The sequence below is a fragment of the Salmo salar genome, chromosome 10, assembly GCF_965601325.2.
Source record: "Salmo salar chromosome 10, fSalSal1, whole genome shotgun sequence".
Classification (NCBI taxonomy): domain Eukaryota; kingdom Metazoa; phylum Chordata; class Actinopteri; order Salmoniformes; family Salmonidae; genus Salmo; species Salmo salar.
The window spans coordinates 5,038,437-5,326,794 of NC_138300.1; the positions used below are offsets into that span (position 1 = coordinate 5,038,437).

The 288,358-nt window shown below is 41.8% G+C and overlaps 1 protein-coding gene across 9 annotated transcripts; it reads right to left on the reverse strand.

Moving 5' to 3' along the window:
* Nucleotides 1-4,457: 4,457 nt before the first annotated feature.
* Nucleotides 4,458-127,468, reverse strand: LOC106613452 (ephrin type-B receptor 3). Of its 9 annotated transcripts, none has more exons than XM_082956681.1 (17): nt 126,777-127,468; nt 81,876-81,915; nt 61,369-61,433; nt 56,598-57,303; nt 51,640-51,795; nt 48,949-49,284; nt 40,097-40,221; nt 38,377-38,539; nt 37,157-37,265; nt 35,588-35,640; nt 33,882-34,088; nt 32,215-32,462; nt 31,131-31,346; nt 29,404-29,553; nt 28,803-29,002; nt 23,516-23,671; nt 4,458-8,451 (listed from the first exon to the last, which is right to left on the reverse strand). In XM_082956681.1, exons 3-17 carry the CDS (start codon nt 61,423-61,425, stop codon nt 8,343-8,345), a joined length of 2,991 nt encoding a protein of 996 aa, XP_082812807.1. In that variant the 5' UTR covers nt 61,426-61,433; nt 81,876-81,915; nt 126,777-127,468; the 3' UTR covers nt 4,458-8,342. The 9 variants fall into 9 exon arrangements, with proteins under 9 accessions (XP_082812807.1, XP_082812806.1, XP_045543208.1 ...); XM_082956682.1 differs by lacking the exons at nt 4,458-8,451; nt 81,876-81,915 and adding exons at nt 21,734-22,412; nt 22,918-22,954; XM_082956680.1 differs by lacking the exon at nt 81,876-81,915 and having other exon boundaries at nt 56,631-57,303.
* Between the last annotated feature and the right edge of the window lie 160,890 nt (nt 127,469-288,358).

The following is a 288,358-nucleotide window of genomic DNA, read 5'->3' on the forward strand; positions in this document are numbered from 1 at the left end:
CTTCCCTCGTCACGTGCATCAGCGAATTATTGCTCACCTGGACTCAATCACCTGTTTATTACCTCCCCTATATTTGTCAGTTCCCCAGCTCTGCTCTCCGCTGCTGCATTGATTGTCTTACATCTGTGTTTTACCCGGTTCTGACACTGTTCCTGTTCTGTTTTCATGTCTGTTCTGACTAAATGTTGACTCCCCGTACCTGCTTCTCTTCTCCAGCGTCATTCCTTACACTTAATAAGTCACAGAAAAAGTTGCATCATTCTGGATTTTAAAAAAAGCAGACAACTGAATATCCCTTTCAGCATGGTGAAGTTATTAAATGCACTTTGGATGGTGTATCAATACACACAGTCACTACAAAGATACAGCCATCCTTCCTAACTCAGTTGCCATAGAGGAAGGAAATTGCTCATGGATTTCACCATGAGGCCAATGATGACTTTGGAATAGTTACTGAGTTTAATAACAACCTTAGTGGTTACTCCACAATGCTAACCTAATTGACAGAGTGAAAAGAAGGAAGCCTGTACAGAATACAAAAATTCCAAAACATGCATCATGTTTGCAAAAAGGTACTAAAGTAATATTGCAAAAGTGTGGCAAAGCAATTAACCTTTTGTCCTGAATACAAAGTGTTATGTTTGGGACAAATCCAATAAAACACATTACTGAGTACCACTCTCCATTTTTTCAAGCATAGTGGTGGCTGCATCATGTTATGGATATCCTTGTAATACTTCATGACTGAGGAGTTTTTCAGGATAAAAAATAAACGGAATGGAGCTAAGCACAGGCAAAATCCTAGAGGAAAATCTGGTTCAATCTGCTTTCCAACAGACACTGAGAGGCAAATTCGCCTTTCGGCAGGATGGAGTTGCTTACCAAGAAGACCTTGAATGTTCCTGAGTGGCCAAGTTACAGTTTTGACTTTTGCTTGAAAATCTGTGGCAAGACTTGATGGTTTTCTAGCAATGATCAACAACCATTTTGACAGAGCTTGAAGAATTTTAAAAAGAATAATGGGCAAATATTGTACAATCAAGGTGTGCAAAGCTGTTGGAGACTTTCACACAAAGACTCAGAGCTGTAATCGCTTCCTAAGGTGATTCTAGCATGTATTGACTCAGGGGTGTGAATACTTATTGTAACTTAGACATTTATTTTCACTTTGTCATTATGGGATATTGTGTGTAGATGAGTGTGAATTTATTTTATATTGATTCCCTTTTTAATTCAGGCTGTAACACAACAAAATGTGGAATGGGTGAAGTGGTATGAATACTTTCTGAAGGCACTTCAGAATTATAGGTCTTTCAGAGTGCATTAGAAATTTAGAGTCAGGGGTCAGTAAAATGTCACTGTTTCTGCCATTTTTGTTCTATTACTTCCATAATGCAATTTAGTATCTTAATTAGATATGAAATAAGATTTCACATTCTACTTTATGAGGATTCTGGATCCTGGTCCATACCAGCTGAACTATTGAACTATATAATACTATTACCATAGTACAAGTTCTGCAGAAATTGAAAGAAGTTGTACTGAGACTGAGGCTGTCCTAATATGTACACCGTACACACACACATATACAGTGCCTTCAGAAATTATTCAGAACCCTTGACTTTTTCCACATTTTGTTACGGTACAGCCTTAATGTAAAATGGATGAAATAAAGAAAAATACTCAGCAACCTACACACATTATACAATAATGACACAGTGAAAACAGGTTTCTAGACATTTTTGCACATTTATTAAAACTGTAAAACTGAAGTACCTTATGTACATAAGTACTCATTACCTTTGCAATGAGACTCGAAATTGAGCTCAGGTGCATCCTTTTTCCATTGATCATCCTTGAGATGTTTTGACAACTTGATTGGAGTCCACCTGTGGTAAATTCAATTGATTGGACATGATTTGGAAAGGCACACACCTGTCTATATAAGGTACCATAGTCGACAGAGCAAAAACCAAGCCATGAGGTAAAAGGAATTGTCCGTAGAGCTCTGAAACAGGATTGTGTAAAGGCACAGATCTGGGGAAGGGTACCAACAAATGTCTGCAGCATTTTAGGTCCCCAAGAACACAGTGGCCTCCATCATTCTTAAATAAAAGAAGTTTGGAACCACCAAGACTCTTCCTAGAGCTAGCCAACCGGCCAAACTGAGCAATTGGGGGAGAACGGCCTTGGTCAGGGAGGTGACCAAGAATCCGATCGTCACTCTGACAGAGCTCTACAGTTCCTCAGTGGAGATGGGAGAACCTTGCAGAAGGACAACCATCTCTGCAGCACTCCACCAATCAGGCATTTATGGTAGAGGGTCCAGACGGAAGCCACTTCTCAGTAAAAGGCACATGACAGCCCAGATCATGAAAAACAATACTCTCTGGTCTGAAACAAAACTTTTACTCTTTGGCCTGAATGCCAAATGTCACATCTGGAGGAAAACTGGAACCATCCCTACGGTGAAGCATGGTGGTGGCAGCATCATGCTTTGGGGATGTTTTTCAGCGGCAGGGACTGGGAGACTAGTCAGGATGGAAGCTGAACAGAGCATAGTACAGAGAGATCTTTGATGCAAAAACCTGCTCCAGAGTGCTCAGGACCTCAGACTGGGGCGGAGGTTCAACCTTCCAACAGGGCAACAACCCTAAGCACACAGCCAAGATAACACAGGAGTGGCTTCGGGACAAGTCTCTGAATGTCCTTGAGTGGCCCAGTCAGAGCCCAGACTTGAACCCGATCGAACATTTCTGAAGAGACCTGGAAATACCTGTGCAGCCACGCTCCCCATCCAACCTGACTGAGCTTGAGAGGATCTGCAGAGAAGAATGGAAGAAACTCACCAAATACAGGTGTGCAAGCTTGTAGCATCAAACCCAAGAAGATTCGAGGCTATAATCGCTGCCAAAGGTGCTTCAACAAAGTACTGAGTATTTCTTAAATAAATTAGCACAAACATTTCTAAAAAACTGTTTCTGCTTTGTCATCATGAGGTATTGTGTGTAGATTGGTGAGGGGGGAAAAAACGGGCTAGGGGGCAGTATTTTCACGTCTGGATGAAAAGCGTGCCCAAAGTAAACTGCCTGTTAGTCAGGCCCAGAGGCAAGGATATACATGTAATTGGTAGATTTGGATAGAAAACACTCTAAAGTTTCTACAACTGTTAAAATTATGTCTGAGTATAACAGAACTGATATGACAGGCGAAACCCCGAGGACAAACCATCAACAAAAAAAAGAAATTCAGCTTACCTCCATTTTCAATGGCTAGTACTATAATTATAAGCCCCTGTCCTCCCAAGTTGCAGTTCCTAGGGCTTCCACTAGATGTCAACAGTCTTTAGAAAGAGTTTCATGCTGGTTTTTGGAAAAATGACCCAGAAATTGTAGTTTTTCTAGGTGGCTCCCATTTTGGCTTGTAGTGTTTCCTTGCGCATGGACGAGTGCGCGTTCTTTTTGTTTATCTCTGGTAAAGACAATAACGATTCTCCGTCTTAAATGTTATTGTTTATTTGCGTAACAGGATACCTAAGGTTTGATTATAAACGTTGTTTGACTTGTTTGGAAAAGTTTACTAGTAACGTTTGGGATTAATTTTGTATGCATCTTGACGGAGGGAAACTGTGTGCATTTTTGACTGAAGCGCGACAGCTATCGAACAAAAGGATCATTTGTGATGTAACTGGGACATTTTGGAGTGCCAACAGAAGATCATCATCAAAGGTAAGGCATTTTTTAAATCACTATTTCTGACTTTCGTGTCGCACCTCCCTGGTTGAAAATGATTTGTCATGCATTTGTGTGCTGGGCGCTGTCCTCAGATAATCAAATGGTTTGCTTTTGCCATAAAGCCTTTTTGAAATCTGACACGGCGGCTGGATTAACAACAAGTTAAGCTTTAATTTGATGTATTGCTCTTGTGATTTCATGAAAGTTTAATATTTATAGTAATTTAATTTGGCACTCCGCCATTTCACCGGATGTTGTCGAGGGGTTCCGCTAGCGGAATGTCAAGCCATAACAGGTTTTAAGGTGCTGTTGCAAGTATCAAGTAAGACTATTTTGAAAACCTAAGTGCTAGGACTGTGTTTTTATAATGTCCTGAAGAGGTTCTTTCAGCAGAACATTGACAGCGCATCAATTGTCTGAAATATGTCAATTTGGTTAAGTAAACAACTGTCGGTTAAACAACTGCAAATGCCTTTAATTTCCTATCAGATTTTTTATAACTGTCTTTCAGTCTACGTTATGGTTTACACATTTCTTAAACTTTGTTATAACTGTAAAGATAGAACTTTGTATTTGTCTTGGTATTTATTCTGATAAGAGAAAAAGAAGACTGTGAAAATGAATAATGCATGTCAATATTGATAGTTTGTTACTAGTAAAATATAATATAGGCCTATGAATATATGAAATGTGTATACAAATTCATCACACCACTCAAAAGACTGACTGGTAAATAATTTAATTGCAAAAGGGTATTTAAAAAATATTTCTACAAGAATGCATTTTTTTTAATCAATTTGTTGTTTTTGTCTGCACCATCATTAAATAGATCTCAATGCTTTCAAAGAGGAACAAAATAAATGCAAATCTCAAAGGTTTCTTCCTTTTCCTCTCACTATACATGTACAACACTTGTAAACATCTCACTTTTTTCGATATGTATCTGGAAAGTGACGAGAAGACAGGCATATTAAGTGAGTTTGTTTAATTTTTATATATTTATATAAAACAGTGACAGATGAAGAAAAAGAATTCTGAAAAATATTCTATTGGAAAAGGTTAGGGGTTAAAAGTCTTGGGGTTAGATGGGGTGGCGTGTGGAAGGACTAGGGGGTAGGTAGAGGAATGTGAGGCGAGTGTTAACTCCGTATACATTCAGAGAGATGCGGTGATTGGCACAGAGCGAGATACTGTATCTACGATAAATGTATAGACTGCGGACTGGATTGGTTCAGTAGAAAATTATAATACTAGCACCTATATCCACACACACACACTCCATTCACATGTCAACGCTAAGCAGAGATACTGGTCTGTAAGATATGATTAAAGAAAAACACAGAATGATGAACAATCGTCAACTCTTGACAATTCAAGGTCCTAAGTATGAAACATCTGTTAGGAACATCTCCCTACAGTGTGAATATTCTATTTGTTCCAACAATATGTTCAGAGTTGATGTGCAAAGCATTTTAATCATTTTAAGATGTGTAGCTGCAGCATCAGAGCTCATCACTCATTCAGATTCTTTTTTCCCCAAAACATAAACCAAGACCTAGCACAGCATGTGCAACAAATCAATAGTTCAACCTAGCTCTCAGCTGCTATTTTTCATGAATGGGCATGTCAAACATCTGATTGTATTCAGCCTTCTCCATTGTTCACATTCATCAACCAAGTTCTAATAAGTCAATGTCCTAGCTGATGTAGCATTTATACCTCACCTCACTTTGAGAGCAGTATTGTTGTTATCACTATCCTTATCGTACAGTGCAACTTTTTCGGGTTAGTAAGCCCTTACATGGGACTCATTGAACTGGAAATTCCTCTATTTTAAAAGAAGATAAAATGAAATCAAAATAAGGAACACATATTTTTGCATAATATCCTTGATGGCTTCAGAGGGTTCAAAAGAAAGTCTGAAAGAGTAATATGGCAAGACTTGATGCACGGTAGACAACAGAAACCGTTTCGAAGTGAATCTGTGGGGCCAGCACTGCAAGTACCACCCTGCCCAATACAGGTGGTTCATCCCATCCCTCAGCCCCCAACCCCACTCCCCTCCAACTATAACACTGATGGTACGGTCCTAGGGGATGCAGCTGCTATCATTTACAATGAGCGCTCCAGATTGCTGCCTGTCTCCAGGCCAAGGTTGTTGGTCCCCGCACTGTACTAATCAGGCAGAGCCGCAGAGCCCAGACAGAATGATTGCAGCCTGAACAGGAAATAAATACAGATAATCATAGGCCGTCCATCCGTATGTCTGCGCTGGGCTGTGAATGTATCCCTCGGAGCAGCAGATTGGCCACTGCATTAATCAGTCTGACAAGCCGGGTCCAAGGGGCCACTTCTCTGAAAAAAGTGGACTAGGGTCCAATCACGGAGGTGCACACACACTGAGCCCCTTGACGGAGCTCCGTCTACAGACCTATCGGTTTAAGAATGGTCTCTGTCACAGAGCTATACAGTGGGGGCAACGGACAATCTTGGTAACGGACAATATCGAGATGTACAAACACACTTTCAATAAAATCTCCATCGACCATTGAGTGTGTCAACTGTGTCAGGAAGTTTCATTTGGATAAAGGTGCATGGAAGACAACTACTGACAAGTTCACATGGCTACACAATATAATCTTCTTTACAGACGATTGAGAGAAGGGATGGTACAGCTAAAAATCCAGTCTTGGTGGTCACCAATACAATTTGACCTGAAACACACACGCTCAACATACCCACTCACACACAGAAAGATACACTTGAAAGGAGAGGGAGGTTGTTGGTGCAGAGTGTATACCCCTCGTGGTCTAACCACGGTTTACCCCTTGAAATGCTAAAATCATTGCAGCTGTCCCTAACTTCTCTCTCCCTTTCCCTTCCTCACTTTCTCTCTCTCTCATTCTATTCGTCTTCAATCCCTCGCTATCTGCTCATTTCACTCAGAATCAAACGACGTCTCACAACAACACTTTCCCAGTTTCTCAAATAGCATTTTGTTTTCATGTTATTTATCTTATTTTTTGTTACAAAACATTACAGGCTGTTTAGAACAACAACAAAAATACATTATCCAATTTTATATGCACGTTTTTATAATAATCAATAATTTGCCGATTCCTCTTGGGTCTTTCCGTTTCCTCTTGATTATTCTTTAGAATAAGTCCACAGTTCGAATGGCCTCTTGTCCAAGTGGGGAGAAAAATAAATACACTGGGTGGAAGTATAGAAATGTACCTAAAGTTTTAGATACATTATTTATGCAGGTATTAGTGAAAATAAAGTTATGGTGTCTTTCGTGGTTGCCCTTAGTTTTTGTACGATGCATATATATTTCCAAATGTTTGGATTTCAATAAAAGAAATGAACAGTTGTCCACAGAATATAGCGAAATTGTTTCCGATATAATTGTTGCCTCTTGTCACTGGTCAGTTCATGCGTTAATTGTCCATGGTGGCGATGTAGCTGAAGCTGTATTGTACAGTATTTTGTTACACTCATACATTCGCATACACACAAACACACATACATACTCACGCACAAACACAAGCACACACAAAAGGCTGGTCAGTCTTTGTATTGAGTTGCCACAGTCCTCGCCTAGCTCCTCCCTCCCCCATCACACAAAACGTCCAACAGGAGTACTTAGCTCTGACCAGCCATCTTGAAACACAAATCTCCCCAAAATGATGGAACAGAAAAACATAAATGGAAGGCTGATGTAAACAAATTAACAGCAATAATTATAGTAAGAAAAACACAGTTGATGAGCCAAAATGAGCCAATGGTCCCAAGCTTTGAGAACATCCTGAGTGTGAGTTCCCCCCAGGTTTTAGAAAAAGGTTGGTTCAATACTTTTGGACCTGGTTAGGCCAAACTAATGTGGCCAGTTCCAGCTAAGCAGCTCTCATTTAACCTCTCTGACCCTCTGATTTACCCTCTTCCTCCATGTCCTTCTTAGGCATGTGTCCTTGTACATAATAATACACCTTCAATATGAAGATGGGGAATAACACACACACACCAACAATAAAACAATTTCTATCGTTTTCATTTATCATCTTGGTGTACAAACACTTTTTTTGTGTGCGAACGCTCGTTCACGTTTTCTGCTTTTTTTAAACACTTTATACTCAGTGTTCCTCCTTTTCCAACTGTAATGTCCGTCAGGGGGCTTTCCAACAGATGTTGGGGTAGGGTCAAGGTTCAAGGAGATGGATTTTCACAGGAGGAAGACTAAGTTCAGGATACAAGAGGTGGGAGGGGAGGGTTTAAGTCCTGGCCTAACCTCACACGCACGCATGCTAACGATCACCCCACACTGAAACAAGTGAGGCACGCATGGGATATGGGTTCTCTTTCTTGTCTTTAGACATTACTTTTTTACAAAATAATCCTGTTAAAAGTCTTATCGGATGGAAAAACGTTGGACTAATAATGTGGAACACAGAAACATAAAACGTTGGCGTGGAAGAAAAATAAGAAAAACACAAGTTCGAGGCACTGCAAGCCAGTTTTGTTTTCATCTGATTGGCAGAGATGGTCAGGCAGCTAGGGTTTCCTATTGGCTCTCTCTGGCACAGTTCCTCCCCATCCTGTCTGTCCATCTCAGACCTGGACAGGTAGTGTTTGGTTCATCTGTAGTCTCATGTCCTGAATGCTGCCTAGAATCTTCTTCTGGTGGCCGGCCAATGTCACTCCTATCCGAAGAAGGTCTCTGAGAGAGAGAGAGAGAGAGAGAGAGAGAGATAGATAGAGATAGAGATAGAGAGAGAGAGAGAGAAATAAATAAATAGGTCTAAAACTTGAACCCAAATCATTTTGCACGCTCTGAATAAATGTCATTCAACCTGCTGAAAACCCTCAGACTTGCTGGCCAACAGATTTTTCTTGTGGAGTTTTCATTCAATAGGCATCATTTTAAATACGGTGTAGCTTTTAGTTAAAATGTTTTTCGACAGACTAGAATACATTAAGATAATGGGTTAAATATTGTCTCTCTCTCAGGGGTGCGTGCTCAGTCCCCTCCTGTACTCCCTGTTCACTCATGACTGCACGGCCAGGCACGACTCCAACACCATCATTAAATTTACCGATGACACAACAGTGGTAGGCCTGATCACCGACAACGATGAGACAGCCTATAGGGAGGAGGTCAGAGACCTGGCCAGGACAACAACCTCTCCCTCAACGTGATCAAGACAAAGGAGATGATTGTGGACTACAGGAAAAACAGGACTGAGCACGGCCCCATTCTCATCGACAGGGCTGCCGTGGAGCAGGTTGAGAGCTTCAAGTTCCTTGGTGTCCACATCACCAACAAACTAACATGGTCAAAGCACACCAAGACAGTTGTGAAGAGGGTACAACAAAACCTATTCCCCCTCAGGAGACTGAAAAGATTTGGCATGGGTCCTCAGATCCTCAAAAGATTCTACAGCTGCACCACCGAGAGCATCCTGACTGGTTGGATCACTGCCTGGTATGGCAACTGCTCGGCCTCCGACCACAAGGCACTACAGTGGGTAGTAAGAACAGTTATAGAGCTTCCTGCCATCCAGGACCTCTATACCAGGCGGTGTCAGAGGAAGGCCCTAAAAATGGTCAAAGACTCCAGCCACCCAAGTCATAGACTGTTCTCTCTGCTACCGCACGGCAAGCGGTACCGGAGCACCAAGTCTAGGTCCATTCTTATCAGCTTCTACCCCCAAGCCATAAGACTCCTGAACATCTAGTCAATGGCTACCCAGACTATTTGCAGAGCGCCCCCCCCTCACCCCTTCTTTACACCACTGCTACTTTCTGTTGTCATCTATGCATAGTCACTTTGATAACTCTACCTACATGTACATCCTACTTCAAATAACCGGTGCCCCCACACATTGACTCTGTATCGGCAACCCCCTGTATATAGTCTTGCTATTGTTATTTCACTGCTGCTCTTTAATTACTTGTTACTTTTATCTATTATTCTTATCTGTATTTTTTTTACTGCATTGTTGGTTAGGGGCTCATAAGTAAGCATTTCACTGTAAGGTCTACACACCTGTTGTATTCGGCGCATGTGACAAATCAAATTTGATTTGAAAATATATGCATATTCGTCTCCATTTCAGCACCAATTGGTAGATAAATTTATGAATTTATGAATCATTAAAAAATCATTAAAAAAAATGAAAGAAAGGAAACAGTGGTTTGATTAATTCTGAAATTGCCACATTCAGTTCTTCAACGCATGATAATGTTGAAAGTTTTGTGTACATACATTGCCTTCAGAAAGTATTCACACCCTTTACTTTTTCCACATTTTGTTGTGTTACAGCCTGAATATAAAATGGATTAAACTGAGTTTTTGTATCACTGGCCTACACACAATACCCCATAATGTCATAGTGGAATTATGTTTTTAGACATTTTTAAGTATAAGTATTCAACCCCTTTGTTATGGCAAGTTATGGCAAGTAAAAAAAATCTTAACATTTCACATAACTTGCATGGACTCACTCCATGTGCAATAATAATGTTTAACATGATTTTTTAATGACTACCTCATCTTTGTACCCCACAAATACAATTATCTATAAGGTCCCTCAGTCAAGACAGAGAATTTTAACCACAGATTCAACCACAAAAGACCAGGGAGTTTTTCCAATGCCTCACAAAGAAGGGCACAAATTGGGGAAAAGTTTTTTTTAAAAGCAGACATTGAATATCCCTTTGAGCATGGTGAAGTTATTAATTCAACTTTGGATGGTGTATCAATACACCCAGTCACTACAAAGATACAGGCACCCTTCCTAACTCAGTTGCATATTGATCTGGTACTGGTACTCCCTGTAAATAGCTCCATTCTTGTGCATTTAATTTTATTCCTCTAGTGTTACTCTTTTTTATTAAATATTTTACTCTACATTGTTGGGAAGGGCTCGTAAACAAGCATTTAATCTGCAACGTGTAGGGAGTTATTCGGCACGTGACAACTAAAATTTGATTTGCCAGATAAGAAGGAAACTACTCAGGGATTTCACCATGGTGACTTTAAAACAGATAGAGTTTAATGGCTGTGATAGGAGAAAACGGAGGATGGATCATCAACATTGTAGTTACTCCACTATACTAACATAAATGACAGAGTGAAAAGAAGGATGCCTGTACATAATAAAAATACTCCAAAACATGCATCCTGTTTGCAATAAGGGACTAAAGTAAAACTGGAAAAAAATGTGGCAAAGAAATTAACTTTATGTCCTGAATACAAAGTGTTATGTTTGGGGCAAATACAACACATCACAAAGTACCACTCTTCATATTTTCAAGCATGGTGGTGGCTGCATCATGTTATGGGAATGCTTGTCATCGGCAACATCTAGGGGGTTCTTTAGGATAAAAATAAATGGAATAGAGCTAAGCACAGGTAAAATCCTAGAGGAACACCTGGTTGTCAGCTTTCCAACAGACACTGGGAGGCAAATTCACCTTTCAGCAGGATAATAACCTATATCATGAGACAAAATATACGCTGGAGTTGCTTACCAAGATGACATTGAATGTTCGTGAGTGGGGGGGGGGATCATTGTCTAGCAACAACCAACTTGACAGAGCTTGAATACATTTTTTAAGTCCAGATGACTTACCTAGAAAGACTCACAGTTGTAGTTGCTGCCTAAAATGTATTGACTCAGTGGTGTGAATACTTATGTAAATGAGATATTTATTGAAAATGAAATACAGAAATATGAAAACATTTCTCAAAACATTTGTGTGAAGATATTATTTTTTTTAAATCCATTTTGAATTCAGGTTGTAACATTAAATGTGGAATAAGTAAAGGGGTATGAATTCTTTCTGAAGCCACTGTAGAATTATAATAGGGAGAATATTGTACAATAGTAGGCTATACCCTTGTCTATTGCCTGGACTAACCATGGATCTGTGTGATGACACGCCCCAAGTATTGCGCCATGCATCAGGTTCAAACTTTAGCTGCTTGGTCTGCGCTCCACTCCATAATGATTTAATTAGTGACGCGTTGACAGAGGCAGAAAATTAAGGTAAACAAAACAATGTAAATAAATGGAATGATAATATAGGCAATACCAACAGTAACTAACAGTAAATTGGCAGTTTAATTTAATATATGTGGTTATTAGGCCTAATGACGGTCAATACTGACAGTGGCTAATATTTAACATGATAGAAATAGGAGACAGAGAACATCGGGGTAGGCATTAATTAAAACATTCAAGAATGCCCATCCCTGCAAGTTGAAAGGGCGTACAATTTAAATTCAGCGTAATGGCATTGCATTTCATAAACTTTACTGTGGGAAAGTTGATATGCTTCAGTTTGCTGCCATATGACTGGTTTCACATTTGTCTCGAGAGATTATAAGGTAAAATAGATATAGAGCAAGTGTCATTTATGTTTACAATTCCCGTACCCAAACGGATTGCTCATTTACCAAGCTCTTATCAAAACTATTATCAAGTTGTAAATTGCAGTGCTTGGAGAATGCTGTTATTAATATCAGAAAAAAGTTAAGTAGATGTTTTTCCACTTGGAACCGTTAGGTTCGCTAAACCTTATTCATTGTTTACTCACGCGTAAAGGTGGTGGAATTATTTGGGAATAAAGTCAATGTCAGAATACGGCATATCTGTATACACACCTCCGCCACACCTTAATTTATTCGACCCCCACCATAGGGCATTACATGGACTCTACAATTTGGTCCTGCCGTACATACCTACACGTACACTACGATCACAAGATGCAGGCCTTCTTATTATCCCTTTCTAAGCAAACTGCTGGAGGCAGGGCTTTCTCCTTTGGAGCTCCATTTTTATGGAATGGTCTGCCTATCCATGTGAGAGACACAGACTCGGTCTCAACCTTTAAGTCTTCATTGAAGACTTATCTCTTCAGTAGGTCCTGAGTGTAGTCTGGCCCAGGGGTGTGAAGGTGAACGGAAAGGCACTGGAGTGACGAACCGCCCTTGATGTCTCTGCCTGGCCGGTTCCCCTCTCTCCACTGGGATTCTCTGCCTCTACCCCTATTACGGGGGCTGAGCCACTGGCTTACTGGTGCTCTTCCATGCCGTCCCTAGGAGGGGTGTGTCACGTCGTGCCAGGCTTTTTTGCTCTATACTCGACTTGAGTGGGTTGAGTCACTGACGTGATCTTCCTGTCTTGCGAGGCCTGTGCGGTGGAGGAGATCTTGGTGGGCTATACTCAGCCCTGTCTCAGGGTAGTAAGTTGGTGGTCTGTTGATATCCCTCTAGTGGTGTGGGGGCTGTGCTTTGGCAAAGTGAGTGGGGTTATATCCTGCCTGGTTGGCCCTGTTCGGGGGTATCGTCGGACGGGGCTGCAGTTTCCATCGACTTCCCTCTGTCTCAGCCTCCAGTATCTATGTCCCGGGGGGCTAGGGTCAGTCTGTCCTATCTGGTGAAATTCTCCTGTCTTACCAGGTGTCCAGTGTGAACTTAAGTATGCTCCCTCTAATTCTCTCTCCCTGTCTTCCTCATCTCCCTGAGGCTCCGAGCCCTAGGACCATGCCTCAGGACTACCTGGCCCGATGACTCCTGGCAGTCCCCAGTCCACCTGGTTGTGCTGCTGCTCCAACTCAACTGTTCTGCCGGTGAACAACTCAATGACCTGTTCACCGGATGTGCTACCTTGTCCCGGACCTGCTGTTTTCGTCTCTCACTCCTTCTCTCTCTCTCTCTCTACCGCACCTGCTGTCTCGACCTCTGAATGCTCGACTATGAAAAGCCAACTGACATTTACTCCTGTGGTGCTGTCCTGTTGCACCCTCTACAACCACTGTGATTATTATTTGACCGTGCTGGTTATCTATGTGTCACGACAGTGACGGATGGTGGCGCGCCCCTCCTCGGCCGGGCGGAGCTCGGCGGTCGTCGTCGCCGGCCTACTAGCTACCATCGATCCCTTTTTGTTTCACTTTCTGTTGGTTAGGTCTAGGTAGGCACGCACCTGTTTTTGGTTAGTCATTAGTAAGGGGGGGTTATTTAGTTTAGCGTAGGATGTATGTGTTTGTACGTGATTGTGTTGCTTGTCCGGGGTTTTTGTGCTAGAGGAACGTGTACTGGGTTTTTCCCTCTGCCTGTGGTTTATTTTCATTGTGTACACCACCGCAGAATAATTTAAGGGCTGCGCCCCAATACTTTTGGCGACCACATCCAGTTGCTTTTAATAAAGAAGTGTGGTCAAGAACTCTCTGTCTCCTGCGCCTGACTCTACCTCTCCTGTTGTTTTTCGAGCCAGCCCGTGACACTATGAATGTTTGAACATCTTGAAGAATGATCTGGCCTTAATGACCATGTACTCTTATAATCTCCACCCGGCACAGCTAGAAGAGGAATGGTCACCCCTCAGAGCCTGATTCCTCTCCAAGTTTCTTCCTAGGTTCCTGCCTTTCTAAGGAGTTTTTCCTAGCCACCACGCTTCTACATCTCCATTGCTTGCTGTGTGGGGTTTTAGGCTGGGTTTCTGTATAAGCACTTTGTGACATCTACTGATGTAAAAAGGGCTTTATAAATACATTTGATTGATTACATTTGATTGACATATGCCAGTAGGTTTACATGAGAACAAATACAGTTTGCCCTTGTGGACAGAATTTATCTGTGTACACCAATAAAATGGCTTCCATGTGTAACAGTATAGCTTCTGTCCCTCTCCTCGCCCCTACCTGGGCTCGAACCAGGGACCCTCTGCACACATAGACAACAGCCACCCTCGAAGCATCGTTACCCATCGCTCCACAAAAGCCACAGCCCTTGCAGAGCAAGGGGAACAACTACTTCAAGGTCTCAGAGCGAGTGACGTCACTGATTGAAACGCTATTAGCGTGCACCCCGCTAACCATTTCACATCGGTTACACTCACCCCCTTTTGACCTCCTCCTTTTCCGCAGCAACCAGTGATCCGGGTCAACAGCATCAATGTAACAGTATAGCTTCCGTCCCTCTCCTCGCCCCTACCTGGGCTCGAACCAGGGACGCTCTGCACACATCAACAACTGCCTCCCACGAAGCATCGTTACCCATCGCCACGGCCCTTGCAGAGCGAGGGGAACAACTACTTCAAGGTCTCAGAGCAAGTGACGTCACCGATTGAAACGCTATTAGCGCGCACCCCGCTAACTAGCTAGCCATTTCACATCGGTTACACTTGAGTCATGTCAACAAAATGGTGACACTCCTCAGTGCACTGATACCTGGGTCAGATGTAACATACTTCGATATCCTGGCAGGTGGGCGAGAGGAGGAAAATAGTAATGGGGAAGGGAGGTTAATATTTTAACAGTGCTTTATGCCACTGTGGGCCAGCTGGTGCTTTTCACGTAACTAAAACCAATCTGCCAGCTAGACAGCCAGCCAAACAACCTGTCAGTCGAGTAAACAAGTTAGTTTTGAGAGAACCAAGCGAGTGAGGAAGTCAGTCATGGAACATTCTGTCAGTAGCCAATCAGTTATTTCTGCAACAGACTGTAAGTCAGTGTGTCAACTAGTCAGTGATCGAGAAAATAAAATAAGTTAGTAATTATGTCTGTCAAAGAACAATCAGTCAGTAGCCAATGACTTATTCATATAACAGACTAGACTGCCAGTCAGTGAGTCAACTGGTAGGTCATTTGATGGTGATTCGTCTAGTCTTACACAGTCAGTTAGATGACAAAGCTGTCTTGAAAGACAAGACTGGAAGAGAACAGTAATCCATCCTTTCAATCAATCATTCAATCAATCAATCAATCTTATAGCAGTCACCCAGGTTGACTTGTCTTTTAACAGTTTCTCAAACTGTCTTCATAGTTCAAAAGAGGACAGAGAGAGTTCACTCCAAAATGCAAGAAGCAATGGGGGAAATATGAAAATGACACCCACACAGCAGCCTTATTAAAGAATGGCAGCTATGAAAAAAGCTGCAGCACCTGTTTGGCCGCAGCCAGTCAGACGGTGTAATCTAATCGTCTTAGCGGTGTTAGTTTAACACCAAGGCCTCATGTACCGGATTGTTAGGAATAATATCACAAGGACTCCCTTTTCCGCTCTTTTGTTTGTTTTCCCCTTGCCGATAACGAAGGAGAGAGCAAACCACGGTCGGCATCTGGGGGAACGATTAGCAAACCACGAGGGCCCAGCGCCTGTCTGGATCCTCTCCGTTCACACAGACAAAGACACACATATGCACACATAAACTCAACCTTGTACACAGACACCATGCCCTTTGCAAGTCTGCATGTCTCTGTTGTCCTCTGCATTTGCACACACTGACAAATACACACACACACTGCATACTACCTCTTCTATTGCTTTTACTACGTATTTTAGACTTGAGACATTTCTTGTTATTATTGATTCATGTACTGCATTGTTGAGGGAGCTAGCACATAAGCATTTCACTGCACCTTTTGTACCTGCTGTAAAGTGTGTACACGACGAATAAAATGTAATTTTATTTTGATTTGACACAAACAATTTTGCCTGAATTAAATAAATTGTCTTTTTGTTTCCATTGCAATCCCTCATCACTCCAGCAACGGAGGATAAAATGATCATAAATGCAAGCCATTAAAGGAGAGCCACTGTACAGCACACTTGTCAGCCTGCCAAATTGAAACAAATCCCCTATTATCCACCTAACGAGGATGATATATTGATCATTATTATCATTATTCCTTTTTTTGATCACAACTGGCCCCGTTTCCATGACTTCTATGCACACTTCCTGCTATATAAATAACGTGCCAAGCTGGCTCTGAAAACGTTGCTCATGTTCATTAGGCCCCAAATGAAAGAAAATGGACTGAAACAGGGAGGGACTACCAGGACTTGTCCAATGATAAACGTTCCTTTTCATTTTGCGTTGCAAAACCTTTTATAACGTTTTGTTTCCTAATGAACACAACCCAGTTCTGTGTCAACTCTAGGTTATTATTGCTGGAAGGGAAGGTGTCGTGAGGTAACGTGCACTATGGAGGAAGAGTGTATGTAGTGTCCTTCAAGTCTCTCCAGGATGAGGAAGAACCTTCAGGAGAAGTGCTTTTTCTCTTATTGTGTTTTCACTTCAGGGTCAATTGGTGTTTGTGGACCCTTATCTCGAATGGTCTCTCACTAGTTGTACAACTGACTACATATCCCCCTTTTCCTTTCCAATCACATACAATGATAACAGTAACAACAGCAGCCACCATTATTCCCCAAGCATCTCAATTTGTAGTGTTACTAACTCTAGAGAACAACGCTGTCCTGGTTCATACTGTACAATCTGTGTGAGAACTGGGCCTCTGAGTGAATATTTAAATGCAATTTGAATGTCTCCAGTCATGTAAATTTCAAGGACCATGCTCTCACTGGCACCCTAAGGATGTCTACTCACGTAGACATCATGTCTACAATGAGGCCGTTTGAATTCACCTGAGGTTAATTCTATTTGGTTGATTAAAATGGACTATTTCCCAACTACGTGGTGGGCCGACGCCGAAAACAGTGAAGTGGATCGATCTACTGTATGTCGAGGGAGGGGCTGATTTTTTGCACATGACAATATTCTTGTCAAACTTGTTGCCACCTTCAACAAAAATATAAACGCAACATGCAACAATTTTACTGAGATACAGTTCATATAAGGAAATCAGTCAATTGAAATGAATGAATTAGATCCTAATCTATGGATTTCATATGACTGGGCAGGGGCGCAGCCATAGGTGGGCCTGGGAGGGCATAGACTCACCCACTGGGGAGCCAGGCGCAGCCAATCAGAATACATTTTTCCCCACGAAAGGGCTTTATTACAGAAAGAAAATCTCCTCAGTTTCATCAGCTATCTGGTGTGGCTGGTCTCAGACGATCCCACAGGTGAAGAAGCCGGATGTGGAGCTCCTGGGCTGGCATGGTTACAAGTGGTCTGTGGTTGTGTGGCCAGTTGGACGTATGGCCAAATTCTCTAAAATGACATTGGAGGCAGCTTATAGTAGAGAAATTAACATTCAATTATCTGGCAACAGCTCTGGTGGACATTCCTGCAGTCAGCATGCCAATTGCACGCTCCCTCAAAACTTGAGACATCTGTGGCATTGTGTTATGTGATAAAGCTGCACATTTTAGAATGGCCTTTTACTGTCCCTGGCACAAGGTGCACTTGTGTAATGATCATGCTGTTTAATCAGCTTCTTGATATGCCACACCTGTCAGGTGGATGGATTATCTTGGCAAAGGAAAATTCTCACTTATAGGGATGTAAACAAATGTGTTCACAAAATCTGAGAGAAATACGTTTTTTGTGAATCTGGAAAATTTCTGGGATCTTGATTTCAGCTCATGAAACATGGGACCAACACTTGAAATGTTGCGTATATATTTCAACACTGTCTGCTCAGGCAAATTTGCTCAACCTAGAACCAATCAGAACTCCTGTACATATGCCTCGTGATGAAGGCAGCTAATGGCCTGCTTCTATCTAAGATGGAAAAACAGTGTCAGTGTGTTAAGAGGAACTAACATTAACTACCAACGACTAAATAAGATAATTATCTGTTTTTGAGTGCACGTTGACCATTTAGACAATTTATTGAAAACTATCCAATGTTACAGTTGACTAGCCTAGCCAGCTAATACTATAAACATCAATGCGCCTGCTCAGGAAGCTAGTGTTTCATTAGCTATCACTCTGTCAGTGAATACAATGTTGAATTGTGTTTTGGCAAGATTGTCTCATTTCAAGTTAGCTGATTTAATAGAAACCCAAATAAAAGCATGTAGATAAATGTGTGTGTGTCATTTATGCTAGAATGGAGGTTCAAAAATGACAGATGCACAGGCATATTAGCCAATACATATGGCGTAGCTTACTAGGGCTGTCCCCGACAAAAACAAATCTTGGTCGACCGAGAGTCGTTCTATTCTTTTGACAAATCGATTGGTCGAAATGTTTAAACTAATTTTTCCATATATAGACTGAAACCCTATGTGTTTGAATAAAACCAACTACATATGCACTGAGCTTGTCTGATGCTTTAAGCACACTGTTTGATTAAATAATTAAGAAAAACAAATGACTCAGGAAAGAGCCCAATGGGCACACTGTGTTAAAGAAAATTACAGCGAGTGCCTGTGTGACTGGCGCAAGTTGTCTCGCTCTCCTCCCTACTGCAGCTGAAAGGCACCACAGCACAGCAAGTGTTTATTGCGCTGTCCGTGCTGAAGCTGTGACATCATTTCAGCCATGTAGTTTCTCAATTGTTTCTGATTGAAAAGTTCTGTAACCGAAATCCCTAATTTGTTAAGGAAAAGCATTTTCTATTCCCTCAACCCTTGCTCTCTTTATGTGAAACATGTAAGCATCACATGCAACCAATAGGGCCAGACCTATAGCCTATCACAATCACTTCAATAAATTGGTTATAACAAACTCCGAACACAGTCATGTTGACAGCAAAATGGATGCGGAGGAGGTGAAAAAGAACTAAAAATGGGTGAATGTTTACTAGTTGCTCAGAAGGGAAAGGCAAGTCAGATCTGTGGAAGACATTTGACTTGGTTGTGGAAACTACTGGAGATCAAGAAAAAATATGATATAGGAGCAAGCGTTGCGTGAGTATTATGTGTGCCAACAGTTGCTGTTAGATTACAATATTATTATTATTTTCTGACCATTTGGAACAGTGTAAACAACACTAAATAAATAAGGGTAATAGAGAGTCTGTTCTAAGGAAGAAAATATAAAGCCTTTTTTACAGCAGACTAAAAACATTATTGAATTGCAGTTTATTTGTTGTTTAGGCTAATTATTCAAAAGCTCCCTTTGCTATTTAATTTAAAAACAAAAATGCTCAATTGCAATTCAAAGCATGAATGTCAGGTATGTTGTGTGATGGCACGAACAAATTAATGATTGATTGATACAGTAGCCTATATATTGAAATTTGGGCCTAAGTAAGTTACGGTGTTAAGACTAAACAGGAGGCACTCTGAGGCCTACAGCTCAATGGTGGTTATACAAGGCTACTATACTAAGCCTACTAATGATAATGACATTACTTATTATGATCATCATTTAGCAATATTCAATTCATACGCACAAAACATATGAACAAAGCATTCACTGTGAAAGTTGATACACAGTGTAGGCCCTTCATATATAGGCTATGAGCATCACTTCTTCGGGATCGGTGTCCCTTCCACGGGACGGTTAAGCTAACGTAGGCTAATGCGATTAGCACAACAAGAACATTTCCCGGGACATAGACATATCTGATATTGGCAGAAAGCTTAAATACTTGTTAATCTAACTGCACTGTCCAATTTACAGTAGCTATTACAGTGAAATAATACCATGCTATTGCTTGAGGAGAGTGCACAATTTTGAACATGAAAAGTTATTAATAAACAAATTAGGCACATTTGGGCAATCTTGATACAACATTTTGAACAGAAATGCAATGGTTCTTTGGATCAGTCTACAACTTTGCACATACACTGCTGCCATCTAGTGGGAAAAATCTAAATTGCACCTGGGCTGGAATAATACATTATGGCCTTTCTCTTGTATTTCAAAGATGATGCTACAAAAAAAAATACAAAAGAATGATTGTTTTTTTTCTTTGTATTATCTTTTACCAGATCTATTGTTTTATATTCTCCTACATTCCTTTCACATTTCCACAAACTTCAAAGTGTTGCCTTTCAAATGGTACCAAGAATATGCATATCCTTGCTTCAGGGCCTGAGCTACAGGCAGTTAGATTTGGGTATGTCATTTTAGGCAAAAAATGTAAAAAGGGGCGGATCCTTATCGAATCAGTTATTGTTTTCTTGCTCAAACAGTGAGCAACACCTGTCAAACTCATACATTTCTCTCTAAACACAGGGATGTTGATTCGCACAGGACTAGTATTATCAGAGGACCTTGGTATTCTCAAAATAACTGTAGGTTATTCTGGCTGGAATTGTTACTCTCTTGCCATGTACAAATTACTGACATGGCAGATTCGGACTAGACTTAAATTACATATGGTGTTTTTTTGCTTGTATACATAATTACATTACCGAACACCCCCAGTAAAACTAATCCCGTCCGAATAGGGTTTAAGGCAAGGGCTATTTCCTCATCTCTGCTGCTGCTGCCTTCGCCGCATTGTTCTCAATCCCAATATGCTGGTTATTTTTGTTATTATGCACATAGCAACATAGGGAAACATGCCAATTCTACAGCGCACTGAAGATTATGTTTCAGAAACATGTACAGCAACCATATCCAACGCGGGAGAAAGCGCATTTGTTAAAAAAGCGCATTTGTTATAAAATAATATTAGATTTATTAGTGTTGCACCATTATTTTTACATAATAGAACCATATACTATTTCAGTATCACATGTCTTGGACTGTGCCATCCCTGTGGCTGCCGCAATGGACTAGTCCTCTGAGACAGGCGCAAATCAGACAGGTGTCTTGTGGACCATGAACATTTTTTATAATTGCGACTGCTCGACTAAAGACATCTCCGTCAAACAATAGCCTATTCACCAAACAATTGACCAGTCAACTGAATGGGGTCAGCCCAATAGCTTACACATATGCTGTAGCATACCTTATAATACAATCTTCTTGTATAATGTGCTCTGCAATAAGATAAGCAGAGATTCATTTCTAAAACAGATGAGTTCTCAAATAGCAACTGCCCAATACCATGGTGGGTATGCATAATGTTGGATGTATTGGGATATAATGAATGGATAATGACAAGGATTATAGTAGGATTATAGAAAAATCAGTTGGGAAATTAATGTTTGAGATTCAAATACTATATGTTCAGTGAATGTGATTATATTTAGGGGGGTTCAATTATTAACTTTCTTATTAACCTTCTGTGCCAAAACCTTGCCAATTCATTCATTATTCTACTATGACTGAGTGTGAGACATGTTGTCCATAATGTAAGTTGCATGCATGTACATTCGAACAAAGAACACCATCACAAAGTGTTTCACCATTTATTGAATACGGAGACAAATAGCAAAGATGTCTCAGTATTTGAAGTATCTAAATATAGTGTAACCTACCAATCAAATTTCAATTGCCGGGGAGGGCATTATCTTCCAATGTTGCAGTCCAGAAATTAGAGGTTTATCATCTATGCCAAAAGCATAGATGGTAAACGCATTCTTCAGTATGCCCCCTTCTCTCTAGGGGCATTTGTGTGCCCGGACCCCACAGGCATATCAAAAGAATCCCACCCTGGTCACCAATGTAGCTGACCAATGAATAGAGAGACAAGTCCCTTAACAGAATGCAAGCTAAAGCTTGTGTGGTCCAGAGAGGAGAACTCTACCATCTATGGCAAAATCATGGGCTCCTGATGGGGACAATAGATTTCTCATCGTTGTTTGTTACGATAGTAAAATGTAGTCTTTGAGATGCTCAAACAAGCATGTGTATCTGTAGTTGGTGTTTTTCAACTCTAAAATGCACTAGACTGTGTAAGACAAAATCCACAAAGAAAAGACAACTGGCAAATGCGTATGTGGTCCCAATGTCTAAATAGTGAGGGCAGGGGTAGTTCAAACTGCAGTAGAATGGTTGTCCTCACAGGTGAGTGAATCAGCCCATGCTTGGTGAATAGCACTTGGTTGATCTCTAGGAGCAGGACACAGGAGAGCTGAATAGATAATGTGATACAAAAGAAAGATACAATAATTAATAAAATAAATCACAGCAAAGGAATGTAGTTTGTGAGCTAGAAAATGAACATCCTGACAGTCTGAGGCAGGGTGCTATGCAATCATCCTACTCCAACTATTGACAGGGATAATGTAGTATTTCTTATTGTCAGTATGAAAGACATTGGTGGGTCCTGCATTGATGATTGTATTAGCTGTACACTGCTTGTCCTATATATTTTTGTAGTCTTATTATTACTTGAAATAAACTGTTAGCTAAAATGCTCCTTGTCCCGGAATGACATGCTAGCTATTGATAAAGCTATCTGCTCCTGTTAGCTAGAATCACATCTACTTGTTGTAACCTACTAGCTAACTAGAAAGCTAGCTACATTACTAAGGTTTCTGTGTTCTAAGTTCGGAGTCATTTTAGAGCGTGCATTGATGGTATCACGTTTCTCTAACTAAATAGTTAAATTACAAATAAATAAATAAAAACTTTACCTGATAGCAGATCTCTCTGTCAACAGCTGTCTTCTACCTTAGGTATGGATAACATGATTGGCAGACGTGATAAGCATAGATAGTACCATGGATAGTGCACAAGTTTGTATTGGTTTACAGATTAGTACTCAGATGCATTTGCCTGTCCAGTTAGCGAACATAAAAGTAAGCATTTTGAAAAACATTGCTAAAATTGACATTGCCAACAAACAGAAATGTGTTCAAAAGAAATGAATATACACAATATGTAAAAAAACAACAACAAAAAACATCTCCACCCTCGACAGAAATCGATCATCTCGAAAACTAAAGCAGAAAGCTTGCTAGGACCCACCGCCTAAGTCACTCACCCACACTCTACTCTTGCCATATCAACGAGGCCTTTTGAACTGAACTAACCTGAATTGAGTTTGGGTGAATCGAGGAATAGTCAATTCAAATGAATCAATCACCCTGCTATCTTGCCACATCAATGGGGCCATTTGAGCTGAAACAAACCAATTTGCAAGTGAACCAACTCATGTCTCTACGAAGCCATTTGAACTCAACTAAACCAAACCAAATATAATTATTCGGAATCGACTCATTCTTCACTCACTCTGCTGTCATCTGGGCCACGAGATCGAAGGAGGCGAAGCCGGCATTGAGGAAGTTGTCGTGATAGCGGCTCATCTTGATGGCATCCAGCCAGTCTCCCACGGTGGTGAAGGTGGTGTAGTCAGGGACGCATCGGTCGAGCAGAGGCTGCGACGCCCTACAGGATGGAGGAGGAGAGTGAGACAAAAGAGAGAGGGTTAAGGTCACGCCTCGCCTCCAGCACCAATGAAACCTCACTCCCAAACCCCCAAAACGCCACCTCGCTCTCCCCCTCGCTGCCCTTGTAGGGTCAAGGGTCAATCGCCTCTGTCGCCTAACGTAACCACCTTTGGTTACCGTTGGAGACTGGCTTGGCCAGGCGTGTGTGTTCTCTTTGGCATGATGACCAATGCTAACGAGACAAAAGGTGTGCAAACAACACAATACGGTGAAGGTGGAAAGACATTTCCTCAAGAATCTCTTGGACAGCGTGGAGATATTTGTGGACTGTCAACGTGTGTGTGTGTGTGTATGTGCACGTGTGTGTGTATGTATACACCTGTCGACACCCAACGAGGCCCTCGGACTCTCCAAAAAACCCAACCACCCCTGATTGATGTCATAGATAGGGGGGCCACCTTGCAGTTTTAATAAACAGCAGTGGAAGTTTGAAAAGAGAGGGAGAGCGAGGGTGAACGAAGGAAGGGGGGGAGAAAGGGATAGAATGAAAAAAGGGGGAAGGAAGAGTAGAAAGACAACCTCTGTCTCTGTCTAGCTCTCTCTCTCTGACCGCTCTCTGCTCTGTTGATCCTTGTCGTCTTTTGATGGCATTAGATTCACAATCAAAGGTGGATGGAAAAACAGAGAGAGCGAGTTAATAAGAGTCAATACAGAGGCTCCATTGAAGGGTTGACAGCTGCAGAGGGATAGGAGGAGTGCTCTTTAACAAGGCCTGCGCTTCAGGGCCCCGAGGGTTCGGGCCAGCCACCATCAACCATCAGACACAGTTCCCTCTTAACCTCTCTGGGCCAGTGGGATGCTTGCGTCCCACCTACTCAACAGCCAGTGTAATCCCGTGGCGCGATATTCAAATACCTTAGAAATGCTATTACTTCAATTTCTCAAACATATGACTATTTTACACCATTTTAAAGACAAGACTCTCGTTAATCTAACCACACGGTCCGATTTCAAAAAGGCTTTACAACGAAAGCAAAACATTAGATTATGTCAGCAGACTACCCAGCCAGAAATAATCAGACACCCATTTCTTCATCAGATGACAATCCTAGGACATTATGTTATACAATACATGCATATTTTGTTCAATCAAGTTCATATTTATATCAAAAACCAGCTTTTTACATTAGCATGTGACTAGCATTTCCACCGAACACTTCCGGTGAATTTACTAAATTACTCACGATAAACGTTCACAAAAAACATAACAATTGTTATAAGAATTATAGATACAGAACTCCTTTATGCACTCGCTATGTCCAATTTTAAAATAGCTTTTCGGTGAAAGCACATTTTGCAATATTCTGAGTAGATAGCCCGGCCATCACAGGCTAGCTATTTTGACACCCACCAAGTGTGGTACTCACCAAACTCCGATTTACTATTAGAAAAGTTTGATTACCTTTGCTGTTCTTCATCAGAATTCACTCCCAGGACTTCTACTTCAATAACAAATGTTGGTTTGGTTCCAAATAATCCATAGTTATATCCAAATAGCGGCGTTTTGTTCATGCGTTCAAGACACTATCCGAAGGGTAAAGAAGGGTGACGCGCCCGACGCGTTTCGTGACAAAAAAATTCAAAATATTCCATTACCGTACTTCGAAGCATGTCAAACGCTGTTTAAAATCAATTTTTATGCTATTTTTCTCGTAAAAAAGCGATAATATTCCGACCGGGAGTCGTTGTTTTCGTTCAAAGAGAGAGAAAGTAAACATGGTGTCGGCTCGTGCACGCGCCTCCAGTCTCATTGTCCTCTGATCGACCATTATCCAAATGCGCTAATGTTTTTCAGCCATGGCCTGCAAAGCCACCATTCATCGTTCTGGCGCCTTCTGAGAGCCTATTGGAGCGTTAGAAAATGTCACATTATGCCAGAGATCCCCTGTTTTGGTTAGAGATGATCAAGAAGGCCAAGATATAGTCAGAGAGAGCGCTTCCTGTTTGGAATCTTCTCAGGTTTTGGCCTGCCAAATGAGTTCTGTTATACTCACAGACACCATTCAAACAGTTTTAGAAACTTTAGGGTGTGTTCTATCCAAATCAAACAATTATATGCATATTCTAGTTACTGGGCAGGAGTAGTAACCAGATTAAATCGGGTACGTTTTTTATCCGGCCGTGCAAATACTGCCCCCTATCCCCAACAGGTTAATAGAGCATCGTTAGCCACTTTCTGAAGTCTCGTACTGAAACGGAAGGTGTCTAGCCTGATCCCAGATCTGTTTGTGCTGTCTTGCCAACTCCTTATGGTCAGTGGAAAGACAGCCCAAACAGAGGATGTGGAATCAGGCTAGAAGCTGGCTACAGTAGTCAAAGGAAGCCAAAGGCACTGGGAGAGGCCACTAAGACCGTATGTCTCATGTTATGAGGGGCAGTCACCTGAGTGGATACTCCCAAACTGGAGCCCAAAGGGCAAAGGTGTTGTGACTGTTTCCTCATGGTTTTTGGTGAACGTTTTTTTGTTTGTCTTCAGTGTGAGTGATGAAAGACACAGATTTTGGGATTTTTCCGTGCCAGGCTACATGGGTATGCATTATGAGGCAGACACACCTGACCGCACATTGCCGCCACCCCCCGCACACACACGCACACCACACACACACCACACACTCACTCACGCATGACAGGAGGACACCTCCACTTGTATTGTATAAACTATAACACGACTCCCAAACCAGTGACAAAAGTTAGCCTAGCTACCGCTAACCACTACAAAGCACTAATGTCACGCCGGACGTCATGGCAGCTCATCTCTCACTCACTCTTTCCTCATTAGGCTCGGCGAGGGGCACACCACTCCACTGGCCCGTTTAAAATATTTTTAGCAAAAAATTTAAATCGTTCATGTCTTTTCGCGTCACTCTTAATCTAGCTAAATACTAGCTACTTAATCTTCCCTGCCATCGCCATAGCTACAGCTCCAGATCCCCGATGGAATCACCCCCTATTCCTCCTCACCCTCTTCCCCCTTCAGGCTCTTTCCATGAAAACGACAGAGGAATGTAGCATGAGGATATCACTAAATATGTGAAACCATCGATCTAAGAACTTCCTTGTAGGAGCTATGGTTGCCTTGAGTGCTTTATTGAGCAACGGTAATTCCACATTTGCATTGACAACACTGGCCAGTTGTTTGGTGGCTTAATGTTTTAGCTATGGGAAGTAATGTGTACTGTAGGCATTGCTGAGACACTGACTCTCATACACTCCCGTAAGTCAATTTGGATAAGGATATTTGTCCAGTGAAAAGTGTTATCGTTGTCAGCATGACTCGGGTGACTCTAGTACCACAGTCTCAGATAAAAAATGGCACCGTCACTACTAAACCCTAGTCCAGGGGACAAACTGTATTGCAGTAGACAGAAAACCAAAGAAACCCATTTCAGAGATATATATTTCTTCCTATTCTCTATAATGTAATCCATCACATACATAGATACATACACTATACAGTACCAGTCAAAAGTTTGGACACACCTACTCATTACAGGGTTTTTCTTTATGTTTACTATTTTCTATTTTGTAGATGTAAACTATGAAATAACACATATGGAATCATGTGGTAGAAATCAATGTAGAACAAATCAAAATATATTTGAGATTTGAGATTCTTCAAAGTAGCCACCCTTTGCCTTGATGACAGCTTTGCACACTCTTGGCATTCTCTCATTTCAATTGACAGGTGTGCCTTGTAAAAAGGTAATTTGTAGAATTTCTTTCCTTCTTTCTGTTTGAGCTATTCAGTAGTGTTGTGACAAGGTAGGGGTAGTATACAGAAGATAGCGCTATTTGGTAAAAGACCAAGTTCATATTATGGTAAGAACAGCTCAAATAAGCAAAGAGAAACGACAGTCCATCATTACTTTAAGACATGAAGGTCAGTCAATCCGGAACATTTGAAGTTTCTTCAAGTGCTGTCGCAAAACCCATCAAGCGCTATGACGAAACTGGCTCTCATGAAGACCGCCAAAGGAAAGGAAGACCTAGAGTTACCTCTGCTGCAGAGGATAAGTTCATTAGAGCTACCAGCCTCAGAAATTGCAGCCCAAATAAATGCTTCACAGAGTTCAAGTAACAGACATCTCAACACCAACTGTTCAGAGGAGAATGCGTGACTCAGGCCTCATGGGCGAATTGCTACAAAGAAACTACTAAAGGACACCAATAAGAACAAGCGACTTGCTTGGGCCAAGAAACACGAGCAGTGGACATTAGACCGGTGGAAATCTGTCCACTGGTCTGATGAGTCCTTATTTGACAAGAACTACCTTGTCTTTGAGACGCAGAGTAGGTGAACGGATGATCTTTGCATGTGTAATTCCTACTGTGAAACCATGTAGGAGGAGGTGTGATGGTATCGGGGTGCTTTGTTGGTGACAGTGTCAGTGATTTATTTAGAATTCAAGGCACACTCCACCAACATGGTTACCACAGCATTCTGCAACGATACGCCATCCCGTATTTTGTTTTTCAACAAGACAATGACCCAAAACACACCTCCAGGCTGTGTAAGGGCTATTTGACCAAGATGGAGAGTGATGGAGTGCTGCATCAGATGACCGGGCCTACACAATCAACCGACCTCAACCCATTTGAGATGGTTTGGGATGAGTTGTACCACAGAGTGAAGGAAAAGCAGCCAACAAGTGCTCAGCATATGTGGGAACTTCTTCAAGACTGTTGGAAAATCATTCCAGGTGAAGTTGGTTGAGAGAATGCCAAGAGTGTGGAAAAAGGCAAAGGGTGGCTACTTTGAAGAATCTAAAATATATTTTGATTTGTTTAACACTTTTTTGGTTACTTCAAAACTATGAAATAACACAAAATTATGATGTTTTCACTATTATTCTACAATGTAGCAAATAGTAAAAATAAAGGAAAACCCTTGAATGAGTAGGTGTGTCCAAACTTTTGCAAAATTCCCAGGTTTTCTAGAAATCCAGGTGGGAAGATAACTGGGTTATGGTTATCCTGGAGAATCTGTGAATTTTGCAACCAGCACCAGATTGAAGTAGCTGCTAACTAGGCTAAGATGGGCCAGACTGTTTGACAGCTTATAGGCTTACCCAGAAGATTGCGTGCTGCTGGTGACCACCTTGAGGCTGGCGGCGTTGCGGATGAGCTTGTCCAGCGTTGCAACGATCTGGGAGAATTTAGGCCGAAGGTTCCTTTCCTTGACCCAGCAGTCAAGCATGAGCTGGTGCAGCGCTGTGGGGCAGTCCATGGGCGGGGGCAGCCGGTAGTCCTGCTCCACGGCATTTATCACCTGGAGGGTTGGATAAGAGTTAGATTGACAAGTGGGATAGAATCAGACCTAGTTAAAATAGGTCAAATCTAAGGAATATGGTTTTGAATTATGAGAAGAAAAGGATAAGAAATAGGGTGATGACAGGGGAGAGAAGGGATAGGAGAGAAGGTGGGTTTAGAGTCAAGATAAGAAGAGTCAGCAGACTCTGGGGGGGAGATAAGAAAGAGCATGAGAAGGGAGAAGGGGGCAGGGGGGAGAGAGGAAAGAGAAGGGGAACCAGTTAGGAAAAAGTGGGAGTCAGAGTAGGAGAGTGACAGCTTGAAGATGTGACAGTGTTTTTCGGGAACGTTGAATGTCAAACTAAGTCAACTTAAACAAAGTCAAGTCCAGTAAAGTAAATAAAAGCAAGTTCCACTCACGTCCTGGTTGCTCATGTCCCAATATGGCCGCTCTCCGTACGACATCACTTCCCACATGACGATGCCGTAGCTCCACACATCACTGGCCGAGGTGAACTTCCTGTAGGCGATGGCTTCGGGGGCCGTCCAGCGAATAGGAATCTTGCCTCCCTGTGGATATGCGAATGAGTAGGTGAGCGTGAAATACTGGGGATGGAGTCACACACAGAGTTACACACATACAGAGGGAAGAGAGGGTGAGACAAACTTACACTGGTTGAGACACGTTTGATTATGATAAGATGCCAGGTAAAACTGAGGTACACAAATACCATACACATACACACAAAACCCTGAACAACAAGTTCATTGTGATTCTTATTGAATCTACAGTACAATTTGTGATTGTGTTCTTTATTCAGTGACAAAAAACTGAAACGCACACTAAAACCAATTTATTACGATTCATTCAAGACTTGACAGACACTATACTGTATATACAAAAGTATGTGGACATCCCTTGAAATTGGTGGATTCGGCTATTTCAGCCACATCCATTGCTGACAGGTGTAGAAAAATCGAGTACACATCCATGCAATCTCCATAGACAAACATTGGCAGTAGAATGGCCTTCCTGAAGAGCTCAGTGATTTTCAACATGGCACCGTCATAGGTTGCCAATTTTCCAAAAAGTCAGTTCGTCAAATTTCTGCCCTGCTAGAGCTGCCCTGGTCAACTGTAAACCCTGTTATTGTAAAGTGGAATGTCTAGGAGCAACAACGGTTCAGCCATGAAGTGGTAGGCCTCACAAGCTCACAGAACGGGACCGGTGAATGCTGAAGCGCGTTGTGCATAAAAATCGTCTGTCCTTGGTTGCAACACTCACTAACGAGTTCCAGACTGCCTCTGTCAGCGCAATAACTGTTCGCCGGGAGCTTCATGAAATGGGTTACCATGGCCGAGCAGCCACACACAAGCCTAAGATTACCATGCGCAATGCCAAGCGTTGGCTGGAGTGGTGTAAAGCTCGCCGCCATTGGACTCAGTGGAAACACATTCTCTGGAGTGATGAATCCCGCTTCACCATCTGGCAGTCCGACGGACGAATCTGGGTCTGGCGGATGCCAGGAGAACGCTCCCTGCCCGAATGTATAGTGCCAACTGTAAAGTTTGGTGGAGGAGTAATAATGGTCTGGGGCTGTTTTTTATGGTCCGTGCTAGGCCCCTTAGTTCCAGTGAAGGGAAATCTTAATGCTACAGCATACAATGACATTCTTGACGAATCTGTGCTTCCAACTTTGTGGCAACAGTTTGGGGAAGGCCCTTTCTTGCTTCAGCATGACAATGCCCCGGGGACAAAACTAGGTCCATACAGAAAGGGTTTGTCGAGATCGGTGTGGAAGAACTTGACTGGCCTGCACTGACCTCAACCCCATCGAACACCTTTGGGATGAATTGGAACGCAGACTGCGAACAGGCCTACACGCCCAACATTTGTGCCCGACCTCACTAATGCTCTAGGGGCTAAATGGACGCAAGTCCCCGCAGCAATGTTCCAACATCTAGTGGAAAGCCTTCCCAGAAGATTGTAGGCTGTTATAGCAGCAAAGGAGGACCAACTCAATATTAACGCCCATGCTTTGGAATGAGATGTTCGACGAGCAGCTGTCCACATACTTTTGGTCATGCAGTGTAGATGCCCGCACACACATGTATACACACACTACCAAAGTGTCCTACACACTAACCAGTGAGCTGGTGTAGGTGGGGTCCATGGCGTCATCTTCGAGGAAGCGCGACAGGCCGAAGTCAGACACCTTACACACCAGGTTGCTGTTGACCAGGATGTTGCGTGCAGCCAGGTCCCGGTGGACGTAGTTCATATCAGACAGATACTTCATGCCCGCCGCGATGCCACGCAGCATCCCCACAAGCTGGATTACTGTGAACTGCCCGTCGTTGAGCTGGAAAAGACAGAGAGATAGAAAGAAAAAGATAAACAAGCATTATACTATAATCTATATTCAATAATTAGTTTAACTGTTTAACATACTCCCATTTCTACCTCTTTGCCGCTCTCTCTTTTCCTACCAACTCTCTCTTTTGTTTTGTGTCTCTTTCCCTCACCCTTTTTCTTATTTCCCCCATATCTCTACCTGTCTCCCATCTAGCTCTCCTTCTGTTTCTCCCATGTCTTTTGTTTCACCCTTTTCTCTCTACCCTCTTTCTTCAAACCTTCCTTCCCTCCATCTCTCTCTCCTTCAATCTTCCGCTCTCTCTCCTTCTCAGTGTCAGACAATGTTTGGCAGTGATTCATAGGCTAGTGAAACCTCTGTAAATGTCAGAGATAGCGAGAGGAGTGGCACATTTGTAAGATACTGACAACAGACGGGGGTTAGGGTCTTTTCCACAGAGATAGAGAGGGTGTTATTATTAGGGAAGATTAGGAAGACATGTTTGGGTACTTTGGCAGATGATGAGATGATTACAGATACACATTTATGATGTGTTTTCAAGAGTATCAATTCTCTGGGTGTTTTTATATAGTGCATGTTCAATGGATTTAGTACAGATATTGACAGCAAGGTAGGCCTTTGTTATTATGAAAACATTTTTGGGGGTACAGTAGGTGGTGGGTAATGTTAGCAATATGTGAAATTATGTTTTTTTTTTATTACCTTTGCCAAACCCTGAGCTCAATGTTTCAAATAATTAGCTAATTCTAAACATATCCTTGTGTGTGTGTGTGTATGCACCCACCAAATTATTATTATTATTTAGTATTGTGTGTGTGTGCACCCTTGTGTGAGTATGTTCCACAGGTTCTCTTACCCTCAAGAAAGAGTCCAGCGCCCCGTTCTCCATAAACTCTGTGACGATCATGACTGGCCGGCTCTTGGTGACCACGCCCTCCAATCGAATGATGTTGGGGTGGTCGAACTGTCCCATGATGCTTGCTTCACTCAGGAAGTCCCGCCTCTGCCGGTCAGTGTAGCCCACCTTGAGTGTCTTGATAGCCACAATGATCTCACGTCGGCCGGGTAGCTTGCAACGCCCGCGACACACCTCCCCAAACTCTCCTATGAGAACGAGGAATGGGAGACAGCGAGAGAGAGAGAGAGAAGAGAGAGAGAGACGGAGGGGGGAAGAGAGGAAGGATCGGAAAAGTGGAGGAGAGTGGGGGAGAGATGGGAGAGGGACAGTTTACTGGTTAGAAACAAGGAGCCAGGGAAGGGAAGCGGGAGACTGCGAGAGAGAGGGGCTCGAGCAGTGTACGGTGGCTAGGAGTGGCAGAGAAAAGGGGGATGAAAGGTGAGAGTGAGGGACGGCCGAAGGAGAACTAATAACGTAGGGAAAAGTGGGTTAGCGTGGGTAGTCTGGGGGTTTGATAAGAGAGTGGGGAGGTGGGAGGCTAGAGAAATAGGTGGGGGTAGAGGGGTGGTTGGGGAGATTAGTATTCAGATGAGTCAGGGGCAGGGACGGAAGAAGAGGCTGGAGGCGAGAGAAGCTTGGGGGTCGTGGAGGCTTTGCGTTTAGGTCCTAACACACCAAGCGGGTGCGAGAGTGTGTGAGAGTGTGTGTGCGAGAGATGGAAACAAGGGAAGTGAGGGAAAGGGGGAGGGTAAAGGAGAGGGGCAACAGGGTTTGAGGATTGTCACTAAAGGCGAAGGCTGGGAAGCGACGGGTTCAAGTAGCAGCAGTAGATGTTAAGCCGTGGTAGTGGTAGCAGTAGTAGAGCAGAGGGGGCTCAGCTGCAGGCGACATACACCTCAAAATCCAAATTCCCATCACCACAAGTCTTCGTTCGGCTCAGATACAAGGCTAACTCTGAGTCGACAACAGTCCTGCAGCTTTTTAGCAAAAGTATTACTAATATTTCAAAATATCAAGATTTTAACTCTAACTAGTACATCAAAAAGGGGCGGAGGGATGGAGCAAGGGTGTAAACAGGAAGAAGTAAACAGGAAGGATGACCACAATAAGTGATGAGGTCAAGGGTCAAAGGGACTTTGGAGTGGCCCCCTTTTAGAGTGGCCCTCAAGACACTTAAAGAGGGGGATGGAGTTTAGAGATGATGTTCTAGCTTCTTGAATAGCCAATCAACTCTCCTAGATGATGATTAAGTCAGTTAGATTCAAGTTGGGGAGCTAATCAATTGAAGTCATTGATTAATGACAGTTGAACAAACAAAATAACTTCCTACTACAGAGCACCTCTCCAGGACCAGGAATGGGCAGTTCTTAGAGGTTAAAGGTTTAATAAAACAAAGAGATAAAAAGTGGGGAAAGGAGGTAGCAATCATAAAGGCACTTAGGTGCCAACCTAAGGGGGAGCTACAGTTGTGAGTGAAGCGAATTAGGGGACGCAACATTTTTTGCAAAGGTGTAAGTGCATATTTGTGATTAGGTGGGCTGCTAGTGCTGGGGGGATGGGGGGAGCGCGAGGGGAGGCGGGGATGGTTTAAGGGGGGGTTGGGACGATGAATTGAGTGAAAGTACCGCTTGGCGTGAAGTCCTCTAACGGTATGGCCTGGAGGTGACTAGCATTCTTCCCCCTGAAGCTCAGGAGCTTTTGTTGGTTACCTGCGCCAATGACTTCCTCGATCTTCACGCAGGAGATGTCGATCTCCTTGGCAAACTCGCGGATGGCCTCATTGGGATCCTCGTAGGTGAAGGGGTCAATATAGACCTTCATTCCAGGCGTGACTATAGGGGATTCAATAGTGGAAATAATCACATGAATCAAGGCAGTCAAGCAGAAATTACCATTCAAAATTATTTGTATAGCATTGATTGTTTATCAATTAAATGCATGAAGGCGGCCTACGTGTTGTAATGATAGCTTTGCTTCTAATGATAATGAGTGCATTAACATAGGATTTTACAGTCGAGGATTAACACCAATGAGATCCACAACCACTACACTCTCAGAAAAATGGGTTCCAAAGGGTTCTTCGGCTGTCCCCAGAGGAAAACCCTTTTTGGTTCCAGGTAGAACCATTTTTTAGTTTCAGGTAGAACCCTTTTGAGATCCATGTAGAGTCCTCTGTGGAAAGGGTTCTACATGGAACCCAAAAGGTTTCTTCAAAGGGTTCTTCCATCGTCTCAGTAGGTATTAAATAGAATGTTGCGGCCCACCCGCCTGTGGGGAAAACAACCTTTGGTTATCTTGGTTACCCAATTGACTCACAGCAAAAACGTCACCATTATAAAATGCAATTTTCTTGTTGTCTGCTTGGTTTCCTCATTTACAAAATTATATTTAAGAAAAGTACAACATGTCTAAAAGATTACTTTTGAACATTTCCTGCTCTCAAGCATTCTCACTACTTAGAAAAACATAATATTGTAGGGCTTCCCACATGCCCCGTTCGTGACGGCGCTAAAGTTAGCTACATGAGTGAGTGCTAGCCAATCAGAACATTAAGCTAGCCAAGACCAACAACACAAACAAACAGAATTTATAGCTACAAGAAGTGATTGGAGTTACAAACGGACTATACTAAATACTAAATTAGTTAAATCTCTTTCATGTGATGAAATGTTTTCCACACACATAGCTACATGTAGCCTACTTGGCCATTATGTCCCCACAATTTCCCACACTGAATAGATTGAAGCCACAGGGCTCTTCTCGCAGGCTCTATTTCCCTTTTAGTGAGCATTGTGAACCGTAGGTCGGGATTTTTGACCTGGTTTCTTTGAACAACACAGCGTTATTTCATATAACAAAACATCTGTGATGAAATTGGCTTTTTTACAATGGGGGTCAATAGGAAAGAATGTTTGTTTTCCCCAATTTGTGGGCGTGGTCGAGGGGAATTCCTTCTTATGACACCAAGCTTTATCTTGGCCAGGTTGTAGCTGTAAATGAGAACTTGTTCTCAACTGGCTTACCTGGTTAAATAAAGGTGAAATAAAAAATAATTCTAAACATGAATACCGACTCAGAGTATGGGTACAGCCGGTTAGGTTCTAGATAGGAAAAAAAGGTGCTAAGAGTGTACCAATGCTGCCTAAATAATCTGTGCCTGTTAAATGACATAAACAGTCTTTTGACACATATCTTGTGATATAACTGGCTTTTGACATGTAGTGTGTGGGTATACTGTTGGATGTAGGGACTAAGTCTAGCTCAGAGGGCGGCTGTTAGAATATGGATCACGTGGATAGCTTATAATGGAGGACAGGCAGTAGAGACTTACTGTACTGCTGCAGTTTCTCTGTGTACTCTGACTCGGAGCCATTCCTCTGCTTCCTGTGGGGCAAACCAGAGTAAAAACACAAAGTCAGTCAAGTACCGTATGGTGCAATACTCAATGGAACAGGATTGAGTGGCGATGATTTCAGCACAGCCGTGTCATTAGAAATAGAGAATACCACTGTATTGCTGCTCACTACGATATCTTTATATTTCAAACTAAGAAATAGAGAATTTCAGGTAAAACTACAAAATAAGATAAAATATCAGACAGGAAAAGTAGGACTCTGTTTATATGTCTGAAATGGCAGCTGAGAGAAAATATAATGGCCCAACTCTAGAAGTGAAGGACAAAGCCTCATCCAATGGCAGCCTCAGCTGTCTCCCTCAACACCCAGCTTAACACTCCCTCCTGCACGCTGGTTCAGACTAATACACTGTTCACTCCCAATCCCCCTTATTTATTCTGTTCATCCTCCTCTTTCTCTTATTTCTTCAGTATCAGTCCATTAATGCGGGGGAGATGGCTATGACAGGGCGAAGGGGGTGGGGTTGTTGAAATTACATGTTAATGTGGTTCCTTTGTTGTCTAACCAGTAACCGGGGCAATAATACCCGCCGGTGATTTGCATCTCATTTCCAATTCAAATGCATTTCAGAATATGTCAAGGAGCCTCTGAGTTTTCCTTCTTTTTTTTCTTCTCTCGTGGCAGATGCTAGCGAGCTAAGCTAAGACAAAGAAATAGACTATTCAGCCTGACAGGGCCCAGGCCTGTCAGAACGGGCGGCTCACAGTGAACCATGCCACCGCTGCCGCGAGAGGCGGATGACTGCCAACCAGTCGCCAAATGGGAGGGTGTCAAACTTGAACACGTCGCCAACCTGCAGACTCCCAGTGACAGATGAGTAGTACTATGTACAGTAGAGTTGAAAGACCACGGCCAGGCTTTTACAAGAACTGAATGGATAATAAAGTTAAATGGACTAATATCCTACAAGTGAATAGAAATCAATAGGGATGGGCCGTGTCCAGGTTTTTGGGACGGGCAGCATCCAAGTGCATATACCCGGGCACTCGATGACAAGGCCATGAGTGCAGGCCTATTAGCTTCTAGCAGCTGAAACTCATGCTCTGTCCAGTGGGCTAGCCTAGCGAGGGATTGGGAGGGAAATCTGTATGGACTATCCACTGGATAGAGCTAATCTCTAACTCGCAAAACTCTTAGGTGGCAGCCAGTGTAGAGCGTCCCTGTCTTCCTGTTGTGTGTTTAAGGACGTAAACACATTCAAAAGTTGACATTTCCATTTCGTTTTTGTGTGGGTGTTTCAATCTGTAAATCAAATATGCCAGGAATTACCATAAATATGCGGTTTTCTCACTTGCTAACATTGCTATGCTAACATTGTTTCATCCACAAACTGAAGTATGGCTTATTGTTAGCTATTATTGTATGAGCTTGGTCAACTGCTTTTGATAATGAACGTGGCTTCAACGTCGGACGTAGACACTTCTTCAACGTTCGTCTAAACGACAATGTGTTCACTGGGTAGTATCGACTATGTTTATTCTCACCTGAGGCAGACGATGGCAATGACGACTACAGCGATAATGAAGACTAGACTTGCGGTGGCAGAACCCACAATAAGGGGCAGCTGCTCCTGAAGAGACTTTTCGGGGTCACCTAGAGGTCAAGAGGTTAGAGGTCAGGGTGAAGCATAGGTACCTGTCACCACTATCACATAAATACAAATACACTACACCCACACGGCCCTCACACCCTCCGACTAGGCGAACTCCCGACATCACTTTGTCCTTGTAATGTATGCGTGCATCTCCCACCTGTATAGAATGATTTGAAACAGTTTGCTACAGCAGGACAATAATCCTGCTGCAACAGGACATTTTTATTATGATGGGGATTATTATTAGTGGACATTTTTGTAGGGGTTGATACATTTTTCCTAAGGGAAAATCAAGTCTGAAATTTCACAGTGGAAATTACAAACTTCAGAAGCCTTTTTAAACCTCAAATAAACTACAAGTTAAAAATGTCCTGCATTGCAAGAACGCTCTCCTGCAACAGGGTGATGAAATTAAGATCCTATATCTGTATAGGCTTTCAACTCCTACACTTCGGCTACTCCTAGAAACCACTCCTACACTTACTCCTAGAAACCATATGCTTATGTAAAGACAGGCATGCCCTTGTGTTCACCACTCCGCATCAGAGAGAATGGGAAGGATATTGGCAGTTTCCCCAGTGTATGTTTTGTCAGTTTCAACCTTTAGATTCACGATACAGTACTGTAGCCTAACTGGCTCTAATATAAATTGGAATGACAGTCAAATAACGGGAGACATCGTCATAAATGATTCGGCAGACAGGCACCAAAGGTTTATTATTTCAATGATAAGCCTAAAGAAGTATAAACCTTTTGTAAGGCTTTTGAGCCTCTACATATTTATAAGCAGGGGCACAGGGTAAGGAAGTGGAGGTAGGAAGCAAGTGATGTAATATGGTCAGTTAGCCGACGTGTTAATCCAAAGCGATTTACAATGAACACTTATACAATAGGCTATATGTGGCCTTCGCATGAAGCAAACCCACCGTGCTGCTACCAAGTTGTGAGTCATCATCGCAACCACGAGATGTGTACCTGTTTTACAGCGTGTGAGAATTTCAGTAGTATTCTGATGCATGCTTGTGTCAATGCCGTCCCTGTATGTGTTTTAGACTGTTGACAAACCCCAATTTCTGCTCATGGGGAGAATTTTTTAAAATTAATTCATACTTTTTAGGTTGGTGCTGAAGTCGGCGGGGCTGCTATAGCGGCCGTACCCAGCCACTGTGCGGGCCCGGACCTGGACCACGTAGAGTGTGCCCGTCTTGAGCCCCTCGATGCGGGCAGAGCTCCTTTGGGCTGTCATGGTGTGGGCGATGGCCTCACCCTGGTCCTGCCAAACCAAACGCACAGAGAATGGTTAAGAAATGCCTCAAAAATGTACTAAAACAAACAACATCCCCTCATTCATATCATCCATATTCATCACCTTCCCTCCAACCGCTTTGTTGCACATGCCATGTCCAACAAATCTCACCGTACAGATGGCGAGAGGCAGCGCGAGGCGAGAATAGCTGGAGAGCTTTAATCGGTGGGTACAACACCACAACAAACATAGAGAGAGACACTAACCAGGTTTCCATCCAACCTTTTTTTACCGATCACTGTACCTGTACACAGCCAATCTGTAAATAGCACACCCGACTACCACTTCCCCATATTATTAATTACCCTTTTGCTCTTTCGCACCCCAGTATCTCTACCTCCACATTATCATCTGCACATCTATCACTCCAGTATTAATGCTAAATTGTAATTATTTTCGTCTCTATGGCCAATTTATTGCCAACCTCCCTAATCTTCTACATTTGCACACACTGTACATAGATTCTATTTTTCTTTTCTTTTGTGTTATTGACTGTACGTTTGTTTATGTGTAACTCTGTGTTGCTGTTTTTGTCGCACTGCTTTGCTTTATCTTGGCCAGATCACAGTTGTAAATGAGAACTTGTTCTCAACTGGCCAACCTGGTTAAATAAAGGTGAAATAAAAAATCTAATAAATAAATATATTATGCGAGTAAAGTCCATGTCAAATAAAACATATCACGTCAGGCCTGATGGAAACAGCAAATCTGTCCGTTAACTTTCCATTTGTAAACTTTAATAACAGGATATGTTGTGTGGTCCTCCCACTATGACTCGGGAAAGCATGCAGTTATATACAATTAAGTTATGATGAACTTCCACAGGGTGGTGAAAGTGCATGTTAATGAGCTTGATGCTCTTTTTCCAATAAATATAGAGGGTCTTATTTTGGTGACAAGATGATCGATGCTTGGCAGCAGTTTGACAAATAAAAATGATATCGCTCTTATCAACAATAATCTCATCATGTACAGTAGGTAGCCAACCAGGCACTGTATCTGCGAGCTGTTGGTTAGAGCGCACGTGCCAAGACCAGTGGGCACATTCACTATATAACGCAACATATATTTTGCCAAAATCACCAGTAGAGTTAAAAATTAGATAAAAAAATGAAAATAACACATAAAAATGAAAATAACTATTTTTTATTTATTTACATGGGAATGTAACCACAAAAGCATTTATGTCCACTATGTCATCACGCACAGCCTTTTATCATCAACAAGTCAATTTGATAGAAAAAGAACTCTAGTAGAAAAACTTTGTTTTTATAAAGATTTTTGAATATTTTAATTGGGGGTAAACAGAAAAGAAAAGGAGGAGGAATTGAGAGGGGAAGAAGGAATAAAGGCAGGAAGGAAGGATCAACTAAACGCCCAGCGGACAGAGGGACCGGATTAAGACTTTGTCATAAGTGTTGTTGTTATTGTTGTGGTGTTGAACTATTTCCTACGGGACAATATTATTACATCATGTGAAATAGGATGTGGAATTAAGAAGCGTTGATTTACGTTGTTGCTTACCTTCTCATGGTACTTAATCTCGTAATCCAGAATGATTCCATTGGGTTTTTCAGGGGGCAGCCAGGAAAGACTCATGGTGCTCGCTGTGGCCCCCATCAGGTGAACTGTAGGTACTGCAGATGGTGCTGTAAGAGAGGGGTAGAGGGAAGGAAATATGCACTTTAATTCAGTATTCTGTGTTTTCTGAGTTTTACACCCTTTGTATATCTACACAAGCCGAAGCATATTGATGCTTTGCAGATCTTTGTGATGTGCTGTGCTTGCGATACTTAGTACGCTATGCAGCCAGCCACTCTCTCCCCCTATAGCTCTGCTGTTCCTTTTCCAGACAAGGGATCTGTGATTCTTTCTCAGCAATGAGGGAATCAATCAACAAAATGGTGGCGCTTAGTATTTGTAAGATCCAATACACTACCTGTGCGGCACACACACACGCACATGCACACACATACATGACCTCACCCACATCAGGTTCATTTCTCAACCCACTCGTTATTTGTGACCTGTGTATGACTACACACACAGCAGTCTGTCTCTCTCTCTCTCCCTTTCTCTCCAGGCATGTCCAGGCATGTTTTGTTTCTGAGTCACTCCCACTGAGTACTCAACCCTGATCCATCCTCACCTCCCTAGTTCCTACCCTATCATTCGCTTTTATTTAACATCCAGTGTCCCTTCAGTCCTTCTTTAGTACGCTCAAAAATTCCCCTCTTTCTTAATGATTCTCTTCCCCAGTTTCATCTGTCTCTTTTACTCCTAGTATTCTCCTCTTCACCCCCCTCCCCCCTTCTCCTTCTCTCCACCAATACTCTTTGTTAAACGGTTTCTAATCCCCAAGTCCGGTACTTTGAACCTTTGTTTCTCTGCCTTGTCATTGTCACCACCACCACCCTAGACCTCCCTCTCTCTCTCACACCCTCCCCTCTTTCTCTCTTTATTCTCTAACCCAAAGCTCCATCACCACGTAGTAGCCTACCACCAGCCACCCATTCCTCCCTGAAAATCTCAAACCTCTCCCTATAGACAATACTCCCTGGGCAAACTCTCCAGGTCATTGGGAGCCTCCTCCTGGCCGAGACACTGGGGAGTAACCAGTAACCATGGCGGGCCTCACACGGCTTATCGTCTCTATTTATTTTTGGTCTTAAAAGTTGAATGCGGAGAGTGGCGAGAATGGTGGGGAATCTAAGTATAATCTGATCTGGGTGGTGTCTCTCCTTCCCCCCTGCTGCTCCCCCCTGACCTACACTCCTCCTGGGGGGTGCATAGTGTGGGACGGGGGTCCCTGTTACCATGGGCGCTTGACTTTGTGTGAAAGTGGGGGTGCAAAAGCTTGGAGGGGAGAGGGTGGCAGGAGGGGATCAGTATATTTTTTGAATACATTTTCCTGCAATTCTATACTGTTTCTTAACATGTGGAATACATATTATTTGTTTTTTCCACAATCAATTATATTGAAAAAGTGTTTTAATGACTAGTTTACTTATCTACCTACTTCCCTGAAAATCCCACCTCCAATAATTCATTGACTGGTCTGAAACCCTCCCAACCATGTGACTCACAAACATCCTGCTCCTTCCCCACCCACAGTGATTGATTGACAAGCCAAACTGTTAAGAATGTGGCCAGGATAACGCATGACAATGAGAAAATGAAATCAAAAATGGGAAAAATAATATTGTTTTACCCAATGTTGTAATTGGTAGGTTAATAAGAAAAAGCATTGTTAAATTGTTACGTTTTCATTTTCTTTTTGTCACAAATAACGTGATCACAATAATGTCACAAAAAATGTGATCTTTGATTTATCTTTTAAATGTAAAAAATGTATTTTCTCAATATGGCAATTATCTGGTAGGGTATTGAACAAGAACTATGAACTTGAAAATGCAAATTGGAGTACATACAAAAAAATTGAGTTACTCATATACAGCCTGCATATGTTGTTATTGTGTATTCCTAATTTGACTAATAGAAACAAAGAAAAGCACTACATACATAATGTAATCACGTATTTGGTTCTTATAACCACATATCCTACACAAATCCTACTGTAGCCTACCTGGAGAATCTTACATTTTTAGATGAGAGAAAATAAGAGGGTTTTACATTTGAACAAATCTGTAGCCTGCAGTTATAAGACTAGGCTACTATCAATAATTTTCAAATTGTCATTCTGTTTAATAGTGGCCATTTCAACAACATACCACAGTGAGTAGGCTACATATTTGACAACAAATTGTGAAGAAACATAATAATCATAAAAAGTATGAGAAATAACAGAAGTGTTCTCTCAGCTAGCATACAAACGTTCCAATTTTCCTCAGACCTGAACTTTTTTTGGCAGCATTGTTTGAAGCGCTGTCACCATGAAAATGTTTAACTCTTAGAGACCCCTTCCTGCTCGGATCCCGTTAGCGGGATCGATTTGACAACAGTCAGTGAAATAGCAGAGCGCCAAATTCAAAACAACAAAAATCTCATAATTAGAATTTCTCACACATACAAGTATTGTACACCATTTTAAAGATAAGATTCTCGTTAATCCAACCACAGTGTCCGATTTCAAAAAGGCTTTACGGCGAAAGCAAAATATTAGATTATGTTAGGACAGCACCTAAACAAGAAAAGCCAAACAGCCATTTTCCAAGCAAGGAGAGGCGTCACAAAAACTAGAAATACAGCTAAAATGAATCACTAACCTTTGATGATCTTCATCAGATGGCACTCATAGGAATTCATGTTACACAATACATGTATGTTTTGTTCGATAAAGTTCATATTTATATCCAAAAATCTCAGTTTACATTGGGGCGTTATGTTCAGTAATGTTCTTGCCTCCAAAACCGCCGGTGATTTTGCAGAGAGCCACATCAATTTACAGAAATACTCATCATAAATGTTGATGAAAATACAAGTGTTATGCATGGGACTTTAGATAAACTTCTCCTTAACCTCTTACATCTAGACGTTCCGCTAGCGGAACACCTGCTCCAATATCCAATGATGGGCGTGGCGCGAAATACAAACTCCTCGAAAATCCGAAAACTTCAATTTTTCGAACATTTTACAGCATTTTAAAGACAAGACTCTCGTTAATCTAACCACACGGTCCGATTTCAAAAAGGCTTTACAACGAAAGCAAAACATTAGATTATGTCAGCAGAGTACCCAGCCAGAAATAATCAGATACCCATTTTTCAAGCTAGCATATAATGTCACATAAACCCAAACCACAGCTAAATGTAGCACTAACCTTTGATGATCTTCATCAGATGACAACCCTAGGACATTATGTTATACAATACATGCATGTTTTGTTCAATCAAGTTCATATTTTTATCAAAAACCAGCTTTTTACATTAGCATGTGACGTTCAGAACTAGCATACCCACCGCAAACTTCCGGTGAATTTACTAAATTACTCACGATAAATGTTCACAAAAAACATAATTATTTTAAGAATTATAGATACAGAACTCCTTTATGCAATCGCGGTGTCCGATTTTAAAATAGCTTTTCGGCAAAAGCACATTTTGCAATATTCTGAGTAGATAGCTCGCCATCACGGGCTAGCTATTTTGACACCCACCAAGTTTGGCACTCACCAAACTCAGATTTACTATAAGAAAAATTGGATTATCTTTGCTGTTCTTCGTCAGAATGCACTCCCAGGACTTCTACTTCATCCACAAATGTTGTTTTGGTTCAAAATAATCCATAGTTATTTTCAAATATCCTCTGTTTTGTTCTTGCGTTCAAGACACTATCCGAAGGGTGACGAAGGGTGATGCGCGAACGCTTATCGTGACAAAAAATTCAAAATATTCCATTACCGTACTTCGAAGCATGTCAAACGCTGTTTAAAATCAATTTTTATGCGATTTTTCTCGTAAAAAAGCGATAATATTCCGACCGGGAATCCCTGTTTTCGTTCAAAGACTGATAATCTAAAATGGACTCTTCACGTGCACGCGCACACCCGTCTCATTGTTCTCAGATCGACCACTTACCAAATGCGCTACTGTTTTTCAGCCATGGGCTGCAAAGTCATCATTCAACGTTCTGGCGCCTTCTGAGAGCCTATGGGAGCCTCAGGAAGTGTCACGTTACAGCAGAGATCCTTTGTTTTCAATAAAGAGAGTGTAGAAGGCCAAGAAATGGTCAGAGAGGGTACTTCCTGTACAGAATCTTCAGGTTTTGGCCTGCCATTTGAGTTCTGTTATACTCACAGACACCATTCAAACAGTTTTAGAAACTTTGGAGTGTTTTCTATCCAAAGCTACTAATTATATGCATATTCTAGTTTCTGGGCAGTAGTAATAACCAGATTAAATCAGGTACGTTTTTTTATCCGTCCGTGAAAATACTGCCCCCTATCCATAACAAGTTAATATAACCGCTGTGTCAGATTTCAAAAATGCTTCACCGCGAAAGCACACGTTTGCTATAATCTGAGTACAGCGCTCAGACAACAAGCCAAACAGAAACCCGCCATCTTGGAGTCAACAAAACTCAGAAATAGTGTTATAAATATTCACTTACCTTTGATGATCTTCATCAGAATGCACTCCCAGGAATCCCAGTTCAACAATAAATGTTTGTTTTGTTCAATAAACTTAATCTTTATGTCCAAATACATCCATTTTTGTTCGCGTGTTAGGTTCACTATTCCAGACGCGTGCTTGCTAACTCCAGACGAAAAGTCCAAAAAGTTATACTACAGTTTGTAGAATCATGTCAAACGATGTATAGAATCAATCTTTAGGATGTTTTTAACATAAATCTTCAATAAAATTCCAACCGGACGATTCCTTTCTGTTTAGGAATGAAGATGAAGTCAGCTAGCTCCCAAGGCTGAGCGTGTGACTGAACTCATGCCTTATTCTGGGACACCTGGTTCCATAAGCTCTTGTTCGCTCCCTACTCACAGTAAAAGCCTGAAACAATGTTCTAAAGACTGTTGACATCTAGTGGAAATCTTAGGAAGTGCAACATGACCCCGTTAACACTACAAATTAGATAGGGATTCACTTGAAAAACTACAAGGCTCAGATTTCCCACTTCCTGGTTGGATTTTTCTCAGGGTTTTGCCTGCCATATGAGTTCTGTTATACTCACAGACATCATTCAAACAGTTTTAGAAAATTCAGAGTGTTTTTCTATCCAAATCTACTAATAATATGCATATCCGACCTTCTGAGCCTGAGTAGCAGGCAGTTTACTCTGGGCACGTTTTTCATCCGGACGTGAAAATACTGCCCCCTATCCCAAAGAGGTGAGCAACTGAAGGCAATACACAACTTCTCTCATAAGAAATGGCCTATGTGGCATCAATATGAGTCAGAAACATTTAGTCTAGTGTCAGAATTGACTACAAAGTGTAAATAGGAAAATGTTGGTCATAAAGTCAGTCTCGTCCAAAACTGAGTTTTGTAAGTGAGTTAGTTACGACGTACATGAGGGTTTTGGTATGGATTACTTACATGCCCACTTTTGCCAATTACACCAATTTCCCAGAGACAACAAATTGTGGCCCGCCCCCAGCTGCCATGTGGAGTTTTTGGACAATGTTGTCAAGTTTGCATCTGGGTGCAACACATGCACATTACATTTTCGCTCTGCAAATAGGAGTGAAAATGGGCTTCCATAAAGTTGGTGCCAACTTCCAATGCATTTCAACAATATTGCCAGATGGCCAGGAAAGGAGATGGCCAGGAATGGAATCTGTTCATTATTATATTGTTACTAGCTAGCTATCTACTTTCATTATACAACATTATTTGATAATGCTAGCAAGCCAGGCTAGCTATGATACCACAGTTGAAAGGGGAATGATACTGTAGCTAAGTAAATACATCACGCTAATGATGTGGCTCAGTTGGTAGAGCATGGTGTGTGCAACGCCAGGGTTGTGGGTTTGATTCCCACGGGGGGCCAGTACAAAAAAATATAAAAGTATGTATTCACTACTGTAGGTCGCTCTGGATAAGAGTGTCTGCTAAATGACTAAAATGTGATGTAGCATGTCAGAGGAAGATGAGCAAATCTCATGTTAGCTAGCTACCTTGCTATCAACAGCTAATTGTAGGACATTTGCATTTAGTGTCAATACAGGGCAGGCATTGGATACTAGCTAATCATACGATGTAGCCAACTTGCTTTCAAACTTTCTTTCAATAAGGGTTGGCAGACACTAGCTAGCCAACTCATTTCAACTCGGACAGATATTGATAACTAATCTGGATTTGCAAGTTAGCTAGCTAGCTAGCTAGCATTCGGGGGTGTCTGCCACAACATGCCTGTTCTCATAAAAGTTTAATATGTATTTTCTAGGGCAAAAATAAGTGAAGGATGGTACTTGTGGCTTTGGCTCTGGCAGAAAATAGCAAAACGTGTCAGCAAGCATTCAGCAACGTACACAGCTGGTTGCATAGAAACGGCATCAGCGTCACCGGCCTGAATCTATTCTGTACTTACAGTCCCTCTATTAGCATATAAATTACTTCCAAACTAGAGAAAGTTATTTTTCTCACTACATGTTTATTGAGTGATGATATTTTATTTCATTCACAGGCTACAACCTGGTGGATTTGTTGTTCAGCAGCATCGTGGGAAACCTCCTGCCATATCAGGAGCTGTTACAGAAGTCTGAGGCAGTGGCCAGACACCAGTCCCGGTTCAGAGTAATGGAGGACACCTGGAATTCACCTAACCACCATTGATAATGTAATCAATGCTGTGTGTATATGTGTGTCTTGTATGTTGTAAGAAGGTGACCCTTTCCACTGTGCCAATGGATTACTCCTGGGCCAGAGTGAGAAATGACAACCATGCTAGCACGTGTCCCTTGTGAATCAGGATCTCTGATTGGCTATGTTCAACCGTGTATCTAATGCTGTCTTCCATGACTGCATGGTGACAGTCTTTCTCTCCCTCCCTCTGTGATATAGGAGCTGGGTCGGATATAGGAGCCAAAGTCAGGCTGCTTCATGACCAGTATCTGTGATGAGAGGGGCCTGGAACTAATCTGCACTGCCATGCCCATCAGGCGTTGGCAAACACCACATAAGGGACAAAAGGTGACTACTTATAAGACAGTACATGACAAGTGTTTAGTAATATCACCCTTTCAATACATGTCACTCATCAGGAGGGATGGAGTGTCATGCACTCCATTCCTCCTGCCAACTGACTTTACATGTCCATAACCTGTAATACATTACATAGATGGAAGGGACTTCATGACCCACTGGAGACTTGAAGACAGAACCTCACCCAGAGAGCTGTGCATGTCAGTGTGTGGTTAGACAACCAAATCCTTAAATGTGGCCAGATAGAATGCCATTCTCGTTCTGGTTAGACAGCAAATGTTATACTCTACACACAACTTATTTGTATTTTCTAGGAAAGTGAACTCATACTGTCTTTATAAGAACATCAATATGACATTTACAGCATAAAATGTTTTGTCCACTATACCAAAACCGTGTCGTGCGGGAGCGAAGCAAACTTTTGAGTCGTCAAAACCACTCAGCTTGAGGTGACAGGGGGAGGGGTGCAAAATGCAATCTGTTAATTATTATATCATATATAATATGGACATATGTATTTCAATACAGACTAGCTCAAAACATTACTAATCATTGAAAATTAGAAATTACATGTTTGCACCCCTATTTTGAAAGTGGGTCTGCAGCTGCTCCGTTTGCTCCATTGCTCTGGCGTCTATGCCTGTCACCCGTGTGGCACCCGGTGCCCGACCCTTGCGCAACAATGGGGGACTAAGGAATCCCCACCGGAGCCCCAGGCACAAGCAGTGGGCCATTCCCATTCCTTTCGTGAGGCTTTGAGGAGGAACAGAAGGGAGATGAGGGACACATGGCAGCAGAGAGGGATAATCCCAGGGTCTGTCTGAGCCTGTCTAAAGAGCAGACACTACATAGAGACCCATACACAAACCCCAGCTATATATCAGAGACTTATACACAATCCCTGGCTATTGGCCTACACCAGGGAAAACTCCACACAGGAACCAACACACAACCCCAACAAATCAAAGACCAACAAATAAACCCCAGCTGTAGGCCTACATAAGGGTAAACTCAACACAGAGACCCAGACACAAACCCAGGCTATATAGGCATACAGCAGGGAAAACTACACAACTAGGAATAATACACAATACAGACATCCACACACAACCTCCATACAGCAAACCAAAGACAGATTGCATCGGGTTTTGTGGTGCAGATTACTATGGTGGCCTAGTTACCGAAGATGCTGTGGGTTGACAGTGGGTTGATCATTGTGGGCAGAACAGTGTCGGTTCAATGCCTAGCCATACAAGCAGCACTGCCTCGCTATTGCTATTTGCGGTGGTGTGTGCCGAGCGCTGTGGGCGTGTGAAATTGTCCTTCTGTAAATCTCATTCAAATGTTTTTCTTCTCAATCTTCACTTAAAATACATATATATTGTATGTAACCCACACCTACATGCAGAGGAAATGTATCTGAACAAATGTCTGCTTTTACCTGCCTTGCTGCTGTAAATCACTATTTTTCCTTGAAGCAACCATCATCTATTATCGAAAAATGCTTCACCCTATTGTAAACATCACCGATTGTAGCACACTGCCATTGTGTCCTTGAGCAAGGCACTTCACACCGCTAACCTACTTCAAAACCCTGTTCTGCAGCTGACCATGTTTTGCTTCCATTCATTCTCACTCTGTACGTGTCTTACCTTTTAGGTTAGGAACAACACAAGACATTCAAAAGACAACTGTCCGTTTCACAATGGAACAATAAAGTTATATTCAATCCTATAGACTAGCCTCGGTTTTACTTACCAGCCTGGTTAGTGGTGATGTTGACGGCGGAGAACTGCGGAGTGTACGGGCTCTTATTCGACACGCCGTTGACGGCCTGGATCTCAAAGCTGTACTGGGTGTGTGCCTGCAGGTTGCGGACCGCCACACGACGCTGCGTCAAGCCCAGGTGGCGCGGCGAGATGTCCACGTTGTCGTCGCAGCGCGAGCACATGCCACGTTCAGGCAGGCACTTCTTGCAGATGATGTTGTAGAAGATGTCACCTCGACCGCCAGAGTCGCGCGGCTCGCTCCACTCCAGGACCAGGGAGGTCTCATTGACGTTGGAGATGACGCTGCGTGGCGCAGAGGGGATGGCTGTGGGGGAAGAAAGAAGAAGAAAAAAAGAGGAAGAAAACAGTGTCAATTCATTTCAATTCAAATACGCTTTATTGGCATGACAGAAGTATTGACAAAGCAACAATATTGAACAATTCAACAGGACATGAAATATATTTAGAACAGGGAGTAGAATCTAATAGATTCTATTTCAATAGGACTTTGGTGGTAGTGGTAATGGATGAGGGTTAATTCTCTCTGTGTTTTGAGTGCTTAGAGAACTCAATATGAAATAAACATTCTGTGAAACTCTTTCTGTAAGGAGGAGAGCGTATGAGAGCGTGTGTGTTAGTGTGCGGGCACATGCATTAGTGATGCACGGATTGACTCATAGCCCGCAGTTCCCACAGTTATATCAGGGCCGGCGGATTTTGGGTCATGAAATATTGTGTGGATGAAGGGCGGGTGGATTGAATAAAGAGAAAACAATATCTTTAAAAATCCATAAATGTATAATTCTTGTGCAATTTATATCTATAGGCTACATTGAGGTTTTTCTTTCATTATTTTAGGCTATTTGGCATTAGTGTGTAAGCCTAAGCTTAAGGGCCTAACTGTACACGAGCCAAATAGCATACAGAACAAATGCTGTTGGGAACGGGCAGAAAAATTTGGATCCACAAAAAGGACAATGCCGGAGTTTAATTCAATAAGAGAGTTGAAAATAAAAAGGGAGGGTCATAAAAGTAATGTTTGGGAAAGATTTGGTGAAGTGGTAAAAGAGGAAGGTAGCAGTGCTAGCTAAGTTATATGTGAAGATTTTTAGGCACTATACAAATTCAACAGTCCCAGTCAAGACGGGGACTTCAAATAGGTCTATGGCACGTCAAGGGAACTGTAACCTACTGTTCAGATGAGTTAAATGGAAACTGAAATCTCACATATACATAATATTAACTCCTGCAGAATTAAGGATTTCTTGCAGTAAAATTATAAATCAAACGTAGGCAAACATTTTACTCGGGAACAGGAGTGGAGAAATATGATTTCTTTCAGCATCTTGAGAGAATGCAAATACGCTGTTAGATATCATCTGTAGAGGTGCTATCTTTATCAGCATCAAAAAAGCTGATAGTATTTCAACCACATAACATATGCATCCAATTCAAACTGAAATCTTTTCAGAAACATGTGTCGTTTTCATAGATTTCTGTTACTTTTACAACCGGTCAAACAAATGTCATTTGGACATCTTGCACAGAAAATCACAATTGCGATTGCAATTTTTCTCCAGTCCCTAAATGTTTTTGCTCCGGGAAAGAAGCAGAGGTAACAGAGAACTTTACAATCAACTACATTGAAGCATTCATTCTCTCTATTTATGATGTTATTCTGGTGAGCAAGGGTTTAATTACTCTTCTAGGGCAACATATAATGACAGAAGAGAAGCTGCATATATCTAATTATAGACTAACAAATAGCCTACCAAAATGTTTGAAATTATATGCAGAAACATATATAAATCAGGCCAAAAAAATCCTGCAACCCCTGTCAAAAAAATGTTACACCGTATCTGACTGTAGCCTAGAGCACATTTTCTATATTAGCAGGTCAGGGTCGGTTGCGGGCCTCAGATTTTCACTTTATCACTTATAGTCGGGCGGTTGCGGATGGGTTATTAGCAATTGCGGGCGGGTGCGGGTAAACAAACAGCTGACCCGCACACCACTAACGTGCATGCCTGCCTGTGCACTCCAGTGCGCATGCATGAATATGTGTGTTTGTGGAAACAGCTAAGGGGGACAAGAGAGACTCTTGGCAGCAGCGAAGCAATTGTTATCCAATTATTGTGGCCTTATCTCTGCCTGCTCTGTGGGAGAATCAAACAAACCTCCTAACAACAAGAGAATATAGGCCCTCTGTTCACCACAAGTGAAAGGATTACTCCCTGTGTGTGTGTGTATGCGTTTTCTCTTTGCTCTTAACTAAGACACATCCACTAGATCAATTCCTACACTCTGCCAGTGAGAGGTGGCGGCTGCACAGGCGGATAGGCTACGGTGTGCAAAAGGCACTGATAACGTTGGGATAGCGCTTGGAAAACATTGGGAGAGTGGCTGTGTTTGTTGTACATGTGGCAATGTGGGAATGTTCTCAGGCCCTTCAGAGAGTGCTGATAAAGGTAGTGAGTGAAGGTCATAGTCCAGCGAGAAATTAATAGTTTCTTGAGTGTCTTGGAAGAGGTCGTGAATGGCTTAATGGCTGCAGAAGTGAACACACAACAATACCCACAACCTCAGTGTATATTCAGGCCCTTGAGTGTAGTAGCATATTCTAATGTGTGTTGTTTGTTTGTGTGTATGCAGACAGCAACTAAATGAGAAAAAAACGTACTGGTGCAGGCATTGTCAGGTGAGTCTGTGTCTGAGCGGTAGTAGCCGTTTCTGCAGGAGCACAAGCTAGCTGCTCCAGAGCTGGTCCGGCTGTTTGGTGGGCAGGGAGTACAGAAGCCCTCACCCTGCTTGGATTTGAACGTGCCCGGGCTGCAAGCTGAGAAAGGGAGAGATCAAAGGAGTGAGTCCAAAAGCCAGGAACTACACAGATAAGGTGGACAAGATTAACACAGGTGAATGAAAGCACTCATTTGAATCTCAAGAATAGCAATATTGTACCTGTGTAAAGCTCGGTTGTAGTTGTTTGCATTTGCGTGTGTGTGTGTGTGAGTGCACGTTGTCTTGGCACTCTCTCTGAGCGTCTGTGATAAACGATGGCTTCCGATATGATTGACAGCTCTCACTGCCGTGTGTGTGTGTGTTTGTTTGTTTTTGTTTTCCTTTTTTCCGCCTCTCTGGAGAGCACATCCCCCAGCAACATTATAGGAAGAGGGCATTTGAAGAAACACGCAGTCCTTTGCATAAACCCGTGCACAGATGCACACACTGTCATCCCAAATTACTAACACACCCCTCATAACAAACACACACACTAGCGTGAAGCCTTCCTCTGAACTCCTTCTCTTATCCCTGATACACACACAAATGTATGCACACACACACATATGCACGCTTGTACACACGCACACAGACGTACACACACATATATGCATGTTTGCATACACACTTAAATATACACTTGCACAAGCACACACATATGCACACACATATGCACACACACACACACACACACACACACACACACACACACACACACACACACACACACACACACACACACACACACACACACTTTCATGACGCTTGGTAACAGCCTTCACTTCCCAGTAACATGCTCTAAATACTATGAAGCTTTTCTCAAAAGTGAGCCTATCATCTTCCTTTTTTCAAATCAATCCAATTTACTGCAACACTAATGGATAAAATATCTGCCATAGAGAGAATTTGTTCTCAATGATAAATGGTAAAAGTAATACATTAATACATAAAATAAATCAATAAATAACGCCTCAAGCAGAGAGCGCATAGTATCTCTGATGTGTAGAGTTATAACATTGTCGACCGGTGCCCTTTGTAGACTCCCTATCAATTTTTACAGGGCCTGTTTAGAAGTTTATAATTGATAAGTTATGAGCTAGCATGCAGGACAGGTAAGCATCGCACAGGCAGTAGATGGCACTCTGATCCGGAACATTCCAGCCATCTCTTTATCTCTCACTAAACTGTCTTGTTAAAAGATGAGTGGAGGTGGTATGTTAATAAAAAAGGGAAGGGAAGGTAAGACAGCAAAGTTGCTTAGCATGACCTGCTATGCCGCTAACTCACTCGTCAATGTCAAGGTTGCTTGGTTTTGGTTCAAAATGTTCATTGCTGTGTTGCTACTGGGTTTGTTTGCTTCCTGTGGAAAGTATCATTTAGAAATGAGGTCAGTGGTAGCACTGCGGGACTGGTTCTTGTCACATTTGTCACCGTTTCGCTGTGTGTGAAGGTATAATATTGGTACAAAGCCGCATTAGCTACTGAGTGGTGTGCATTAACACTGAGTGTATTTGTTCTTCCACCATTAATCACAGACACTCACCCCAACAAAAAGTGCTAACATCCTGGCATGATAACATTTTTACCTCAAATAACATTTGTCTTCTTAGTCATGTTCGTGAACATGCTAGTTGTGCTTGTGAACTTTGCAACTATGCAAATTGTTTTTTCAAGGTCACTATGAAGTTACAATGCATATCATATTCTATCATATTGTCCAGTTTAAAAATATATATTTCGGTCAATGAGAACTTGAAAAGGCGAATATTCAGGTTTGATGGGCACTATCCCAACTAAAGCTTCCTCTTTAAACCTGCAACCTGATCAAATTCCTCCTTTGGCCACCTTTCCTTATAGTTCTCGGCTGCCAATGACTGAAACAAATTGCAAAAATCACTGAACCTGGAGACTCATAACTCCCTCTCTAACTTTAAGCACCAGCTGTCAGAGCAGCTCACAAATCACTGCACCTGTACATAGCCCATCTGTAAATAGCCCATCCAACTACCTCATCCCCATACTGTTATTTAATTTTGGTTCCTTTGCTCCCCACTATCTCTACTTGCACATTCATCTTCTGCACATCTACCACTCCAGTGTTAAATTGCTAAATTGTAATTATTTCGCCACTATGGCCTATTTATTGCCTTACCTCCCTTATCTTACCTCATTTGCACACACTGTATATAGAATTTTCATTTGTGTTATTGACTGTAGGTTTGTTTATTCCATGTGTAACTCTGTTGTTTGTGTCGGACTGCTTTGCTTTATCTTGGCCAGGTCGCAGTTGTCCGTGAGAACTTGTTCTCAACTGGCCTACCTGTTTAAATAAAGGTGAAATAAAAAAAATATATATATACATATATACATACATACATATATATATATATAGAAATGTGAATTATAGAGCTGTCATTGTCATTGAAAGCAAGTTTAACATGCTGACCACACCGCTTGCATTGCGTGCACGAGCGTTGCAAAATAAATTTACACATACATGTTATTCAATCATTGCACCCACACTGCTCGTGAACGAGCGTCTACGTGGCCAGGCGCTAAAATAGAACTTAGTTCTATTTGTGATGCTTGACGCACTGCAAGTCCCGCCTCTCCCATCTCCTCATTGGTTTTTAGGAGCATATACCCACGGGCCATCTCTTCATTGGTTTTCAGGAGCATATACCCACATGGGTGATTGAAAGATTAACTGATATCCACACCAGTCCCGTCAGTAGTGGTAATGCACCTTAAAGTTGGTTGCCAACCACCATATAAAGTCCAAAGAAGAAGAAGAAGCCTGAAGGAGAGATTACTAGAAACAAACGTTTACCGTTTTATCTGTGGATTAATTGCCAGAGTAGAGGACCTTGTGCATTTCAGGTAAAATAACAACCCAATGTTTATATCCCAGGACAAATTAGCTAGCAACAGCAAGCTAGCTAAATTGCCATACATGTTTAATGCTTTTTGACCTGTCTCCAAATTTATATCGTTGGTTCAGAGTTTGTTTTGATATTTCAACCTGCGTGTCCTGATCGCGTCTGGTGTGGGTGGACAAAATCAATTTGCGCGCAGTTTGGTCAGCATGTGAGAAGCGATAGATATGTTCTATGTGCGCTATTTCTATGCTTTCCGTGTTTAAGTTTTGTTTTTGCGTCTTTTACTTTCAGTTTTGTACACCAGCTTCAAACAAGTTGAAAATACAATATTTTTGGTTATTGAAAATATATTTCCACAACAGTTTAGATGGTAAATGATTCACATGAACTGAAATTAGGTGAACTATTAGAATTTCTGCATATTGCAGCTTTAAACGAGGCAAGTTGTTATGTGTGAATGATTGAAAGTGCTGATCAATTGCTTCCAGTGAGGTAAGAAGTCATCCCCTTTGCTTTCATCTTCCATTCCCTTCGAGCATCACTCCTGACAGGGCGAAGAGGGGGAGAGTGGAGGGGGTGAAGGGAGGATGAGGAGGAAAAGGCAGAGAAAATACTAATCCTGCAGGCTCTTTTTTTGCAGATCTCTCCCTCCTCTCTCTCACTTCCCATCTCTCTCTGTTTTTTTTTCTCTCTCTTTCCTTCCCCCTCTTTCTCTCCCTCTCTCTGTCTCTTACCCTCTTATGCAGAGCAAACGGCTTAAGGAACTGATTAGGATATGTGCTGAAATTGGAAGTGAGGAAGCAAAAAATGAGTGGGTTTAAAAATGTGGGGCGGTAGGGAAGGAAAAGAGAAAAAAAAGTTATTGATTGATTAATATTCATGTGGATGTCCTCACCGTGCTCTGGTGGGGCATTAATGAAAGCTTTAGATAAAGGAAGGGAGGGGAATACATAAAGAAGGAAAGAGGGGGAGGATAAGGAGAGAGTGAGAGAGAGAGAGATTTTCAGGTAGAAATGCAGAGAAAGTCACAGAGAGAAAAAAAGTCAGAGGTTGGCAGAGAGAGAGAGCAATGGCTCGGAAGAGAGAGCAGTAGATAGATAGATACTATAGAGGGGATAAGAGAGTGAGAAAAAGGGTAAGAAGAGACACGACAGGGAGATTTATCCCCTGTGGTTTCCGGTCGACTTGTTTAGAGAGCGTTTTTTTAGGCCCAGTCGCCAGGGCTTTGCCCTTGAGCTGCCAGAGGAGTTTTTAACCACACACCTGCCACTAGATTTACTGTGCCCACACTCCATTAAAGGTGGGCACACATTCAATAACCTCCATTCAACACCATATAGGGAGCTAGCTCCCTTTCTGTTCTTCTTAGACTTCAAGATCCCTAAGCCCCCTTCCCTACTTCACACGTTCTACCTTTTTTGATCTCTTTCCTGAATCTCTAATCCCTCTCCTCTTTCTGTTAGCAGGGTGGTATGAAGTACAGGCCTGTGTGGTTTTTTACACACCATGCATCACAATCAGCCCTGCCAAACGATAACTGACAGCGGCCTATCTCCCCTGCTCTCCAACGTTCCACTACCCCCCCCCCCCCCCATCCCTGCCTCCCCACTCTGTTATCAGTACATTTGAGCCCCGCCCTGCTGTTTTAATTCACCTTGGTCTGGACTTCTGTGCACCTGTTATGTTCTCTATCAGATCTGGCCCTCCTAGATCTCTCCAGTTTGCTCCAGTGTCATATAGGTTACTGACAGCAGCGCCCAGGCGTTTTAATTATTCATCAACTCACTGTCTGGGAAAATTGAGGTCAGGAGAATAGAGGCTCAGTTGAGAGAGTGCCACTGACTATATGATGTGTTGTGTTGTGTTTCTCGCTGTTTCATGATAGTTGGGTGTAAATGTACAGTATCTGGATGCATTTGGCACAGAATGGCTGCCGTCAAAAGGAACAAGAACATTGGGTGATGGCCGGTAAAAAACTCACCCTGACATTGTGTGTCCTTGATGTCACACTCACCCTGACACTGGGTGTCCTTCATGGCGGGCTCAAACCCATTTGCACAGGTGCACGAGCCAACAGGAACCATCCACTCGCCGTCCCCATTGCAGTACAGCTTGAGAGGCACGGACACCTCGAGAGCGTTAGAGACACATGTCCCTGGCGCGATGACCAGCGACGTGGCCTCGGCCCCTGTGGCCGTCTCGGGGAACACGGCGAAGTTCGCAATGGTAGTTGAACACTTCTTATAGAAGACCCGGACAGATATCAATGACATACAAGCCCCCAGGTCCTGGAATGCCAGGTAAAACCCAACCTTGGATAGAGGTCCGAAGCTCCGCACTTTCGTGTTCACCCTTCCCGACTCCAACATGGAGAAACTCTCATCGGGTGCGATGGTGTCCACCTTCACATAGGGGTTCTCCATCCAGAATGGACTTGTCTCCGTGGCCGAGTCTGAGTCGGACTCATAGTAGAAAAGGTTGAAGGTCTCCTTGCAGGAGCCGGGGATGTTGGGGATGCTGTTGCAGTCGCGCACTGTGAACTTCATCTCCACGTAGACTCGGAGGACATCTTTGCGTGGGATGAAGTCACTGCGCAGCCAGTTGTTCTGATTGCTCTCCCGCACGTTGCACACCTGGTACGTCCGAATGGGGTTCATGGCATCGTCGTAGCCGCTCACCTCCTCCCACTGTGGATGGAGAAAGAGGGAAGAAGAGAGGGAGAGAGAGGGAATGAGAGAGAGAGATGAGTGTTAGGGTCAAACAAAGGTCAAATGTCCTATAATGTATGCATTCTTAAACACATTGTCACACATACACACTCTCACACACACATGATAGCTAAGGGATGATGTAAGGAGTGTGTTAAATGATTCCATCTCTAGTCTGTTGGTATAAGTCTTAGGTGTGGATGACAACAGCAGTACACAGCACATCCAGGGTTTGTGAGGCATTTAACATGATGTACAGTGCTCTGTGCTGGCCTCAGATACTAAGTCCAATAACACAATTCGGAGAGAGAAATTAGGTGAGGCGTTAGGAACGGACAGATGAAAGATGAAAAAGGAAGTAAAATGTTTGGTTTGTGTCTTTTCAATTACGCCCCGATTGGCGCTGTTACGTTGAGGGCCTTTTCCACCCGCACCGCGGCCTTTCATCTCTGGTTACCACGGTGATGAGTCAGGAAACAAGGGACGGCGAATTCATCACAATTACGGCGGAGTGTCAACCCGGGTGCGTCCCAACTGAACAGCACTGGTTGTTTACCTCATTCTCCAGATTCGCTGCATCGCTTCACAAGCAATTACTCTTCAATTAGGGAGCTACGATCGCATCGTCCTCTACAGCTTGCGAAAAGAAACGTGTAACCTTTTCTCTCTTTCCTTCCTACTTCTTTATCTCTCACCATTGGGAGACAAATACATAAATTACTGAGGCAAAGCTCTGATTACGGGTTTCATTAAATGAAAATATGTATGCAAATTGGCAAATGTTTAAAGTGTTATATACAGAAAATACATAAAAGGCCTGGTTGTGTCTATCTTTTAATGGCACCTAGTTTAACTTAATGTGTTTCTCAATACATGACTCCACTTGGCTGAGGATGTTTAGAACGATAACGTCAATCAAAACAAAACAGTCCGTTCAAGTTGGGCCAAATGGAAACATGCTTAGTACTAGAGAATGTCATCCCATACCCTGGGCTTCCTGCTAAACTGAGCTTGAATCTGTGCTCATCTCAACTGTATTATTTTTTTTTGTACCTTTATTTAGCTAGGCAAGTCAGTTAAGAACAAATTCTTATTTACAATGACAGCCTAGGAAAAATGGGTTCCTAGGCTGTTACTGGCCCAACGCTCTAACCACCAGGCTACCTGCCGCCACACACTGTATGTGTGAGGTTTGCTGTTTGTATTGCACTGTAAAGAAGTCAGTCAGAGTTGACGTGGACCATCATTCACACAAAGAGATGCCTCCCTGGCCACCAGTGTCACGTTCTGACCAGTAAGGGGTTATTTGTTATTGTAGTTTGGTCAGGACGTGGCAGGGGGTGTTTGTTTATGTGGTTCGGGGTTTGTTGGGTTATGTTATTATGTAAGAGGGGTGTTTGTTTAGAGTGTTCCGTTTTTTTGGGGCTATGTTCTTGTTAGTTTATTTCTATGTTAGTTCTAGTCGTTCTATGTCTATGTTTAGTTAATGGGGTTGACCTTCAATTGGAAGCAGCTGCTCCTCATTGCTTCTAATTGAAGGTCTTATTTAAGAGGGGTGTTTTTTCTATGGTATTTGTGGGTAGTTGTCTCCTGTTTAGTGTCTGAGCACCTGATAGGACTGTTAGTGTCGTTTGTTTGTTTTGTATACGTGATTTGTTTGTTTTTCCTTCTTCACGTTAAAAAGAAGATGAGTATACACGTTCCCGCTGCGTTTTGGTCTGATCCTTACAACACCCGTTACAACCAGATCATATTTGAAAACTATGTTTGCATATAATGACAGGAAATTCTAAACCTTTGCTGGTATTCTTTTGTGCATTATTTAATTGTTTATTAAATTATATTCTTAGCTAAATACATTACTATTTAATAGTAGTAGCCATAATACATAATACTATTTGATAGTAGTAGCCATAATACATAAATGGCACCATGCAGGGTTCTATATATTGTAAATGAGAACTTGTTCTCAACTAGGCTACCTGATTAAATAAAGGTGAAATAAATATAAAAAATAATAATAAATATGGAACCATTTTGGTTCAGTGAAGAAGAACTGTTAGTGTTCTGATCAAAGAACCCTATAAAAGGTGCATTTTATGCATTATGGCTACTACTATTAAATAGTAAAATATTTAGCTAAGAATATAATTAGCTAAATAACAACTCCGGGACAACTCACAGGCAATGTCTCAATAGTGGACAACAGCAGTAACGGCAGTCTTTGGAACATGTACAAGAGCCACGTTTGACTAGGCCTTCAATTTGCCACCTCTGGGGGAAATTAGTTTACCACAGAACTTTGGACGCTGCCGAAATACAGACAGAGAAAGACAGAAAATAATGAAAGATTTCTCTCCGAGGCTGAAGACTCTTAATTAGGGGCCTAATATGGATGTAGCGGAGGCAGGCTATTCATCTAGCAGGACCCTCTAGACCTGTGGAGAGAGGGGGGCTTAGCTGAGGATCAGGCCCAGCGAAGGCATTAATTTGTGAGCTATCTGCTGGAGTCGAGACCATCGGGGGAATCAATAATCACCAGCCAGGTCAATGGGACGAGAGAATCCATGAAGTGTGAATGGGTATTTAGTTCAGTGTAATATATTGCCCAGTGTGCAAGAGGGCGATAGAGGGTGTGTGTGTGTGTGTGTGTGTGTGTGTGTGTGTGTGTGTGTGTGTGTGTGTGTGTGTGTGTGTGTGTGTGTGTGTGTGTGTGTATGCGTGAGCGTGTGTTTGTGTGGAGGTCAACCCCATGGGACCACACGTACAGCACAGATGCCGACACTTCACGCCAGCCCTGCTTACCAAACCTGAATGAATTAAGTAGGTTGTGTGAAAGAGGGTCAAATTCTTTGGCATCAATTTGGAACAAGATGAATAGTTATGCAAGCTTTACAAGTCAACTCCTTTTTCCTTTTGTCCTTTACAGTCAAAGGCTCTACATTTTACTTTCAGATTCACTGGGACCTTGGTGCAGCCGGGACAGAGGATGTGAGGGGGATGTGAGGACTCAGGCCTTCTTCCAGACCTGCATACCAACCGAGGCAGCTAGATAACACATAGTCAAGGATTAGCCATAAATGCTAGTTGTCACACTAGTTTCATCAAAGCTTAGTGTGTAGCAAAGTTAACATGTGCCTAGCATGTACCAGCCTGTAAGCCCATGTGTGGTCTGCTAATAGAACCATGCTAATAACTGTCATTAGAGCTGTGGGCTCCTGCATGCTACATGCTACAAACTACATGCTGCATAATAAGGGATACATGCTTTAGGCTACAGGCTACAGGCTGGCTGGTCGCTAGCAACACCTTGTTATCTGTTTCTGTGAAACCCCCTGGAGGCTACATACTGAGCCCAGGGAGAGCCATTTACTCCGCTAGCGCTTGGAATTCCCCCTTCAACGGCTATCTGTTTGGGGAGAAATGGCATGCCCAATGTGCATGCGTGCACAGACACATACAGACACAGATGAGAAAAATCCAGACGCAGACATAAACAGATATACAAGAACACACAGCTCACTTTACGTACACATTGCACACACATACACACGCTTCCATATCTTGGGCAGAATGGTATGTGGAGATACTGTCTATCACACATACACAAACAGAGGTCAATTTGTATCAGACCCTAGCAGCACCACGCTGCATCACACTGGTGTGTTTGCCTCTAGACCCTCCAGGCCTGGTATTGTCATGTGGAGAGGAGATGCCGCTCAGTCTATATCTGTGTTTGTCTTCCTACGTCCACACACACAACTCTGTAACAGACTAATGTACAAAGCGAGAAGAGGTAGCCTCCCTACACAGAGAATGTGAAAGAGAGACAGTGACTCAGACCTGGACGTGTACCTTCTCTCTTCTCTGTTAATATTGCTGCTGGAGTCACTATAATGAATGTTTTGTTAGGCAGTTAAATAAAAAATTTAATAAAAAAAACTTTACATACATTCATTGTGCATACATACACACACATACACTGAAACACAGAGAGACACACATGTGCGATCAAACACACACACACACACTCCAACAATTTACCCCAGTTTCAGGATGTGCGGTCCAGGCTAGTTCTGTTGTGGCCCACTTGGTGTCCATTAATGTTTCTGTGAACAGACAAAAGGAGACAAATACTTTAGCGAAAGAGGAACTAACACAGACGAAATCAAGTAAACCTTCAACAGTTACCAAGATAGCGGCATCATAAAAATACCAGTTCCTTCTGAAGTAATCTGCCATAATGAATAGAAGCATTGACATTCCCCCAGTAGGCCTGACCAAAGTATGCTGAATCCAGGTAACTACCTTGTCCAAGGAGAGGAAATTACTTATTGAGACGGTTACCACCACTCAGTAAGCTGCTAAACTTGAATAAAAGATTCTACATTTAGCGTAAAAAAATATATTTAATGTAAAAAGACTGGAGGAACAAGACATCTAAGTGGGTGATCTGGGAAGTGTTGTAGACATTTTATTTTGTTGCTCGTTTTACTAATTTAATTTAATTAGACATGTTTTTACAGGGCCAGGAAACAACCATGAGTGTCATTGAGAGACTATTCCGCTTCTTAAGCATGTTCAAATGAGGACACTCACACACACACACCACACACACACTTTGTGGTAACAAGTTATAAAACTCAAGATGTATTTATTTATTTAACCTTTATTTAACTAGGCAAGTCAGTTAAGAACACAGTCCCGTGTGGCTCAGTTGGTAGAGCCTGGTGTTTGCAACGCCAGGGTTGTGGGTTCGATTCCCACGGGGGACCAGTACGGAGAGAAAAATGTATCAAATGTATCACATGTATGCATTCACTACTGTAAGTCACTCTGGATAAGAGCGTTTGCTAAATGACTAAAATGTAACAGATTCTTATTTACGATGGTCTACACCGGCCAAACCTTAACCTGGATGACGCTGGGCCAATTGTGCGCCGCCCTATGGGACTCCCAATCACGGCCGGTTGTGATATGCCTCTAGCACTGAGATGCAGTGCCTTAGACCCCTGTGCCACTCAGGAGCCCCAGATACTGTATATAACTTCAATAGAAGGCATGGATAAGGGTGTCATAAACCCCCCAGTAGCACAAAAGAAAATATCTTCACCCAGAAGAAAGCTCAATACACTTAAATTTCCCTCGCTTTTTAAAAACCAGCCAATCTCCTTTCACTCTTTTCTCTTTCTCCCTCTCTCTCTCTGTCCTCCTACTGTTCCCTCTTTCCATTGCCTAGGCAAACAGTCTCGCTGTGTGAGAGAGAGAGAAGAGTGTGGGGAGGGGAACACTATAAATTAACTATTTTACTACCTGGCACTTGGGAAGCAGTACTAAGCAACTGCATGTGTTATTATCCTACCACTCTGCTGTTGTACAAGACAGTAAAGATCATGGAATGGTGCAATACCAAAAGTGAGCCAATGTTTGCATTGGCATAAAATGGAAAGATGTACAGTACCTTTTTTCCACAAAGGCCTTCCTTTTCCTTGAGAGCTTTTTTTCTCTCTCTCTATGCTCCCTCTCCTCTCTCTCTCTCAATTCAATTCCATTTAAATTCTTATTGATTTATTGGCATGGGAAACTTATGTGTACATTGCCAAAGCAAGTGAAATAGATAAAAAAAACTAAAGTGAAATAAACAATATAAAATGAACATTACACTCACAAAAGTTCCAGAGGAATAGAGACATTTCAAATGTCATATTATGGCTATATACAGTGTTGTAACGATGTGCAAATACTTACAGTACAAAAGGGAAAATAGATAAACATAAATATGGGTTGTATTTACAATGATGTGTGTTCTTCACTGTTTGCCCTTTTCTTGTGGCAACAGGTCACACATCTTGCTGCTGTGATGACACACTGTGGTATTTCACCCAATGGATATGGGAGTTTATCAAAATTGGATTTGTTTTTTAATTCTATGTGGGTCTGTGTAATCTGAGGGAAATATGTGTCTCTAATATGGTCATACATTTGGCAGGAGGTTAGGAAGTGCAGCTCAGTTTACACCTCATTTTGTGGGTAGAGTGCACATAGCCTGTCTTCTCTTGTGAACCAGTTCTGCCTACGGCGGCCTCTCTCAATAGCAAGGCTATGCTCACTGAGTCTGCACATTGTCAAAGTTTTCCTTAATTTTGGGTCCGTCACAGTGGTCAGGTGTGCTCTCTGTTTAGGGCCAAATAACATTTTGGTTCGCTCAGTTTTTTTGTTAATTCTTTCCAATGTGTCAAGTAATTATCTTTTTGTTTTCTCATAATTTTGTTGGTTCTAATTGTATTGCTGTCCTGGGGCTCTGTGGGGTCTGTTTGTGTTTGTGAACAGAGCCCCAGGACCAACTTGACGCTTCTCCAGGTTCATCTCTCTGTAGGTGAGGGTTTTGTTATGGAAGGTTTGGGAATCGCTTCCTTTTAGGTGGTTGTAGAATTTAACGGCTCTTTTCTGTATTTTGATAATTAGCGGGTATCGGCCTAATTCTGCTCTGCATGCATTATTTGGTGTTTTACGTTGAGGATATTTTTGCAGAATTCTGCATGCAGTCTCAATTTGGTGTTTGTCCCATTTTGTGAATTCTTGGTACGTGAGCGGACCCCAGACATGACAACCATAAAGGGCAATGGGTTCTATAATTGATTGAAGTATTTTTTGCCAAATTGAAATTGGTATGTTGAATTTTATGTTCCATTTGATGGTGTAGAAGGCCCTTCTTGCCTTGTCTTTCAGATAGTTCACAGCTTTCTGGAAGTTACGTGTGGCGCTGATGTTTAGGCTGAGGTATGTATAGTTTTCTGTGTGCTCTTGGGCAACAGTGTCTATGGAATTGTATTTGTATTTGAGGTCCAGGCAACTGGACCTTTTTTGGAACACCATTATTTTTGTCTTACTGAGATTTACTGTCAGGGCCCAGGTCTGACAATACATCTCAGTAAGACACAAATAAAAAGATCTAGGTGCTGCTGTAGGCCCTCCTTGGCTGGGGACAGAAGCACCAGATCATCAGCAAACAGTAGACATTTGACTTCAGATTCTAGTAGGTTGAGGCCGGGTGCTGTAGACTGTTCTAGTGCCCTCGCCAATTCGTTCTCTCTTTCTCTCTCTCTTTCAGTCTGTTTCAAGTGTTCCAGGTGAATTGACAGAACATTTGACATGAAAAAGGGAGCTGCATGTAATCTCCTTTTCCGGCTGCAAATTCCTGCGTTGAAATACTTATGCTGACAAACGCAGATATTCTCAACCGCATCAAACTCAAAGACCTCTTTCTGTCCGTCAGACTAGCTTTGTAGCATCTCTTTCTTTTGCAGAAACGTCCCATTTATGTCACCCTGTTAGGTTTGAGTGATAGCATCTGAGAGAAAGTGTCAGTGTGTACATGATAGTATGTGTGTATCCTCTTTGCTTAAGACTTCCCCATCTGACTCACACATTACAGTGTTATTGTCAGACCACTTACAAGCAAGCAACCACACAGGGAGATGAGGTACAAAAGTATACAGTGTAAAGCTACTATAGTACCTAGTCTATTAAAACAGACCATGTACACCCTACATTACTGCTAACTTCACTGATAATGACAGTGTGCGACACAAACACAGAGAGAGACAGTGCATGGAAGGCCTGACTCAGTGTTAACTATGGAACATCCAGGAAAGGAGTGTATGCGCATGCAGTGGCCTAGTCAGTAGATTCTGCAACTGTCTGTTTTGTTTGGGCTCTCGGCCGGTGTGTAAACAGTATATACTACGACAAAGCCCCCTCATTGTGCCCAGCAATGAAGAGGCAATCCTGAAGAGGCAATGCCACAATTACCCCATCATAACACGGAACGTCATCACTCCCCAAAATCAGTAAGGGCCACAAGGCCAGCAAGAGGGCACACACCGAGTCCATCCTCACTATGGAACTGCAATGCAATCACTATGAACTCGACAGAAATGTTTTCCATACAAAATATAAGACAGAACCTAGTTTTTTTCATTCTTACTGGGCCATGGCAAAAAAAAGGATACACAGAGAGCTAACATGACTAACATGCTAGGCAAGAGAGCTTTTAAAGCCCTGACAACAAAAAAGTGTCAGACAACTCTTGAAAGAAACAAACATACACAGCTCAAAAGGTATTTTCCATCATATTTAACCTTATAAATGTCCTTTTGAAGTTTTACTATGGGACACCACAATCAGAGAGAGTAAAGCTTGAGGATGTCAGACAGAGGGTAAAACATTGATAGAGTAAAGCTATAAAAGGCGGTGTCATAAAGCAGTGTACTACATAGACTGGGGCCGTTGGCAATGGGATAGCAGCCAAACTGACATGCAAATGTATGCCTTTAAGGCTCTTATGCTTTTAATTCATCCATCTCTCTTTCTCTACCTCTTTCTTTATATCCCTTTATTTCTCTTTCTCTCTGTCATTGTCTCTCTCTACATCTCTTTCTCTATCTCTTTATTTACTCTCTTCATATAGTATGTGAAGCTTTAGCTCTGTTGACTGTGTAATGATGGATGGTACAGTAAGTCTGGCCAGAGGTAGATGCTTTCCAACCACCTATACTGTACTGGGATGGGCGGAAGATCCCTGAGTCATAGGGGATTGCTGAATAAAAGTGTTATTTACAATGTAGGTTAGCTCTACCCAACCTAGATCAGCACTGTGTACAGTGAGGGAGAGGTGGGGAGGAGGAGTGACACAAAAGCTATGATATAAACATGACTCACTGACCCTGGTTCATACATAGAGAATATAAACACCGTGAAACATGGATGCATGACATAGACAGACATCACACACACACACAAACACATATGCAGGCACATGTATTAACATACAGGCCGTGTACACACACACACACACACACACACACACACACACACACACACACAGGTAGGCTGGAAGGCATGCACACACGCACGCACGCACGCACGCACGCACACACACACACACACACACACACACACACACACACACACACACACACACACACACATTAAAATACAGGCTGGCAGGCAGGCAGGCACACACACACACACACACACACACATACAGACTACCCGACAAGGCCGGCCCATATACTCTAATCCCCTAATGACAGAGCAGGCCTAATAACATCGGAGCCATTGAAACACTCATTCCTATTGAGTCCAAAAAATACACACACAGACACACAGACACACACACACACACACACACACACACACACACACACACACACACACACACACACACAGGGTTACAAGCCTCTTCAAATATTTCTTTGTTCAAACAACCAGGCATCTCAAAAAAAGAAGAAAGGGTAAGAGGGAATGGGGGAGAGGCAAAAGCACCATTATTGACCCAGAAGAATGTGTGCTCGTTTCATAGGCCAAACCTAACTCCCAGGCTAGGAAGAGAACACAGGTGAGGGCTTATCTAGTAGTCTGTTGCTAGTACCTACAACTTTTTTTTTTTTTTTTTTGCAAGTAGCCTCTTTTTACGGTTGACCCCTCAACAGTTCAGTTACGGGAGGAGATATTTTCTAATTTGGTAGGGAATGTCAATGGATATTTGTTGGTGTTTCAGTGACTTCCTGAATGATAAATGTTGTGTTAGCTCAGTTACACTGAAGCTAATTAGCAAATTCTCTAATTAGCACATTTTCAGCAACTACACCACAGTTTAGCCTGCCTGCAAAATTCTGATGATTTTTTTGTTGTTTTCAACAAACACCGTTGAACACACACTTCAGCGTTTCTGTCTCGAGTTAATTATCGTTTTTCTCTCTTCTGAGCGCCTTTGTTGTGTCATTCCAGAGAAACACACCGGCGCATGGCAACTCGGCTTCAACAAAGGCCAAGCCTGCACTGTCGCCAAACACTTCAGCTCTGTTTAGCCACAAAACAGTGAAATGTGTCAACAATAACCAGAGGACCCCCAACGTTAAACGTATTAGTGCTATATTAGCCTAATTGCTTTGTAGGCTGCTTTTGTTGCTGCTGCTTTTATCAAGCCAAGAGGAGAGGGGCGCGGCAGAGAGAGGAAAATAGAGAGAGAGAGAGGAAAAATCCTATTTAAATTCGAATGGGGCAGGCAGCCTCTCTCTCTCTTTGTACCGTGGTAGAGTGCCATGATTAGGAGGGGACCCCCGTTTTGTGCTGAGCCCCCCTGCTTCGGTAATTGGTCGACGGGCTCGATGTAGGTGGCTGTGGTGTTCCCCTTGTTGCCCTCTATGGAATTCCCCAAAAGACCCCCTTCTACCCACCCCACTATTCCCCCCAAATCACCCCACCTCCCATGACACCTCGCCCCTAGCCCCCCTACTCTCACTCTCGCCACTTGCTGTCACTCATGCCACAATGGCTGTCACAGAGCGCTTGCCTCTGTGTACTAACAGGGTTCCACTGTCAATGCTGGGCAAATGAGCTCTCTCACTGCGGGGCTACACTAATGAACACAGTCTTCAGAGAAAACAGTTTGTTGGCCCCCTCATTTACTTGGCTTATCAAATGGATTGCAGACTTAATAGTGTTAAAGGTTCCTCAGACTGTCTGCCTCATTGCTTGGTTGGCTATCCATTTTTATGCAGCGTTAAATAAATGGTGGCAGTGTGGTGACTACGATAAAATGTGATTAGTACATTTAATTTCTATGGCAGCCTAGACAGCGATGGCAACGGTAAAGTAGAAAACAGGGGATAGAAGCAAAGGCCTTCATGTTTTGTTTGTCGCGTCAAAGGGAGTGTAGGGAATGAATGGGGGTCTGAGTTCACGTAGGCATCAGAGGAGCAGTGGCCACTGGGAGTTAAAATGAAGACTGGTGATTTGATCACATTGGTGCAGTAGTCTCAGACATGGGCTTGTTCTCAAACTGAAACAGCTGAGAAGGGAAAGGGTGACTCAAGCACAATATTCCTCTGTTGGTGTGTGGATTTTTGTAGTTTGTGTGTGTGTGCGTGGGTGCTTTCAAGAGCTCATGAAGTCTGTACTAGTTCCTGTATTGCCAGTGGAATGGTCTCTTTTGTCTTTTCTGCCATTCTTTCTCTCTCTCTCTCTCAGCCCCCCTCCCTACACTCCCCCTATTCTTTCACTACGGCCTGTAATTAGAGAGCAGAGAGGATCTGACGAACAGGTAGCCCCTAGGGAGGCTGTCTGCAAACCAGGTGTGTGTGTGTGTGTGTGTGTGTGTGTGTGTGTGTGTGTGTGTGTGTGTGTGTGTGTGTGTGTGTGTGTGTGTGTGTGTGTGTGTGTCGTGCGTGCGTGCGTGCGTGCGTGCGTGCGTGCGTGCGTGCGTGCGTGCGTGCGTGCGTGCGTGCGTGCATGCGTGTGTGTGTGTGCGTGTTTGTGGGCAGTACTGCTGATGATGACGGGACTTTAATGATAGTGTTCAGGTCTTGTCTAAGGAGAGGCTAACATGTCTAAGAGAAGACTAACTGCTTTTATGGCCATGTTTCACCGTATGACGTTACGCTGTAGGGCTGCGCAAGCACACACACCCACCGAAACTCTCCCCCCTGCTCTGCGATGTAGTCATCCTCAACCCTAAACTGATTTATGACATTCAGACCATGTGATTTCAAATCATCTAGATCCGCCATGTATTGGGCTCTACTTACAGGAAATCACACATTGGCTCGGATTTCTGAGAGACTTGGGATAAAACTTTCTCTCTTAAAAAAAAAAGAGTTCTTTCCACTGGACCAGATCTTAAAAGATGAGTTCACCATTTTTTTCATCAAATTTCTATTTTGATGTAAATGGCATGTTATAGAAGGGTCCAGACACTTTTTTTGTGATTTCACTTTGTTTTGAGAAACTATTCCTACCTGCTGTAGACTTCCTCATTGCTTGATCTGCAGTTTCCCCTACCAGCTGTGCTGCTTCTCCATGTAGCTCGTGCTGCTTCTCCGTGTAGCCCGCACAGCTGGTAGGGGACACCGCTCGAGTCGCACATAATGGAATATGACGTTGTTCAATATTACTGAGTGCTTTGCCGTTTCTTAGGGAGTATTTGGGTTTTTTGGAGCCTTTGTTCACGTTTTTCCATAGCCACCATACTGCAGAACGAGCAATTGCGGGTGGAGGAAGTTTCTCAAAACCAAGTAAAATTGCTAAAATATTGTCTGGACCCTTCATTAACATAACATTTACATCAAAAATAGAGATTTGGTTCAAAAATCGTGAACCAATCCTTTAAAAGGATTTCATTCCACTTTACCCAATTAAACTTCTCCTCCATTAATTTTTCTTTACTTTTTTAAACTTCTTCAGAGATAATGTTTGTCTTACTATTTCAGTCTAGTAATTGCACACATTTGCCATTTCAGCAAACATGAACACAGCGTTGTATTTTGTCTAGTCATCAATCAATCTTCAAATCGGTGTGGGAGTTGTTTTCAAGTAGTCTTCGTCTGCCAGTATGTCTGTTTGATTCTATAATCTGATATTCTCAGCGATGACTCAACTGCCTGGGTTGAAAAAACCAAGGTAGGAGTTTACCCTTGCCATAGCATCTGCATATGGAAATGGAGATCTGAGCGCGTGTGTGTGTGTGTGTCCACAAGTGTGTGTGTTAATGTGTGGGTATCTGCAAGTGTGTATGTGTGTGTGTGTGTGTGTCTGTACAGCTGTTAGTTGAGCTAAGTATAAACTCACACTACCTTCAGGCTACGAGACCAGGATTATGATTCATATTTAAACATACAGTAACCACAACCCCTGTATTTTCATTGATTCATACTACTCCATAATTGCGACAGACAAGCTCACACACTTATTCTCAGGTACACGTTCCAAAATCCTATAAAAAGCCCTCCATGATACTGAAAATAACCACGTGCTGCACGCTCCATAATATCAAACTGGCCATTACCCAGCTTTCAATCCTGCCTATTTATACCTCTCGACTCCTCTCTACCATACCATTTTAACATCACTGACTTTGGTACCCATTCCCCACAGCCATTCTCCTACGCCAAACAACATTTCTCTCTTTAATTAACCTTTTAATACACATAGCGGCCGTCAACGCTTGGCTGTCAGGTTTGGCTGTCAGGATAGCTAGCTATAAAAGTTGTGTGGCTGTAAATGTGTGCTGTGCTCGCGAAATGTCAAGCTGTCACTTTCACTGCTTTCACTACTTTAGCCATACAGACAACCAGCTAACTAGCCACGAAATAGAGATGAGAGTAATTCATATTTATCTATTGGATTTAGGTTATGGTTTGTCATGTTTGCTAGTTACAGATATTCATAGGCTATATATTGCCTCGTTTTCCAATTATTTGACAGCTTGCTTAGCTGTCGTGTTATGGTAGAAGCCCACACAGTGGAGCTCAAATGATATTCAGTAGCTGTGAAATTTGTTTAAATAGCCAGTTGCTTGTTTTGTCCTGTTTTTACCAGTGCTATTCATTTGGAAACTGTCCCAGCTTTGTAACTAATTATCTAACTCTGTAGTTGTCTGTCAGGCAGGAAAACGAGAGTTGAGTGTAGGCGACAACATTGTGCTTTGCTCAGCGATGCTGTCACTTGATCGTCTCACTCCCTCCCTACAAAGACAACCAGCTAACTAAGTAATCTAACCATGGGTCTTGAGGTGTGTATACCATATATAGCCTTTACAGTTATAATGTAACTCTGCTGGTCATCTATGAGCAGATTTATGAACGTCTTTCTGTGTGCTCCATGATGTCTGAATACCCATCAGTCTAACAAACATACAATACCAGTCAAAAGTTTGGACAAACCTACTCATTCAAGGGTTTTTCTTTATTTTTACTATTTTCTAATTTCTGAATAATCTGAATAATCGTGAAAACCCAAAACTATGAAATAACACATACAGTTGAAGTCGGAAGTTTACATAAACCTTAGCCTAATACATTTAAACTCAGTTTTTCACAATTCCTGACATTTAATCCTAGTAAAAATTCCCTGTCTTAGGTCAGTTAGGATCACCACTTTATTTTAAGAATGTGAAATGCCAGAATAATAGTGAGAGAATGATTTATTTCAGTTTTTATTTCTTTCATCACATTCCCAGTGGGTCAGAAGTTTACATACACTCAATTAGTATTTGGTAGCATTGCCTTTAAATTGTTTAACTTGGGTCAAACGTTTTGGGTAGCCTTCCACAAGCTTCCCACAATAAGTTGGGTGAATTTCAGCCCATTCCTCCTGACAGAGCTGGTGCAACTTAGTCAGATTTGTAGCCCTCCTTGCTCGCACACACTTTTTCAGTTCTGCCCACAAATTTTCTATGGGACTGAGGTCAGAGCTTTGTGATGGCCACTCCAATACCCTGACTTTGTTGTCCTTAAGCCATTTTGCCACAACTTTGGAGGTATGCTTGGGGTCATTGTCCACTTGGAAGACCCATTTGCGACCAAGCTTTAACTTCCTGACTGATGTCTTGAGATGTTGCTTAAATATATCCACATCATTGTCCTGCCTCATGATGCCATCTATTTTGTGAAGTGCACCAGTCCCTCCTGCAGGAAAGCACCCCCACAACATGATGCTGCCACCCCCGTGCTTCACGGTTGGGATGGTGTTCTTCGGCTTGCAAGCCTCCCCCTTTTCCTCCAAACATAACGATGGTCATTATGGCAAAACAGTTATATTTTTGTTTCATCAGACCAGAGGACATTTCTCCAAAAAGTATGATCTTTGTCCCCATGTGCAGTTGCCAACCATAGTCTGGCTTTTTTGGGGGGGTGGTTTTGGAGCAGTGGCTTCTTCCTTGCTGAGCGGCCTTTCAGGTTATGTTGATATAGGACTCGTTTTACTATGGATATAGATACTTTTGTACCTGTTTTTCCTCCTTCACAAGGTCCTTTGCTGTTGTTTTGGGATTAAGTTGCACTTCTCGCACCGAAGTCATCTCTAGGAGACAGAACGAGTCTCCTTCCTGAGAATTATGACGGCTGCATGGTCCCATGGTGTTTATACTTGCGTACTATTGTTCGTACAGATGACGTTGTACCTTCAGGCGTTTGGAAATTGCTCCCAAGGATGAACCAGACTTGTGGAGGTCTACAATTTTTTTTCTGAAGTCTTGGCTGATTTCTTTTGATTTTCACATGATGTCAAGCAAAGAGGCAGAGAGTGTGAAGGTAAGCCTTGAAATACAGGTACACCTCCAATTGACTCAAATGATGTCAATTAGCCTATCAGAATCTTCTAAAGCCATGACATCATTTTCTGGAATTTTCCAAGCTGTTTAAAGGCACAGTCAACTTAGTGTATGCAAACTTCTGACCCACTGGAATTGTGATAGAGTGAATTGTAAGTGAAATAATCTGTCTGTAAACAACTGTTGGAAAAAGTACTTGTGTCATGCAGCAAGTAGATGTCCTAACCGACTTGCGAAATCTATAGTTTGTTAACAAGAAAATTGTGAAGTGGTTGAAAAATGAGTTTTAATGACTCCAACCTAAGTGATTGTAAACTTCTGACTTCAACTGTACTGTGTTTGTGTGTCTGTTTCTCTCTCTCTCTTTCTCCCTCTGTCACTCTGTCCCTCTAGGTCAGTGAAAGTGAGGGAAGTGATGTGGCCCAGCAGCAGAAGGCAGGGAGGAAGACGAGTTAGAGTTGATTGGTGGGATAGAGATGAGGAGGCAGGAGTGGAGCGAGAGGAGAGTGATCGGAACATTGAAAGGTAGTGGAGGAGGAACAGAAGAGGAAGAGGGAGAGCACACCAGTGATGGGAGCCTACGTTTCCATGGAATGTGTCTGCCCCAAGTCTTGGGCTCCCGAGTCACGCAGCGGTCTAAGGCACTGCATCTCAGTGCTTGAGGCATCACTACAGACACCCTGGTTCGATTCCAGGTTGTATCACAACCGGCCGTGTTTGTGAGTCCCTTAGGGCGGTGCACAATCGTTCCAGCGTCGTCCGGGTTTGGCCAGTGTAGGCCGTCATTGTAAATAAAAAAATTCAGATAAAAGAACAAATTCTTAAGTCTCACCTTGTACCACACAGCTTACATTGTGCAATTTGTCTGTCTCATTTGTTGAATTTGGATCTGAAAACTGCATGTACCTACATAGCTTCTCAAAGCGGTTGTGTGGCATATTGCTACCTATGTATAGTACCCTGAGGGCGGCGTCAGTAGACTAGTGTGGGGGACCCTGCAAAGGCCCCTTCCAGGAAACTGCATGCATTGGTCCCTGAAGGCATTCAAAATGCAGCTTGTGCATTCACTTTGGGATGGCTACAGTGGCAGGAAGTGGTGAGCCAAGAGTGTGGCACGAGGAGGTTTGGACCGAGTTGTCACTCAAACCACTACCTGGTGTAGTTTGAAGGGCGCAAGAGAGGGTGTGTGGTGTGCATCTGGAGTGGATGCAGGGCAGAGAGTGGGAGTTGTGTAGAAGCCCCCTTTGTGTGCTCTACATGTTCTATTCCACTTTCCTGAATGGGGCTGTGCTTCCAGAAGTCCCATGACATGTTGTAGGCTAAATGCAAACACTAAAGTGACAGTGTGAAATAAGAATTTGTCCTACAAATCTTATAGGGAAATTATGTATTTCTTTTCGGATTGTCTCTGAACAGTAGTTATCTGTCTATCTAATACATTCATTGAATTAACTGAATTGTTGTCAACGTAGGCTACTATTTCTACATTTTGTTTGAAGCCTGGTCTGTACTACATGTTATTGAGAAAGGTTATCTAGATTTTCAAGTCTCTGAATAGCTGTTTGCATTTTTACATCATTACAGAAGTAAGTGTCGTTGTCAATCAAATAGCCTCCTTTGAATATTTCTGAATATTGTCCTCTGGTCACATTTTTCATTATTTGTTCAATATTTATAAGTATAATATATTATGCATTGTTCATTTTGAGTGCGTAATAGTGAGTGTCTTTACACAATGGAAAACACAATGAGTGTTATTCCTATTGACATGAATGTGGTGTCATATTAAAGAAGAGAAAGTTAATTTGTAATTGTCATTTGTTCTTTATTTTTGAGCTATGTCTGTATGAAAATGTTTGAGAAAAATTGCTTAATCTTGAAAATTCTAAGTAATCTACAAAACTATTTTAGAATTCTATTGGGGTCTAAAGGGTTAAATGTGTTTCCGGAAAGGGGAATAGGGTGGTGGAGTAATTTATTGGATAAGATAAGGGCGTAGTGATATGCTTTGATTTGTTTCTTTGTCTGGCCCAAACGGCTTCTGATGAATTCTCAGTAGATCTAGCTAATGAGCAAAGCTGCTCGCCGTTAACAAGCCCTGATAAGAGCCATATGAGGAAGTGTGGACAGGAATATATATGAGGCCTCAAGCCCCGGGGCTAGTTCTGTCTGTCTGTCTGTCTGTCTGTCTGTCTGTCTGTCTGTCTGTCTGTCTGTCTGTCTGTCTGTCTGTCTGTCTGTCTGTCTGTCTGTCTGTCTGTCTGTCTGTCTGTCTGTCTGTCTGTCTGTCTGTCTGTCTGTCTGTCTGTCTGCCTGCCTGCCTGCCTGCCTGCCTGCCTGTGTGTGTGTACATGGATGCATGAAATATGTGTGTGTATACATTCAACTGGCGCCTCTCTATTACAGGGATTTTAGCTTTTAAGTGTGTGGGTTACGGTTGTGCCAAACCTCAGTGACACCGTCCCGACATATTTATATCACAAACAAACACGCAAAATGCTTTATCAACCAATATAATCCAAGAGGCAAGAATCTCCCCTTAGTTCACCTATACTCAAACCATCTCTCTCTCTCTCTCTCTCTCTCTCAATTCAATTCAATTCAATTAAATTCAATTCAAGGGCTTTATTGGCATGGAAAACATATGTTAACATTGCCAAAGCAAGTAAAGTAGATAACAAACAAAAGTGGAATAAACAATAAAAATTAACAGTAAATATTACACTCACAGAAGTTCCAAAAGAATAAAGACATTTCAAGTGTCATATTATGTCTATATACAGTGTTGTAACGATGTGCAAATAGTTACAGTACAAAAGGGAAAATAAATAAACATAAATATGGGTTGTATTTACAATGGTGTTTATTCTTCACTGGTTGCCCTTTTCTTGTGGCAACAGGTCACACATCTTGCTGCTGTGAAGGCACACTGTGGTATTTCACCCAGTGGATATAGGAATTTATCAAAATTGGGTTTGTTTTCGAATTCTTTGTGGATCTGTGGGAAATATGTATCTCTAATATGGTCACATCTCTCTCTCTCTCATATATATATATATATATACACTGCTCAAAAAAATAAAGGGAACACTTAAACAACACAATGTAACTACAAGTCAATCACACTTCTGTGAAATCAAACTGTCCACTTAGGAAGCAACACTGATTGACAATAAATTTCACATGCTGTTGTGCAAATGGAATAGACAACAGGTGGAAATTATAGGCAATAAGCAAGACACCCCAAATAAAGGAGTGGTTCAGCAGGTGGTGACCACAGACCACTTCTCAGTTCCTATGCTTCCTGGCTGATGTTTTGGTCACTTTTGAATGCTGGCGGTGCTTTCACTCTGGTAGTAGCATGAGACGGAGTCTACAACCCACACAAGTGCCTCAGGTAGTGCAGCTCATCCAGGATGGCACATCAATGCGAGCTGTGGCAAGAAGGTTTGCTGTGTCTGTTAGCATAGTGTCCAGAGCATGAAGGCGCTACCAGGAGACAGGCCAGTACATCAGGAGACAAGGAGGAGGCCATAGGAGGGCAACAATCCAGCAGCAGGACCGCTACCTCCGCCTTTGTGCAAAGAGGAGCAGGAGGAGCACTGCCAGAGCCCTGCAAAATGACCTCCAGCAGACCACAAATGTGCATGTGTCTGCTCAAACGGTCAGAAACAGACTCCATGAGGGTGGTATGAGGGCCCGACGTCCACAGGTGGGGGTTGTGCTTACAGCCCAACACCGTGCAGGACGTTTGGCATTTGCCAGAGAACACCAAGATTGGCAAATTTGCCACTGGCGCCCTGTGCTCTTCACAGATGAAAGCAGGTTCACACTGAGCACATGACAGACGTGACAGAGTCTGGAGACGCCGTGGAGAATGTTCTGCTGCCTGCAACATCCTCCAGCATGACCGGTTTAGCAGTGGGTCAGTCATGGTGTGGGGTGGCATTTCTTTGGGGGGCCGCACAGGCCTCCATGTGCTCACCAGAGGTAGCCTGACTGCCATTAGGTACTGAGATGAGATCCTCAGACCCCTTGTGAGACCATATGCTGGTGCGGTTAGCCCTGGGTTCCTCCTAATGCAAGACAATGCTTGACCTCATGTGGCTGGAGTGTGTCAGCAGTTCCTGCAAGAGGAAGACATTGATGCTATGGACTGGTCCGCCCGTTCCCCAGACCTGAATCCAATTGAGCACATCTGGGACATCATGTCTCGCTCCATCCACCAACGCCAGGTTGCACCACAGACTGTCCAGGAGTTGGCGGATGCTTTAGTCCAGGTCTGGGAGGAGATCCCTCAGGAGACCATCCGCCACCTCATCAGGAGCATGCCCAGGCATTGTAGGGAGGTCATACAGGTACATGGAGGCCACACACTTTAATTTTGAGTGTGACTCCAAATCCAGACCTCCATGGGTTGATACATTGGATTTCCATTGATTATTTTTGTGTGATTTTGTTGTCAGCACATTCAACTATGTAAAGAAAAAAGTATTTAATAAGATTATTTCTTTCATTCAGATCTAGGATGTGTTGTTGAGGTGTTCCCTTTATTTTTTTGAGCAGTGTATATTTTATATATATATATAGTATATATATTTATCACAAAGCTGAATAGGCCTATGTGACAGAGCCTGATATGTGGCCATTGCACATTTTAAAACCGCTACATGAGCCCATAAAGCCACACATTGCATATAAAGCTGCATTCAATGTATTGCCATATACTTTCCCAGTGTTGGGTGTGGCTGTGAAAAAACACATTAAAGGCATTTAGTTTACTAATGCTGTTTACAAGTCTCTCTAGATGGGAGAATGTGAGAGAGAAAAAATGGGAAAGAAGAAGGGAGCCAAGAGAAAGAGGAGGAGGTGGAGATTGAGAGAAAAATACAAAAACAAGGCACCAGAATACTCAGAGAGAGAGAGAGAGAGAGAGAGAGAGAGAGACTCCCCTATCTCTGTGTTCCTTTCATTACAACAGCGGAGGTTGGTGGCGAGGTGGCCTTGAGTGTTAGTGTTTAAGATTCTCTCCGATCGGTGTGGACTCCTACTGCAGTCTGCAGGAGCCCAGAGAACCATCTCCCTCTCCTCTTCGATCTTCTCCTAGATTGCTCTCTGCTTATGCGGTGCGCTGCAGCTAGCGACTGGAACGAGCTGCAAAATTCAAAGGGGGGCTCCCGAGTGGCGCAGCGGTCTAAGGCACTGCATCTCAGAGCCAGAGGCGTCACTACAGACCCTGGTTTGATTCCAGGCTGTATCATAACCGGCTGTGAGTCCCATTGGCCCAGCATCGTCCGGGTTAGGGTTTGACCGGGTTAGGCCATCATTGTAAATAAGAATTTGTTCTTAACTGACTTGGCTAAATAAAAAAAGGTTAAATAAATAAAAATAAATAAAAAAATCAATCATGGACACTCTTACTGACACTTGTGGCTGCTTCGCGTGATGTACAGTGAGGGGAAAAAGTATTTGATCCCCTGCTGATTTTGTATGTTTGCCCACTGACAAAGAAATGATCAGTCTATAATTTTAATGGTAGGTTTATTTCAACAGTAAGAGACAGAATAACAACAACAAAAAATCCAGAAAAACGCATGTCAAAAATGTTAGAAAATTATTTGCATTTTAATGAGGGAAATAAGTATTTGACCCCTCTGCAAAACATGACTTAGTACTTGGTGGCAAAACCCTTGTTGGCAACACCATTGTTGGCAATCACAGAGGTCAGAAGTTTCTTGTAGTTGGCCACCAGGTTTGCACACATCTCAGGAGGGATTTTGTCCCACTCCTCTTTGCAGATCTTCTCCAAGTCATTAAGGTTTCGAGGCTGACGTTTGGCAACTCGAACCTTCAGCTCCCTCCACAGATTTTCTATGGGATTATGGTCTGGAGACTGGCTAGGCCACTCCAGGACCTTAATGTGCTTCTTCTTGAGCTACTCCTTTGTTGCCTTGGCCGTGTGTTTTGGGTCATTGTCATGCTGGAATACCCATCCACGACCGATTTTCAATGCCCTGGCTGAGGGAAGGAGGTTCTCACCCAAGATTTGACGGTACATGGCCCCGTCCATCATCCCTTTGATGCTGTGAAGTTGTCCTGTCCCCTTAACAGAAAAACACCCACAAAGCATAATGTTTCCACCTCGATGTTTGACGGTGGGGATGGTGTTCTTGGGGTCATAGGCAGCATTCCTCCTCCTCCAAACACGGCGAGTTGAGTTGATGCCAAAGAGCTCCATTTTGGTCTCATCTGACCACAACACTTTCATCCTCTGAATCATTCAGATGTTCATTGGCAAACTTCAGACGGGCATGTATATGTGCTTTCTTGAGCAGGGGGACCTTGCGGGCGCTGCAGGATTTCAGTCCTTCACAGCGTAGTGTGTTAGCAATTGTTTTCTTGGTGACTATGGTCCCAGCTGCCTTGAGATCATTGACAAGATCCTCCCTTGTAGTTCTGGGCTGATTCCTCACCGTTCTCATGATCATTGCAACTCCACGAGGTGAGATCTTGCATGGATCCCCAGGCTGAGGGATATTGACAGTTCTTTTGTGTTTCTTCCATTTGCGAATAATCGCACCAACTGTTGTCACCTTCTCACCAAGCTGCTTGGCGATGGTCTTGTAGCCCATTCCAGCCTTGTGTAGGTCTACAATCTTGTCCCTGACATTCTTGGAGAGCTCTTTGGTCTTGGCCATGGTGGAGAGTTTGGAATCTGATTGATTGATTGCTTCTGTGGACAGGTATCTTTTATACAGGTAACAAACTGAGGTTAGGAGCACTCCCTTTAAGAGTGCGCTCCTAATCTCAGCTCGTTACCTGTATAAAAGACACCTGGGAGCCAGAAATCTTTCTGATTGAAAGGGGGTCAAATACTTCTTTCCCTCATTAAAATGCAAATCAATTTATAAAATTTTTGACATGCGTTTTTCTGGATTTTTTGTTGTTATTCTGTCTCTCACTGTTCAAATAAACCTACCATTAAAATTATAGACTGATCCTTTCTTTGTCAGTGGGCAAACGTACAAAATCAGCAGGGGATCAAATACTTTTTTCCCCCACTGTATACTTGTCTGTATGTTCTTGTGCTGTTGTCTGTGCCCAATAATGTTTGTAGCATGTTTTTCTACCATGTGCTGCTGCCATGTTGTGTTGCTACCATGTTGTTATCATGTTGTGTTGCTACCATGCTGTGTTGTCACGTGTTGCTGCCATGCTGTGTTGGTGTCTTAGGTCTCTCTGTATGTAGTGTTGTGGTGTTTCACTTGTCATCATGTGTGTTATGTCCTACATTTTTAATTCCAGCCCCCGTCCCCACTAGAAGCCTTTTGGTAGACCGTCATTGTAAATTAGCATTTGTTCTTGACTGAATAAATAAATAAAGGTTAAAGGTTAAATAAAAAAAACTCTGCTTACCCGGCAAAACATTCATTATATTGACTACAGCAGCAGTATTAACAGTTAGCCCGGATGGGTCCCAGACAAAATATATGAAAATATGATAGCAGATTGCACCACAGCTATCCTAGGGGAATGGGGAACACAGACTCTCTGTGTGGTTGCATTGCCCGTGGCTTGTCTCCCTCTTAAATCAATTCAAATCAAATGTTATTGGTCAAATGTACATATTTAGCTGATGTTATTGCGGGTGTAGCAAAATGCTTGTGTTCCTAGCTCCAAAAGTGCAGTAAAATTAAAAAATTCACAACAATAGACACAAATGCAAAAGTAAAATAATGAAATTAAGAAATATATAAATATTAGGACGAACAATGTCAGAGTGGCATAGAGTAACTTACAGTAGAATAGAATACAGTATATACATATGAAATGAGTAAAGCAGTATGTAAACATTATTAAAGTGACTAGTGTTCCATTATTAAAGTGACCAGTGATTCCATGTCTATGTATATAGGACAACAGCCTCTAAGGTGCAGGTTTGAGTTACCGGGTGGTAGCCGGCTAGTGATGGCTATTTAACAATCTGATGGCCTTGAGATAGAAGCTGTTTATCAGTCTCTCGGTCACAGCTTTGATGCACCTGTACTGACCTCGCCTTCTGGATGATAGCGGGGTGAATAAGCCATGGCTCGGGTGGTTGGTGTATTTGATGATCTTTATGGCCTTCCTGTGACATCGGGTGCTGTAGGTGTCCTGGAGGGCAGGCAGTGTGCTCCCGGTGATGCGTTGGGCAGACCACACCACCCTCTGGAGAGCCCTGCGGTTGCGGGCGGTGCAGTTGCCATACCAGACGGTGATGCAGCCTGACAGGATGCTCTCAATTATGCATCTGTAAAAGTTTGTGAGGGTCTTATGGGCGAAGACAATTTTCTTCAGCCTCCTGATGTTGAAGAGTTGCTGTTGCGCCTTTTTCACCACGTTGTCTGTATGGGTGGACCATTTCAGATCGTCAGTGATGTCTACGCTGAAAAACTTGAAGCGTTCTCTCTCATATGTATGGCAGTCCCTCAAGAACACACTCATGCAGACACTGGACATGCATGCACACACACATACCATCCTTCTGCTTGCGCAGGGAGAACTTGGGACATAGTCTGACATGCACTGTCTGTGAAGGTTACTTCCCATGCTAATGCGAGGTTCCACCTGGTTTGTGAGTCAGCAACTTGCACAACAAACAGTGTGCTGCTATCACATGAGAATGTGAACCACCGTGCACATACACACTCGTACCCACACATAGATGACGGCCATCCCTGATACAGTACATGCCCCAATTTATACACGCTCGCACACAGTCAAACACACAAACACACATACAAACACACACCGATACCGGCTTGTCCACACAATGACAAAATCCTGCTTGTCCTCTGTGTAGGTTAACACAGAAAATTCCGGAAGCCGGTCCGGGTATAAAAGAAAAGCAGTGAGTCTGAATGGGGACTGACTCTAAATTAAAAAGAGGGCTTAACTTCCAGCTTAACTGTTCTGTATGAATAGATATCTATTCTTTCTTTATAACTGCCGTTATGAGTATCAGCTTTTGATATAGCCATCATGCCAACATATCGGATTGTCTTACAGTCTTTACAGTCCCCTTGTAAAGTACTGTGTAATGATTGTGTTCAATCTAATTAGCGATCGCTGCTTCAACATTTCTTTGAACAGCTGGTTGTCTGCAGTGGACAGCCGTGATGTGGTGGTTGCACATTTTCCACATACCAGTGGCTTTCAATTACTTTATAATGGTCGAAAATATACCATGGACAGTTCAAAACCCTTGAGGTTTTAACATGTTTTTATTTAATTTTTCCTCTGGTTTGGCGTCCCTCTTGAGTAACATAAACAAAACAAGAAAAGACCAGAATGTGAAATGCATGGGCTCTCAAGCTTTTAAGGAGGAACTATGAGACTATCCGAGCAACTGAAGTTGATTTATTAAGACGTGCCAGCAAATGTTTGAGTCAATTCTCACCCGTGAACGATGTTAATTTCCGAGGTATGTCCTCATGTACCTGGGATAGGGAAGAAGAAAAAATCAATCCTAATAGGTCCAGCTTTACCACAGTGTAATAGATGAGTAATTATACATGTTTTTTCCTCTGTATTTCTATCCCTTTCTTTTTCAAACAGGCTGCTAAGGAGCTCCAGGGGAGGCGATAGCCTCGGTGTGAGCTAGCTAGCCAGAGCTCGACAGGCGGTTCTCACATTAAGATCATTAAAGAAAGAAAGAAAGAAAGAAAGAAAGAAAGAAAGAAAGAAAGAAAGAAAGAAAGAAAGAAAGAAAGAAAGAAAGAAAGAAAGAAAGAAAGAAAGAAAGAAAGAAAGAAAGAAAGAAAGAAAGAAAGAAAGAAAGAAAGAAAGAAAGAAAGAAAGAAGAAGAAAGAAAGGGAGACAGAGAGAGAGAGAAAATCAGCCAGGTTTTAGGCTCACGCATTGCAAGAGAGTCACTCAGTCACAGAACAGAAGTCCCTTCTCGGGTGCAACATTTATAGAATTAAATGTGAGAGAGGGCTCGTGTTTACCTGCTCACTCATTACCCATTCAGGTCAGGAGCACAAAAGCAAGGTTAGGGCAGTTAGAGGAAGGAACGCAGCCAGCCGGGTCAAGGCTTTAGGGCTGTGTTGCTGGCTGCTGACACATGCTCTGAAACACACGCACACACATACATTCACACCTATGTGCACGCATACACACAGTCGGCTAAGGAGGCTGACACGCACAGGCAGGCACACACATGTAACCATACACACACACACATTTAGAGGCATACACCACATGCTCTACAGAATTTGTGTTACAGACACATGACACGCACACAACTTGGTTTGATTAAACAAACCTAAGCAGGGTTCCTGGCATCTCCTTTCCTCTTATCCCTTTCTGCCTCTCCCTCCTTCCCTCTCCTTCACGCATGGCACCTCTCTCTCTCTCTCTCTCTCTCTCTCTCTCTCTCTCTCTCTCTCTCTCTCTCTCTCTCTCTCTCTCTCTCTCTCTCTCTCTCTCTCTCTCTCTCTCTCTCTCTCTCTCTCTCTCTCTCTCTCTCTCTCTCTCTCTCTCTCTCTCTCTCTCTCTCTCTCTCTCTCTCTCTCTCTCTCTCTCTCTCTCTCTCTCTCTCTCTCTCTCTCTCTCTCTCTCTCTCTCTCTCTCTCTCTCTCTCTCTCTCTCTCTCTCTCTCTCTCCGTTCGTAATTTTTTTATATACTTAATGGCCTATGATGACAAACAGCTGCGGGTTAATTATGAGGGATTTATATATTTATTTCCTCCTTTTTGAGGACTTTTCGTTGGCCAAAAAAATGTATTTGCCATTTGGCGTCATTAACTTTCAGAGGAGGGAAGATCATTATTATTTATGGTTATTTTGTTTTTCTTCTCCCAAATGGCTCTGCGAGATAAATCACGTTGATTTGTTTCTAGCACTCCCCAGCGTTACTTTTAGGAGATCTTGTCTGCTCTATTCCTAATCGCCACTCAGTTAATTAATCTCACACTTGGCTGCTATAATAACTTGACTCGTTAGACCTTTCCGAATGGGCTTTGCCTCTTTAGCTCTGAGGCCCATCGCTAAAGTGCCAGAAACCCAGAGAGGGAGAGAGGGACAAGGAGAAAGAGGGAAAGAGAAAGACAAAGAGAGGGAGAGAGATAGAGAGAGATAATGAGAGGAACATGGAGAGAGGGGGGGCAGGGAGAGAGAGAGAACGAACCATACCATGTACATTTGTGCCCAACCTTCCAAGATGACTTTGCAGTGCAGTTTTGCCATACCTGAGTCCCCTATCCCAGATCCCAGAACTGTGTTTTCAGTCTCTACTCTCTATCTGGTCTGGGCCTCCTTTACAGAGCCTTCATTGTGTTAAGATCATCATTAGAACCATCTTACAATGTATTTTCATTAGTAACGTGGCTCCTAAAAACCTTTGCACATCTACGAGTGATCCAGACCACTCGTAGAGCAGCCAAAGTGCATTGTTAGATGCTTTTTTGCCCTTCCACGTCACTTACTTCAGAGAAAATCGCCATTAAAAATAGAATCAAGATATTCAGGCTAGGTGTCTCTCTGACTGTGACCTCCGATAACTACAAATACAAATTTGCCAAAGTATTTCCAATTGTTTCAAACAATTAAAGGACACAATTATGCTTCAAATGAAAATGTTGATGACTGCATTAAAAGATACATAGGCTGCATGGTCATATATAGGCTATTTCAATCATATTGAAATCAATGTCATGTGCAATCAATAGAGTTCTATTTTGCGACTAGGCTACTGTCTATAATTTTCTGCCTCAATGTATTTCATGATGTGTGACAACATGTGCGCAATAATGTGCCACAATCTGTGATTTAGTGCATTATTATTGGGTAAGCATAATAAGCCACCTCAATAGCCTACTTGCAGCCATAGGTGGTAATATCTCTCTAGGAGCTGATCCGTCGTCAATATTGTGGAATAATTCTCAGGTACATTCGAATGGAGAAAGCTGATCCGAGAGCAGTGTGCAATATCCTTTTGTTCTTATCAGTATCGACACATTGTCTAAAGACACACATAGTGAACGTTCTCTCTATGTGCTTGTTTGAGAAACACTCTTAAAAAGTTTGCTCGTAAATACCGATGCATTTGGAACGATCACTGTAATGTTTAAGTTAAATCGCTCTGGTGCATCGCCACGACACAGAGATAGCTAGGGGCCCGTGACAGCAAATGAGGACGAATAAATCACACAGCACTTAGGGAGCCAGACCAGACACACTGACTCAAATCTTTCTCTGTATCCGTTGAGAGAACTTGGCTGTGTATGCGTGGAATGTTGTCTGTCTGTCTGTCTGTCTGTCTGTCTGTCTGTCTGTCTGTATGTCAGGTATTCTGTCAGTCAGGCATTCTGTCTGTCTGTCATGCATTCTGTCTGTCTGTCTGTCATGCATTCTGTCTGTCTGTCAGACATTCTGTCTGTCTGTCTGGCATTCTGTCTGGCATTCTGTCTGGCATTGTGTCTGTCTCAAATCAAAGTTTATTTGTCACGTGCGCCGAATACAACAGGTGTAGACCTTACAGTGAAATGCTTACTTACAGACTCTAACCAATAGTGCAGAAAAGGTATTAGGTGAACAATAGGTAGGTAAAGAAATAAAACAGTAAAAAGACAGGCTATATACAGTAGCGAGGCTATAAAAGTAGCGAGGCTACATACAGACACCGGTTAATCAGACTGATTGAGGTAGTATGTACATGTAGATATGGTTAAAGTGACTATACATATATGATAAACAGAGAGTAGCAGCAGCGTAAAAAGAGGGGTTGGGGGGGGCACACAATGCAAATAGTCCGGGTAGCCATTTGATTACCTGTTGAGAAGCCTTTTTGTCCTAGACTTGGCACTCTGGTACCGCTTGCCATGCGGTAGTAGAGAGAACGGTCTATGACTGGGATGGCTGGGTTCTTTGACAATTTTTAGGTCCTTCCTCTGACACCGCCTGGTGTAGAGGTCCTGGATGGCAGGCAGCTTAGCCCCAGGGATGTACTGGGCCGTACGCACTACCCTCTGTAGTGCCTTGCGGTCATAGACTGAGCAATTGCCGTACCAGGCAGTGATGCAACCAGTCAGGATGCTCTCAATGTTGCAGCTGTAGAACCTTTTGAGGATCTCAGGACCCATGCCAAATCTTTTTAGTTTCCTGAGGGGGAATAGGCTTTGTCGTGCCCTCTTCACGACGGTGTGTTTGGACCATTCTAGTTTGTTGTTGATGTGGATACCAAGGAACTTGAAGCTCTCAACCTGCTCCACTACAGCCCCGTCAATGAGAATGGGGGCGTGCTCGGTCCTCCTTCTCCTGTAGTCCACAATCATCTCCTTAGTCTTGGTTGAGGAATAGGTTGTTATTCTGGCACCACCCGGCCAGTTCTCTGACCTCCTCCCTATAGGCTGTCTGGTCGTTGTCGGTGATCAGGCCAACCACTGTTGTGTCGTCTGCAAACTTAATGATGGTTTTGGAGTCGTGCCTGGCCATGCAGTCGTGGGTGAACAGGGAGTACAGGACAGTCTGTCTGTGTTTGTCTGTCTGTCTGGGCTCCTAACTAATCGAGAGCTTGGGACTATAAGGTTCTATCTGCAAAAAGATGATTCTGAGATAACTGGCTTTCAAGTTCCGAACCTCATTGGTTTGAATGGTGTCAGACATTCTTATCTTGTATTCTTTTGAACATCACAACATGAATTGGGGTATTTAGAGTACAATATAGGTAGAGGACATTGAACAGAACAAGGCGAACAAAATGTTTACAAAAATACAGATATAACCTTATATAAGTTATGAAAGCTTACCCAAGCTCTCATAATCTATTTTGCTGTTGTGTCAAGGCGGTCAGTCACAATCTAGCTGACTGGAACACTGTCTGTACAATTTGCACTCAGCCATTAAAACTGAGGTGGATGGGTGTCACTTGTAACTGTTGACCCACAACAAGAGAACACTGCCAGCAACTTCCCTCAGATCAAGTGAGTCTACTGAACCAGAGTTGATGTATGCATCACTCCACTTCTCATATATCCAAGGACTGGTGTTGTTGTTTAGCTGGGACATGAATATTCCATACAGTATGGTCCCATACCATATTTAAATCTGAATTAAGCGGGGACATACTGTAGGCAAACAGGTTGCAAAGCAGGGAGGGATCTCCTGGGTTGGACGTAAAAGAAAAGGGGGCAGATGCTGGAGATGTCTCCCTCTACTTCCCCCCCCTCTCGCTCCCCCCGCTCTCCCACTCTTTTTCCTTATCTCTCTCGCTTTTTCTTCCCTTCTCTTCCTTTCAGCAGTAGAAGGAACGTATAGGCCATGCTGGCTAATGTATTATTCACCCCTCATTGATGTGTAACTAAAGCTGCCGGTTAGTAAGAAGGGTACAACTGGTACTCCCCCACAGAAGCCCAGGTCGCAAGGCCCCATTGATTTATGTGCTGATAGACAGATGCACACAGCCTGGGCAGGATTGGATTGAGTTAAGTGTGGAGTGTGTGTGTGTCCAGTTTGTGTGTGTGTTTGTACATCACAGGAGGTTGGTGGCACCTTAATTGGGGAGACGGGCTCTTGGTAATAGCTGAAGCAGAATCAGTAGAATGATATCAAATACATCCAACACATGATTTCCATCAGAGCATGTGAGTGGAGGTGAGTGGAGTTCCACTAAAAACCACTCAGTGCTCACAGAAATAAAAACTGGCGCTCCAAATTTGCTCCCTTCATTAAAATCACAATTTAACCAACACCCATCTATTTTGTGACTCCCAAACCATATGGTTTTGAATGAAAAGTATTTGAATAAACATGACAAGGTGAATGTAAGAAGCGCACATCATTTCAAATAGGCTACATGTTATATTAAACATCATAAAAACACTCTAAATAGGTTAGGAGCCAGAAAGGGAGCCTAAGAAGGAACGAAAAGGGACATAAAGTGTTCAGCATTTAAACAACATTTCGTTGTATTAAATCATTATAGTCTATAAATTGCACATATAGGCTGTGATTTACTTAGAATGAAATACAAATGTGATGGTGCCTGGAGAGAATATCCTTTCCACACGTGCAGAGTCACTGGGGATGCTAAACACCCTTTCTGCCAGGCTGGGCAGAGATGCAGAATTTATTATTTTTATTTTTCTATAGGTAGGCCTAAAGTTTTTAAGCTAAATAACCCAAACAAAACGGAACGCTCCTTGAACGTGGGAATATTCCAGGCTTATTGGGACAAAATCAATGATGGCCTATTGTATAAATAATAGAACAAAAATAAACGAAAAGTTTATCATTTTTAGTTTATAAATACACACTTAGTTATCTACCCACCTTGTTCTTTTCATTTAGCGTGTGCACATAGTAAGTACACCATCATGCCTCTTTTCAGATTCCACAATGATTCTCAAGTTGTTGACATTACATCACCACACTCCCTCTCTTGCTCTTCTTGGTCCTCATCTTTGTAAGTCACCTTGATTTAGCACCTGTGTGTTTTATCAATTTCTTTATGATAATATTTAGCAAACTCCATGACATTAGCTAAAGCAAGGGGCTATAACAGCACACAACTAGACTACAAATGAATGATGAGCCGGGCATGCCCTGAACTGGTGAAGTGAGCGTAACTGGAGCGCTACTGGAGCAAAATTGGATTGGGCGAGAAGGCCGACGCTCCAGCCTTTGCGAATCTCGCTTCATGCTCGTCAAATTGTGCATGCTCATTCTCTGGCATGTTGATGGTGAAGCCTCCAGATGACACACACATGCATGCACACCACATACTCTGGTTTCCATGTGTTTGATGCCATTCAATTTACTCTGTTCCAGCCATTATAAAGAGCTGTCCCCTCAGCAGCCTCCTGTGGTGTGCCTGCAAGTGTGTGTCATCTGGAGACCACACCATCAACATGCCAGAATAACCGAGCTGAAGCATTATAGCAGTCAAACAGGTGATGATGTGCAGAGGCGTCATGCCCCACGTTCTCCCTCAGATTTGTCCTGTTTAAAAAAATATACACTACCATTCAAAAGTTTGGGGTCACTTAAAAATGTCCTTGTTTTTGAAAGAAAAACACATGTTTTTGTCCATTAAAATAACATCAAATTGATCAGAAATACAGTGTAGACATTGTTAATGTTGTAAATTACTATTGTAGCTGAAAACGGCAGATTTTTTATGAAATATCAACATAGGCATACAGAGCCCCATTATCAGCAATTGATAAGCAAAAGATCATTAGAAAACCCTTTTGCAAATATGTTAGCACAGCAGTGGAGGCGAGAAATTGCCAAGAAACTGAAGGTCTCGTACAACACTGTGTACTACTCCCTTCACAGAACAGAGCAAACAGGCTCTAACCAGAATATAAAGAAGAGTGGGAGGCCCTGATGCACTACTGAGCAAGAGGACAAGTACATTAGAGTGTCTAGTTTGAGAAACAGACGCCTCACAAGTCCTCAACTGGCAGCTTTATTAAATAGTACCAGCAAAACACCAGTCTCAACGTCAACAGTGAAGAGACGACTCCGGGATGCTGGCATTCTAGGCAGAGTTGCAAAGAAAAAGCCATTTCTCAGACTGGCCAATAAAAATAAAAGATTAAGATGGGCAAAAGAACACAGACAATGGACAGAGGAACTCTGACTAGAAGGCCAGCATCCTGGAGTCGCCTCTTCACTGTTGACGTTGCGGGTAATAAAGCTGCCAGTTGAGGACTTGTGAGGCTTCTGTTTCTCAAACTAGACACTCGAATGTACTTGTCCTCTTGCTCAGTTGTGCACCCAAACTCTTGAACAGTAGTGTATATATAAAAAATATTTTAAAAGTAAAATAAATATAGTTTTTGCAAATCAAATCAAATTCTATTGGTCACATACACATGGTTAGCAGACGTTAATATGAGTGCTGCGAAATGCTTGTGCTTCTAGTTCCGACCGTGCAGTAATATCTAACAAGTAATATAACAATTTCACAACAACTACCTCACACACACAAGTGTAAAGGAATGAATAAGAATATGTACATATAAATATACTGCTCAAAAAAATAAAGGGAACACTAAAATAACACATCCTAGATCTGAATGAATGAAATAATCTTATTAAATACTTTTTTCTTTACATAGTTGAATGTGCTGACAACAAAATCACACAAAAATAATCAATGGAAATCCAATTTATCAACCCATGGAGGTCTGGATTTGGAGTCACACTCAAAATTAAAGTGGAAAACCACACTACAGGCTGATCCAACGGCAAAGGCAAGATGCAGTAGATGGTATATCATATATAAATATGAAATGAGTAATCTAGGGTAAGTAAACATTATATAAAGTGGCATTGTTTAAAGTGACTAACTGATACAATTATTACATGCAATTTTTACTATTATAGCGGCAAGAGATTAGAGTCAGTATGTTGGCAGCAGCCACTCAATGTTAGTGATGGCTGTTTAACAGTCTGATGGCCTTGAGATAGAAGCTGTTTTTCAGTCTCTCGGTCCCAGCTTTGATGCACCTGCACTGACCTCGCCTTCTGGATGGGAGCAGGGTAAACAGGCAGTGGCTCGGGTGGTTGTTATCCTCGATGATCTTTTTGGCCTTCCTGTGACATCGGGTGGTGTAGGTGTCCTGGAGGGCAGGTAATTTGCCCCCGGTGATGCGTTGAGCAGACCTCACCAGCCTCTGGAGAGCCTTACGGTTGTGGACGGAGCAGTTGCCGTACCAGGCGGTGATATAGCCAGACAGGATGTTCTCGATTGTGCATCTGTAAAAGTTTGTGAGTGTTTTTGGTGACAAGCCAAATTTCTTCAGCCTCCTGAGGTTGAAGAGGCGCTGTTGCGCCTTCTTCACCACGCTGTCTGTGTGCGTGGACCATTTCAGTTTGTCCGTGATGTGTATGCCGAGGAACGTAAAACTTTTCACCTTCTCCACTACTGTTCCGTCGATGTGGATAGGGGGGTGCTCCCTCTGCTGTTTCCTGAAGTCCATGATCATCTCCTTTGTTTTGTTGACGTTGAGTGTGAGGTTATTTTCCTGACACCACACTGCGAGGGCCCTCACCCCCTCCCTGTAAGCCATCTTGTCATTGTTGGTAATCAAGCCTACCACTGTAGTGTCGTCTGCAAACTTGATGATTGAGTTGTAGGCATGCATGGCCACGCAGTCATGGGTGAACAGGGAGTACAGGAGAGGGCTGAGAACGCACCCTTGTGGGGCCCCAGTGTTGAGGATCAGCGGGGTGGAGATGTTGTTTCCTACCCTCACCACCTGGGGTGGCCCGTCTGAAAGTCCAGGACCCAGTTGCATAGGGCGGAGATGAGACCATGGTCTCGAGCTTAATGACGAGTTGAGGGTACTATGGTGTTAAATGCTGAGTTGTAATCAATGAACAGCAGTCTTACATAGATATTCATCTTGTTCAGATGGGTAAGGGCAGTGTGCAGTGTGCAGTGTGATTGCGATTGCGTCGTTTGTGGACCTATTGGGGCGGTAAGCAAATTGGACTGGGTCTAGGGTGTCAGGTAGGGTGGAGGTGATATGATCCTTGACTAGTCTCTCAAAGCACTTCATGATGACGGAAGTGAGAGTTTACAGTGCTCCGTGCACTCTACCAACTGCTCCACTAATAACCACTCAGTGCTTTAGATTTGAATTAAAAGTATTTGAAAGGGTGGCTACTTTGGCAAAGGGTGGCTACTTTGAAGAATCTCAAAAATAACATATATTTTCATTTGTTTATCTTTTTTGGTGCTGCATGATTCCATATGTGTTATTTCATAGTTTTGATGTCTACACTAATATTCTACAATATAGAAAATAGTACAAATAAAGAAAAACCCTTCAATGAGTAGGTGTGTCCAAACTTTTGACTGGTTCTGTTTAAAAGATTTAAATAAATGTAAATACATAATTATTCAGACCCTTTTCTATGAGACTAAAAATTGAGCTCGGGTGCATCCTGTTTCCATTGATCATATTTCTACAACTTGATTGGAGTCCACCTGTGGTAAATTCAGTTGATTGAACATGATTTGGAAAGGCACGCACCTGTCTCTATAAGGTCCCACATTCGACAGTTCATGTCAGAGCAAAAACCAAGCCATGAGGTCGAAGGAATTGTCGGTAGAGGTCTGGGACTGGATTGTGTCGAGGCACAGATCTGGGGAAGGGTACCAAAAACAATCTGCAGCGTTGAAGGTCCCCAAGAAAACATTAGCCTCGATCATTCTTAACCTGTTAGGGCTAGGGGGCAGTATTGACACGGCCGGATAAAAAACGTACCCGATTTAATCGGGTTACTACTCCTGCCCAGTAACTAGAATATGCATATAATTATTGGCTTTGGATAGAAAATACCCTAAAGTTTCTAAAACTGTTTCAATGGTGTCTGTGAGTATAACAGAACTCAAATGGCAGGCCAAAACCTGAGAAGATTCCATGCAGGAAGTGGCCTGTCTGACAAGTAATGTTTCATCTTGGCTATTTTTATTGAAGACTGAGGATCTTTGCAATAACGTGACACTTCCTACGGCTCCCATAGGCTCTCAGAGCCCGGGAAAAAGCTGAACGATATCGAGGCAGGCTCTGGCTGAAACACATTATCGCTTTTGGCAAGTGGCCGATCAGAGTACTATGGGCTTAGGCGCGTGCCCGAGTCGACCGAATGCTTTATTTTCTTTCGTCTGTTTACCTAAACCCAGATTCCCGATCGGAATATTATCGCTTTTTTATGAGAAAAATGGCATAAAAATTGATTTTAAACAGCGGTTGACATGCTTCGAAGTACGGTAATGGAATATTTAGAATTTTTTTGTCACAAATTGCGCCATGCTCGTCACCCTTATTTACCCTTTCGGATACGGTCTTGAACGCACGAACAAAACGCCGCTGTTTGGATATAACTATGGATTATTTTGAACCAAACCAACATTTGTTATTGAAGTAGAAGTCCTGGGAGTGCATTCTGACGAAGACAGCAAAGGTAATAACATTTTTCTTATAGTAAATCTGACTTTGATGAGTGCTAAACTTGCTGGGTGTCTAAATAGCTAGCCCTGTGATGCCGGGCTATCTGCTGAGAATATTGCAAAATGTGCTTTCACCGAAAAGCTATTTTAAAATCGGACATATCGAGTGCATAGAGGAGTTCTGTATCTATAATTCTTAAAATAATTGTTATGCTTTTTGTGAACGTTTATCGTGAGTAATTTAGTAAATTCACCAGCAGTGTTCGGTGGGAATGCTAGTCACATGCTAGTCACATGCTAATGTGAAAAGCTGGTTTTTGATATAAATATGAACTTGATTGAACAAAACATGCATGTATTGTATAACATAATGTCCTAGGGTTGTCATCTGATGAAGATCATCAAAGGTTAGTGCTACATTTAGCTGTGGTTTGGGTTTATGTGACATTATATGCTAGCTTGAAAAATGGGTGTCTGATTATTTCTGGCTGGGTACTCTGCTGACATAATCTAATGTTTTGCTTTCATTGTAAAGCCTTTTTGAAATCAGACAGTGTGGTTAAATTAACGAGAGTCTTATCTTTAAAATGGTGTAAAATAGTCATATGTTTGAAAAATTGAAGTTTTTGCATTTTTGAGGAATTTGAATAACGTGCCACGGGATTACACTGGCTGTTGAGTAGGTAGAGGTTAACCTGTTAGGGCTAGGGGGCAGTATTGACACGGCTGGATAAAAAAACATACCCGATTTAATCTGGTTACCACTCCTACTCAGTAACTAGAATATGCATATACTTATTACATATGGATAGAAAACACCCTAAATTTTCTAAAACTGTTTGAATGGTGTCTGTGAGTATAACAGAACTCATTTGGCAGGCAAAACCCTGAGACATTTTCTGACAGGAAGTGGATACCTGATGTGTTGTATTGCCTTTAAACCTATCCCATTGAAAAACACAGGGGCTGAGGAATATTTTGGCACTTCCTATTGCTTCCACTAGATGTCACCAGCCTTTACAAAGTGTTTTGAGTCTTCTGGAGGGAGATCTGACCGAACAAGAGCCATGGAACGATGATGTCCCATTAGACACCTGGCGCACGAGTTCATGTTGGGTACCCTCGTTCCAATACGTTATAAAAGAGTATGCATTCGTCCACCTTGAATATTATTCATGTTCTGGTTAAAAAGGGCCCTAATGATTTATGCCTTTTTGACATGTTTGAACGAACGTAAATATATTTTTTCCCCTCGTTCATGACGAGAAGTCCGGCTGGCTTAGATCATGTGCTAACAAGACGGAGATTTTTGGACATAAATGATGAGCTTTTTTGAACAAAACTATATTCGTTATGGACCTGTGATACCTGGAAGTGACATCTGATGAAGTGAATCAAAGGTAATGGATTATTTACATAGTATTTTCGATTTTAGATCTCCCCAACATGACGTCTAGTCTGTATCGCAACGCGTATTTTTCTGGGCGCAGTGCTCAGATTATTGCGTTGATTGCGTTCAAGAGATGTAAATCTATAATTCTTTAAATGACAATATAATATTTTACCAATGTTTGTTAATTTGTGACGCTGACTTGACTGCCGGTTATTGGAGGGAAACGATTTCCTCAACATCAATGCCATAGTAAAACGCTGTTTTTGGATATAAATATGAACTTGATAGAACTAAAAATGCATGCATTGTCTAACATAATGTCCTACGAGTGTCATCTGATGGAGATTGTAAAAGGTTAGTGCATCATTTTAGCTGGTTTTATGGTTTTGGTGACCCTGTCTTTGAATTGACAAAACATTACACACAACTCTTGTAAATGTACTGTCCTAACATACTCTAAATTTATGCTTTCGCCGTAAAACCTTTTTGAAATCGTAAAACGTGGTTAGATTAAGGAGATGTTTATCTTTCAAAGGGTGTAAAATAGTTGTATGTTTGAAAAATTTGAATTTTGACATTTATTTGGATTCAAATTTGCCACTCTTGAAATGCACCTGCTGTTGATGGAGTGCACCACGGGTGGCACGCTAGCGTCCCACCTAGCCCATAGAGGTTAAATGGAAGACGTTTTGATCCACCAACTGTGCAATCAGGGGAGAAGGGCCTTGGTCAGAGAGGTGACCAGGAACCCGATGGTCACTCTGACAGAACTCCAGAGTTCCTCTGTGGAGATGGGAGAACCTTCCAGAAGGACAACAACCTTCTCTGCAGCACTCCACCAATCAGGCCTTTATGGTAGAGGGGCCAGATGGAAGCCACTCCTCAGTAAAAGGTACATGACAGCCCGCTTAGAATTTGTCTAAATGCATCTAAAGGACTCTCAGACCATGAGAAACAAGATTCTCCAGTCTGATGAAGCCAAGATTGAACTCTTTGGCCTGAATGCCAAGCGTCAAGTCTGGAGGAAACCTGGCACCATTCCTTCGGTGAAGCATGGTGGTGGCAGCATCATGCTGTGTGGATTTTTCAGCGGCAGGGACTGGGAGACTAGTCATGATCGAGCAAAAGATGAACGAAGCAAAGTACAGAGAGATCCTTGATGAAAACCTGCTCCAGAGCTCTCAGGACCTCAGACTGGGGAAAAGGTTCACCTTCCAACAGCACAACAACCCTAAGCACACAGCCAAGACACCGCAGGAGTGGGTTTGGAACAAGTATCTGAATGTCCTTGACTGGCCCAGTAAAAGCCTGGACTTGAACCCGGATAGACCTGAAAATAGCTGTGCAACGACGCTCCCCATTCAATCTGACAGAGCTTGAGAGGATCTACAAAGAAGAATGGGATAAACTCCCCAAATACAGATGTACCAAGCTTGTAGCATCATACCCAAGAAGATACGAGGCTGTAATCACTGCCAAAGGTGCTTCAACAAAGTACTGAGTAAATGGTCTGAATACTTATGTAAATGTGTGATACTTTTTACATGTTTAATACATTTGCTAATATTTCTAAAAACCTGTTTTTGTTTTGTCATTATGGGGTATTGGGTGTAGATTGGTGAGGATTTGTATTTATTTAATCCATTTTAGAATAAGGCTGTGACGTAACAAAATATGGAAAGGGGGGTCTGAATACTTTCCGAATGCTTTGTATATATTTATATAGTTGTAGTTGTTCACATTCATTTAAATATTTTACCCAGACTTTAGTAGAGATGCCGAAAAGCATATTTTGTTTATTTGAAAAATGATACAGACAGCTCAAGAGGTATGCTTAGATGTGCAGAGAAATATACATATTTTTAACAAAGAATTAAGAATAATGGTTATGCTCTAGATTGCAGGAAAAAGCTGTTCTGGGGTTTTTTCAAAAATGCAACTTCCGGACTGGCGGCCTAGTCCCCTCTGGACCACCTCGCAGCAGACCCGGCGCCAGAATAAGTGACTAAGGGGGCTGTTGACATCGCAAAGGGGGCACATTTTTGGGGGATTCTTGCACTGGAATTATTTTGAATTCTGCTTATATACACTGCGTGCACAATTATTAGGCAAGTGAGTATTCTGATCTTATCATTATTTCTATGCACATTTTCCAACTCCAAACCATATAAACTTGAATGCTTATTGGATTTAATAATTTTCAGGTGATATGTATTTGTGTAATGAGGGAGGGTGTGGCGAAAGTGAATAACACCTTATATCAAGGTGTGCATAATTATTAGGCAGCTTCATTACCTCAGGTAAAATGGGCCAAAAAATAGATTTAACTGACACTGAAAAGTCAAAAATTGTAAAATTCCTTTCAGACGGATGCAACACTCTTGAAAAAGCTAAACTATTGAGGTGTCTGACCACCCGACAATCAAACGTTTTGTTTGCGAATAGTAAACTGGGGCGCAAAAAACGCATGGAGATGAAAAGGCGCAAATTAACTGCAAAAGACTTGAGAAGAATTAAACGTCAAGCTACCAGGAACCCATTATCCTCCAGTGCCACCATAATTCCAGAACTGCAACTAACCTGGAGTGTCTAGAAGTACAAGCTGTCAAGTGCTCAGAGACACGGCCAAGGTCAAGAAGGCTGAAACACAACCACCACTGAATAAGATTCACAAGTTGAAGCGTCAAGATTGGGCAAAGAAATACCTGAAGACAGATTTTTAAAAGGTTTTATGGACAGATGAAATGAGAGTGACTCTTGATGGACCAGGCAGATGGGCCCGTGGCTGGATCAATAATGGACACAGGGCACCACTTCGAGTCAGGCGCCAGCAAGGTGGAGGATGGGTAGTGGTATGGGCTGCTATCATTAAGGATGAGGTAGTTGGACCTTTTCGGGTTGAAGATGGACTGAAACTCAACTCCCAAACCTACTGCCAGTTTCTGGAAGATTATTTCTTCAAGCAGTAGTACAGGAATAAGTCCTCAGCATTCAAGAAGGCCATGATCTTTATGCAGGACAATGCTCCATTACATGAATCCAAGTACTGCACTGCATGGCTAGACAGCAAGGGCCTCAAAGATGCCCGAATAATGACCTGGCCCCGTTCCTCACCTGACTTAAATCCTATTGAGAACTTGTGGGCCCTTCTCAAACGTGAGATTTACAGTGAGGGAAGACAATACACCTCTTTGAACAGCATTTGGGAGGCTGTGGTTGCGTCTTCAGCGAAAGTTCATCGTGAACAGATCAAGAAACTGACAGACTCCATGGATGGAAGGCAAATGGCAGTTATTGAAAAGAAGGGTGGCTATATTGGAATATTTTTGAAAGGCCAACATTTTTATTTAATTGTCTTTTTGTGTTAGTTATTTGTTACACTTACTCTGATAATGTAGAATAAACAAGTGAGTGGGAGAAATTATTTTTGTAATTTAGTTGCCTAATAATTGTGCACACATATATTCCCCTGAGGAAGACAAACCCCACTTTTCCTTTGTTAAACATTCAGGTTTGATGTTCAATAACATTTTGTATTGACTGAGAGCATTGTGTTTGTTCAACAATAAAATTAATCATGAGGAATACAATTCGCCTAATAATAGTGTACACAGTATAATCACGCTATACCCTAATAAACATAATGTTCAAATGCCTCTCTCTGTAGCCTCTCTCTGTAGCTCTGTATCAGCACAAGGGACATCCCTCTACAGCAATGCCGTTGCGATGGGCAATTACCCTATTACAAACAGTCGGTGCATGTAAATACACCGTACACACAGCTGTATTACCAAAATAATGCAAACGAAATGCTGAAAGTAGAATATTCAAAAGTTTGGTATTCTAAAGTTTGGATTAGAATACCGACAATTGTGAATGCGAACGAATGTAAACAGAACAAAACAGCGGTACAGAGTTGAAGTCCTAGTAAACAAAATATATGATCGATAAAGGCATGAAACAATTTATATTTAGGCTAGTTACATTAAAAGTAAACAAAAGGCGAATAGAGATCAAATAACCAAAACATAGCCTACACACTACTCCAGTGAGATGCAGCCATGCACAGCTGTCTTTCCAAATTAAAAGGCCTATGCAGGCCTGCTTCAAACATGGAAAATCATGCTGCTCGCTCACGTTGTGATATGGTAAAACACACCTATGTGAAACAAATTCGACCCGCATAATCAATTAAGCAATGCCAGCCTACCATAAACACATTTCTAATACGTAAAGTTCCATTTACAGCAATGAAAACCAATAAGCTACCAAGAAAACCATAATAGAATGTAGCCTTTCTATTTCTATGATGAAACATATGGATATGTAGCTAAACCAACATGTGTCATTTGGGTTCTTGCGTTGGAATTATATTGAATTCTGCTTATATCACACTATACCCTAATAAACAAAATAGTTAAAAAATTGCTTTTGATCAAGAAGTGACAGGTTCAATGGCACAAAATATTGCTGTGCTCTATCAGCACCATGGGCGGCGCCCTACATACTAAAGCAAGATTTGATTTTTTTTTTTTAAAACAGCTAAATTGTTTCAATCTTATCTTTTCAAAAGATTTGCAGCTTCCTTGATGCTTTGTGAAATTTCTGGAGTAATCAATAATTCCATTGTCTCTAAAATCTTGTTGCAAGATCCGCCTCAAATACAAGTTAGTTTAGCTGAGCTTTCCTCGGGTGTAGCATGCTTCTTCTGTGCTGACTGAACACATTTGTCAAAGTGGAAAATGAATTATCGCATGTAGCTCTGGACGTCCCAAAAGGGACTCAATAATGTCCACAATCGGCGACAAATACATGCGATTTCTTGCCAGCTGCCCATCATTAACAAGTGTTGAAACCAATCTTCAAACTATTTTTTATTTCCACAGTGCAGTGCATTTCAAATGCTCTTTGTTTGATGCATGCCTAGCAAATACTTTAGTACTATCAATAACATTCTTCCAGTTAGAATACCCAGTTGGGGTGAAGGCCTTGTCTACGTTAGCATTGGACCCAACACAGAAAGTTCGATTGACTGGTTCGATCTAGCTAAATAGGCTAAGGCTAATAACACTAAAGCGTTTTACAGCTAAGAGTGAAGCAGCTTCAACTGTAAACATGACCCTGCCCTTTTAAATCAAAATGAACTATTACAGACAGAGGCTTGTCACATTATTCACCTAACCTACCACAGAGATGAGAAGAGTTTTTTCCGCTTTTTATGGAAACCCAAAGGAGTCAAAGGAGTCATACCTAACCGCCCAATGGCTTTCTATAGCCCCCTGGCTGCAACCTGGTCTCAGAGCATTTTGTGTTTAAATCCAAAACCCTCCATTTAGTATGATATGTTATTTTACCAGGTAAGTTGACTGAGAACACATTCTCATTTACAGCAAGGACCTGGGGAATAGTTACAGGGGAGAGGAGGGGGATGAATGAGCCAATTGGAAGCTGGGGATGAGTCGGTGACCGTATGAGGGACAGCTTGGGAATTTAGCCAGGACACCAGGGTTAACACCCCTACTCTTACGATAAGTACCATGGGATCTTTAGTAACCACAGAGAGTCAGGACACCCATTTAACGTCCCAGCCGAAAGACAGCACCCTACACTGGAATATCTTCTCTTTTTTTAGACCTGAGGAAAGAGTGCCACCTACTGGCCCTCCAACACCACTTCCAGCAGCATCTGGTCTCCCATCTAGGAGACCACCCAGGATCAACCCTGCTTAGCTTCAGAAGCAAGCCAGCAGTGGGATGCTGCTAGCTATCATATAGTATGTATTAATCTGAGAATGTCCCTCATCAATTTTCGTATGATTTGTTATGAATTCCAATTTGTATGGTATGTTCCGAATTTGCTAAATACACAATATGTTATGAATTCGCAAAAGGCACAATGTGTTTTAGACTTATCACTGCAATATATAATTTTTGGGGGGGTGACTTGTCCAAATTCACATAGAAATTTTGAGCTATAGTCCTGTCATTCTCATTGAAAGCAAGTCTAAGAAATGGTAGATCTGTTCTATAGGCACCAGTTCTATGCTTCCCGTTCTTAAGTTTAGTTTATGCGTCTTTCAATTTCGGTTTTGTACACTAGCTTCAAACAGATGAAAATATAATATTTCTGGATATGGAAAATATATTTCACAGTGGTTTAGATGGTACAATTATTCTCCACACAACGACTAATTGTTTTGTCACATAAACTGAAATTAGGCAAACTATTACAATTTTAGCAACCAGGAAATGGCAGAGCGAATTCTGCATATTGCATATTTAAGTAACCTTATGTCTTATGTAACCATACCAAATGTAACATATCATACTAATTTGAGAGTCCCAGATTTACATTTACTATGTTACGTCTAGTCTATGAGACCAGGCTGCCTACACACAGGAACACAATGAAGCAGAGATACAGATTTTTTTGGGGGGGAGCCAACCTGTGTCTCAATCATTTTAACTTATTTGATTGCTTCTTTTATATAAGGACATAAAATTAATAAACTAAAGTTTGAATTGTGTGAGCTAAACCCCCTTTAGCACCCTCGTGGAGCCGGGCCCACCTCCCAGCCATCCTCAAGTACTTTCTGCAGATTTTTTGGGGTGCATGACGCCCCTGATTTTGTGTGTGTGTGTGTGTGGGTGTGTGTGTGTGTGTGTGTGTGTGTGTGTGTGTGTGTGTGTGTGTGTGTGTGTGTGTGTGTGTGTGTGTGTGTGTGTGTGTGTGTCAGTGAAGGCTGCTGAGGACAGGACGACTCATAATAATGACTGGAACAAAGCGAATGGCAACCACCTGGAAACAATGTGTTTGATGTATTTGATACCATTCCACTCATTCCGCTCCAGCCATTACCATGAATCCGTCCTCCCCAATGAAGGTGCCACCAACCTCCTGTGGTATGTGTAGCCCCTGAGGCAAACAGACTGGTACAGGCTTCATAGGATATCTAGCGGCTAGTGTGATTGAGGGCAATAGAGGCCAAAGCGCAGCAGGGAGGCAGAGGGGGAGTGAGGGAGGGAGATAAAAAGGACAGAGGGAGCAACTGTGGCTATATGACTCGAGGGATAAATAACAGATGTCAAAGGACTGGAAAGGTCATTTTATATCCACCCAGAGTCAATCGCTGATCTATACATGAACTGTTTTGACAGCTCACTTCAAGTTGTTGAGTCAATTTTGCCTGGTAGGCTGCCAATCACACTGGGTGATGGTACGGGATGTGATAGTGGATAGACTGACTCACCCACACACACTCAATAATATACACTCAGCGATGGAGGAGGACAAAAGTTTACGTAACCCTGACAAAAACAATAGGGTTAATAAGTGCTCTTGGTGAGCGAGAAGGATTTAACCAGTTTATGTTAGATCAGAGGTGTCTTTCTAAAAAATCTCTCTCTCTTAAACACATGTACACATACACACAGGCAGAAAAACATGCATACCTTTGATTCTCGTTTGGTGGTGACAGTCATAATTACAGACCTCTTGACCACACCCATGTTCCTGTCATCAAATCAAACATTATTTGTCACATGTGCCGAATACAACAAGTGTAGAACGTGAAATGCTTACTTACAAGCCCTTAACCAACAGTGCAGTTCAAGAAGAGTTAAGAAAATATTTACCAAATAAACTAAAGTAAAAAATACTAAAAAGTAACACAATAACATAACAATAACAAGGCTATATATAGGGGGTACCGGTACCGAGTCAATGTGCGGGGGTACAGGTTAGAGGTCATTTGTACATGTAGGTAGGGGTGAAGTGACTATGCATAAATAATAAACAGCGAGTAGCAGCAGTGTACAAAACAAATGGGGGGGGGGGTCAATGTAATAGTCCGGTGGCCATTTGATTAGTTGTTCAGCAGTCTTATGGCCTGGGGGTAGAAGCTGTTAAGGAGCCTTTTGGTCCAAGACTTGGCGCTCCGGTACCGCTTGCCGTGCGGTAGCAGAGAAAACAGTCTATGACTTGGGTGACTGGAGTCTCTGACAATTTTATGGGCTTTCCTCTGACACCGCCTATTATATAGTTTCTGGACTGCAGGAAGCTTGGCCCCAGTGATGTACTAGGCCGTACGCACTACACGCTATAGTAGTTGCCATACCAGGAGGTTATGCAACTGATCAGTATGCTCTCGATGGTGCAGCTGTAGACATTTTTGAGGATCTGGGGACCCATGCCAAATCTTTTCAGTCTCCTGAGGGGGAAAAGATTTTGTCATGCCCTCTTCACGACTGTTTTAGTGTGTTTGTCCATGATAGATTGTTGGTAATGTGGACACCAAGGAACTTGAAACTCTCGACCCGCTCCACTACAGCCCCGTTGATGGGGGCCTGTGTTAATGGGGGCCTGTTTGGCCCGCCTTTTCCTGTAGTCCACGATCAGCTCCTTTGTCTTTCTCACATTGAGGGAGAGGTTGTTGTTATGGCACCACACTGCCAGTTCTCTGACCTCCTCCCTATAGGCTGTCTCATCGTTGTCGGTGATCAGGCCTACCACTGTTGTGTCGTCAGCAAACTTAACCTGTTTGGGATAGGGGGCAGTATTTTCACGGCCGGATAAAAAATGTACCCAATTTAATCTGGTTATTACTCCTGCCCAGAAACTAGAATATGCATATAAGTAGTAGATTTGGATAGAAAACACCCTAAAGTTTCTAAAACTGTTTGAATGGTGTCTGTGAGTATAACAGAACTCATATGGCAGGCCAAAACCTGAGAAGATTCTATATGGGAAGTGCCCTGTCTGACCATTTCTTGGCCTTCTGTAGCCTCTTTATCGAAAATACAGGATCTCTGCTGTAACGTGACATTTTCTAAGGCTTTCATTGGCTCTCAGAAGGCGCCAGAACATTGAATGATAACTCTGCAGTCTCTGGGCGAAAAACAGTAGGGGTTTTGGAGAGTGGTTCTTCTGAGAACAATGACACTGGCGCGCACGTGCATGTGATGACTCCATTTTCTTATTTCAGTGTTTGAACGGTCTCCCGGTTGGAATATTATCGCTATTTTACGAGAAAAATCGCATACAAATTTATTTTAAACAGCGTTTGACATGCTTCGAAGTACGGTAATGGAATATTTTGAATTTGTTTGTCACGATACGCGCCGGCGCGTCACCCTTCGGATAGTGATTTGAACGCACGAACAAAACAGAGCTATTTGGATATAACTATGGATTATTTGGAACCAAAACAACATGGGTGTTGAAGTAGAAGTCCTGGGAGTGCATTCTGACGAAGAACAGCAAAGGTAATGCAATTTTTCTTATAGTAAATCTGAGTTTGGTGAGTGCCAAACTTGGTGGGTGTCAAAATAGCTACTCAGAATATTGCAAAATGTGCTTTCACCGAAAAGCTATTTTAAAATCGGACACCGCGATTGCATAAAGGAGTTCTGTATCTATAATTCTTAAAATAATTGTTATGTTTTTTGTCAACATTTATCGTGAGTAATTTAGTAAATTCACCGGAAGTTTTCGGTGGGTATGCTAGTTCTGAACATGCATGTATTGTATAACATAATGTCCTAGGAGTGTCATCTGATGAAGATCATCAAAGGTTAGTGCTGCATTTAGCTGTGGTTTTAGTTTTTGTGACATATATGCTAGCTTGAAAAATGGGTGTGTGAATATTTCTGGCTGGGTACTCTCCTGACATAATCTAATGTTTTGCTTTCGTTGTAAAGCCTTTTTGAAATCGGACAATGTGGTTAGATAAAGGAGAGTCTTGTCTTTCAAATGGTGTAAAATAGTCATATGTTTGAGAAATTGAAATTAGCGGAACGTCTGTCCCTAACAGGTTAACCTCTTGGGGCTAGGTGGGACGCTAGCGTGCCACCCGTGGTGCACTCCATCAACAGCAGGTGCATTTCAAGAGCGGCAAATTTGAATCCAAATAAATGTCAAAATTCAAATTTTTCAAAAATACAACTATTTTACACCATTTGAAAGATAAACATCTCCTTAATCTAACCACGTTTTACGATTTCAAAAAGGTTTTACGGCGAAAGCATAAATTTAGAGTATGTTAGGACAGTACATTTACAAGAGTTGTGTGTAATGTTTTGTCAAGTCAAAGACAGGGTCACCAAAACCATAAAACCAGCTAAAATGATGCACTAACCTTTTACAATCTCCATCAGATGACACTCCTAGGACATTATGTTAGACAATGCATGCATTTTTTGTTCTATCAAGTTCATATTTATATCCAAAAACAGCGTTTTACTATGGCATTGATGTTGAGGAAATCGTTTCCCTCCAATAACCGGCAGTCAAGTCAGCGTAACAAATTAAATAATTAAAATTAGAAAACATTGGTAAAATATTATATTGTCATTTAAAGAATTATAGATTTACATCTCTTGAACGCAATCAACTTGCCAGATTTAAAAATAACCTTACTGGGAAATCACACTTTGCAATAATCTGAGCACTGCGCCCAGAAAAATACGCGTTGCGATACAGACTAGACGTCATGTTGGGGAGATCTAAAATCGAAAATACTATGTAAATAATCCATTACCTTTGATTCTCTTCATCAGATGTCACTTCCAGGTATCACAGGTCCATAACGAATGTAGTTTTGTTCAAAAAAGCTCATCATTTATGTCCAAAAATCTCCGTCTCGTTAGCACATGATGTAAGCCAGCCGGACTTCTCGTCATGAACGAGGGGAAAAAATATATTTCCGTTCGTTCAAACATGTCAAACGTTGTATAGCATAAATCATTAGGGCCTTTTTTAACCAGAACATGAATAATATTCAAGGTGGACGAATGCATACTCTTTTATAACGTATTGGAACGAGGGTACCCAACATGAACTCGCGCGCCAGGTGTCTAATGGGCCATCATCGTTCCATGGCTCTTGTTCGGTCAGATCTCCCTCCAGAAGACTCAAAACACTTTGTAAAGGCTGGTGACATCTAGTGGAAGCAATAGGAAGTGCCAAAATATTCCTAAACCCCTGTGTTTTTCAATGGGATAGGTTTAAAGTCAATACAACACATCAGGTATCCACTTCCTGTCAGAAAATGTCTCAGGGTTTTGCCTGCCAAATGAGTTCTGTTATACTCACAGACACCATTCAAACAGTTTTGGAAACTTTAGAGTGTTTTCTATCCATATATAATAAGTATATGCATATTCTAGTTACTGGGTAGGATTAGTAACCAGATTAAATCGGGTAATTTTTTTTTATCCAGACGTGCAAATGCTGCCCCCTAGACCCAACAGGTTAATGATGGTGTTGGAGTCGTGTTTGGCCACACAGGCGTGGGTGAACAGGGAGTACAGGAGGGGACTAAGTACCCACCCCTGAGGGGCCCCAGTGTTGAGGATCAGCGTGGCAGATGTGTTGTTGCATACCCTTACCACCTGGTGGCGGCCCGTCAGGAAGTCCAGGATCCAGTTGCAGAGGGAGGTGTTTGGTCCCAGGGTCCTTAGCTTAGTGATGAGCTTCGTGGTCACTATGGTGTTGAACGCTGAGCTGTAGTCAATGAACAGCATTCTCACATAGGTGTTCCTTTTGTCCAGGTGGGAAAGGGCAGTGTGGAGTGCAATTGAGATTGCATTATCTGTGGATCTGTTGGGGCGGTATGCGAATTGGAGTGGGTCTCGGGAATCCAGGAGGATGCTGTTGATGTGAGTCATGACCAGCCTTTCAAAGCACTTTCATGGCTACTGACATGAGTGATACAGGGCGGTAATCATTTAGGCAGGTTACCTTGGCTTCCTTGGGCACAGGGACTATGGTGGTCTGCTTGAAACACGTAAGTATTACAGACTCAGTCAGGGAGAGTTTGAAAACGTCAGTGAAGACACTTGCCAGTTGGTCCGTGCATACTTTGAGTACACGTCCTGGTAATCCATCTGGACCCACGGCTTTGTGAATGCTGACCTGTTTAAATGTCTTGCTCACATCCGCTACCGGGAGCATTATCACACAGTCATCCAGAACAGCTCATACTCTCGTGCTTCAGTGTTGCTTGCCTCGAAGCGAGCATAAAAGGCATTTAGCTCGTCTGGTAAGCTCACGTTACTGGGCAGCTCGCATCTGGGTTTCCCTTTGTAGTCCATAATAGTTGTCAAGCCCTGCCACATCCGATGAGCGTCAGAGCCGGTGTAGTAGAAATCACTCTAAATCCTGTATTGACGCTTTGCTTGTTTGATGGTTCATCTGAGGGCATAGCGGGATTTCTTATAGGCGTCCGGATTAGTGTCCCGATCCTTGAAAGCGGCAGCTCTAGCCTTAGCTCGATGCGGATGTTGCCTGAAATCCATGGCTTCTGGTTGGGATATGTAATTTACGTACGGTCACTGTGGGGACAACGTAGTCGATGCACTTATTGATGAAGCCGATGACTGAGGTGGTATACTCCTCAATGCCATTAGATGAATCCCGGAACATATTCCAGTGTGTGCTAGCAAACAGTCCTGTAGCGTAGCATCCACATCATCTGACCACTTCCGTATTGAGCGAGTCACTGGTACTTCCTGCTTTAGTTTCTGCTTGTAAGCAGGAATCAAGAGGATATACTTACTGTCAGATTTGCCAAATGGAGGGCGGGGGAGAGCTTTGTATGCATCTCTGTGTGTGGACTAAAGGTGGTCTAGAGTTTTTTTCCCTCTGGTTGCACATGTGACACGCTAGTAAAAAGTTGGTAAAACTGATGTAAGTTTGCCTGCATTAAAGTCCCCGGCCACCAGGAGCGCTGCATCTGGGTGAGCATTTTCTTGTTTGCTTATGGCCTTATAGAGTTGGTTGAGTGCAGTCTTAGTGCCAGCATCGATCTGTGGGGGTAAATAGATGGCTACGAATAATATAGATGAGAATTCTCTTGGTAGATAGTGTGGTCTACAGCTTTTCATAAGGTACTCTACCTCAGGCGAGCAATACCTTGAGACTTCTTTAATATTCGACATCGCGCATCAGCATTCGTCGCTACAAGTTAATATTCACTTCTAATGTTTTACCACCCATTAAAACTCAGACACACCGGTAAGATTGCCAAACGTTTGTCTGCCGACAGTACTTAGCAGCTCTGAACAGTGTCTGCAGTCAATCTCTTTTGTGTTCACACAGCAAAGACCTTGGAAATCGTCAGCCACTCAGCCTTGTTAAAATGCTCCAAACCAGAAGGTGGCAGTAGCGTTGTTTGGCAATGCATATCTGTGCATATTGCTAATTGTCTAGATGTGAAGCTACTGTGCTAATGATGCTATTTTGTAGAAAGCCCTTGTTGATACTAGCCTGATGGCCACAGCTACATAAATACCTAGCAAGATGATGAAGAAACAATTTAACCTGTTAGGGCTAGGGGGCAGCATTTGCACGTCTGGATAAAAAAATGTACCCGATTTAATCTGGTTACTAATCCTACCCAGTAACTAGAATATGCATATACTTATTATATATGGATAGAAAACACTCTAAAGTTTCTAAAACTGTTTGAATGGTGTCTGTGAGTATAACAGAACTCATTTGGCAGGCAAAACCCTGAGACATTTTCTGACAGGAAGTGGATACCTGATGTGTTGTATTACCTTTAAACCTATCCCATTGAAAAACACAGGGGCTGAGGAATATTTTGGCACTTCCTATTGCTTCCACTAGATGTCACCAGCCTTTACAAAGTGTTTTGAGTCTTCTGGAGGGAGATCTGACCGAACAAGAGCCATGGAACGATGATGTCCCATTAGACACCTGGCGCGCGAGTTCATGTTGGGTACCCTCGTTCCAATACGTTATAAAAGAGTATGCATTCGTCCACCTTGAATATTATTCATGTTCTGGTTAAAAAAGGCCCTAATGATTTATGCTATACAACGTTTGACATGTTTGAACGAACGTAAATATATTTTTTCCCCTCGTTCATGACGAGAAGTCCGGCTGGCTTAGATCATGTGCTAACAAGACAGAGATTTTTGGACATAAATGATGAGCTTTTTTGAACAAAACTACATTCGTTATGGACCTGTGATACCTGGAAGTGACATCTGATGAAGAGAATCAAAGGTAATGGATTATTTACATAGTATTTTCGATTTTAGATCTCCCCAACATGACGTCTAGTCTGTATCGCAACGCGTATTTTTCTGGGCGCAGTGCTCAGATTATTGCAAAGTGTGATTTCCCAGTAAGGTTATTTTTAAATCTGGCAAGTTGATTGCGTTCAAGAGATGTAAATCTATAATTCTTTAAATGACAATATAATATTTTACCAATGTTTTCTAATTTTAATTATTTAATTTGTGACGCTGACTTGACTGCCGGTTATTGGAGGGAAACGATTTCCTCAACATCAATGCCATAGTAAAACGCTGTTTTTGGATATAAATATGAACTTGATAGAACTAAAAATGCATGCATTGTCTAACATAATGTCCTAGGAGTGTCATCTGATGGAGATTGTAAAAGGTTAGTGCATCATTTTAGCTGGTTTTATGGTTTTGGTGACCCTGTCTTTGACTTGACAAAACATTACACACAACTCTTGTAAATGTACTGTCCTAACATACTCTAAATTTATGCTTCCGCCGTAAAACCTTTTTGAAATCGTAAAACGTGGTTAGATTAAGGAGATGTTTATCTTTCAAAGGGTGTAAAATAGTTGTATGTTTGAAAAATTTGAATTTTGACATTTATTTGGATTCAAATTTGCCGCTCTTGAAATGCACCTGCTGTTGATGGAGTGCACCACGGGTGGCACGCTAGCGTCCCACCTAGCCCATAGAGGTTAATTCACTCTCCATATTCCATACTGTAGTAATCCCCGTAGTAAGGTAACTGAACTAAATGAATATCTCCCCGTAGCACTCACTTCTGTCATCATGAAGTGCTTTGAGAGACTAGTTGAGGATCATATCACCTCCACCCTACCTGTCACCCTAGACCCACTACAATACCACCCCAACAGGTCCACAGACGATGCAATCACCATCACACTGCACACTGCCCTATCCCATCTGGACAAGAGGAATACCTATGGAAGAACGCTGTTCATTGACTACAGCTCAGCATTCAACACCATTGTACCCTCCAAACTCATCATTAAGCTTGGGACCCTGGATCTCGACCCCACCCTGTGCAACTGGGTCCTGAACTTCCTACAGGGCCGCCCCAAGGTGGTAAAGGTAGGATCCACTCCGCTGATCCTCAACACTGGGGCCCCACAAGGGTGCGTTCTCAGCCCTCTCCTGTAGTCCCTGTTCACCCATGACTGCGTGGCCAAGCACGCCTCCAACTCAATCATCAAGTTTGCAGACAACACTACAGTGACAGGCTTAGTTACCAACAACGACGAGACAGTCTACAGGGAGGGGGTGAGGGCCCTCGGCGTGTGGTTTCAGGAAAATAACCTCTCACTCAATGTCAGCAAAACAAAAGAGATGATCGTGGACTTCAGGAAACAACAAAGGGAGCACCCCCCAATCCACATCGACGGGACAGCAGTGGAGAAGGTGGAAAGTTTTAAGGTCCTCGGTGTACATATCATCAACAAACTGAAATGATCCACGCACACAGACAGTGTGGTGAAGACCTCAGGCGGCTGAAAAAATGTGGCTTGTCACCGAAAACCCTGTAAAACTAACTTTTACAGGTGCACAATCGAGCTGTATCACCGCCTGGTATGGCAACTGCACCGCCCACAACCGCAGGGCTCTCCAGAGGGTGGTGCGGTCTGCACAACACATCACCGGGGGCAAACTACCTGCCCTCCAGGACACCTACAACACCCAATGTCACAGGAAGGCAAAAAAGATCATCAAGGACAATAACCACCCGAGCCAGTACCTGTTCACCCCACTTCCATCCAGAAGGCGAGGTCAGTACAGGTGTATCAAAGCTGGGACAGATAGATGAAAAAACAGCTTCTATCTCAAGGCCATCAGCGCAGAGAGGTGGCTGCCTATCTACAAACTTGATATCATTGGCCACTTTAATAAATGGAACACTAGTCACTTTAATAACACCACTTGAAGAATGTTTACATATCTCGCATTACTCATCTCATATGTACAGTATATACTGTATACTGTATCCTTCACTATCTATTCTTTACTATCTATTGCATCTTAGCTGCTCTGTCACTGCTCATCCATATATTTTATACTTATATCTTCTTATCCCATTCCTTTACTAGATTGAGTGTATTAGGTTTTGTTGTGGAATTTGTTAGATATTAGGTTTTGTTGTTGAATTGTTAGATATTACCTGTTAGATACTGCTGCACTGTCGGATCTAGAAGCATAAGCATTTCGCTACACTCGCAATAACATCTGCTAACCATGTGTATGTGGCCAATCAAATTGAATTCGATTTGATTTACTGCCAGTGCCAGCCCATAGCCAAATGTTAAGCTAGCTAGCTAACATTAGCATATTTGCTAGCTAGAACAACCTAGCTAGCTAGCTAGCTAAGGACACTGTACTAACCCGGCAGCTAACACAGGCAGCTGTTATTGACTTAATTATAATGTCAATAATAGCTACAGAGGTCAATAAGCTTGGGGGAAGTATTTAGTATTGTGTGCATTGCATCATTATATCTGTGCACTTGGCTACCATCCCATAGCCTTCATTGCATGTGAAGTGAGACTGGATCATCCATGGCTATATGGAGAAAATGCCCGATTATCCTTTTTTTTGTTAGCTCCCCCACGTGGGGGTTCATGCTCTCTAATTGGCTCAAAGTCAAGTGGTTGGCCACTGACGAACATTGCGATTCTACAAGTAGAATCGGTAGGTTTGTCGCTACTGAGTCTTTCAAGAGAAGGAACGGCCTCCCACTGTGATAAGTACCTATCGGCAGTCTATCGGCAGTGCGTTTCATGCTTTAATGTTCACTTCCAATATTCTACCCTTCTGCCTCACTGTGACCCCTGCAACACTGCCCGTGGCAAAGCCAACAGGTAAATTAATAAAGATCATATTCTGATGACTTGCCTCACCATTCAGTTATAGCTTTCAGCTATTTCTGTGACCACAGCTGAGGGCTATAAGAACTAAGACAAATGAATTGGCTACAAATGAATTGGCTATTCAAATACAAGACTGCTTTCTTGAAAATGTTCATCTCAATGTGACTTGCCTGGTTAAATCAAATAAAGTATTCTAAATGTACTATACCTACCTATATGTCAGACAAAATATGCAACATATTTTATGAACACACACATACTGTATTTGCTATCTACCTTAGACACACACACATACATATGAGAGCTCTTGGTGGTCTGGGTTAGGTGGGGTTCGTTTGGGACTGGCCGAGTCAGTCCAGACCACAGGGCGTGGATCAACCCCTGCCTGATTAGTCATAGGTAGCTTCCCAAATGGCACACTATTCACCATGTAGGGCACTACTTTCCATAGCGATCTGGTCAAATGTAGTGCATTATATAGGGAACATGGTGGCATTTGGGACGCAGCACTAGACCTGACCCTGAACCACAAAGAACCACTAAGAGTGGGCAGAAACTAATGAGGCCCAAATCCCAGGGGCCTGTAAATCTGACTCAGAACCTGTGTTTATAGCTCTAAAAGCCACACCATACAAGGCTGCGATGGATAGACGGACGGACTCACTGTCCCTGAGCAGTGATGTCACCACCACCACCAAAACTAGACAAACTTAACTAGTCTGCGGGGGGGGTGGCTGCGACGCGGGGCGGGCCTGCCCGCATTGTCAGGGGTGCATGATTTTTCCAATCTGTTAGTCTATGAACGAGCATCACAAACAAGTGTGGAAATGAGTTGGGAGAATGTTTGTGCCACATCCTGACTTTCTCTGTTAGCACTTATGCTGTGGAGGAAATCAAAGGGTGTGACACCTCATCCCATTTGATCTCTCTTGAGGTTTGTAGTCAAATGACACCAAGCACACAAAGAGGAGGATCTGGGAGAGAGGATTAAATACGGTAGCTTAAACTAAATTAACCTGTTGGGTCTAGGGGGCAGCATTTGCACGTCTGGATAAAAAAAATGTACCCGATTTAATCTGGTTACTAATCCTACCCAGTAACTAGAATATGCATATACTTATTATATATGGATAGAAAACACTCTAAAGTTTCCAAAACTGTTTGAATGGTGTCTGTGAGTATAACAGAACTCATTTGGCAGGCAAAACCCTGAGACATTTTCTGACAGGAAGTGGATACCTGATGTGTTGTATTGACTTTAAACCTATCCCATTGAAAAACACAGGGGTTTAGGAATATTTTGGCACTTCCTATTGCTTCCACTAGATGTCACCAGCCTTTACAAAGTGTTTTGAGTCTTCTGGAGGGAGATCTGACCGAACAAGAGCCATGGAACGATGATGGCCCATTAGACACCTTGCGCGCGAGTTCATCTTTGGTACCCTCGTTCCAATACGTTATAAAAGAGTATGCATTCGTCCACCTTGAATATTATTCATGTTCTGGTTAAAAAAGGCCCTAATGATTTATGCTATAAAACGTTTGACATGTTTGAACGAACGGAAATATATTTTTTCCCCTCGTTCATGACGAGAAGTCCGGCTGGCTTACATCATGTGCTAACGAGACGGAGATTTTTGGACATAAATGATGAGCTTTTTTGAACAAAACTACATTCGTTATGGACCTGTGATACCTGGAAGTGACATCTGATGAAGAGAATCAAAGGTAATGGATTATTTACATAGTATTTTCGATTTTAGATCTCCCCAACATGACGTCTAGTCTGTATCGCAACGCGTATTTTTCTGGGCGCAGTGCTCAGATTATTGCAAAGTGTGATTTCCCAGTAAGGTTATTTTTAAATCTGGCAAGTTGATTGCGTTCAAGAGATGTAAATCTATAATTCTTTAAATGACAATATAATATTTTACCAATGTTTTCTAATTTTAATTATTTAATTTCTGACGCTGACTTGACTGCCGGTTATTGGAGGGAAACGATTTCCTCAACATCAATGCCATAGTAAAACGCTGTTTTTGGATATAAATATGAACTTGATAGAACTAAAAATGCATGCATTGTCTAACATAATGTCCTAGGAGTGTCATCTGATGGAGATTGTAAAAGGTTAGTGCATCATTTTAGCTGGTTTTATGGTTTTGGTGACCCTGTCTTTGACTTGACAAAACATTACACACAACTCTTGTAAATGTACTGTCCTAACATACTCTAAATTTATGCTTTCGCCGTAAAACCTTTTTGAAATCGTAAAACGTGGTTAGATTAAGGAGATGTTTATCTTTCAAATGGTGTAACATAGTTGTATTTTTGAAAAATTTGAATTTTGACATTTATTTGGATTCAAATTTGCCGCTCTTGAAATGCACCTGCTGTTGATGGAGTGCACCACGGGTGGCACGCTAGCGTCCCACCTAGCCCCAAGAGGTTAAAGTACCTCCTCAAAAAGTACCTGCGTATGACTTCATTCAATATGGGTGTCCAGATGGAAATAAAGTTCCATGAGGGGGAAATTCTCAAATTTGCTCTCAAACAAGCAACGCAAGACCAGAAGTAAAGGTCAGAAGTGCGATGGCATGTTCCTGGCTGATGGTAGATGTTTAGAATGTAAGGATCGTCGAGAAGCTCAGACTTTAGTGATGGACTAATTAGGGTTTAGAGTCGAGTTACCTCGTGGTCTCCTGCACCGATCGAAGCGAAGATTCATGAATAAGTAAGTGCAGTGGCAGCTTTGCCGCTTAATTAGCAAAGCAGAAAAAATGCCTACTCCCAAGAGACCAACCCAGTCTGGTTTTAAGGGGCTGGGCTATCAACAGCACTCGCCTTCCTCCCTCCAGCATTGATTGATGGAGAGCTAAATTGAATCTCTAATCATCACCACACTTTTAGCCTCTGGTCCCATAGGGATTCAGAGAGGCAAAAGTATCTTTGGGGTTAATGTTTTCAGATCTGTCTTCTGACACCAATGGTATAAACATCGACCCCCTTGTTCACTGACCATTCCCATCTGGTCGGGGGGTTATTTGACTCTGCTGTGTGTTCCTGCTCGCTTTCATGTCCCTGGCAATTGTTTTCACACTCTTCACCATTCTGCCGGGTATTGAAAACCTGCTACACCTCACGTGCCTTGCACTTAGGCACCCTCCGACACCCTACAGCAACAGATTGAATTACAGCCCAGTGAAGACCTTGTGTGTTTTCCTCCATTTGTACTAATCTCTCTTTTTGTGATGTCTGACAACTGAGGAACCTGTTCTTGGAGAAGCAAAGGGCGATGGGGACAGGTTGAAAGAGAACGCCATTGCAAACATGTCATGTAAGTGTCGGTGCTTGAACTCCAACTGCATTTTTTGCATACAGTCGCCATCATTTCGTGTTCATGGGAAACAATGTCACAGAACGAAGCAGAGAACCGCAGACTCCTCTTTCCACTTCAATAGAGGAAGTGAGTCACCTGACTGTCAGCCCTTATCAACAAGTGGACACATCAAAGGACCAAGGGGCAGTAAATATCCCTGTCTCCTAGCTTTTGAGATTTCTATATAACAAGGCTGGCAGATAACGGGAAGGGAAAATATTACTACAATTAGAACCAAACTATTAAATGATGGGAATCAGGGGTACAGTAAAGGGTGGGAAAGAACAGAATGGAAGAGTGACGGAGGTGAAGAAAGAGAAAGTAAACAGAGGAGAGAACAGGAGGCATTGTCTATGGTGGTTTGTTTAAAAGTCTACCTGTTTGAATGAGGACCGGTGAACCTTTCGTTCTTCCTCTTTGGCATACCACAGTGCCAATCTGTCTACCCAGCTACAAGCTCAGGGCCTAAATGGCTGCCCGTGGATAAGCCCGCGGAGTTCTGTTCACGCGCTAAATCATCACAGAATGTATACAGCCCTATAGTTCCTTGAATTAAGTGACAATAAAAGTTATTGGACAGTATAATCTCATAAACGGTTGAGCAAAAGCAAACAATGCTGTTTGAATTTTTGCCCTAGTACTACACAGCTGATTATCTTGCAGTCTCTCTATCTATTTATCTCCCTCGATCGCTCCGTCTATCTCTCTTGCAGTGTCTCTGTCTCTCTGACATGGTCAGAGATGCTGTCTTGAAAATTGTGGCACAATGTTGCCATTGATCGGCACTCGGTTGCTTTGTCAGATTCATTAAAAACAACCGCAGATTCCTTCCAGCCTGCATCACAGCCCAGACTTTTCATCTGGTAACCTGGGTGGTGAGTGAGAGAGAGAAAGAGAAATGGAGGGAGGGAAAGAAAGAGAAATGGAGGGAGGGAAAGAAAGAGAAATGGAGGGAGGGAAAGAAAGAAAGAAAGAAAGAAAGAAAGAAAGAAAGAAAGAAAGAAAGAAAGAAAGAAAGAAAGAAAGAAAGAAAGAAAGAAAGAAAGAAAGAAAGAAAGAAAGAAAGAAAGCTGGATCTTTCTTCCCAGGCTAAAACTGGATTAAGCTAGTCTAATTGAAGATGAGAGGATACAGTAGATATGTAACACTGGTCCAAGGTAGGAAATAAAATCTCCCTTCTCTGATGCTCACACCTTCCCAGAGCCCACCAGCACCCCCAACCACCTTTACCCCTCCTTCCTCACCCCCTCTTCCCCACTCATTTTACCACAGCTCCCCCCAATCTCACCTGGGTCACTCTGTCCCACATTGTCAACACTCTCAACACCTTTTGAAATTAACTGTCTTGCCAACACTGAACCAAGTGGCTTTCTCTCTGCCTCTCTCATCACTCTCTTTATTTCTCTGTTGCTCTCTTTCTCTCTCTCTCTCTCGGTTCAGGTTCAGGTTCAATAACTGATAAGCCTTCAACTGTGGCTCAGCGGAGAACCAGAGCGCGAAGCTCAACCCTGCAATCATACATCTCTCACCCGGCATGGGAGGCTTCTCGCAAAGCAGGGGGTTTGTGGATAATCCCTGTAGAAAAGGGCTGCCCTGGGTGAACACTCTCACTGCCTGGCTGAGATATATCACCTTGTAGATGTAGCTGTCTGCTGGACCCATGCCTATGGATCAAAAGGCTTTGATACACCATATCTGTGAGCTGGTGTAGTGGTTTAGTCACCATATGGTTTCATCTTAACTAGATAAAAAAATATATAGTGTATTTCTCGCTCTCTCTACTGTCTATGTCTATCTCCATCTCTTTCTCTAGTTCATCAACCACCATATTCCAGTGAATCCTTTAATAAGCGAGAGGTCTTTGAACTGTCTGCATGTTTCAAACCCCTTGCAGGTTTTAGAACATCTACCAATGATAATAATAGAAGTCACATCAGTTTTGATCAAACCACGCTCAGAAATGTAATTCTTTCAAATGGTACGCTAAGATTGAATCCTTCAAAAAGATATCTTCACAAACACTTGACAAGGACACTCATTCGCTGCATGATTACAGCTTGCTGTAGATAAACAATCTACAGATGAAACATATGTAAACAAATCACAATGACAAGACATCTCCTGTGAGGTTATTTTTATTTAACCTTTATTTAACTAGGCAAGTCAGTTAAGAAAAAATATATATTTTACAATGACGGCCTACCCCGACCAAACCCGGATGACGCTGGGCCAATTGTGCACCGCCCTGTGGGACTCCCAATCACAACCGGTTGTGATACAGCCCGGGATCGAACCAGGGTCTATCGCTAGCACTGAGATGCAGTGCCTTAGACTGCTGTGCCACTCGGAAGCCCTACTACAGATGGGGATCCTACAGATGGGGGTCCTTAGATTTATATATTAAACCTATTGCCTTGGATTGCATAAAGGTAAAAATCTGTGGTTCTACCCCTGAGCAAGGCAGTTAACCCACTGTTCACCGGGCGCCTGAAGACGTCGATTTAGGCAGCCCCCCACACCTCTCTGATTCAGAGTGGTTGGAATAAATGCAGAAGACACACTTCAGTTCATGTCAATACATTCAGTTGGACAACTGACTAGGTATCCCCCTTTCCTTTCCATAAAGCATCTCATTCCCCTATAATAGATAAAGTTCTCTCAATAGCCCCGTGGGGGAGAGCACTCTGTGCCCCCCACAGGGGCTTCCGCCACTGAAAATACCAGCGGTGTAAAGTACTTAAGTAAAAATACTTTAAAGTACTACTTAAGTCGTTTTTGGGGTACTTTACTTTACTATTTATATTTTTGACTATTTTTACTTCACTACATTCCTAAAGAAAATATTGTACTTTTTATTCCATACATTTTTCCCTGACAACCCAAAGTACTAGTTACATTTTGAATGCTTAGCAGAAAAGAAAAATAGTGAAATTTACACAGTTATCAAGAGAACACTTTGTCATCCCTACTGCGTATGTTCTGGCGGACTCACTAAACACAAATGCATCTTTTGTAACTAATGTCTAAGTGTTGGAGTGCGCCACCTTTATGCAATCCAAGGCAAAAGGGTGCCATCTGCTTTGCTTAAAATAAGGAATTTGAAATGATTTATACTTTTACTTTTGATACTTAAGTATATTTTTAGAATTACATTTACTTTTGATACTTAAGTATATTTAAAACAAAATACTTTTAGACTTTTACTCAAGTAGTATTTTACTGGCTGACTATTACTTGAGTAACTTTCTATTAAGGTATCTATACTTTTACTCTGGTATGACAATTGGGTACTTTTTCCACCACTGGAAAATACACTGTGGTCACACACACACACACACACACACACACACACACACACACACACACTCAGAGACAAAGACCAAACAGTCAGAGAAACACACACTTCACAACTCCCTCAGTCCCGTCTCCCCAAATGGAGAGGTGTCAGATCGGCTAGGCAGTAAAACAATGTCTGCCTCAACTCAACACCAAGACATTTGGTCTTTTAGTGCACAGGATGCATGTAAAGACAAAAAGATGCCTCACCGGTTTGGCATTTGCATGTTTGTCTTTGTCCCCTAACTTGGTATGCTTATTCATGCATTTAAAATAGCATAGGGCATTGAACATCTTTAACGTTCAATGCCCCGTCTTTAACATTCAATGCAAAGGTTAGCAGAACTCTTCTCACAGACAAAACCTTCAGGAGGTCGTAGTGGGAACTGTGAGGGTTATCGTCACTCTCGACTATCGTACATTCTGTGCAAGCTGCATCACGTTGAGAAACCCTGTTTAAGTCATTAAGAGTGAGTACTGTCAATGTTGGTAAGTGGTAATATGGGGTATGGTAAAGTCTGCAACCATTCATGAGAAGAAGCTTCCTTTTGGCAGTGTGTGTTGTTTGAAGTGTAGATTGGGAGCAGGTGGAGCTGGGTGTTTTAACTCTTAGGAGAAGGAGTGAACGGATGGAGTTTTAGTGCCAACTGTAACTCTTGACTCCCACGCCATGAAATCACACAGGCACATTGAACATACACACACAAACCACCATTCACACCATTCACACACAATACACACTCGCTTCACACATCTAGTTCCATTAATCAAAGTGGACGTTCACACCTAGCACACTAACCACGACTTCAGTCAGTGCCTCCAAGATCCCCTATCATCACACCTTCTCTTTATGGCAGTCATTTTGAAAAGTAGCAAAATGTGTTGCCAGTCTTTAAAAACGTATCCAAAATACAACCAAGTGTCCGGAGCTAAAGCTTACATTCAACTCTCATCATCAACTATTTCAATATGTTAAAAATATCTTAGAGTTGGCCCCCTTTTCTTCTTTCTCTTACATTTTAACAAGACTTGCGAAGCTGAAACCAGGTGATAGCTTTTTCCTCCAGGCACTCAATTTTGGAACGGCCGACAGATGTGACTGTTTTTTTTAAAAGACAAATATCAAAGATCCCTTTCTGCTCTATCAGCAAAATATGTTACAAGAGCCTGTAGCTCGTAAAAAATGGAGGGGGGGGGGGGGGGGTTGGGGGGCTGAAACAGATCAAACCACTGTGCATTGCAGAAGGAGAAGTCAGCTCGGCTCTCGCCAAGTGACTCTCGGCAGAGTAATGACCATGGCATGCCCATAAAGTGTGTTCGTCTTCTCCCCCGAGCACCCCCGACCTACATGTGAATAGCACATTGGCCCTGAACTGCTATCTGGCGTCGAGTGATGCTCAAGCACACTTCAGCGCTATTGGCTTGTCTGTTTGTGTCCTCGCATGAGTGTTTATGTGTCGACAGGCATGAGTGGCTGTGCATGCATATTTCCCTGTACAATAAATACACATCACCACTTGTTTCCTTTTTCATCCTTAATTCTATTTTTATTCAACCAAGCATGGCCCCAAGGGTTTGATTTAGTTTGGGAAGCCATTGTTACTGAATAAAAAGACTGGCTTGGTTAAGATGCAGTGACTGCCTTGTTTTGAACCGACAGAAGGTCAAAGGGCGTAGGTCCTCAATTGCAGCAGAAGAAAACACACTGGGGCCTAACAGAGCCACGTTCAGCAGGCAAACATTGTGGAACGATGCAGATAGAAATGTCACGAAATAGAGACGACACGATTCCTTATTCTAGATGTCAGAGAGGAAAGTTTGTTCTACATAACATTTTCTATCTGACCGTTCTACAACGTTGTTCCCTGCTGAACGCACCCCCATTCTAACCCGACCGAGTTGTCACACATGGTCATTTCAGCTGCGCTTTATGGACGTCCGATGTGGAAGGGGCCTATAAAATGCCTACTTTGATGGAAGTTAATGTTATGTATAGCATTTCACCAGAATTTTTTAACTCATTAATATGGTTCCAGTTGGATAGAAATGATTTTTTTAAACGACAGCAGACTAAGGGGCCAAGTGGTAACACACCCACCCTGCACGCACATACCCACACTCACTTTTAGTCACACATTTTCGGGTTGAAAAACTTTTATTAGTCGACTTGAAAGGGAAAAACCTCAGAAAGCACCTTCTGACTTTGACAGTGACTAAAGAGGTAAAGGAGTGGCGCTACTACCCTAACGCCAGCTGCCATCATGTGACTTTGTTTAGGTGGCTTGAGCTGTCTCTGTTGGCCTCGGCAGTTGGCACTGATATAAGACACGGCCCTAAAGCCGTGCCACAGCCACCCATCTCGCTCTCTCCAGACGGAGTGCAAGTCCTCTCTCTCTCTTTCTCTTTCTTTCAATCCCTCTCTTTTTTGTCTCCCTCCTCTCCCTCGTTCCACTCGGCTGGCTGTAGACAGCACCAGTGGGAATTTGGCAGCGGGCAGGCCTAGACACATTTGCTCCTCACGCTCTCAGGAGCGGGTGTCAAAGACCTTCTATTCGACAAGACCCTTCATCAGCTGCAGGACAGCCCTTTAGAGGAAGAAAGGGGGATCTCCGTAAGCACACAGACACACACACACACGAAGGTCTGCAACCAAGCACTTATGCGTTAATTAGCCAGCCATTCACTTCACAGCATAATAAATCCATCCAGAATATTCTGTCCTTATGGCATCCAAAATGTAGGCTTTACACTAAGCCTTATAGACCCACTGTCCATCCAAAAAGGTCACCTAGTTTTCTTCTATGACATAAAAGTTCCTGGTGTGCAACTGTTGTATATGGATATGTGAGCAAAATGTTCATGTGCTCCGTGACCGTCCCATCAGCATTCACATCCCACTGGGCACACACTAGTTGAAACAATGTTGAACCAACGTGGAATAGATGTTGAATTGACGTCTGTGCCCAGTGGGATGTGACCATTCACATAAGCACTCCTGAGTCCCATAGCATCAATAAGTCTCTCTCTCTCTCTCTCTCTCTCTCTCTCTCTCTCTCTCTCTCTCTCTCTCTCTCTCTCTCTCTCTCTCTCTCTCTCTCTCTCTCTCTCTCTCTCTCTCTCTCTCTCTCTCTCTCTCTCTCTCTCTCCCTCTCTCTCTCTCTCTCTCTCTCTCCCTCGCTCTCTCTCTCTCTCTCTCTCTCTCTCTCTCTCTCTCTCTACTCTCTCTCTCTCTCTCCTCTCTCTCTCTCTCTCTCTCTCTCTCTCATCTCTCTCTCTCTCTCTCTCTCTCTCTCTCCCTCTCTCTCTCTCTCTCTCTCTCTCTCTCTCTCTCTCTCTCTCTCTCTCTCTCTCTCTCTCTCTCTCCTCTCTCTCTCTCTCTCTCTCTCTCTCTCTCTCTCTCCTCTCTCCTCTCTCTCTCTCTCTCTCTCTCTCTCTCTCTCTCTCTCTCTCTCTCTCCAGCCCCCCACCAGCCAACCCTGTCTGAGCTCCTTATGCCAATCTGAACCAAAGACACTGAACATCTGTTCAACATGGCCTCTCCTTAGCATGTGACCTTCAACTCAATGGGGCCCTATCTAACCTATACAGGGCAAGAGTGGGGAAGATGCCACTATTTTCTAGTTGTCAATCTTCTCTTATAGAGGATTTGACAGTTGTAAAGCCACAATTGATTCACAATTCCAGGCTGAATCATGATTTGAAAATAAATTGGATTATAATGCTGGAATCATAACATTGTAGTTTTACATTAATTATACGTATCATCATCACCACTATCATTCCTTAGATTATTGCCTTAGATTATAAGCGCTCAATTACTCTAAAATCCACAATATTGGATTAAATTTTTTACTTAATTATATTGCTTTTGAATTTAAAAAAAGTTTATATTATTCTTGACGTAAAGAAAAATTTCACATGGAAAAATATACCTACACAATTATTTGTTATGCATTAATTATACTCTAACAATAGAGTACTGTATATTTAATAATGGCCAAACTCTACATGAAAAGAACATGTTCAATAAACAAAATTAGATGATAAAATAGGCTACAACTATAATTCACGGAATGGAAAACAGAGACCATAACCGTATAGTAATAAACCTATATGCTATCAATTTATGAAAAACCAAGACTCATAAATAAACTAGTCTTTTCGTAATTAATCATTCTATACTAAAAACTGAAATTATTAAAATATATTTTTACCCATGTAATTCAATAAGTCAAAAATCATGCAAAATGTAAAAGCCTACATGCTCTCAGCACCATCGTGGTCAGTCTCGCTCTCGCAGAGCGGCCTACGTGGCAATTAGATTGGCACACTCGTCCCCTCTATCCGCCAGACCATTTGATTCCAACCGCCTATTAAGAAATTGCCTTAATTGGTGCACTTCAACGTTTCATCCTGTGGACTATTCTGCAATAAAGACCTGCCCTCCAATAGATTGTAAGGCCAGGGATATTCAACTGGTCAAAAGTCACAGCCATTTGGTTCACAGACAATAGGAAGGAAGCCAATCTCTTGCATCACTCTATTGATTCTCCGGTTAAAGGCCTAAGCAGCGCGGTTGTCCTTAATCAATCAAGCCACATCGATTGCGACACTCTGGCTGTAGGGAAGTGTAAATAATTAATACTTTCAATAGTTAAATAAAGCATGCAACCCAAGAGGCATTTTCTTAACCACCATGGCCTACAACAGTTTTTTCAAAGTATTAACGCAAAGTCAAAAACGTATTGCTAATAAATTAAATTATGATATTATTAGCATAGGCTATACATATAATGAAGCTATTTTAATACGTAAGATACTCGTAAGTGTTATAATGATGTAAAAAATATATATTACAAACTGCATAAACTCTAAAAAATCTAAAGCATTTAATTAAATACACTGTACTTTTCAGCCCTGTAATTCTCATTTTGGTTTGGTCAGTATTTCGTTTAGATCTAATAAAGTCAATATTTAACAACAACAAAAATAACAACAATAACCAGTGTACAGAAATCTACATTCTGTCGATTCTGTCATATTCAGTGGTGCCCCAGCAAGGTCTCCATATTGAAAGTGCTAGCTGCAGCTTATTGTGTATTGTTTTACAAATTCTGCCGTCCAATTTCCCCCTCGGCCCCTAAGAGAGTTTGGTTGTTACAGTTGTTAAACTAGTACTAATAATGTATTTTGTCCATTCAATAATGCCCATTATTATCCTTAACGTTTGTTGATCATTTGCCTTTGAATGCATTGGCCTATGTAACATGGATTCTCCAAGGTGGGCGATCAGTAATTGATCTCTCTGGACGCACTACAGGGTCAGTAAAAAGTTAACAAAAATCCTAGTTCATTCAAACAGGATAGGCCTGTTGCATGTTCTAAAAAAGCTGGGCAAGGCTTTCCTTATTTAAAACAGAACAAGTGTGCCGAACAAAATGGGTCAAGCAATAATAATGATGATGACGAGCCTTCCAGGCACGTTGAAGAGAGAAGGATTAAACCTGGCTGAGAGAGAGAGAGAGACTTTGAATTGATTTGAGAGAGTGAGAGATTCGCCAACTGCAAATTAAGGACAGGAAATTTGACCTGCACAGGTGTGATCTTGGGCACAGTATAAAAGCACAAGCTGGTGCGTACGAGGCTCGCCGACTATTGACGCACACCACAACCAAACATAAATAGCAACTCTACGAGACACAAAGATTATGCCATGGGCATGGGCTAAATATGGTGAAAAACTCATCAAAGCAAATAATCAGCACTTTAGTTGGGGGAAATCCATACAAAATAAACTTGATAAGGTTTGCACCTGTAGGCCAATCTACAAACACGCAAGCAGTGACAATGGTAAATCAAACCAGTTCCAGTAAATTGCACGGCTTCAAAACACTGGTGTTGTGAGGTTAGTTTACGCACTGTCTGGGAATTCATGAACTGAGGAGGGAGGGTGGACAAATGGAAAACGAAGTTCAACGTACTTGAATTGAAAATGATTATCCCTTCCCTCGAAAAACAATAGGCTGCAAAGTGAAGGATGGGACCTATAAGTGAAATTAAATACGCGTCAAAGTGGGCAAACGCGGTTCCAGATTGCCTGCAAATCGTGATAGATGTTGTTGTGTGTGCTGTGTGCACCGCTAACATATCTGCTTCTGCCTCTTTCTTAAACCTATATCATAAACATAATTTACAATGGGGAAAGAGATTAACGATTCCCCCAGTGCACTAAAATGTCATCGGGACAATTTATGTATCCGATGGAGCGCCGAGAAAACCGATAGCCACAGAGCTTCATCCAAACAACTCCCGGTTGTTAGCCACTTTATCTATGTAGCCATGTACAGTACAGTAGGCCTCGTGAGGCTTTTACAAGATGAGACTTTGGCTTTGTTTTCAAACTATTTCAAGTACAACATTTCAAACAACTTCAAACAACATTAACTTGAAGTCAAGGGCATTTTAAAGCCAACCATAATGCGACAGCACGCTCAATAAGCCTAGAATATTACATGTTTTGACAGCTATAACACTACTGAATAGTCTATACAGAAAAAATATTTGCATAGGCCTACATTGAAGGTGCGAAAGATAGCCAGGTGTAGCCTGATAGCCAGGTGTAGCCTCTCCCTTTGCTTTTGTTTCTGAATAAATAAGGATGACATTTCGTCATATAAATGACTTTGATGGTTGAGTTGAAAAACAGACTATTGCCACAATATCCATGGCTCATTTTTGCTAAGCAAGAGATTAAGCAGAAGTCACATGGTCACACTATGATGTTTAGGCGTAGTTCATGTGTCCAGAATTAGGTCACACAATAGACCTATGGGGGTATCAAATTATTTAATTAATCAGGAATATGTTTCATGAATAATTTAACATATTCAACGGAATCGTGAACTTGGATGCTGAGCATACGAAAAAACATGACCTATAATGCAAAAAAAACTAAAGGTGTTTTCTTTTCAATAGGCTATAGAAAAAGTGTTCTCCAAAACGGTGCAATGTTACTTTTAACCTGTCACTTGTTAGTAGCGGCTGTAAATTGGGTAAAATAGGGGCATTCTCTCATTTATAGTTCCTGGTCAGACCAGACGCTCCGTGTGGTCGTGTATTGTTCCCCGGGCGGTCGATTATCCCGAAATCCCCTTAAACTATGCACCCTCTCAGAAAAGTCTCCAGCGCATGTCATAAATCACCTGCCCATGTTAAACGCCTAGCTAAGCCCCGAACCAGGCCAGCGAAGAGAAATGTATGGCAGCACTTATGGTGGAAATAGGTTGTTCTAACGAAATTCATCAACTTCAGCCAAAAACGGACTATTTGCATTGCCCCCCCCCACACCACCCTCTTTTACACCACTGCTACTCTCTGTTGTTACCATCTATGCATAGTCACTTTAATAACTTTACCTACATGTACATATTACCTCAACTAACCGGTGCCCCCGCACATTGATTATGTACCGGTACCCCCCTGTATATAGTCTCGCTATTGTTATTTTACTGTTGTTCTTTAATTACTTGTTACTTTTAAATCTCATTCTTATCCGTATTTTTTTTAACTGCATTGTTGGTTAGGGGCTCGTAAGTAAGTATTTCACTGTAAGGTCTTCCTACACCTGTTGTATTCGGCGCATGTGACTAATAGAATTTGATTTGAAAATTTGATTTGAAAAACTGCACCCATAATTTCGGTGCCGTTATATACCCTGACACATCACTCAAAATGAGTGCCTCCAACTAGGGATATCTTGAATGCTATCGGCGTAATAACAGGCCTAATATAGTCTACACAGGCTAGGTGAATTTGTGGATTTCAGTGCACATACCAATTCATAATCTACCGCTTCTTTTTGACATGAGTTGGTCTATAGTCTACTTTATACAGAATGATTGCGGGCACCAATGAAACAACAAAGTTGATCAGATAAGCCGTATAGGCCTACATTATTTTGACCCGCGCTATAGCCTACTTCACTTTACCACAACTTCAAAGGCCGACTTTGAATACAACAGAACAACCGATTGTTTAAAACTCTGTCTAAACATGATGTTATAATCACGCACAATTATAATGTAATTTTATATTACGATCTGAAATTGGGCCAAGGCTCGCTCGTAATCAAATAATCCCAAGAATCATAAAACAGTGCATGCTATTCGGTTTCTCTCTCTCAAGTATAATCGAAGTTCAACACCGTAGAAAGCTTATCTTATCAGTGTAAATTCAAAGGAGTTGAAAATGTATTGACAAGTCATGAAAGTAGACAAGAAAGCTGTGGGAGAGCGCCATTTACTAAAAACAGTGGCACACTGTCCTACTTTTCTAGTGGCAACAGTAACACAAGCCAGTCGGGTAGACTACAAGCCGCCTTGCTACGGCAATAGCCTACAAGCTGTAGGCCCATTCAAACCCACTGTGTGCCAGACCTGTTTCCCCATTCTACACCAATGAATAAACGGTCCACTGTCAGGCAATAAAACGCTTTTGGTTTTTATGTTTGCTGCATGACAGAAAAAAATGTACTACTTTCGCTAATATTGCTCTACATATTAACGAATGAAATTAAAATATATTTCACAGTGATTGTGTAGACAAATAGTGTATTATCCCAATTTACAATGACTCAAACGCTTTGCTTGCAATTAATCATAATTCAATAGCAAATATAGCTACATTTGTAATGTAATGGTTTGAAAGCCAAATCTGCTTAAAAAGTAATTACTTGATTGGCTTCTTGTCAAACTGACCCACTATTTTATGCAATGCTGAACCTTCAAAAAATACTAGAATACATTTTAGTGTCTGGGGCACCAATTGCGCTGCATACACGCGGAGCTGCAACCTACATAGAGCTCCGACTCCCTGTTGAGATACAGGCTAGTGTTGCACTCATTTCCTTAGGGTAAGAATGAAAAGACAAGCATCAAGGAGAATGAATGATCTTAACCGGAAAAATACACAACTATCCTTGAAATGATACGTCTGGTGAGCATTACAAATGTGTATTGAACATCGGCAATGGTAAGGCACTTGGGGTTGTTTGCCGTTGCACAAAACTATCTGTGGGAGCGAGTTCATATCTGTTCAAAATGTTCTCTCAGAGCCTGATAAAATAATCTCGTTTAAAATGCTAAAATATAAATAAGAGAGCTATAGCTCGACGAAGGATAAACTTGTGTTGCTCGGCTTCGGCTACTACCAATGAGCACTGCTGTAGCCCATTGGCGGACCTCATGAGAGCTTCGGCGTAGTTAAAACCCAGGGCGAACAGGGTCTTAACGCAAATCCAAAAACTAGTAGCCAATAATAAACCACAAAAACATGAATGTGTCTTACCTTCAACAGCTGACGCCATGGCAAGCAAGAGGCTGCATAAAACCAGAAAGTAATCCATTGTCATAAAGCGGTCAGTTCGGACATTAAATAAACCCAAGGGGGAGCGGGAGGGAGGAATACAATCCGGTGTTCTGACGCTCCACGCACCCAGTCTAACCGCGTCTAGCACCCAAACCCAGAGTTACCTCCATAAAACCAACAAGAAAAATATCAATATGAGGGAGGGATGAGAAGCTTTGTGCAATCTAGGAGCCCTCTCCTTTTCAATAATTTTCAATGGGTTTATGCAAGAAACGGTAACAGGCAAAAGTTGTCCAACCCGTAGACTTCGCATTTGGCAATCACGGAAGAGAAGTTGCCTCGTTCCCAAAAAACCATACAGTAAATATCCCCTATTATGATTACGCAGGGAAATGTAAGTCCGTTTCACGGGGTCCGTCGGGAATAATCCAAATACTTTTTGTAGTCAAGACGTTTGATATTTGCACACTTGTATCAATACCATAATGCAGTCCAGCTATGTCTGTAGTTTAGCCTACCCGTTTACATGTTCAAGTGTTATTCACGAAAAAAATCTCCTTGGTTGATATATTGTAGTAATGTCCCTGAGCGAATTATCGGCGTGGCTGCAGAAAGCTTATGCTCCGCTCGGTGTGTGCATTGGAATTGAGCACGATTGTGCAGAAACAAGGGAAGAGTGAACGAGAGAGAGAGACCGGGAGCATAGGAGGAGGGGTTATGGTTAAAGCAGCTGTCAGTCTCTCATACGGTCACACCCCCGCAACTAGCTTGTTAAACTGATGCTCCAGGGCCACTGCCTTTCTCGGGAATCCCAGATCAGGCGTTTCAGCGGAGACAGAGCGCCCCCTGCGGGATACTCATATTTCAGTGGTCGATTTAATGCAAAACTACGGAGTTTCTGCTTATTTTCTTTTTGATAAAATTATTTTCAGCTATTGCAGCAATTATGTGTCTAAAACAGAGTCGAATATTCAGGTTTTTCAGTGGACATTGTGTGTTATCAAAATGCAAAGCCCATTGAACACTGGGATTTTCTGTAAGTATAATTGTGCGCAATTCTCACTCAGTGTACAGACCTACACTTTCAGAATCTCGGTTTCTGAAGGAATACAAATTATAATATGCGAAATATGAAACAAAAAGTTGCACATTGATTCGCTGTAGTTTACTGAGAACAATAATTAGGCTACACACTTGAAGCACATGGATAAAAACTCCAGTTCTGTTGAAATGAATATGAAGACATCTAAAAAGCATACAAACATTACCGTATAGTTTAGTGAAACACTATTGTTGCTTTAGCCTCTAATCTTCATTGGCATATTGAGAAGGCGCATTTGAAGAACAGTCAGTAGGCTATGACAATGAGCACATGGCGATGTTAACAATAACAATAACCTATACAAATTAGTTGAACATCATGCCAATGCCAATGATGAGCCCTTCTGTCTTCGAATTTGAGGAAAATGTTTCTAAATTGTATTTTTTTATTAATACGTTTGTTCATAGTTATGAAATACAATACTTAGTGGTAGCCTAATACATTAAATGCATGCATAACCTTTTTCGGAAGTTAAGGTGTTAAAGTTAACCATAGACCTATATTTAGCCTCTGCAATAACATTTTATTGTGCTGGAGAATGCTTTGATTAAAATTACAATTTGGCGGTCCAAAATGGTGCACAACTGCGGATGTAACTCCTCCTGCCCCTCAAAATATGAAAGTTCCTGGAATGAATACTAATAATATTTTATTCGAGTAGCCTAAAGTTAGCCTATTTTACATTGATTTATTGCATGTTAGACCTTCTATTTCTATATGCTTAACTATTATTTAGCAGTAAGATATTATCATGGGACCAAATCCATTAAAAAACAAATCCATAGGCCTAGTTTGTTTTTGAGACGTAGGCCATATAGGAAATTATTATAACCGAATTGAGATAGGTCTACACCACTCAAGTAGATAAAAAAGCCTTATATATATATATATATATATATATATATATATTTTTTTTTTTAAATATATATTTCAGTGATGACTTCAGGAGCGAGAGTAATGGCTTTACAAGAGTGGTTTCCTCTCCCTCCCAAAACCTGGCTCCAGACCTGGCCCTTGCCTCGTCTTCTCCGGCTCCCTCTACCCAGGGCCCGCCGCGCAGGGTCTTGATAACGGCCCAGTGTCAGTGGGGACAAGAATGGGTGATAAAGACAATGTTAACTGGACTAAGACTTACATTTTGTACCAGAGTGGCAGTTATGCAAAACTAATAGCCTACTTCACTAACCATGTGTGCATAAATTAGGTTGAGATATTAAGTTTATCTCATGAAGCCTATGCTAGCTTTTTGCTAGCTTTTTTGCAATACCAAAATGATATTGATTGACATTTTGCAAATAATTTTGAGAGGCATTGGATTGTTTTCACAACAATAATAAAAAAAATAGGCTAAATAAAGATAATAAAAAATAGAACGGCCAATAATATATTCACGATTTGGCTATACAGTTTGTATAGCCAAATAAATACAGATTAGAAAAATGTCCAACATGGAGTAGACCTATCAGCTATGGCTGGTCACTCAAAATAGATAGGGATTATCTTGATTTGTTGACCAGTTACTGTAGCCTAGATCACGCAAATAAAATACATATAATTAGCTAATCATATGCTTGGTATTTAAACAAAAAAGCATGTGAATTGAAGTCGAAATGGTAGTGTTCCATTCAGCGCGTCTCTTGAGACTGAGTGCACAGCTGAATGCCCTAGCAAGGCTTGACTGTCATTTCCTGAGCAGGCAGATCCCTCAAGAGTGACTTCGAAATTGGATGTCTATCCATGTCCTGATGACGTCGAGAAATGCCTTCAAAACTGGCCACTAGGGGCAACAGTGAGCACTATTACCACCAAGTAGGCTTGGGTTTTGATAAGGCATTGTGGACGGGGTGGCAGATGAGCGTAATCCCATGACTGGTTGAATGTTTGATCCAAGTGGTGGACACTCATTTTACATTTTGGTTTTTTTAATCCTATCCCAAACCTTAACCCTTACCATAACCATTCGAAAAGAGCACCTAAACTTAATGTTTTAACCCCATCCAAAACCTTAACCCGTGGAGCAACTTCAAAATTTGACGTTTGGAGAAAGGGAAAGATACTGAGCAGATGGAGTCAACCCAGGGTGTCAAAAACACTTTGAAATTGAATGTTTGGAGAAACATGTGAAAACGTCTAATTCTGCAGTGAGACTGTGAGAGCTTGTTGTTCCTGAGAGGTGTAAGGGTCGAAGATTAAAGTCAGGCAGAGTGTTGTTGTCTGTATGGTTGCTGGCTGGGCTCACTGCAGTGTTTGTTGTCTCAGTGTTTTTATTGACACCGGGGTTAAGCACTCCAAATATCAGGGGTCACTCTCCGTTCCTCAGGTGTCCACAGTCACACATCAGTCAGGAGTTAATTAAGAATAGATTGGAGAACACCAAAGTCTGGCTCAACTGACTGTTCTGTACGCCACTAGATTATACAGCATCTCCTTGAGCTTTTTCAACTTGATTAGATTGAGTTGATTGATACAACTTTTGTATTGAGTTTTGTGGTGAAACATGCAGTGTAGTAGGCTAGTCATTGTAGTCATACTTATTGGTCACTACAATACCACTTTATATAATGTTTACATACCCTACATTACTCATCTCATATGTATATACTGTATTCTATACCATCTACTGCATCTTGCTTATGCCGTTCGGCCATCGCTCATCCATATATTTATATGTACATATTCTTATTCATTCCTTTCCACTTGTGTGTATAAGGTAGTTGTGGTGGAATTGTTAGATTACTTGTTAGATATTACTGCATGGTCGGAACTAGAAGCACATCTGCTAACCATGTCTATGTGACCATTCAAATGATTGATTTGAATTGATTTAGTGGCCTTTTCAAATTCTAAACTTGAGTTTGTTTGCTTTTTAATTTTGAATAGTTGTAGGCTATGTAGTGGAGTACCTCCTTTGTATCATCCGTTCAGGGATTATATGCAATTTTTGATATTGTGTTGTACAGATACACATTGTTTTCCGTTATGTCATATAGGCTATATTCCATTGGTCACACCCACAGAGATAAACAATAATTTATTTATACTGTAGTTTAAAATTATCATAATACCCAAGGCGATAAATATAAAGTTATAATGCTGTAGTTTAATATCAACATAATGCCCAAGGCTGTAAATATAAAATTATACAATTTCTTAGGTCGGATGTGTTATTACATTCACCACACAGTGCCATGTGACTTTTTCCACATCTTTTCTTTTTTAGTCATGGCATGGCACTACAAATGAGTATTCTTGTCATATATCTTTTCTTTCCCTACTTTATTTATTTTTTATTTATTTTATTTCACCTTTATTTAACCAGGTAGGCAAGTTGAGAACAAGTTCTCATTTACAATTGCGACCTGGCCGAGATAAAGCAAGCAGTTTGACACATACAACAACACAGAGTTACACATGGAGTAAAACAAACATACAGTCAATAATATAGTAGAAAAATAAGTCTATATACAAAGTGAGCAAATGAGGTGAGATAAGGGAGGTGAAGGCAAAAAAGGCCATGGTGGCGAAGTAAATACAATATAGCAAGAAAAACACTGGAATGGTAGATTTGCAGTGGAAGAAAGTGCAAAGTAGAAATAGAAATAATGTGGTGCAAAGGAGCATAATAAATAAATAAATAAATAAATAAATACAGTAGGGGAAGAGGTAGTTGTTTGGGCTAAATTATAGATGGGCTATGTACAGGTGCAGTAATCTGTGAGCTGCTCTGACAGCTGGTGCTTAAAGCTAGTGAGGGAGATAAGTGTTTCCAGTTTTAGAGATTTTTGTAGTTCGTTCCAATCATTGGCAGCAGAGAACTGGAAGGAGAGGCGGCCGAAGTAGGAATTGGCTTTGGGGGTGACCAGAGAGATATACCTGCTGGAGCGCGTGCTACAGGTGGGTGCTGCTATGGTGACCAGCGAGCTGAGATAAGGGGGAACTTTACCTAGCAGGGTCTTGTAGATGACCTGGAGCCAGTGGGATTGGCGACGAGTATGAAGCGAGAGCCAGCCAACGAGAGCGTACAGGTCGCAGTGGTGGGTAGTATATGGGGCTTTGGTGACAAAACGGATGGCACTGTGATAGACTGCATCCAATTTATCGAGTAGGATATTGGAGGCTATTTTGTAAATGACATCGCCGAAGTCGAGGATCGGTAGGAAATTCAGTTTTACGAGGGTATGTTTGGCAGCATGAGTGAAAGATGCTTTGTTGTGAAATAGGAAGCCAATTCTAGATTTAACTTTGGATTGGAGATGTTTGATGTGAGTCTGGAAGGAGAGTTTACAGTCTAATCAGACACCTAGGTATTTGTGGTTGTCCACATATTCTAAGTCAGAACCGTCCAGAGTAGTGATGCTGGCAGCGATCGGTTGAAGAGCATGCATTTAGTTTTACATGTATTTAAGAGCAGTTGGAGGCCACGGAAGGAGAGTTGTATGCCATTGAAGCTCGTCTGTTGGGTAGTTAACACAGTGTCCAAAGAAGGGCCAGAAGTATACAGGATGGTGTCGTCTGCGTAGAGGTGGATCAGAGAATCACCAGCAGCAAGAGCGACATCATTGATGTATACAGAGAAAAGAGTCGGCCCAAGAATTGAACCCTGTGGCACCCCCATAGAGACTGCCAGAGGCCCCACTCTCTCTTGCCTCCTCGCTCCTCTGTATGCTATAGAGGTACCACCTTTGTAAATACTGGACTATCTGGTATCCAAATCATGAAGAAAAAAAGCTTGCTCTTATATATTTTCTTTTCACCTATAGTACCAGTCAAAAGTTTGGACACACCTACTCATTCAAAGGTTTTTCTTTATTTTACTATTTTCTACAATGTAGAATAATGGCGAAGACATCAAAACTATGACATAACACATATGGAATCATGTAGTAACCACAAAAGTGTTAAATAAATCGAAATATATTTTATATTTGAGATTGTCAAAGAAGCCACCCTTTGCCTTGATGACAGCTTGCACACTCTCAACCAGGTTCATGAGGTAGTCACCTGGAATGCATTTCAATTAACAGGTGTGACTTGTTAAAAGTTAATTTGTGGAATTAATTCATTTGAGCCAACCAGTTGTGTTGTGACAAGGTAGGGTTGGTATACAGAAGATAGCCCTATTTTGTAAACGACCAAATTTAGCAAGAACAGCTCATAAGGCAAGAACAGCCCATCATTAATTTAAGACATGACGGTCAGTCAATGCAGAACATTTCATGAACTTTGAAGTGCAGTCGCAAAAACCATCAAGCACTATGATGAAACTGGCTCTCATGAGGACCGCCACAGGACAGGAAGACTCAGAGTTACCTCTGCTGCAAAGGATAAGTTCATTAGAGTTACCAGCTTCAGAAATATCAGCCCAAATTAAATGCTTCACAGAGTTCATGTAACAGACACATCTCAACATCAACTGTTCAGAGGAGACTGCGTGAATCAGGCATTCATGGTAAAATTGCTGCAAAGAAACCACTACTAAAGGACATCAATAAGAAGGAGACTTGCTTGGTCCAAGAAACACGAGCAACGGACATTAGACTGGTGGAAATCTGTCCTTTGGTCTGATGAGTCCAAATTTGAGATTTTTGGGTCCAACTGCCGTGACTTTGTGAGACGCAGAGTAGGTGAATGGATTATTTCTGCATGTGTGGTTCCCACCGTGAAGCATGGAGAGGGAGGTGTGATGGTATGGGGGTGCTTTGCTGGTGACACTGTCAGTGATTTATTTAGAATTCAAGACACACTTAACCAGCATGGCTACCACAGCATTCTGCAGCGATACGCCATCCCATCTGGTTTGCGCTTAGTGGGACTATCATTTCTTTTTCAACAGGACAATGACCCAACACACCTCCAGGCTTTGTAAGGGCTATTTGACCAAGACGGGGAGTGATGGAGTGGTGCATCAGATGACCTGGCCTCCACATTCACCCAACCTCAACCCAGTTTAAAAACCTCTCTAGGGCCAGTGGGACAATTTCGTCCCACCTACGTAACAGCCAGTGGAATCCCGTGGCGCGTTATTCAAATACCTTAGAAATGCTATTCCTTCAATTTCTCAAACATATGACTATTTTACACAATTTTAAAGACAAGACTCTCGTTAATCTAACCACACTGTCCGATTTCAAAAAGGCTTTACAACGAAAGCAAAACATTAGATTATGTCAGCAGAGTACCCAGCCAGAAATAATCAGACACCCATTTTTCAAGCTAGCATATAATGTCACAAAAACCCAGAAGACAGCTAAATACAGCACTAACCTTTGATGACCTTCATCAGATGACACACCTAGGACATTATGTTATACAATACATGCATGTTTTGTTCAATCAAGTTCATATTTATATCAAAAACCAGCTTTTTACATTAGCATGTGACGTTCAGAACTAGCATACCCCCCGCAAACTTCCGGTGAATTTACTAAAAATGTACTAAATTACTCACGATAAACGTTCACAAAAAGCATAACAATTATTTTAAGAATTATAGATACAGAACTCCTCTATGCACTCGCTATGTCCGATTTTAAAATAGCTTTTCGGTGAAAGCACATTTTGCAATATTCTCAGTAGATAGCCCGGCATCACAGGGCTAGCTATTTAGACACCCAGCAAGTTTAGCACTCACCAAAGTCAGATTTACTATAAGAAAAATGTTATTACCTTTGGTGTTCTTCGTCAGAATGCACTCCCAGGACTTCTACTTCAATAACAAATGTTGGTTTGGTCCCAAATAATCCATAGTTATATCCAAACAGCGGCGTTATGTTCGTGCGTTCAAGACACTATCCGAAAGGGTAAAGAAGGGTGACGAGCACGACGCATTTCGTGACAAAAAAATTCTAAATATTCCATTACCGTACTTCGAAGCATGTCAACCGCTGTTTAAAATCAAATTTTATGCCATTTTTCTCATAAAAAAGCGATAATATTCCGACCGGAAATCTGCGTTTAGGTAAAAAGACGAAAGAAAATAAAGCATGGGGTCGACTTGTGCACGCGCCTAAGCCCATTGTCCTCTGATCGGCCACTTGCCATAAGCGCAAATGTGTTTCAGCCTGGGGCTGCCTCGATATCATTCAGCTTTTTCCCGGGCTCTGAGAGCCTATGGGAGCCGTAGGAAGTGTCACGTTACAGCAAAGATCCTCAGTCTTCAATAAACAGAGACAAGAAGAACAAGATCTTGTCAGAGATGGCACTTCCTGTAAGGAATCTTCTCAGGTTTTTGCATGCCATATGAGTTCTGTTATACTCACAGACACCATTCAAACAGTTTTAGAAACTTTAGGGTGTTTTCTATCCAAAGCCAATAATTATATGCATATTCTAGTTACTGGGCAGGAGTAGTAACCAGATTAAATCGGGTACGTTTTTTTATCCGGCCCTGTCAATACTGCCCCAACAGGTTAACCAACAATGCAGTTTTAAGATTTTTTTTTTTTAAGTGTTAAGAAAGTATTTGCTAAAATAAGTAAAAAGTAAATAAATAAAATAACATATAACAATATAGAAAAATAAATAATTTAGGAACAACAATAAAATAACAGTAGCAAGGCTATATACAGGTGGTACCGGTACAGAGTCAATGTTAGGGGGCACTGGTTAGTCGTGGTAATATGTACATGTACTGTAGGTAGAGGTAAAGTGACTATGCATGGATAATAAACAGAGAGTAGCAGCAGCGTAGAAATGGGGGTGGGGAGCTGGGGGCAATGCAAATAGTCCAGGTAGCCATTTGATTAGCTGTTCAGGAGTCTTATGGCCTGGGGGTAGAAGCCTTTTGGACCTAGACTTGGCACTCCGGTACTGCTTGCCATGCGGTAACAGAGAGAACAGTCTATGACTAGTATTCGGCAATTGTTTGGGCCTTCCTCTGACACGCCTGGTATAGAGGTCCTGGATGGCAGGGAGCTTGGCCCCAGCTATGTAATAGGCCGTACACACCACCCTCTGTAGTATCTTGTGGTCAGAGGCCAAGCAGTTGCCATAACAGGCGGTGATACAACCAGTCAGGATGCTCTCGATGGTGCAGCTGAGGATCTGAGGACCCATGCCACATTTTTTCAGTCTCCTGAGGGGGAATAGACATTATCGTGCCCTCTTCACGACTGTCTTGGTGTGTTTGGACCATGTTAGTTTGTTGGTGATGTGGACACCAAGGAACTTGAAGCTCTCAACCTGCTCCACTACAGCTCCGTCGATGAGAATGGGGGCGTGATCGGCCCTCCTTTTCCTGTAGTCCACAATCATCTCATTTGTCTTTATCACATTGAGGGAGAGGTTGTTACATTTCAATTGTTTGTTATATTGTAAAATAATGTTTTACTCCAAAATACATTTATTTCTTTGTGCAGCTATTGGCTATGTTTCCTAATTATGACAAACTTGTCCCAGTGCTTTCTTGAATAATAATTTTAAGTTACATAATTTTAAAGTCACAATCAGAAGTTTGTGTTTCAGCCCAACAGCATCCCGCTACTTGATTTGGTAAAGCTGAGGGATGGGACTGTGGAATTATGACCATTCTCAAACTCATAAACAGAGCTATGGTTACAAAGACTGACAGTCTATAAGGTAAACTTGATAGTTTTTAAGACATGTTTTGAAACTCTGGATTGTTTGTATAGAATGACTCAAATGACAGAAAACAAATCAAATAGTGCAACAACCATTTTGTCTTATGATAGAATAAAACACTTGTCCTAAGCTCAATAAAAAAGTTATATTCTTCAAGAACCAATGGATATGTATAATTAAAGGTGCACTTCGCAGAAATCGCTCCGCCATTTCCTGGTTGCAAAAACTCAAATAGTTCAGTTTATGTGACTAAACAAGCAAGTATAGTGTAGAGAATCATTGTACCATCTAAACCACTGTGAAATATCTTTTACACAAAGGCCTTTGGAGACTATATGATTTTAGCCGTCTTATGCCACAATTTTGCAGTCCCAGACTACATTTCTATGTCATGGGCAAATTCTTAGGTCGTAAACAGTTGTTGGACTTCTTGGCTCGTTCAGTGTGACAGGGTATACGGTCTGCAGATGAAGTACCGCTACGTGTGGTCGTAAGCTCAGACAAAGTTCTAGCAGTGTCAGAATTGTTTTGCCTTTATCGTGTAGTGTGTGGCTGGTGTTACGAGCCCATCTCTGTGACTGACCAATAGGAACACGGCTGGCAATGAGTATGCACACAATAATATGATTATTGAGAATAGTCAGATTAATATAATAGTTTGATTATTAAACATTTAGCCTACATGCTGTGCAATAAGAACGATTTCCCTAATAATGATAAATGCACAAAATCGCCAATCAAAATAAATGTTCTACCACAGCAACCATATTATTTTGTGGAAGCCTATTTAATTCTGAGTTCGGACACATAAAGTTTGTATGTGAAAACTATTTCTAAGATGAAAACTTTCAGTGAGGCTTGTGCTGGTGGCACATGCGCAGATCAAATACACCGCTGCAGTTGACATAGCCTTGCAAGCCAATCGCAGAATGTGATGACAGAACTGAAGCAAATCAAACAATCTGGCCAGGTTCATATCAATATTTTAATTTGGTAGCATCGGACAATGTGACATGTTATAATCGTAAAATACAATGGCCTCCCGAGTGGTGCAGCGGTGTAAGGCACGGCAACGCAGTGCTAGCTGCGTTACTACAGATCCTGGTTCGATACTGGACTGTGTTGCAGCCGACCGCAACCGGGAGACCCATGAGGTGATGCACATTTGGCCCAGCGTCATCCGGGTTTGGGGAGGGTTTGACCGGCCGGGATGTCTTTGTCCTATCGCACTCATGTGGTGGGCTGGGCACATGCACGCTGACACGGTAGCCAGGTGTATGGTGTTTCCTCCGACACATTGGTGGGCTGGCTTCCGGGTTAAGCGTGCATTGTGTCAAGAAGCAGTGTGGCTTGGCGGGCTTGTGTTTTGGAGGACACACAACTCTCGACCTTCGCCTCTCCCGAGTCCGCACGGGAGTTGCAGCGATTGGACAAGACAGTAACTACCATTTGGATATGACTAAATTGGGGAGAAAAAGGGGGTAAAAAAATATAAAAAAATAATCCATTTGAAGCTGGTGTACAAAACCGAAACTAAAAGCTGCAAAAACGAAACTTAAGAACAAGAAGCATAGTAATAGCGCACATAGAACAGCTCTTCCACTTCTTAGACGCTCTTTCAATGAAAATTACAGATCTATAACTCACATTTCTGTGAGAATTTGGTCAGGTCACCAAAAAAGTTACATATTGCAGAATTCATGGAAATGACAATTGAAGAGCAGAAAATCATCAGAATGTGCCTTTTGTTTTGGAGAGCTTTGGACACAAAGAAAACAACACTGTAACATCAAAGAGAAACAGTACTGACAACTGTAGCTAATACAGTCTGATCTGTAGGCTAGGAATATTTTATATGTTATAACACACAAACAATTAGGCCTGATGAACCCAAATTTGTTCATATGTCTGAATTCCACAATGACTTCCAATAAACTACAAAGTCTCTTTGAAAGAAAATCTGTTTATAACTGCTTGGGACTTGCGTAAGACGATCTGTAGAGGCTTTAAAAGGAGATTGTCTCGGTTGTAGCCAAAACCATATTGCTAGCCTTGAGTCTCCTGGTCTTCATTAGGGGGCAAAGGAGGGGATAGCTGGTTCACTGCTACCACCGGTGTTGTTCACGTTTACATCTCTAACACTAACCGTGCCTATGGGAAAGGGGATAAGACTACGGGAGGGGGGGGTAGAGACTACTATAGGGACCAGAGAGAGAAAGACTTTGGATGTAAGTGGGCTCTTTAAAAGTATGGCCTGTTGTTGGAAAGTCTCAAAGAGTGAATCTGTTGTGCCCTTAATGGAATCCTCTAGATCAGAGCAAAGACTCTGTGCACTCTGCCCATGAAAACAAGGATTAAAACTCTTACTGGGGAGGCCTGAACTTGAATTCTTGCTGACGTAAATAAATAAGTGTCTTAAACCATAAATATGGGTTGGGTATAAACCCATACTCCAGAGGGCTGTTTGTATGAATGGAAAGTCCGACTTAATAAATCGGTCGCCCTGAACTTTACAGCTTCGGTCGGTTTTACGAAAACTATTATAGTCAGGTTTATTTTTCTAGCTGTTTTTGAAAGATTTGTGTTGTTATTTGGGTCCACTTTGACTTTTGGGCTATGAATGGCAACAGTGAAACGGTATATAGCCAAGGTTATATAATAGTTTCTTTTAAAGGGTCTGTTTTTCGTAAAGCAGCGATATTAACCTCTTTGTAAAGGGGTCTGCCGAGTGACTCCGCCAAGAACGCCACCCCCGCACCTGGTGTGCATTAGAAACTCAATAAGTAAAGTGGCAGACATTTTATTGCCATATTGAAATTTCTCAAGCTTACACGCTCCCCCTCAAATCCCCTCCAACCTCTCCACCTCCACTCCTTCCAGTCTCTTGCCTTCAACCTTCCCCTTCCAATCCCAGAAACCCCATTCCTCCCAACTCCTCTTTCCCCTCCCTCAGTCAGCCAGGACTGTTTAATGGCAGCACTAATACGATGTGGATGTGAGTGGATCGCTTTCCTCTCAGAACATAAGGAGTGGCTTGGTTGGGCTCATGTGTGTGGGTGTGTGGGTTAGTGTGTTTTGGGGGGGGCCGGTGGGGGTTCTGGAAATTCAGTCTGAGGAAGGGGAGAGAAAAAGGGAGAGAGGGACAGTGAGGGTTTCACGGGGCGTCTAATCCCTGGGTCTCTCCCAGCAGCCAGGCACTTAGGGCTGAATCACAGAGGCCCCACTCCTTGTCTCACTGGACCAACCTCCTCCAACCCCCACTATTCCCCACCGTAAATCAGCACCTCCTTTCTGCCCCCACCAACTCCCTCTGTAGAATCACCCCTCAAAATACTCACTACCTACCCTAGGAGAGGATAGCGATATGATTGATTCTATTACTTTCTAACTCTCTTCCAAGACACATATACACCACACATGCTATCATTCACGTTCACTGATCCATTCAATCTCTCTGGTACACAATCTCTAAGTGTCTCCCAATCTGACACTCCTTTTCAGGCAGACAAGTACACACACACACACACACACACACACACACACACACACACACACACACACACACACACACACACACACACACACACACACACACACACACACACACACACACACACACACACACACACACACACACACACACACACACACCCTCTCTCACCTTCTCAGACACTCTCAAACCCTTACTCCTTAAATCTCTCCCTCTCCATCTTTCTCTCACCCTCCATCTCTTTCAGAGCATGTTATTAACAGTATTAGGGCTGGTCTGTCTTGAGTCGCTGGGAGGGTAAGGCAGGTAGCTTGGCTAGTAGAAATGGTACTGTACGCTTCAGAGACTTTCTCCATTAATGACCCATGCAGACTTTTTCAATGTATTTTTAAATCATTACCGTATGTCCAATAAATCACTGTTTCATAAAAATTATATGTTTTATAATTTATTTCCCTGAGCCTCCTTTTTCCATTGAAATGTGCAGTCTGATCGTGTGGGCGTGTTGATCATTTAAAAAATATATTTACATACACAGCTCTGTTTGGCTTACCCCTTCAAAGTAGGAGGATGCATATACAAATGAAGATGACTGGTCATTGGTCAGAATAGTCAGATTTGATTGTAATGTCATGCTGTGGGCCAAAAACTCCATCCCAGCTGAACAGGCTGAAATTCCAGGCGCATTTTCCAAAAAGCTATTATTTTGACCGCAATGTGGAAATATCATTGGAAAAAACAGGAAAATGTATTTTGACTGCACTGCCCCTTTGTACTGATGGGGAGTTTGTGTGAATTTGGCATTGTAAATGCATGGTCTCTCAAAGTATGATCTATTCCCTGCTCCCGAGGTATGCCTGCCTGCCTTTACTTTCAGATTTATATTCCGGGTTAACATCATTGACCGCGTTTGAAATATCGTACGTTTGCTCGGTGCCAACACAATCGTTTCTTGATTCATAAATATCCCTCAATGTTTCCATCATTCGTGAGTCTATTACTTCACACAATGTTGAACACCTGAGAAAAACATCTAATCTCAACTTAATAACCATAACCACTGTTTCGTGGAAAATATTGTAATACTTTTCGAAGATTTCTGAGGTGAAATTCCAACTGGTTGCTGGGCAGGTTTGGAAGCAGCTCCACTCGGCACTTACTGATATCAATGGTAGAATAAATAATTACTGGCTGCAGACCAACAGCATTATAGATAACATTGTTCAAAACATCAACAGAGCATCCTCTTCCTCGCAGTCCTCTCCACTTCCCTTTACCCAGACTCCTCGGCTGACCTTTGACCTCCACATGTGACCTCCTGTGACCTCCCTATGTCCAGCTGCAGACACAATCTCACAGCAGTCTTTTACCCCCGTGTCACGCCCTGACCAGGTGAACTCGGGTATTTTGGGTCAGGGTGTGTCATGTTGGGTATTTTTCCTTGGTTTGTTTTCTATGTTTGCGTTATAGCCTGGTGTTAGCTCTATGTGGGTTATTTCTATGTTGGGTTCTGTCGATTCCCAATCAGAGACAGCTGTCGCTAGTTGTCTCTGATTGGGATCACATTTAAGTTCCTTTTTCCCCCACGCTGTTTGTGGGGTGTTGTCTCTTTGTTTTTGAGCAGTTAACGTATCGGCATTTTCTTGATTTTGTGTACGTGTTTATTTCAGTGCAAAGAATAAACATGTGTTCGCTCCCAGCTGCGTTTTGGTCCGCTTCCTCATCACCCGACGACGATCGTTACACCTCGAGAGACCACGGTAGCCACGGCATGGTGGCAATGCTCGCTCTACTGTAGGTCACGGGAGGTCAATGTCAACAACGCTCTCATCCCGCTGGGGAAATAGCTTCTTAAGGAGGCCGGAGGGAATTCAATGCCATTTCGAAATGCATCAAAGGAATTGTGATGGTATGGTTATCACTCCATTATTACTGCATTATTGAAAAGTGAAGTCATTGTGGTCGATAAGTGTTTTGGACATAAAAGGGCATTGAGTGCATTGAATTGAGGTGTGTTGTGTGATTTTCTGTGTCTGGGTGTTATTAGTTAGGTCAGGGGGTGATGGGAGTAATCAAAAGGTTTTTCAGAATTACCTCATTACTGTAGAACCCCTACAGTAGTCACAACGATGCACCAAACCACAATAGTGCATGGTTTGAATTTGAGCTGAGCTACTTTCTCAACATGGCTTCCCTGCTGTTACCCTAAGTACATGATCAAACCACCCATACCCTGACCCAGTATTACACATAATGGGAAACCTAGACCTCGACTCTCTCTGGACACCCCATAGGGCTTTTCACACTACTGAGCCAAACTGACCAAACCTAAAACAATCTGTTCTGAGCTGGCTTGGTTACGCATCCGCCATAGTCGCTGGAATCGTGATGAGAAAGACAATGTGTAAAGATTTTTTTTAAAGTTTGGTGGAGTTTGGTGCGGGTCTGCACGGTAGTGTGAAAAGAGTATAAGAAAATAACATTACTACTTCCCTGGGCAACGCCAGTATTTATTATGGCTCTCTTTTACTGGAGAGGGTTCTGTTGACTGATCTGCAAGCCGAACAGGACCTGCAATGTAATAAAGCTTTGCTTTAACCTGTTGGGTCTAGGGGGCAGCATTTGCACGTCTGGATAAAAAAAATGTACCCGATTTAATCTGGTTACTAATCCTACCCAGTAACTAGAATATGCATATACTTATTATATATGGATAGAAAACACTCTAAAGTTTCCAAAACTGTTTGAATGGTGTCTGTGAGTATAACAGAACTCATTTGGCAGGCAAAACCCTGAGACATTTTCTGACAGGAAGTGGATACCTGATGTGTTGTATTGACTTTAAACCTATCCCATTGAAAAACACAGGGGTTTAGGAATATTTTGGCACTTCCTATTGCTTCCACTAGATGTCACCAGCCTTTACAAAGTGTTTTGAGTCTTCTGGAGGGAGATCTGACCGAACAAGAGCCATGGAACGGTGATGTCCCATTAGACACCTGGCGCGCTACTTCATGTTGGGTACCCTCGTTCCAATACGTTATAAAAGACTATGCATTCGTCCACCTTGAATATTATTCATGTTCTGGTTAAAAAAGGCCCTAATGATTTATGCTATACAACGTTTGACATGTTTGAACGAACGGAAATATATTTTTTCCCCTCGTTCATGACGAGAAGTCCGGCTGGCTTACATCATGTGCTAACGAGACGGAGATTTTTGGACATAAATGATGAGCTTTTTTGAACAAAACTACATTCGTTATGGACCTGTGATACCTGGAAGTGACATCTGATGAAGAGAATCAAAGGTAATGGATTATTTACATAGTATTTTCGATTTTAGATCTCCCCAACATGACGTCTAGTCTGTATCGCAACGCGTATTTTTCTGGGCGCAGTGCTCAGATTATTGCAAAGTGTGATTTCCCAGTAAGGTTATTTTTAAATCTGGCAAGTTGATTGCGTTCAAGAGATGTAAATCTATAATTCTTTAAATGACAATATAATATTTTACCAATGTTTTCTAATTTTAATTATTTAATTTCTGACGCTGACTTGACTGCCGGTTATTGGAGGGAAACGATTTCCTCAACATCAATGCCATAGTAAAACGCTGTTTTTGTATATAAATATGAACTTGATAGAACTAAAAATGCATGCATTGTCTAACATAATGTCCTAGGAGTGTCATCTGATGGAGATTGTAAAAGGTTAGTGCATCATTTTAGCTGGTTTTATGGTTTTGGTGACCCTGTCTTTGACTTGACAAAACATTACACACAACTCTTGTAAATGTACTGTCCTAACATACTCTAAATTTATGCTTTCGCCGTAAAACCTTTTTGAAATCGTAAAACGTGGTTAGATTAAGGAGATGTTTATCTTTCAAATGGTGTAACATAGTTGTATTTTTGAAAAATTTGAATTTTGACATTTATTTGGATTCAAATTTGCCGCTCTTGAAATGCACCTGCTGTTGATGGAGTGCACCACGGGTGGCACGCTAGCGTCCCACCTAGCCCCAAGAGGTTAAGCTTCAGCCTTCAGAGTCGGCTAGTTGGCTGGATGTCGTCAATCACGTATTATGTGGTCAGCAGCGAAACTGTTCGGACACCTGGAGATATTGGGAAAGATGTGTGTTTGCATGAGTGTGTGTCCTCATCACCTTAGTCCACCAGACAGGATGTACAGAACTCCCTAAGGAGTAGTTATCATGTTATCATGTTTAGCACCAACACACAGCTACAGGTACAGTAAAGCCAGTCATAAGTACAAGGGAAGTTCATTCACTATTTCTGTCTTATACCATTGCACTAAGGGATGGGAAGTGAGCCTGAACAGGTGAATAGTATATGATGATTGAATAGTACCTAGCGTTGCAAAATTTTACATGAATCCTGGTTTATTACCTCCTGATTCCGGGAATCTTCAGGGAATTGTGGATAAGTTATCAGATTTTCCCCTAATAGTACCTATTAAAGATAGCACCGCTAAATATATTGGTACAAGTGCACAGCCAAAATACATCAGGATAAATCTGGAGCGTTTGAAAGAAAGACTCATGTTGTTTTCAGACAAAGTTGTCCTTCGTCTAAAAGATCCAACATGAACCTACAGTATCATCATTGATGATATCATCAATATTTGGGTGTGGGAGTGAAACTAGTTCTGCTGGAGGCTATACATACACAATCTCTCACCAACATCAACGACAGCCATGATTTACGACATGTATCTGTTGATACCTCTGGTATCAGAAAAGAGAGCAACCATAATCAATATCATATCATGTGTTATCATATCAGTTAACTATGATAGTAATAACTTTGTTATAACTTAATAACTTCCTTGGACCCTGGGGGAGGAGGTAATCCAGTCACAACACACACACACACACACACACACACACACACACACACACACACACACACACACACACACACACACACACACACACACACACACACACACACACACACACTGAATTGGTTCACCTGTCCTTGAGACTCGGATCTGGTTTCTGACCCCTGCCTGGCCTGACCTCGAGACTGCATATCGTCTGGTACTGTTTGGACTTGCCTTTGCCTACTCCCTTTGTTGTAATAAATATCAGAGCTCTACCATCTGCCTCCTGTGTCGGCATTTGGGTCTCGCCTTCTGCCCTTATAGTACGAACTGGCCATGACAGATCTAGCAGACTTGGACCAGCTCTGTCACGTTGTCTCCCTGTAGGGAACCACCATTGGGAGGCATGAGGAGCTACTTCGTTCCCTGACGGAATGCCACGACCAAGGGTTCAAGGTGATAATGGAGCAAATCAGTGAATTAGCTCATAGGCAGCACGTCACATCTGAGACCTCCCAACCACCCAGTAACCTTCCTACTAGTGGTGGATTGGTTCAACCTACCTCGGCTCCCCAAGAGCCCAGATTATCTGAATTTACTAAATTACTCACGATAAACGTTCACAAAAAACATAACAATTATTGTAAGAATTATAGATACAGAACTCCTTTGTGCAATCGAGGTGTCCGATTTTAAAATAGCTTTTCGGTGAAAGCACATTTTGCAATATTCTCAGTAGATAGCCCAGCCATCACGGCTAGCCATTTAGACACCCACCAAGTTTAGCCCTGACCAAAGTCAGATTTACTATTACAAAAGTTTGATTACCTTTGTTGTCTTCGTCAGAATGCACTCCCAGGACTGCTACTTCAATAACAAATGTTGGTTTGGTCCAAAATAATCCATCGTTATATCCAAATAGCGGCGTTTTGTTCGTGCGTTCCAGACACTATCCGAAATGGTAAATCAGGGTCACGAGCATGGCGCAATTCGTGACAAAAAAATTCTAAATATTCCTTTACCGTACTTCGAAGCATGTCAACCGCTGTTTAAAATCCATTTTTATGCCATTTTTCTCGTAAAAAAAAGCGATAATATTCCGACCTGGAATCTGCGTTTCGGTAAACAGAAGAAAGAAAACAAAGCATTCGGTCGACGCGGGCATGCGCCTGAGTCTCACAGTACTGTAACCAGCCACTACCCAAACGCGCTACTTTTTTTCAGCCAGAGCCTGCAAAGCCACGATTCAGCTTTTTGCCGCCTTCTGAGAGCCCATGTGAGCCGTAGGAAGTGTCACGTAACAGCAGAGATCCTTTGTTTTGGATAGAGATGGCAAAGAAGGCCAAGAAATGGTCAGACAGGGTACTTCCTGTACAGAATCTTCTCAGGTTTTGACCTGCCATTTGAGTTCTGTTATACTCACAGACACCATTCAAACAGTTTGAGTGTTTTCTATCCAAAGCCAATAATTATATGCATATTCTAGTTACTGGGCAGGAGTAGTAACCAGATTAAATCGGGTACGTTTTTTATCCAGCCGTGTCAATACTGCCCCCTAGCCCTAACAGGATAAAGGAGAGTCTTATCTTTCAAATGGTGTAAAATAGTCATATGTTTGAGAAATTGAAGTAATAGCATTTCTAAGGTATTTGAATATCGCGCCACAGGATTCCACTGGCTATTGACTAGGGTGGGACGCAAACGTCCCACCTAGCCCAGAGAGGTTAACCTGTTGGGGCTAGGGGGCAGTAATGAGAATTTTGAAAAAAATATGTGCCAATTTTTAACTGCCTCTTACACCAACTCAGAAGCTAGGATATGCATGTTATTAACAAATTTGGATAGAAAACACTCTGAATTTTCTAAAACTGTCTGTAAGTATAACAGAACTCATATGGCAGTCAAAACCCTGAGACAAATTCTGACAGGAAGTGGATACCTGATGTGTTGAATTACTTTTAAGCCTATGCCATTGAAACACACAGGGATGTATTAATCATTGAGCACTTCCTACGCCATCCACTAGATGTCACCAGTCTTTACAAAGTGGTTTGAGTCTTCTACTGTGAAAACTGACCGAACAAGAGACTTGGAACGTTGGTCATAAGCGGATGGCCAATACTACTCTGGCGCGCGAGTGCATGTTTGGGTACTCTCGTTCCAATACGTTTTAAAAGAGAATGCAATCGTCCGCCTTGAATATTATTGAAGTTCTGATTGAAAAAGGCCCTAATGATTTATGCTATACAACGTTTGACATGTTTGAACGAACGTAAATATTTTTTTTCCCCTCTTTGGTGAAGACAAGTCCGGCGGGCGTCGTTCATGTTTTTGAGTAGCCTACAGGACGCGCTAACAACACGGAGTTATTTGGACATAAATGATGAGCTTTTTTGAACAAAACTACATTTGTTATGGACCTGGGAATTCCTGGAAGTGCCTTCTGATGAAGATAATCAAAGGTAAGGGATTATTTACATAGTATTTTTGATTTTAGATGACTCCAAGATGGCGCCTAGTCTGTATCGCAAAGCCTATTTTTCTGGGCGCAGTACTCAGATTATTGCAAAGTGTGATTTCTCAGTAAAGTTATTTTTAAATCTGGCAATGCGATTGCGTTCACGAGATGTTAATCTATAATTCTTTGAATGACAATATAATATTTTACCAATGTTTTCGAATAGTAATTATTTAATTTGTTGTGCTGATTGACTGGCGGTATTGGAGGGAAAATATTTCCTCAACATCAACGCCATAGTAAAACTAGCCCATAGAGATTAACCGAACCCCCATCCCTCTCCTCAACACCTCCACCCTCTAAACGGCCCCATCAGGAGTATATGACAATTGTTTTAAGGTCCCTGATTCGGATGACTCAACACACCATCCTGGTGACTACCATCTCTGAGTCATACATTTTATTGTAAGTTCTTTATTATTTATGACAGGTACACTAAATAGTGGCAACATACTGGGACCCATCTTTTCCAGTCTTTCTAAATTTTACATTTGGGTTACTGATAACTGTTTTAATGTCACCATATTCAATAAGTCAAATGGTGGTGTGTAAGGAGGCACTAAATATTCAGTGTAAATCATGTGAATTGTGTCTAGCAAATGATGGTATGGATATAAATGTGATTTAGATGCATCTCATATTTTGTTTGTCTGTCCATTTTTTCCTACACATGCCCCAACACCTATGCAGGATTTCTCAAAGTACATTATGTACGAGGACTGTCTTCTGGAGCTATTTGAGAAGTGCCCAATGTGTGGATGGGTGTGTGAGTTACTGACCAGTGTGAGGGGGATGTTCCTGGTTGTTGACCAGCAGTGTTGTCCATTGCCTGTACAGCCGGAAGCGGAGGAACCAACCATTCATAAGCAGCACTCCAGCAGGGAACCTCCAGCTTTCAGCCACCATATACTTCATTGGATCATCCTTCATACAAACTAAGAATGTAATTTTGCAATATTCTGAGTAGATAGCCCGGCATCACAGGGCTAGCTATTTAGACACCCACCAAGTTTAGCACTCACCAAAATCAGATTTACTATAAGAAAAATGTTATTACCTTTGCTGTTCTTCGTCAGAATGCACTCCCAGGACTTCTATTTCAATAACAAATGTTGGTTTGGTTCAAAATAATCCATAGTTATATCCAAATAGCGGCGTTTTGTTCGTGCGTTCAAGACACTATCCGAAGTGTAAATAAGGGTCACGCGCACGACGCATTTCGTGACAAAAAATGTCTAAATATTCCATTACCGTACCTCGAAGCATGTCAACCGCTGTTTAAAATCAATTTTTATGCCATTTTTCTCGTAAAAAAGCGATAATATTCCGACCGGGAAAGCGTGTTTACGTTCAAAGAGAGAGAAAATAAAAGCATGGGATCCCCTCGTGCACGAGCCTGAGTCTCATAGTACTCTGACCGGCCACTATCCAAACGCGCTAATGTTTTTCAGTCAGGGGCTGCCTCGATATCATTCAGCTTTTTCCCGGGTTCTGAGAGCCTATGGGAGCCGTAGGAAGTGTCACGTTATAGCAAAGATCCTCAGACTTCAATAAAAAGAGCCAAGATAAACAACAACTTGTCAGACACGCCACTTCCTGCATGGAATCTTCTCAGGTTTTGACCTGCCATATGAGTTCTGTTATACTCACAGACACCATTCAAACAGTTTTAGAAACTTTAGGGTGTTTTCTATCCAAAACCAATAATTATATGCATATTCTAGTTACTGGGCAGGAGTAGTAACCAGATTAAATCGGGTACGTTTTTTATCCAGCCGTGTCAATACAGCCCCCTAGCCCTAACAGGTTAACTAGGCAAGTCAGTTAAGAACAAATTCTTATTTTCAATGACGGCCTAGGAACAGTGGGTTAACTGCCTTGTTCAGGGGCAGAACGACAGATTTGTACCTTGTCAGCTCAGGAATTCAAACTTGCAACCTTTCGGTTACTAGTCCAACGCTCTAACCACTAGGCTATGCAGCCACCCCTACAATGTGAATAAGACCTTTGAACAGGTCAACTTTTACAAGGCCGCAGGGCCAGATGGATTACCAGGACTCCGAGCATGCGCTGACCAACTGGCAAGTGACTTCACTGACATTTTCAACCTTTCCCTGTCTGAGTCTGTAATACCAACATGTTCCAAGCACACCACCATAGTCCCTGTGCCCAAGAACACTAAGGTAACCTGCATAAATGACAACCGACCCGTAGCACTCACGTCTGTAGCCATGAAGTGCTTTGAAAGGCTGGTCATGGCTCACATCAACACCATTATCCCAGAAACCCTAGATCCACTCCAAGGAGTCATCAGGCCAGGTAGTCCTGAGGCATGGTCCTGGGGCTCAGGTCCTCCGAGAGAGAGAAAGAGAGAAAGAGAGAGAGAAAAAGAGAGAAAGAGAGAGAATTAGAGAGGACACTGGATAAGACAGGAGAAATACTCCAGATACAACAGACTGACCCTAGCCCCCCGACACAAACTACTGCAGCATAAATACCGGAGGCTGAGACAGGAGGGGTCAGGAGACACTGTGGCCCCGTCTGACGATACCCCCGGACAGGGCCAAACAGGCAGGATATAACCCCACCCACTATGTCAAAGCACAGCCCCCACACCACTAGAGGGATATCTTCAACCACCAACTTACCATCCTGAGACAAGGCTGAGTATAGCCCACAAAGATCTCCACCACAGCACAACCCAAGGGCAGTGTGAAAGCCCACACTGCCCTTTCACACCTGGCCAAAAGGAACACCTATGTGAAAATGCTATTCATTGACTACAGCTCAGTGTTCAACACCATAGTGCCCTCAGAGATAATTACTAAGCTAAGGACCCTGGGACTAAAGACCTCCCTCTGCAACTGGATCCTGGACTTACTGACGTGCTGCCCCCAGGTGGTAAGGGTAGGAAACAACACATCTGCCACGCTGATCCTCAACACGGGGAGCCCACAGGGGTGCGTGCTCAGTCCCCTCCTGTACTCCCTGTTCACTCATGACTGCATGTCCAGGCATGACTCAAACACCATCATTAAGTTTGCTGATGACACACCAGTGGTAGGCCTGATCACCGGCAACAATGAGACAGCCTATAGGGAGGAGGTCAGAGACCTGACCATGTGGTGCAAGGACAACAACCTCTCGCTCAACGTGATCAAAACAAAGGAGATGATTGTGGACTAAAGGAAAAGGAGGACCGAGCACACCCCCATTCTCATTGGTGGGGCTGTAGTGGAGCAGGTTGAGAGCTTCAAGTTCCTTGGTGTCCACATCACCAACAAACTAACATGGTCCAAGCACACCAAAACAGTCATGAAGAGGGCACGACAAAACCTATTCCCCCTCAGGAGACAGATAAAACTTGGCACGGGTCCTCAGATCCTCAAAAGGTTCTACAGCTACACCATCGAGAGCATCCTGACTGGTTGCATCACTGCCTGGTATGGCAACTGCTCAGCGGGTAGTGCGTATGCGCCAGTACATCACTGGGGCCAAGCTTTCTGCCATCCAGGACCCCTAAACCAGGCGGTCTCAGTGGAAGGCCTTAAAAATTGTCAAAGACTCCAGACATCCTAGTTATAGACTGTTCTCTCTGCTACCGCACGGCAAGCGGTACCGGAGCGCCAAGTCCAAGAATCTTCTAAACAGCTTCTACCCCCAAGCCATAAGACTGCTAAAGAAATGGCTACCCAGACTATTTGCATTGCCCCCACCCCTCCCTTCTATGCTGCTGCTACTCCCTGTTATTATCTATGCATATTCACTTTAATAACTACCTACAGTACATGTACATATTACCTTAATTACCTCGACACCGGTGCCCCCGCACATTGACTCTGTACCGGTATTTCCGGAGAAAAAGGGATAAAAAAATAATATTTTTCTGGTTGGGTTATTTAGTGGAGATACAGTGGCAAGAAAAAGTATGTGAACCCTTTGGAATTACCTGGATTTCTGCATAAATGTAAGGAGTGTGTACTGGCGGCAGAGAAGTCAGACACAGGAGAACAAAAACTGTGTTTCCAAACGGCGCAGTTTAATAACAAAAAGCCCACCGGAAAACAGAACAATCAAAATAATGGGTACATAACCCGACGCACTCCAGGACAGACGTGCACAAGCACTTACAATAAACAATCACTTACAAGGACATGAGGGGGAACAGAGGGTTAAATACACATGTAATTGAATGAGATTGGAACCAGGTGTGATGGAAGACAAGACAAAACCAAAGGAAAATGAAAAGAGGATCAGCGATGGCTAGAAGGTTGGTGACTTCGACCGCCGAACGCCGCCCGAACAAAGAGAGGGACCAACTTCGGCGGAAGCTGTGACAATAAATTGGTCATAAAATTTGATCTGACCTTCATCTAAGTCACAACAATAGACACACACAGTGTGCTTAAACTAATAACACACAAATGATTGTATTTTTCTTGTCTATATTGAATACATCCTTTAAAAATTAACAGTGTATGTTGGAAAAAGTATGTGAACCCCCATGCTAATGACTTCTCCAAAAGCTAATTGGAGTTAGGAGTCAGCTAATCTGGAGTCTAATCAATGAGATGAGATTGGAGATTATGGGTAGGGTTGCCCTGCCCTATACAAAACACTCACAAAATTTGAGTTTGCTATTCAAAGAAGCTTTGCCTGATGCGAACCATGCCTCGAACAAAAGAGATCTCAGAAGACTTGAATTGTTGACTTGCATAAAGCTGTAAAGGGTTACAAAAGTATCTCTAAACGCCTTGATGTTCATCAGCCCATGGTAAAACAAATGGTCTATAAATGGAGAAAGTTCAGCACTGTTGCTATTCTCCCTAGGTCTGGCTGTCCTGCAAAGATGACTGCAAGAGCACAGCGCAGAATGCTCAATGAGGATAAAAAAAGAGTAAGTGAGTGTGTGCATGCGTGCATGAGTGAAAAGGAGGAGGGAAGTGAAGATAGAATGATGAGGAACAGCCTTAATTGTTCATGTGTACTGGAAGAGCAGCTGACAGAAGTTGACATTCCTGCCTGCCTGGACCTTTGTCTGGTCTAGTAGTGGAGACAGGTCACACTGTCTGCCCACAGTATGGGCCCCTTGGGTGATCCCATCATGCATCATACCATGGGAGCAGAGGTTTATCTGTGGGCGCCGGTGCCCAACCGATCTGCCACTACCCGCATGCCACTACTGATGCTCTCATAGGCCAATGGAGCCCTAAGCTAATGTGGATTGTCGCAGCAGTGTGGCCCATTGGTTAAGGAGATGGCTTAGTGGCAATGAAACAGATGGTGAGATCGTGATTGTGCAATTGTGATAACTGTGTTGGTTAACCTCTCTAGGGTCGGCGGGACGAAATCGTCCCACCTACGTAACAGCCAGTGGAATCCTGTGGCGCGTTATTCAAATACCTTAGAAATGCTATTACTTCAATTTCTCAAACATATGACTATTTTACACCATTTTAAAGACAAGACTCTCGTTAATCTAACCACACTGTCCGATTTCAAAAAGGCTTTACAACAAAAGCAAAACATTAGATTATGTCAGCAGAGTACCCAGCCAGAAATAATCAGACACCCATTTTTCAAGCTAGCATATAATGTCACATAAATCCAAACCACAGCTAAATGCAGCACTAACCTTTGATGATCTTCATCAGATGACACACCTAGGACATTATGTTATACAATACATGCATGTTTTGTTCAATCAAGTTCATATTTATATCAAAAACCAGCTTTTTACATTAGCATGTGACGTTCAGAACTAGCATACCCCCCGCAAACTACCCCCGTGAATTTACAAAAAATGTACTAAATTACTCACGATAAACGTTCACAAAAAGCATAACAATTATTTTAAGAATTATAGATACAGAACTCCTCTATGCACTCGATATGTCAGATTTTAAAATAGCTTTTCGGTGAAAGCACATTTTGGAATATTCTCAGTACATAGCCCGGCATCACAGGGCTAGCTATTTAGACACCCAGCAAGTTTAGCACTCACCAAAGTCATATTTACTATAAGAAAAATGTTATTACCTTTGGTGTTCTTCGTCAGAATGCACTCCCAGGACTTCTACTTCAATAACAAATGTTGGTTTGGTTCAAAATAATCCATAGTTATATCCAAACAGCGGCGTTTTGTTCGTGCGTTCAAGACACTATCCGAATGGTAAAGAAGGGTGACGAGCACGATGCATTTCGTGACAAAACATTTCTAAATATTCCATTACCGTACTTCGAAGCATGTCAACCGCTGTTTAAAATCTATTTTTATGCCATTTTTCTCGTAAAAAAGCGATAATATTCCGACCGGGGAATCTGCGTTTAGGTAAAAAGACGAAAGAAAATAAAGCATGGGGTCGACTTGTGCACGCGCGTAAGCCCATTGTCCTCTGATCGGCCACTTACCAAAAGCGCAAATGTGTTTCAGCCTGGGGCTGCCTCGATATCATTCAGCTTTTTCCCGCCTTCTGAGAGCCTATGGGAGCCGTAGGAAGTGTCACGTTACAGCAAAGATCCTCAGTCTTCAATAAAAAGAGCCAAGATGAACAAGAACTTGTCAGACAGGCCACTTCCTGTTCAGAATCTTCTCAGGTTTTTGCCTGCCATATGAGTTCTGTTATTCTCACAGACACCATTCAAACAGTTTTAGAAACTTTAGGGTGTTTTCTATCCAAAGCCAATAATTATATGCATATTCTAGTTTCTGGGCAGTAGTAATAACCAGATTAAATCGGGTACGTTTTTTATCCGGCCGTGTAAATACTGCCCCCTACCCCCAACAGGTTAAGTAATTGTAATACCTAAGTTATCATTTGATGCAGTTGACAAATGCAACCACTTAAAATTACTTTCATGAAGCAGATGAACGATTCGTGTCTACTTCAATACATATGTCACGGTTGTCGTAGGAATGAGCGGACCAAAGTGCAGCGTGTGTGTCGTTCCACATTTTATTTATACTGTGAAACTATGCAATACATAAAATAAACTGAATGACAAAAATTAACAAACCGTGACGCAGAGGTGAAAACATACACTACTCAAAATTAATCTCCAACAAACCCAGGTGGGACAAACACCAACTTAAATATGACCTCCAATTAGAGACAATGATGACCAGCTGCCTCTAATTGGAGATCATCCCAAACACAGCCCAACATAGAAATACAAAACTAGAACAACCCAAAATAGAAATACAAAACTAGAACATAACAACATTGAAAACTAAACTAGAAAACCCTCGTCACGCCCTGACCTGCTCTACCATAGAAAATAACTACTTACTATGGTCAGGACGTGACAACATAGCTAAACTTAAAAACCAAAAATCTCACTCAAGGAAGTAACCCCAGCACACATTAATTTATAGCAGGAAATATGCTGAACTTATTCCCAGCCTTGAAAATAGCTGTGGACCGTAGCTCAAGTGCGCCTACTTTTTCAACTTATTTTGGGCTCGGGTCGCCTCGCCCTATCTTGAACTCCGTGACACATTTTGCAATAACAGTTCATTAATAATTTTGCATATTACATCGTTCAGAGGTGGGACAGTATCTTGCCTGGAGCTGGCCATCTCGTCTCAGGCGAATAGACACCCGTGCACCAGCGAATGTGTTTGTTTCATCGAGTGTAGAATTCAATTTGCTGATTTATTTTAATCTAGAGCACCTTTGCCCCTAGCGCTGGGGAGGAGGCTGCCAAGGTTCCAATTTGGTTGAGGATTTTTTTTTAGAGAGAGAGAGAGGAGGTGTGTGACCTTGGTAACTCACCGCAGTGCTCTGCCAGGTTTTGCAGTCAGCACCCTTTGAAAACAAGAATACGTTCACACAGAACGCGGCATGCGGCATTTATGTTCAAAACAAATGGCAGAAACAACAGAAAGTACAGACAAGCAAAAAATATATAACTGTACTGTTGTCATAAAAAACACTGACTGACGTTATCAGCATTTTTGTACTTGGCAACTCATGGTTTTGTAGTCTTTTCTGTTCGGGTGCTTCTCACGCTTGTCTTTTGAGCTGTTTTTGTTCCCTATTAGGTTCAAGCTATCTAGCATCTAAGGATTTGCTGCATAGAGCTTTATAGAGCTGTGGTTTCCACAAGGCATCTCACTCCCCTGTAAGAACCATTTGAGAATCCACACACACACACACACCACACACACACACACACACACACACCACACACACACACACACACACACACCCACACACACACACACACACACACACACACACACACACACCACACACACACACACCTTTCTGAGCCAGTGATTAAGTGTTATGGAATTTGTTTGGATGTCTAAAAGCAAACACCTTGGTTTCTTTACAGGGCATGCTCTAGGTAGGATGGCTCATTGCTGCAGGTTGGCTCATCCAGGTCTGAGTGGGTGACCGAAGTGTCAGCACTGCTGAGAGACAGACAATCTTAGCGTGGCAGTGTCAACGGTGAAGAATGCACTGTGCTGACTCCCTCTGCATCATATGATGCCATGACAGTTAGTCAGGCACAACATAAATAACCTGTTTAGGATAAGGGGCAGTATTTTCACGGCCGGATAAAAAACGTACCCGATTTAATCTGGTTATTACTCCTGCCCAGAAACTAGAATATGCATATAATTATTTGATTTGGATAGAAACACCCTAAAGTTTCTAAAACTGTTTGAATGGTGTCTGTGAGTATAACAGAACTCATATGGCAGGCCAAAACCTGAGAAGATTCTATATGGGAAGTGCCCTGTCTGACCATTTCATGGCTTTTTGTAGCCTCTTTATCGAAAATAGAGGATCTCTGCTGTAACGTGACATTTTCTAAGGCTCCCATAGGCTCTCAGAAGGAGCCAGAATGGGGAATGATAACTCCGCAGTCCCTGGGTGAAAATCAGTAGGGCTTTTGGAAAATGGTTGTTCTGAGAACAATGACACTGGTGCGCGCGTGCATGTGAAGACTCCATTTTCTATTTTCAGTGTTTGAACGAAAACAAGGTCTCCCGGTTGGAATATTATTGCAATTTTATGAGAAAAATCGCATAAAAATTGATTTTAAACAGCGTTTGACATGCTTCGAAGTAATGGAATATTTTGACATTTTTTGTCACGATATGCGCCGGCTCGTCACCCTTCGGATAGTGTCTTGAACGCAAGAACAAAACGCAGCTATTTGGATATAACTATGGATTATTTGGAACCAAAACAACATTGGGTGTTGAAGTAGAAGTCCTGGGAGTGCATTCTGACGAAGAACAGCAAAGGTAATCCAATTTTTCTTATAGTAAATCTGAGTTTGGTGAGTGCCAAACTTGGTGGGTGTCTAAATAGCTAGCCCGTGATGGCTGGGCTATGTACTTAGAATATTGCAAAATGTGCTTTCACCAAAAAGCTATTTTAAAATCGGACATATCGAGTGCATAGAGGAGTTCTGTATCTATAATTCTTAAAATAATTGTTATGCTTTTTGTGAACGTTTATCGTGAGTAATTTAGTAAATTGTTAGCAAATTCCCCGGAAGTTTGCGAGGGGTATGCTAGTTCTGAACGTCACATGCTAATGTAAAAAGCTGTTTTTTGATATAAATATGAACTTGATTGAACAAAACATGCATGTATTGTATAACATAATGTCCTAGGTGTGTCATCTGATGAAGATCATCAAAGGTTAGTGCTGCATTTAGCTGTCTTCTGGGTTTTTGTGACATTATATGCTAGCTTGAAAAATGGGTGTCTGATTATTTCTGGCTGGGTACTCTGCTGACATAATCTAATGTTTTGCTTTCGTTCTAAAGCCTTTTTGAAATCGGACAGTGTGGTTAGATTAACGAGAGTCTTGTCTTTAAATAGCTGTAAAATAGTCATATGTTTGAGAAATTGAAGTAATAGGATTTTTAAGGTATTTGAAAATCGCGCCACAGGATTCAACTGGCTGCTACGTAGGTGGGACGAATTCATCCCGCCTGCCCTAGAGAGGTTAATTTCTCAGAACAAGAATAGACTGACAAGATTCAGAAGAAACTTCTTTGTTACTGGACATTTTGAGCCTGTAATCGAACCCACAAATGCTGATGCTCCAGATACTCAACTAGTCTAAAGAAGTTTTATTGCTTCTTTAATCAGAAAACAGATTTCAGCTGTGCTAACACAATTGCAAAAGGGTTTTCTAATGATCAATTCACTTTTAAAATGATAAACTTGGATTAGCTAACACAACGTGCCATTGGAACACAGGAGTGATGGTTGCTGATAATTGGTCTCTGTACGCTTATGTAGACATTCCATCAAAAAATCCTCCGTTTACAGCTACAATAGTCATTTACAACATTAACAATGTCTACACTGTATTTCTGATCAATTTGGTGTTATTTTAATGGACAAAAAATGTGCTTTTCTTTCAAAAACAAGGACATTTCTAAGTGACCCCAAACCTTTGAACTTAACCTCTATGGGCTAGGTGGGACCTACTCAACAGCCAGTGTAATCCCGTGGCGCGTTATTCAAATTCCTCAAAAATGCAAAAACTTCAATTTTTCAAACATATGACTATTTTACACCATTTTAAAGATAAGACTCTCGTTAATCTAACCACACTGTCCGATTTCAAAAAGGCTTTACAACGAAAGCAAAACATTAGATTATGTCAGCAGAGTACCCAGCCAGAAATAATCAGACACCCATTTTTCAAGCTAGCATATAATGTCACATAAGCCCAAACCACAGCTAAATGTAGCACTAACCTTTGATGATCTTCATCAGATGACAACCCTAGGACATTATGTTATACAATACATGCATGTTTTGTTCAATCAAGTTCATATTTATATCAAAAACCAGCTTTTTACATTAGCATGTGACGTTCAGAACTAGCATACCCCCCGCAAACTTCCTGCGAATTCACTAACAATTTACTAAATTACTCACGATAAACATTCACAAAAAGCATAACAATTATTTTAAGAATTATAGATACAGAACTCCTCTATGCACTCGATATGTCCGATTTTAAAATAGCTTTTTGGTGAAAGCACATTTTGCAATATTCTAAGTACATAGCCCAGCCATCACGGGCTAGCTATTTAGACACCCGGCAAGTTTAGCACTCACCAATATCAGATTTACTATTACAAAAGTTTGATTACCTTTTGTTGTCTTTGTCAGAATGCACTCCCAGGACTGCTACTTCAATAACAAATGTTGGTTTGGTCCAAAATAATCCATCGTTATATCCGAATAGCGGCGTTTTGTTCGTGCGTTCCAGAAACTATCCGAAATGGTAAATCAGGGTCGCGCGCATGGCGCAATTCGTGACAAAAAAAATCTAAATATTCCATTACCGTACTTCGAAGCATGTCAACCGCTGTTTAAAAAACATTTTTATGCAATTTTTCTCGTAAAAAAGCGATAATATTCCGACCGGGAATGTCCATTTAGCTAAACAGAGGAAAGAAAACAAAGCTTTCGGTCGACGCGGGCACGAGCCTGAGTCTCACAGTACTGTAACCAACCACTACCCAAACGCGCTACTTTGTTTCAGCCAGAGCCTGCAAAGCCACGATTCAGCATTTTGCCGCCTTCTGAGAGCCTATGGCAGCCGTGGGAAGTGTCACGGGACAGCTAAGATCCTCACTCTTCAATAAACAGAGACAAGAAGAACGACACCTTGTCAGACAGGCCACTTCCTGCATGAAATCTTCTCAGGTTTTTGCCTGCCATATGAGTTCTGTTATACTCACAGACAACATTCAAACAGTTTTAGAAACTTTAGGGTGTTTTCTATCCAAAGCCAATAATTATATGCATATTCTAGTTACTGGGCAGGAGTAGTAACCAGATTAAATCGGGTACGTTTTTTATCCAGCTGTGTCAATACTGCTCCCTAGCCCTAACAGGTTAACAAGAAGTTAAGCTTTTAACTGATGTATGACACTTGTATTTTCATGAATGTTGAATATGACTATTTCTGTAATTTGAAATTCGCGCTCTGCAATTTCACCAGAAGTTGTCAAGATGGGACGCTAGCATCCCAATGATCTGCAAGAAGTTAATGTGAGACTTCACTAGTAAACCCCCTTTCCATGTTGTATGGAATCCTTTGTGCTGTGGGAACAGTATAAGTATAGCTAGCTGGCACGAGATGTTACAGATAACAAAGGAATAGCAGCCATTTTGTTTTCCTGTGTCACTGCTAAACTCTTCCGTCTTGGGCGACGGAAGAGTTCCACCATTGTACTTCCTTTCGAGTTCAGCTTTGTGCGATCAGTGACACCTGGGGGTTAAACATGGCCAGTACATTTCTTTAACCTGTTAGGGCTAGGGGGCAGTATTGACACGGCTGGATAAAAAACATACCGATTTAATCTGGTTACCACTCCTACCCAGTAACTAGAATATGCATATACTTATTACATATGGATAGAAAACACCCTAAATTTTCTAAAACTGTTTGAATGGTGTCTGTGAGTATAACAGAACTCAAATGGCAGGTCAAAACCTGAGAGATTCCTTTACAGGAAGTGGCCTGTCTGACCATTTGTTGAACTTCTTTTCCATCTCTATCATTTACTAAGGATCTCTGCTCTAACGTGACACTTCCCACGTCGTCCATAGGCGCTCAGAGCCCGGGAAAAAACAGAATGTCGTCATTCCAGCCCCAGGCTGAAACACATTATCGCCTTTCTCAAGTGGCCGATCAAGGGACACTGGCTTATGCGCGTGACCCCGACCGCCCCCGCCTTTGGGATTTTTTCCTCTGTTTGCCGAAAAGGAGATTCCCTGTCGGAATATTATCGCTTTTCTACGAGAAAAATGTCGTAAAAATTTATTTTAAACAGCGGTTGACATGCTTCGAAGTACGGTAATGGAATACTTAGAATTTTATTGTCACGAATTGCGCCATGCGCGCGACACTTCTTTACTATTTCGGATAGTGTCTGGATGCACGAACAAAACGCCGCTATTCGGATATAACGATGGATTATTTTGGACCAAACCAACATTTGTTATTGAAGTAGCAGTCCTGGGTGTGTATTCTGACGAAGACAACAAAAGGTAATCAAACTTTTATAATAGTAAATATGATTATGGTGAGTGCTAAACTTGCCGGGTGTCTAAATAGCGAGCCCGTGATGCCTGGGCTATGTACTTAGAATATTGCAAAATGTGCTTTCACCAAAAAGCTATTTTAAAATCGGACATATCGAGTGCATAGAGGAGGTCTGTATCTATAATTCTTAAAATAATTGTTATGCTTTTTGTGAACGTTTATCGTGAGTAATTTAGTAAAATGTTAGCGAATTCCCCGGAAGTTTGCGGGGGGTATGCTAGTTCTGAACGTCACATGCTAATGTAAAAAGCTGGTTTTTGATATAAATATGAACTTGATTGAACAAAAAATGCATGTATTGTATAACATAATGTCCTAGGGTTGTCATCTGATGAAGATCATCAAAGGTGAGTGCTGCATTTAGCTGTCTTCTGGGTTTTGGTGACATTATATGCTGGCTTGAAAAATGGGTGTCTGATTATTTCTGGCTTGGTACTCTGCTGACATAATCTAATGTTTTGCTTTCGTTGTAAAGGCTTTTTGAAATCGGACAGTGTGGTTAGATTAACGAGAGTCTTGTCTTTAAATGGCTGTAAAATAGTCATATGTTTGAGAAATTGAAGTAATAGGATTTTTAAGGTTTTGAAAATCGCGCCACAGGATACCAGTGGCTGTTACGTAGGTGGGACGAATTCGTCCCGCCTAGCCTAGAGAGGTTAACCTCTATGGGACCCCTTCCCGTTCTCATCCCGGTAACGGGATTGCTAGACAAGATAGCATGGCGCGAAATTCAAAACAGCAAAAATCTAATAATTTCATTTTCTCAAACAATCAACTATTTTACACCATTTGAAAGATAAACATCTCCTTGATCCGACCACATTGTACGATTTCAAAGAGGCTTTATGGTGAAAGCATAAAGTTAGATTATGTTAGGACAGTACATAGACAAAAAATTACACACAGCCATTTTCAATGCAAGAACAGGCGTCACCAAAAGCAGAAAACCAGCTAAAATGATGCACTAACCTTTGACAATCTTCATCAGATGATACTCCTATGACATTATGTTAGACAATACATGCATTTTTTGTTCTATCAAGTTCATATTTATATCCAAAAACAGCATTTAACATTGGCGCGTGACGTTCAGAAAATGTATTTCCCCCAAAATTGCGGGTGAATCAGCACTACAATTTACAAAAATACTCGTCATAAACGTTGATAAAATATTAAACTGTTATTCAAATAATTATAGATTAACATCTCCTGAATGCAACCGCATTGACAGGTTTCAAAATAACTTTACTGGGAAAGCACACTTTGCAATAATCTGAGTACTGTGTTCAGAAAAATACACTACGTAATACAGATAGCAGCCTTTTTGGAGTCATCTAAATGCATAAATAGCATTAGAAATATTCACTTACCTTTAATAATCCTCATCAGAAGGCACTTCCAGGAATCCCAGGTCCACAACAAATGTTGTGTTGTTCGATAAAGTTCATAATTTATGTCCAAATAACTCCATGTTTGCGCGTTCAGTAGCTACTCAAAATGTAGGACGCGCGACGAAAATGTCACGACGAAAAGTTCTATTTACGTTCGTTCAAACATGTCAAACGTTGTATAGCATCAATCTTTAGGGCCTTTATAACGTGAAACTTCAGTAATATTACAACCGGACTCATGCATTGTCTTGGAAAAACGTTTTGGAACAGAGCTACCTCTCGCGTTAATGTGCGGCAATGAACTGACATCCTTCGCTGGGTTACCAACTTCCCAGCCTTCTCATTCGGTCTCTGTTCATTATAGACGCCTCAAACAACTTTCTAAAGACTGTTGAAATCTAGTGGAAGCCTCAGAAAGTGCAAAATGAATCCTTAGTCATTGTGTGTTCGATTGGCAATGACTTGAAAAACCTACAGGCACCAGATTTTTCATTTCCTGGTTGTATTTTTCTCAGGTTTTTGCCTGCCATATGAGTTCTGTTATACTCAGACACCATTCAAACAGTTTTAGAAACTTCAGTGTTTTCTATCCAAATCTACTAATAATATGCATATTCTAGTTTCTGGGCCAGAGTAGTAACCTGTTTGAATTGGGTACGTTTTTCATCCACCGTGAAAATACTGCCCCTACACCCCAACAGGAGCAGCTTGCGGAGGAGCAGCTTACAGAGTCAATAAACACAGCACCTCTTCAGGTGTGTAGAGTTTTTTTTTAGGCGATCCGTTGACCATAATCTTCAATGTGGCCCAGTACAGCAGTGCGTAGTCCATCTTCATTCTCTTGAGTCGAGCCTTCACCTCATCAAACGCTTTGTGTCTTCGTACAACCGCTGTGGAATAATCATTGAAGAATGAGACCTTTGGACCTTTACGTTGACTACCGTCAGAACCGATGTTTCTAGCCGCAACCATGACGCGCTGCTTGTCGGTGAAGTTGTGGAACTTTATAACCACTGGCCGTGGGCGCTGGTTGGGACCAGGTATCAGTGCTTGAGAGTGATGGGCTCTGTCCAACTTCACACGACCAGCCTTAGTGTCCATTTGTAGGTAGCCAGGGATCCATTCCTCAACTTTTACTGAACGTGTCCCTTCAAAATATTCCGGGAGTCCCAAAACACGGATATTGCATCTGCGTCCTCGATTGTCCAAGTCGTCAATGTGCTCCGCCATTTTGCGCACCTGTTTCTCAAGCACTTTTATCTTAGTGTCCATTGATGTAGTTGAAGCACAGTAGCAAATCTTCCTTCCGCCTCATCCACACGCTTGACAACACTCTGTAATTCAGCTGATTGGCCTGCTATTGCTTCCAAGACCTGCTTCCAACCTCTTCAGCGTCTCATCCCGTCAGCGGGATCAAAATCCAGCGAAAAATCATATCGCCAATTAGCATTAAAAAAATTAATAATTTGAAAAAAAAAAAATTATAACTTTTTTTTGTTTGTTTTATAGATACACCTCTCCTGAATCGACCCACGTCATCCGATTTCAAAAAGGTTTTACAGGAAAAGCAAATCATTAGATTATGTTAGATGAGTCCATCGTAAAAAGCAGCAACATAGCCATTTTCCGACCAACCACTTGCATCACAAATAACCAAAAAACAGCTAAATGCAGCACTAACCTTTTACAAACTTCATCAGATGACACATGTCCAATTTGTGATGGTAAATGCCCATTGTAAGACATTGCAAATGGACAGTACATTTAAATTTTTTTCATGAGGGATTTACCATCACCAAATGGACATGCTGAAATCAACACCAACGAGTGATGGAGAGAAACCACTATCACTGCTTGTCCATCCCGAGTTCAACGAGCCAGTCAATTGGGCCTTTCGGCAGTATATTATCGCATGTCCAATTTGTGATGGTAAATGCCCATTGTAAGACATTGCAAATGGACAGCGGTGGTATTCTGAACGGGTTACTAGGAGCAAATTTTTAAAATGGTTTTTAATGCCTTTACGTGTGTGTAAGGGGTCCATGGCCGGGTAGTGAGCACCCCCCACCCATGCCCATCCAATAGAGGGTGCCCCAGGTAATTTTTTCAAAAAATTCAAAACGACAGTCCTTTTTCTCTCTCATTGCACCAAGTTCTTACTTCCTATGACTTCATATGATCAAACATGGCAAATAGACCTTCTAGGTTGATTCAGGTCTTAACCAGTTGGGGGTAGGGGGCAGTATTGACACGGCTGGATAAAAAACGTACCCGATTTAATCTGGTTACTACTCCTGCCCAGTAACTAGAATATGCATATAATTATTGGCTTTGGATAGAAAACACTCCAAAGTTTCTAAAACTGTTTGAATGGTGTTTGTGAGTATAACAGAACTCAAATGGCAGGTCAAAACCTGAGAGATTCCTTTACAGGAAGTGGCCTGTCTGACCATTTATTGGCTTTCTTTGACATCTCTTTCCAAAACTTAGGATCTCTGCGGTAACGTGACACTTCCCACGGCTCCAATAGGCTCTCAGAGCCCGGGAAAAACCTGAATGTCGTCATTCCAGCCCCAGGCTGAAACACATTATCGCCTTTGTCAAGTGGCCGATCAAGGGACAGTGGGCTTAGGCGCGTGCACTGGCCGCCCCCGTCTTTCTGTTTTTTCCTCTGTTTACCGAAAAGGAGATTCCCGGTCGGAATATTATCGCTTTTTTATGAGATAAATTGCATAAAAATTTATTTTAAACAGCGGTTGACATGCTTCGAAGTATGGTAATGGAATATTTAGAATTTTTTTGTCACGAATTGCGCCATGCTCGTAACCCTGATTTACCATTTCGGATAGTGTCTGGAACGCACGAACAAAACGCCACTATTTGGATATAATAATGGATTATTTGGGACCAAACCAACATTTGTTATTGAAATAGAAGTCCTGGGAGTGCATTCTGATGAAGACAACAAAGGTAATAACATTTTTGTTATAGTAAATCTGATTTTGGTGAAGGCTAAACTTGCCGGGTGTCTAAATAGCTAGCCCGTGATGGCTGGGCTATGTACTTAGAATATTGCAAAATGTGCTTTCACCAAAAAGCGATTTTAAAATCGGACATATCGAGTGCATAGAGGAGTTCTGTATCTATAATTCTTAAAATAATTGTTATGCTTTTTGTGAACGTTTATCGTGAGTAATTTAGTAAATTGTTAGTAAATTCACCGGAAGTTTGCGGGGGGTATGCTAGTTCTGAACGTCACATGCTAATGTAAAAAGCTGGTTTTTGATATAAATATGAACTTGATTGAACAAAACATGCATGTATTGTATAACATAATGTCCTAGGGTTGTCATCTGATGAAGATCATCAAAGGTTAGTGCTGCATTTAGCTGTCTTCTGGGTTTTTGTGACATTATATGCTAGCTTGAAAAATGGGTGTCTGATTATTTCTGGCTGGGTACTCTGCTGACATAATCTAATGTTTTGCTTTCGTTGTAAAGCCTTTTTGAAATCGGACAGTGTGGTTAGATTAACGAGAGTCTTGTCTTTAAATAGCTGTAAAATAGTCATATGTTTGAGAAATTGAAGTAATAGGATTTTTAAGGTATTTGAAAATCGCACCACTGGATTCACACTGGCTGTTGCGTAGGTGGGACAAATCGTCCCGCCTAGCCCAGAGAGGTTAACATAGTGATATATATATATATACACAATTTGGTCAGTAAAAATGCCATTTGGACATTTCTAATGCCATTTGGACATGGTTCATTGACTTTTGGGTTCGGAAGCCGACTTCCTATGATCATATATGGCAAATGGACATAACATCCTGATTTGGTAATTTCAATAATTATGTATGGCATTTGGACATTTCTTATGCCATTTGGACATGGTTCACTGACTTTTGTGTTTGGAAGCCGACTTCCTATGATCATATATGGCAAATGGACATAACATCCTGATTTGGTAATTTCAATATTTATGTATAGCATTTGAACATTTCTCATGCCATTTGGCCATGGTTCACAGATTTTTGGGTTTGGAAGCCGACTTCCTATGAACCTATATTGCAAATGGACAAAACATAGGCCTCATGGACAAATTCAATAAAATAAGATAAATGTTTTGAGAAACTTTCCAAAAAACACTTTTTTAGAGGTTTTAAAATGTTAATCTTTTTTTTGATGTTCAACATTTCACCATTGGGTCTTGACTTTGTGATCATTTGCCAAATGAAAATCTATGGTGGAGCGCGCTCACCATCTTTGGGTTATGATACAAGGCATTTGCCATGTTCCACTTTCCATATGGTTTGGATAAACTGCCATCCATTTGAGTGGTATTTGCGATTGTGTATATGGTTCACCCAATGGCAATACGTTTCATGGGGGTCTTCCCTTACCTGTTGAGGCGAACGTCGAATAGACACGTGACGAGGTTCATTCCTCTACAACAGCAATAATTGCTAAACGGCTATGCTAAACTTGCCATAGCTTTGAAATTAGAATTCAGTGGTTCTGTGATTCGCAAACACGATAGCTCACTGGCTAACACTGTCAAACAAGCTCGAAATGAACACCCACAAGCTTAGTATGATAGGCTTCGTTCAGATTACTTTTGCCTACTCACTGAAACAGGAATGGAAGAGCTGGTACCATTCAAACAAATGTTTCTGTCGAACATGTACCCCACCTTCATTACCTACTTGGGCACTGCAGCCGAAGAGGGCTTGCAAGCACAGCTTTTGAGGCATCAAAAGCGTGCAATGCTAAGAGTCCTGACCACTCGGTTTTGAAGTTTGACCAGGAGCACTCACTCCAGTTAGAGGGTGCATTATCAGGTATTGGAGCATTGAGAGATGATGCACAACAACGGTTTCCACCACAAAACCATGATTCCAATAACCTCCACAGTCAAAATAACTAAAGTAAGTCACCACTGAAACGACTACCATTACAATCAACCTGATTGCTACGTTCCTGCACCCAACCAACACAAAGTGTCAGAGCACAAGGGTAACAAAGGGTTAAAGGACAATCAAAACGTAGACCACTGTTCTCTTGAAGTTCCACTACATGAAAACTAAAGCGAGAACATTTTTAGAAAAGGGTAAAAGATAAGTCACAAGGACTAGACAGGGAATTATCGGACAACAAGTCCGCAGGAATTAACACCGTTAGCAATAACGTTAAAATTCAAATTTCTCCCGCTCTCACTCGAGACCCTATCCAGGGCCCACTTGATCAAGAAACAACCCCACAGGCTTTGTCTATAGACTTTGATGCAAAGGTTGCGAAGAACAAGGTCAAAAGATCTGTTAAAGCCAAGGGCAATCAAAATCCAAAAAGTTGATATGCTTTCACCTTGAACAGAAATTGTACATCACGTCGTTGCGAACGACCACTCCACTTTGTGGGTAATATGTCCACTAAACGCGAATCTTAACAGCCATACCTGGAAACAGTCCTGGAGGACTGCTTAACTTATCATGCGCTTATTGTTTCGGGCGCAACAATATCGCTCATCTATTAACCTGTTAGGGCTAGGGGGCAGCATTGACACGGCTGGATAAAAAACATACCCGATTTAATCTGGTTACCACTCCTACTCAGTAACTAGAATATGCATATACTTATTACATATGGATAGAAAACACCCTAAATTTTCTAAAACTGTTTGAATGGTGTCTGTGAGTATAACAGAACTCAAATGGCAGGTCAAAACCTGAGAGATTCCTTTACAGGAAGTGGCCTGTCTGACCATTTCTGGAACTTCTTTGCCATCTCTATCATTTACTAAGGATCTCTGCTCTAACGTGACACTTCCCACGTCGTCCATAGGCTCTCATAGCCCGGGAAAAAAGAGAATGTCGTCATTCCAGCCCCAGGCTGAAACACATTATCGCCTTTCTCAAGTGGCCCATCAAGAGACACTAGCTTATGCGCGTGACCCCGACCGCCCCCGCCTTTGGGATTTTTTCCTCTGTTTGCCGAAAAGGAGATTCCCTGTCGGAATTTTACCGCTTTTCTACGAGAAAAATGACGTAAAAATTGATTTTAAACAGCGGTTGACATGCTTCGACGTACGGCAATTGAATACTTTGAATTTTATTGTCAGGAATTGCGCCAAGCGCGCGACACTTCTTTACTATTTCGGATAGTGTCTGGAACGCACGAACAAAACGCCGCTATTCGGATATAACGATGGATTATTTTGGACCAAACCAACATTTGTTATTGAAGTAGACGTCCTGGGTGTGCATTCTGACGAAGACAACAAAAGGTAATGACATTTTTATAATAGTAAATATGATTATGGTGAGTGCTAAACTTGCCGGGTGTCTAAATAGCGAGCCCGTGATGCCTGGGCTATATACTTAGAATATTGCAAAATGTGCTTTCACCAAAAAGCTATTTTAAAATCGGACATATCGAGTGCATAGAGGAGGTCTGTATCTATAATTCTTAAAATAATTGTTATGCTTTTTGTGAACGTTTATCGTGAGTAATTTAGTAAAATGTTAGCGAATTCCCCGTAAGTTTGCGGGGGGTATGCTAGTTCTGAACGTCACATGCTAATGTAAAAAGCTGGTTTTTGATATAAATATGAACTTGATTGAACAAAACATGCATGTATTGTATAACATAATGTCCTAGGGTTGTCATCTGATGAAGATCATCAAAGGTGAGTGCTGCATTTAGCTGTCTTCTGGGTTTTGGTGACATTATATGCTGGCTTGAAAAATGGGTGTCTGATTATTTCTGGCTTGGTACTCTGCTGACATAATCTAATGTTTTGCTTTCGTTGTAAAGCCTTTTTGAAATCGGACAGTGTGGTTAGATTAACGAGAGTCTTATCTTTAAATGGCTGTAAAATAGTCATATGTTTGAGAAATTGAAGTAATAGGATTTTGAAGATTTTGAAAATCGCGCCACAGGCTGGCAGTGGATGTTACGTAGGTGGGACGAATTCGTCCCGCCGGTCCCATAGAGGTTAAACATTGCTTGATGATCTCAAAAGGGCTTTGAAGCCAAATAAACGTTGTTTAACCCCGTTCCGCCTGCGGTACCCCTAGCCAACAGCCAATGGCATCGCACGGCGCGAAATACAAAACCAACTAAAATACCACAATTCAATTTTCTCAAACAATCAACTATTTTAAACAATTTTAAAGACAAGACTCTCGTTAATCTAACCACATTGTCCGATTTCAAAAAGGCTTTACAGCGCAAGCAAAACATTAGATTATGTCAAGAGAGTACCCTACCAAAAATAATCACACAGCCATTTTCAAAGCAAGCATATATGTCACAAAAACCAAAACCACAGCTAAATGCAGCACTAACCTTTGATGATCTTCATCAGATGACACTCCTAGGACATTATGTTAAACAATACATGCATGTTTTGTTCAATCAAGTTCATTTTTATATCAAAAACCAGCTTTTTACATTAGCATGTGATGTTCAGAACTAGCATACCCACCGCAAACTTACGGTGAATTTACTAAATTACTCATGATTAACGTTCACAAAAAACATACCAATTATTTTAAGAATTATAGATACAGACCTCCTTTATGCAATCGCGGTGTCAAATTTTAAAATAGCTTTTCGGCGAAAGCACATTTTGCAATATTATGAGTACATACCCCGGCCATCATGGCTAGCTAATTTGACACCCACCAAGTTTGGCCCTCACCAAACTCAGATTTACTATAAGAAACATTGGATTACCTTTGCTGTTCTTCGTCAGAATGCACTCCCAGGACTTCTACTTCAACAACAAATGTTGTTTTGGTTCCAAATAATCCATAGTTATATTCAAATAGCTCCGTTTTGTTCGTGCGTTCAGGTCACAATCCGAAGGGTGACGCGTGAGTGCATTTCGTGACAAAAAATGTCAAAATATTCCATTACCGTACTTAGAAGCATGTCAAACGCTGTTTAAAATCAATTTTTATGCTATTTTTCTCGTACAATAGCGGTAATATTCCAACCGGACAACATTGTATTCATTCAAAGGCTGAAAGAACAAAATGGAGTTGTCTCGTGGATGCGCATCTCCAGTGTCACTGTTTCCAGCCTGACCACTCACAAACAGAGACTGCAGACACCCCATTACACTTTCTGGCGCCTTCTGAGAGCCAATGGAAGCCTTAGAAAATGTCACGTTACAGCACAGATGCTGTATTTTCGATAAAGATGCTACAGAAGGACGACAAATTGTCAGACAGGGCACTTCCTGTATGGAATCTTCTCAGGTTTTGGCTTGACATATGAGTTCTGTTATACTCAGACACCATTCAAACAGTTTTAGAAACTTTAGAGTGTTTTCTATCCAAATCTACTAATTATATGCATATTCTAGTTTCTGGGCAGGAGTAGTAACCAGATTAAATCGGGTATGTTTTTATCCGGCCGTGAAAATACTGCCCCCTATCCCAAACAGGTTAAACGTGGAACGTTGTAACACTACACTTCGAGGTTTCACTCAGACTACCTTGCCTCTCACATTGAGAGTCATGCTGAAAGTACACTTCCAGGACGTATCGCTCGTTCACCCTGTGTAAGTTGGCAGCCTCAAATCTAAACCCCTGCTTGTCGGAGCAGACTTGTTGGATCGGAAAACCAACCATGTATGGTCACAGGCCACAGTGCCTTCTCCACTGACCACATTTTCTTCCCCTAATGCTAACTGCACGAGGGGTATCTGTCGAAAGCAGACCCTTGGGAAAAATACGTTTCGAAACCTCTTTGTGCAGAATCCAATCCAAGAAGAAATTACGATATCTCGACACATTCAATCAGCAAACCTGATTGACCATTCTTTTCTTGATTTCAAGCCAGCAGTCTCTGCGAATGAGCAACTTCCCTCCTTGAAGTCCTGCAATACTGTAGTTGACATTAACGTCTCTTGCCCATCGGACACTGCGGTCGTCTCTGCAAGAAGTTATGGGTACTCTGCTTTCGATGATACATCTTCCACTTTGGGGGGGACTGTCACCCCTTACAATGACACTAATGGCATCAGTCCAGCAACTGACCCGATGACTCCCACTGCTGAAACACTTTGCAATATCACAGACAGATATCCTTGTCTCAGTTCGCAGGTACTAAAGAGGTTGCCACACGCGGATGCTGTGGTGACTGACAGGCCTCGACAGCCACTCAGCATTTTGGGCACAAACAACAGGAAATTTGATTCAAAGGTTACAGCCATTCTCAGAACAATGCGGCCGCTAACAACTCGTACATAGGGTCCGACCTTTTCGTTTCGGATACCAACACAGACCGCTGGTGGGGGGGTTCCGAGCCACAAAGGGGGGGAATAGTAGCCCAGACCCATGATGAGCCTCATCAAGGCCGGTGGGGGGGTCGAGACTACGTCCAACACCGTACGAGGCCACCAGAGCAGAAACAAATCTAGTTGTAAACTCTCCTATGAGAACAGTGAGGAGCAGACAGGCCCCTAGACGGGGATAAACGTAGAACACATCTAAGATATTACTGAGGTGTACCACACTGGTACACTTCCACCTCCGAAGCAAATGGCAAAAAAAAGTTATACCTTGAAATTTGTAGTTTCAACTACAATAAAACTGGTAAAGTGCTCTAATCATGTGTTCTGGTAGGATAATATTTCAGAATAAATTGGTAGGACAACGGGTCCCCTTGAGTACCTGTACCAATACAACAGTCAGTCCAGCAACAATCAGTAAGAGGATTAGAGACCTTACAAGTCAAATTGCTATTAATAATAGCGACAGAGGAGTATCAGTCACTCAGATTGCAACATCTGTAAAGGAATCTCCAGAACACTCTTCTGATGGTCAACATACATGCCACGAATAAAGAGAACCCTCCATTCAGGAGGAAAGTTATGGAAAGTAATGAACCATGATCGCACCGCGTACGACTGGTTCAGTGCTTAGAGAGTACTTCCGTCGTGAGGATAGCTCCTCCATGGACAACATAGCTATGAAATACACTCCTTCATACCTATCACCGCTGCAATAGTGTAAGACACAGTGGCGTGTAATAAAACTACTACAGGTCCCCTTAACACATGTCTTGAGGTCGACATCAATTCTTACTGACCTCCAGATTTTGACCTGGAAATTATCTGATGACATCAGACTCATTCTGAACAGGTTGCAACCTACTAGGATACTTGGTTCTTTCCCTTGGCATGTGCGCTTATGTAAGCATAAACGCACAGGTATAACAGAACTTTTAAACTCTGGACGGGATCAACATCCAGCGAAAAATCCTATTGCCATTTTCTTTACAATTTTTTTATATTTTTTTTCAAATATAGGACTATTGTATATCATTTTATAGATACACCTCTCCTGAATGGAACCACGTTGTCCGATTTCAAAAAGGCTTTACAGCAAAAGCAAAACATTAGATTATGTTAGAGGAGTATATTCTAAAAGTAGCCACATAGCCATTTTCCGACCAACCACATGCATCACAAATAACCAAAAAACAGCTAAATGCAGCACTAACCTTTGACAATCTTCATCAGATGACACTCCTAGGACATCATGTTACACAATACATGCATTCTTTTGTTCGATAAAGTTCATATTTATATATAAAACAGCATTTTACATCGGCGCGTGACGTTGACTAACTATTTTCCCTCAAATGCATCCGGTGAAACTTCGCTACAATTTACTAAATTACTATTCGAAAACATTTTTAAATGTAATATTGTCATTCTAAGATTTATAGATTAACATCTCTTGAAAGCACCTGTAATGCCAGATTTAAAAATAACTTTACTGGGTAATCACACTTTGCGATAAAAGGGGATGCGATACTCAGAAAAATAGGCTACCGTTACAGGTCAGCGCCATCTTGGAACAATCGCATATCAAATCTACTCTTGTATACTATTGTCAATAATCCCTTACCTTTGATTATCTTCATCAGAAGGCACTTCCAGGAATCCCAGGTCCACAACAAATGTATTTTCGTTCAAAAAAGTTAATCCTTTATGTCCCAATAGCTTGTTGTTGTTAACGCGTTCTGAAGGCTGCTCCAAAAGTACCATTGGCCGCGGGACTTCTCTCTCAACAAAATGCATTTTTTTTTAATTTAAGGAGGATTTATGCTCGGATCACTTAAGGGTCAGAACAAAATACCAGCCTTAGTAAAATGTGAAAACTTACTCTGAGGCCTTTGACTCCACAGCTACAGTACTCACCAGTTTCTCCACAGAGATCCATAGGTCATCCCTGTAGACTGCTCGAAGCTGGAGTCTTGCAGCTGTAGACTTAGCATGTAGTTATCAACTTAGGATAGTGCCCTAAGCAACACACCGCAAATTAGGAATACCCTAGATAATGCAGACAATGTCATGATAGGGTCATTTTGCCAGGACCTTGGACGTATATAGAATACAGTCCAATTAGATGATTTTGTTGTGATAACTATATTTTTTATATATTTTGTTTATGCTTTAATTCCTTTTGTGTTCAGTTCCTTTGACACTTAGGAAGTGATAGAGCCATAAACAAAGTCCCCATACAACCATCCCTTAGTTCCACAACGCAGCTCATTTGGGAAGAAATGTAATTCTATATTTTGTGAGTGTGTGTGCATTGTTAACATCTGCCTAAGTTACTGCCCAGATCTTCCAGTCTGGACGACCAGATGACGGGTCCGGAACGGCGATCCCAATCCGGACATCCGCTGCCCATCCGTGTGGTGGCCTGTTCCATTTGCAGAAATCCTACCTGGGTCGACCACCAGAGGGGGACCGCAATGACGATCACCAACCAGGACATCCCCTGGCCATTCCTGTGGTACTTTGCAGCTTCCAGGAAACCTGCCAAGGGGACCGCAACGGCGATCACCAACCGGACATCCACTGCCCATCCTAGTGGCGGACTGCTCTGCTTTCAGACAGCCTACCAAGGTCAACCACCAGAGGGGGACTGCAATAATGATCTACAACCAGGATATCACGTGGGAATTATTTTTATGTTGGTTTGCAACTTGCAGGATAATCACAAGATTTAAACCACCAGAGGGGGACTGTCATGACGTGGCCCTTTCTGGGTGTAGATCGTGGCTTATATGGGCAGAAATCTTACATTATTGTTAATCTAACTGCAGTGTCCAAATTACAGTAGCTATTGTAAAAATACCATGCTATTGTTTGAGGATAGTGCACAACAACAAAACACTTTTATCATGGCAACTGGTTTGATACATTCCCTTCTGAAGGTAAATAACGTACTCTTGCTCTGATTTGTTTGATAAAATCAATATTTATATTCAAATGTAGAAAATGGGGTCTACAGTTTGCCCCCACTGCTGTCTCTGGCTCCACACCCACCCCGCCTGGCCATCTAGATGTGTTAACCTCTCTGGGCCAGTGGGACGCGTCGCACCCTAATCAACAGCCAGTGGAATCGCGTCACGCTAAATGCAAAACCTCATAAATGCTATAACTTCAATTTCTCAAACATATGACTATTTTACATCGTTTTATAGATACACCTCTCCTGAATCGAACCATGTTGTCCGATTTCAAAAAGGCTTTACAGCAAAAGCAAAACATTAGATTATGTCAGCAGAGTACCCAGCCAGAAATAATCACACAGCCATTTTCAAAGCAACTAGCATGCATCACAAATACCCAAAACACAGCTAAATGCAGCACTAACCTTTGACAACCTTCATCAGATGACACTCCTAGGACATCATGTTACACAACACATGCATTTTTTGTTTGATAAAGTTCATATTTCTATATAAAAACAGCATTTTACATCGGTGCATGACGTTCAGAAAATCTTTTGCCTCAAATGCTTCCGGTTTATTAGCGCTACAATTTACAAAATTACTATTCGAAAACATTGTTAAAATGTAATATTGTCATTCAAAGACTTATAGATTAACATGTCTTGAATGCCATCTCTTTGCCAGATTTAAAAATAACTTTACTGGGAAATCACACTTTGCAATAAACGACGTGGTATGCCCAGAAAAATAGTCTAGGCTATACATGTTTTGAGCCATCTTGGAACGATCAACCATCAAAAATACTATTGTAAATAATCCCTTACCTTTGATTATCTTTATCAGAAGGCACTTCTAGGAATCCCAGGTCCATAACAAACGTAGTTTTGTTCAAAAAAGTTAATAATTTATGTCCCAATAGCGTTAGCGCGTTCCGAAGGCTAGTGAAAATGTACCGTCTGCGTCTGACTTGTCGTCAGGAATGAGCAAAAAATATATATTTAAGTTCGTTCAAACATGTCAAACGTTGTATAACATAAATCTTTAGGGTCTTTTTCAACCAGGGCTTCAATAATATTCCATTGGGATGGTTGCATTGTCTTTCAAAACGTTTCGAAAAGGGAGAGTACCCATGGGCGCCGACGTCACAATGGTAATGGCCCATTTCCTGTGACCAAGGTAAACATCCTCTCTTTCAGTCAATTTTGATGGTAAATGAATCGCAAGCCACTGTGTGTTTCAATGGCAAATGTTTGAAGTGATATCCACACATCAGATTTCAGTTTCCTGTCAGGATTTGTCTCAGGGTTTTGACTGCCATATGAGTTCTGTTATACTCACAGACACCATTCAAACAGTTTTACAAACTTTAGGGTGTTTTCTATCCAAAGACAATTATATGCATATTCTAGTTTCTGGGCAGTAGTAATAACCAGATTAAATCGGGTACGTTTTTTATCCAGCCGTGTCAATACTGCCCCCTAGCCCTAACAGGTTAAACACAGTTTATCCCGTCTTAAATGTTATCGATTATTTACGTTAAAAAATACCTACATTTGTATTAGGAAAGTTGTTTGAAATGTTTCGACAAAGATTACAGGTAACTTAGGAGATATTTTGTAGTCAATATTCCTGTGGATATCACCAAACAAAACTTAGAATGGATAAACTACATTTACTCTAACCAACAGACTCTGCATTAACAGATTTGAGAGAACAAGTACAGGCCACTAGGAAAATGACATTGTAGAACAGGCAGGCTTTGAATTAGCTCTTAGCAGAGAAAGGTGAAGTTTGCATAATATTCGGAGAAGAATGTTGCACCTTCATTCCCAACAACACGGCCCCAGATGGATTATTTACGGAAGCTATGACCAAACTGAAAGGATTACGGTAGGAAGTAAAGGGCACCAATGCTGGATTTGATACCCACGCTTTGGACTGGTTGGATTTAACTTTGGGAAGATGGGGAGCAATCTTTACAGAAATTGCTATCATGATAGGTGTTGCACTGGTGGTCATGGTTATCGTTTTTTGTTGTGTATTACCTTTGCTGAAATCTCTCCTGATACAAAGCACTGTAAAACAAATGGCTGTTTATGACCCACCTGTAGTAGTGAACCCTGCGCCTGGGGCTCCTGGACAATATATGGATAAATATGGAAAACCATGCAATGCTAAAGGAGAAAGAATTGGACTGTCCTTTTGGAAACCCATAATGTCTATATGGAGTAGGACCAGGAGGGGGATGGGCTTGTCATGACTATCAAGATCAACAAATGTTATTAAGTCCCAAAGGGGGGAATATATGGTGATTTTTCAGTAGCATACTGTGAAATAATAATGTAATAAAGCTAAACCTCTTGAGGCTAGGGGGCAGTATTTTCACGTCCGGATAAAAAACGCACCCAATTTAATCTGGTTACTACTCCTGCCCAGTAACTAGAATATGCATATAATTAGTAGATTTGGATAGCAAACACTCTAAAGTTTCTAAAACTGTTTGAATGGTGTCTGTGAGTATAACAGAACTCATATGGCAGGCCAAAACCTGAGAAGATTCCATGCAGGAAGTGGAAATCTGATTTGTGGAATCACCTTCAAGTCTTTGCCTATGAAATACAACGTGAGTTAGGATTCATTTAGCACTTCCTAAGGCTTCCACTAGATGTCAACAGTCTTTACAAAGTGGTTTGAGTCTTCTCCGGTAAAAACTGACCGAACGAGAGGCCTGGAAAGTTGGTCATAGAGGGAGGGCCATTACTACTATGATGCGCGCCCCCATGGGTACCCTCTCATTCCGAAACATTTAGTAAGACAATGCAATCGTCCGCCTTGAATATTATTGAAGCTCTGATTGAAAAAGGCCCTAAAGATTTCTGTTATACAACGTTTGACATGTTTGAACAAACGTAAATATATTTGTTTTGCACATTCGTGACGACAAGTCCCACGCACTTCAGTACATTATGAGCAGCCTTCGGAACGCGCTAACAAGAAGGAGCTATTGGGACATAAATTATTAACTTTTTAGAACAAAACTACATTTGTTGTGGACCTGGGATGCCTGGAAGTGCCTTCTGATGAAGATAATCAAAGGTAAGGGAAAACCCCCCTGATTTGGACAAAATAACATGGAAACATATTGGCATAGCACGAATCATACACACGGTTGTAAATACCACCGAAAGCGGTCCATCTCCGTGCCAATCATATGGCAATTTTCCGATGGCAATTGCCAATTGTAACACCCCAAATTTCCTTTAGATGTCGAGCGCGCTCCACCGTGGATTTTCATAGAGCAAATGATACCCAAGTCTACACCCAAGGGTCAGATTTTGATAAAATGATTTTTTTTTGAAAACTTATCACCCCTTAGATTGGTTTCTGGACCGTTTTTCGAAATATTTTCGATTTTTATGTCAATTACACATGTATAAGAGCTGTATGAACATGCTTATGACGTTTTTTATTGATGTCTTTTTTTGGGTTGCTTTTGCTTGTGCACAAGGCATATGTTTTGTGCATTTTGAATATGATTTCATAGGAAAAAAGTGACGTTTTTTTTTCTTTTTTTGCAAAATGACATTAGAAATGTGCAAATGAAATGTCCAATTCTTTTTTTGTCAATTATACATGTATGAAAGTATTGAATGTGCCAAATCAGGATGTTTGTCCATTTGCCATGTACGATCATAGGAAGTCGGTTTCCAAACCCAAAAGTCAGTGAACCATGGTCCAAATGGCATTTATACTGCCCAAATGATATATAGCCCTATGTTAAGCCATGAATCAACGCAGATGGTCTACTTGTCATGTATGATGAGGGAGAAGTGGGACTCTGTTGAGTTTAACATTTTTACGAATTTGACATGCTCAGAATGCATAATTGACTGGCCCGATGATCTCGGGATGGCGGTGCAGTGACTGTGGTTCCTCTCCATGGCTCGTTGTGATGATTTCATCATGTCAACTTTGGTGATATTTATTGCTGTTGAATCATATTGCAAATGCACATTACATTAGCAATATTGCGAGTTACGTTTGCAATATGATTCAATGGGGATTTAGCATCACGAATTTAGGCATGCTCAAAAATATTGCAGAAATGCATAATTGACTGTCCCGATGAACTGGGGATGGCCATGCAGTGACTGTGGTTCCTCTCCATCGCTCCTTGTGTTGATTTCATCATGTCAACTTTGGTGATATTTTTTGCTTTTGAATCATATTGCAAATGCGCGTTACGTTTGCAATATTGCGCGTTACATTTGCAATATGATTCAATGGGCATTTAGCATCACAAATTTGGCATGCTCAAAAACACTGCAGAAATGCATAATTGACTGTCCCGATGACATGGGGATGGCCATGCAGTGACTGTGGTTCCTCTCCATGGCTTGATGGTGACATGAGAGAAGTGGGACTGTCGTTTTTTAGCGATTTTTTTGAAAAATGTCCAAAATGACTAGGGGCGCCCCATACTGGATGGGCACTGATGGAAGGTGCTCCCTACCCAACCGTGGACCCCTTGCACCCCCCTAAAGGCATTTAAAACCCTTCTAAAAAAGTAATCCTGGTAACCCATTTCGGGTCACCATGTGCACGGATGCGCATTTGCAATATGTTTCAATGGGCCTTAACATCACGAATTAGGCATGCTCAAAAACAATGCAGAAATGCATAATCGACTGTCCCGATGAACTAGAGATGGTCGTGCAGTGACTGTGGTTCCTCTCCAACGCTCGTTGTGTTGATTTCATCATGTCAACTTTGGTGATATTTATTGCTGTTGAATCATATTGCAAATGCGCGTTACGTTTGCAATATTGCGCGTTACGTTTGCAATATGATTCATCATGTCAACTTTAGTGATATTTTTTGCTGTTGAATCATATTGCAAATGCACCTTACGTTTGCAATATTGCGCGTTACATTTGCAATATGATTCAATGGGCATTTAGCATCACGAATTTAGGCATGCTCAAAAATACTGCAGAAATGCATAATTGACTGTCCCGATGAACTGGGGATGGCCGTGCAGTGACTGTGGTTCCTCTCCATCGCTCGTTGTGTTGATTTCATCATGTCAACTTTGGTGATATTTATTGCTGTTGAATCATATTGCAAACGCGCGTTACGTTTGCAATATTGCGTGTTACGTTTGCAATATGATTCATCATGTCAACTTTGGTGATATTTATTGCTGTTGAATCATCTTGCAAATGTGCGTTACGTTTGCAATATTGCACGTTACGTTTGCAATATGATTCATCATGTCAACTTTGGTGATATTTTTTGCTGTTGAATCATATTGCAAATGCACGTTACGTTTGCAATATTGCGCGTTACGTTTGCAATATGATTCAATGGGCATTTAGCATCACGAATTTAGGCATGCTCATAAATACTGCTGAAATGCATAATTGACTGTCCCGATGATCTCGGTATGGCCTGACAGTGACTGTGGTTCCTCTCCATGGCTTGATGGTGACATGAGAGAAGTGGGACTGTCGTTTTTTAGCAATCTTTGAAAAATGTCCAAAATGAATAGGGGCGCCCCATACTGGATGGGCACTGATGGAAGGTGCTCCCTACCCAACCGTGGACCCCTTGCACCCCCCTAAAGGCAATTAAAACCCTTCTAAAAAAGTAATCCTGGTAACCCATTTCGGGTCACCATGTGCACGGATGCGCATTTGCAATATGTTTCAATGGGCCTTAAAATCACGAATTTGGCATGCTCAAAAACAATGCAGAAATGCATAATTGACTGTCCCGATGAACTGGGCATGGGCGTGCAGTGACTGTGGTTCCTCTCCATCACTCGTTGTGTTGATTTCATCATGTCAACTTTGGTGAAATGTATTGCTGTTGAATCATATTGCAAATGCGCGTTACGTTTGCAATATTGCACGTTACGTTTGCAATATGATTCAATGGGCATTTAGCATCACGAATTTAGGCATACTCAAAAATACTGCAGAAATGCATAATTGACTGGCTTGATGAACTCGGGCATGGGCCGTGCAGTGACTGTGGTTCCTCTCCATCACTCGTTGTGTTGATTTCATCATGTCAACTTTGGTGAAATGTATTGCTGTTGAATCATATTGCAAATGCGCGTTACGTTTGCAACACCCAGCAGTCAGCGTCCATCAGTCAATTAGATGTCATTCTGACACCAAACTGATACCATCTGACACCAAATCCACTTTTTCCAACTCGTATAGAAGCCAACTATCACATATGTCAGAGAAGGCCCATAATTCACAGCGCTTTCAATTTTAACCATAAAAAACATAAAACACATAGTTACGTTATAGCTGCGGGTCCAGCTCTGACAATATGTGTAGGCCTATGTGAGGCGACCCCGAATCCCAAGTTTCGGCTCGATAGGTCATTCGGTGCCCGAGCAATGGCCTTAATTGGTGCTGAAAATCCACTTTTTCAGGGCGTTACTACGGGGTCCCTGAATGAGCTATCGGACAGAGACATTGGGGTCCGTCTCTATGGGCCGAGAAGGTTTCAATGCACCTAGTCTTGCGACTCTGGGACATTTCTACACGTCGCCATGTCCGTGATATTCAAAATGAATTGAACATATTGCAAATGCACGAGGTGGTTTCTCGGTCTGAGAACCTTCTAGAGCCACATAATTCACCCTGCACTATCGACTTGAGCTCTAGAAAAGGTTTCTAAAATTCCGGAGCTCTAGGTCTGACAGTTCTTGAATCAATTTGAACGAAAGTAACTATTGAAGGCGGTATAAGCCTCTAAGCCCCACACTATGTCCCTATGGCCAAGCTGTGTGTGTGTGTGTTTTAGTAAAAAAAAAAAAAGAATAGACACATGTTGTCTTTGGGGTAGGCATATACAGAATCCTGAATATGAAGTCTCTACCTTAAGAATTGACTGAATGACACATGGTTGAGAAGCTTGATTTTCACTATGTGCAGGTAATATGACAATAGCTCTAGGCTGTTTTTAACAACTTCCGGTTGTCACAGGAAGTTCTTACTCAACACACGTTGTCTTTGGGGTAGACATAAACAGAATCCTGAATATGAAGTCTCTACCTTAAGAATTGACTGAATGACACATGGTTGAGTTGTGTGATTTTCACAATGTGCAGGTTATATGACAATAGCTCTAGGCTGTTTTTAACCACTTCCGGTTGTCACAGGAAGCTCTGGCTCAACACACGTTGTCTTTGGGGTAGACATAAACAGAATCCTGAATATGAAGCCTCTACCTTAAGAATTGACTGAATGACACATGGTTGAGTTGCGTGATTTTCACTATCTGCAGGTTGGCCATATGACAATAGCTCTAGGCGCCCCGGTGTCCGGCTCTTGCTCAACACACGGGCTGGGGTGCCGCCGTTGGCTCACCGGACGGCCAGGGAGGCGGTCCTGTGCGGTGCAGCCAGGCGACCACCCGGTCCGGGCCTGCTCCCCGTTGCGGGTAGACATAAACAGAATCCTGAATATGAAGCCTCTACCTTAAGAATTGACTGAATGACACATGGTTGAGTTGCGTGATTTTCACTGTGTGCAGGTTATATGACAATAGCTCTAGGCTGTTTTTAACAACTTCAGGTTGTCACAGGAAGCTCTTACTCAACACACGTTGTCTTTGGGGTAGGCATAAACAGAATCCTGAATATGAAGACACCCAGCAAGTTTAGCCTTCACCAAAATCAGATTTACTATTACAAAAGTTTGATTACCTTTTGCTGTCTTCGTCAGAATGCACTCCCAGGACTGCTACTTCAATAACAAATGTTGGTTTGGTCCAAAATAATCCATCGTTATATCCGAATAGCGGCGTTTTGTTCGTGCGTTCCAGAAACTATCCGAAATGGTAAATCAGGGTCGTGCGCATGGCGCATTTCGTGACAAAAAAATTCTAAATATTCCATTACCGTACTTCGAAGCATGTCAACCGCTGTTTAAAATCAATTTTTATGCCATTTTTCTCGTAAAAAAGCGATAATATTCTGACCGGGAATCTCCTTTTCGGTAAACAGAGGAAAAAACACAAAGACGGGGGCGGCCAGTGCATGCGCCTAAGCCCACAGTCCCTTGATCGGCCACTTGAGAAAGGCGATAATGTGTTTCAGCCTGGGGCTGGAATGACAACATTCAGGTTTTTCCCGGGCTCTGAGAGCCTATGGAAGACGTAGGAAGTGTCACGTTAGAGCAGAGATCCTTTGTAATGGATAGAGATGGAAAAGAAGTTCAAGAAATGGTCAGACAGGGTACTTCCTGTACAGAATCTTCTCACGTTTTGGCCTGCCAAATGAGTTCTGTTATACTCACAGACACCATTCAAACAGTTTTAGAAACTTTGGAGTGTTTTCTATCCAAAGCTAATAATTATATGCATATTCTAGTTTCTGGGCAGGACTAATAATCAGATTAAATCGGGTACGTTTTTTATCCAGCAGTGAAAATACTGCCCCCTAGCCATAACAGGTTAACAATTGTATTCATATTTACAGATGGCATACAAGTTTGTTATTAAGGCACATGAAAGAACAGTTTCATTTTTACAGCCCTCTTACCTCATACCCAACCTGTAAGTGTGAAGGTGGTACCATGTCACACCAGGTTAAGATCACAGACAGATTTGCTGTTGTATTCATTAAATTGTACATGTATCTACATGGGAACAGACACCAATTCTTTTTACAGTCCTGTTATTACAAACATGCATGGGTCGCATTAGCTTTCAGAAATCAGCATTTTCAAAACACAAACCATCAAAAATTATGCGTTTTAACCTGTTAGGGCTAGGGGGCAGCATTTGCACGTCTGGATAAAAAAAATGTACCCGATTTAATCTGGTTACTAATCCTACCCAGTAACTAGAATATGCATATACTTATTATATATGGATAGAAAACACTCTAAAGTTTCTAAAACTGTTTGAATGGTGTCTGTGAGTATAACAGAACTCATTTGGCATGCAAAACCCTGAGACATTTTCTGACAGGAAGTGGATACCTGATGTGTTGTATTACCTTTAAACGTATCCCATTGCAAAGCACAGGGGCTGAGGAATATTTTGGCACTTCCTATTGCTTCCACTAGATGTCACCAGCCTTTACAAAGTGTTTTGAGTCTTCTGGAGGGAGATCTGACCGAACAAGAGCCATGGAACGATGATGTCTCATTAGACACCTGGCGCGCGAGTTCATGTTGGGTACCCTCGTTCCAATACGTTATAAAAGAGTATGCATTCGTCCACCTTGAATATTATTCATGTTCTGGTTAAAAAAGGCCCTAATGATTTATGCTATACAACGTTTGACATGTTTGAACGAACGTAAATATATTTTTTTCCCCTCGTTCATGACGAGAAGTCCGGCTGGCTTAGATCATGTGCTAACAAGACGGAGATTTTTGGACATAAATGATGAGCTTTTTTGAACAAAACTACATTCGTTATGGACCTGTGATACCTGGAAGTGACATCTGATGAAGAGAATCAAAGGTAATGGATTATTTACATAGTATTTTCGATTTTAGATCTCCCCAACATGACGTCTAGTCTGTATCGCAACGCGTATTTTTCTGGGCGCAGTGCTCAGATTATTGCAAAGTGTGATTTCCCAGTAAGGTTATTTTTAAATCTGGCAAGTTGATTGCGTTCAAGAGATGTAAATCTATAATTCTTTAAATGACAATATAATATTTTACCAATGTTTTCTAATTTTAATTATTTAATTTGTGACGCTGACTTGACTGCCGGTTATTGGAGGGAAACGATTTCCTCAACATCAATGCCATAGTAAAACGCTGTTTTTGGATATAAATATGAACTTGATAGAACTAAAAATGCATGCATTGTCTAACATAATGTCCTAGGAGTGTCATCTGATGGAGATTGTAAAAGGTTAGTGCATCATTTTAGCTGGTTTTATGGTTTTGGTGACCCTGTCTTTGAATCGACAAAACATTACACACAACTCTTGTAAATGTACTGTCCTAACATACTCTAAATTTATGCTTTCGCCGTAAAACCTTTTTGAAATCGTAAAACGTGGTTAGATTAAGGAGATGTTTATCTTTCAAAGGGTGTAAAATAGTTGTATGTTTGAAAAATTTGAATTTTGACATTTATTTGGATTCAAATTTGCCGCTCTTGAAATGCACCTGCTGTTGATGGAGTGCACCACGGGTGGCACGCTAGCGTCCCTCCTAGCCCATAGAGGTTAAACCATTTCAAATGCGTTTTGTCTTCAATAAAGTAATCAGGGGTTTGCAACTATAGTTTTCCTTCACGCAAAATATATTAATGCAACACATTCATCAGATGATGACAGAAGTGCAACGCTATTTTGGCTAGCAGCCACACATACTGTAAGTAAATGAGCTTACAATGAAAAAGCAAGGTGTTTTTTGCAAAAACAATGCATGGCCATCATACACTACATGACCATAAATGTGGACACCTGCTCGTTGAACATTTCATTCCAAAATGTCGCAGTTGCCGTTCCAATTCATCCCAAAGGTGTTCGATGGGGTTGAGTTCAGGGCTCTGTGCAGGCCAGTCAAGTTCTTCCTCAACGATCTTTACCAACCATTTCTGTATGGACCTTGCTTTGTGCACAGGGGCATTGTCATGCTAAAACAGAAAAGGGAATTCCCAAACTTTTGTAACAAAGTTGGAAGCGCAGAATTGACTAGAATGTCATTGTATGCTGTACAATAAAGATCTCCCTTCACTGGAACTAAGGGGCCAAGCCCGAAACCATGAAAAACAGCCCCAGAGCATAATTCCTCTTCGACCAAACTTTACAGTTGGCACTATGCATTGGGACAGGTAGTGTTCTCCTGGCATCCGCCAAACCCAGATTCATCCATCGGAATGCCAGATGGTGAAGAGTGATTCATCACTCCAGAGAAAGCATTTCCACTGCTCTATGGTCCAATGGCGGCAAGCTTTACACCACTCCAGTAGACGCTTGGCATTGCACATGGTGGTCTTAGACTTGTGTGTGGCTGCTCGGCCATGGAAACCCATTTCATGAAGCTCCAGATGAACAGTTCTTGTGCTGACGTTGCTTCCAGAGGCAGTTTGGAAGTCAGGAGTGAGTGTTGCAACCGAGGACAGATGATTTTTAAATGCTACGCGTTTCAGCACTCATAGGTCCCATTCTGTGAGCTTGTATTGCCTACCACTTCATGGCTGAGCCATTGTTGCTCCTAGACGTTTCTACTTCACAATCACAGCACTTACAGTTGACCGCAGCAGCTCTAGCAGGGCAGAATTTTGACGAACTAACTTGTTGGAAAGGTGGCATTTTATGACGGTGCCACGTTGAAAGTCAGTGAACTCTTTAGTAAAGCCCTTCTACTGCCAATGTTTTTCTATGTAGATTGTTTGGCTGTGATTGGTTAAAAGGGCTTTCCAGACGGTGTCTATTCCACAAGTTAACACCGACTAAATCTATGATGTTAAAATGCCTATTTACTCTGTTCCATCTGACGGCGCAATCTACTGTCTCATCATCCCAGGGAGTGAAGATATAAACTTGATCTTTACTATAAAAAGCATCTAGACATTATCTCACATTTCTTTTAGACTAACATTTAGTTTTTAACAGCGGAGATTTGTATAAACCTTACTGTCTGTCTCTCCGACATTTGCAACATTGTTTCAATATTCAAATTTGATCTCCATCTGTCCCATAGTAATAAACGTGTAGGGGTCGGGAGTCGGGACGAGAGAGAGAGACAGGCAGCGTTTCTTAGCCAGTCTAAATCATAAATCAGCTGGCATCATTTTTATGAAATATACAAATAAATGTCAATTGATAAAGGTAAAACGAAACAAAGTGCAGCTAGTTTGCAGTCTTTCCAGCTTCAGCTTGAAGTTATTGTGTTAGCTGTGTTGTTTGCTAGCTCCTCTGAACAACAGTGTCCTAACGAGAGAGCACATGTTCTATGCCAGGCAAAATAGTGCATCATTAGCTCATTGCTATGGATGTATCCAAATAAATGTCACTAGAAAACAGCTTAAATTAAGTCAGCTACTGTTGTTATTCTTTCTGCACTGTTTGATGTGACTGTAAGTTAGCCGTAGTTGGCTATCTAGCAAGCAAGCAGGGGATAAGAATGTTGCCAGCCAATGGAACATTTAGAATGAACGACTGGGTCGCGTCCATAGAAATATAACAAAAAGACTGAATGACTGGCAACGGAACCAATAGAACAAACGACCAACCGGTGTCACGTCCTGACCATAGAAAGCTGTTATTTTCTATGGTAGAGTAGGTCAGGGCGTGACAGGGGGGTTTTCTAGTTTAGTTTTTCTATGTTGGGTTTTGTTTGGGATGATCTCCAATTAGAGGCAGCTGGTCCTCGTTGTCTCTAATCGGAGATCATACTTAAGTAGGTGTTTTTCCCACCTGGGTTTGTGGGAGATTGTCTTTGAGTTAGTGTATGTTTCACCTCTGCGTCACGGTTTGTTGTTTTTTTATTCAGTTTATTTATATGTATTGCAAAGTTTCACAGTGAAAATAAAATGTGGAACGACACACACGCTGCACTTTGGTCCGCTCCTTCCTACGACAACCATGACAACTGGCTTGGGTAGCAACCCTAGGTTTGTTTTGGGACTATATCTTGTGGAAGGATGAAATAGTATGAATAAATTAATCAAAATAACATTTTAAATGAAAATGTCAATCATTATTTGAATATGTTGGTAAACTGTTGTATAAAAGTGATAATGCCCTCGAAGCTGGTGTGTGGAGGATATATTGAGACGGTTTGCCAGCCCTCGACTGAGTCTCGGGCCACACAATACCCGTGCCAATATATCCTCCAAACACCAGCTTCTCGGGCCTTATCACTTAATTTATCACGTTACAGGTAAGACCCAAATGCAGACTGTGTTGAAGTAACAATGTTTATTACAGCAACAGGGGCAGACAAACAGGTCAAGGCAGGCAAGGGTCGACAATACAGAGTAGTGGCAAAGGCAGAGGATGGCAGGCAGGCTTAGGGTCAGGTCAGGCAGAGGTCGGTAATCCAGAATAGGAGCAAAGGCACAGGACGGTAGGCAGGCTCAGGGTCAGGCAGAGTGGTCAGGCAGGTGGGCTCAGAGTCAGAACAGGCAAAACCAGGAGCGTGAGAAAAAGAGAGACTGGGGAAAAGCAGGAGCTGACACAAAATGCTGGTTGACTTAACAAACAAGACGAACTGGCAACAGACAAACAGAGAACACAGGTTTAAGTACCCATGGATAATTGGGAAGATGGGCGACACCTGGAGGGGGGTGGAGACAAGCACAAGGACAGGTAAAACAGATCAGTGTGTGACATAATTGTAGGTTCCATGTCTGTCTGGTGACATTGGATGCAGTTTTTTTGAGTGACAACAAAGGAGACCAATTGGAGAACATGATCATGGAATTACAGGTTCATAAAGGAATTGTTGTGTAGTCTGTGGGTTCTTTAGAAGATGGATGTATGACTATGTGAACAAACACTGGATGGAGACCGATACTCTTTTGCAGATATATATATATATATATTATTATTATTTAACCTTTATTTAACTCTTTATTTAATGAACAACTGACCACAGTTACAGCCTTGCATCAACTCAACTACTTCCTGTCATGCACCAACAATTAACAAAACATCTGACCAATCAGAATAGAGCAAAGTCGTTGCCAGAAAGATCATCAAATAATCATTACAATTGCAGACAACTGACTCACCATACTTTAGACCTACACAACAGTGACTTAGAAAATGATACGTATTATAAAATAATCATAGAGTTGTGTCAAATTGGGTTCTTTGAATTATAGCAGTCCGTTACCACTGGTAGAGAGGATTTACAGTAGTAACTTGTACATTGACAGTTTACTATGAATGAAGGGTACAGTATGTTGACCACTGTGGCGCCATTTAAGTCTTTCAACCCATCAGTATTTTGTAATGAAGATGGGCTTACCAAGTGAGTAACTCCTAAAATAACATAGGTCACTTTTCAGTTTAGTCATGCTCTTCTTGATATCCCAACTTACATGCAAAATATCTCCTATTTTAAATGACCACTTTCCAGTCGCAAGACTTAGTTTTTTGAGTCATGTTAATGTTTTGCTAAACCGGCCACCGAGTAAAAAAATGTGTGGGATTGGAGCAATAAAACTATTCATACTCTGGAGGAAACTTTTCGCAGGTCTAAAAGAGCTGAAATGAGAATGTGGTCCCATATAAGTGGATTATGATATAATTTATCTCTTGCAAAAACCACTATGTAGGGCTGCCAATGGCTACCCCACAAACAAGAGGGCAGAGACCATGCCAAAACCCTATGGCAGACATCAGCTATTTCCCAGATTCCATTTCCTCCAAGCCTTGCTCAAATGAGTCCACCCCCCTCCTCATACTCTTTGTTGCTGTGGAAAAAGGCAAATCAATAATGCATGTCATGATTAAATTACAATTTCAAATGTGATGATAAAATGTTAAAACTAACTTGTTTGTAAAAGTCAGACTGCATTACAATATTCCAAGCAGTGCTAAAAGTAGTGAAGGAGAAGAATATTTAGCCAAACTGAATTTTACGCGAGTTGGACTTCCAGCAGCTGGACTTCCAGCAGGCACAGGGACTGCCTTTTCACTGGTGGAGGGGTCTTTTTGGTGCCTTACCATGGTGAAAATAAACAGTCACTCACTGGCATTAAGTGGTTGCCAATAAAATGTATCTCCGCCGCACTAAATAGACCACAGACAATAAGAATACATGTAAATCAGAAAGAGAGCGAGAAGGAGAGAGAGAGAATGCAAAACGTACTCCAAATTTGGGACTCAAAAACTTCAACTTTGAATTTAAATGTCTGAGTGGAGCTCGTCGCAGGGATTTGTCATTAAAATGCAAACAGATTTGCCAGCAGTGCAGCCATTCTGTCTACGGTTGATTTTCCAACAGAGAAATGGCTTTTCAGTAAAAAATGCATATATTCATTTGATACAATATTCATAGACCTCATAATTATGTCTATAAAAGTCAGGTTGGATTTGTGGGATTGAGTTTGATGGGTGTGAGATTACCCCTTGTGAAATATTGCCATTTTTGATAGCTAATGGACGCCGCATGTGTTTGTGTGTAGATGCATGAGTGGTCCCAAATTGTAGTCAGTCAGTCAGTCAGTCAGTCAGTCAGTCAGTCAGGAGGAGTGACCAGCCATCCAAAAGGGAGTTCTGCACCCGTCCCTTTGAAATGAGTAACACAGGATGTAGCGGTGACCAAGTGGGCAGTACTTCCTGTCTGTGTGTCAACCTGTTTTATGGTCCCCTCTGGCACCTAGGTCTGCTGGACGATGGAGACAGACATTGTAACCTGCTGAACCATGTGTAGCTATTTGTCAACACAGTTAATAATAACCTTGGAACAGACATCCAAATTCCAGCCAACCAACCATTAGAATCAAAGATATCTCCCCCTGTCTCCCTGACATCCTCAGAAGTGTTTTTTTCTGTGTAATGTTAATTAAAATGACAAATTGGTCTCTACCCTACAATTCAAAAGGGATTATTGTATCGTCTACCCTTCAGTGTTCAATTCATTCTATTTTTCTGGATGAGTACATCTCGTTAGGTTGATGAATGTGAATGCAGCGCGGTAATTTGATTCTGTACATCCTCAATCATGGTAATTTTATTATTTTTCAGTGCATTGGGTCTTAAACGTTTGTCTCCATTTAATGTATAAAAGCCAATATGATATTATACAGGCATGGTTAGACCTGATGCTTATACTAAGCCTTCTGTCATTGTTTGTTGCCAGGGCTCTAAAGTGCGATTATTTCGGTCGCATATGCTCCTAGATATTTTTCTGTGCGACCTGACATTTTATTTTGGGAGCACCAGTGCGACCAGGAAAAAATCACCAAGATAATAATTGTTGTAATGATAGGCTTCCCTGTGCAGTTGTTTCTGAGTGCCCTAGACAAAAAAAACGAGCACAGATTAATTCAAATCAAAGCCTACATGTAAAGAATATTAAAGAATATTAAAGAATACGTCAGTGATTTGTAATTCTTGCAACTTTCTGCAGATAACAGAATGGGAATGCCTGTGTCTACCACTTTGTGTAGCCAGCTAGCTATTACAAAACAATCATTTCTAAACGGTTTCCCATAAAACTTTCCAAATTAAATGTTACCTGCAAAGTAGGCTTACCTGGCAGAATGATATGATGATTTGTATCAATTGTGTGGTCTTTTGTTTTGCAAACTATGCCTTTGTGCATGCAGTACAGAAACACAGCCAGCCAAACATCAGTCTCTTGAGGTCTGCAATCAAAATTAAAGGGCAACTATACCCTCTTCCCCATACCTCACACATTGTTTCCTGGTATGGTTTAAGCATTGTTTTGGACTGAGAACATCCAATTGTGTTGTTTTCTATTTAAAAAGTTTGATTTTGACAGTGAAAACTTTTTAATGTTATTTTGTTTTGGGGGGAATCCGAAACTTGGTTTTTGCCGTTATCATGACTAAGAAATGTACTGGCTCGTAAGAATTCTAAGTGGCTGGTAGATATTTTCATCTACCTGCAACAGTGGCTGGTGGACCAAAAAGTAATTTTCCAGGCCCTGTTCATAAACCATGTCATGGGTTGTTACAAAACCACTCACGGGCATTGGTTTACACCTTGCTCAGTCATGTTACCTCATTAGCTAGCTAGCTAGCTAACAGCCAAATGTCTTTCCAGTTTGGGGTCACTTAGAAATGTCCTTGTTTTTGAAAGAAAAGCACATTTTTTGGTCCATTAAAATAACATAAAATTGATCAGAAATACAGTGTAGACATTGTTAATGTTGCAAATGACTATTATAGCTGGAAACGGCATATTTTTATGGAATATCTACATAGGTGTACAGAGGCCCATTATGCGCAACCATCACTCCTGTGTTCCAATGGCACGTTGTGTTAGCTAATCCAAGTTGATCATTTTAAAAGTGAATTGATCATTAGAAAACACTTTTGCAATTATGTTAGCACAGCTGAAAACTGTGCTGATTAAAGTATCAATAAAACTGGCCTTCTTTAGACTAGTTGACTATCTGGAGCATCACCATTTGTGGGTTTGATTACAGGCTCAAAATGGCCAGAAACAAAAAACTTTCTTCTGAAACTCGTCAGTCTATTCTTGATCTGAGAAATGAAGGCTATTCAAGGCGAGAAATTGCCAAGAAACGGAAGATCTCATACTACTCTGTGTGCTACTCCCTTCACAGAACAGCGAAAACTGACTCTAACCAGAATTGAAAGAGGAGTTGGAGGCACTCTTCTCCTATTCTTCTCCTTCACTACTTTTAGCACTGCTTGGAATATTGTAATGCAGTCTGCACAACTGAGAAGAAGACAAGTACATTAGGGTGTCTAGTTTGAGAAACAGACACCTCACAATTCCTCAACTGGCAGCTTCATTAAATAGTACCCGCAAAACACCAGTCTCAACGTCAATAGTGAATAGGCGACTCCGGGATGCTGGCCTTCTATGATATTTTTTATGATCACAAGAGGAAATATCTAAAAGGCCTGCAAATGTCTGTCTGGTTATTTCTACTTGTGGCATAAAATATTACTCTTCTGAATTAGTCACTCAGTAAACTTGTACTGCTTTGTACATGAGCTATGTAGATGAGGTTAATGTCTTTAGGGTCTGCCCTTATTGTCTACAGCTGGACACTCATTCCCACCCATGTACCATGGAAGGAAGGTCTCCATTGAAAGGCCACTACACATATCCCAAGGTTAGGTAAATGTCTTGAGTGTCTAGCCTCCCAAAAATATATGACAAACTAAAATAACACAAGGATGAAGTGATGACATACTGTATAAACAATCAATTAGCGCAAGAGAACATATGTTTTCCATCTCTGCTTACCCTGTCTGTCGATATGTTTCTTGGGTCAAATAAGCTGATGTCCCCTTGTACCACCTGTCTCCACTCTCCGGGATCCAGGACCCCAATGGGCATGGCGTGGTCAACAAAAGTGGGGTGGATATACCGTGTTGATGACTCCGTGTTGTCAGTGTCTGTAGTGTCTGTGGTGCAAAAGTAGTTGTGGAGGGCCACTCAGCTTTCTCTGGGGCAACCTCAAGAGCTCGTCCCAGGAGTCTCCATCTTGCAGCAAGGATTCCAAAGCAGTTCTCAGAAATGATTTTGTCTCTTGTGTGACGGTAGTTGTTTAATATCTTCCTTTGCGTCATCAAGGCCAGTGGAACCTTTGAATAAAATAAGCATTTCCATTAGTATTGAACAGGAACATTAAGGCCATCAAACATGTAGTGTAACACCTGTGTAACCTATGCTTGGACATAGGGCCCCATCCTGCCAGATCACTTTTATGTGAGGCATATAATTACAGCGTCTATACTGGTATAATTTTTACATCATATGTATATTCAAGTATTTAGCGTATCTTACCTGGATATGGTCACATCAGGTTTACCCTCAGAGGGAATTTCTTGTCTCACAAAGACATATGGGCTCTGTGTTTGGGTCCCCAGCAGGCATTCTGGCCTTGGTTGCAGCATCTGGCTTGCAATGAGATGAGATCCAAACAAGCTTCGCGAGATGATCCCTGCATATCCCTCCCAACCATATGAGGGCTTTGCTCTTCTTACCAGTCCAAAAAGTCTATACTCTTCCATATAGAATCATCAAAAGAAATAGGAGAAAGTATATCAGCTATTCATGTGTAACAGTCATATCCCCAAAAGAGACATTCCTATGGTAATATATGCCTTATGCCTTAACTTGTTATGGATAGGGGGCAGTATTTTCACGGCCGGATAAAAAACGTACCTGATTTAATCTGGTTATTACTCCTGCCCAGAAACTAGAATATGCATATAATTAGTAGCTTTGGATAGAAAACACTCCAAAGTTTCTAAAACTGTTTAAATGGTGTCTGTGAGTATAACAGAACTCAAATGGCAGGCCAAAACCTGAGAAGATTCTGTACAGGAAGTACCCTGTCTGACCATTTCTTGGCCTTCTTTGTCATCTCTATCCAAAACAGAGGATCTCTGCTGTAACGTGACACTTTTTAAGGCTCCCATAGGCTCTCAGAAGGCGCCAGAACGTTGAATGATGACTCTGCAGTTACTGGCTGAAAAACAGTAGCGCATTTGGTAAGTGGTCGATCTGAGAACAATGAGACGGGCGCCGCGTGCACGTGAAGAGTCCATTTTACTTTTTCAGTCTTTGAACAAAAACAACGACTCCCGGTCAGAATATTATCGCTATTTTACAAGATAAATCGCATAAAAATTGATTTTGAACAGCGTTTGACATGCTTCGAAGTACGGTAATGGAATATTTTGAATTTTTTTGTCACGATACGCGTCCGCGCGTCACCCTTCGTTACCCTTCGGATAGTGTCTTGAACGCACGAACAAAACGCCGCTATTTGGATATAACTATGGATTATTTGGAACCAAACCAACATTTGTTGTTGAAGTAGAAGTCCTGGGAGTGCATTCTGATGAAGAACAGCAAAGGTAATCCAATTTTTCTTATAGTAAATCTGAGTTTGGTGAGTACCAAACTTGGTGGGTGTCAAAATAGCTAGCCTGTGATGGCCGGGCTATCTACTCAGAATATTGCAAAATGTGCTTTCACCGAAAAGCTATTTTAAAATCGGACACCGCTATTGCATAAAGGAGTTCTGTATCTATAATTCTTAAAATAATTGTTATTTTTTTGTGAACGTTTATCGTGAGTAATTTAGTAAATTCACCGGAAGTGTTCGGTGGGAATGCTAGTTCTGAACGTCACATGCTAATGTAAAAAGCTGGTTTTTGACATAAATATGAACTTGATTGAACAAAACATGCATGTATTGTATAACATAATGTCCTAGGAGTGTCATCTGATGAAGATCATCAAAGGTTAGTGCTGCATTTAGCTGTGGTTTTGGTTTTTGTGACATTATATGCTAGCTTGAAAATGGGTGTCTGATTATTTCTGGCTGGGTACTCTGCTGACAACCTCTTGACGGTCGCCTAGGATACATAAAGTTTTTTTGTTTCATGTTTTTGTTATGCTTATTTATAGGTGCTGTATTTGACATTTTAATGTCTTATTTGATTTCTGTTCATTATTGTTGTTGTTATTATTGTATGGAAGGGACTATAAGGGGTCAGCGATTTTTGAAAAAGATTTGTGCCCATTTTAAACAGCCTCCTACTCAAATTCAGAAGCTAGGATATGCATATAATTAATACTTGTGGATAGAAAACACCCTACAGTTTCTAAAACTGTTTGAATGGTGTCTGTGAGTATAACAGAACTCATATGGCAGTCAAAACCCAGAGACCGATCGTAACAGGATGCGGAATTCTGAATTGCGGACTCAACTTCACCACTTTGCCTGTAATTCACACAGTGAGCAATGGTTCATCGAGCACTTCCTATTGCTTCCACTAGATGTCCCCAGTCTTTACAAAGTGATTTGAGTCTCCTACTGTGAAAACTGAATGAATGAGACGCTGTTGAAATTGGTCACATGAGGAGGGCAATCACCATTATGACGCCGGTGCTCCTGGCTACCCTCCCCTTTCGAAATGTTTTGAAAGACAATGCAATCATCCCCCTTGAATCTTATTGGAGCTCTGGTTGAAAAAGGCCCTAAAGATTTATGTTATACAACGTTTGACATGTTTGAACGAACCTAAATGAAAAAAAAATGAATTTTTTCGAAAAAGCTGTCCCACGCACGACGGAAGTTTTGGAGCAGCCTTCAGACGCGGTAACAAGAACAAGCTATTGGAACATAAAGGAGTAATTTTTTCGAACGAAAATACATTTGTTGTGGACCTGGGATTACTGGAAGTGCTTTCTGATGACGACAACCAAAGGTAAGGGATTATTGACAATAGTATACAAGAGTAGATTTGATTTGCGATTGTTCCAAGATGGCGCTGACCTGTATTACTAGCCTATTTTCTGAGTATCGCATCCCCTTTTATCGCAAAGTGTGATTACCCAGTAAAGTTATTTTTAAATCTGGCATTACAGGTGCTTTCAAGAGATATTCATCTATAAATCTTAGAATGACAATATTACATTTTAAAAATGTTTTCGAATAGTAATTTAGTAAATTGTAGCACTGTTTCACCGGATGCATTTGAGGGAAAATAGTTAGTCAAAGTTACGCGCCGATGTAAAATGCTGTTTTTATATATAAATATGAACTTTATCGAACAAAAGAATGCATGTATTGTGTAACATGATGTCCTAGGTGTGTCATCTGATGAAGATTGTCAAAGGTTAGTGCTGCATTTAGCTGTTTTTTGGTTATTTGTGATGCATGTGGTTGGTCGGAAAATGGCTATGTGGCTACTTTTACGATATACTCCTCTAACATAATCTAATGTTTTGCTTTTGCTGTAAAGCCTTTTTGAAATCGGACAACGTGGTTCGATTCAGGAGAGGTGTATCTATAAAACGATATGACATAGTCCTATATTTGAAAAAAAAATATATAACATTTCGTTATGCTAATGGCGATAGGATTTTTTCGCTGGATGTCCGTCCCGCATACGGGACGAGCCCGTCAAGAGGATAATCTAATGTTTTGCTTTCGTTGTAAAGCCTTTTTGAAATCGGACAGTGTGGTTAGATTAACGAGAGTCTTGTCTTTAAAATGGTGTAAAATAGTCATATGTTTGAGAAATTGAAGTTATAGCATTTTTTAGGTATTTGTATTTCGCGCCACGGGATTCCACTGGCTGTTGACTAGGGTGGGACGTTTGCCCAGAGAGGTTAAGAAGGAAAGACATTTCACAAATTAACTTTTAAGAAGGCACACCTGTTAATTGAAATGCAATCCAGGTGACTACCTCATGAAGCTGGTTGAGAGAATGCCCAGTGTGCAAAGCTGTCAGCAAGACAAAGGGTGGCTAAATGAAGAATCTCAAATATAATATACATTTTGATTTGTTTAACCCTTTTTTGGTTGCTACATGATTCCATATGTGTTAAATCATAGTTTTTATGTCTTCACTATTAATCTACAATGTAGAAAATAGTACAAATGAAGAAAATCCCTTGAATGAGTGTGGGTGTTCTAAAACTTTTGACCAGTACTTGTTTTTCGCTCTCCAGTGGCAGCACAAATGGGGCATTTGATTTGCGAACTAATCACATGATCAGTGTCTCATCAGCAACACTAATAAAGTACTTCCGGGTCACGGAGTTTGGGGATAAAAAAAAAAAAAATCCCCCACGTATTAGTAGAAAAGTTTCAATAACCATTCATGATATATGAAAAATAAAGGTGTAAACATTAACAATGATTCCTATTTGTTCATATTTAAGTGACATTTGCATTAAATTCAAATAAGGTTATAAAACATGTTCCAAGGTCAAATAACTGCCCCCAATGCGAATCACTGTACATGGAATACATATTGGCTTTGAGCAATAACTATTCTGGGTGCAGCAGTATCAATAGGGTCTGTAGGAGATATATATATATATATATATATATATATATATACATATACCTTTCAGTTACTGCTGCACCCAGAATATATATATATATATATTGTTTCATCAATTTTTCCAGGACCTCCAAAGTCATCCCCTGATGTGGTTAAAGCATTGCCGTTTTTCTTTGTTTGGTTAGGTCAGGGTGTGACATGGGGTGGGCATTCAATGTGTCATATTTCTATGTTTTTTTCTTTGATTGGCCTGATATGGTTTCCAATCAGAGGCAGCTGTCTATCGTTGTCTCTGATTAGGAATCATACTTAGGCAGCCCTTTTTCCCTCCTTCAGTGTGGGATCATATTTTTGTACAGCTCAGTTTAGCCTGCAGAATGTGTTGTTCATTTTTCCTTGTTTTTTTATTTTTGTTTGAGTGTTCTGAGTTGCAATAAATATAAATATGAGCACTTTCCACGCTGCACCTTGCTCTACTCCTTTTAAATGAAAGTCACATGTTGTGAACACAGGAAATACATTTTTTTATATATTAAAAAAAGTGTGAGAAAACTGGGGTAAGCCAGAAAAACATGGGGGAAATTCGAACCCTGGAAAAACAAAACCAAGAAAAATGAATTTTGGAAAAAACAGAAGTCAGCAAAAAATAAAAAGGGATTTTAAAAGCCCCAACAAAGTTTTTTTCTTTGCATTGCTGCGCTTTAGAGTGTGTGTCTTCCTGCAACACACCATTTTGGGGGAAGTTGAGGTCAGGTCCAATATTGACTAAGAGGGAAATATAATATCAAATTTAGCAAATATTTTTATCCAAAGCGACTTACAGTCATGCTTGAATACATATATAATGCTTTGTGAAGCCTCAATTTAATATGATTTATAAGGCCTTTATTATGCAACCGTTTATAAAGCACAGGTTTATGAAATATTTCCCATTTGACATTGGTGGTTATTTCCCACAGTTATACCACATTTTATGAACCCTTTATAAAGCATGACATATGGATATAGATGATTTGTAACACATTTATGTAGTGTTTATGAAGGACTTATGAAGGCTTTATGAAACCTTTATAAGCTGCAGGTCATTTAAATCGGGACCAAATATTCACTACATATGACTATAATGCAAGATAACCTCTATACATTGGATTACCATGCTACAGCAATGAAACTCAGACCCATTTTCTCGTCAAGGGGATGTTGGAGATACGCATCGCTGCGGCGCTCCACCAGCGGTATGTCTAAAAATCATGTGACATAAATAGAGGAGCCTATAGCCTGTGGTAGAATGAGTGTGTGGCTTTTTCTGAAGCCTACAAAGACAAACACTTTTTACATCATGCTCGTTTCTAAGCTCATATAGCCTAGCTTAAATATCGCCCAATCCCCCAAAAAATGCTTTGATGTGAATGTGACATGTTAAGAAACACCATATCTGTCACGGCCGTCGTAAGGATTGGACCAAAATGCAGCGGGTACGTGAATGCTCATATTTACTTTATTGAGAACACGACACAAAACAAGAAAATGAAAAAATGAACGACAGCTAAACAGTTCTGCAGGCTAACCATAGCAGTGCAAAAACAACTTCCCACAAAAGACAGGTGGAAAAAGGGCTACCTAAGTATGGCTCCCAATCAGCAACAACGATGTACAGCTGTCCCTGATTGAGAGCCATACCAGGCCAACAAAGAAATACACAACATAGAAAAAACATAGAAATACAAAACATAGAACAATACCCCAAAAACCCCGACAACACAAAACAAACACACCCCTGCCACGCCCAGACTAAACTACAATAACAAATAACCCCTTATACTGGTCAGGACGTGACAATATCCAAAAACATGATAGGTCAAAGTAAAATGGACAATATGGAATGGAAAATCAAGCTATTCACAACAGCTGTCCAGAAGTTTCACCCGGTGGGCTAAAATTGTCATGATAATCAATGGTTTTACGTTTGTATTTGTTTTGTGTAAACACATTTATTGTCATTGCAAATAGGCTCAGGCTGATATAGCTTTAATAGACAACATGATTAGTCACAGGAATCAGGACCAATAAATCCAATGCAACTGCCCATTTTACAAACGGTAGGCACACCACATGGATGTGCATTCATAGAATTCCATTGTGCGGTGACACTGCAGGGCTACAATATTCTAGTTTTGCGGGGGTATAGGAGGAGGGTGTCATTTTTTTGTCTCGCCTAGGGTGGCAGAACACCCATGACCAGGTAAGATTAGTCCTATCCACATGCAAGATGAAATGGACTTGAACCCTTTGACCTCTCATCGACCGCATCACATAAGCCGTGACCCTGATTGACCCAATATCCCAATGGGGCAGAAGTTCTGTCAGAGAGGTCAGTAGAAGCCAAGTTTACACACCCTTGACTCTTCAACCCGTTGGGTGTAGCAAAGCATGGCTAACCAGTACTGATTTGGATTCAGTAGGACCTTGGTCAAAAAAGGAAACAAGTCTATTGGTGTACTATTAGACTATTGGTGCTTGAATTTAAGCTTTTCCAGCAGCAAAATGCAAAGGCTATTGACTGCACATCAATGGAAAATGAGTTGTTAATGAAATGTATGTACTTTAGTTTGGGAGATGTATGATTATTGTTGAATGCCAGATTGTTATTGCAGTTAGACCACAAACGTATGCAGGCACACACACACAGACACACACACACACACACACACACACACACACAGAGACACATTAGCATGCACACACAAGTGCGCTCTCACACACACACACACACACACACACACACACACACACACACACACACACACACACACACACACACACACACACACACACACACACACACACACACACACACACACCAGTAGCGATGTTTGGGTAAAATTACGGGGGAAGCCAAGCCAGAAAAAATGCCATATTACAACCTATGTGTTGTGATAATTGCGTTGGTGGCACAATAACCTGTTAGTTCATATGCATTGCCAAGACAATAAGAAGACAGTGGAAGTATAAATTCAGCCACATTTTCGTTTCATCAGAAAACCAGAGAGCATATTGCATGGGACAAACAGTTACATGACCTACATACAGCATGGTCAAGCAAGTTAAATGTTTCCAACATTTTCAGACTACTAAACAACTATTGATTTAGAACCACATACTTTTTTATACCTGTATTTAACTAGGCAAGTCAGTTAAGTACAAATTCTTATTTTCAATGACGGCCTAGGAACAGTGGGGTAACTGCCTTGTTCAGGGGCAGAAGGACAGATTTGTATCTTGTCAGCTCGGGGATTTGATTTTCCAACCTTTTGGCTACTAGTCCAACGCTCTAACCACTAGGCTACGCTGCTGCCCCTGAAGTTAGAGATTTACCGCAAGTCACAAAGAAAACAGGATCTGCCTCCACTATTCCAGCACCATTTCTAAAAAATACCAAAAACAATTTAGTCCAATCAATGTAAGCTAAATATGATTTCCATGGTTCTGATTTCTCTCTCTCTCTCTGTGTGTACAAGTAGAAAAAACATGTTGACTCACCCTACTTGTAGAGAAAAGCCAATGCCATCCTCTTCTCTTTCATGTTGACGAAAAGGTCTTACCTAGGTTGTCCTAGGTTACCTTGCTAAAGTGCTTGCTCGCTAGCCTAACTTCCTTTCATGCTAACATTAGCCTACTACATCTAGCTACATATTGTACTTCCATCCTCTCATGCCAGGGGCACAATATATGAATTTATGGTGGGATCAGAATCGTTGTTCTAATCATTGGCCAGTGCAGAGAATTAAGTAATACCACAAGTCCAAATCCCTAACTCCATCCATGGCTAATGTAGGAAATTGACCATTTTAGCTAGCTAGCTAGCCACCAGAGGACAACAAGACAATGAAATGCAACATTTCAAGTTTTGCTTATGTTTTGCTTTTGATGTGATGTGATTTGTGTGAAGCCAAATCCAAACTGGCTTCCCATGACACATTTGTTTTGGTGCTCCAGGACCTTTCACAGTGAAGCTCACTTAGTTTAGCTCAACGCTGATTGGCTATTATTTTATACTTTTTTTAAATCAAAGGAGGACAAATGCTCACTGGCTTGCCTTGCATTCAATGTTATGGGCGGCAACAATGTCATACTTTTTTTGACCAGACAGCATCAGATAGATGGGCTACACATACTTAGACAGAGGGGTGCTGTTTTGCTCGCTCGGATGCTTTCTCTGGTGAGATACAGTAGATTCAGCCTCTTGCTAAATAAAGGAAAATTATGAAACACAGAGACAACCCTTCACGTCCATAAACACATGCCACTGTCACATATGCACAAACACCCATAAAGTGCAGAATTAATCCTATACCAAACAGTTGCACTTTGTGTAAATTGTTACATATTGCTGCTGTTATAAGATATGGCACGAAATTATTTCACAAGACAATCCCAACTTATTTACCATAGACCCAAATCTCAATAGTACTCGCTACTGTATATCCTCAATATTGAGCAGTCTTCTGAGAATGTTTTTGTTTGTTTCTTATTAGTTGAAGTTGGCAGAGCTCAACTGCAGCCAGCGTTCAAACAAAGAGTCTATAGAGCGGCGCTGGTTTCATTCAACAGAATAAATACACTGTGATATTGGGGTCAGTGCCACCAGCATGCTTTAAGCACTATTTTCACAACATTTCTCAGCACTGGTGTTCCAAGCCCTACAATTAGCTCTGTCATCTGTATCGCAGGACCATGACTGTGAAGCCAATGGCAACTTCAGTATGAAAAAAAGAAAGAGGAAAATCTTGGCATACATTCATATAACCTGTTAGGGCTAGGGGGCAGTATTGACACGGCTGGATAAAAAACGTACCCGATTTAATCTGGTTACTACTCCTGCCCAGTAACGAGAATATGCATATAATTATTGGCTTTGGATAGAAAACACTCCAAAGTTTCTAAAACTGTTTGAATGGTGTCTGTGAGTAAAACAGAACTCAAATGGCAGGTCAAAACCTGAGAGATTCCTTTACAGGAAGTGGCCTGTCTGACCATTTATTGTCTTTCTTTGAAATCTCATTCCATTACAAAGGATCTCTGCTATAACGTGACACTTCCCACAGCTCCAATAGGCTCTCAGAGCCCGGGAAAAACCTGAATGTCGTCATTCCAGCCCCAGGCTGAAACACATTATCGCCTTTCTCAAGTGGCCGATCAAGGGACTGTGGGCTTAGGCGCGTGCACTGGCCTCCCGTCTTTGTGTTTTTCCCTCTGTTGACCGAAAAGGAGATTCCCGGTCGGGAATATTATTGCTTTTTTACGAGATAAATTGCATAAAAATTGATTTTAAACAGCGGTTGACATGCTTCGAAGTACGGTAATGGAATATTTAGAATTTTTTTGTCACGAATTGCGCCATGCGCACGACCCTGATTTACCATTTCGGATAGTTTCTGGAACGCACAAACAAAACACCGCTATTTGGATATAACGATGGATTATTTGGGACCAAACCAACATTTGTTATTGAAGTAGAAGTCCTGGGAGTGCATTCTGACGAAGACAACAAAGGTAATAACATTTTTGTTATAGTAAATCTGATTTTGGTGAAGGCTAAACTTGCCGGGTGTCTAAATAGCTAGCCCGTGATGGCTGGGCTATGTACTTAGAATATTGCAAAATGTGCTTTCACCAAAAAGCTATTTTAAAATCGGACATATCGAGTGCATAGAGGAGTTCTGTATCTATAATTCTTAAAATAATTGTTATGCTTTTTGTGAACGTTTATCGTGAGTAATTTAGTAAATTGTTAGTAAATTCCCCGGAAGTTTGCGGGGGGTATGCTAGTTCTGAACGTCACATGCTAATGTAAAAAGCTGGTTTTTGATATAAATATGAACTTGATTGAACAAAACATGCATGTATTGTATAACATAATGTCCTAGGGTTGTCATCTGATGAAGATCATCAAAGGTTAGTGCTGCATTTAGCTGTCTTCTGGGTTTTTGTGACATTATATGCTGGCTTGAAAAATGGGTGTCTGATTATTTCTGGCTGGGTACTCTGCTGACATAATCTAATGTTTTGCTTTCGTTGTAAAGCCTTTTTGAAATCGGACAGTGTGGTTAGATTAACGAGAGTCTTGTCTTTAAATAGCTGTAAAATAGTCATATGTTTGAGAAATTGAAGTAATAGGATTTTTAAGGTATTTGAAAATCGCGCCACTGGATTAGACTGGCTGTTGCGTAGGTGGGACGAATTCGTCCCGCCTAGCCCAGAGAGGATAAGAACCAAGTTTGGATTCAATCCGTTGTCATTTTACAAAGTTTTCACCAATGGAGTCACCGAGGATTCCCCCAAGATCTTGGTGGCTCCATTCTTTAAACTCTGTCATCACATGGGTGTGTGGGCCGGATGTGTACAAGCAGCAACAAATGACATGGTTGTTTATTAAATTTACATTTTCGTCATTTAGCAGACGTTCTTATCCAGAGTGACTTACAGAAGCAATTAGGGTTAAGTGCCTTGCTCAAGGGCACAGACAGATTTTTAACCTAGTCGGCTCGGGGATTTGAACCACCGACCTTTCGCTTACTGGCCCAATGCTCTTAACCGGTAGGGGTATATGCCATCGCTATCTTAATTATAGCTAGTTTGAGGTCATACACCAGAAAGGAGACTTTTTAAACCAAAGGATTTTATGCAGCCATGCCTGTCACTATAATTCACACAATATGATTCGCTCTAGCCTTGTTCTTTGCCATGTTCTTTTCCCTGGGCGAGGTTGATCTGGTCCTGTTCAATTCTCCTGGTCTGACGCACAGCCCTTCTCTTTCTCTCTAACTCTGCAGCAGCCTGCTCCACTCTGTTACAGACTCTGAGATCTGAAATTCAAACAACATCTCCCTGAGGAGCCCTGGTGATTCCACAACAGAGCAGAGCTGTGCGGACACCCTGCCGAGACCCTGTGAGCTTTCGCAGGGAAGGGGAAAAAAATATTTCAGATGAACAGCAGCAAGAAAAAAAGACCCAACATCTTCCTCGCAGCTGTGTAGCAGAAAGGCATGAACAGACAGACAACTCTTAGATACAACAATGTGTCTGTTTCTTCTGCTCTCTGTCTCCCTGCGTGTGAAAGCGTAACATGAGAGCTGTCTACGCACAGAGAATGCATATGAGATCCATCAAAAGCATAGGTTGCATAGTGCCTAGTACACACATAAACATGCACACACTCAGCACAGACACAAACACACACACAAGTGGAGGCTAGCACTATAGGCCTCAACATGCAGGACATTGAACATAGGAAAGTGGAGAAGGAGATGATCAGAGCTCAGAGCAAATGAGAAGGGAGAAGGGTGTCAGTAAAGTGCAAAGAACACCTAATCTTTCCCTCATAGCAGCCTCCGTCATTTACTCTGGCAGCAGCTCAACCAGGGTGACTTCTGTCTAGGGCAGCCGAGACCACGTTGTCAAGTGCATTAAATGGGGGAAGAGGTCGTGAGAGAGATAGAGATGAAGACTGTGATAGGGATTCATTATACGTCATGTTAACCTGTTGGGGATAGGGGGCAGTATTTGCACGGCCGGATAAAAAACGTACCCGATTTAATCTGGTTACTACTCCTGCCCAGTAACTAGAATATGCATATAATTGTTTGATTTGGATAGAAAACACCCTAAAGTTTCTAAAACTGTTTGAATGGTGTCTGTGAGTATAACAGAACTCATTTGGCAGGCCAAAACCTGAGAAGATTCCAAACAGGAAACGCTCTCTCTGACCATTTCATGGCCTTATTGATCATCTCTAACAAAAACAGGGGATCTCTGGCATGACGTGACATTTTCTAACGCTCCCATAGGCTCTCAGAAGGCGCCAGAAAGCTGAATTGTGGCTTTGCAGCCCATTGCTGAAAAACAGTAGCGCATTTTGTAAGTGGCCGATCTGAGGACAATGGGACGGGGCGCGCGTGCCCGAGTCGACTCAATGTTTACTTTCTCTCTCTTTGAACGAAAACCACCACTCCCGGTCGGAATATTATCGCTTTTTTACGAGAAAAACGGCATAAAAATTGATTTTAAACAGCGGTTGACATGCTTCGAAGTACGGTAACGGAATATTTAGAATTTTTTTGTCACGAAACGCGTCGGGCTCGTGACCCTTATTTACCCTTTCGGATAGTGTCTTGAACGAACGAACAACACGCCGCTATTTGGATATAACTATGGATTATTTGGGACCAAACCAACATTTGTTATTGAAGTAGAAGTCCTGGGAGTGTATTCTGACAAAGAACAGCAAAGGTAATAACATTTTTCTTATAGTAAATCTGAGTTTGGTAAGTGCTAAACTTGCTGGGTCTCTAAATAGCTAGCCATGTGATGCCGGGCTATCTACTCAGAATATTGCAAAATGTGCTTTCACCGAAAAGCTATTTTAAAGAGAGTCTTGTCTTTAACCTCTATGGGACCGGCGGGACGAATTCGTCCCACCTACGTAACAGCCACTGCCATCCTGTGGCGCGATTTTCAAAATCTTCAAAATCATATTACTTCAATTTCTCAAACATATGACTATTTTACAGCCATTTAAAGATAAGACTCTCGTTAATCTAACCACACTGTCCGATTTCAAAAAGGCTTTACAACGAAAGCAAAACATTAGATTATGTCAGCAGAGTACCAAGCCAGAAATAATCAGACACCCATTTTTCAAGCCAGCATATAATGTCACCAAAACCCAGAAGACAGCTAAATGCAGCACTCACCTTTGATGATCTTCATCAGATGACAACCCTAGGACATTATGTTATACAATACATGCATGTTTTGTTCAATCAAGTTCATATTTATATCAAAAACCAGCTTTTTACATTAGCATGTGACGTTCAGAACTAGCATACCCCCCGCAAACTTACGGGGAATTCGCTAACATTTTACTAAATTACTCACGATAAACGTTCACAAAAAGCATAACAATTATTTTAAGAATTATAGATACAGACCTCCTCTATGCACTCGATATGTCCGATTTTAAAATAGCTTTTTGGTGAAAGCACATTTTGCAATATTCTAAGTACATAGCCCAGGCATCACGGGCTCGCTATTTAGACACCCGGCAAGTTTAGCACTCACCATAATCATATTTACTATTATAAAAATGTCATTACCTTTTGTTGTCTTCGTCAGAATGCACACCCAGGACGTCTACTTCAATAACAAATGTTGGTTTGGTCCAAAATAATCCATCGTTATATCCGAATAGCGGCGTTTTGTTCGTGCGTTCCAGACACTATCCGAAATAGTAAAGAAGTGTCGCGCGCTTGGCGCAATTCCTGACAATAAAATTCAAAGTATTCCATTGCCGTACGTCGAAGCATGTCAACCGCTGTTTAAAATCAATTTTTACGTCATTTTTCTCGTAGAAAAGCGATAAAATTCCGACAGGGAATCTCCTTTTCGGCAAACAGAGGAAAAAATCCCAAAGGCGGGGGCGGTCGGGGTCACGCGCATAAGCTAGTGTCTCTTGATGGGCCACTTGAGAAAGGCGATAATGTGTTTCAGCCTGGGGCTGGAATGACGACATTCTCTTTTTTCCCGGGCTCTGAGAGCCTATGGACGACGTGGGAAGTGTCACGTTAGAGCAGAGATCCTTAGTAAATGATAGAGATGGCAAAGAAGTTCCAGAAATGGTCAGACAGGCCACTTCCTGTAAAGGAATCTCTCAGGTTTTGACCTGCCATTTGAGTTCTGTTATACTCACAGACACCATTCAAACAGTTTTAGAAAATTTAGGGTGTTTTCTATCCATATGTAATAAGTATATGCATATTCTAGTTACTGAGTAGGAGTGGTAACCAGATTAAATCGGGTATGTTTTTTATCCAGCCGTGTCAATGCTGCCCCCTAGCCCTAACAGGTTAACCTCTCTAGGGTCGGCGGGACGAAATCGTCCCACCTACGTAACAGCCAGTGGAATCCTGTGGCGCGTTATTCAAATACCTTAGAAATGCTATTGCTTCAATTTCTCAAACATATGACTATTTTACATCATTTTAAAGACAAGACTCTCGTTAATCTAACCACACTGTCCGATTTCAAAAAGGCTTTACAACGAAAGCAAAACATTAGATTATGTCAGCAGAGTACCCAGCCAGAAATAATCAGACACCCATTTTTCAAGCTAGCATATAATGTCACAAAAACCTAGAAGACAGCTAAATGCAGCACTAACCTTTGATGATCTTCATCAGATGACAACCCTAGGACATTATGTTATACAATACATGCATGTTTTGTTCAATCAAGTTCATATTTATATCAAAAACCAGCTTTTTACATTAGCATGTGACGTTCAGAACTAGCATACCCCCCGCAAACTTCCGGTGAATTTACTAACAATTTACTAAATTACTCACGATAAACGTTCACAAAAAGCATAACAATTATTTTAAGAATTATAGATACAGAACTCCTCTATGCACTCGATATGTCCGATTCTAAAATAGCTTTTCGGTGAAAGCACATTTTGCAATATTCTAAGTAGATAGCCCGGCATCACAGGGCTAGCTATTTAGACACCCAGCAAGTTTAGCCTTCACCAAACTCCGATTTACTATTAGAAAAGTTTGATTACCTTTGGTGTTCTTCATCAGAATGCACTCCCAGGACTTCTACTTCAATAACAAATGTTGGATTGGTCCCAAATAATCCATAGTTATATCCAAACAGCGGCGTTTTGTTCGTGCGTTCAAGACACTATCCGAAAGGGTAAAGAAGGGTGACGAGCACGACGCATTTCGTGACAAAAAATGTCAAAATATTTCATTACCGTACTTCGAAGCATGTCAACCGCTGTTTAAAATCAATTTTTATGCCATTTTTCTCGTAAAAAAGCGATAATATTCCGACCGGGAATCTGCGTTTAGATAAAAAGACGAAAGAAAATAAAGCACGGGGTCAACTCGTGCATGCGCCTAAGCCCATTGTCCTCTGATCGGCCACTTGCCAAAAGCGCAAATGTGTTTCAGCCTGGGGCTGCCTCGATATCATTCAGCTTTTTCCCGGGCTCTGAGAGCCTATGGGAGCCGTAGGAAGTGTCACGTTACAGCAAAGATCCTCAGTCTTCAATAAACAGAGACAAGAAGAACAAGATCTTGTCAGAGAGGACACTTCCTGTAAGGAATCCTCTCAGGTTTTTGGCTGCCATATGAGTTCTGTTATACTCACAGACACCATTCAAACAGTTTTAGAAACTTTAGGGTGTTTTCTATCCAAAGCCAATAATTATATGCATATTCTAGTTACTGGGCAGGAGTAGTAACCAGATTAAATCGGGTACGTTTTTTATCCGGCCGTGTCAATACTGCCCCCTACCCCCAACAGGTTAAAATGGTGTAAAATAGTCATATGTATGAGAAATTGAAGTAATAGCATTTCTAAGGTATTTTAATATCGCGCCACAGGATTACACTGGCTGTTGAGTAGGTGGGACGCAAGCCTCCCACTGGCCCAGAGAGGTTAAAGCAGACTGTTCAGCCAACAATAGGACTTTTAAAGACATTTTCCCCAATGCTCGCAAGAGATCACATTCATAGTAAACAATGTGCATGTCATGTCAATTGTACATTAAGCCTGTTATAGTGGGCTGCACTGTAACACACCTTGCATTGAATCCTGGCCTGTATGTGCACACTTGCATGTCTACGCTTCTGTGTGTATGCAAATGTATGAGAGAGAGAGAGAGAGAGAGAGAGAGAGAGAGAGATGGGGGAGAAAGAGAAAGGGTAGGGAGGCAGTTCATCTGCTTCTGTTCTGTGGGTGGCACAGTGTGCTCTTTTTAAAGGATGGGTCCAAATCTTTCAAAGGCCCTGGGATACAGGTTGACAGGGGTGGTCTGCCAATCACTGGGACGACAATACAACTAGGGATGGGGGGAGGTTTTAGTATTCAGACACCTTTAATTTTTCCACATTTTGTTACGTTACAGCCTTATTCTAAAATGTAAAATGTTCTCTCATCTCTACAGAGGAACTCTGGAGCTCTATCAGAGTGATCATCAGGTTCTTGATCACCTCCCTGACCAAGGCCCTTCTCCCCCGATTGCTCAGTTTGGCTGGGCGGACAGCTCTAGGAAGAGTCTTGGTGCTTCCAAACATCTTCCATTTAAGAATGATGGAGGCTACTGTGTTCTTGGGGACCTTCGAAGTTGCAGGCATTTTTTGGTAGCCTTCCAGCAAGTCTGTGCCAAGACACAATCCTGACTTGGAGCTCTACGGACAATTCCTTCAACCTCATGGCTTGGTTTTTGCTCTGACATGCACTGCCAACTGTGGGACCTTATATAGACAGGTGTGTGCCTATCCATATCATGTCCAATCAAGTTGTAGAAACATCTCAAGGATGATCAATGGAAACAGGATGCACCTGAGCTCAATTTCAAGTATCATAGCAAAGGCTCTAAAATCTTACGTAATAAGTTATTTATGTTAATTTATTTTTAATAAATTTGCAAACATTTCTAAAAACCTGCTTTCACTTTGAAATTATGGGGTATCGTATGTAGATTTCTGAGAAATGGTTTTATTTAATCCATTTTAGAATAAGGCTGTAATGTAACAAAATGTGGAAAAGGTCAAGGGGTCTGAATACTTTCCGAAGGCACTGTATTATGATGAATAGAATTGAAACTTGTATCTCATTGCGTAAATGGTGAAATAAATATAGCCAGATATAATTGTAATGGCTTGGCAGATAATATTTTCTTATTATCAGTATTTACTTGGCTAAAAGAGTTTTAATATCTATATAATATCTATTGTTAACAGAAAACTTTTAGATTAAGTTGTGTGGAAAAAGGACTGGGGGTGGGGCGAAATATACTTCTCCCATGGGCAAAGCAACTCAAAAGGGGTGATGTTATTTATGAACAATCTTTTTGATCCGAATGTGCAAATTGTTCAAACAGTTCCAGAAGGCAGATGGATTATTTTAAACATGTTATTGGATCATAAACTATCAGCTGTGAAGATAAGACCCAGACGCAGACAACGTCGAAATAACAATGGTTTAATAATCCAACAGGGGCAGGCAATAGACAGGTCAAGGCAGGCAGGGGTCGGTAACATAGAGGTGGGGCAACGGTACAGGACAGTAGGCAGGCTCAGGGTCAGGGTAGGCAGAGGTCAATAATCCAGAGGTTGGGCAAAGGTACAGGTCGGCAGGCAGGCAGGCTCAGGGGCAGGCAGAGCGGTCAGTCAGGCGAGCTCAGATTCAGGACAGGCAGGATTAAAACTAGGAGGGTGAGAAAAAGAGAGACTGGGAAAAGCAGGAGCTGAGATGCAAAATCGCTGGTTGACTTGACAAACAAGATGAACTGGCAACAGACCAACAGAGAACACAAGTATAAATACACAGGGGATAATGGTGAAGATGGGCAACACCTGAAGGGAGGTGGAGATAATCACAAAGACCGGTGAAACAAATCAGGGTGTGACAAACAGATTTGGCTCATTAATCTATACGGTCCAAATATTGATGATTCATGCTTCATTGAAAATATAAACTCAGCAAAAAAAGAAATGTCCCTTTTTCAGGACCCTGTCTTTCAAAGATATTTCGTAAAAATCCATATAACTTCACAGATGTTCATTGTAAAGGGTTTATTAAACACTGTTTCCCATGCTTGTTCAATGAACCATAAACATTTATTGAACATGCACCTGTGGAACGGTCATTAAGAAACTAACAGCTTACAGATGGTAGGCAATTAAGGTCACAGTTATGAAAAATTAGGACACTAAAGAGGCCTTTCTACTGACTCAGAAAAACACAAAAATAAAGATTCCCAGGGTCCCTGCTCATCTGTGTGAACGTGCCTTAAGCATGCTGCAAGGAGGCATAAGGACTGCAGATGTGGCCAGGGCAATAAATTGCAATGTCCGTACTGTGAGACGCAAAAGACAGCACTACAGGGCGACAGGATGGACAACCGATCGTCCTCACAGTGGCAGACCACATGTAACAACACCTGCACAGGATTTGTACATCGGAACATCACACTTGCGGGACAGGTACAGGACGGCAACAACAACTGCCCGAGTAACACTAGGAACGCACAATCCCTCCATCAGTGCTCAGACCGTCAGCAATAGGTTGAGAGAGGCTGGACTGATGGCTTGTAGGCCTGTTGTAAGGCAGGTCCTCACCAGACATCACAGGCAACAATGTCGCCTATGGGCACAAACCTACCGTTTGTGGACCAGACAGGACTGACAAAAACTGCTTTTCACTGACGAGTCGCAGTTTTGTCTCACCAGGGGTGATGGTCGGATTCACGTTTATCGTCGAAGGAATGAGCGTTACACCGAGGCCTGTACACTGGAGCGGGATCGATATGGAGGTGGAGGGTCCGTCATGGTCTGGGGCGGTGTGTCACAGCATCATCGGACTGAGCTTGTTGTCATTGCAGGCAATCTCAATGCTGTGCATTACAGGGAAGACATCCTCCTCCCTCATGTGGTACCCTTCCTGCAGGCTCATCCTGACTTGACCCTCCAGCATGACAATGCCACCAGCCACTGGTCGTTCTGTGTGTGATTTCCTTTAAGACAGGAATGTCAGTGTTCTGCCATGGCCAGGGAAGAGCCCGGATCTCAGTCCCATTGAGCACGTCTGGGGCCTGTTGGATCTGAGGGTGAGGGCTAGGGACATTCCCCTCAGAAATGTCCGGCAACTTGCAGGTGCCTTGTTGGAAGAGTGGGGTAACATCTCACAGCAAGAACTGGCAAATCTGGTGCAGTCCATGAGGAGATGCACTGCAGTACTTAACCTGTTATGGCTAGGGGGCAGTATTTTCACGGCTGGATAAAAAACGTGCCCGATTTAATCTGGTTACCACTCCTACCCAGTAACTAGAATATGCATATACTTATTACATATGGATAGAAAACACCCTAAAGTTTCTAAAACTGTTTGAATGGTGTCTGTGAGTATAACAGAACTCATTTGGCAGGCAAAAACCTGACAAGGTTTCAGGCAGGAAGTGGCCTGTCTGACAAGGTGTCGTTCTTCTTGTCTCTGTTTATTGAAGAGTGAGGATCTTAGCTGTCCCGTGACACTTCCTACGGCTGCCATAGGGTCTCAGAAGGCGGTAAAAAGCTGAATCGTGGCTTTGCAGGCTCTGGCTGAAACAAAGTAGCGTGTTTGGGTAGTGGCTGGTTACAGTACTGTGAGACTCAGGCGCGTGCCCGCGTCGACCGAATGCTTTGTTTTCTTTCCTCTGTTTAGCTAAAAGGAGATTCCCGGTCGGAATATTATCGCTTTTTTACGAGAAAAATGGCATAAAAATGGATTTAAACAGCGGTTGACATGCTTCGAAGTACGGTAATGGAATATTTCGATTTTTTTTGTCACGAATTGCGCCACGCGCGCGACCCTGATTTACCATTTCAGATAGTGTCTGGGACGCATGAACAAAACGCCGCTATTCGGATATAACGATGGATTATTTTGGACCAAACCAACATTTGTTATTGAAGTAGCAGTCCTGGGAGTGCATTCTGACGAAGACAACAAAAGGTAATCAAACTTTTATAATAGTAAACCTGATATTGGTGAGTGCTAAACTTGCCGGGTGTCTAAATAGCTAGCCCGTGATGCCTGGGCTATGTACTTAGAATATTGCAAAATGTGCTTTCACCAAAAAGCTATTTTAAAATCGGACATATCGAGTGCATAGAGGAGTTCTGTATCTATAATTCTTTAAATAATTGTTATGCTTTTTGTGAACGTTTATCGTGAGTAATTTAGTAAATTCTTAGTGAATTCGCCGGAAGTTTGCGGGGGGTATGCTAGTTCTGAACGTCACATGCTAATGTAAAAAGCTGGTTTTTGATATAAATATGAACTTGATTGAACAAAACATGCATGTATTGTATAACATAATGTCCTAGGGTTGTCATCTGATGAAGATCATCAAAGGTTAGTGCTGCATTTAGCTGTCTTCTAGGTTTTTGTTACATTATATGCTAGCTTGAAAAATGGGTGTCTGAGTGTTCCCGGGCTCTGAGAGACCATGTGAGCCGTAGGAAGTGTCACGTTAGAGCAGAGATCCTTTGTAATGGATAGAGATGGCAAAGAAGTTCAAGAAATGGTCAGACAGGGTACTTCCTGTACAGAATCTTCTCACGTTTTGGCCTGCCAAATGAGTTCTGTTATACTCACAGACACCATTCAAACAGTTTTAGAAATTTTGGAGTGTTTTCTATCCAAAGCTAATAATTATATGCATATTCTAGTTTCTGGGCAGGACTAATAATCAGATTAATTCGTTTTTTTTTTTATCCAGCCGTGAAAATACTGCCCCCTAGCCATAACAGGTTAATGCAGCTGGTGACCACACCAGATACTGACTGTTACTTTTGATTTTGAACCCCCCTCTGTTCAGGGACACATTATTCGATTTCTGTTGGTCACATGTCTGTGGAACTTGTTCAGTTTATGTCTCAGTTGTTGAATCTTGTTATGTTCATACAAATATTTACATATGTTAATTAAGTTTGCTGAAAATAAACGCATTTGACAGTGAGAGGACGTTTCTTTCTTTGCTGAGTTTACATATTTTATATGCATGCAGTATATACTGTATATATTTACATTTGTTTTATGGGCAATTGGAAATGATGCAGACAATTACATTGATGGATGTCACAATCTATCTGCAATTTTAAAGCTGATCTACTTCCCCCCCACACACACATAAAATAGGATAGGGAGAAAGAGAGAGGATGGGTAGAGGGAGGTGAGAATGATAGAAAGAGAGAGTGGGAGAGAGGCTGGGGGAAAAAAGAGGATGGGAGAGATGATAAAAGAGAGAGAGGAAGAAAAAGGATGAGTGAGCTATGAGTTAAAACCTGACCAGAAATTCGGTGTTACATAGTGCATTTTACAGTTCAGTGATGTTTTCAGCAGTATGTAATGTTTTCAAGGATTCAAGTTCTGTGCTACTTAGCTGTCAAGGCAGCATCATTATTGCTGTGAATGAAAGACCAAATCAGTGATAGATTGTCAAGGACCGTTAAAAGATGATTAGCAAAAAAAAATTGAACTCGCTCCAACACATCAAACTGCTCACGCACACAGTCACAATCATATACTTACACGCAAACTGACAAGCCCACACCTCCTCTGTTTCCTCTATCTCTTTCTCTCTCTATCTCACACACACAACCCCTCCGCCCCTCCCCCTCGGTCCTCTCCAACCTCCCACCCATGCTCATTGTCTTGTCTGTGGAGTTTGTGGCCCTGCTCTGACAGGGGCTGCCAGAGAGATGGTGTTAGCCATCACTGGCTGTCCTTCGCAGAGTCCCCGGCAGGGATTAAAATTCAACACAGCCACCAGGGAGGGTCGAGGCCGCTGACCGGGACGACCGCACCGAAATCAGCCGACAAATTAGTTTCTCAACCCCACCTGTTCAAGGACAGACAGTGACTTCCCTGGAAGACAGGCAGGCAGCTGCGAATGTCAGGCTTTTACAGCATCAAGACTCCTAGAGAGAGAGATGGAGAACGAGGGAGTTAACCTCTGGACGGGCTCCGTCCCGTATGCAGGATCAACATCCAGCAAAAAATCCTATCGCCATTTTCTTTACAAAATGTAATATATATATTTTTCAAATTTAGGACTATTGTATATCGTTTTATAGATACACCTCTCCTGAATCGAACCACGTTGTCCGATTTCAAAAAGGCTTTACAGCAAAAACAAAACATTAGATTATGTTAGAGGAGTATATCGTAAAAGTAGCCACATAGCCATTTTCCGACCAACCACATGCATCACAAATAACCAAAAAACAGCTAAACGCAGCACTAACCTTTGACAATCTTCATCAGATGACACTCCTAGGACATCATGTTACACAATACATGCATTCTTTTGTTCGATAAAGTTCATATTTATATATAAAAACAGCATTTTACATCGGCGCATGACGTTGACTAACTATTTTCCCTCAAATGCATCCGGTGAAACAGCGCTACAATTTACTAAATTACTATTCGAAAACATTTTTAAAATGTAATATTGTCATTCTAAGATTTATAGATGAATATCTCTTGAAAGCACCTGTAATGCCAGATTTAAAAATAACTACAGCATTTTAAAGACAAGACTCTCGTTAATCTAACCACACTGTCCGATTTCAAAAAGGCTTTACAACGAAAGCAAAACATTAGATTATGTCAGCAGAGTACCCAGACAGAAATAATCAGACACCCATTTTTCAAGCTAGCATATAATGTCACAAAAACCCAGAAGACAGCTAAATGCAGCACTAACCTTTGATGATCTTCATCAGATGACAACCCTAGGATATTATGTTATACAATACATGCATGTTTTGTTCAATCAAGTTCATTTTTATATCAAAAAACAGCTTTTTACATTGGCATGTGACGTTCAGAACTAGCATACCCCCCGCAAACTTCCGGGGAATTTACTAACAATTTACTAAATTACTCACGATAAACGTTCACAAAAAGCATAACAATTATTTTAAGAATTATGGATACAGAACTCCTCTATGCACTCGATATGTCCGATTTTAAAATAGCTTTTTGGTGAAAGCACATTTTGCAATATTCTAAGTACATAGCCCAGCCATCACGGGCTAGCTATTTAGACACCCGGCAAGTTTAGCCTTCACCAAAATCAGATTTACTATTACAAAAGTTTGATTACCTTTTGTTGTCTTCGTCAGAATGCACTCCCAGGACTGCTACTTCAATAACAAATGTTGGTTTGGTCCAAAATAATCCATCGTTATATCCGAATAGCGGCGTTTTGTTCGTGCATTCCAGAAACTATCCGAAATGGTAAATCAGGGTCGTGCGCATGGCACAATTCGTGACAAAAAAATTCTAAATATTCCATTACCGTACTTCGAAGCATGTCAACCGCTGTTTAAAATCAATTTTTATGCAATTTATCTCGCAAAAAAGCGATAATATTCCGACCGGGAATCTCCTTTTCGGTAAACAGAGGGAAAAACACAAAGACGGGGGCAGCCAGTCCCTTGATCGGAAGCCCACAGTCCCTTGATCGGCCACTTGAGAAAGGCGATAATGTGTTTCAGCCTGGGGCTGGAATGACGCTATTCAGGTTTTTCCCGGGCTCTGAGAGCCTATTGGATCCGTGGGAAGTGTCACGTTACCGCAGAGATCCTTTGTAATGGAATGAGATGTCAAAGAAAGACAATAAATGGTCAGACAGGCCACTTCCTGTAAAGGAATCTCTCAGGTTTTGACCTGCCATTTGAGTTCTGTCATACTCACAGACACCATTCAAACAGTTTTAGAAACTTTGGAGTGTTTTCTATCCAAAGCCAATAATTATATGCATATTCTAGTTACTGGGCAGGAGTAGTAACCAGATTAATTAATTAAATCGGGTACGTTTTTTATCCAGCCGTGTCAATACTGCCCCCTAGCCTTAACAGGTTAAATAAAGGTGAAAAAAAATCATCAAAGCAGATGGTCTAAACGCTGTGTTGAGCTGCGATGGTTGTCATAATTAAATTCTTCTTAATCTAACTGCACTGTCCAATTTAGAGTAGATATTACAGTGATAAAATACCATGCTGTTGTTTGAGGAGAGTGCACAACAACAAAAACACTTTTATCACGGCAACTGGTTTGATACATTCACTTCTGAAGGTAAATAATGTACTTACATTCAGTTATCTTGCTCTGATTTGTCATCCTGAGGGTCTCATAGATAAAATGTAGCATAGTTTTCTTTGATAAAATCCATTTTTATTTTCAAATGTAGGAACTGGGTTCTACAGTTTGAAACCCTGCTGTGTCTGGCTCCACACCCACCATCTAGATGGCCATCTAGATGTGTGAAAGTTAGTGTATAAGCTAATGATTCATCATGTATGACATTCCTGGGAGTGTGTAAACTTAAATGTTGTATTACCATATCATTTGTGTATGTTCTCTTTAGTTATGTACTTGAAAATGTATTAATTGACCAATTCAGCACATTTGGGCAGACTTGATACAAAATATTGTTCAGTATTGAACTGCTTCAACATGTTTTTTTCTTTGTATTATCTTTTACCAGATCTAATGTGTTATCTACTCCTACATTAATTTCTCATTTCCACAAACTTCAAAGTGTTTCCTTTGAAATGGTATCAAGAATATGCATACTCTTGTTTCAGGTCCTGAGCTTCAGGTTAGATTTGGGTAGAGATGAAACCCAAATTCAGTCATCAATGATAATCAATCAATGGAAGATAACTAACATTTCTAATGGTAACACTATATAAAAATATATATGTCTAATGGATATAGTCCTGACTAGATATTAAATATAGATGTGATAAGTATTGTGATAGATATTATGAATCATCAATTGTCATAGTTGTGTGAGATGTATTGCCTTTTCTTTCCAGTCCTTGGAAAAATTGACAGTATTAATATGACACTTCTTGGAATCTTCTGTCTATTTGAGCAGTTCCTCCACTTTTACTTTCAGTTTAATTGACACACTCCTCTTTTCTCAACCGGGAGGACCCTGAACTGGCTCCCATGGTAGCTAGCTGTTGGCTACCTCCATGTTCAACACACACAGTGGTCCAACACTGCAGTAGGCCAACACATTCAACTCCCTGCCTACACTCTCATTCACTCCTCCTCAGTTCACTGGCTCCCTATGCAGGCAAAGTGGAGCGGTACGGAGCCCCACAAAAGAAGCACACCGGAACTTGTCCTGGAGAGTGGTAGTTTGTTGCGGGGAAGTGTTTTGTTTTATAATCGCATTTAATTATCTCCAAATTGGGATGGGGTGAGGGATTGCTTGTGTGTGCTCCTCACACTGGGGCCCGTTACGTCTCAGAGAGCTATAGACACACACACCCCATACGGAAAAAGAAAAATCTGTATATTTTATGTCACGTAAAATGTATTTCAAATACATGTAGATACATTTGCATCTTTTCTAAAATTACTTTTTACATATTGATTAATGGAGATTCTGTCACGCCCCACGTCTATGATGTTTTAGGTCAAGGCGCGACTAGGGCAATTTCTAGTTAGTTTATTTCTATGTTGTGGTAGGTGTATGGTTCCCAATTAGAGGCAGCTGATAATCGTTACCTCTAATTGGGGATCAAACTTACTGTGTCCCTTTTCCCACCTGCGTTGTGGGATATTGTTTGTGTGTGCTTATGTGCGCTACATATTGCACGTTCGTTAATTCTTTGTTTTGAAGTTTCACTGTAATAAATATGTGGAACTCTACTCACGCTGCGCCTTGGTCTGATTATTTATATAACGATCATGACAGATACGTTTTGGGCCAGCAAGCCAAAACTGCCAGTGATATAATTGAAAATGTGATGGTGAGTAAAAAAATAATTGTTTGATTTCTCCAAATGTTTTTATTCTGTCTTAAAGAGCACATGTTCAACTTCATAAAAAACATGTTTTTCCATCTCAAGAGGTCAGCCTGCAAGTAGGTGGGTGGTCTCGAGATCGGGCACTATGTTGCTTTCATTATTATTTTATTTTATATCTATTTAAATATTATTATTAAACAGTTCTACAGTGGATGGTTCGTGGAATTATGGTGAGTTTGTAACCAAGTAGAAATTTACCACATCTGGGAAATACCCACTTGAAAGGCCCTCCAACTGGTCATAGCCGCATGAAGTAGGGGAGCTGAGGGTGCTGCAGCACCACCTGACAAATCTGGACAGCCGATATAGCTGTCTCTAGCGAGGACAAATAATACAAATTGTTAAGACAGCCACCATTTCGTTACAGTTTGGCCAATTTTTTTTATATTTGCTATTCATTTTAATTACAAAATGTATTTCTTACAAATACATTTAAATGCATGTTGGAATATATTTTACAAAACATTTCCAAATAGATTTTAAAATATATTTACCAATAAATATATATGAAAAAAATTATGCATTTAATTGTGATATACGTTTTACATTCATTTATATATACATATAAATACATTCCTTAATATATGTTGGAATGTATTTTAAATTTAAAAAGATCTGTATGTGCACGCGCACACACACACACACACACAGCATGGAAGGCTCCTTCCTGAACTAACACAGGCTTGGGTAGGCTCCAATGAAGTTGCAATGATTGAGCATAGAAAGTTAGCTGTGAATGAATGATGATCAGGTTAGTTTGACCCGACGCAATAACAATGCACTGTTTGATTGAACACGCTCTGATTCTGCTGATGGCTGGGATTCAAGACAGTCGACCAATGCTGAGGTCTAAGTTGAGCAGTTGTAAAGTTGACATCTTGAATTCCTGATACACAAAACACTCAGACAATGCTCATATTGATATTAACATTGCATAACAGAGGACAAAAAGCTTTACAGTAACAACATATTATATAGAAATTAACTCTGGATAGAGAAGAAAAGAATTAACCTTCACTGAAGTCAAAACGGTATAATCTCTTAATTAAAGGATTTCCTGGTTGCAAAAATGTGAATAGTTCACCTCTTTTCAGTTTATGTGACAAAACAAGCAAGTATAGTGTAGAGAATCATTCTACTATCTAAGCCTCTCTGAAATATATTTCCCATAACCAAACATATTGTATTTTCAGCTGCTTGAAGCTGAACCAAAAGTAAAAGATGCAAAAATGTAACTCAAGTACGGGAAACATAGAAATAGCACACAAAGAACAGATATACCACTTCTTAGACTAGCTTTCAATAGGAATGACAGATCTATAACTCATATGTCTACGTGAATTTGGTCAGGTCGCCCAAAAAGTTACATATTGCAGCTTTAAGTGAAACAGGTCAGAAAAATAACATGATTGGAAGCAGGACCATATTGGTACATAGGTTTGCATGATCATCCTGGAAATTGATATTTGATCTTCAGTGACCCAGCGATGGACTCGTCATCCATCTTCAGCAGGACGTCAAATAGTCCTAGACAGGAGCGGCCATGGTGATTGGATACACTCATCCTGATGGATCCATTCTCTAGTTGGTGATTTTGGGGGCCTCCTCATGAGCTGGGATGTGTGTTTGTGTTTGAAGGTGTGTGTGTATGTGTGTATGGTCAGTATGTGCGCGTGCATGCAGGCTGTCCTCAGTCAGATGAAATGCCATCATGCACTGTTTCACACACAAACACTCACAAACACACTCCTTCATTCATAAAAATATGTCTCAAAGTTATACATACACACACAAGTTTGTGCACAATGACGCTCACGCTGACACACACACACACACACACACACACACACACACACACACACACACACACACACACACACACACACACACACACACACACACACACACACACACACACACACACACACACACACACACACACACACACACACACACAATCTTCTTAACATGGTCAACCCTTTAACCTGTAACAATCACAAGCCATTAAAATCCAAGATGATCCATTGCCCTAGAAAGTCATTTGGACAGTCTTGCTGAATTGGATTGTCTTTCAGCCTTTAAGGGTTGTCAGAGCCATGCTACCCATCCTTTACAGCTGAAAGACATCTGGCCCCACATAAGAGAACTGCATATTTCTATCATCCCTCAATGTTTCCTTTACTATGAGACACTAGCCCTGTTCAAATACTTTAAAAAAACATCCTTTCTTTCTACCTTCCTTGTAATCAAATATATGAAGTTGGGTGGATTATTACAAGCAATTGGGGTTACATCTATCCATTAATTTATAGATCTGTGTTTATCTCAAGGAAACAAGGAAGGGAGGATGCATTGCTAGAGTATTCTAACAGAGGCCTCTGCTTGGGGTTGTCGAGGAGAGTATAGAGTCCTATCACATGAACAGAGAGGGGACAGTGGAGAAAGGCGCTGTCAGGGACTCCCAATAGATCCGAGAGGGGTGGCCTGAGATGAGTAATGGCCCGTCGTGCACAGCCTTGGGAAAGGGGAGTCGAACTGATCGATACATTATAATGTTAACAACTATCCTCCCTCATTGTACTCAAGGAGACAAATTTATTAAAGATCCGTGCCATCATTGGGCTCTCCAGGCATCCCGCCACCATCCTGAAGCCATCAATGCTTAAGATAGAGAGGGTGGAGCAGATTTTCCAGAGAACCAGCCAAACTGCTGTGTGGAATAGCAGATAACAATGTGTCAGTGGATATTCACGCTTGTCATTGTGTGATGAGCGATTCACTTTGGCTATCAGGACCTCAGTGGAATGTGTCTGTGAGAAAAGTGATTCCTTTACAGTGACATTGATTAAGAATCCATTAACTGAGGAATATTGACAAACATATTCTTCCTGGCATTATTTTAAAGTGACATCCCTCATTTCAACAGAGCTTATCGCAAGAGTTTTAAGTCACCTTTGTGTTGGAAAATGACCATAGGTGGCATGTCTATAACGTTCTGTACATCACATTGGAAATAATGGACGACGCAGCAGGATGAGGTAGAGCCGAGTCCCTTTGTGGAGTTAATTTTTACAAGGTAATGTACAGAACGGAGGCATTCATCCCGCTTATACCACAGTTGCCAAAGAAAACAATAGGAAAGCACACATTTACCAGTAGAAAAAAAACCTTTCATATTTTAATTTTAATAAGCATATTTTGTATAATCATCTTTTGGTTGCTAGAGACATGACCCAGTCGTTCGTTTGATTACTTCGATATTTATCGACGCAACCCAGTCATTCGTTCTTTATGTTCCGTTGCCATGCTCGCTGGCAACATTCTTATTCCTTGCTTGATAGCTAGCCAGCTAGCTATGGCTAACACAGTCATGACCTCTGCAACCAGAACAACAGCAAAGTAGCTGTTTTCTATTGACATTCATTTGGATATATCCATAACAATGTGCTGATAATGCCTGATATTGCGTGGGATAGCAAGAAATGTTTACGTTCTCGTTTGGACACTCGTCAACACTGCCTGTTAATGGAGCCCCACAATAGAGGTGTCAAAATACCCATAAAACCTAGCGGTCAAGCATGTAAATGGTTCCAATCATTTTCTCCACCATTGCATTGCATATCAAACACTAGGCTAGAAAGTCGTATTAAAAAGATTCTGCTAATGTCTCCAGTCATATAAAGTGTAGTAGAATTGATTGAAATGTGTATATAAAGGGCCACAATTTTCCCGTGCAAAGAAAGGAAAAGAAACGTATCTGATTTAGCCTAGCCTAGGCCTATTCCACTACGAGCGGCATTGAGGCATTTTTTGCAAACAGTGATTGAGTTATATTTTTTGCCTAAATTTTGACTATCCAATTTAGTCATCACATTATGAATAGTAGGTTCAGACCCTTTACTAAGTACTTTGTTGAAGCACCTTTGGCAGCGATTACAGCCTGGAGTCTTCTTGGGTATGACACGACAAGCTTGGTACACATGTATTTGGGCAGTTTCTCCCATTCTTCTCTGCAGATCGTCTCAAGCTCTGTCAGGTTGGATGGGCAGCATCACTGCACAGCTATATTCAGGTCTCCCCAGAGATGTTCGATTGGGTTGAAGTCCGTTCTATGGCTGGGCCACTGAAGGACATTCAGAGAATAGCTCTAAAGCTACTCCTGCGATGTGTTGGCTGTGTGCTTAAGGTCGTTGTTCTTTTGGAAGATGAACCTTCGCTCCAGTCTGAGGTCCGGAGCACTCTGTTGCAGGTTTTCATCAAGGATCTCTCTGTACTTTGCTCCGTATGGTGCCAGGTTTCCTCCAGATGTGACGCTTGGCATTGAGGCCAAAGAATTCAATCTTGGTTTCATCAGACCAGAAAATCTTGTTTCTCATGTTCTGAGAGTCCTTTAGGTTCCTTTTGGCAAACTCCAAGCGGGCTATCATCTGGCCACTCTACCATAAAGGCCTGATTGGTGGAGTGCTGCAGAGATGGTTTTCCTTTTGGAAGGTTCTCACATCTCCAAAGATTTACTCTGGAGCTCTGTCAGAGTGACCATCGGGTTCTTGGTCACCTCCCTGACCAAGGCCCTTCTCCCCCGATTGCTCAGTTTGGCTGGGCGGCCAGCTCTAGGAAGAGTGTTGATGGTTCAAAACTTCTTCTATTTAAAAATTATTGAGGCCACTGTGTGCTTAGGGACCCTCAAAGCTGCTGACATTTTTTGGTACCCTTCCCCAGATCTGTGCCTCGACACAATCCTGTCTCGAAGCTCTACGGACAGTTCCTTTGACTTCATGGCTTGGTTTGTCCTCTGACAGACTGTCAACTGAGAGACCTTATATATACCGGTGTGTGCCTTTCCAAATCAATTTCGAGTCTCACAGCAAAGCAAATACTTTTCAGATTTTTAATACATTTGCAAAAATGTCTTATAACCTGTTTTCGCTTCTACATTATGGGGTATTGTGTGTAGATTGATGAGGAACATGTTTTATTTAATCCATTTTAGAATAAGGCTGTAACGTAACAAAATGTGGAAAAAGTGAATGGTCTGAATACGTTCCGAATGCACTGTAAAATTGCAAATGCAATGATGCATAGAATGCTTTATTATAATGGTGAATTACATGGAATGCTTTATTATAACGCCTCATGAAAACGACCCCATTGTTCAATGAAAATCCTACATTTTGTCAAACCCAAGGGACATATCTAAAACATGAGCAGACTAGTTAACTTCTTGGGGCTATGTGGGACGCTAGCGTGCCACCCGTGGTGCACCCTATCAACAGCAGGTACATTTCAAGAGCGGCAAATTTGAAACCAAATAAATGTCAAAATTCAAATTTTTCAAACATACAACTATCTTACACCCTTTGAAAGATAAACATCTCCTTAATCTAACCACGTCGTCCGATTTCAAAAAGGTTTTACGGCGAAAGCATAAAGTTAGATTATGTTAGGAGAGTACATTGACAATAGCTGTGTGTAATGTTTTGTCAATTCAAAGACAGGCGTCACCAAAACCATAAAACCAGCTAAAATGATGCACTAACCTTTAACAATCTCCATCAGATGACACTCCTAGGACATTATGTTAGACAATAAATGCATTTTTAGTTCTATCAAGTTCATATTTATATCCAAAAACAGCAGTTTACTATGGCGTTGATGTTCAGGAAATCGTTTCCCTCCAATAACCGGCAGTCAAGTCAGCACCACAAATTAAATAATTAAAATTAGAAAACATTGGTAAAATATTATATTGTCATTTAAAGAATTATAGATTTACATCTCTTGAACGCAATCAACTTGCCAGATTTAAAAATAACCTTACTGGGAAATCACACTTTGCAATAATCTGAGCACTGCGCCCAGAAAAACACGCTTTGCTATACAGACAAACGGCCATGTTGGAGAGATCTAAAATCGAAAATACTATGTAAATAATCCATTACCTTTGATTCTCTTCATCAGATGTCACTTCCAGGAATCCCAGGTCCATAACGAATGTAGTTTTGTTCAAAAAAGCTCATAATTTATGTCCAAAAAGCTCCGTGTTGTTAGCACATGATCTAAGCCAGCCGGACTTCTCGTCATGAACGAGGGGAAAAAATATATTTACGTTCGTTCAAACATGTCAAACGTTGTATAGCATAAATCATTAGTGCCTTTTTTAACCAGAACATGAATAATATTCAAGGTGGACGAATGCATTCTCTTTTATAACGTATTGGAACGAGGGTACCCAACATGAACTCGCGCGCCAGAGTCTAATCGGCCATCACCGTTCCAAGGCTCTTGTTCGGTCAGATCTCACAGTAAAAGACTCAAAACACTTTGTAAAGGCTGGTGACATCTAGTGGAAGCAATAGGAAGTGCCAAAACATTAATCAACCCCTGTGTGTTTCAATGGCATAGGCTTAAAGGTAATTCAACACATCAGGTATCCACTACCTGTCAGAAAATGTCTCAGGGTTTTGCCTGCCAAATGAGTTCTGTTATACTCACAGACACCATTCAAACAGTTTTAGAAACTTTAGGGTGTTTTCTATCCATATATAATAAGTATATGCATATTCTAGTTACTGGGTAGGATTAGTAACCAGATTAAATCGGGTACGTTTTTTATCCGGCTGTGAAAATACTGCCCCCTAGCCATAACAGGTTAACTCTGTTTTCATGTCGGTACGTTGTTTGTGTTTGTGTTCATTGTTTCTTTTATTTATTAACACTCGCTCTCTGAACTTGCTTCCCGATTCTCAGCACACTCATTACAAATTTCCCCCCATGCTTAACAAGTCAGAGGCTTGGCACAGTCTCCCTGTCTGATCTAAATTACAAGGACTTTCAAAAAATATTTTAAGCACGGTCAGAAATCCCATTTTCTTGCATCTCCACTTTCCCCAATAGTGTGGCGATCGGTGTAAATGGGAGAGAATGTGTGCTTTGTGTTATCCCTATCCACGTTTTTTAGAATGGGAAAATGTGCCACGGCTTCAGCTCTTAATTTTTCCCGAAACAAAACATTCCGGCGACTGAGAAAATGCCTGTGAAAGACAGACAAGACATGCCAAGTCTCTTCATTCTCTCCAACACAACCACCCTCCCTTCTTGCCTGGCTACCCAGACTCCTTGCTCCAGCCAAATGCTACGCCACGCCCACGGACGTTAGTTTCTTCACCGCAATGAGTACCTCTCTGACACTTCAGTCTGTTACATCTGGAGTATTTCTCTTGTCTTATCCGGTGTCCTGTGTGAATTTAAATATGCTCTCTCTAATTCTCTCTTTCTCTCTTTCTGTCTTTCTCTCGGAGGACCTGAGCCCTAGGACCATGCCTCAGGACTTATGCGCGTGACCCCGACCGCCCCCGCCTTTGGGATTTTTTCCTCTGTTTGCCGAAAAGGAGATTCCCTGTCGGAATATTATCGCTTTTCTACGAGAAAAATGACGTAAAAATTGATTTTAAACAGCGGTTGACATGCTTCGACGTACGGTAATGGAATACTTTGAATTTTATTGTCAGGAATTGCGCCAAGCGCGCGACACTTCTTTACTATTTCGGATAGTGTCTGGAACGCACGAACAAAACGCCGCTATTCGGATATAACGATGGATTATTTTGGACCAAACCAACATTTGTTATTGAAGTAGCTGTCCTGGGTGTGTATTCTGACGAAGACAACAAAAGGTAATGACATTTTTATAATAGTAAATATGATTATGGTGAGTGCTAAACTTGCCGGGTGTCTAAATAGCGAGCCCGTGATGCCTGGGCTATGTACTTAGAATATTGCAAAATGTGCTTACATCAAAAAGCTATTTTCGAGTGCATAGAGGAGGTCTGTATCTATAATTCTTAAAATAATTGTTATGCTTTTTGTGAACGTTTATCGTGAGTAATTTAGTAAAATGTTAGCGAATTCCCCGGAAGTTTGCGGGGGTATGCTAGTTCTGAACGTCACATGCTAATGTAAAAAGCTGGTTTTTGATATAAATATGAACTTGATTGAACAAAACATGCATGTATTGTATAACATAATGTCCTAGGGTTGTCATCTGATGAAGATCATCAAAGGTGAGTGCTGCATTTAGCTGTCTTCTGGGTTTTGGTGACATTATATGCTGGCTTGAAAAATGGGTGTCTGATTATTTCTGGCTTGGTACTCTGCTGACATAATCTAATGTTTTGCTTTCGTTGTAAAGCCTTTTTGAAATCGGACAGTGTGGTTAGATTAACGAGAGTCTTATCTTTAAATGGCTGTAAAATAGTCATATGTTTGAGAAATTGAAGTAATAGGATTTTTAAGGTTTTGAAAATCGCGCCACAGGCTGGCAGTGGCTGTTACGTAGGTGGGACGAATTCGTCCCGCCTAGCCTAGAGAGGTCTGGAGACTGGCTAGGCCACTCCAGGACCTTCATGTGCTTCTTCTTGAGCCAACCCTTTGTTGCCTTGGCCGTGTGTTTTGGGTCATTGTCATGCTGGAATACCCATCCATGACCCATTTTCAATGCCCTGGCTGAGGGAAGGAGGTTCTCATCCAAGATTTGACGGTACATGGCCCCGTCCATCGTCCCTTTAATGAGGTGAAGTTGTCCTGTCCCCTTAGAAGAAAAACACCCCCAAAGCATAATGTTTGACGGTGAGGATGGTGTTCTTAGGGTCATAGGCAGCATTCCTCCTCCTCCAAACACGTCGAGTTGAGTTGATGCCAAAGAACTCCATTTTGGTCTCATCTGACCACAACACTTTCACCCAGTTGTCCTCAGAATCATTCAGATGTTTATTGGCAAACTTCAGAAAGGCATGTATATGTGCTTTCTTGAGCAGGGGGACCTTGCGGGAACTGCAGGATTTCAGTCCTTCACGGCGTAGTGTGTTACCAATTGGTGTCTTGGTGACTATGGTCCCAGCTGCCTTGAGATCATTGACAAGTTCTGGGCAGATTCCTCACCGTTCTCATGATCATTGCAACTCCACGAGGTGAGATCTTGCATGGAGCCCCAGGCCGAGGGAGATTGGCAGTTCTTATGTGTTTCTTCCATTTGCGAATAATCGCACCAACTGTTGTCGCCTTCTCACCAAGCTGCTTGGTGATGGTCTTGTAACCCATTCCAGCCTTGTGTACGATCTGCAAGGCGATAATGTGTTTCAGCCTGGGGCTGGAATGACGACATTCTGTTTTTTCCCGGGCTCTGAGAGCCTATGGAAGACGTGGGAAGTGTCACGTTAGAGCAGAGATCCTTAGTAAATGATATGTATTTGATTTGACTGCCATTATTGAATTAGTTTGTGGTGAGGAGGGGCATTGGACAAAACAAAGTCATCAGCGATTTGGTCATTTCTAACCAATCAGAGTATCAAAGCCAATGACACATTTTCTAACTGCCGCTTTACCCACTTGTTTCTGGACCAATCAGAGTAACCGAATGTGGTCGCATTCGGAGAAGTCAAATCAAATCAAATCAAATTTATTTATATAGCCCTTCGTACATCAGCTGATATCTCAAAGTGCTGTACAGAAACCCAGCCTAAAACCCCAAACAGCAAGCAATGCATGTGAAAGAAGCACGGTGGCTAGGAAAAACTCCCTAGGAAAAACTCCCTAGAAAGGCCAAAAACCTAGGAAGAAACCTAGAGAGGAACCAGGCTATGAGGTGTGGCCAGTCCTCTTCTGGCTGTGCAGAGTGGATATCATAACAGAACATGGTCAAGATGTTAAAATGTTCATAAATGACCAGCATGGTCAAATAATAATAATCATAGTAGTTGTCGAGGGTGCAACAAGCACGTCCGGTGAACAGGTCAGGGTTCCATAGCCGCAGGCAGAACAGTTGAAACTGGAGCAGCAGCACGGCCAGGTGGACTGGGGACAGCAAGGAGTCATCGTACCAAGGATGGGCCACTTGAGAAAGGCGATAATCTGCAAGATATGAGCTCTGATAATGCATTCATAATGATACAAGGCACAGTCCAATTCAACTGAATCTTTTCCTCTACCAGGCTCTCAAAAACTAAAAGGTTTTGCGGTGAAAAAGATGGAAGGAATCAACCCGACTGAGAATTACGGCTGCTCCAAGACACCATCTGATTGGCTGTATCTGAAGAAAAAAAAATATCAGCCTGCAGAAGAATGAAGAAATAGAAAAAAACAACAGGAACAAAAAAGACAGAGGAAAACATAATTCATCTTCCCTCACTTTGTTTCCTTGATTCTCTCCCTGGCAGTAATTCAATGCAAATCTCCCAGCAGTCAAACACATTTCAGAAATTAATGGAGCTTTATGGATTCAAATGTAATTTGCTAACAGTTAATGAAAACCCTCTAAATATAAACAGAGGGGTGCTTATTGAACTGGCGTCAGGGAACGGTTGAAACACCAATGCTCGGTCCGTCTGATATTTACAGATGGGCCCTTCTTCTATTCCCAGGGGAGATGAGATAGGGTGCCAATCTAATTTCAAAACGTGTGTAACGATATCTGCTCGGGCACGTGGTCGTGTTCACTTACCGTGTAGAAATGCATTTTGTAAATGCTAACTTGTGTGTCCGCGTGTTCCATGACCTGCTAGTGTTTCATGTCTGAGTGCTATTCCTGTGGTAAGCCCACCTGTTCTGCCCCCCAAAAGAAACAGAAAACTAATAGGTAAACAGAAAGTGGGCAATAAACGGTGTTCAGCTACTGTTTGGGGACTTGCATGTGTTGAGCCCATCCTTGTGAAGAAAGTAATTTTCCTGAGTCTGTTGAAAGCAACAGCATATGAGACAGTCATAACTATTTAGTTAGTGTCCTTCACAGACACATTTTTCAGCATTTATTTGACATATTCCTGTCCGTCCCTCGAAATATTCCAAAACTGTCTGGAGGCCTCAGCAGTGACACCAAGAGAGCATATGTTGACATGTGTGTAACGCTAAGCAGATTCACCCTGGGAGAAAGTTTGTCCCGTGTGTGTGTTTATGTATGTGTGTCTATTTGTGTGTGTGGAGGGAGGGAGGGAGGGAGGTAGCTTGACGACTCATATTAAATTATTCCTCTGCTCTTTTGTTCGTAACATACTTTAGTCTGACTGATTGAACTGATTCCAGAGGCAGATCCAAAACATCGCCGGCAGAGAAGAGGTACTCGGAGTGGACTTCTAGTCTTACACCACCCACCGCTTCCGAGTATATTACTCGCTAAAATGTTCAGTCTCTGGATAATAAAGTTGACAAGCTGAAGGCGAGGATTTCCTTCCAGAGAGACATCAGGGATTATAACATACTGTTTCATAGAAGCATGGCTCTCTCGGGATATACTGTCTGTCCGTACAGCCAGTTGGGTTCTCAGTTCATCACACGGACAGGAATAAATATCTCTCTGGGAAGAAGAAGGGCGGGGGGGGTATGTTTCATGATTAACTACTCATGGTTTGATTGTAAAAACATACAGTACAGGAACTCAAGTCCTTTTGTTCACCCGACCTAGAATACCACACATTCAAATGCCAACCGAATTACCTCACCAGAGAATTCTCTTCGGTTATAGTCACAGCCATGTATATTCCCACTCAATCTTATAACAACAATTGGGCTAACAACAGTTGTCTCAATGTGTTTATCTTTGACCCATTTTTAAAGCAGTTGTTCATAAATTATTATTTGGTGTGGTTCTGGTGGTCAGCTTCCTTTTAAATCACCCAATCCAACCTTATCAAGCTGTTTCGCTCTCCAGAGCGGTTTCTACTTCAGTGGACACCACTTTGATCTCTCTGGTGCTTCCAAGGCATAATTGACCCTTAATTTGTGTGACCAGTAGACCTTGATGTTGGTGGCGATAAGAAAGGGAAGTCTTAATTGGGTAAAAACAGTGTCCCACTATGAAGCACAGTCTGTCTATATGCTCTGTTGCCCCAGCCGGTGCCCTCCTGAGGCCTGCTCAGACAACGGAGCCTGGGGGCCCAGTTGAAACCGTCCCCAGAGGACAGGCATTCATGCTGGAGCAGGGTAAGGGCGCCGGGCCCTTAATTAACAGTGTGTGGGTAGGGTAGCTCGAGCTTGGAGCGGCTCCCCAGACCAGAAATCCTCTCTGCCTCTGATGATCTGCTCGGTCTACTTTAAATGAAAGGGGTACTTGCTCAACAGCGAGCAGGAAGCACCCAAATCTCGTTCCACTGCAAAACACACAGACACTAGCTAATAAACACATGCCTTGCAAAAAATATACTTCCAGACAAGAGCTCACAGAGGCTCCATAAAGGCTTGCAAACATTGCTTGAAGAGGCTTGAGAGAGTTAGACAGATAGTTGTGGAAATTTTTTGTGCAGGTAATTCCTGCTGTCATTCATTTGACGTAGAGAACAATTGTCTTATTATCGCATCACATCTGTATGCAAAACACTTTCCACACAGCTGTACAAAAATGATAGTGTGCATGAAATTGGGCAGAAATGTTTACCTTTAGTGATGCTCTCAATTTGATCACTCTTTTGTGTGTATTTAAGGTTTTAAAAGGCATCTAAAGTTTGTACTTGATTTGCCCTAATTAAACATGTATCAAACCCTACAAAAATGTCCATTAATTATAATCCACATAATAACTCACATTTCCTCTTGCTGCAGGATTATTTTCCTGCTTTGGCAATCTTGCTCAAATTAAGATCCTACATCTGTAATCATCTTGTTTTCACGTGTCATGAAATTACAATGGCCATGACATGAAGGTCTCCTGTTCATTATTTAGCCAATTTAGTGAATTTAAATTATGGCAATTTTTGGAGGGACCTTGTAAGCGTAATTGTGATACCTATCAACATAACGCAAGAACAAGTAGGATTAAGAACTGGAGGAGAGGGTGAGTTTTTTTTACTGTGAAACATTCACTAAATCATACAGTATGAACATGGACAATAATTTGCAATAGAAAATTCTACATAAGAGGATGCTTTTGATAGATTTTGTACGCAAACATACATTTCTTTTCTTTTAACAACTATGTTTGCACTTAGAACTCCATATTCCACATCTTTACTCTCACGAGTCCTGATAGTTTCTTTTAGTTAGCTGTCAAACACCCTGGATTTTTGTCTAATCATATCCAGGAGATTAATATTATGAAGGCCTGAAGGAGTTTGTTTTTCTACTTCATCTCTCTCTTTTCGAAGAGGAAAACAGATATCCAATTTGCCCAGTTATGACGGAGGTCAAGCAACAAGGTTGCTGGAGAATGTGTATTGCCACTCTGGGGAAGAGATGGAGGCATTGAGCAATGCATAACCTCATAACTGCTTTCCCAGCATGCCTTTCTTTAATGAGACTGGGAGAGTGAAAGGTCAGTGCCATTGCACTGAAAGATGGCCCTAATGCAGAATGGCAAATCATCATCCCTACGTCTTCTTTAGTAGCAAACACAGCTGTTACGATGGCTTCCCTGCATATTTTTTTGGGCCGGTCATTCAATGGAGCCTGTTGCAAGCTGCTGGCATTCACTGTGCAGAGATCATGCCATTATAGTGGAAAATAACATGTCTTCTGGTCCAAAACTGAAATAGAAACTGACAGCTACTGGAATATGGTTGAGAGGTATTTCAGGCTGGAAACTCTTCAACATATTGTCATGGCAGACATCTGAGCACTTGAAAAGTCCCTGTCATTTTCTATATGTTCAGACTGTAGACTGCTGTGAGGTGCTTACATATTTTTTTTGCATCATTCCCTCATGGGGCAAGTTCACCCTGTATGGCACATACAGTATACACTCCAAAAAGAAAAGGTTACTGGAGTATCCTTTAGGGTTTCTTCAAAGTGAAACTGTGGGGGGACCCCCCTCCCCGATTATTATTAATAATAATATGCATAACAATAACACAATATTTTAGTTGTCAGTGTTTATTATGATTTTATTGGCAAAGCAGAATTTGAACTCCCAGCAGAGCCCCAAGTCCAATGGATATATCCTCTGGCGTGTTGATGTTAATGTGTTCTCCATATCCATAGTGTCATGATGTTGCCCTGTTGGTGAGGTTTATGACCCCCCCATAAATGCCTTCCCCCCTTTTCTCTCTCTACTCTACAGAATGGACTCTTGGAAAGCCCTTTGTTAACATAGAGAGAGTAGGGCAACATCAAAAGATTGGGGAAAAGAACAATCTTTCTGTAATCTAACCAGTTGAAAGTGCCCGTTGGTACTTATAGAACATGATGTCAGATCACTTGACGTCTAGGATATTATATCTTTATTTATTTTATTTCACCTTTATTTAACCAGGTAGGCAAGTTGAGAACAAGTTCTCATTTACATTTGCGACCTGGCCAAGATAAAGCAAAGCAGTTCGACCCATAAAACAACACAGAGTACACATGGAGTAAAACAAAAATACAGTCAATAATACAGTAGAAAAAATAAGTCTATATACAATGTGAGCAAATGAGGTGAGATAAGGGAGGTAAAGGCAAAAAAGGCCATGGTGGCAAAGTAAATACAATATAGCAAGTAAAACACTGGAATGGTAGATTTGTAGTGGAAGAAAGTGCAAAGTAGAAATAGAAAAAATGGGGTGCAAAGGAGCAAAATAAATAAATAAATAAATACAGTAGGGGAGGAGGAAGTTGTTTGGGCTAAATTATAGATGGGCTATGTACAGGTACAGTGATCTGTGAGCTGCTCTGACAGCTGGTGCTTAACCTCTTATGGAGATCAAGCAACAATCAATAGTAGCGCCTGGCGCGAAATACGAAAAACCTTAAAAATGCTATAATTTCAATTTCTCAAACATATGACTATTTTACACCATTTGAAAGATAAGACTCTCCTTTATCTAACCACATTGTTCAATTTCAAAAAGGCTTTACAGGATGAAGGAAAAAAAGGAAACCGCACACTGTTCTTGATAGTATCACTGATATTTAATAAGCTTACGTATCGGCCTTACTGACGCTCAAGTCTCAGTCTTATCTAAGGGTCTCTCTTTTGTACCTACATGTACAGATAAACCATTTGATACGAAAGTAGATCTGTTCAAATTCTTCCGTAAGATTAAACTTAAGCATGTGTTTTCACAAAACACTGTTTCGGGCCAAGAAACACATCAACGAACTGGCACACATTTTAAGCCCAAAAGCAAATTCTGTCCCATAGTTAACAACTCTTCGATTAATACCTATTGTAGGTTAGTCGAACAAGAAGCCATGTCAGTGTATACGAGACAAACAAACCACATTCAGAAAAATCTCACTAGAACAGAAGAACAGGCACTTAATGAATTAATGAAAGATTCATCGTTGGTTATTAAACCTGCAGACAAGGGGGGTGCTGTAGTTGTTTTAGACTATGAAAAATATAAAGAAGAAATTCAGAGACAACTCAGTAATGAACGTTTCTATAGAAAACTAAGTGTTGATCCCACACAGGTGTTCCAAAGGGATATATGCTCTAGTTTGGAGCAAGCCCTATTAAACCACCTTCTCAAAACCTGAATATGAATATCTTTGCTGCAAATGTGCCATACGTCCATGCCTTTACATTTTACCGAAATTACACAAACCTAAAACACAACAAGGCAATTATCCAGGCAGACCAGTGGTTGCAGGAATAGGCTCAATGCTAGAGCCATTGTCGAACTTTGTAGACGCTTTTATTAAAACTCATGTGCAATCATTGCCATCATATGTAAAAGACTCTATAGACTTCATAAACAAGATCTCACCAATAACGGGTTTGAAAGAAGACTGTATTCTGGTCACATTAGATGTCGAGAGTCTATATACCAGCATTCCCCATGCGGGGGGGGGGGGGGGGGGGGGGCTGGCAGCACTAGCTCACTATTTAGGAGACAGAGATACTAATGAATATCCATCAACAAACTTTATTTTAGAGCTGGCAGAATATGTTTTGAAGTATGACTATTTTAGGTTTGATGATGAATACTACCTCCAAACGAATGGAACGTCGATGGGCTCCACATTCGCTCCGAGCTATGCTAACCTTTATGTGGGTCTATTTGAAGAACGTTTTGTCATTAACAAAAACGAAAATCCATTTTTGAATAAAATCCTGAAGTGGTATCGATATATTGACGACATTTTTTGCATATGGGAAGGAACTGAACAAGAGCTGTCAGATTTTATGGCACTACTCAATGACATGGATCCCAATCTCAAATGTACTATTGAAAGTGACACTCAACGCGTTCATTACCTCGATATGTGGATTGAGAAATCAAATGGTACCCTGTTTACAACTCTGTATCGAAAAGAAACAGACAGAAATACTCTATTACAGGGGGACAGCTTCCATCCTGAGCCATTAAAAAGAGGACTTCCTAGAAGCCAGTTTTTCAGACTGCGCCGTATATGCTATTCCAATGATGATTATCTAGAAAAAGCAGCGGAGATGCGCACTAGGTTTCTAAGAAGAGGCTATTCGCCACAATGTGTGGATGAAGCTCTTCATTTGGCATTGGGAAAAACATGAGATGAATTGTTACAAAAAAGACCAGCTAAAGCAAAAGAACACTCCGTTATGTTCACAACCACATATACTTTGAATTCGCGAAAAGTGGGAGGTGTGGTTAAGAAACATTGGCATATTTTATCATCGGACCCAGCTTTGACGGCTGAATTCAAGAATCCACCACTCATTGTGTATAGGAGAGGTCGCAATTTGCGCGATAAATTGGTTCATGCCAACTGCCAGCCACGAAAGAAAATCAGCCAGGCTCTTTTACGCCCTCTACCAAATGGTAGCTATAAATGTAGAGGATGCGCACAGTGCAACAATATGATGAAGTGTGAATATTTCTGCCACCCACACACAGGAAAACGGTTTCAAATTAACGATATCATCACGTGCACCACCACCCATGTTATTTACATTATTAAATGTCCATGTGGGCTCTGCTATGTCGGTAAAACCTCCCGCTCTCTCAAACAGAGAATTAGTGAACATAAAAGTTCAATCAGGAGAAACGACAGGGATTATCCAGTCGCAGTACATTTTAATGACCAAAAGCATGACATTTCTACCTTTAGATTTTGTGGTATAGAGAAAGTCAAGATATCAGACAGGGGAGGTGATATTAATAATACTCTGAGCAAAAGAGAATGTTTTTGGATTTTCACCCTGCAGACATTATTTCCTAAAGGACTTAATGATGAAATGCCTATGTATGTTATGTTGTGAATTTAAAATATGTTCCTATTCAAGATTACTTTGTTTTTTCGTATGATGTACCCAATGATTAATGAAAACTTGCTATGTCCTCGTTGTGATTTTATGGACGTGTTCGGTGCGTCTTGTCTATACACTTTTGTAATATTTGTGAAATGCATATTGTTATGTTAGGTAGCACTTATTTATTTATTTTTCCTTTGCCTCCAACCCCTTTCCATACGTGGAACGGATGTGGGTGGGGCTAGGTCTACATAGAGGTGCTGTTTTCAGAAAATTCACAAAAGCTCTGACGAAGTCCGTTAGGCCGATACGTAAGCTTATTAAATATCAGTGATACTATCAAGAACAGTGTGCGATTTCCTTTTTTTCCTTCATCCTGTTTCAACTGTTGCCATGCACCTGTAACAAGATTGCTCAGATGTGCGAGTGCCTTTTGAATCTTAAAAAGGCTTTACAGCGAAAACAAAACATTAGATTATGTCAGGAGAGTTCCCAGCCAGAAATAATCACACACCCATTTTTCAAGCTAGCATATATGTCTCAAAAACCAAAACCACAGCTAAATGCAGCACTAACCTTTGATGATCTTCATCAGATGACACTCCTAGGACATTATGTTATACAATACATGGATGTTTTGTTCAATCAAGTTCATATTTATATCAAAAAACAGCTTTTTACATTAGCATGTTTTGTTCAGAACTAGCATACCCACCGAGAATTTACTAAATTACTCAAGCGTCCCACCTCGCCCAGACAGGTTAAGCTATGTGTCACTTAAATACTGAACACCTGGTTCCACATGGTTCCTCAAGTTCTTGGTGACCTGGGATGACCACAGTAGATAGATGGAGAAGGGGCAAAGGAGGGACATGGGGACTCTGGTGAACTTTCTCTAAATTGCATCCTTCTGAGACTCATTAGAACTCTAATGTCTTTACACTGGGAACAATTGCCTTGCTCTTTCTCTGGTGGTGGTTCCAGAGTCACAGTAATAATATATATATATATATATATATCCACAGGGAAAAGCACAAGCAGGATATCATAGTTATATGCTTAGTATTTTCACTTATTTAGAGCTAGCACATAAACACCCAACGGTTCGACTAGGTCTTTTTCAAGGCTGTTCCAGAGTAAAACTAAGGCCGCTTAATAAGGCAGGATATAAAAGATTATCGAGGGCATGTTTTTAATAAGACATGAAGGAAGAAAAGCACTCTCTGGTTCCTCGTTTAGTTTTTCTCTTCCACAACTTCCTTTGACAAGTGCAGCAGCTGTGGCTCTAGGGATAGGGACATCTTCTCCAGGACTCAATGAATGTCTTGGAATCATTTGCCTGAATCTCGTTATCAAATTTATTAATGACCAGATCTTGTGAAGAAAGTGTGTGTCTTTTTACAGGAAAGTTGCGCTTTGATTTCTCCTATTGAACTTAATATTTGGTATTAGTAATGTCCTGGATTTAGTTGAATATACAGTATGTTATTAGGCCAGGAACCAGGTCCATAACCTCATCCTCAGCCCCTATCATTCCATGTAACACCCTTTATTTACATAATCAGCTTTTCAAAATGTTCACAATGTTTGTTGGTGTTCTTATACTCTCAATTAAGTTAATTCTCTGTCTTGACTTTGCTCCATTGTTTTAACATTCAAAAAAATAAATGCTTGGTTCCTGTTCCGCATTGGAGAAAGAGATTGCAAAGAACTAATGTAAACAGATAAACCTATGGGTAATTAAATAGAGCTGCACTGACATAGCACGTGACTGGGATTGTTTCCTCTCCACCTGCAGCTCTGGATCTGTGCTGCTCTCCTGCTTATTGTCCACAGCATTGTATTATATTGTGTGGTGATACGTGTGTATGAGAGAGAGAGAGAGAGAGAGAGAGAGAGAGAGAGAGAGAGAGAGAGAGAGAGAGAGAGAGAGAGAGAGAGAGAGAGAGAGAGAGAGAGAGAGAGAGAGAGAGAGAGAGAGAGAGAGAGAGAGAGAGAGAGAGAGAGAGAGAGAGAGAGAGAGAGAGAGATCAGTACAAGTAGGAAACCATAGTATTTTGGTGAGGGTAGAGAATGTGGTTCTGGTGTACATGTGTCTTTCCAGAGAGAGAGAAAGTAAGTGAGGCTGAGAGAGTGAAGGGTAGAGCGAGAGGGAGAGTTAGGGAGAAGGGAGGGAGAAATTGAGAGGCTGCCTAGCACTTTTCTCAGTGAGCTGACAGGGCTCGACGCTTGACTAACAGGACTGTTTTGACAGGTGTCAAATGGTCTGTATTGCCATTTCACCGCTGGCCCTTGGGACCCCGCATCAGGGCCCGCAACAGGACTGGCCAGGCTGCAGAAAAATAAAGAAAACCGTCATGGAGGAGAACGAAAAAACGTGACCTCTTTACCATTTCCTCCCTGCTTGGTCTCCTCTGGATTCTCCCAGAGTTTGGGCATCTGCTGTACGTTAGCTGCTTTTACAGTCTGTGAGGTAGGTGTGTGTGTGTGTGTGTGTGTGTGTGTGTGTGTGTGTGTGTGTGTGTGTGTGGTGTGTGTGTGTGTGTGTGTGTGTGTGTGTGTGTGTGTGTGTGTGTGTGTGTGTGTGTGTGTGTGTGTGTGTGTGTGTGACCCATATAAAAAAAGGGTGATGGGAAGGGGTCTCTTCATGGACCATTGAAAAGGTTGGATAGTTGGAGAGCAAGGTGAGGATAAGGTAGTTTATTTTTCCCATTGGCTTTAGACAGTTTCTATGTAATTACCCACACAGAGACAGCCCACAATGGGGTGGATTATTTTAAGAGAATTATAATTGTAATTTTTTATGGCCATTTCTTTTAAGCAACCATTTTTTAATTTAACCTTTATTAAACTAGGCAAGTCAGTTAAGAACAAATTCTTATTTTACAATGACGGCGTACCTCGGCCAAACCCTCCCCTAACACAGATGATGCCCTATAGGACTCCCTATCATGGCCGGTTGTGATTACATCCCAGGATCGAACAGGGTCTGTAGTGATGCCCTGGCACTGAGATGCAGTGCCTTAGTCCGCTACGCCACTCGGGAGGCCATGTCTGATTTGATTACATGCTGTGATTATGTGTAGTGACAATAAACCTCTAGTGGTATAGGCTAGTACATGACCTTCACTCATGAATCAATGCACTACCACATTGAAGAAAAAGCAAGTTATCATTGAGGTATAAATTAAAAAAATTATTTAACTGAAGCATAAAAATCTCAGAGAAGTTGGATGGATATATGGTTTGGTTTATTTTGAGTTTCTTTCTATCACCCTACAACAATTAGCATCCCTGCTGCTGCCTAGAAAAATTATGATATATCACCAAACCATGCCTTTGAAAGTGTTTGAAACCACATTAGTCGGTGGACAACCTCCAAATGCATGAAACTTTGATCTGTAACGAGTTTGTAATTGACCTCTTTAAATGGTTAAGATGAGCCAGTACATAACAGTGTTGTGGTATACAGAGATGTATCACTGGGGATTTGGGTATGTTTTATAGTTTGTAGTTACCACATTGAATGAAGCGTCTTATCCCTCCTGGTGATTTGATGCAGCTTCATGCCTTTGAATAAAGACCCAATGTGACCAAAGGAATGATCTATGGGGTTTGTTGGGGATGGGGATGTACATTTTACAATTATAAAATTCACAAGGAAAATATCTGTGGTGAATGGTGGCTAACGGTAAAATCACAAGATAATGACTCAACTCAATGTGCTGAGGCGCACTGGATGCACAAAATAACTTTTTCTGTGTGTTTCTATTGCGAACCAGATTTTTTAAAATCTAAATACATTTTACCGACCTTGTGTGTAGAGTGAAAACTCTTGAGGCTATTGGGAATTATAAGCCATATAAAAAGCCAAAAGGGGAAGGTTGCATGGCCTCATGGTGTAAGTTTTTTTGGGTGAAAGTTAAAACTATCAGTCTTTTGTGAGCCTGCTTCCCTTCTAATACACATTCCTCCCTACTATATCTCTCAAACATCCACAGAGAGTAGGTCACGTAGGCAGTTATGGTTAGCCATACAGCAAAAAGGCAGTATGGTTTTCTGCTCATATTCCCCATGGCAGGTGGGGTATGTGACCATTCTCCCCACCCACCCATCCTCCTTGTCGATGACAACTGATCCAGATTTCGGGGAAACCGTGACCTACACTGTACCTTAACTTTTGCCCTTTTCACTACAGGAGGCCCTGGACCACACATACACTACTCGTTATGCACAGTCCCATAAAGACATTGTTTTCCGGGAATTAGATAATGTAATTTGATATAGCTATAAAGTGTTTACGAGATTACGTCATCAATGAAACCTTTTCCCTGCAACCCCCCTTTACGTCAGCCTGGTAATTGGGCTACTGTTCTCCCTCTCTCCCTCCAAAGTGGATGAGTTCAACACCTCATTCGGCATCTCTCCATCGGCCACATCACTATCTCCTCCTGTCCAACAATAATTTTGACTCAGAGGGCTACAGTACAGGGGATCATTGTAGGCCTATATGGAGCCAGTCCCGTTAAGATATAATAGGTAACTCTGGAGTAGCATGGCCGGCGGTTTGTCTCTGTCTGCCACAAGGACACAATTTATATCACAATTTATATCATCCCCCTGAGCCAAGGCGGTCTGAATCAGCTGAAAAACAGCAGAAGAGGACAATAAACGCTAGCTGAACTTCGCCTGTCCCCTTTTGCTATTTTAAATGCGATATAAGCACTCTTTTCACAAAGAGTCCGATTCAGTTTCCCTGGTGTGTACTAAAACAGAAGCCCCCCCCCCCCAGTTTTATGAGGTGTCCTGTTTTTCTACCATACCTCCAGTGATTTAGGTGATATGCTTGAAATAAAGGTTCAGAGGGGCATGGGGCAGCTTGAGTTTTACTGTGCCCCCACTTAAAAAATAAATAAAATAAAATTACCCAGGACGCTGTATAATTGTGCTATGGGGGACCGTTTGACCCTTTTCTTAATTTTGGGTTTCTTTGTTTTTCAATGTGCCAAGCTGGACTTTGACATTTTACTTGCATGACTTTTCAATTACATCCAGTTGGTTAAAAAGTCACAATTCCACACCGAGAACCTCATCTCAGAGCGAAATATGGAAAAGGGATAAGGACTATGTTTGAGGGAGCGAAGAGAGTGAGAATTTATGGGCGGCTTGGTGAGTTGGTTCTGCGAGTGTTCCCGTGGTCTCATAGCACCTCACCCTTCCAAGTTAAATACTCTGCTCTAGTGTCCAAAGAGCTCAGGATCCGTCTGTAATCCAGTCTTATCAAGTCAAAATGCACACAAACAAACTACTATTTATGTCAACTCAAATGGCATTTCTCATTTGTGTCATCATTTATTCATTCTGTCGAGGAATGATTAATGAAAAAAAGACTAAACAAAAAAAATGACTGTTCTATCAAAACACCAACCTATGAAACTGTCTGTAGTGTGAATGTTAGATAATCTATCTCCTTGACTAAATAATGTTAGGGAGAATTAATAAGTGTGTGTGTGTGTGTGTGTGTGTGTGTGTGCATGTGAGTATGCATGTGTGCACATGTGTGTGTGCGCTCACATGCGTGTGTACATGCATGTCTGCTCCTTGGCATGGTGGGGTGGGTGTTGGTTACATATGGGCTTATAAGCGGAAAACATGTACGAGTCTCATTTCTGTACAGCACCTTGAGATATCAGTTGATGTAAGAAGGGCTTTATAAATACATTTGATTTGATTTGAGTCAAATCACAAATCTACTCTACATTATTACCACATACTGTTAAGTGGGCAGGCCATACAGTATTTACCCAATGATCATTTTATTTGCTCTGTATTCGCTTTTTTTTTTTTTTTTTTACAAATTAGACCTGTAGCAGACTGTTTTGTCGCCAGAGGAGGAATTAAACAGGTTCCCTGGCATTTATCCAGCATGTTTTTACGAGCTATTTTGTCCTTCTAAGTATACGGTTTATCGTGTTTAATGATGCTCTGCATTTTTACCGATTCCTCATTTCCCTTCATTGGCTAACGAGAGTGAGAGACTGGCTGGGGGAAGTGATAAAAGAGGTTTGTGGTTGTGTAACACGTGTCGTAAAACTGAAAGAAAAAAGGCCTGTGTGCATGCGTGTGTGAGTGGGTGTGTGTGGTGTTGTCTAAAAGTTACAACACGCGGCAGTTTAAGATGCTGAGTGTGTTAGGATGATGAGGTGAAGTCTGTGGAGCGTATGGCGGTGTGTGTGGGTGTGTGTGGTGGAGCATACTTTAAAGTATTAAAACCAGGGGTTGGAACCGGTTCAGAGAACAGAACCGAAAACTGGAAAATAACTACATTTTTCAAGGAACAGAATCAGAACCGGAACGAAAGTGATCTATACTGTTCTGGAACAGAACCATTATTTTAAAAGCATGGGAACTGGTTAATAATGTGTTTTTTTTCATTCCGGGCATTTTTTACAGTCCAACAAAAAATGCAACACAGCGTCTATGCAAAGCCCTCCCTCTGTCAATCATAAACTTCTTCCATTGTCTGCCTGTCAGCTGAAAATCTTTGCCAGTGTGTGGGTGTAGGCTATCTGCCCCTCCCCCTCCGAAGCATAGCCGTAGCCTACTGATGATAAAAGCGTGATTCAGAAGCTAGGGAGAGATTTTTTTTTATTAGAGAAGAATGGATTAGGTTTTTCAATGCTAGTTAGGGATAATGTAGTTATCACATTTCACATTGGATTTATTAATTACAAAACGGTAAGAAGTGTTTTTAATTCTGGTCCCGCTCTGAACACACCAGCTTCTTAGCTAGCTAGCTCTGGTACAAAGTTAAGCCAACTCTGAAGCTAATAGACATTCAAAGTTCCTCCATATGTGCTCCTCTGTAGGTTAAATTCTGTGGGCCTAATTCAGATAATGCATGTCATCACAAGATGCCCAGTGCTTCAAGCCAAGCCTCCTCCATCCTCCACCTGCACAATTTCAGTTGCATCTCGTGCCCTACACTTGTCTTTCTATCATGCATGTAAACAACTCACTGAGCTACAGCTTGACCACTCCATATCAACCTGCTCTATCTGCACTGCATGATTGGGGAAGTAATTTAATGTTGAGCTAAATGTATTTAATTTTTTTAAGATTTCAGAGATTTAAAAAGGAACAATATGAACCAGTACTTTTTTTGTTTATTTTTCTGGTCGGAACAGTGGAACGGAACAAAAAAATAATGGTTATGTTCAGAATGAAACGATTGGAAAATTATTTTGGTTCCAACCCCTGATTTACACCCACAATTAGATTCCTGAAATGGGATGTTTTAAATTGTCAGACACAATGTCAAACACTCTATATACAGTCCATAACTTGGCAGTATTGGTTAGCTCTAACCAAATCATCCCTATCCAGATTGAGATATGTCATTGGGTATCGACTGAGGGTTGAGGCGCTCTAGAACCAAGTGGAAGAAAACCAGGGCTGTGTCCCAAATAGCAGCCTATTCCCTACATAGTGCCCTACTTATGACCAAAACCCTAGGGGCTTGGTCAAAATTTATGTAGGGTGACATTTGGGATGCACACCAGGGATGCACGGTGATAATGAGGAATGGCTAGTTGTTTGACATGACTTCATCAGGTCCTGTCTTCATTTGGTCATAGAGCGCAGGCTGTCCCAGATGCCTATCTAGAAATTGTGTGTCTCTCTAATAAAGCCAGAACGTCACAAAGCCTAAATACTGCACACACCCGCAAAACTCTGTGTCTACAAAACATAGTCAACATGAAAGTGACAGACATAAGAAATTACCTGTTTCCAAGGAATTAATGGTGGCGAACACAGATAGCCATGTAGAGTCGTCCGCTTTCAAGCCAAACACACACCAATAATGGCCCAATAAATAACTGTAATAATGTTGCAATCAAAATAATTTTATTACCAAATGTACCCCCATAAAACAGTACAGTCACTCCAGGGACAAGTGTGTTTTCCAGCAATCCCTCTAATGGTAATATGGCTATTATCTGAGATGGTGGCCTGTTTGCTCACTGAAGAAAAATACCAAAAGCAGGTATTTATGGTGAGATACTTAATCTGGTGCTGGTTATGTATTACTGACCAAGGCAAATTAAGGCAAAAAAAGCAAACAGAATTCAAGGAGTGAATTCCTGTTCACACTGCAAGGCTATCATGGGAAAATGTGCTTGAACTGTAGCTCTGACTTTGAGGCTGATTGTGGCAGTATTTTCTGTGTGTGTGTACATTATGTGTGTGTGGCGAAGGGCATCTAGCTAAAGGATACTGACCATACCACTCTAAAGCACCCATCCATACTAATTTGCCGCACCTACGATCTAAGAGATCACATTGTTATTGTTTAAATTTTCTAATAATGTTTATTTTGTTATTGAACATTCATTTAACTAGGCAAGTCAGTTAAGAACAAATTCTTATTTACAATGATGGCCTACCACGGCCAAAACCTAACCCAGACGATGCTGGGCAAATTGTGACCCGCCCTACGGCCAGTTGTGATACAGTCTGGAATCGAACCAGGGTATGTAGTGAGATGCAGTGCCTATCTGTGCCTGTCTGTTATGATTGCTGCTCAGTGTTTGACTTGTCCTCCCCCCTATCCACTGTCGCTGATGGTATGTCCCTTTCTTCTTGACTAATGTAAGCTAATATTCATGGTTGACCCACTACAGCGCCATTTGGGAGCATGCTCCTCACTAATGTAACTGAAACTCCCCTGTTGACCCTGTCTCCTTCCATAAAATGGTGTAATCTTACTAATGGAAGTTCAAAATCCCTTTCTCTAGCCCCTTTCCACCCTGTCCAATTCCAAAGGCAAAAAATACTGCATCCCTTGTTGTGGTCATTCTCAGATGTAATGCTGTTTGGAGTGCACTCGATGGTTTAGGTCCTCACCTGGCCAAAGTAGAGAGAGTGAAATGTGCAATGAAACATTATATGTCTGGATTGAAGATTGGATCGTGTTCAGCCCAGAATAGACATAAACGTTATAATGCTCTAGAGCATTTAAATGTTTTTCTTCCACCAAATTATCTAATTAGGTAACATTTGATGCTAGATGACTCATCCTCCACACAATTTGTCACCTACACACATGGAAAGTGGATTATGTCCCAATCAGTCAAATGTAAGCACAACTGGAGAAACCTATTTTTTCAACATTTTGCCTGACAGCAATAAGGCAGATAGAGAAAGTGTAGGAGCGTACAGTACTAACCTGCTGCAAGCCACTTTAGCTCGCTAGCTAACTACTCGCCTGAACATCCACCTGAGATACAGTAGCTAGCATAGCAACATGCTAGCTATTCACAGTTGGACAATTTGCCACAGACTATCAAACATTTCAGCTTACTCTACCGGTTGTCTGGGGATTTGGTAGTTATATGAACAGTTTGTTCAGTTTTTGGCAACCTGATTGTTAGCAATGCTAAAAATCTATTAGCACTGCTAATAGAGGCTAGCTAGACATCTTGGCTAACTGTGTGATGAAACAATTCACTTGTTTCACTTGTCTCCAGTTTTGATAACATGTTGCTGTATCCTCTTTCCAAGACCAGGCATGTTGTGAAAGGTGGAGACAATATATTTTGGTCCTTCCATTATCCTGTAACTAGAACCCAGAGGTATGTCTGTGTTTACCTATTTTCACATATTGTTTTCACTGAGGATTGTGTTATTCCTGGGCAATTATTCTATAGATTCCCAGACCGCAGCACAAACCTCCCCTGTTCAGCTATTATTGTCAGAAACAAATCCATTAATTGACCCATTTGTCAGTGGGAGCCCAAGTGTGTAAACGTCATGCACAAGCTGTGATATAGTTGGACCTTTATCAAAAGAGGCGCACTCAGGCAAATACATGAAATATCATCTCCCTCTGCATATTTCCACCTCTTTCCCAGAACTTCTCCATTTTGTGTTTGAAAATGTCTGCTGCCCCAGACAAAAACACATGCACATTAGTTTCGGACACTTCTCAAATTCTTCATAGTTTCAGCGAGGGGAGGATAGCCTAAAGTTATTCCTATCTATTAATTACAGTAAGGGTGAAGAATGAAAGTGTCATCAAAAAGTTTTAGAAAGTTGCTAATACCATAAAATACAAAGCCTCGGGATCTATGACAAGTAAAATGAAAAAAGTATTTCTGCAAATATCTCTGTATTCCTCTCAATTTTCACCTAAAATCACATACCCTAAGCAAGGATATGCATATTCTTGATACAATTTGAAAGGAAACACTTAAGTTTGTGGAAATGACCCCTAAACAAGAGGATATGACATAGTTAAACATGTTTAAAGAATAATTGTATACCGTCTGCTATCTGTAGTGATACAATATCTTTTCAAGGGAGAACTTTATAGCACTGGAGTTAGGTGATAACTCACCATACTATTTATACACTTAGGGAAATTAATGGGCTATTATCTGTATTGTATGAGACAGTAATTTACTGATTTTGCACTTGGAAATGAACTGCTCCGTTTATAACCGAGCAGCAGGGAGCTACTGTAGGGACCAAGTACCAGAAAAAGGCATTCAATATTGATGTACCTCATTGGTGTGTGTGTGTGTGTGCTTGCTATGAGGATAACACAGTGAAACCAACGTGTGGGCTCTCGTTCTCCATGGCTGACGTGAGTAAGACATTTAAGAGTATTAACCCTCGCAAGGCTGCTGGCCCAGACGGCATCCCTAGCCGCGTCCTCAGAGCATGCACAGACCAGCTAGCTGGAGTGTTAAAGGAGTTAGGTGACCCGTTTCAGGAAACTAGGCGTATGTCGCAGGTCACGATTTCACAGGCGAGCCGTTTGAATGTAAACATTTTTTTAAGCAAAATACGTTTTTGGGCATAATTGCCTTCTCGAACATGTGAACTTTCATGTGCCTTAACAAACTTCCTTGCCATCTGTAAATACGATTAAAATTGTTAAATTACAAGCCTAGTTGGTTTAGCCAAAGCAAAGGTCAGGAACCTTCCTGCTAGCCATGATTGGCTGAGATGAGTGGGCTGGACATGCCGAGAGATGAGTTTCAGATTGGTCTGCGGTGCAGTATCTTGTGCATATAAAATGAGCTGCTCGTTATGTGCAGATAATCCCTTCTACTGCAGTTTTTTTGAAAGATATAATGTTAGCCATGGAGAACTGCAAATATGTTGCTACTGCTTTCAATAACATTGCTGCCTTGAATTTATCAGGAGCTATTGACAAAGGTCAGTGGGAAAAAGTTGTGATGGAGTACTTTCTGGAGGACGATCGTTCTATGCTGACTCTCTCTGACTCTGAAAATGAATCAGACGATGAGGAAATCCCTGATTTAGGTAAAAACATATTTGGTTTACTTTAGCTAGCTATGACAATTGGTTTCTATTGCTAGTTAAAGCTTGCTGTTTGTTAGCCAGCTGAAGTTCGATGGCTGGCTTAATAGCTAACATTGAACCTATTTGGTTAACTTTAGCTAGCTATGACAATCGGTTTGTATTGCTAGTAACTTCACTCTATGGAGTGGGATTGTAGTTCAATTTTTAGCGAGCTAGCTAATGCTACATGTCTAAACAAAATACCCCAAGTTGAAACTTGCTGTTAGCTAGCTACTCTTAGCTGAGGTTAGATGGCTGGCTTGCTAGCTAACATTACCTTATGTGTATGAAGTGTGTGTAACATTAGTGATGTTTTCTCAGAATGCCATTTCACATTGCTAGTTATAGACTAATGTTAGCTAGCTAAATAGCTAACATTGAACCTATTTGGTTAACTTTAGCTAGCTATGACAATCGGTTTGTATTGCCAGTTAAAGCTTGCTGTTAACTAGCCAGGTGATGTTAGGTGGCTGGCTAGCTAGCTAACATTACGTGTATGAACTGTGTGTAGTGATATCTCAGAATGCAATTTTGCATATATTGTATAATAATGCTAAAATATTTGTATCTGGAATTTGTCTTTCAGCGTCAGTAGAACAGGCCTGACTCTCCTCCACCAGTCATACAAGGAGAATGGTCTAATGCCTCCCATCAAAAAGAGAGCTGGCCCAAGCAAGCACAGGTTACACCTGAAGCATGAGGACTTGCAGCAAGTGGTGAACTTCGCAGAGGATAATGCAATAGTATTAGCTGGATGCCACCTAGAACACAAACACTTTGGTGGAAAGCTGCTGCCATCCCATGTGACAAAAGCAGCAGTGTGGCGTCTCTACAAGGAATCAATGACAGCATTTAGTATGTAAAGCATAAACAACACGTTTTGATTATTTAATTGACCTCCAACATGATTGGCACGACTTTTATTGATCTCACATTATTTCTGCCTCCGACTGGTGGTTTGGCCTCATCAAGCAGCGCTTCAGAAGACCAAAGTCAACCCTTTGTCTGAGATTGCTGGTGTTGTGAAAAGCTATGGCTGGCAACAACACCTGAGGGGAGGTTGATACCCCATGGAGCGCTCAAAAGGGGAGAGTCCAGTTGCTGAACAGGGAAGGGTGTTCTGGGCATACTCCACCCAGACCAGTTGTCGGCTCCAGGTAGTGGGGTTGGTTGAGACCAGGCATCTTAACCTCTATGGGCTAGGTGGGACGCTAGCGTGCCACCCGTGGTGCACTCCATCAACAGCAGGTGCATTTCAAGAGCGGCAAATTTGAATCCAAATAAATGTCAAAATTCAAATTTTTCAAACATACAACTATTTTACACCCTTTGAAAGATAAACATCTCCTTAATCTAACCACGTTTTACGATTTCAAAAAGGTTTTACGGCGAAAGCATAAATTTAGAGTATGTTAGGACAGTACATTTACAAGAGTTGTGTGTAATGTTTTGTCAAGTCAAAGACAGGGTCACCAAAACCATAAAACCAGCTAAAATGATGCACTAACCTTTTACAATCTCCATCAGATGACACTCCTAGGACATTATGTTAGACAATGCATGCATTTTTAGTTCTATCAAGTTCATATTTATATCCAAAAACAGCGTTTTACTATGGCATTGATGTTGAGGAAATCGTTTCCCTCCAATAACCGGCAGTCAAGTCAGCGTCACAAATTAAATAATTAAAATTAGAAAACATTGGTAAAATATTATATTGTCATTTAAAGAATTATAGATTTACATCTCTTGAACGCAATCAACTTGCCAGATTTAAAAATAACCTTACTGGGAAATCACACTTTGCAATAATCTGAGCACTGCGCCCAGAAAAATACGCGTTGCGATACAGACTAGACGTCATGTTGGGGAGATCTAAAATCGAAACTACTATGTAAATAATCCATTACCTTTGATTCTCTTCATCAGATGTCACTTCCAGGTATCACAGGTCCATAACGAATGTAGTTTTGTTCAAAAAAGCTCATCATTTATGTCCAAAAATCTCCGTCTTGTTAGCACATGATCTAAGCCAGCCGGACTTCTCGTCATGAACGAGGGGAAAAAATATATTTCCGTTCGTTCAAACATGTCAAACGTTGTATAGCATAAATCATTAGGGCCTTTTTTAACCAGAACATGAATAATATTCAAGGTGGACGAATGCATACTCTTTTATAACGTATTGGAACGAGGGTACCCAACATGAACTCGCGCGCCAGGTGTCTAATGGGACATCATCGTTCCATGGCTCTTGTTCGGTCAGATCTCCCTCCAGAAGACTCAAAACACTTTGTAAAGGCTGGTGACATCTAGTGGAAGCAATAGGAAGTGCCAAAATATTCCTCAGCCCCTGTGTTTTTCAATGGGATAGGTTTAAAGTCAATACAACACATCAGGTATCCACTTCCTGTCAGAAAATGTCTCAGGGTTTTGCCTGCCAAATGAGTTCTGTTATACTCACAGACACCATTCAAACAGTTTTAGAAACTTTAGAGTGTTTTCTATCCATATATAATAAGTATATGCATATTCTAGTTACTGGGTAGGATTAGTAACCAGATTAAATCGGGTACATTTTTTTTATCCAGACGTGCAAATGCTGCCCCCTAGCCCTAACAGGTTAAGGTGGTCTCCAGGTCCTGGTTAGCTCACTCCAACTGGCCATTCGACTGGGGGGGAATCCGAAAGAAAAGGTTGCCCCGAAGCCCCAATTAGGGTGCAGAACGCCTTCCAAAACTGAGATGAGAATTGAGGACCCCATTCGGAAACCATATCCACCGGGAGTCCATGGATCAGGAAGACGTGTTGCACCATGAGCTGGGCCATTTCCTTGGCAGAGGGAAGTTTGGGGAGAGGGATGAAATGAGCGGCCTTAGAGAACCGATCCACCACTGTCAGAATGCCAGTGTTGCCATCAGACAGGGAAAGCCCAGTGACAAAGTCCAGAGAGATATGGGACCAGGGACGATGAGGAACCGGTAGTGGATGAAGAAGGCCATAAAGAGCTTTCCGTGGAGTCTTGTTCTGGGCGCACACCGTGCATGCAACGACGAAGGCAGAGACGTCAGAAACCATTGTGGGTCACCAGAAACGTTGTCGGAGGAGTGCTAGGGTACGGCGGGAACCTGGATGACAGGTTAGCCTGGAGGATTGAGCCCATTCCAGGACCGGACTGAGTTAGGGACAAACAGCCAGTTAGCCGGGCCCCTTCAGGTTCAAGCTAGGAGTATTGTGCCTTGCGAAACAGGGTCTCAATACCACAACCCACTGGGGCTGCAAGGCATGAGGTAGGGAGAATGGTTTCAGAGACCGAGGGTGTGGCAGAGGAACTGTATAGGCGGGAGAAAGCGTCAGGCTTAACACTTTTGGACCCTGGGTGGTATGACATGGTGAAGTTGAATCTAGTAAACAAGAGAGCCCACCGAACCTGCCTGGAGTTAAGGCGCTTGGCTGTACGGATATATTCCACATTTTTATGGTCGGTCCAGACCAAGAATGGCTGTTCTGCTCCTTCCAGCCAGTGCCTCCACTCTTCCGAAGCCATCTTGACCGCCAGGAGTTCTCGGTTGCCTACGTCGTAGTTCCTCTCTGCAGGATTGAGACGATGGGACAGGGAGGCACAGGGATGAAACTTTTGGTCATGGGCAGATCGCTGGGACAGGAAGGCCCCCACTCCAACGTCAGAAGCATCAACCTCTGCCACAAATTGATGAGATGGGTCCGGATGGATGAGAATGGGTGCTGTTGTGAACCGATGCTTCAGGTCCACAAAGGCTTTGTTGACAGCTGCAGACCATTTGAACAGTACCTTGGGAGAGGTGAATGCCGAGAGGGGGACCGCCAGGATATTGTAACCCCAAATTAAATGGTGGTAGAAGTTAGCAAAACCTAGGAGTCATTGCAACTGCACCCTGGACGTAGGTTGAGGCCAATCCACCACTGCTTTCACCTTTCCAGGATCCATCTGGACATTACCCTCAGCAATGACATATCCCAGAAAGGCGATTGTAGAGTGGTGGAACTCACACTTCTCGGCTTTCACAAATAATTGGTTCTCCAGGAGGCGCTGGAGGACCTGCCTGACATGAAGAAAATGTTCTTGGGCCGACCTGGAAAAAAACAGGATGTCGTCAAGGTAGACGAACACAAAACGGTTTAGCATGTCCCAGAGCACATAATTTATCAAAGCCTGGAAAACAGCAGGGGTGTTGGTGAGACAAAACAACTTGACCTGGTACTCATAATGTCCTCTGGTTTTGTTGAAAGCTGTTTTCCACTAATCTCCTTCGCTTATCCGAACCAGGTGGTAGGCATTCTGAAGGTCCAGCTTGGAAAAAATGGTGGCTCCCTGGAGCTGTTCAAAAGCCGAGGAGCGGAATGGTAGGGCGTACCGATTTTTAACCGCAATGTCATTCAGTCCCCGGTAGTCAATGCACGGTCGCAGGGTCTTGTCCTTCTTCTCCACAAAGAAAAACCCTGTGCCGGCAGGAGATGCAGATGGGTGGACGGCCCCAGTAGCCAGAAACTCCTCTACGTACTCCTCCATAGCCTTGGTCACCGGCCTGGATAGAGAATATAGCCGACCCCGAGATGGTGTGGTGCCTGGGAGAAGATTAATGGCACAATCATAAGTACGGTGCGGGGGAATTTAAGTAGCACGTGCCTTACTGAAACTTTCAAGGGGGTCATGGTATACAGTGGGAATGGCAGAAACATCCAAAGCCTTGCTAACGCCCTGAGGAGGACGTCTCGGGCCGTCATTGATGATTCATGATGAAGCTTGGGTGACTTCGGATCCTCTCAGAAAAACTGCCGTAGGGAACTTTCGTATTCCTTTGAAGGTGAGCGAGCCATGGTGGAAGAATGAGTGTGCCCGAGACCAGACCTCCTCTCACTCCTGCATTCCCTTAGGTGTCCATCAATTCTAATGGAGAGGGCGATGAGGGAGTCGAGGTCCACTGGTAATTCCCAAGCATTTAGCTCATCTTTTACCACCTCAGATAATCTGTGAAGAAAAGTATCGGAAAGAGACACCGGATTCCAGGCACTCTCGGCTGCCAATGTGCAAAAATCAACCGCATTGTCTGCCACACTACGGGAGTTTTGACGTAATTCAAGAAGTTTACTGGCTGCCTCTCTCCCGGATACCGGAGAAATGAATACCTTCCTCAACTCTGCCATGAAATCCTCCAGATGACAAAAAATGGTGGATTGTTGCTCCCAAACTGCCGTAGCCCAGGAGAGCTCCCTTCCATACATGAAGCGCACATTTCGGCATTTGCTGTATGACTGATGAGAAAGTCCATTGCAAATGTACGGTCCCTTACTAGACGTCCGCGAACGTTTGTAAAATCGTAGGACGGCGGCGGGCCGTGCACCGGGGCCGGATCTTCCGGGAAGTCATCGAACGAAGTCTCTCGGACGCTCGGTTTCCGTTTAATAAAATGTTAAAATTTTTGTCATTTTTCACCTGTCCCAGAAAATGACAGCAGAGGGCGAATGGATCATATTGCAAATGTACAAAACATCGGCAATCACGACGTGGCCTTTTCATCTAAACGGAAAAGACTTCGAAGATGAAACTTAGCGAGCATAGGTTTGGCATAATGGGCAGTTGGCCCCGAATAAGACGGAGTCGAGGCCTCAACGCTTTTTGAGTTTAGGCCATTTTTCTGGGATTAAAGGTCAAAAATGAAAATAGAGCGCTAATTTGACCGCTTCACGTCAAAGTACATGAGCCTACGGTGTCAGGAAAAAAGAACCAGACATTTATCTATCGTCATTTAACCTGTTGTGGAATAGGGGGCAGTATTTGCACGGCCGGATAAAAAAAACGTACCCGATTTAAACTGGTTACTACTCTTGCCCAGAAACGAGAATATGCATATAATTAGTAGATTGGGATAGAAAACACTCTAAAGTTTCTAAAACTGTTTGAATGGTGTCTGTGAGTATAACAGAACTCATATGGCAGGCCAAAACCTGAGAAGATTCCATACAGGAAGTGCCCTGTCTGACAATTTGTCATTCTGGTGTATCTCTATCGAAAATACAGCATCTCTGCTGTAACGTGACATTTTCTAAGGCATCCATTTGCTCTCAGAAGGAGCCAGAAAGTGTAATGGGGTGTCTGCTGTCTCTGGGCGAAGAACAGCAGGAGAATTTGTGAGTGGTAAGCCTGGGAACAGTGACACTGGAGATGCGCATTCATGAGAATTCTCCATTTTTTTCTTTCAGCCTTTGAATGAATACAACGTCGCCCGGTTGGAATAAAATTGCTATTTTACGAGAAAAATAGCATAAAAATTTATTTTAAACAGCGTTTGACATGCTTCGAAGTACGGTAATGGAATATTTTGAATTTTTTTGTCACGAAATGCACTCGCGCGTCACCCTTCGGATAGTGACCTGAACGCACGAACAAAACGGAGGTATTTGCATATAACTATGGATTATTTGGAACCAAAACAACATTTGTTGTTGAAGTAGAAGTCCTGGGAGTGCATTCTGACAAAGAACAGCAAAGGTAATCCAATTTTTCTAATAGTAATTCTGAGTTTGGTGAGGGCCAAACTTGGTGGGTGTCAAAATAGCTAGCCGTGATATCTACTCAGAATATTGCAAAATGTGCTTTCGACGAAAAGCTATTTTAAAATCTGCATAAAGGAGTTCTGTATCTATAATTCTTAAAATAAATGTTATGTATTTTCTCAACGTTAATCATGAGTAATTTAGTAAATTCACAGGAAGTTTGCGGTGGGTATGCTAGTTCTGAACATCACATGCTAATGTAAAAAGCTGTTTTTTGATATAAATATGAACTTGATTGAACAAAACATGCATGTATTGTATAACATAATGTCTTAGGAGTGTCATCTGGTGAAGATCATCAAAGATTAGTGCTGCATTTAGCTGTGTTTTGGGTATTTGTGATGCATGCTAGTTGCTTGGAAACGGCTGTGTGTTTTTTTGTGTCTATGTACTCTCCTAACATTATCTAATGTTTTGCTTTCGCTGTAAAGCCTTTTGGAAATCGGACAACGTGGTTCGATTCAGGAGAAGTGTATCTATAAAATGGTGTAAAATAGTCCTATGTTTGAGAATTTTGAATTATGACATTTTGTGGTTTTAAATTTGGCGCTCTGATTTGTCACTGGCTGTTGAATAGTGTGGGACGATTTCATCCCACCTCCCCTAGAGAGGTTAAGAGAAATCGTACAATTTACAATTGGTGAAGTTCAAAAAAATTCTTTTTTTTCCAAAAAAGTTACAGATCCAGTTGCAGCGTGATCAGATGGATCCGTTAAGGCGAGTTTCGGAGCTCTGCGAGATTTCTGTGATAACACAAACTCACTCAACCCTCTGTAAATAAGTCAGTTCTTAACGTAAAGACTTAAAACTCAATATTCTATAAGAGCCTATCCCAAGGAGGATATGTGTTCACTTTCAGCTTCCTGTGTCAACCAGAAGTGCCTTAAAATTATGTCATAGGGGCTGTTTCGATGTGTTAAAAAGGTCAGATCTTTCCACAACTTCATATGTGTGACTAGGCAACCCTAATGAACTGTAAATCAGTCATTTATCCCATCAGATGTCAAAGAAAAGCTCTCTCACACACACACACACAGCAAGGATGGAATGACACAGTGCGGTGCTTAAGGGGGTGATACGTTTTCGAAAAATGACGAGACAGCCTATAGAGAGGAGGTTAGGGCCCTGGCGCCGTGATGCCAGGAAACTAACCTCCCCCTCAAGGGAGCTGATTGTGGACTTCAGGAAACAGCAGAGGGAGCACGCCCCAACCACAGTGATGGGACCGCAGTGGAGAAGGTGGAAAGCTTCAAGTTCCTCGGCGTACACATCACTGACAATCTGAAATGGTCCACACACACAGACAGTGTGGTGAAGAAGGTGCAACAGTGCCTCTTCAACCTCAGGAAGCTGAAGAAATTTGTCTTGGCCCCTAAGACCTTCAAACTTTTACAGATGCACAATTGAGAGTATGTTGTTGGGCTGTATCACCACCTGTTACCACAACTGCACCACCCTCAACCACAGGGCTCTCCACAGGGAGGTGCGGTCTGCCCAACGCATCACCAGGGGCACACTGCCTGCCCTCCAGGATACCTACAGTACCAAATGTCACAGGAAAGCCAAAATAGCATCAAGGACATCAACCACCCAAGCCGTGGCCTGTTCACCCTACTATCAACCAGAAGGCGAGGTCAGTACAGGTGCATCAAATCTGGGACAGAGAGACTAAAAAACAGCTTCAATCTCAAGGCCATCAGACTGTTAAAAAGCCATCACTTGCCAGCTTCCACCCAGTTACTCAACCATGCACCTTAGAGGCTGTTGCCCTATGTACATAGACATAGATTCACTGGTCACTTTAATGGAACACTAGTCACTTTAATAATGTTTACGTACAGCTTTATTAGTCTCATATGTATATATTGTTTTCTATTTGATTGTATTTTACATTGCTCCTCATCCTAATATTCTTAATTCCATTCTTTAACTTTTAGATTTGTGTGTATTATCAGGTAAGTAGGTAAAACCCAGATGCAGACAATGTCACATTAACAATGGTTTAAAAATCCAACAGGGGCAGGCAATAGACAGGTCAAGGCAGGCAGGGGTCAGTAAACCAGAGTTGAGGCAAAGGTACAGGTCGGCAGGCAGGTTCAGGCTCAGGGTCAGGGGCAGGCAGAGTGGTCAGGCAGGCGGGATCAGAGTTAGGACAGGCAAGGGTCAAAACCAGAAAGGCAAGAAAAAGCGAGACATGGAAAAGCAGGAGCCAAGACAAAAACGCTGGTTGACTTGACAAACAAGATGAACTGGCCACAAACAAACACAGAATACAGGCATACAGTTGAAGTCAGAAGTTTACATACACCTTAGCCAAATACATTTTAACTCTGTTTTTCACAATTCCTGACATTTAACAAGAAATGTGTGTCGTGGTTGAAAAACAAGTTTTAATGACTCCAACCTAAGTTTATGTAAACTTAAACTGTAAATACACAGGGGATAATTTTGAAGATGGGCGACCATTGGAGGGGGGGTGGAGACAATCACAAAGATAATGTGAAACAGATCAGGTTGTGACAGTACCCCCCCACCCCCCCTTCTAGGGTACATACCTGTTTGACTGGACTGTGGAAGTCGGCGATGAGGGCTGGGTCCAGGATGTCTCTAGCGGGGACCCAGCACCTCTCTCCTGGGCCATAACCCTCCCAGTCAAACAGGTACTGGAAATCCCTGCACAGTGGTCGAACACTCAGGAAGCGTCTCACCGTGTATACCGGATGGCCATCGATGAAACATGGAGGATGGGTGGGTCTGGAAACAGAAGACAAAGGGCTGTGAGACACGGGCTTAATCCTAGACACATGGAAAGTAGGGTGGGGCATAGGGACCTGTTTCCCTATGCCCCAGCTGAGTGCTGTCGCCAGGCACGAGGTGGGAAGGATGGTTTTGGACCCGGTCGGTAGGAGAGGGAAAAGTTGAACCAGGTAAACAGCTGGGCCCTTCTCGCTTGCCTGGAGTTGAGGCGCTTGGTGGTGTGGAGATACTCCAAGTTTTTGTGGTCGGCCGACACAATGAACAGATGTTCCGCCTCTTCTAGCCTCTCTGGGCTAGGCGGGACGAATTCGTCCCACTTACGCAACAGCCAGTGTAATCCAGTGGCGGGATTTTCAAATACCTTAGAAATGCTATTACTTCAATTTCTCAAACATATGACTATTTTACAGCATTTTAAAGACAAGACTCTCGTTAACCTCTATGGGCTAGGTGGGACGCTTGCGTCCCACCTACTCAACAGCCAGTTGAATCCTGTGGCGCGTTATTCAAATACCTTAGATTATTACTACAATTTTTAAAAAAATATGACTATTTTACACCATTTTAAAGATAAGACTGTCGTTAATCTAACCACACTGTCCGATTTCAAAAAGGCTTTACAACGAAAGCAAAACATTAGATTATGTCAGCAGAGTACCCAGCCAGAAATAATCAGACACCCATTTTTCAAGCTAGCATATAATGTCACAAAAACCCAGAAGACAGCTAAATGTAGCACTAACCTTTGATGATCTTCATCAGATGACAACCCTAGGACATTATGTTATACAATACATGCATGTTTTGTTAAATCAAGTTCATATTTATATCAAAAACCAGCTTTTTACATTAGCATGTGACTAGCATGTGACTAGCATTCCCACCGAACACTGCCGGTGAATTTACTAAATTACTCACGATAAACGTTCACAAAAAGGATAACAATTTTTTTAAGAATTATAGATACAGAACTCCTCTATGCACTCGATATGTCCGATTTTAAAATAGCTTTTCGGTAAAAGCACATTTTGCAATATTCTCAGTACATAGCCCGGCATACCAGGGCTAGCTATTTAGACACCCAGCAGGTTTAGCACTCATCAAAGTCAGATTTACTATAAGAAAAATGTTATTACCTTTGTTGTCTTCGTCAGAATGGACTCCCAGGACTTCTACTTCAATAACAAATGTTGGTTTGGTCCAAAATAATCCATCGTTATATCCAAACACCGGCGTTTTGTTCGTGCGTTCTAGACACTATCCTAAAGGCTAAATAAGGGTGACGAGCATGGCGCAATTCCGACCGGGAATCTGCGTTTAGATAAACAGACAAAGGAAAAGAAAGCATTCGGTCGAAGCGGGCACGCACCTAAGCCCATAGTACTCTGAGCGGCCACTTGCCAAAAGCGATAAAGTGTTTCAGCCAGAGCCTGCCTCGATATCGTTCAATGTTTTCCCGGGCTCTGAGACCCTATGGAAGACGTAGGAAGTACCACGTTATTGCACAGATCCTGAGTCTTCAATAAAAAGAGCCAAGATGAAACACTACTTCTCAGACAGGCCACTTCCTGCTTGAAATCTTCTCAGGTTTTGGCCTGCCATATGAGTTCTGTTATACTCACAGACACCATTCAAACAGTTTTAGAAACTTTAGGGTGTTTTCTATCCAAAGCCAATAATTATATGCATATTCTAGTTACTGGGCAGGAGTAGTAACCCGATTAAATCGGGTACGTTTTTTATCCAGCCGTGTCAATACTGCCCCCTAGCCCTAACAGGTTAATCTAACCACACTGTCCGATTTCAAAAAGGCTTTACAACGAAAGCAAAACATTAGATTATGTCAGCAGAGTACCCAGCCAGAAATAATCAGACACCCATTTTTCAAGCTAGCATATAATGTCACAAAAAAAACATTTAGACACCGACCAAGTTTAGCCCTGACCAAACTCCGATTTACTATTACAAAAGTTTGATTACCTTTGTTGTCTTCGTCAGAATGCACTCCCAGGACTGCTACTTCAATAACAAATGTTGGTTTGGTCCAAAATAATCCATCGTTATATCCAAATAGCGGCGTTTTGTTCGTGCGTTCCAAGACACTATCCGAAGTGTAAATAAGGGTCACGAGCATGGCACAATTCGTGACAAAACATTTCTAAATATTCCATTACCGTACTTCGAAGCATGTCAACCGCTGTTTAAAATCCATTTATATGCCATTTTTCTCGTAAAAAAGCGATAATATTCCGACCGAATTGAATTGTCTCACTGTTATTCCCTGACACATGTAGGTTGATGGGAGTGGTGTTATGGGTGACCCGACCTATAGAGCGCCCGTCCAGAACTCTAACATCCATGGGAATAGAGAGGGGCTTACTGGGGATGCCAGTGTGGCATCCAAAAAGCTCTCATCGGCCCAAGAGTCAATGAGGACCATAAGAGATTCGGACTAGTTTCCTCTCAACATAATGACATGAAAAGGGGTGCGAGTAAGGGAGGCAGAAAAGTTCTCCATATGGCCCACCAGAGTACTTGCTCCTATCGGTGACTCTGGTCTTTTACCGGGAAAGAGGACACAAAATGACCAAAAGTCTCGCAATACAGACAGCTCCTTGTGTTGATCCTGTCTTGCCGTTCCGTTGGCAACAGCCCAGCTCTGCCTAGTTGCATAGGCTCGGGAAACCGTGCCTCACCCGTCTTCGGTGACTCTCGAGGAAGGTCAGGAGACCTCGGGTGCTCTCGGCAACAGGACCGTCGAGGACTACTGGGATGACTCAGAGGCAAGGTGGAATCCCTGGACATGAAAAGAACAGGGCCTCAAAAACATTCCTCACCTCTCCCACGAACCCCTCCAGACTCACGCACATGGCCGGCTGTTGTTCCCATATGGCAGTAGCCCACGTGAGAGCCCTCCCAGACATCAGCATGATGAGGTAGGTTAACTTAGAGAGATCCGAAGGAAATTAGGATGGCCGAAGCTCGAAAATGAGGGCACACTGAGCTAAAAATGTCGGACAGGTGCTCGGCTCTCCATTAAAATCGTTCTGGGGGAGGTAAATGGGGCTCCCGGGAAGGTGGAGTGGCCGGTGGGGTGGCGCTACTAACTGCCGAGTTATTGAGGGGCGTTGGGGTTACCACAGTGGCAGGTTGCCACCAGATAGCCTGCGGAATTGCTCCAGCAGCATGTCCAATGCCCGGTCATGGCACTCAACCAATGTTTGGACCCCCTCCATAAGACCACAAAGCAATTCCTTGTGCCTACCAATGGAGGCTCCTTGGGAGGAGATGGCATTGCGCAGCTGGCCCGGGTCTGCTAGGTCAGTCATGGCCAGTTCGTGCTATCAGGTATGAAGGTAATACCCAGATGCAGACAACGTCGAATTAACCTGTTGGTGATAGGGGGCAGTATTTGCACGGCCGGATAAAAAACATACCCGATTTAATCTGGTTACTACTCCTGCCCAGTAACTAGAATATGCATATAATTGTTTGATTTGGATAGAAAACACCCTAAAGTTTCTAAAACTGTTTGAATCGTGTCTGTCAGTATAACAGAACTCATTTGGCAGGCCAAAACCTGAGAAGATTCCAAACAGGAAGCGCTCTCTCTGACTATTTCTTGGCCTTCTTGATCATCTCTAACCAAAACAGGGGATCTCTGGCATAATGTGACATTTTCAAACGCTCCCATAGGCTCTCAGAAGGCGCCAGAACGGTGAATGGTGACTTTGCAGGCCATGGCTGAAAAACAGTAGCGCATTTGGATAGTGGTCGATCTGAGAACAATGAGACTGGGGCGCGTGCACGAGCCGACACCATGTTTTTATTTTTTCGTCTTTGAACGAAAACAGGGTTTCCCGGTCGGAATATTATCGCTTTTTTACGAGAAAAATCGCATAAAAATTGATTTTAACCTCTATGGGCTAGGTGGGACGCTAGCGTCCCACCCGTGGTGCACTCCATCAACAGCAGGTGCATTTCAAGAGCGGCAAATTTGAATCCAAATAAATGTCAAAATTCAAATTTTTCAAACATACAACTATTTTACACCCTTTGAAAGATAAACATCTCCTTAATCTAACCACGTTTTACGATTTCAAAAAGGTTTTACGGCGAAAGCATAAATTTAGAGTATGTTAGGACAGTACATTTACAAGAGTTGTGTGTAATGTTTTGTCAATTCAAAGACAGGGTCACCAAAACCATAAAACCAGCTAAAATGATGCACTAACCTTTTACAATCTCCATCAGATGACACTCCTAGGACATTATGTTAGACAATGCATGCATTTTTAGTTCTATCAAGTTCATATTTATATCCAAAAACAGCGTTTTACTATGGCATTGATGTTGAGGAAATCGTTTCCCTCCAATAACCGGCAGTCAAGTCAGCGTCACAAGTTAAATAATTAAAATTAGAAAACATTGGTAAAATATTATATTGTCATTTAAAGAATTATAGATTTACATCTCTTGAACGCAATCAACTTGCCAGATTTAAAAATAACCTTACTGGGAAATCACACTTTGCAATAATCTGAGCACTGCGCCCAGAAAAAAACGCGTTGCGATACAGACTAGACGTCATGTTGGGGAGATCTAAAATCGAAAATACTATGTAAATAATCCATTACCTTTGATTCTCTTCATCAGATGTCACTTCCAGGTATCACAGGTCCATAACGAATGTAGTTTTGTTCAAAAAAGCTCATCATTTATGTCCAAAAATCTCCGTCTTGTTAGCACATGATCTAAGCCAGCCGGACTTCTCGTCATGAACGAGGGGAAAAAATATATTTACGTTCGTTCAAACATGTCAAACGTTGTATAGCATAAATCATTAGGGCCTTTTTTAACCAGAACATGAATAATATTCAAGGTGGACGAATGCATACTCTTTTATAACGTATTGGAACGAGGGTACCCAACATGAACTCGCGCGCCAGGTGTCTAATGGGCCATCATCGTTCCATGGCTCTTGTTCGGTCAGATCTCCCTCCAGAAGACTCAAAACACTTTGTAAAGGCTGGTGACATCTAGTGGAAGCAATAGGAAGTGCCAAAATATTCCTCAGCCCCTGTGTTTTTCAATGGGATAGGTTTAAAGGTAATACAACACATCAGGTATCCACTTCCTGTCAGAAAATGTCTCAGGGTTTTGCCTGCCAAATGAGTTCTGTTATACTCACAGACACCATTCAAACAGTTTTAGAAAATGTAGGGTGTTTTCTATCCATATGTAATAAGTATATGCATATTCTAGTTACTGGGTAGGAGTGGTAACCAGATTAAATCGGGTATGTTTTTTTATCCAGCCGTGTCAATACTGCCCCCTAGCCCTAACAGGTTAAACAGCGTATGACATGCTTCGAAGTACGGTAATGGAATATTTTGAATTTTTTTGTCACGAAACGCGTCGGGCGCGTCACCCTTCTTTACCCTTCGGATAGTGTCTTGAACGCCCGAACAAAACGCCGCTATTTGGATATAACTATGGATTATTTGGAACCAAACCAACATTTGTTATTGAAGTAGAAGTCCTGGGAGTGCATTCTGACGAAGAACAGCAAAGGTAATCCAATTTTTCTAATAGTAATTCTGAGTACCACACTTGGTGGGTGTCAAAATAGCTAGCCTGTGATGGCCGGGCTATCTACTCAGAATATTGCAAAATGTGCTTTCACCGAAAAGCTATTTTAAAATCGGACATAGTGATTGCATAAAGGAGTTCTGTATCTATAATTCTTAAAATAATTGTTATGTTTTTTGTGAACGTTTATCGTGAGTAATTTAGTAAATTCACCGGAAGTGTTCGGTGGGAATGCTAGTCACATGCTAGTCACATGCTAATGTAAAAAGCTGGTTTTTGATATAAATATGAACTTGATTGAACAAAACATGCATGTATTGTATAACATAATGTCCTAGGTGTGTCATCTCATGAAGATCATCAAAGGTTAGTGCTGCATTTAGCTGTCTTCTGGGTTTTTGTGACATTATATGCTAGCTTGAAAAATGGGTGTCTGATTATTTCTGGCTGGGTACTCTGCTGACATAATCTAATGTTTTGCTTTCGTTGTAAAGCCTTTTTGAAATCGGACAGTGTGGTTAGATTAAAATAGGTCTAACTGACCTAAAACATTTTTACTTGAATTAAATGTCAGGATTTGTGAAAAACTGAGTTTAAATGCATTTGGCTTAGGTGTATGTAAACTTCCAACTTCAACTGTATCTCTGTCAAACATAAATATAAATGACATTTAAATTGTCATCCATTCTGTGCCTATTTGAATACATATGCTTTAATACACGCATACGCAAAGAGGTATTCATAGTCTATAAACGTACACTCACTCATGTATAAAAACACACACACACAAACACAGCCAACAGGAGATGGGTGGTGTTGCATGGGCAGGGATTAGTAGTATGATTTGTTGTTGTGGTGGTGTAGATTTTATAGGCGTTCTCTGACATATCCTTGGGTCTTCTGGCTCCTTCATGATTTGTTGTGGCAGTGGTTGTGGTGTATATTTAACTTCATCTGACATTTCCCTTAGTCCTCTCACTTTTTATATGTGTGATTTGCTCAACTTCTTCATGTTCCACCACAAACACAGGTTATGGTCAGTCTCAGCTTACTAAACAGTGTGTAAGTTTCATCTTGGTAACATCCAATCTAGTATTACCTATTGACGCAGTTCATTATGGTGATATTATAATTTCCCATCTCTTTATGTCTTTGCCCCTCAACTGGCCAGTGTACAATTGGACAGAATGGAGCACAACATGTTAAGGTCCTCAATTAACAAAGGGGTGAGGCTGAGGGTATCCTAAATTGGACAACATACAGAGGGAAGAGGTAACAGATTCTCATAAATAGTGGCTGATAGAAGATATTTCAAGATGGAGGCTGGTTGCCAGGGTGTTTGCACTCCATGGTTGTGTCTCTCCTTAGATGATTCAGAGTCTGTCTGCAGTGCTGCTTTGGGTTTCGGGGCTTTCTTAATGATATCTGGTGAAGTCTTTCACAGAGCAACCACCATTAATCTCCATCTCAATGTCAAACCACTGACATCACTCTGACGATATGTCGAAGCCACAAGAGGCAGAGTCAACCACACACCCCAGACACAGAGTCCACTCATTCAGACAAAGGCAGTTATTTAGCCGTGGAAACCACAGGAGGTTGGTTGCACCTCAATTGGCGAGGAGAGGTTCATAACGTTAGCTAGGCTAGGGGTTAAGGTTAGGCTTTGGAGTTAACCTCTCTGGGCTAGGCGGGACGAATTCGTCCCACCTACGCAACAGCCAGTCTAATCCAGTGGCGCGTTTTTCAAATACCTTAGAAATGCTTTTACTTCAATTTCTCAAACATATGACTATTTTACAGCTATTTAAAGACAAGACTCTCGTTAATCTAACCACACTGTCCGATTTCAAAAAGGCTTTACAACGAAAGCAAAACATTAGATTATGTCAGCAGAGTACCCAGCCAGAAATAATCAGACACCCATTTTTCAAGCTAGCATATAATGTCACAAAAACCCAGAAGACAGCTAAATGTAGCACTAACCTTTGATGATCTTCATCAGATGACAACCCTAGGACATTATGTTATACAATACATGAATGTTTTGTTCAATCAAGTTCATATTTATATCAAAAAACAGCTTTTTACATTGGCATGTGACGTTCAGAACTAGCATACCCCCCGCAAACTTCCGGGGAATTTACTAACAATTTACTAAATTACTCACGATAAACGTTCACAAAAAGCATAACAATTATTTTAAGAATTATAGATACAGAACTCCTCTATGCACTCGATATGTCCGATTTTAAAATAGCTTTTTGGTGAAAGCACATTTTGCAATATCCTAAGTACATAGCCCAACCATCACGGGCTAGCTATTTAGACACCCGGCAAGTTTAGCCTTCACCAAAATCAGATTTACTATTACAAAAGTTTGATTACCTTTTGTTGTCTTCGTCAGAATGCACTCCCAGGACTGCTACTTCAATAACAAATGTTGGTTTGGTCCAAAATAATCCATCGTTATATCCGAATAGCGGTGTTTTGTTCGTGCGTCCCAGACACTATCTGAAATGGTAAATCAGGGTCGCGCGCATGGCGCAATTCGTGACCAAAAAAATCTAAATATTCCATTACCGTACTTCGAAGCATGTCAACCGCTGTTTAAAATACATTTTTATGCCATTTTTCTCGTAAAAAAGCGATAATATTCCGACCGGAGTCTCCATTTAGCTAAACAGAGGAAAGAAAACAAAGCATTCGGTCGACGCGGGCACGCGCCTGAGTCTCACAGTACTGTAACCAGCCACTACCCAAACGCGCTACTTTTTTTCAGCCAGAGCCTGCAAAGCCACGATTCAACATTTTGCCGCCTTCTGAGAGCCTATGGCAGCCGTAGGAAGTGTCACGTTACAGCTAAGATCCTCATTCTTCAATAAACAGAGACAAGAAGAACGACACCTTGTCAGACAGGCCACTTCCTGCATGAAATCTTCTCAGGTTTTGGCCTGCCATATGAGTTCTGTTATATTCACAGACACCATTCAAACAGTTTTAGAAACTTTAGGGTGTTTTCTATCCATATGTAATAAGTATATGCATATTCTAGTTACTGGGTAGGAGTGGTAACCAGATTAAATCGGGTACGTTTTTTATCCAGCCGTGAAAATACTGCCCCCTAGCCATAACAGGTTAATCCAGCCGCTTTGTCAGATTTCAAAAACGCTTTACGGCGAAAGCATAACATGCAATTATCTGAGGACAGCGCCCAGCACACAAAAGCATACAAACATTTTCCAACCAAGGAGAGGAGACACGAAAGTCAGAAATAGCAATAAAATTAATCACTTACCTTTGAAGATCTTCATCTGGTTGCAATCAGAAGGGTCCCAGGAACACAATAAATGGTCGTTTTGTTCGATAAAGTCCCTCTTTATATCCCAAAAACTCTGTTTTGTTGGCGCGTTTTGTTCAGTAATCCACTGGCTCAAAGGCGGTCAAAACATGGAGACGAATACATCCTAATAGTACGGTAAAGTTCGTTGAAACATGTCAAACGATGTTTATAACTAATCCTCAGGCTGTCAATTATTGAAATAATCTATAATATTTCAACCGGACAATAGCGTATTCAATAGAAAGGAAAAACAACGAAGGGTGCGCACACAGTGATGCATGCAATCCAGTTATGCATGCTTCTCCAGTCCCCTGACCAAAAGGTATTTCCTTTGTCGTTTTTCAGAAAACAAGCCTGAAATCATGTGTAAAGACTGTTGATATCTAGTGGAAGCCATAGGCACTGCAATCTGGGCCCTAACCAATTACATTGTCAAAAGGAATTCAATGGAAAACCACTCACATAAAAAAAAATCAACTTCCTGGATGGATTTTCCTCTGGTTTTTGCCTGCAATATCAGTTCTGTTATACTCACAGACCTAATTTTGACAGTTTTTGAAACTTCAGAGTGTTTTCCATCCAATTCTACCAAGTATATGCATATCCCAGCTTCTGGGCCTGAGTAACAGGCAGTTTACTTTTGGCACATCATTCATTCGAATTTCCGATACTGCCCTGTCACTAAAAAGTTAATCTGATACTGTTATAGCTCCGGCTAAACTGTTTGATGTATGTAAGCACTTCAGAGTTATATCAAGCTAATAAGTCACTTGCAAGACAAGAAAGTTGTAAGAGTGTGCTTAACTGTATTTTCATTTACTTTATAGTTCTCACGGAAGGTGATAATTCTGACTAAAACTACAGAATAAAGCCGCCAGCAAAAATCAAGGAACGGTTGTGCTCGTGGTTACTGGAGGGAGCTGCATAAATGTCCCTGTATTTGCTGTGTGTGTGTTGACAAAGCATACAAGTCAGGTAGCTTGTTAATGCCAACTGATATATTTGTGTTCAGTTGTCTTAACAAAATGTTTGTTTGATTTTAGGATGACGTCTTCATCCCTGAAAATATTTTCATCCTGGAGGAGACTGTGCAGGAGGCAGAGGAGGTACATGCAAATCCGTGTTATTTGTAACGCTATTGTTAATTTCAAGTATATGCAGTGATTTTTCAATATAACTATAGCCTAATAGATGCCTTAATTGTTTTCTACCAACAGGAAAGAAAGGTTAGTACAGCATGCCAAACTGACCCCTGGGTGCCAGAGTGTTCCTGTGCTGCGGCGGAGAAGAGGTCCACCAGGATCATCACTAAAGAGCTCGGGGCCCAGCTAGATTGCGCTCACGACCATCAGTATACAACTGAGTCCTGCCCCTATACGCCACATGTGGAGCTGACAGAGAGTAAGATCAGTGAAGACCATAACTTGCTGTATGAACCTGAGAGCTCAGAATCACAATTATCACAGTGCGAGCCAAGATATACTATCAATCACTTTGGGGGAGTGGGCTGGTGTTTCCGAAAATGGAGAAGGAGCAGGCCATTCTTCAGCGAATTCAAAGATATACTCGTCCATAAAGGGAATCGAAGTGGAATTGTTTTTCCACAGATTTTTTTTACCCGTTTCAATGGATGTGCTACCTTGTCCAGGTCCTGCTGTTTCGACTCTCTCTCAACCTATGAATGCTCAGCTATGAACAGCCAACTGACAATTGTTCCTGAGGTGTTGAACTGTTCCACCCTCTATAACCACTGTGGTTATTATTTTGATGTAAAAGGGCCTTTTGTAAAATACATTTGAGTGATTGATTGTTTGCTGTGCTGGATGCTGTGTATTCACTAACTGTCTGAGTGATGGGACATTTTTATAGTATCTGTAACATATTTTGGTGTGTATTTCATTTGCATCTTAACTTCTTAAAGTGGCAAACAGCAGTAGAAACCATTACAAAGTGTCTCCCTGCTCCTCTTTCGGTAAATAGCTGAGGGATGGGGCTGGACAAATGTAAGTAATCTCAAATTCATAGACAGAGCTAAAGATGCAAGGACTGACCATCCATGATATCAAAATTGTAATCCTGTTTCTATGATCTGCTTCCACTACCATGTACCCAGTTTGCATTGGATAAAGGCGTCTGCTAAATGGCATATATTATTAAAGTCTACTTTGACTCTGCCAACGAGCTGCCCAGTGTAGTTACCATTCCTTTCCAATAGATGACAGCCAAAGCTAGTTGAAGTCACTACTCTAGCGACAGGGACACAGGATTAGTGCGCACTGAAAGTAGTTTTATCTTCAAAGCAAGTTTATCTGGTTATGCTTGAACCTGTTATTATAGTGGACAAGCTAACTAATATTATCTTTACATAAGGCGCAGGCATTATGTCTATGTCTTAGGCTAGGCCAGATTTACTAAATTAACTGGTTTTATTCAAATTTTCATTCAATGCCTTTCCTTCTGGCTGTGTGCATCTTATGGAAGAAACGACAAACGCAGGGATGAGACACCGTACACCTCGTCCAACTCTCCCTTGTGACCATAGGGTGAACTGGCGATAATCTCAGCTCTGCAAACAAAATCATAAGAAAAGTTAGTCTGATACCGAAACTAAATCACAATGTATTTATAATGAGAATGCCCCAATATTGGTTAGAATGAAACTGTATGAATCATGATGCTGTCTGGGATTCAAACTCTGGTTATGTAATCAAAAGGTAAATGTGTTACCGTCACACCAAAAACCGCTGGTGATAAACATCGTTATAGAATACTGATTATATATATTGAGCATCTACCCATTACTGATATTAACCTTAAACAATTTATACTCAAGCAAAATTACACCAATTATTTAACTGGCATATCGGCTGCTGACTGGTCGAGTAACTGTCACGTCCTGACCGGTATAGGGGTTATTTGTTATTGTAGTTTGATCAGGACGTGGCAGAGGGTATTTGTTTTATGTGGTTCGGGGTGGTTAGTTGTTTAGAAGGGTGTTTGATTTATTATTTCCAGGTTTTGGACTATGTTATATGTTTTGAATTTCTATGTTCATTCTAGTATTAGTATTTCTTTGTTTAGGTCATTGGGTGTTGGACTCTCAATTGGAGGCAGGTGTTTCCTAGTGGCCTCTGATCGAGAGTCCTATATATAGGTATGTGTTTGTGTTGGTAGTTTGTGGGAGATTGTGCTAGGTATAGCCTTAATGCCTTACCGGCCTTACAGCGATTTAAAAAAAAAATACGTGCCCATTTTAAACGGCCTCCTACTCAAACTCAGAAGCTAGGATATGCATATAATTAATAGTTGTGGATAGAAAACACCCTAAAGTTTCTAAAACTGTTTGAATGGTGTCTGTGAGTATAACAGAACTCATATGGCAGTCAAAACCCCGAGACAGATCGTAACAGGATGTGGAATTCTGAATTGCGGACTCAACTTCAGCACCTTGCCTATAAATCACACCGTGAGCTATGGTTCATTGAGCACTTTCCATGGCTTCCACTAGATGTCCCCAGTCTTAACAAAGTGGTTTGAGTCTTCTACTGTAAAAACTGACCCAAAGAGAGGCTGTTGATCTTGGTCACATGGGGAGGGCCGTTACCATTATGACGCGTGCGCCCCTGGCTACCCTCCCCTTTCGAAACGTTTTGAAAGACAATGCAACCGTCCCCCTTGAATATTATTGGAGCTCTGGTTGAAAAAGGCCCTAAAGATTTATGTTATACAACGACGAACTTAAATTTTTTTTTTTTGCATTTTGGTGAGAGAGAATTCCCGCGGACGACGGTACATTTGGAGCAGCCTTCAGAACGCGCTAACAACAAGATGCTATTGGGACATAAATGATTAACTTTTTCGAACGAAAATACATTTGTTGTGGACCTGGGATTGCTGGAAGTGCCTTCTGATGAAGATAATCAAAGGTAAGGGATTATTTACAATAGTATACAAGAGTAGATTTGATATGCGATTGTTCCAAGATGGCGCTGACCTGTAACGGTAGCCTATTTTTCTGAGTATCGCATCCCCTTTATCGCAAAGTGTGATTACCCAGTAAAGTTATTTTTAAATCTGGCATTGCGGGTGCTTTCACGAGATGTTAATCTATAATTCTTAGAATGACAATATTACATTTTAAAAATGTTTTCGAATAGTAATTTAGTAAATTGTAGCCCTGTTTCACCGGATGCATTTGAGGGAAAAAAGTTTCTCAACGTCACGCGCCGATGTAAAATGCTGTTTTTATATATAAATATGAACTTTATCGAACAAAAGAATGCATGTATTGTGTAACATGATGTCCTAGGAGTGTCATCTGATGAAGATTGTCAAAGGTTAGTGCTGCATTTAGCTGTTTTTTGGTTATTTGTGATGCATGTGGTTGGTCGGAAAATGGCTATGTGAATACTTTAATGATATACTCCTCTAACATTATCTAATGTTTTGCTGTTGCTGTAATTCCTTTTTGAAATCGGACAACGTGGTTCGATTCAGGAGAGGTGTATCTATAAAACGATATAAAATAGTCCTATATTTGAAAAAAAAAATGAAATGTTTCTATTGTTCGGTTATGAATATGGCGAAATGATTTTACGCTGGATGTTGATCCCGCATACGGGACGGAGAACTTCAAGAGGATTTATTCGTCATTGTGTTTTGTGTACGTGTTTATTTTGGTTTTTCCTTCTTTGCCAATTCAATAAAAGAAGATGAGTGCAGATAACCCCGCTGCGTTTTGGTCCGACAATGATTTTTCTTTATCATCTGACAAAGAAGAATGTGACAGTAACCTCTTCTGCCACGAAGTCATTCATAAGCAATAATGACACGTCCAATAAATACATCGCCATCCAGACAGACTAACAGGAACCTCTGACTGGATGTAATACAGCTACCATCCGCTGGGATTTTGTGTTGTATTGCCACCATCTCTCTACAAGACACACACTCATACTCTAGCCATTACCTGACAGCATCCCCACTCACACCAGTTTGTGTTTGCCTATGATGACCCTCTAGCTGAGGTGTTTCAGGCAACATATCTGTGTTGCTACTGCTACAAGAACAAACTCTTGATCTGGGGTAACGATTGGCTCAAACATGAAAGGCTTCAGTAGGGTTATTGGCTCCCTAACTAACATTATTTCATTCTCTGTAATAAACTCATTCTCTGATTCGGAGCTACTCGTTAAATTCTGCCATTTTTGGGAGTTCCAAAATGTTCTCTCCTGCCAGTATGGCGATTTACGTGTACAGGTAGCTGGCGTTCTAAATCATAGTGTTTCCATTCCCCTTTAAACTTTGTAACAGTTTTAAAGTCACCATTGGCCTCATGGTGAAATCCCTGAGCGGTGTCCTTCCTCTCTGGCAGCTGAGTTAGGAAGGACGGCTGTATCTTTGTAGTGAGTGGGTTTATTGATACATCATCCAAAGTGTCATAACTAACTTTACCATGGTCTAAGGGATATTCAATGTCTGCTTTTTACATTTGTACTCTTCTACCAATAGGTCCCCTTCTTTGCGAGGCTTTGGAAAACCTCCCTGGTTTTTGTCGTTAAGTCTGTGCTTGAAATTCACTGCTCGACTGAGGGACCTTACAGATAATTTTATGTGTGGCGTACAGAGATGAGGTAGTCGTAAAAAAATCAGGTTAAACACTATTATTGCACACAGAGTGAGTCCATGCAACTTACCTGCCTGCTCGACCCCATCCCCTCCCTTCTCCAGACCATCTCTGGAGACCTTCTCCCATTCCTCACTTCCCTCATCAATTCATCCCTGACTGCTGGCTGCATCCCCTCTGACTTATAAATGGGCCAAGTCACTCCCCTCAGGATACCAACACTCGACTCCTCTGACGCCAAAAACTACAGACCGGTATCCCTTCTTACTTTTCACGTTATCTCTGATCAACTCTCTCGCCATCTCTCTCAGAACAATTTTCTTGACCCTAACCATTCAGTCTTCAAAACGGGTCACTCAACCGAGACTTGGCGTGACACTGGACAGCACGCTGTGATTCTCTGCAAACATCAAAGCATTGACTTGCTCTTGCAGGTTCATGCTCTACGATATCCGTAGAGTACGACCCTACCTCACACATTGGTGGCTTTGTTGATGTTTAGGGGAGAAATGTGTTTTGCAAATGTACAACAGAGTGGAACATGCAACCTCTTGGGGCTAGGGGGCAGTATTGAGAATTTTGAAAAAAATATGTGCCCATTTTTAACTGCCTCCTACACCAACTCAGAAGCTAGAATATGCATATTATTGTTCAGGTTTGGATAGAAAACACTCTGAATTTTCTAAAACTGTTTGAATGGTGTCTGTAAGTATAACAGAACTCAAATGGCAGTCAAAACCCTGAGACAAATTCTGACAGGAAGTGGATACCTGATGTGTTGAATTACCTTTAAGCCTATGCCATTGAAACACACAGGGGCTTATTAATCTTTGAGCACTTCCTATGGCTTCCACTAGATGTCACCAGTCTTTAGAAAGTGGTTTGAGTCTTCTACTGTGAGAACTGAACGAACAAGAGCCTTGGAACGGTGGTGGCCGATTAGACTCAGGCGCGCGAGTTCATGTTGGGTACTCTCGTTCCAAAACGTTTTAAAAGAGAATGCAAACGTCCGCCTTGAATATTATTCATGTTCTGGTTAAAAAAGGCACTAATGATTTATGCTATACAGCGTTTGACATGTTTGAACGAACGTAAATATTTTTTTTCCCCTCCTTCATGACGAGAAGTCCGGCTGGCATAGATCATGTGCTAACAACATGGAGCTTTTTGGACATAAATTATGAGCTTTTTCGAACAAAACTACATTTGTTATGGACCTGGGATTCCTGGAAGTGACATCTGATGAAGAGAATCAAAGGTAATGGATTATTTACATAGTATTTTCGATTTTAGATCTCTCCAACATGGCGGTTAGTCTGTATCGCAAAGCGTATTTTTCTGGGCGCAGTGCTCAGATTATTGCAAAGTGTAATTTCCCAGTAAGGTTATTTTTAAATCTGGCAATCCGGTTGCGTTCAAGAGATGTAAATCTATAATTCTTTGAATGACAATATAATATTTTACCAATGTTTTCGAATAGTAATTATTTAATTTGTTGTGCTGCTTGACTGGCGGTTATTGGAGGGAAACGATTTCCTCAACATCAACGCCATAGTAAAACGCTGTTTTTGGATATAAATATGAAGTTGATAGAACAAAAAATGCATGCATTGTCTAACATAATGTCCTAGGAGTGTCATCTGATGGAGATTGTAAAAGGTTAGTGCATCATTTTAGCTGGTTTTCTGCTTTTGGTGACGCCTGTCTTTGAATTGACAAAACATTACACACAGCTATTGTCAATGTACTCTCCTAACATAATCTAACTTTATGCTTTCGCCGTAAAACCTTTTTGAAATCGCACAACGTGGTTAGATTAAGGAGATGTTTATCTTTCAAAGGGTGTAAGATAGTTGTATGTTTGAAAAATTTGAATTTTGACATTTATTTGGTTTCAAATTTGCCGCTCTTGAAATGCACCTGCTGTTGATAGGGTGCACCACTACCGCACCAGGTATTCCTCTTTTGTTCCCATGATGGAGACCAGGGCTTGATTACAACCTATTACAATGTTGCCAACATTTTGTGACTGACACGTTCACCCCCTCCCCCGCTGAAAGATCAAAGACCGCGTGGTATGGCTAGTTTTTGTTTATGTACTGAGGAACATGTACAGTAACTTGGTTCCAGAAGAAAAACATGTCACATTTATTTAGGTTGACTTAACACAGTCTAGAAGTCATAATTATGGCTAAAGCCTGCCCATTTCCACAATTTAAACCTAACTCTAACTAATGAAGGCCAAGTTTGATGCGTTGGTCCACCAGAGTTTCCCATCACTTTAGAGCATATACCATCCTTCAGCACAACATGTCACACGTTATGAAGCACGTTTCATATTCAACATATTGGGTTATGTCACATTTGACATTGGTGATTATGTCACACAGTTATGCCACATTTATAAAGCATGATGTACAGTTATTGATGCGTTGTAACACATCTATGTAGTGCTTAGCAAGGCATTATGAAGGCTTTATAAAGTCTTTTATAAGCTGAACATCATTTAAAACAGAACCTATACGTATGTGCAACATGAAACTGTTATTCTGTGAAATCATTGAAGGGGCCTGTGTACTGTAAAACTCACCATGAATACCCTCTCTTCATCATGCCACTCCTTCTCTCTGGGTCTGTGAGTTGCCACAATTGTGACTCCGTTTCCACATCACAGCGTCTTAAAAAAACAAATGTGTTGATGCAGGACAGAATACAGAGTGATTTTTACATCAGCGTATCGATTTACAGTACGTCTGGAAAAAAAGAGACATCGAGAGCGTTCCCTTAGGAAAGACGAGCTGACTGAGATCACAGACACTCAAGATGTTTATGTCACGTCTTTCTCAAAACCGTGTCTATTTCATTCGGGAGAGTGTTTTTGGGGAGCGTTTAGTTTCAGGGGTATGTCAGCCTAAAGTGGCATATTCGGGCTAGGATCCCCCCATTGATGTGCTCTGCAGAGCAGTCTCTAGCAAATTTCACATCTGCACGGGAGAATGGGAGGCTGAAAGAGATCAAGAGAGGGAGTTCTCTGCTCTCTATGGTCTATTGAACAACCTATCAGTCTATGTCTAATGTTACTCATAACTCATACCAAAGATTTAACATGATTTGTTTTAGAGCATTTTTTTTAATCCATTGTAATGAATCTACTTGAGTGGGTATCAAATATCGGAATCGATTACTTGCTTGATATTGATCCTGTGAGAGCCAAGTTTATTCGAGATGCATCCAGGCTGACTAATGGAGTTTTATGCCTCCAGGCTGAGGGTTTGTGGAGGTCACCAGAGGGTCATAGGGCCTGTTTTACATTCTGTGCATGCTTGATTAATGATGTATTGATGGGATCACTTTACCACTTGTAGCCTAGAGCACCTAGCTATTTAGTCTTTGTCAGCCACTGCTAGAGGCCTTTACCTTCGGCACAGACTCCAGCCGCTTTTAGCCTGGATAACACTTGCCAGCCTGCCAGTATCGGACAGTTTTCTCCACTACAATACCGGATTCCTGCCGTAAGCCCTGGACCATTACTCCTGATCATCACAGCTAGCTAGCTGCCACCAAGTGGCCCAGCCCTGAAGCTAGCTATGAGCCAGGCCCACCTCCCGGCCTGCTCAGTGATCACTTGGCTACACAGCTGATGCCTCCAGGACTCTTCCCCAACACAGCTAGAATTCCACTACTTCACCGGATCCTTGCCGTAAGCTCTGGACCTTTGCATCGGATCATCGCTGCTAGCTAGCTGCTACCAAGTGGCTAATTCCCCTGTCCCGAAGCTAGCACTAGTTAGCTGCGAGCCAGGCGCATCTCCCGGCTAGCAAGAGAAATTACTACAACCACAATACTTCTTTCGCCAACTGGCCTGGACCCTTTTGTTAACACGAAGTTCCGCCGTTCCACCACAAGTGGTCTGCCGACGTAACTCCATCCAATGTGCCCCCAACCGGCCTTTTCCGGACGTCGGAGCAGGCGCTTCTACTAGCCCCGGCCTGCTAACTTTAAACGCCGTGTCTCCCGCTTGCTAGGCAGTAACGACTACCCAGCGGCTTCCCTGTCTCATCTATTGCTATTCACTGGACCCTATGATCACCTGGCTACATAGCTGATGCCTGCTGGACTGTTCATTAATCACGGTACTCCATTTTGTTTATTTTTTTATCTGTCAGCCCCAGCCTTGAACTCAGGCCCTGTGTGTAGTTAACTGACCCTCTCTGCCCATTCATCACCATTTTACCTGTTGTTGTTGTCTTAGCTGATTAGCTGTTGTTGTCTTACCCGTTGTTGTCTTAGCTAGCTCTCCCAATCAACACCTGTGATTGCTTTATGCCTCACTTTGTCTTTCTCAAATGTCAATATGCCTGTTGTTTAGGGTAGTTATCATTGTTTTAGTTTACTGTGGAGCCCCTAGTCCCACTCAACATGCCTCAGATACCTCCTTTGTCCCACCTCTCACACATGCGGTGACCTCACCCAGCATAACTAGTACGTCCAGAGATGCAACCTCTCTTATCGTCACAAAATGCCTGGGTTTACCTCCACTGCACCCGCACTCTATCGAACCCCTGTCTGTACATTATGCCCTGAATCTATTCTACCACTCCCAGAAATCTGCTCCTTTTATTCTCTGTCCCCAACGCACTAGACGACCAGTTTTGATAGTCTTTAGCCGTACCCTCATTCTACTCCTCCTCTGTTGCTCAGGTGATGTGAAGGTTAACCCAGGCCCTGCGTGTCCCCAGGCACTCTCATTTGTTGACTTCTGTAACCGAAAAAGCCTTGGTTTCATGCATGTTAACATCAGAAGCCTCCTCCCTACGTTTGTTTTACTCACTGCTTTAGCACACTCTGCCAACCCTGATGTCCTTGCCGTGTCTGAATCCTGGCTTAGGAAGGCCACCAAAAATGTGGAGATTTCCATCCCCAACTACAACATTTTCTGCCAAGATAGAACTACCAAAGGGGGAGGAGTTGCAATCTACTGCAGAGATAGCTTGCAAAGTTCTGTAATACTTTCCAGGTCTATGCCCAAACAGTTTGAGCTTCTAATCTTAAATATGAATCTCTCCAGAAATAAGTCTCTCACTGGTGCCACCTGTTATAGACCCCCCTCAGCTCCCAGCTGTGCCCTGGACACCATATGTGAATTGATTGCCCTTCATCTATCTTCAGAGTTCTTTCTGTTAGGTGACCTAAACTGGGATATGCTTAAAACCTATGGCTTGGGGGCAGTATTTTGACGTCTGGATGAGAAACGTGCCCAAATTAAACTGCCTGTTACTCAGGCCCAAAGACTAGGATATGCATATAATTGGTCGATTTGGATAGAAAACACTCTAAAGTTTCGATAACTGTTAAAATAATGTCCGAGAGTATAACAGAACTGATATGGCAGGCAGAAAACTGAGGAAAATCCATCCAGGAAGTGGGATTTGTTTTATGTGTGTATTTTCAATTGAATGCCTATAGAGTATCTAATGGGTTAGGACCCAGATTGTAGTTCCTATGGCTTCCACTAGATGTCAACAGTCTTTAGACATTGTTTTAGGCTTGTTTTCTGAAAGAATAAGAAGAATGAGATCTTTCTGTCAGTGGACTGTAGAATCATGCAGTGCTGGTTTGCGCGCGTGACCGAGTTTGGTGAATTTGGCGCTCTGCAATTTTGGATGTTGATGAGGTGGGTCGCTAGCGGAACGCCTGCGCCAGAAAGGTTAACACCCCAGCAGTCCTATAATCTAAGCTAGATGCCCTCAATCTCACACAAATTATCAAGGAACCCACCAGGAACAACCCAAAATCCATAAACATGGCACCCTCATAGATATTATCCTGACCAACTTGCCCTCCAAATACACCTCTGCAGTCTTCATTCAGGATCTCAGCGATCACTGCCTCATTGCCTGCATCCGCTATGGGTCCGCGGTCAAACGACCACCCCTCATCACTGTCAAACGCTCCATAAAACACTTCTGCGAGCAGGCCTTTCTAATCGACCTGTTCCGGGTATCCTGGAAGGATACTGACCTCATCCCGTCAGTCGAGGATGCCTGGTCGTTTTTAAAAGTAATTTCCTCACCATCTTAAATAAGCATGCCCCTTTCAAAAAATGTAGAACTAAGAACAGATATAGCCCTAGGTTCACTCCAGACCTGAGTGCCCTCGACCAGCGCAAAAACATCCTGTTGCGGACTGCAATAGCATCGAATAGTCCCCGAGATATGCAACTGTTCAGGGAAGTCAGGAACCAATGAACACAGTCAGTCAGGAAAGCAAAGGCTAGCTTTTTCAAACAGAAATTTGCATCCTGTAGCTCTAATTCCAAAAGGTTTTGGGAGACTAAGTCCATCGAGAATAAGAGGACCTCCTCCCAGCTGCCCATTGCACTGAGGCCAGGTAACACTGTCACCACCGATAAATCCACAATAATCGAGAATTTCAATAAGCATTTCTTCACGGCTGGCCATGCTTTCCTCCTGGCTACCCTAACCGACAGCTCCGCACCCCCCGCAGCAACTTGCCCAAGCCCTCCCCAGCTTCTCCTTCACCCAAATCCAGATAGCAGATGTTCTGAAAGGGCTGCAAAACCTGGACCCTTACAAATCAGCTGTGCTAGACAATCTGGACCCTCTCTTTCTAAAATTATCCACCGCCATTGTTGCAACCCCTATTACCAGTCTGTTCAACCTCTCTTTCGTATCGTCCGAGATTCCTATAGATTGGAATGCTGCTGCGGTCATCCGCCGCTTCAAAGGGGGTGACACTCTAGACCCAAACTGTTACAGACGTATATCTATCCTGCACTGCCTTTCTAAAGTCTTCGAAAGCCAATTTAACAAACAGATCACTGACCATTTCGAATCCCACCATACCTTCTCCGCTGTGCAATCCAGTTTCCGAGCTGGTCACGGGTGCACCTCAGCCACGCTCAAGGTACTAAACGATATCAAAACCGCCATTGATAAAAGATTGTACTGTGCAGCTGTCTTCATCAACCTGGCCAAGGCTTTCGACAGCCTTGGTTTCTCAAATGACTGCCTCGCCTGGTTCACTTCTCAGATAGAGTTCAGTGTGTCAAATCAGAGGGCCTGTTGTCCGGACCTCTGGCAGTCTCTATGGGGTACCACAGGTTTCAATTCTCGGGCCGACTCTTTTCTCTGTATATATCAACGATGTCACTATTGCTGTGGGTGATTCTCTGATCCACCTCTATGCAGACGACACCATTCTGTATACATCTGGCCCTTCTTTGGACACTGTGTTAACCTCTATGGGCTAGGTGGGATGCTAGCGTGCCACCCGTGGTGCACTCCATCAACAGCAGGTGCATTTCAAGAGTGGCAAATTTGAATCCAAATAAATGTAAAAATTCACATTTTTCAAACATACAACTATTTTACACCCTTTGAAAGATAAACATCTCCTTAATCTAACCACGTTTTACGATTTCAAAAAGGTTTTACGGCGAAAGCATAAATTTAGAGTATGTTAGGACAGTACATTTACAAGAGTTGTGTGTAATGTTTTGTCAATTCAAAGACAGGGTCACCAAAACCATAAAACCAGCTAAAATGATGCACTAACCTTTTACAATCTCCATCAGATGACACTCCTAGGACATTATGTTAGACAATGCATGCATTTTTAGTTCTATCAAGTTCATATTTATATCCAAAAACAGCGTTTTACTATGGCATTGATGTTGAGGAAATCGTTTCCCTCCAATAACCGGCAGTCAAGTCAGCGTCACAAATTAAATAATTAAAATTAGAAAACATTGGTAAAATATTATATTGTCATTTAAAGAATTATAGATTTACATCTCTTGAACGCAATCAACTTGCCAGATTTAAAAATAACCTTACTGGGAAATCACACTTTGCAATAATCTGAGCACTGCGCCCAGAAAAATACGCGTTGCGATACAGACTAGACGTCATGTTGGGGAGATCTAAAATCGAAAATACTATGTAAATAATCCATTACCTTTGATTCTCTTCATCAGATGTCACTTCCAGGTATCACAGGTCCATAACGAATGTAGTTTTGTTCAAAAAAGCTCATCATTTATGTCCAAAAATCTCCGTCTTGTTAGCACATGATCTAAGCCAGCCGGACTTCTCGTCATGAACGAGGGGAAAAAATATATTTACGTTCGTTCAAACATGTCAAACGTTGTATAGCATAAATCATTAGGGCCTTTTTTAACCAGAACATGAATAATATTCAAGGTGGACGAATGCATACTCTTTTATAACGTATTGGAACGAGGGTACCCAACATGAACTCGCGCGCCAGGTGTCTAATGGGCCATCATCGTTCCATGGCTCTTGTTCGGTCAGATCTCCCTCCAGAAGACTCAAAACACTTTGTAAAGGCTGGTGACATCTAGTGGAAGCAATAGGAAGTGCCAAAATATTCCTCAGCCCCTGTGTTTTTCAATGGGATAGGTTTAAAGGTAATACAACACATCAGGTATCCACTTCCTGTCAGAAAATGTCTCAGGGTTTTGCCTGCCAAATGAGTTCTGTTATACTCACAGACACCATTCAAACAGTTTTAGAAAATTTAGGGTTTTTTCTATCCATATGTAATAAGTATATGCATATTCTAGTTACTGGGTAGGAGTGGTAACCAGATTAAATCGGGTATGTTTTTTTATCCAGCCGTGTCAATACTGCCCCCTAGCCCTAACAGGTTAACTAACCTCCAAACGAGCTTCAATGCCATACAACACTCCTTCCGTGGCCTCCAACTGCTGCTAAATGCTAGTAAATCTAAATGCATGCTTTCAGCTGTTCGCTGCCCGCACCTACCCGCCCTACTAGCATAACTACTCTTAACGGTTAGACTTAGAATATGTGGACAACTACAAATACCTAGGTGTCTGGCTAGACTGTAAACTCTCCTTCCAGACTCATAATAAACATCTCCAATCCAAAATTAAATCTAGAATCGGCTTTCTATTCCGCAACAAGCCTCCTTCACTCACACCACCAAACACACCCTAGTAAAACTGACTATCCTACCAATCCTCGAATTCGGCAATGTCATTTACAAAATAGCCTCCAACACTCTACTCAGAAAACTGGATGCAGTCTATCACAGTGCCATCCTTTTTGTCACCAAAGCCCCATATACCACCCACCACTGAGACCTGTATGGTCTAATTGGCTGGCCCTCACTACATATTCGTCGCCAGATCCACTGGCTCCAGGTCATCTATAAGTCTTTGCTAGGTAAAGCTCCGCCTTCTCAGCTCAGTGGTCACAATAACAACACCCACCCATAGCATGCGCTCCAGCAGGCCTATCTCACTGGTCATCCCCAAAGCCAACACTTCCTTTTCTTCCAGTTCTCTGCTGCCAATGACTGGAACGAATTGCAAAAATCACTGAAGCTGGAGACTTACATTTCCCTCACTAACTTTAAACATCAGCTATCCGAGCATGTAACCGATCACTGCAGCTGTACATAGCCCATCTGTAAATAGCCATCCCCATATTGTTTTGGCCTATTCATTGCCTTACCTCCTCACGCCATTTGCACACACTGTGTATAGACTTTCTTTTTTTCCCCATTGTGTTATTGACTGTACGCTTGTTTATTCAATGTGTAAATCTGTGTTGTTGTTTGTGTCGCACTGCTATGCTTTATCTTGGCCAGGTCGCAGTTGTAAATGAGAACTTGTTCTCAACTAGCCTACCTGGATAAATAAAGGTGAAATTATTTGTAATTTTTTAAAAATAATGCCTGATAAAGAAAATGTAATCAATGGGCTATCATGTTCAAGTGTTTTTCTTATTCATTAGTTTCAGACTATGTACATTTTTATTCAATTCCAGCTCTATAGCTCTACGTCTAAACTGCCTATAAGCCTAGGAGAAGAGTTGTGGGTTTGCTCGGCTCCAGACCATGTCAGGCCAATAAAAAATACATTTCCTACGTTTGTTTTTTTCCGCTAAAGCCAGCAGAAGTTGGAAATTCCTCCTCTGCTTTCAGACGCAGGATTTATCAAAAGTGGGTCTCTGTGGGTCCATGTTTAGAAATACTATTCGGGAATAATGGCTCTTGTCAGGAGGGCAGCAGTTTTCATTTGCTGATATCTTGTTTGTTAAATCAAAAGCACACTGTGTTTCCTTCGCCCTTTGACCTCAGATGTGCGCAGGGAGATTGTGGGTGTCTATGGCTTGTGAATCCAACCCATTCTGAGTCAGTAGAAAGAACTACAGTATTATAGATGCGATGAAAGGTTTTGAGCCAGCAATGTTTGTTAAAGTGAGTTTTTCACCTCGTCATTTGTCCGTCAATGCTCCATATAACTGAATGAAATTTGGCACACCGGTTGAGAACTCAATTCCCTAAATGGTCAGCAGATGGCGCCATGATCCGCTCGCTAGTTTTCTTGCTGGAAGGATGTATAGAAATGTAGCATTCTCCCGTATGGATTCTCTAAGAAGACATTGAAGAAATTCACTAAATTGTTGAATTACCGAGAACGATTACATATCAGAAGTGCCTTCCGTTTCAATATCTGAGAAACTTGTGGTTGATGTAATCAAAAACAATATTTTCTCTGCTAATTTGTTAAGGCAAATTGTGAAGGAAAGCTAACTAATTACAGTACATGGGGGCTAACAGGCAAATTTTTCATTATTGTTGAAGGAGAAACAAAATAAGATAGACAGAATTCGGATTACAGATAATACAGTCTCTGAAAGTGAGAAATGCAGTATGTCCTCATTGGCAATCTATCTGTTCTACGTACCGAGCTTTGGCACAAAACTGAAACCATTCTCTCGTATCTTAGCAACAGTAGCTAGCTACACAGGTTTTTAGCTAGCTAACGTTTTATCTCAACAAGATTGACACTCAATATATTTTTGTTCTCAGACATATCAAAACCGTAATCCAAGTTTAGCTCAAGCCAGATAGCCAACATCATTGAAATTATATTTGTTTTATTAGTTGACATTGTAACGTTAGTTGCTAGTTAGATAGCTAGCTAGATAGCTAGATAGCTAGCTCCCGGGTTCAAGTCTTGTCCATGCAGCCCAACTATGGCACAAGTTGCTTAGCTAACTAGTTGTACCTTGACAACATACTTGTTTTGTTCAATTCTCTCAGCCATGTTTACATTGAAATGGAAGGCAAATTAACTATCTAACATGCAGGCATAAACTAATTAATTTTGTTGCATCAAATCGACCACTCCACCGTAGCTAATAAAACCGATGCTCAAATTACATACAATAGCAGAAAGACAGTTTCCTCAAACAGAAGTAGAACGTTATACAGTGAGGGAAAAAAGTATTTGATTCCCTGCTGATTTTGTACGTTTGCCCACAGACAAACAAATGATCAGTATAATTTTAATGGAAGGTTTATTTGAACAGTGAGAATAACAACAAAAAAATCCTGAAAAACGCATGTCAAAAATGTTATAAATTGATTTGCATTTTAATGAGGGAAATAAGTATTTGACCCCTCTGCAAAACATGACTTAGTACTTGGTGGCAAAACCCTTGTAGGCAATCACAGAATTCAGACGTTTCTTGTAGTTGGCCACCAGGTTTGCACACATCTCAGGAGGGATTTTGTCCCACTCCACTTTGCAGATCTTCTCCAAGTCATTAAGGTTTCGAGGCTGACGTTTGGAAACTCGAACGTTCAGCTCCCTCCACAGATTGTCTATGGGATTAAGGTCTGGAGACTGGCTAGGCCACTCCAGGACCTTAACCTCTCTGGGCTAGGCGGGACGAAATCGTCCCACCTACGCAACAGCCAGTGTAATCCTGTGGCGCGATTTTCAAATACCTTAGAAATGCTATTACTTCAATTTCTCAAACATATGACTATTTTACACCATTTTAAAGACAAGACTCTCGTTAATCTAACCACACTGTCCGATTTCAAAAAGGCTTTACAACAAAAGCAAAACATTAGATTATGTCAGCAGAGTACCCAGCCAGAAATAATCAGACACCCATTTTTCAAGCTAGCATATAATGTCACAAAAACACAGAAGACAGCTAAATGCAGCACTAACCTTTGATGATCTTCATCAGATGACACACCTAGGACATTATGTTATACAATACATGCATGTTTTGTTCAATCAAGTTCATATTTATATCAAAAACCAGCTTTTTACATTAGCATGTGACGTTCAGAACTAGCATACCCCCCGCAAACCTCCGGTGAATTTACTAAATGACTCACGATAAACGTTCACAAAAAACATAACAATTATTTTAAGAATTATAGATACAGAACTCCTCTATGCACTCGATATGTCCGATTTTAAAATAGCTTTTCGGTGAAAGCACATTTTGCAATATTCTGAGTAGATAGCCCAGCCATCACGGCTAGCCATTTAGACACCCACCAAGTTTAGCCCTGACCAAACTCCGATTTACTATTACAAAAGTTTGATTACCTTTGATGTTCTTCATCAGAATGCACTCCCAGGACTGCTACTTCAATAACAAATGTTGGTTTGGTCCAAAATAATCCATCGTTATATCCAAATAGCGGCATTTTGTTCGTGCGTTCAAGACACTATCCCAAGTGTAAATAAGGGTCACGAGCGTGGCGCAATTCGTGACAAAAAAATTGTAAATATTCCATTACCGTACTTCGAAGCATGTCAACCGCTGTTTAAAATCAATTTTTATGCCATTTTTCTCGTAAAAAAAGCGATAATATTCCGACCGGGTATCTGCGTTTAGGTAAAGAGAGGAAAGAAAACAAAGCATTCGGTCGACGCGGGCACGCGCCTGAGTCTCACAGTACTGTAACCAGCCACTATCCAAACGCGCTACTTTTTTTCAACCAGAGCCTGCAAAGCCACGATTCAGCTTTTTCCCGGGCTCTGAGAGCCTATGGAAGCCGTAGGAAATGTCACGTTACAGTTAAGATCCTCACTCTTCAATAAACAGAGACAAGAAGAACGACACCTTGTCAGACAGGCCACTTCCTGCATGGAATCTTCTCAGGTTTTTGCCTGCCATATGAGTTCTGTTATACTCACAGACACTATTCAAACAGTTTTAGAAACTTTAGGGTGTTTTCAATCCAAAGCCAATAATTATATGCATATTCTAGTTACTGGGCAGGAGTAGTAACCAGATTAAATCGGGTACGTTTTTTATCCAGCCGTGTCAATACTGCCCCCTAGCCCTAACAGGTTAATGTGCTTCTTCTTGAGCCACTCCTTTGTTGCCTTGGCCGTGTGTTTTGGGTCATTGTCATGCTGGAATACCCATCCACGACCCATTTTCAATGCCCTGGCTGAGGGAAGGAGGTTGTCACCCAAGATTTGACTGTACATGGCCCCGTCCATCGTCCCTTTGATGCGGTGAAGTTGTCCTGTCCCCTTAGCAGAAAAACACCCCCAAAGCACAATGTTTCCACCTCCGTGTTTGACGGTGGGGATGGTGTTCTTGGGGTCATAGGCAACATTCCTCCTCCTCCAAACACGGTGAGTTGAGTTGATGCCAAAGAGCTCAATTTTGGTCTCATCTGACCACAACACTTTCACCCAGTTGTCCTCTGAATCATTCAGATGTTCATTGGCAAACTTCAGACGGCATGTATATGTGCTTTCTTGAGCAGGGGGACCTTGCTGGCGCTGCATGATTTCAGTCCTTCACGGCGTAGTGTGTTACCAATTGGTTTCTTGGTGACTATGGTCCCAGCTGCCTTGAGATCATTGACAAGATCCTCCTGTAATTTTCTGGGTTAATTCCTTACCGTTCTCATGATCATTGCAACTCCACGAGGTGAGCTCTTGCATGGAGAACCCAGGCCGAGGGAGATTGACAGTTCTTTTGTGTTTCTTCCATTTGCGAATAATCGCACCAACTGTTGTCAACTTCTCACCAAGCTGCTTGGCGATGGTCTTGTAGCCCATTCCAGCCTTGTGTATGTCTACAATCTTGTCCCTGACATCCTTGGAGAGCTCTTTGGTCTTGGCCATGGTGGAGAGTTTGGAATCTGATTGATTGCTTCTGTGGACAGATGTCTTTTATACAGGTAACAAACTGAGATTAGGAGCACTCCCTTTAAGAGTGTGCTCCTCATCTCAGCTCGTTACCTGTATAAAAGACACCTGGGAGCCAGAAATCTTTCTGATTGAGAGGGGGTCAAATACTTATTTCCCTCATTAAAATGCAAATCAATTTATAACATTTTTGACATGCGTTTTTCTGGAATTTGTTTTTGTTATTCTGTCTCTCACTGTTCAAATAAACCTACCATTAAAATTATAGAGTTATAATTTCTTTGTCAGTGGGCAAACATACAAAATCAGCAGGGAATCAAATACTTTTTCCCTCACTGTAGCTATGTTTAGTCTGACCTTGATCATCGGTATTAGCAACTCTTTGGCCATATCTCCAATATTATTTGGCTTCTCATCACAAAATAATACAATTGTTAGCATCTTAGCTGGATTTATCCTCACTTTCTGACAATTGTGTAATTCATAAACAACTTAGATATTGAAATACTAGCAGCAGGTGATGAGAGCAGTTACAGAAAGTATTACAATACCAAAATATAAAAAACATAACAATATTTCACTCAAGTCAACCATTACCATCATGATTGTAATACAATCAGTATTATTCATATTAATTAACCTACTGGACGTCCTTAGCACATACAAACAAGAATATGAAACAAAGATCATTCAATTTATTTTAGATGATGATGTGATGGTGAATGAATCACACATTGTTAAATGTGGTAGCTGCAAGCTGTCTGTGTTTCCATCCCTCTCAGTCCAATCAACAAAGATGGCTATAGCAGAAGGATAGAGGTTACAAGAGAAAGGTGGAGGTTCAGATGTCCTGGAGTGTTACCCTCCTGTAGCTTATCAACCAGCTGGTTATTAGAATCATCTGCACTAAATTAGGGTTTGAGAAAAATCTACAAGAGGGTAACTGTCCAAGAGAGCTCTGTATCAGCTCATACTGCACTTTGCGTCGAGTCTGTTGATTCCATCTCAATCTGGTCATCCTCATCGTGGTACTCCAGCCTTCGGGGGCGTTATTGGTTTCACACTGCGTGCAAACACACGTGACTGTCCTCCTTGACAACACTACTGTTCAAAAGTTTGGGGTCACTTACATGAAAACATACATGAAATGAGTTGCAAAATGAATAGGAAATATAGTCAAGATGTTGACAAGGTTATAAATAATGATTTTTAATTGAAATAATAACTTTGCTTTTGTCAACGAATCCTCCATTTGCAGCAATTGCAGCCTTGCAGACCTTTTGGCATTGTAGTTGTCAATTTGTTGAGGTAATCTGAAGATTTCACCCCATGCTTCCTGAAGCACCTCCCACAAGTTGGATTGGCTTGATGGGCACTTCTTACGTACCATACGGTCAAGCTGCTCCCCCAACAGCTCAATAAGGTTGAGATCCGGTGACTAATGGAGTGGCCAGCACATAGAATACCAGCTGACTGCTTCCCTAAATAGTTCTTGCATAGATTGGAGCTGTGATTTGGGTCATTGTTTTGTTGTAGGAGGACATTGGCTCAAATTAAGCGCTGTCCACAGGGTATGGCATGGTGTTGCAAAATGTAGACAAGACCATCGCCTTCCTTCTTCAAGATCCCCAGACCATCACATTGCCTCCACCATGCCTGACAGATGGCATCAAGCACTCCTCCAGTATCTTTTCATTTTTTCATGCGTCTCACGAATGTTCTTCTTTGTGATCTGAACACCTCAAACTTAGATTAATTTGTCCATAACACTTTTTTCCAATCGTCCCGTCCAGTGTCTGTGTTCTTTTGCCCATCTTAATCTTTTCTTTTTATTTGCCAGTCTGAGATATGGCTTTTTCTTTGCAACTCTGCCTAGAAGGTCAGCATCCCGGAGTCGCCTCTTCACTGTTGACGTTGAGACTGGTGTTTTGCGGATACTATTTAATGAAGCTGCCAGTTGAAGACTTGTGAGTTGTCTATTTCCTAAACTAGACACTCTAATGTACTTGTCCTCTTGCTCAGTTTTGCACCGGGGCCTCCCACTCCTCTTTCTATTCTGGTTAGAGCCAGTTTGCACTGTTCTGTGAAGGGAGTAGTACACAGTGTTGTACGAGATCTTCAGTTTCTTGGCATTTTCTCGCATGGAATAGCCTTCATTTCTCAGAACAAGAATAGACTGACGAGTTTCAGAAGAAAGTTCTTTGTTTCTGGACATTTTGAGCCTGTAATCGAACCCACAAATGCTGATGCTCCAGATACTCAACTAGTCTAAAGAAGGTCAGTTTTATTGCTTCTTTAATCAGATTAACAGTTTGCAGCTGTGCTAACATAATTGCAAAAGGGTTTTCTACTGATCAGTTACCCTTTTAAATGATAAACTTAGATTAACTAAAACAACGTGCCATTGGAACACAGGCGTGATGGTTGCTGATAAATGGGCCTTTGTCTGCCTATGTAGATATTTCGTAAACAATCTGTCATTTCCAGCTACAATGGTCATTTACAACATATTTACACTGTATTGTAACGGCTGTCTACGGAAGAAGTGGACCAAAATGCGGCGGAGTTAGGGTTCGTCATTTTTAATGTTACGAACACTATGCAATTAACAAAACAACAAAACTGACAGCCAACACAGTCCTGTCAGGTGCAACAACAGTGACAAGCACAATTACCCACACCACACAACGGAAACGTAGGCAACTTATGTGTGACTCCCAATCAACCACAACCCTCTACAGCTGTGCTTGATTGGAAGTCACACGGCCAAAATTAAATGAAACAATAAAACACTTACTCCCTTCTGCCACGTCCTGACCCAACTACACCCTCTACTGGTCAGGACGTGACAGTACCCCCCCCTCAAGGTGCAGACCCCGGGATGCACCTAAAAAAAGGAAAAAAAAAAAAAATCCCCAACAAAAAGGAACACCTAAACAATAAGGGAGGAACACCCTCCCTCCCCAACCCACCTATCCTGGAGGTGGCTCAGGTGCAGGACGTGGACCTCGCTCCACCTTCGGCGTCGCCCACTCTGTTGGCGCCGATCGCTGCGCCGGGCAGACGGGCCACTCGGGCTGACCCTGGCAGACGGACCACTCGGGCTGGGTCGGAAGGCATGCGGGCCACTCGGGCTGGGCCGGAAGGCATGCGGGCCACTCGGGCTGGGCCGGAAGGCATGCGGGCCACTCGGGCTGGGCCGGAAGGCATGCGGGCCACTCGGGCTGGGCCGGAAGGCAGGAGGACCACTCGGGCTGGACCGGAGGGCAGGAGGACCACTCGGGCTGGACCGGAGGGCAGGAGGACCACTCGGGCTGGACCGGAGGGCAGGAGGACCACTCGGGCTGATCCTGACAGGCCGGGCACCCTGGCAGATCAGGGCAGGCGGGCACCTCTGGCAGAACCGGGCAGTCTGGCCACTCTGGCAGAACAGGGCAGTCCGGCCACTCTGGCAGAACAGGGCAGTCCGGCCACTCCGGCAGAACAGGGCAGTCCGGCCACTCCGGCAGAACAGGGCAGTCCGGCCACTCCGGCAGAACAGGGCAGTCCGGCCACTCTGGCAGAACAGGGCAGTCCGGCCACTCTGGCAGAACAGGGCAGTCCGGCCACTCCGGCAGAACAGGGCAGTCCGGCCACTCTGGCAGAACAGGGCAGTCCGGCCACTCTGGCAGAACAGGGCAGTCCGGCCACTCTGGCAGAACAGGGCAGTCCGGCCACTCTGGCAGAACAGGGCAGTCCGGCCACTCTGGCAGTTCAGGGCAGTCCGGCCACTCTGGCAGTTCAGGGCAGTCCGGCCACTCTGGCAGTTCAGGGCAGTCCGGCCACTCTGGCAGTTCAGGGCAGTCTGGCCACTCCGGCAGTTCAGGGCAGTCTGGCCACTCCGGCAGTTCAGGGCAGTCTGGCCA

Bases quoted from the DNA above. Each gene is read 5' to 3' on its own strand.
- LOC106613452 (XM_045687252.2), bottom strand. From the start codon at position 126,840: ATGACAATGGATTACTTTCTGGTTTTATGCAGCCTCTTGCTTGCCATG. The intron at 51,796-56,597 runs GTGAGTTTTTTA...TCCCTTTCTCAG, and splicing joins CAAGGACACACAATGTCAGG to CTTGCAGCCCGGGCACGTTC. The intron at 31,347-32,214 runs GTAAGAGAACCT...TGTCTTTTCCAG, and splicing joins CGCTGGACTCTTTCTTGAGG to CTCAACGACGGGCAGTTCAC.